This window comes from Dromiciops gliroides, chromosome 5 (assembly GCF_019393635.1).
Source record: "Dromiciops gliroides isolate mDroGli1 chromosome 5, mDroGli1.pri, whole genome shotgun sequence".
Lineage (NCBI taxonomy): Eukaryota > Metazoa > Chordata > Mammalia > Microbiotheria > Microbiotheriidae > Dromiciops > Dromiciops gliroides.
Window position 1 is genome coordinate 195,073,800 of NC_057865.1, and position 270,109 is coordinate 195,343,908.

Consider the following 270,109-nt stretch of genomic DNA (forward strand, 5'->3'; position numbering starts at 1 on the left):
CACCTTTGGTGTGTGGAAGCTGGGAGGCTGGCCATTCTACAATTGTCTGTTAATTCTGTCAATCAGGGCTGCCAGCCAATTAGCTTCAGGCTGTGTGTGGCCACCCTGTTTCCTGTGAGAGAGGGGTTTGCTGGTAAGGAGAAGGGAGGAGATTTGCCATTCTGGCATTGGAGTTAGAAAGTGACAGGACATAGCCATATGTTTTGCTGAGCTCTGGGTGGTGGTGTGATTCAGGTCATATTATTTTCCTTCCCCCATTACTTTTTTTTTTCTTTCCCTTAATTCTACTAATCTTACTTGTGTTTTTAAGTTCGTTCTTGTTAATAAACCCTGTTCTGTTTTTGAAAGAGGCTGTTAATCTCCTTCCTTGCCCCAATATTGAGACGAACCACCTAACCAACATTCCCCAATTAAAATTTAGCCCCTAGAAATGCTTATTTTATTTCATAAAATAAATTAAAAATTAAAAACAAATATATAAAACCTTTATATTTATTTTTCAGAGAAATAGCATGAAGGTAATGGATAAAAAAATTGACCTTGAAGCCAGGAAGACCTGTTTTCAAGTCTTGTCTCTAGCTGTGTAATTCTAGGTAAGTATTAATCCCTAAGTGTCCCAGACAACTCTTCACACTATACATTGCAGAGAAGGTACAGATCTACATTGTTAGAGGGGATTTCCTCACCAGGAGTTCCCCTATACCAATTAAATCATAAAACTGGTTTAAAAAATTATCCTTTATTAAAGTCCCATTCATTTTTCATCTTGATCCAAACATGACAGGGTGGTCTCAAAGTATATGCCAGCAATAGTAGGCTCTGACTGATTCCTACAAAGCAGAAAAGACTTCTAGAAAGAGCCTGGCAATATACTGATTCTATGGCTTTTATCCAAAGGTCAGATCAGTAGACTAGATTCAGTAAAGCATTTTTTGACCACTGCAACTCTTAAAGAAAATTAATCCAATTTCAGAAGGGCTATGATCTGTACTAATAAGGGAGACACCCAGACCAGTGAAATTATAAGCTACAGAAGCATTGATGTATATTTATATACTGTTTTGCTATAGACAGGTAGGTGATGCCCAAGTGTACAGAGTGCTGGACCTGGAGTCAGAAAAACCTGAGTTCAAATCCAGCCTCGGACACTTAATAGCAATGTGATCCTGGGTAAGTCACTTCTGTTTGCCTTAGTTTTCTCAACTGTTAAATGAGGATAATAATAGTACCTACCTCATGGAGTTGTTGTTATATCAAATGAGATATTTATTTTGTTTTTTGAAGCAATAAACATTTTTGTTTATAGTTTTGGGTTCCAATTTTTATCCCTCCTTTCCTCCTTCCCCTTCTCCCCTCCCTGAGGCAATAAGCAATCAGATATAGGTCATACATGTACAATTATGTAAAACATTACCATATTAGTAATTTTATATATGAAAACTTGAATAAAAGAAAAAATGAAAGTGAAAAATAGTATGCTTCAGTCTGTATCAGTTCTTTCTTTGGAAGTGGATAGTATGCTTCATCATGAGTCCTTTGGGATTGTCATGGATCATTGTTTTGTTGAGAGTACTTAAATCTTTCACAGTTCTTCATCAAACAATATTGCTATCAATGAGATCCTATTTGTAAAGCACTTGGCACATAGCAGGTGCTTAATAAATGTCTATTCTATTCCCTTTCCTCCATATAAGAAATAAGAAAAGAAAATATGAGAACTGTAAAAAAAAATCCAGAAAATGAAAATATCAGAGGGACCTCAGAGATCATCTAGCCCATTTGTCCCCCCCATCTCCATACACACACACATTTTACATATAAAGAACTGAGGCACATAGAGGTAAAAGGACTTGCCCATGATCACAAAGATAGAAAGTGGAAGAATGGGAATTCAAACTTAGGCACTCCTTTCCAAGTCCTGCCCTCTTTCCACATTGTGGCAACCATACCATCTGCTCTCTCTTTCCTAGATAGTGGAAAGCATCAGATCAAGTCAAGTCAACAAGCATTTGTTAGAGGTTTATTATGTGTCAGGAGCTCTGCTTAGCACTGGGAATACAAATACAAGAAGAAAGATAGTCCCTGGTCTCAAATAGCTTCTATTCTAATGGGGAATACAACACATGAAGAGAGAGGAGAAGGTACCAGAGCAGCTCTGGAGGGAAAAGGTCCAAAGAGTCAGAAGTGGAACCTTGAGAGAATGCCAACAGTTGCCTCAAATTCCAAACATTACTTTCTCTTTTTATAAGCTTTTGTTGTTGTTGTTTTTTTTGGCAGGGCAATGGGGTTAAGTGACTTACCCAAGGTCACATAGCTAGTAAGTGTCAAATGTCTGAGGCCAGATTTGGACTCGGGTGCTCCTGAATCCAGGACTGGTGCTCTATCCACTGCACCACCTAGCTGCCCCATAAGTTTGTTTGTTTTTTTAATTTTTGGCTGGGCAGTGAGGGTTAAGTGACTAGCCCAGGGTCACACAGCTAGTAAGTGTCAAGTGTCTGAGGTCGAATTTGAACTCAGGTCCTCCTGAATCCAGGGCCAGTGCTTTATCCACTGTGTCACCTAGCTGCCCCCTCATAAGTTTTTAAGAAATCATTCTAACTCCTCTCCCATCCTTCTCTCCCTGTTATCCTGAAAGAATACTCCATCTTTCCCCCTTTTTATTTGATACACTGATTGCCTCATGCCTACTCTTTCATCATAGCAATACTTTAAACTTAGATAGGAGTATTATCATCTCTTTCCCACACAAATTACTAACACCCCACTCAAACTCTGTTCATTCTGCCTTTTCCCTTTACCCCACTACTGTGACATTGGCCTATGAAATACCTCTTTCTAATTTACCATCAGTTAACACGAGAAAATTCACTCATAGTTTTAAATTTTCTACCTCAGTCTAACTAGGTATTAATTCTCTACAATTTTCTTCTTTCTATTCAGTATAAGAACAAATTAATATTCTTGCCCTCTCATGAAAAGGAAAGTTTCCTCCTCAACTTAGATATTAGATATTAATCCTGTCAATTTATTTTAAAAGATTTGACTTTTCCCTGTACTTAGCAGAGTAGTCTTACTGGTACCTCTTTCTTCTTCTTCTTTCTTGGTGAGGCAATTGGGGTTAAGTGACTTGCTTAGGGTCACACAGATAGTAAGTGTTAAGTGTCTGAGGCCAGATTTGAACTCAGGTCCTCCTGACTCCAGGGCTGGTGCTCCATGTACTGTGCCACCTAGCTCCCCCCACCTTTTTCTTTACTCTTTTACACTGTAATACTAAATTAATATTAATTGTTTCCTGTGATATCTAAATTCCCTACTACCCTTAGCTATACAGGCCTCCTACATCTTATCTTCATTCTTGAAACTTTCTAAACGCTCAGTCTTACTCCCTCAGTTCTCAACATCCCATGGCTCTTTAAAGTGGGTAAAGTGCTTTATAAATATTGTCTTATTTGATCCTTAAAACAATCCTGGGAAGTGTATGTTATTATTATCCTCATTTTACAGATGAGGAAACTGAGATAGACAGCGGCAAAATAACTTACCCAGACATCACTGATTTATCCCTTATTATTTTGTGAAAGGTAGAGCTAATAATGCTATCTATGAACCACAATTCAGAGTAATGTGCATAGATGCTAGTTTTTGTTGTTCAGTCATTTGGTCATGTTCCACTCTTTGTGACCCCATGGGCCATAATATCCATGAGGTTTTCTTGGCAAAGATACTAAAGTGTTTTGCTATTTCCTTCTCCAGTGTATTCTGGCAAACAGAGGTTAAGTGACTTGTCCAGGGTCACACAGTTAGTGTCTAAGTCTTGATTTGAACCCAGGTCTTTCTTTATGACTCCAGATCCAGCACTCTATCCACTACACCATCTTGTTGTCTCATAAAGAGGAGACAATTCTTGAAGGGGAGACATCTAAGAGTACAAAATGTGACCTTTCTTCAATCTTTTTTTACCTCAGTCTCAACCCCAGTAACAATCCTATGGTCTGCTTAAGAAAAAGAAGCGCTAAGGGTTGGTAATATACACTTTAAAATGTTAAATTACAGTTTTAATTGGAAAAGAAAATACCATCAAAATATTACTACATTGTAAAGTTAATGGAGGCCATATGTTGTCTACTAAAACTTGCAAAACAGTCAAAACAATGCATTAGTGCCTGCCAGCCTGAAATGCGATCCGCTCCTTAATATTCCCTCAGGCAATGAAAAGAAATACTTGAGAAATGGCTCCTTGGATGAACTACAGATCCCCAACCCCGGGGACTTCGTGATCTAATCCTAACTCTGGGCAAGTCTCTTAACCTCTTAGTACTTTCTCAAATTTTCTTAGCTCTACACAGAATGATCATGAGACGCAACAAAAATGATTGCATACTTTCTGTGTCCCCCCTCCCCAAAGTGTAGCATGGGGTACACCTGGGTGTGGTGTGGGAGATCTGGGGGAGGGATTTAAGGCTCAGCTCTCTAGAGTTTGAAGTTGAGTCCCTGTAATGTGTATCACTTGTAATATGCAGGCAAAAGAGTCCTCAGTGTGACGGGATTGTGTGGGTAATGTGGTGGCCAGTTTATACAACTCCCTTTTCTGTCACCTCACAGACAAGGGCCGGTGATGTCCTGGTTTAGATGTTGAAAATTCTTTCCGTTTAAAGTATTCTGTCTGTCTCAACAGCTGCAACATCAGTTTCCCAGCTCTCTCCCTGCATGAGGCTTATTTTCTCCTCAGTAATTTGCTAGGATAATGATTGATTGTGATTTGAATGCAGTCTTTGTTTCCTTAAAAGAAAGGCAGAAACTCTGACTCTTAAACTCTCCTGCTCAGTTCTTGCCAAGAGGAGACAAAGGTTTCTGTTTCTTAAAGTGCAGAGAGAGCTCCTTATCCCAAATCTTACTTGGCTGGCATCATTAATCATGCCAGACAAGGATTTGGTGGCTGCTTGATTTTTTTCCCCTTTTTGTATTAAAGGGGAATGGATCTGTAAGTAACAACAATAATGCTAAGTAATTGAACAAATGGTTTGTAAGGAAACGGGGAAATAGCTGCGTAAGCTGCCTGTGATGAGGAAGAGAATTGGCTCCTTCCTCTGAGCTCTGTTCACCCACGGGAGGGAAGAATAGCAATTGGATAGTTTTGACAGTTAATGGAGGGCTGCTTTCCTGCCAGAGATGGAGGAGGGGAAAATGAAGCTGTCAGGGACTCAGGGCATGTGTCATTCTCGCCAGCCCACATGCTGAGCTCTCTGAAGGCTCTTTGGCTCCCCAGTTAGCTCCAATTGCCACCAACCTTCAACAGCAGCCCACAAGAATCCCAAAACAAGGGTCCTTAAAGGTGCTTTGCAACTGGAAGGTTGTTTAATCCTATTTCAGCCTCCCCTTCTTTAAGTGCATTAGTGTGCAAGATGGAAGAAATACTTTCTTCCTTCCCAGAAATCTCTTCCGTAACAAATTCCATGTCACCAAACTGTTGAATATATTTGAAAGTACTTAAAATAGATTCTATTTTTATCATATTGACTTTATAGTTGTTTTTTTCCATTCAGGAGAAATTATGGCCTTTGTGTCAGTGAAATATGCAAAGGGACTGTACCAGAAAGCAATAAAATATCTACCTACTGGTCTACAAGGTAATTAAAACTTTTTTTGTGTGTGGCTCCTATTGGAGTCACAGATGGAGACAGGCATGATAGGTGATGCCCAGAAAGGGACACGGTGAAGGTAGTTGTTCCTGGGGGTTCCTTAGGGAGTCCTGAGACCTTTGATCTTTAATATCTGGTCTGGGCCTGTCAGGATGAGAGCAGAGGACAGAGCCAACTAACAGCTGTTAATTGTACATGGAAGAAGAGATCAGGTTAAGGTCAGTACCTAAATTGGACCACCAGAAATCAGAAGCAAAACCCAGAGATTATGGCAAAGGGAGGGTCCTGGTCCCAACTCCCACTCCCATTCAGAACTGCAGCAGGGCAGCCAAAGTATCATCCAAATAGGAACAGAGAATAGGAGGCAGGACCAGGCAGGGTCTGCAAAACACATTCAAGAGTGTGGGAGGAATTAAAGTCTGGCTCAGGCATAAAATTCCAAGGCAGGAAGGAAGCCTAGAAACTTGAATAAACAGATTAAAGCTCTGAATATAATGGAGAAATTTTATTTTTTATATATATATATATATATATACATACACACACATATATGTTTAGTAGGCAAGTACTTATTGACAAATTTTGAAGCAAAGATTTAACAAAACATAAGAGAAATATAAAAACCTTTGAGGTAAAATGTAATATTCTACAAAGCCCAGTGTGCAGTAAAATATCCAAAACTCAAGTGCATGTGAGAGATTTAGTTAACTCAGGACTGCACAAGTAGAACCTGAGAAAAAAAGAATGACTTGGCCATTAGGGCTCCAAGAATGGATGGGAGAACTGAAACAAGAGATAAAAAATAAAATGAGAGCTCTTGAGTAAATGATTGGAAAGAAAACAAATAGTTTAAAACAGAATTTGGTCTGCATACAACTTCATACTTTTTGATATGCTAATTGGTGTTGTGGAATTTTTTCTTTCTTCCTCTTTTTTTGTTCTTTATTATTAGCAATGGCATTATGGGATAAGGATGTAAAAATAAAAGCTATCAATAATGTTTTATGTTTAAAAAAGGAATACAATGAAATAAGAAAAAACCCATTTATTTGGAAAGCCTTACTCAAATAGAAGACTCTCTGAAAAAAAGAATGAAGCAAACAGAACCTAATGATTCCATGGGAGAATAAGAAATATTAGCACAAAGTCAAAAGACTGAAAAAAATTAGAACATTTGAGTTATCTTCAATCAAAAACAATTAACCTGGAAAACTGCCTGAATGGGAAGCAGTCTATTCAGTTTCACATTCCCACTTCAGAAAAACCCTGAATTTCACCACAGATAGAATGAAAAAAAATGTCACTAAGAAACAAAGTCTCTAAAGTGACTTCTTCCACTCCAGAACTGCACAGAAAGCCAGCCCATACAAAAATAGGAAAAGGGGTATCTTGGCAAAGCCAGGACCAGGGCAGAGTAGCCTCCCTAAAGGACCAGAAATAACCAGGGACACATTTAGCCTGTAAAACTCCATGTTCATAAGTCAGCAAGAGCAGAAGGATCTCCTGAGAAAGCCCTGTGATGGTCATAAAGACATGGTGTGGGGAGCTGGGAAGCCCCAGTGAGAAGCAACAAGTAGCACGATGCTTAATCTGGGACACTCCAGGTCTAGATGCTCTGAGGTCCCTAACTCTGTTCCGAGATGCCTTAAAGTGTCCTGAAGATCCTAAACTCTGAACTCAAAGATCTGGGCTGGGGTTGGGGGAGTGTGTTGTAGGAACTCAGAATAAATAGGGAAAGACCAAGCAGGCCTACTAACTTATCCCAAAGTGCATCAAGGAACACATCCTGATCTTTACACAAAATCCAAATTCAGAAATTAAAGTTCCAGAGATGAGTAAATCAAAGAAAACACTACCCGGTATCAACAGTTATTGGAAATCTAACTCCATAAAAACTTCAAGCAGAAATCAAAAGGAAAAGATGGATTTATCCACAAAGACTACGTGGAATACCTAGAAGAAATTAAATGAGAGTAAAAAAAAATTAAACGCAAGCTCTTAATGAAAAGTCAGGAGAATAATAGTTTAGAAGAGAATGCAGTACACTTTACCCAAGAAAGTGAATCTTAGAATAAACCAAATAAAAATGATCAACTAAATAAGAAACATTATGGCAAAATCAAATTGTTGAAAAAAATAGAAGAAAACATGAAATATCTGACACAAAAATGATTGATCTGGAAAGATCAAGGAGAGATTATTTAAGAATCAATGGACTTCCTAGAAAATTCATGATTTTTTAAAAAGTGGCAACGACATATTTTTATTTAAATGTTATTTTTTTAAATTAGCAAGTATTCATTTTTCTCCCTCCCATCTTCCCCATTCCTTAAAGAAAGAATAGGAGGAAGGGAAGGGAAGGGAAGGGAAGGGAAGGGAAGGGAAGGGAAGGGAAGGGAAGGGAAGGAAGGAAGGAAGGAAGGAAGGAAGGAAGGAAGGAAGGAAGGAAGGAAGGAAGGAAGGAAGGAAGGAAGGAAAGGAGGAAGGGAGGGAAGAAGAGAGGAAGGAAGCAAGGAAGGAAGAGAAAACTAAGAACAAAGAAAGAGCCAACCCAATATCATATAAGTACAATCAAGCAAAACAAATACTTTGTTTATGTCCAAAAAGTGTCTCTTATTTTGCATATTAATCTATCATCTCTTTGTCATGAGGTAGGCAGTATTTTTCCTCTGGAGTCATGATTGATCACTTAATTGATCAAAGTCTGTAGGTCTTTCAGAACTGTTTGTTTTGATGGTATTGATATTAAAGAACAAATTGTTCTATTGAGTCTACTCACTTCACTCTTCATCAGTTCATACAAGTCTTTCCATCTGTCTGAAATGGTCTTTTCCTTCATTTCTTACAACACAATAGTATTCTATTACATCTATATACCACAATTTGTCCTATCATTCCTCAAATTTCACTCTTTTTCAAGAAACCACAAATGCAAACTGCCTAGATCAATTAGAAACAGCAGAAAAAGTAAAGATAGAAGAAATCCACTGATCACCTGAAGGGAAACCTTAAAAGGAAAAGTCCCAGGAATGTCAGTCAAAACAGCCCTCCAACATCAAAGAAAAAAATGTTTCAAGAACCCAGAAAAAAGCAGCTTAAGTACCAAGGAATCACAATAAGACCACCAAAGAACTGGTAGCTTCTACTAAGAATAAGAGAAGATCTTAGAATAAGATATTCCAAAAGGCAAAAGAGATAGTTTTGCAAACAAAAAGAACTTACCCTGAATGCTGAGCATGATCCTACAAGGAGAAAGAATGTTCTTTTAATGGAATAAGGGATGCCCAAGGTTTTCTGATGAGAAGACCAGAGCTGAGTAGGAAAATTTAAATACAAACAAAAAAGTGCAGGGAGACCCAGTAAAGTAAATTTATTTAAGTAATTGAAAGAAGCTGTACAACGATGTAGTGCTAACATTCTAATAGGATTAGAGAAATAACAAGTATTCTTTCATAGTCTTAATGTCTTGAAAGGATGTTAATTAAATGAGAAAAATAGAGGATCTAGGGATGGTTTGGTTCTCTTCAGAGAATTTTAAGGGAAAGTAAAAGAAACACACTAGGGGAAGCTAGGTGGTGCAGTGGATGGAGTACCAGCCCTGGATTCAAAGGGACCTGAGTTCAGGTCTGACCTTGGACACTTGACACTTGTTAGCTGTGTGACCCTGGGCAAGTCACTTGACCCCAATTGCCTCACCAAAAAAAAAAAGAAGAAGAAAAGAAAAGAAAAAAAGAAGCACACTAATTTTTTAAAAATCAGGATTGGTCATCATAATCTCAGACAAAGAAACAGCAAAAAAAGTATTGTTAAAAGAGATAAGAAGAAAATCTATATAATGTCTAAAGAAACTATAGAAAATGAAACATTAGAATTTAATATATATAGTGAATGGCATAGCATCTAAATATGTAAAAGAAAAAGCTAATAGAATTTTAGGGAGAAATAGATCACAAAATATAGGGATTTATTATGCCCCTTTAAGAACTAGAGAATTCTAACTAAAAGCTAAAGAAACAAAAAGGTAAGGACTTGAATAGAATTTCAAAAAAGTAGATCTAATCCATGCAAATGAATTCCCAATTGTCACCCTAGTCTGTATCTTGAGCTACAATTCTATGTCACCTTTTGAACATTTCCAACTAGCCTGACCCACAGTCATCACATTAACATGTGCAAAACAGGACTTATTATCCTTCCCCTCAGCTTTCCAATTACTGTTACAAACATCAATAATAATTAGCATTTACATTTCACTTCAAGGTTTGCAAAACATTTCACATGGTTTTTTTTTATGTAATCTTCACAACCCTATGAGGTAGCTGCTATTATTATCGCCATTTTAAAATGGAAGAAGCTGAGGCTGAAAGAAGTTAGGTGGCTTCCCCAGAGTCTCACAACTAGTAAGTGTTTGAGTTAGGATTTTAACTCAGAGTCTAACATTTTTTTTTCAGGGAAACAGGCGTTAAGTGACTTGCCCGGGGTCACACAGCTAGTAAGTGTCAAGTGTCTGAGGCCGCTTTTGAACTCAGGTCCTCCTGAATCCAGGGCCGGTGCTTTATCCACTGCTCCACCTAGCTGCCCCCAGAATCTAACATTCTATCTACTATGACAACTAGCTACCACCACCATCTTCCTAGAAACCCAGGTTTATTATCTTGGAATCATCTTCCATTCCTCACTCTCACACACCTCACTGATTTAATTGGTTGCCAAATCTTGTCCTTTCTACCTTCACAACATTGCTCATATATGTTCACTTCTTTTTACTTACACAGCCACCACCCTTGTCTAGGCTCTCATCATTTCTCTCTTGGACTATTTCAATAGCCTATAATTGGTTTTCACAACCCAAGTCTCTGACCTCTGAGAAATCAGGTGACCTGGTTTACTATGCAAATGCTAGCATTGCAAATTAAATCATAGATGGCTCCCTAACTTTGTGCTCGGTTTCCTTTTTATTTCAGATAATTAATTTTTTTTTTTTTTGGTGAGGCAATTGGGGTTAAGTGACTTGCCCAGGGTCACACAGCCAGTAAGTGTTAAGTGTCTGAGGCTGGATTTGAACTCAGTTCTTCCCGACTCCAGGGCCGGTGCTCTATCCACTGCACCATCTAGCTGCCCCCAGATAATTAATTTTAACAGGGGGAGGTGTTAGGAGTTTAGTTCTGCTGCAAGCCTATGGGTCAATTTGTGCTGCTGGAACATGGTAAGAAGTGAGAAAAAGGGTGCTGAATGTATAATTAAGGGATTACGGATTATTAGCCTTTTGTGTTGTTTGTTCATACATTTTTTACCTTGTTTGGCTTCTTGATGTCCTTCATTCACCATGGAAACAGATTAAATTACTTTATCTCTTGAACATATTTCTTATTTTGGGAAGGTTTGACATGTTGTGAGGATCAGAAAAAAAGTCTAGTTTTAGTTAGTCATTTGTCAATCTTACAAAATGTTCTTGGGGGGCACTCTTTTTATTGGCAGCAACAGAATGAAGACTTCTTATTAATATCTATATGATCATAGGCAAGTCACAACATTCCTGTGCCTCAGTTCCCTTACCTATAAAATAAGGGATTTGGACTAGATGGCTTTTAAACTTTTTTCAGTTCTATGACTTATCATTGGCTTTTTTTTCTTGTCCAACCACATGTTCCCTTCTACTACTCCCATACAAGGTTTAGCCCATCTGGATCCCTACCACTGATTCTTAAAACTCCTTTAATGGGGGTATAAAACCTTTGATCACACAATTATAAAATGAAAATAATCTTGGGAGAGGAGAAAAGAAAGAGGGCAGAAAGGATAGGTTAGGGTCAATATAAATATAATCTTAATCCCTTATTTCCTAGGACCCACTCTCGTAGGAGCATTGAAAAATACCTAGGGATTCAACTGGATCATCTATCTGGAAAGTCCAAGAAATGTACTAAAATGGAAGCAGATATTGGCTCAACATAAGGAAAAACTTCCTAAAAATAGAGCTATTCATAATTGGAATGATCTGTCTCTGGGGACAGTAAGTTTTCCATCACAGGAAGCCTTCACTCAGAGGCTAAATAATCACTTGATGGTGGTATTATAGATGTGATTCATAATCTGGCTATGAGTCAATGCTCCTCCAACAATTATCATTTCCCCCCCTTTTTTCCCAGTTCTTTTTATTTATTCATTTGATGAGGCAATTGGGGTTAAGTGACTTGCCCAGGGTCACACAGCTAGTAAGTGTCAAGTGTCTGAGGCAGGATTTGAACTCAGGTCCTCCTGAATCCAGGACCGGTGCTCTATCCACTATACCACCTAGCTGTCCCCTCCCCCCCATTTTTTTGCCAATTTTGCTAAATTGGTGGGTTTGAAGTACAGCTTCAGAGTTGTTTTCCTTTGCATGTTTCTAAGTATTAGTGATTTTGAGCATATTTTTGGAACCTATGTTTCTGGTCCAAACTGGAGGTGGAGAGAATGATGATTTGATGAAAAAATACCTACATGACAGTTGGAGTTGGTATAAAAGCTTGAAGAGGAGAAGCATACTTCATTTCTGTTTTGAGAGAGGTCACACGCAGTTCCAAATTCTGTTCTAGACTGACTCCAGAAAGAAGAGAAAAGGCAGACCTATAGGAGAAGCCATAACTTCAACATGTCTCTGATTTTAGTCAGTCATTAAACATCTACTAAACTCATACTATATGCCAAGCACTGTGCTAAGTATATAACAAAAGGCAAAAGATGGTCCCTACTCACAGGGAATTTAGTCTAATGATGGAGATAACATTAAAACAACTGTGTACAAATGAGATATGTACAGGACAAATTGGAGACGACCTCACAGGGAAAACTCTAGCATTAAGGAGAATGAGGGGAGGCTTCTTCTAGGAGGAACGAATTGTAGTTGGGACTTGAAGGAAGGCAAGGAAGCCAGTAGGCAGAGATGAGGAGGGAGAATATTCCAGGCAAGGGAAAAGTCTAGTGTGTCTCATTTCAGGAATAGCAAAGAAGCTCCAGTGTTTCTGGATCAGAGAGTGTGTGGAGGGGAAGATGTGGATTAATTTCTACTTGGGTAAAATTGCTGCATCTCTTGGCTGAGAGAGTTTTGACTTGTCTACTTTTTTTCTGAATAGAAATTTTATTTTCCAAAATATATGGAAAAACAAATTTTGACATCAATTTTTAAAAACTTTCTGTTCTAACTTCTCTTCCTCCCTCCCTTCCCCGCCCCCCACAAGAACTCAAGCAATTCAAAATAAGTTATACATGAGTGGTCATGGAAAACATTCCTACATTAGCTAGGTTGTGAGAGGAAATAGTCAAAAAACAAAACTTCAGATTAAGGAATTGTCAAAAACAAAAAAAAAATTTTAAATTTGTTTCCATCTGTTTTCAGATACTATCAGTTCTTTCTCTGTAGATGGATTGCAATTTTCATTAGTCCTTCAGGGTTATATTGGATCATTGCCTTGCTGAAAATAACCACATGCTTCCCAGCAGATCATCTTACACTATTGCTGTTATTTTGTATACAGTACATTTCGCTCTGCTTCAGTTCATGTAGGTCTTTCCAGGTGTTTCTGATAGTATCCTGTTCATCATAACCTGTATATAGTACCTTAAACTTGACAAAGAATTTTCTTCATATTAGCCCAGCAAAGTAGGTACCATACGTTTTGCCATTATAATCAATCATCATAACTATTTCCCTTCATCTTATTCCCTTCCAATGATATTTACTCTATTTTCTATCTTCTGGTTTGTTGTCTTCTAACATACTCATTTACTCTTGTGTATTTTATGGCATATTCTAATCTGAAAAACTCTAATATCTTTTTTGCTTTTTGATTGGACAAATGGATTTATTTGATATTCCTATTTTGATGGTCTTTTATATAATTAGCATTTTGTAGAAAGGAGTCAAGCCTGTGGGTATAAACTTGGGTTGTCCTTCTCCTTTAAGAGGTACTGGTCAGGAAAAAAGCTTAAACCTAAAAATTGTGCAACTAGACCATCAATATTTCGAGGGGCTATTTGATATTATCCTAATCTTGAACTTTTCTCTCTCAAAGAAGAACAGAATGGGTAACCTTATGGCCCATTCTCCTCCCCTCTGGTTCAAAGGGAGGTACAATAGATGTCTCTAGCCTCTTCTCCTTCCATCCTTCTCCAAGGGAGACTTTAATTCCTGCCAAGAGAAAGAACAGGAAGTTGGAGCCAAAGGCCACTCTGTTCTCCTCAGAAAGGGGGGTGGTGGTACTAGGCTAAGATTATATTTATCTGTTCCCTTAAATATTATCAGTCTTGGGCATAAGATCAGATTCAAGCCAACTTATGATCTCTTTGTCATCATTACAGGGAAGGAGGTTCCCAAGCTCTATATCCAAGGCTTGACCCCATTTCCACCAAATACCAGTTCCATAATGAACACACCTAATGAATATCAAAGGACTCCCTTTTTTTTCCAAATCACAGCACAACAGAAATCAGAGAAGGAGAATCAATACAAGACAATAGAGGGTGAAGAAGCTCTCCTCATCGGAGTGAGGTATTCAACTCAACCCAGAAAGAGTTCTAGATCCCACCCAAGGGGTAAGTTCCTTGAAGTCTCTAGAGTAGCAAGACATGATGGAGCCTTCCAGCTCCTCTCATGTTCTCCCAGAGTCTTTTTAGTCAGCAGCCTGAAGTGGGATTAGTCTCTTCCATCTTCCTTCTAAAAACTAGAAGCCAGAAGCACCTGAAGTGACTTGAAGCTCGAAGAGTCTGAAAAAAGACTGATACTTGAAGAATCTTAAAGAGGACTTGGACCTTGAGAAGTCTGCAAGAGGACTACCACACTAACTCCACCCCACCATTCATACAGAGCAGACCATTCTTCTCTATCAATAAGGAGAAAGTCCCATACTAATGGGCATTGGGACAAAGGTTATAGACTAGTGTAAAAAAAAAAGGCATCATTAAAACTTGAAAACAGAAACAATGTATAAAAAGAATACAGAGAAATATGAGAAGACTTGTACTAACATACAAAGTGAAGAAAGCAGAATCAAAAGATCAATATACACGGGTATGACAATATAAATGAAAAAACATTAAATGACATCAGAATTCAGATTAAATGCAGTGGCCAAATGCCTTCCTTTTTGAGGGGTAGAGAAGTGGTGGATTATAGATGCAGAATAGTCTCATATACCATCAGATGGTGTGACTATGGTGATTTTCTTTGCTCAACTCTTTCTTTGTGATGATGAGTGAGGGTTCTAATGTAGGGCAGTATTTAGTAGTAATATGCCATCACTACTCATCATTACTATGGAAGGCAATAAACATAAATAAAACATTTTTCAAAAAGAAACTACCAAAGTTAAAGGAAGAATCATCTGGACCCACAGATTTATACATAGGAGAGGGTAAAATAATCAGTCATAAACACCAGTCAGTCAAAAAACATTTATTAAATGTCTACTATGTGCCAGGTACCATGCTAATCCTGGGGATACAAAAAGAGGCAAAAGATAATCCCTGCCCTCAAGGAACTCAATATATAATGGGGGACACAACAAGCAAATATGTACAAATAAGCTATATGCAGGATAACAGGAAATAATTTAAAAAGTGAAGGCACTCGAATTAAGAAAGGTTTGGAAAGGATTCCTGTAGAATATGGGATTTTAGGGGCAGCTAGATGGCGCAGTGAATAGAGCACCGGCCCTGGAGTCAGGAGTACCTGAGTTCAAATCCGGCCTCAGACACTTGACACTTACTAGCTGTGTGACCCTGGGCAAGTCACTTGACCCCAATTGCCTCACTAAAAAAAAAAAAAAAAAGAATATGGGATTTTAGTTGGGATTTAAAGAGTGCCAGAGAAGTCAGTTGGCAGAGATAAAGAGGGAGAATATTCCAGGCATGGGGACAGACAGAGAAAATGCCCAGAGCCAAGAGATGAGTGCCTTGTTCATGGAACAACAAGAAGACCAGTGTCATTGGAATCTGGCTTGAGTATATAGTGGGGAATAAGGTGTAAGAAGAATGGAAATTTAGGGGCAGGGAGTGCCAGGTTATGAAGATTTTTGAATGCCAAACAGAAAATTTTGAATTTCACTCTGGAGATAAGCAAGAGACACTGGGGTCAGAACTGTCTTTAGGAAAATCAGTTTGTTGGCTGAATGGAAGATGGATTGGAATGGAGAAAAACTGGAGGCAGGCAGACCCACTAGCAGACAACTGAAATTGCCCAGGTGTGAGGTAATAAGACCTGCACCAAAATAGTGGGAGTGTCAGACAGAGATGTTGCAAAAGTTAAATTGACAGATTTGGGCAATAGATTGGATAGGGAGTGTATGTGTGAGGGACAGTGAGGAGTTGAAGATAATACTTAGGTTGAGGATGGCACTTATGTTTTGAGCCTGAAGGTCTGGGAGGATGATGTTGCCCTCCACAGTGGGAGTGGTTAGGATGGGGAAGAAGGGATAGTTTATTTTATTTTTATTATTATTATTATTTTGTTTTTGCGGGGCAATGAGGGTTAAGTGACTTGCCCAGGGTCATGCAGCTAGTAAGTGTCAAGTGTCTGGGACCCGATTTAAACTCAGGTCCTCCTGAATCCAGGGCCAGTGCTTTTATCCACAGTGCCATCTAGCTGCCCCCAGGAGGGGAGATTTTAGAGGGAGAGATAATGAGTTCAGTTTTGGGTATGTTAAATTTACTTTATGTGTTCAGTTCAAATGTTTAAAAGACAGTTGGAGATGTAAGATTGGAAGTCACCAGAAAAATTAAGGCAGATTTGAGAATCATCAGCATAGAGATACTCATTAAATCTATGGAATCTGATGAGATTACCAAGTGAAGTAGTACAGGGGGAGAAGGGGACCCAAGACAGAACCCTGTGGGCCACCTACATTTACAGACTGTGACCCCCGACGGAGGCTAAGAAGGAGCTGTCTGATAGATCAGAGGAAACCAGGAGAAAACCTAGAGAAAAGAGAGTATCAAGAAAAAGAGGATGGGGACAGCTAAGGTGGTGCAGTAGATAAAGCACTGGCCCTGGATTCAGAAGGACCTGAATTCAAATCCAGCCTCAGACACTTGACACTTACTAGCTGTGTGACCCTGGGCAAGTCACTTAACCCTCATTGCCCCACCAAAAAAAAAGAAAAAGAAAAAGAGGTTGATGAACTGTCAAAGACTACAGAGAGGTCAAGAAGAATGAGTATTGAGAAAAGACTTTTGACCACCCCAGATGTCTATTTCTACTGAGCCAACATCTGGGATAAAATTACATTTACTTTCTGGAAAGAACAAGAAAGCCAGTTATTCTCTTCCATTTCTCAGAATTCCTGATACAGATCATCATTATCCATCTCCTGGATTATGGCCACTCTAATCCACAGAGGGCTAAAGATATAAATCACAGCAGTTGTCATAGAGCCTGAGAGAAGCCTTGAGAAGTATGGCAGTGTCTTCTCACACAGAGCAGATGAAATGAACATGATTAACAGTAAAACAAAAGAAAACAACAACAAAAAAAACCCCTTGGTACTTGCTATTGAATGGGATCAGGCTTTATCCACAATAACTCCCTTCCCTCCTCATTCACGCTTTATAGGAGAATTTTTTTTTTTTTTTTGGTGAGGCAATGGGGGTTAAGTGACTTTCCCAGGGTCACACAGCTAGTGTCAAGTGTCTGAGGTCAGATTTCAACTCAGGTCCTCCTGAATCCAGGGCCGCTGCTTTATTCACTGCACCACCTAGCTGCCCCCCATTCACCCTTTATAAATGATTTAATTTCCAGGCAGTTCCTAACTCTTCCTATCATAGATTCTTGCTTTTTCAAAAAAGCATCCTTTAGTTCTTAAAACTACCATTTATGACCTATCACAACTCAATACTCTTTTCTACTAGTATTTTCATCATAATCATCTTTATAATAACTTCTTTTAAACATATACAATAGGGGCAGTTAGGTAGTACCGTGGATAAAGCACCAGCCCTGGATTTAGGAGGACTTGAGTTCAAATTTGACCTCAGACACTTGACACTTACTAACCATGTGACCCTGGGCAAATCACTTAACCCTCATTGCCACCCCCAAAACAACCATATACAATACCCAGTTCTTTAAAACATTAAGACCCAGTCTTACTTTAACCCCCATCTCCTTATCTTGCCTGGAGAAGCCTCTGGTGACTTCCATATACAGTAATTATACACACTGACAAAGCAATTCTAGATTTTAAATCTGTATAGTGATCATTTAAGTGTCCAATATTTCATTTAAGGTAAAATAGTCTTTATATGTCACGATCAGGGCTCAGGAAGAAGCAGGATGAGCCAGACTATCTAAGGCTGAGTGTCAGTGTAGGGAGACCTAATGAATCAGTCATGGAAATCTATTCTAGACACAGGAATGTGGTCATTGGAACCTAGGGATAGTCACACAGAGACATTAGGCCAGAAAACATGTCAGATGGAGATCAGTCTGAGACACAAGCACAAGCAGAATATGTGGTTAAGGAATTATTCTCACTAGGAGAAGTCATTCTTTCACAAGCGGAGTAATTCCTCTCACGTCGGTCTGTTTGAGTGGAAGTCAATAAAACAGGAGGCAAAAGTAGAAGATAATAGAGAGTTTTAATAACCACCATCTGGTAGGCTGCTGCTCAATGAAAAGTAATGGCCTCAATAGAAAAAGAACAGTTTTTACAGACACACACACGTGTGTATATTTGTGTGTGTATACATATATGTGTATATAGTTATATAGCCCAAGGATAGATATAAGTATACATGGCAAAAGTGGCAAAAAGGGGAAAGTTCAAATTAGCCTGTCAGGTGACTAAGTTCTGGCACTTTCCTTAGTTGAAAGAGTGAGTAATAGGAACTAGATACCAAGTGACTTTTGGAGGGGAAGAGTATCTTATTCTTGGCACTGCTTATTAACCCTGTAGTCTTGTTACTTTTAGGTCCAGTAGTCTCATTACTACTCTAAATAAAGTTTATTTGTTGTTTTTTTCTGGTAGAAATGTTCTTTTGGGCCAGCTAGATGGTGCAATGGATGAAGCACTGCCCCTGGATTCAGGAGTACCTGAATTCAAATCTGGCCTCAGACACTTGACACTTACTAGCTGTATGACTCTGGGCAAGTTACTTAACACCAATTGCCTCACAAAAAAAAAAAAAGAAATGTTCTTTTGTAGTTAATTATGTCATAACATCCTGGTGGGACAGAAAATATTTAGGTGAGACCAGCTGTCTTGAAATAATGGAGGCTTCTCTTTGAGATGGAATCAGCACAACTCTGCAGGCTCCACTTCCTTGACCTACAGGGTTATTGTTAATTATTGGAAGGGGAGAGAAGATGATTTCACTAAACTCACAGTATTCAGGTTCATCTATTTTTTTTCTACAAAGGCAAGTACTATAAGGAAAAATCAAAACAAGAGTCCAAGACTGGAGTATCAATTCAAGCTGGAATATGACAGGTGATCACTGATAGTTTAAAGACCAATAGTTGTTGGGTATAAAAACAGGACAATTATCATTAAGGAAAATTGACAACTTGTGTTTAAGATCCAAATCTAGTGAGCCACGGTTCAAAGACATGCCTTCAGATATTGGGAAATTTGTTGTGGGGAATCACCAAAATTATAATAATCGATAATACAACTCATTCCTGAGGCAAAGAACTGTCAAATAAAAAGCTACCTCTAAGTCCTGCCCAAGATCAGGATTGATTCGAATATGGAGTAGATCTGAGTTTGCAAGATGTCAAGGAGAGAGGAAGACAGGGATTGGGAGCAACGTGGTGCACAGTTAGTTGTGTGGGGGGAGGATGTGGTTGTGGGTGACTGTGAGATAGAAAAAAGATAAAAGAGAAGAAATCTACTTCTCACTGGCAATAGCATAAAATTAAGAAAAGTGGGGGAGAATGTTTAGTGGCTAAAGTATTCCAATGCCTAATTTTCCTACTAGATTAGCCCCACTAAAGGGACACCAATTTGAATTAGTGCTTTTTCTCTGAATTCTCAAAATTTCTCCTAAAATGAAAAGAACTGATAACATTATTTTTCTTCATTTGTCAGAAAATACCTTTCTGTATCAGTAATATGGTGCTAAACCAGTGTCCACACAAGGCAAGGAAAAGAAGAAAAAACACTTATAAAATGTATGTATCCAAATGAGATTTTTTTTTTTTGAAGTATATGCTGCATAGACAGTGGAAACCTCAAGAGAGCAGGAGCCTGTATCTGTGTGAATGGGGATGAGGGGATATGATGCTGTAAATTCCCAAGTCTGTGTCATATGTAGAGTGATGACTGGTATCATGGGATAGCTGATCAGGACCCTAATCAACTTCTGGAATGCGGGAGGCTATAGCCAGACCAATACACACTTTAAGGAAGGGAGCAGGACCTTTGGGACTGTTAGAATTTCAAGGCAGGAGTCCCTAAGCTATGGAGCAGATAGAATTTCAGTTCACAAGGGAACTAGGGAATACTGGTAAAGAATAGGCCTTGCCTACGGGCAGCTAGGGAACAAACGTCTCTTTGTTTTAAGCATAGCAGAAGGCTTTGTATTGGTAACATAGCACCTGGTAGTCTCACTGACATTTTAAAGCACCTACCTTGGTGGAGGTGGGGGTGGTGGGGAACTCTTAACCTTCTCGGCATTGATGAGTTTCTCAGTTCATGTGGGCTGCACTGGTGACTGGCAAGGGTTAGTCTCCACAAGAAACTAGGAGACAATGGGAGATTGGCAATCACCAAGATTATCAGCATATATCCTGGATCTGTGTGTAAGAACTATATCACTGCAAACTAAATATTTCTCTTTTATACTCTGCCATATTGGATCTCACTCTTACCTGTCAGGGACAAGGAAGGGTTGAACACACGTACACAGAGTTTGGTGCAGAAATATGTCAAATTCAACAGGGAAACAAATAGAGATAGAGGAGAGGACAACAAGAGAAGAGGAATAGTTGCAAACAAAACAAAGTTCCCAAACTTAAATGGGAGATTCAAAAAGGACAAAAAAACCCCCAAAACTAGAAATAGAGCTTAACTAAGTGCCCATCAATTGGGGAATGACTGAACAATTTGTGGTATATAAATGGTATGGAATATTATTTGATATTCCTAGGTGTTTTAAATTTGGGGTTTCATTTAGTAAACAATCAATGATTCTTTTTTCTATTTTCATTTTGCTCTGTGGTATTGATAGATTTGTGCAATTTCCTTTTACATTTTCTTGAAACATGACATCCAACTTTTTTGTTTGGGGTTTTTTTGGTCCTGGTTTTCAGAGAGTCTGATGATTCTTAAGTTATTTTTCCTCAACCTGTTTTCCAGGTTAGCTGTTTTTGACAGTATTCTAAATATTCTACATTTTCTTCTATTTTTTCAATCTTTCCACTTTCTTATAGTACTTCTTGCTGTCTTATGGAGTCCTTGAATTGATTGCTCCAGAAAGTTTTTCAAGGAGTTCATAATTTAGGTCAGGTTTTCTACTTTTGGTTCCAGACTATTTATCATCCTTTCAATTTTTGCTCCCAAATTCTCTTTTTACTTTTTAAAAAATATGTATTGCTTCATTTCTCCCATATGCTTTTGTAGTCCATGTGGCCAAACCATTTTTTTCTCTGAGTCTATGCTTAGTTGTGGTGGGGTTATTATCTGGGTTAACTTTTTGGGCTTCTCTGGATCCATAGTATATCTTCACTATGTTCTTCTGTTTACTTATATTTTTTAGCCTTAGGAATTCTTGGATGGGTTGGGTCAGACTTGTTTGGTTCTGTATTCTCTGTAGACTAGTTATAGTTTCTCTTGCCATCCAAATGGAATGGCTTATATGAGGCCCTAAAATCTATCTTGTTCCCTGATTTCTGTTGGATTCTGCCTTCTTTTCCTTGAAAGATCTCCATTTGGGAGTTGGTTTCATACCCTGCTGTGACCCTAACAGGTTCCAGTGTGATGGAAGAGATCATAATGTTCTGAGGCTTCCTACACAGTTTTCTTGGAGCTAGCACCCACAAACTTAGTTGACTCTGATTTTGTGGTTCCTAGCGCTATAAGGAGTACACAGCTAAACCCTAATTCCCTGTACGTTGACTTAACATGGATGATTTTGTTCCCTACTTATGTTCTGACAAAGCAGAGCTAGAATCTGGTTTGAGGTATCCCATTATTGAAGCTTGTGCTACCTTGGAATGCCAGAGAAATGTTCAGAGAAATGGTTGGCTTCAAGTCTTTTTATAGAACTTCCCATATTCCCTTCTTCTCTTTACCTCTAAGAGTTACTAGCCAGTTACCAGAGTCTGAGATAATTTTCTTGGTGAGATTCCTCTATTAGCTTTGACTTGCTTCTGGCCATCTTTTTGCATAGTTCTGGATTGGATGGAAGAGATTGCTTCTACTTATTTTTTGTATTTCTTTATCATTAGTTCTTCTTGTGCTATTTTTAGGTATTGGAATTTAGGTGGGAGAACTATTTTTTTTAATAGTCTTTCATAATGCCATTTTAAGCAGAAGTCCAAAAATGATTAAGAAACATTACTACTTCTTTGTGGAAAGGTGATTGAACAAGGGTATAGTATGACATATACATCTCCAGACATGACCATTCCAAAATAAATTTGTTTCATTTGACTCTACTTTTATTATATTGGAGGATTTTATTTGGGGGAATAGGGAAGTTGGAGAAAGGAATGGGAGGATAGTGATTGTAAAGCAAAAAAAGAAAAAGAAAACAATAACAACAATGATTTTTAAAAATACAGAAAAGACTAAAGGAAAGTTCAGAAGGAAACACAGTAAAGCCAGAAATTTTTGGAAAAATTACTTCAAATTTAGTAAATGTTAAAAATTTAATATCTTATAGGTATGTATATATAATATTTAATAGATTCATGGTTTCATAAACAATTCTCATTAACTCTTCATTTATGTATTTAAATGTTCATATTTATTAAAGACTTTTTAGTTCACAATTTAAAAATTTTATAGAAAGTGTACATGAATTTCTAAGTTAAATTTAAATATAAGCTTTTTTGAATAGTTTTTTCTGGGTCACACACATTTATGAACGTATGTAAACATGCATAGATCTTCCTTCTGCCAAATAGAATGGTAGGAGTTTTATAGCACATTGTTAAAGAGAATAGTTTGAAAATAACATAATTCAAAAATATTTAGTAATCATGAAAAAGATATAGGAGTTTTAGTGAATTACAAGTTCAATTTGAATAAGCAATGTGCTCAGAAACTAAAAAAGCAGTGTGTTCTTGAGTGGGATTAAGAGATAAATAGCTTCCTGAAATGGGGAAGTGATTATCTCACTGTACTCTTCCCTCATCTGACCTTATTAGGAATTTCGTATTCAGGTCTGAGTGCCATGGTTTAAAAAGGATAAGGATAAATTAGAGAGTGTCCAGAGGACACTAAAGGCCTTGAATCCATGTTACATGATGATTATTTGAATGAACTCAGCATTTTTTTTTTTCTTGAAGGAAAGAGGACCCAGGAGGGGCATAATAATTGTGTTCATGTATTTGAAGATCTGTCAAATGGAGGAGAGATTAGACTTGTCTCATTTTACCCTAAAGAGAAGAATCAGCAACAATGGATACAAGCTGCAAAGAGGCAAATCTAGACTTGACATCAGAAAAGACTTCTTAATAACCAAAGCTGTCCTAAAGCAGAATAGGTTGCCTCAAGAAGCAATGGGCTCCTCCTCCTTGAGGGTCTTCAAGCATAGGCTGGACAACTACTTGTCAGATTTGTTAAAAGGGGATTCTTTTCATGTATGGATTGGATTAGATGGCTGTTGAGGTCCCTTACAACTCTTGTGATCCCATAGTTTCTTGGCATTGTCAGGGCTAAAATTCTAGCTAGTCTGTCTAAAATATCTAATGAGTGGTCGCCAATAAATTAAAAGCTTTAGCAAGAGTTAGACTTTTAAGCATTTATTAAGGAGAATAAGAATTTGGTGAAAAGAAAAGGAAAGGCCTAGATTCATCTATCTATTAAAGGGAGAGCACATTTCTCTCTCCCTTCTCTACTGGAGTCCTGAGGAAAGAGAGTGAGTCAGAGCACCAGGCTCCCCCTTCTTCCTTCCACAAGCAAACTTGTCACTTCTTGACGCCAAAGAAAAGACGAATGGTCTAGCTAGATGGTGCAGGGGCAGCTAGATGGTGCAGTGGTTAAGCACTGGCCCTGGATTCAGGAGTACCTGAGTTCAAATCCGGCCTCAGACACTTGACACTTACTAGCTGTGTGACCCTGGGCAAGTCACTCAACCCCCATTGCCCCGCAAAAAAAAAAAAAAAGTCAGAGCAGATATGCCACCAATGTTATCTGCAGTACACCTCAAAAACACAATTTAAGGTTGAACTTGGGTGATGTAGGTAATAAAGGTAGGCTCTGACTGTACACTAAGGCTATTGGTGGCTATTGGTGTTGGATAAACCTGGATTTGTGATGACTAAAGTAAGGTGCACATTTACCATCCAGAATTTGGGAGCTAAGAGCTTTCTTTGGTTTGTTGTTGTTGTCTTTTTTTTTTTTTTTGGAGTGAGGCAATTGGGGTTAAGCGACTTGCCCAGGGTCACACAGCTAGTAAGTGTTAAGTGTCTGAGGCTGGATTTGAACTCAGGTACTCCTGAATCCAGGGCCGGTGCTCTATCCACTCCTTGGGTTTTTAAACTTACTCTTTTTAAGCTTTTTAAGGTTTTTAAGCTTACTCTTTTCTCCCTATCTAAATTATTGTAAATTAGTGCCAATGGCTCTGACAAACAGCTAGTGTGTTTCATTTCAGGGAAATGTGCATTTTAGTGGTAAATAAGTCAACCACCATGTGCTTTTATGAGTCCTTTGTAGGGAGAAAATTCCTATTAAAACATGAAAATATTCAGGTAAAATAATATTTAGGAAAAATTTTCTTAGTAGTTATGATGCCCAATTAAACAGATTTAATGGAGCAAGTTAAGTACCACTCTTTTCCACCCACTCCTGTTCCAAAAGGTGAACTTCCTCTTTTGGCTTTGAACTGCCTATTAATATTTGCAGTATCTTAAGGGGAACTGGCAAAAAATAAATTAAAATCTTGTTATTTTTGGAACAATGATTAGACTGTTAGATTTGGAGTCACAAAGGTCTGAAATGAATTCCCATCTAGACATTTACTTGCTATGTGACCCTGAGCCAGTCAACTTTCCTTATCTATAATATTAGGATAAATAGCACCTACCTCACAGGGTTGTTGTGGAGATAGAAAAATTAATATATGTAAAGCACTTTGCAAACCTAAAACTACAATATAAATGCTAGCTATTCCTGGTTTTATTCTTTTTAATTACACCAAAAGACTGGATATAGGGCAAGTAGAGAGAATCTAGGAAGCCCTATAAAAGTGTTAAAAAGATAGGGAGACACTTTTTCAAGGTATTCCTAAGTGAATCATTATAGTCAATATATCCAGGGTAAATGAAATTTAGTATTGGGTCTAAAAATAAATCAGCAAATTGTTTATGCTTTTGCAAAGATTTCAAGATGTTTTCAACAATTAAACTTCCATAGAAACATTTGCATGTGGCTATTTGAAGGAGAATGAAGATGCTTGGGGCTAAGTTTCTCTTAGAATAAATTGTCAAGGCTAATTAAAATTTGTTGGTTAGGTAGGGATAATTTGGAACTTGAGGATTCATTCAGCAAGTATATATTTAGTGACAACTATGTCCATCTCTGGGAGGGATGGGATTTATTTTATATAAGCTAGGGTGATTTCCCTTTTAGGAGGTAAGAAGGCCATCCTTTCTAATTGTTTGATCCAGATAACAAGGATATAAAAAACTTAGTCTATGTGGAATTGGCACTCCAAATCTGAGTTGTGGAACATCTTTCTGGCCCAATTTACTGCACTAGAGGTGGTGAATGCAGAAGACAACTGTGTCTGTTTTTCGTAAAGCATTTCCTTTTTATTGTAAATAAAATTATTTTAAATTGCATTTAATATTCCGTGTTTCATTGAGTAAAAATAATAGCTAATATTTATATGGCATTTAATATGTGCCAAACACTGGACTAAGTGCTTTACAAATATTATATCATTTGATCCTTAACAACTGTAGGGATTGTAATTGACCAATCTGCAAGAAAAAACACTGAGCAGATCTCTGAGCCAATGGCACTTTATTAAAGGGTTCATGTTACCTTCTAATGAAGTAGATCTCAGATCTGTATCATGATCTGAAATGTGCCCTTCTTTCAGGACCACATTTGATACTTGTACACAGAGGGGCTACACAAAACACAGAATCCCATTGTTTGATAGACTTTGCTTTGAGGGCCAAAAAATGATGCATCAGCTAGAAATGGTATGTCAGTAGAAGGGTCTCAGGTTGGATTAAGCATGAGGCATCTCCACTGACTAAATGTTTATAAGATGGTCACTTTCTCATGTTGATCAAGAGAGATTGGTCCAGAGGTACAAAAATAAGTTGGGGGACTTTTCATGTAATTGAATTACATTGTTTGGTCACCATAACAAAGAAAAACAAGTGTGGAGGGCCTCTAATGATCTTCCTATCATTAAGCAAATGATTTTACAATCTGTACTTCACAGCTCTGGGGCCTAATATACAGAATTTATAATCACTACTCTTATGAAATGGATTAATACTGATTGGAATTGAGTAGGGGTCCAAATGAATCATTTCTCACACAATAACCCTGGGAGGTAGGTGCTATTATTATCCACATTTTATAGATGGGGAAACTGAGACAATCAGAGGTCAAGTGACTAACCTAAGGTCACACAGCTAGTAATTGTTTGAGGCTGAATTTGAAATCAGATTTTTTGACTCTTGAGTAAGAGCTCTATCCACTGTACCAGTTGCCCCTTGAGTACCAGCCCCAAGCTGGAATTGTTGGGATGACTTGGCCTAGAATATTTAGTGTTAGCATATTTGGATTGCAATGATTTGCTGGTTTTGAAGGCTGAAGTGGGGGAAGAATATAGGATTGTGAAACATCTTAAGAATGTCATATCAGGATTGGTTAAAGGAACTGGAGACATTCTGCTTATTTTTTTTTTATTATATTTAATCTTTTTGCAGGGCAATGAGGGTTAAGTGACTTACCCAGGATCACACAGCTAGTGTTAAGTGTCTGAGGCCAGATTTGAACTCAGGTACTCCTGAATCCAGAGCCAGTGCTTTATCCACTGTGCCACCTAGCTGCCCCGAGACATTCTGCTTATTGAAGAGAAGACAGGTGGGAAGGGGGGACATGATAGCTGACTTCAACTATCTGAGAGACTATCTAATGGAGATGCGATTATACTTGTTTACTTTGGCTTCAGGAGCAACAGGGCAAAAAATTCTGGAGAGATGGACTCCACTTATTCATTCTGGATCTGGAACATGCACACAAATAGTGTAAATTTAAATTTTGGTCTCCCTAGCAAAAACTTCCCAAGAGTTTTCATAAACCCTTTTATTGATTACAAAGGAAAGACATCTCCAGTACTGAAGGCCTCCTTTCCTTTATTAAGTCTACTTTAAAGATGCAAGGACTACTAAGTATTTACAATTATGTCTGCATAGTTTTGCCACCACAGTATTTGGCTGACCTTTGTATACCCGTGGAGCCACTGATTCTTTGCCAGATATCAGGAAGAGAAAGATAATAGGCATACCAAGTTTCACATCAGGGGAGAAAGCATTCCAGTATCCATTTGGAAATTAATTAAGTCATTCAAGTCTACAAGGAAAATCTAGGAGATCTGGTCTATTGTTCCCACCCAAAAACAGTTTTGGAAGGATCTGAGTCATCTTTTTTTTTTTCTGACCCCCAAAGTTGTTACTATCTTGTAGCAAGGTCAAAGAGATCATTATATTTGAGTTCAGGTCAGTATAGACTAATTTTATAGTAAAGATATCCAGAAAACATTGGAGTGATAGAAGAAGTTTGGGTGTTAAAGTCAGGAAAAGATGCTACACACTGGGTTGAAGAGAGATGAATGGAGAAGCCAAATTGAAGACATATAAGAACCAGAAGAAAAGAAGTTGAGTCAGTCAGGAGTACATGAAGTTCAGGGAGGGATCATATAGACTCACAGATTTTAAAGTTGGAAGGGATCTCAGAGGCTATTTAGTCCAATACAATCATTTCAAAGATGAGGAAAATGAAGCCCTAAGAAATTAAAGTGGGGCAGCTAGGTAGCACAGTGGATAGAGCACTGGCCTTGGATTCAGGAGGACCTGAGTTCAAATCCAGCCTCAGACACTTGACACTTACTAGCTGTGTGACCCTGGGCAAGTCACTTAACCCCAATTGCCTCACCAAAAAAAAAAAAAAAGAAAGAAAGAAATTAAAGTACTTGCTCAAGGCCATACATACAGAAAAAGGCAGAGTCAGGTTTCAACTGTGTCTTCTGACTTAGCATCAAATGCTTTCTACTGTACTCATAACATTGCATACTCCTATTTCATTCTTTTTTGGATGGAAAGTTGGGGCAGATAGTTTTCTTTCCCTTGTTCTGGGTGTAAGGGGCTTATTTTTGGAGCCTGGGAAGATATGTATCTGGAACCAAATTTCTTGGGATAATATATTTAGGGTATAGAGGCTAACTCTTGGTTTCATGCTAGGATACAGGAACATGGTTACTGATTGGTCCCTTGGATACTTTTTTTTTTTTTGCAGGGCAATGGGGGTTAAGTGACTTGCCCAGGGTCACACAGCTAATAAGTGTCAATGGTCTGAGGCTGGATTTGAACTCAGGTACTCCTGAATCCAGGGCCGGTGCTTTACCCACTGTGCCACCTAGCTGCCCCCCTCCCTTGGATACTTCTAATCAAGTACATGTTCTGTTAGGCCTGTGGGTTTTCCAGTTTAAGAGGCTTCTGCTAATTCCATCAGTGTAGATTCCAATAGCTGGAAGGAGCAGTTCAACAGTGGGAGTTTCTGGCCTAGAGAAGAAAACAGCTCCCCACCTGGGCTATGGAATTTCTAACAACTTTTCCTATATTTTTATCCAGCTGTAGCCTTTCCACCATTTAAACTAGAAGACCAAACATTATCTCTTGCCTCTGTTCTGAAACCCTTGTTTTAGGATACTTTAGCATTACAATTGATTGAGGGAACAAAGGAGAGAAATGAGAGAAAGGCTGGAAATTAAATTCACAATGATTAGTATTACAAATTTAATATTTCGCATATAGAGATGGGAGCCTCTTTTCAGGGCTTTGAGTTTGTGGGACTTTTTTTTTTTTTGGTGAGACATTTTAATCTGTCTATTCCTAGAGTCAATGGCAACAAATAGGAGAAAAGAAAAAAAAATAAGTCATTAAGTTTGTCCATGGCCTGAATATATGACAATTCTTAACTCTAGTTGTTTTGGCTGCCACACACCTGATTCAAATTGAGCTTGCAAACCATTAAAACCTTCAGATCTTTTTCCAGAACAATGGCTATCTGTGTCTCCTCCATCTTGTACTTATAAGGTCTTTCCCCCCCTACCCATCCATGTAAGATTTTACATTTATTACAACGGAATTTCATTTTTATTAGACTCCAGTCCCTGATATTGTCATAGTTACCTATCCCAACTTCCTTTTTGCTATCAGCAAATTTGATGAGTATGCAATCTGTACCTTTATCAAACTTGTTCATAAAAATGTAGAACAGGATAGGACCAAACAGTTTCAATTTCATTCAGCCATTGGCAAATACTCTATAATCCTATCAAGTTGATTGAGGAGTTTCTTCAATTGATACAAGATTAGCAGTGGTGAACACTCTATTATGTAATAAGGTAGTTTAGGAAAACTTCCCAGTTTGATCAGGGTCTCCTTATCTGTTTTTCACACTAATCCTAGAGGGGGACCCCATGCCAGATCCACTCTGCTCATCTAAAAAGCTGCCTGTCTTGGCCATTGAGGACTTTCAGGAGAGTCAAATATAAATCAAAAGAGTAAGGGTGAAGCAGTATCTGAGATCCAATAAGAACTTTTTGATTCCTTAAGCCTAGAATTGGTATTCAGCATACTTCATACATTAATCTATCAAACTACTGAAAATGCCAGTGCAAAGAGAGTTGGAGTTTAACTGTAAAGTTGAATTTTAACTGGGGTCCATGAACTTTTCCCCAATATTTTAATAGCTTTTTTTTTAATAACATGTGTTTCTTTTATAATACTATGTATTTTGTTTTATGTATTTAAAGACATTACTCTGAGGAATCTGGCTTCACCAGACTAAGGGACTCTCCTTCCCCCAAATGCCTATTTCCATGACTAATGACCATATTTTACAAAATTATAACTTCAAAGAGTGCAAATTTCAATAGGAATTTGAATACATATATCTGAAGAAGGAGAGATAGCCAGTGAAAACAGCCAGTGTCTTATGTAAGGAACACTGGATGGAAGAGTAGGTGGGAGGTAGAATGGAAAGTAAGATTTGAAGACTGGTAAAATAGGAGAAGGCTAGGTTATGAAGGGCTTTGAATTCCAATGAGAAGTTAAAGGAAAGGAGGTTCCATGACACACCAAAAGGTCAACAACCTCTAAATTAGAGGAACTGGGATGAAATCCTTCTCTGCAGTTCCCTCTCTCCATGTGCCACAGGGCAAGTTATTTGTCGCGTTTGCATCTTAGTTTCCTTCTCTGTAAATCGAGAACTAGATGGCTTCCAAGGTTCCCTTCCAACTTCAGTCTATGATCCTTTCCCCTGCCTTAGGAGCTTTCATCTTGGGAACCTTCTTAAGGAAGTTTGAAGTTCCTTTTTGTGTGTGTGAAGGTGAACTCCAGTGATATCCTGAGTTTCTGGGATCACGGGACAAAATCCAGTGGTTTCCATTGCCTCTATTCCCAGGCACGTCTCGAAAGCACCTTCGATGCGACCAGCCTTTCAGTCCTCCCTTCCTCTTGGAAAACGCTGAATCCAGTTCTCAGTTGACCAGTCAGCCCTCTGGAGGGGCCGGGGAAGGTTTTCCTGTGGGTGGTGGTAAGACCCAGATTGGGGGAGGCAGTGACAGACAGATTGGACTATTTGTCAACCAATAAATATTTGTTAAGTGCCTACTATGTGCCATGCACCGCGGTAAGTATGAACTGGGCTAAAAGACAGTCCCTGCTCTCAAGGAGCGCACAGTCTAATGGGGGGAGGGGGGAAGAACAACATGCAAACCAATTACGTACAAATAAGGAACAGGCTTGACAAATTGAACATCATCTTGGAAGGCAGGCATTAGCTTGCGTCACATGACGGGTTCCATCCCTCCATCTCATCCAGACCCGGCGCCCCCGGCTGGCGCCCCGACCCCCCGGGATCGGGAGGGTTCACCTGCAAGGAGCAGGAGCAGCACAAAGGATCGAGGAGCTCTCCCTTCGCCGGGCTCGGAGCCCAGAGAAAGTAGTCCCGACCACGCCAGCGCCAAGGTTGTTGCGAGGGTCGCTTCACAGCCTCTTTCCCAAGAGCGCCGAGCCCGAGAGGGAGCAAGAAAAAGAATCCCATTGGAATGCGACAATGGCTCGTCTTTTTTCCCCCCTCTGCACCCACACCCCCGCCTCTCGGGTAGCAGAATTAAAAAGACAACAGCAACACAAAACAACAACAACAAAAAAAATCTCTTCTCTTTTTTTTCCCCAGAAGGTGGGCTTTCTGCCTGGATAGAGAACCAAAGAAATCTCTAGTGGTCCCAAACCTCGCCAGCTGATCCCTCCCGCCCCCTCGTTTGCATAGCTGCATAGGAATCGATGTCAGCCGAGGGGTGGCTCCCAGGGAGCGTGGGGAGAGAAGAAGAGAAGGGGAGGGAGAGAGGCGAGGAAAGGGGAGGCTGGCTGGGAGAAAGGGAGGAGGTAAGGAGGGGGAGGAGAGAAGGGGAGGAGAGCAGAGGGGGAGGAGGCTGACTGGGAGCGTAGCTGGAAGAGGGAGGAAGGAGGAGAGAGGAGGAAGGAGGGCGGGGGGAGGAGAAAGGCCGTGGAGGGGGTGGGACTGGTAGCGCGAGGGAGCGCAGGAGAGAGAGCGCGGCCGGACCGGGCGCGGGGCTTCTTCTGCCCGTGTATCCTTGCGCCGCCGCCGCCGCCGCCGCCGCGCTGGGAGGAGGCGGAGGCTGAATGAGGAGCTGCGTGGAGCCCGCGGAGGAGCCGCCGCCGCCGCAGGGGGAGCGGGCTGGAGAATGGAACGAGACGCTGGCCGCCGCCGCCGCCGCCGGGGCACCCCCGAGGGAAAAGTAGCGCTGTAGAGCGGCCAGCGAAGGCGGCGCCCGGGGAGCGGAGTGGGAGGGAGGGCCGGCGAACGATTCTTTCTTCTCTTTCGGCGAAGCTCGGGCAGCATGACCGTGTGGGGCGGCCGCGGCGGCCCCGGCTCCTCTCCGCCGCCCCCCCCTCCCCGGGCTGCCTCGAGCCGGTGAGAGGAGAAAGAAAGCGAGGAGGAGGAGGAGGGGAAGATGGGGGCCGTCCTGAGGAGCCTCTTGGCCTGCAGCTTCTGCGTCCTCCTGAGAGGTGAGCAAACAGCGGAGGGCGAGGAAAGACCGGGGACAAGGGGGGTGTCCCGGGAGGGGAGGGGGGCGATCGCGACGCCCGAGTTAATGAGATTTATCGCTTTTTTGGTGTGTGTGCCTCCTGTGTGTTGGGGGCTGGAGGGAGGGGGAGGGGAAGGGGAGGCGAGAAAGGGGGAGAGGAGGCGAGAGGCCGGGCCTGGCTGCGGGAGAAGGAGGAGAGAGGCAGAGAAAGGGGCCCAGGAGAAGGGGCTGCTGCGTTCTGTGCAGGAGTGACACAATGCAGGCTAGCCCTTTGGGGGCATTCTCCACCTGGAGTCCACGGGTCGGAGTCCCTCTTTGGGGGGAATCCTTGAAATCCTTGTCACCCCCTCCCTGCCCCGATCTTTTATTGCAGTGTGTCCAGAGTGAGCATGTGTGTGTTGGGTCAGGGAGGTTGAAGGGGGAATAATTATCATAGAAGAAAGATTCCTTTGTGCTCGTTTTTACTTTTTGAAAGTTTGAATCCAAGGTGCAAGGACTTCCTCCTCTCCCCACCTCACTTCTGTTTATTAGGTGAGGTTCTAGATCGCTCATAACTATGTTCTGCAACCTTTGTTAGAATCACTGATTGACTTCTGTTTGGGATATAAGCAACCGTGGATGAAGACACACTTGGAAAGTGGTCGTGGTTTTCAGGCCCAGGAAGTTTTCTAATCTTTGGTTGGGAATTCATTGGATAGGTTTCCTTTTTGGCCCTTGGCTAGTTCAGAGCATGCAAGTGTACTAGTTGTAGTTGGCATGAAGTGGGAAAGTCATCTTTATGGAACAGGGACGAGCTAACATTTCATAGGCTCATTTGTTGAGCACTCACTGAGTACTTGGCTTCTTGTTGGGTCAGGAAGTGTCTTAGGTTCTTTGCCCTTAAAATAACTAATATTCCGTGATTCTTCAGTATTTTTAACTGGTTTGTGAAGCTGACACATGCTTTGTGGTTTTTGTCAACCTCTAGACATCTTTTGCAAAATATTCACTATACTTTTTTAAAATTAGCAATGAAATAGTGATGATCTTTCAGATATCAATTCGCTGGAGAATTTAAGTACTGACAATTAGTTTAATATCTTCACTTTTTATTACTATTCTTGTTTGCACATGACCCAGGTTTTTTTTTTTTAGTCTTGGGACCTCTGAATCCAGTGCAAATTTGCAGGAATAGTATGACAACATAAAGTTTAAATGCAAGTAAAATAAGTTTACTCTAAACTTACTGAATTTTCATGGAACATAAAGATAGATAACGTGGTATGAATTTAACTGGGAATTTCTACTTGTAAAAATTTATTTTGGGGTAATAGTGAAAATATTGTCTTGGATAGATAAACACCCTTTGTTTATCAGTACTATAATTTAATATGACTCAGACACATTTGCCTTTTCAAACGTAAGTTGTAGGAGGGCAGGGACCAATGAACAGAATCGGCATAGATAGAACTTGGTGATGTATTGGGCATGAGAAGGTGTTTACTTAGATTGATGTTACATTTTTTTAATTGAAAGAAGAATTTTTGTTGCACCTAGGAGTAGTTACCTTTTTTTTTTTTTACTTAAATCTCTTTTCTGTTTGAACAGAGGTTTATAGTTAATCTGAAGTCCCGTTTGTGATTTCATTGGGTGTAGGAAACTTCTGATTTGGAAACTGTCAACCTATGTCGATCTGCCGCCTAGTTGTGCCCTAGTGCCTGGGGCACTAAGTGACTTGCCCACTGTCACCAGCTGCTATGTGTCATTACTTTTATGAAGGCCTTCCTAACTCCATGGCCTTCTGTCCACTAGGCCTGGTTATATCTTTTATGTTTTTACTTTAGGCTTAGTTTCATCAGTGTGGTAGAATACTGATTTAAAAAAAATAACAAAATTGTATTTTGATATATCTATATCTCTATATTTACTTATTTATCCATCCTTATTTTAGTGTTTATGTTCTCATGCTCTAAGACTGATATCTTGGTCATAGTCACTTGTTCACAGACTCTTAACTTTGGACTCCAAAGAAACATTTAAAAAGTATGATCAATCTCTTTTTACCTGTTTGCATTTTAGGAACTGTTATCCTGGTGACTCTTATTCCCAGCCAGGTTTTATTTGTAGCCCTATTTGGGTAGAGGAAACTGGCTAGAAAGTGAAGTGGATCTTTGCTGTCTTATGGCCATGATGTGTGACAGGGAATCTTTCAGTGTGACAGCATTTTTGGTTATTTGTATTAATGCTTTCCTTCATGGAAGAATTAGAAATGGAAGATGTTATTTTTTTCTTACAGCTTCATTTTGCAAGTGAGGAAACAGTCTCTGAGAGGTTAAGTGACTATTAAAGGTCAGTTGCTAGTAACTGGGATCTTAATCCATCATGCCACCTCCCAGAGCATAGGCTGTATTTGGAAAATTTGTTTTAGCTCCATATTGGTGTATGTTTGTCTTATTTCATGAAGATTAAACAAGGCCTTTATGCAGGAACATTTCTGATCAGAATATTGGATGCTCTCTAATTTGGTTAATGTATAAATGGCAGTTAACTAAAGCAAATTCTTTACTCATCCTGAATGACAGTCTATGCTTAAATGAAAATGATTTGTAGGTAGGAGGATAGTGATGAGATATGACCAAGTTGTTCATCTTAACAGAAGAAACTGCTAGTTTGGTTCATGAATGACTAAAGTGACTCTCTGGAACAGATTTGTTCTTTAAACTTAAATATTAATTTGCATTGAGAATAAAATTACTGGCCAGGTTTTTCTTTCACATTAGTAGTTGGATGAGAGGTTGTATAACTTTAGGTCTTTTTTTTTTTTTTAAGGCAATGGGGGTTAAGTGACTTGCCCAGGGTCACACAGCTAGTAAGTGTCAAGTGTCTGAGGTCGGATTTGAACTCAGTTCCTCCTGCCTCCAGAGCCGGTGCTTTAACCACTGCGCCATCTAGCTGCCCCCTAACTTTAGGTCTTAATACTTTGTTTTGCTCCTTTTTTTTTTTTTTAGGGGGGAAGGAGAGAACTTTTTTTGTTCATGCCTTTTGTTTTTAAATCAATGTTGAATATAGTGGTTTTCTCTTATTCTGATTCCCTCCCTTCCCCCTCCCATTGGGTTCTCCCTTGTAACCAAGAAAAACAGTTAAGCAAAAAACAAATCGGGAGGGGTGGGGTATGTTTCATGTGTTCTTTTGGACCAAGCTTGCTTATTAAAATTATTCTAGCATCTTGTTAGCTTGAATATAACTGCAGACTCCTATTGGCCAACTTTTCAAAGTTGGTTTTTTTTTCATAGTTTAGAGAACTATACTGCTTAATTTTTTTTTAATTAAGAAACATTTATTTACTGTTTCCCTTCCCCCTCTCATTAACAAACTAAAAGAACTCCCCCCTCCAAAAAAAACCCAAAACAAAACAAAACAAAACCCAAAAAACCCAACCCAAACCCTTGTGACAAATAGTTATAGTCAAGCAAAAGCAATTCCCACTACTTTTCATTAATGTTTGTATAAATTTGTTTTGGGAGGGGTATAACCTGTTGTATTGGGGTCCATGGGTAAATGCAGTAAAAACATCACTTATTTTCATTACAGTAACCTTCCTTTGCTTTTTAAAATGTTTATTTTCGAAAGTTAGTTTTAAAAAGATTTTGGAATACCCCCCCCCCAAGGCAAGACCAAGAGAGTAAAATGAGAAACTTTTAAATTGGAAACTAACTTAGAAGATTGGTATACTAAAACGTTGATCAGCAAATAAGTATATGTCTGCATGAATACAGATGATATAAGTAGGTATTTGAGTTTCACCAGCTATTTTATTTTATTAAATTTTTTTCAGAGTTGAAACTGTTGAACTGACAGAATTACTCTTGCCTAATGGTCACACACATATACATACACATACAGCATGTTAATATGCTTGTATTTGTCTGTCTGTGCTTTCCATCAGTTTAGGGAACTTTGAGTGAGGAAATATTCTTTACTTTAGGTCTGTAATTATTCATTAATTTATAGTCTTAGTGAATTGGCTGGAACATTGAGAGATTGAGTTTGTATATATCAGAGGTGGGACTGTAGTCTTGACTGACACACTGGAATGATATCTGCTGTCTTACCTTGACTCTTTTTGTTTTATTTTGTTTTTTTGCGGGGCAATGGATTACTTTGACTCTTAATGTCTCCATATCTACATGTGTGTAGGTCACCATTTTTTATCCTAGGGTATTTAGTGAAAATCATTCTGAAAACCTGTCAAATCAGTCAAAGGGATAGGAATAAGGTATTTTCCTCCTTGCAAAATTAATACACCTTTAGAATCTGCCACTTTCTTTTGGAAATACAAAAAGAAAAACTTATTTTAATTTATCATTCTTTTGTATTTTGCTCAGCTTATATTTTTGGAGGAGGCACCCTATTAATCTTCACCTCCTTTACAGTCCCTCTTCCCCTGGTACTTCATTGTTTTCATACCAAAAAGGTAAAAGGGATCAGGAATAAGAATGAAAAATAATAGCATCTTCTTGTGTTATTTTTGGTCAAAAGTAATGGTACTGGTTAATATGATTCTACTGGTTATTATGCAGTATACTTTTTTTTTTGTTTTTGTTTTTTAACGGGACAATGGGGGTTAAGTGACTTGCCCAGGGTCACACAGCTAGTAAGTGTCAAGTGTCTGAGGCTGGATTTGAACTCAGGTCCTCCCGAATCCAGGGCCGGTGCTTTATCCACTGCACCACCTAGCCGCCCCCCCGCAGTATACTTTTTTTTGATGAGCATAATACTTTGCTTATAAGGGTCATGAGTGGTTATAGGATCATAGATCTATCAATCAGTCAGTGGCTGTAATGGATGTATATTTTTATAGATGAGGAGACTGAGTCCTAGAAAGAGGAAATCATTTGCCCAAGGTCAAGAAGCTAGTAAGTGCAGCTGGGATTTGAATTGTTATCACAAGCTCAGTAAATTGGAACTAATTTTGGGTAGAGAATTGGATTGAGAGAAGCTGACACTCAAATGTTTAAAGGTTATCGTATAAATTGTAAAAGAAATATGAAGTTACATGACATGTTAACAGGAAATATGCAGCTTGGTGGTTTTAAAAAATTTTATTATTATTCTAGTAATGATACTGGTTCAGTGGATAGAACACTGGCCCTGAAGTTGGGAGGCTCTGAGTTCAAATATTACCTCAGACACTTACTAGCTGTGTGACCCTGAGCAAGTCACTTAAATCCAATTGCCTTAAACATCTGGGGCCATCTCCAGTCTTCCTGATATATATCCTGCCACTGGACCCAGATGACTCTGGAAGAGAGAGTGAGGCTGGTGATCTTGCACAGCCCTCCCTCACTTAAATCCAATTCACTGCAAGTCATGACATCACCCCAGTGTCATGGTCCTCTTCGGAATGAAGGAAAAACATCCTCATAATCATTCATATAGTCTCATCTTGTGCCATTCTCATCCATGAATTCCCAGAAGTTCTCCACAGTGGATCCACCCGGTGTTCTAGGGACTTTATGCTAGGCTATTGCCATTGTGTGATTGTTAGGGGGACCATTCAGGCTTTTTCATTGCTCTTGCTACATGACCATCTTCTTCTCTGGGCGTGTATCTTTTTGATGATACCTTTTATGTTATTGTTTCTGTGCAGTTTTTCCTCAGTGATAGATACATTGTTACCTACTCATACTCACCCTTAGTCTCCTTGACTAGCAGAATATTGATATTAAAAAGATGAACCTTTGTTTCAGGGAAAATCTTAGGTTTAAAAGTACTGTACAGTTTGCAAAATGCTATACAGTCTGTTCTTTTCCTTTTCTTTAATTCTGGGTCCAGTTCATTACCCACCTACAATGCCTGGCCAAGACATATATGTGCTGGGAGAGTAACTCTATGGGCTGTCTGACTAACTATCTGGACAATAGGCATCCTTCATCCAATTAGTATTTTCTTTGTAGATGGGCAAAATTCCCATGAGGATAGGTATCATTTAGGAGGCATTACAGTCTCCCATGGCTTGAGGCATTGTAATTCACAAACAGGAGTATTTGGAGAATCTTACCATCCAAAGAGAATCCTTCCTTGATTGGATTTTGTGCTGGACATTCTTCAGAACCATGGCAAACATTTTCAGTAAGTATGTCTCCCTGTTTTATTCTCAGTAGGTATTAACAATACAAGATTGAAAAACAAAGTTATTTTTGCCATTATTTAAGGAATTTTAAATCATAGTTTAACACATACATGGGAAGAGATACCTAGTTGGAGGAAGAGTTTTGAATATGGTATATTGCTTTACTGAATCAAATGCTTTTTTATAGACAACAAATAATATATACAGTGGAATCTTGTATTCCTTGCACCTTTTATAAATATGTGGTTTGCTATAGAATATCATTTCTAAAAGCCTGCCTGTTCTATCCTTGTACCTTTGTCAGTCAGTTCATCAATATTTATTAAGCACTTATTATGTCCCAGACACCGTGCTAATTGCTAGATCAAAGCTGTTCCTGATGCACGTGTATATTTGTCTCTCTGGCACCTAGTTTAGTGCCTGGCACATAGAAGGTGCTTAATAAATGCTCAGTTGATTGATAGGCAAATAGGCATATAGGCTGGTCATTATTTTTTTATCAGTTGGCCTCCTTTTGGTAATAAAGTCAAGTTTTTTCTCAGTATCTCTGTCTTCCCCATTTTCAAGATTTTATTTTTACATTTTCATTTATTTTAATTTAACCCCTACATAGCAAACATACCAGAACACCAAAAGAGGATTCTATACTAAGCTGTCAATTTCCCTTTCATATCACTTGCTTTTTAAATAGTGTATAATAGGGGGCAGCTAGGTGGTGCAATGAATAAAGCACTGGCCCTGGATTCAGGAGGATCTGAGTTCAAATCCGCCTCAGACACTTGACACTAACTGTGTAACCTTGGGCAAGTCACTTAACCCTCATTGCCCTGTCCCCCCAAAAGTATATAATAAATTCTACATATTCCTTTTTTGAATGTGTTTATTTCAAAACTCTCCAGCTTTTCTGCATGTTTCTGAACTTGTGTTCTTGTCTGTGTATTTAAAAAATTTTTTTAATATTACTGTTCCTCTTCTTCATATCTCCTCCTCTCTCTTACTTAAAAAAACAAAACAAAACAAAAGGAGAAAAGAAAAAAAAATCCTTTTAACAATTATAGTCAAGCAAAAAAAAAAATAATCCACTTAGTGGCCATGTATGTTTCTGTGTCTTGTGTCTTTCAGAAGGTGAGTAATTACAGGTTTTCTGGAGACATGGTTGGTCATTGAGTTGATCCCAGCCTTTCAGTTTTTAAGTCTTCAAAACTTTCTTTCTTTCTTTCTTTCTTTCTTTCTTTCTTTCTTTCTTTCTTTCTTTCTTTCTTTCTTTCTTTCTTTCTTTCTTTCTTTCTTTCTTCCTTCCTTCCTTCCTTCCTTCCTTCCTTCCTTCCTTCCTTCCTTCCTTCCTTCCTTCCTTCCTTCCTTCCTTCCTCCCTCTCTCCCTCCCTTCCTTTCTTTCTTTCTTTTTTAAAGTGAGGCAGTTGGGGTTAAGTGACTTGCCCAGGGTCACACAGCTAGTAAGTGTTAAGTGTCTGAGGCTGGACTTGAACTCAGGTACTCCTGACCCCAGGGCCAGTGCTCTATCCACTGTGCCATCTAGCTGCCCCTAAAGCTTTCTTTTTTTAGAGTCATTGTCCTTGTGTAAATTGTTCTCCTGTTTCTTCTCAATTTGTTCATCAGTTTGAGATTCTTTGAGATTCTCTTTTGTTATTTTTTATGATACAGTAAGAAAACATTATATTTACATATGATTTGTTTAGCCATACCCCATTTGTCTAAGAAGCAATCTAAGGCACTCTCTTAGATTCTAGTTTTTTCCTTTCGCTTCCATGTTTCCCCCCTCAATATTACAGGATGGAGAAACAAACCTCTTGTAACAAATACAAATAAACAAAAATTATGTCTTTGGCTATGTCTCAAAAATGTATCACAGTCTGCACCCTGACATATCTCTCTGTTGGGGGTGGGTGGGTGGCTTGCTTAATCACTGATCCTCTAGAATTGTAGTTGGTTATTGCAGCCATCAGGGTTCTTAATCTTTCATAATAATACAAATAATACATAACATTTATACGGCACCTTAACTTTTGTAAAATACTTTACATATGTTATCTCATTTTATCATCACAATTACTCTATCAGGTAGGTGCTATCATTACTTCCCTTTTACTGATGGGAAACTGAGACTGAAAGTCCAGAATTACACAGCTACTAAATGTAAGAGAGGATTAAACTCAGGTATTCTTCACTCTTGAAGTCCTGTGTTTTATGTACTACACCATCTAGCTGCCTCATAGTTTGTCTTTACACTGTTATTATGGAAACTGTTCTCCTGGTTCTTCCCACAACTCTGTTTTTGTTTTTGTTTTTTGCAGGGCAGTGAGGGTTAAGTGACTTGCCCAAGGTCACACAGCTAGTAAGTGTCAACTGTGTGAGTTGGGATTTGAACTCAGGTCCTCCTGAATCCAGGGCCACTGCTTTATCCACTGTGCCAACCTAGCTGCCCTTTCCTACAACTCTGAATCAGTTTATATAAACCTTTCCAGGCTTGTTGAAAAGAATCCCTTACCTAATTTCTTATGGGATAATAATATTCCATTACATTCTGTACTATAATTTGTTGAGCCATTCCCAAATTTTTGGGGTACCCTCTTAGTTTCTAATTTTTTTTTCCACCACACACGCATGCACACAAGTTGCTGTACTTATTTTTGTATACAAGGTTCCTTTTCTTCATTCTCTGATCTTTGTGCCCCTCTCCCTGCAATCCCTACTCAGGAAGTTTGATTTGCTTTTGATTATTTCCTTCCCATTATTATCATCCTTCTTAATGTCTCTCCCACTCCTTCCCCAGCCCCAGTTATCTTCCTGTTGAGTTTGATATATTTCTGTATACTAAATTCTGTGTGTACAACCCTTCTTTGTCCATTTCAGTTGAGTGGAGTATATCTGATGCTCGCTCTCCCTATTGTTTTCTTCATGTTTGTATGCTTAACGTACTCTAGTTATGAGAAGTAACACGTTCCACTCTCTTCTCTCTCTACTAAATCTATTCCTTTTACTATCCCTTCTCTTCTCTGAAAATCCTCAGAACAAATACAACATACCACAAGTTCACCTACTTTTCTTATTTAATTTCCTCAGTACCCTACGAAGGCATTGAATCTGAAGGGACACTTGCTTCTTCTCTCCCATTGGAATGTTAGCACTACATCATCATACAGCCCCTTCCAGCTGCTGAAATGATTTTACCTTTCTGGAACCCTTTAACTCTTAACTTTGCATTTCAAAGTTCCTACTTAGCTGTCATCTTTTCATCAGAAATTCTTGAAAGTCTTCCATTCCATTAAAGGTCCAGTTTTCCCCTGTAGGATCTACTAAGCTTTGCAAGTGAAGTTCTTAGTAGTATTCCATGATCTCTTATTTTTAATAGAGGATCTTGTGTGATCCTGACTGTGGTTCCTTGGTGTTTAAATTGCTTCTTTTTCGATGCTTGAAAATTTTTTTTCTCTGAACTGGGAGGTCTGGATTTTGATTATGACATTCCTGTGAATTTCCCTTTTGAGGTTTCTTTCAGGAGGTGATCATTGTAGTCTTTCTAGCTTCACTTTTACCTCTGTTTCTAATAGATCTGAGCAGTTTTCATTTGTGATGTTTTGAAATATAGTATCAAGTTTTTTAAAAACCTTGGTTTTTAAGGAGGCTGGTGATTCTTAAATTATTTCTTCTTGCCCTGTTTTCCAGGTCAGTTTTTTATATACCTTATATTTCCTTATAACTTTTTCCCCTTGATTTTTGTTGTAATATTTCTTTAGGTCTTATGGAGTCTTTGATTTCTGTTTGGTTTATTCTATTTTTCACAGAGTTAGTTACTTGGGTAAATTGACCACTTTTTCTTCTAAGTTATATATTCTTTTTTCCAATTGCTTCTTGAAGTTTTTTTACATTTAAAATTTTTTTGCTTCTTGTAGATATTCAGATAGTCTTTGTAGAAAATCCCTGTTTTCCTTTGAGTCACTGCTTGTAGTTATGGAGTTGTCTTCTCCTTTTTTGGGAGAGCTCTGGATTTCAGTATTATTAGATATTGGTTAGTGTTGTCAACCCCTGAGTAACACTGGGATCTTACCCTGCTCTAACCTGCAGTTTCTAACTGTCCCTGTCCCAGAGAAGAGACAATCACAAGGACATTTCTGCAACCTTGTTTTTGTAACCACTCAACACCTTTATCACTCCCTTCCTATAGCTAGGCTGTTCTGTGTATCCAGACTATATATGCCCTCTTGCTCTTTCCCATGACTAAGCCCTATATGAATCCCCTTCTCCCCTTCCTGTCCCTGCATTCCTGTCTGAATAAGGCACTGTATTGTCCTGAATTTCAATTCCTAGACCATGAATAAATGCCTCACTTTATTTACTGATTACCTAGTTGGTCTGAGTTTTTCCACTTTGACAATGTTTTCAACTTATTCCTCCACCCTTAATGACTAAATTGTTGTTGTTGCTGCCACGACGAGGCTCCCACACTCTTGCTGAACTTCGGTAGTGTGGTTGTTCCTCCTTGGTCTTGCTTTGGGTTCCTTAGGTTTTTCTACTGACCTCCCTCTCCTGGAGTTAAGACCCCCTTGGATCTTTGAGGTCCAAATTGATGTTATCTTCAGGACCTTCTGTGGCATCTAAGAATTAGAATATTAGAGACCTCAGAACCCACGGGCCTGGGATGCCCCCATTTGAGTACTGAAGCACTGACCTGGTCATTGCGCAGGCTACTCACTGAGGCTTTCACCCACCCTACTGCTCTCTGAGTCCCTTGGTCTTTCTCCAGAGAGATCTATGTTCTTACTGCTTCCAAATACAGAGCTTTACAGGCTACAAGTGTCTATGGTCATCATTTGGGGAGGCTACCCTGTGACTTTGCTGACAGCCCTTTTTCAACTTGTCGCTCTGCTTCTGGCTGACCAGTGCAGTTCAGAGGTCTGAGAATTCATGTTAGTTTCTCATTGCATTTCTTGATCACTATTCAGTTTGAGAATTTATGGGTTTTGCTAGAATAGATATATGGGATCTGGGCAGTCTGATGACTCTTCTGAAGTGCCCTCAAAATTGTATTGTCTACTTTGACACTTTCTTCCTGTGTACTCAGTCAGCTGCCACGAGCCTCCCTGTGTAAAATACCAAGGTTGTGGTGGTGGAGTTCATCGATGGAGAAGATATTTTATAGTACAGATCCTGTTGGGTCTTTTAAATTTTTTCCCCTATTAGTGGGCTTTGTAGCTTCATCCTTAAATGGGATATTTTGACTTGAGTCTTTTCCTAATAAGCTTTTTGTCAACTTGTTTTTCCCTTTGCTGCTTCCTTCTTGTTTTTATGAGGTAATATTACTCATAATCTTTGGAACGTTTTACAAATGAGTTTATATTCTAAACTGGTGTTTCCCTTGACTGAAGTATCGCTCAACTTGGCAAAAAAAAAAAAATTATTTGTCACGTATGGTAGTTTTTAGACTCTTTTAGTCTCTTTTGATGATTGGTTTACCTTCATTAAATTTGCTTAGGAAATGGTGCCATTGTGTTGGTCTGTTTTGTATCTTAACTATTTTTTAAATGATAGCTTATTTAAGTAGTTAAATGGCATATCATATTTTTAGTTTTCTAATTTGATATTTTGATAGGTTTTTCTTAACAAATTGAGAGTTAGACTACACAAAAGCTTTCAGAAATGATTCATGTATGTAGCCAATCATTTCACAAACCTTAAAATAAAAATCTATTTTGTTTTAAATGGTGATAATGGGGGCAGCTAGGTGGCGCAGTGGATAAAGCACCAGACCTTGATTCAGGAGGACCTGAGTTCAAATTCGGCCTCAGACACTCCATACTTATTAGCTGTATGATCCTGGGCAAGTTACTTAACACTCATTGACCTGCCCCCCTGCTTCCCCCAGTGGTGATAATGGGTACTTTCCATGTCCACTGTCTCTCGACTCTTTCTGAAAGAAAATATTAACGATATAGGCATATTTTGAAACTTCTTATAGATTGTGAACCATTGGTCTCTTTTGTTTCTTGCTTCTGTCAATTTTGTCTCTTCTATATCTTACCATGTTTGTTCCATTCTCTGTTTCTGTTAGTCACCTGATAGTATAAGACCTATAAGACCTTCTTGAACCATTTTGAGAGCTTCCTGACAGGTCTTTTTCAGTTCAATTTAGCTTTCCTCCCAGCCATCTTTCCATCTTATTGTGTATAGCTGTCATACCTCCAGTTAAAAATCTTCAGTTTTTTCCTATTTCCCCCTGAGTAAATTTAAGGTTCCTTTGGATCATGGAATAATAACTAGACCTAGTACTAGAAAGAATCTTAGGTGCCATATAGTCTAGTCCTCTTATTTTATGGATGAGGAAACTGAGGCCCAGGGAGGCTTTTGTTACTTGCTACTTGCTCAGGGTAAGCATCTGATTGTTGTACCATGCTGTTTCTTTTCACATTTTTTGCTTAGCCTTTTTTTTTTTTTTTTGGTGAGGCAGTTGTGGTTAAGTGACTTGCCCAGGGTCATACAGCTAGTAAATATCAAGTGTCTGAGGCTGGATTTGAACTCAGATCCTCCTGACTCCAGGGCCAGGGCTCTACCTGCTGTGCCACCTAGCTGCCCCATTGCTTAGCCTTCTTCCACAGTCTAGTGCTGCATTCTTTTCTTTCTTTCTTTCTTTTTTTTTTTTTTGGTGAGGCAATTGGGGTTAAGTGACTTGCCCAGGGTCACACAGCTAGTAAGTGTTAAGTGTCTAAGGCCAGATTTGAACTCAAGTCCTCCTGACTCCAGGGCCGGTGCTCTATCCACTGCGCCACCTAGCTGCCCCTGCTGTATTCTTTCAACCTTTTCTCATACTTTCCAGCCTTTCATTACCCTTTTCTTTAGCAAACTTAACCATTCAGCATCTTCCTGTATATACCCTGTGCTTTCCTTCCTTATACCTAGAATATCCTTCTCCCCTGTGCTCTTCCCTAAATTTGGAATTCTTTTCCATCTACAGCTCCCACCTCCAACATGTCTGCTCTAATCCTCCTGCTTGGTAATGAGCTTTTTGTCTTAACATCTCCTTTAGCACTTTCCTTCTTGCCTCTTATCCACTTCACATACATTGTTTTGCATCATAATTGTGTGTGTGTGTGTGTGTGTGTGTGTGTGTGTGTGTGTGTATTTATGGACTATTCTGCAAGCTTCATGAGTGCAGGGAATATATAGTGAAGTGTAATTAAGTTTCTGTTTTTACTAGTGATAGCATACTTTTGTGTACAGGAGGGTCTACTTGCTTTGAACTTAATGTGGAATGAGAAGCTAGCCAATTAGTAATATTATTTCTAATCTTTATCAGTCAACAGTTTGATACTTAATTTAGAAGAATAGTTTCATTTTCAATTGATTGTGAGTAATAAATAACACGTGGGAAAAAACATTAGTAATTTGTTCTGCTATATTTGACAGTATTTTAGAATCGAATCGTCGACAAATATTTTTTGACTGATTTAGGTACAGGGTACCATGCATGCTAGGTGCTGCAGATACAAAGGGGAATAAGACATGTTCTGATTTTTAAGTGGCTTAGTTAAGGACAGAGAGGATATGTAAATTAAAAGGATAATATGAAGTACCAAGTGAATGGTAGATGTTATAAGTGTTTTAAGAGTTTAGAGTAGTAAGAGATCACTGAGGGTTGGGGTAATTTGGAAAGGGAAGTTCTAATATGATCTGGGTTTTGAAGGAATGTTAAAAGAAATATAGGACTTAAATAAAGGCATTCTAGGAAAGGGTACTTATTTGGAGCCAAGGGTTCTCATCTCTTATTTTAATAGTATTTTGCAGTTTACAAGGCACTTTGCCTAAGCCACCCTGTGAGGTGAGTGGTTCAAGTATTATGTTTATATTACATTTATAATAAAATAATTTATACCATATTAAATTTACATACAAAACTCAGACTCAGGCAATTTTGAGTGACTTGCCCTCAGTTATACAGCTAATATTTGGCAGAGTCTAGCCTTGAGCCCATTTCCTTTGGTACCAGGGCCAGTCATATTCTTACTACACTGGATTATCTCCACTGGGGGAGTAATGGGGGAAAAGTAAATAAAGGCTTGATTGTGGGGCCACCTGACTCTTGGCATTATGTACCTGTCATTCCTAACTCTGGCCCTCTGAGGCTAAGCAGAACAAGTTTAATTCCTTTTCTACATAACAGCCCTTGACATACTTAAAGTCATTATATATTTTTTCTAAATCTTCTCATTTTAGGATGAACATCCTCAGTTCCTTCAAGTGACCTTTGTATAGTTTGATCTGGAGGCATTCCACCTTCATCTTAAAATATAGCCCCTAAAACTGAATATAGTCCTCTGAATGTGCTCTGAAGAGTCTTGTACAGGTACTGTCCAAACCCTCCTGGATGCTTTGCCTCTCTTAATGAAGTTCAAGTTAATATTACTTTATTTGGCTTCCATATCACACTGTGGCTAGGAGTGTGACCTGGTAGATAGAGGACTGGTCTTGGATTTAGAAAGCTCTTGATTCAAGTCTGACCTCTGAAACATACTGGCTGTATAACTCTGGGCAAGCAATTTTCTAAGACGATAAGTTGCAGTAGAGTTGCTAGACTCCATTGGTAGAATAAGTTTCTTCATCTTGAAGTTCCCCATATTAGTACAACCACAAGTTTAGTCTAACTCATAATTGTATGGAAAAATAATCCGAGAATAATTTTGAAAACTTGGCCAATAGGAGGGACAAATTAATTTTACTGAAGATCACAAGAGGCTGTAAGGCCTGAAAAAGTCCCATAGCGCCTTGTTTTGAATCTAACATGGAATGAGAATCTTTTCAAATACTAATTTTATATCTTTTAAAAAATATTTTTCTTTTTTGTTATGAGCTTAAATATCAAGAATGATGAATACTTCATTATCCAAAGAATGGAAAAGAGGATTGTATATGAAACTGTGAGCTTCTATTATATATAGTTTGGGTTTTTTAAATGTATATTCAATTTAATAACACAGTAACAAAACTATCTTGCCTATCTCATCTCCTTCAGAACTTCTTTCTGCTCTCATCTTAGTATTTAGTGTTTTATTATTCTTTTCTTTCTTGTATTACTATCACTACCTCCTACTAACTCCTCCTCCAACTTTTCCTCCTCCAGATAGTTTTTCCTTGTAACAAATAAGTATAATCTAGCAAAACAACTAAATGCATTGAAATTGTAAGTCTTATTCTGTACCTTTGATCCATCACCTATCTTCCAAGAAGTGTGAAGGATTTCAATTAATGAGTAAACATTTTGAAGGGTCTACAATATGTCTGGCACTACTGTATGTTCTGGGGATACAAAGAAAGGCAAAAGATAGGCCCTTTCTCTCAAGCAGCTCACAGTCTAATGAGGGAGACAACAAACAAACAGCTATGTACAATCAAGCCAAGCCATATACAAGATAAATTTGAAATAATCAAAAGAGGAAAGACATTAGAATTAAGCAGTATTGGGAAAGAAGTTAGAATTTGTAGAAGGTGGAATTTTTGCTTTGACTTAATGGAAGTGGAGTTGGAGGCAGAGATGAAGAAGGGAAGCACTCCAAGCATGGGGGACTGCCAGTGAGAATGCCTGGAGTCGAGTGGTTTGTTCAAGGAGTCACAAGGTCAGTGTCACTGCATCAAGATGGAGGGGGTGAGTGGAGGGGGTATAAGAAGACTGGTAAGGTGTGTGAGGAGTAGATTGTAAAGAGATTTGAATGACAAAGAATTTTGAATTATTCTAGAGGTGAGAGGGAGTTGGCATGGCCAGACCTATACTTTAGGAAGATTATTTTGACAGCTGAATGGAAGACAGACTGGAGTGGGAAGAGACTTGAAAAAAGGAGGTAAAAAATCAACAGGCTTTGGTAACACATTGTTGGGGGCGGGGGTTGTAATGATGATATGATACCTAGGTTGTAAGTTCGGGTGATTGGGAGATTGGCACTACCCTCAATAGTAATGGAAGATTAGCAAGATGGAGGGGTTTTGTGGGAAAGATAAAGTTCAGTTTTGGATGTGTCGAGTTTAAGATGTCTCTAGATATCCACTTTAAGATGTCTAATAGACAGTTGGAGATATGAGAAGTCAGCAAAAAAGTTAGAACTGGATTTTTTTTTGTTTTTGGAATCACCAGCATAAGATCCATGGGAGCTGATGAGATCATCAAGTAAAATCATATATAGAGAGGAAAACAGCCCAGGATGGTCCTAAGGGACACCAATGATTAAAAGGCATTATTTGGATTTTAAAGATCCAGCACAAGAGACTGAGGAGAAGTGGTCAGATAGGTAGGAGAAGAATCAGGAGAGAGTGGTGTCCCTCGAACCTAAAGAAGATAGACAGTGTCACAGGCTACAGGAAGGTCCAGAATGATGAGGATTGAGAAAAGGCCATTAGATTTGGCAATCAAGAGATCATTAGTAATTTGGAGAGAATAGTTTTGGTTGATGAGGTTGGAGAAGAGACAATAGAGAGATAAGAAGAGAGTGAGAGCAAAGGAAGTGTAGACACCTATTGTAGACAGCTGTCCCAAGGAGTTTAGCCACAAAAAAGAAAGGGAGATATGGGGCTAAAGTTACTGTGGGTGAATGTATTTTGAGGATGAGGAAGACATGGGCATGTAGGGAAGCAGTTCATAGACAGTGAGAGATTAAAGTTAAGTGAGAGAGTGGGAATAATAGATGGGGTATTCTACTGGAGAAGTCAGCAGTAGGATCATTTGTGCATGTAGAAGGGTTTGCAGTTGACAAGAAGGGCCATCTCATTGTGAAGTAGCTAGTTGGCATAGTGTATGGAGAGCTGGGCCTGGAGTCAAGAAGACCTGAATTCAAATTTGCCTTCAGATTCTTTCTTTCTGTTTGACTTTGGGAAAGTCACTTATGAAACTGTGTTTCAGTTTCCTCAGCGGGATAATTATGGAACTTACCTCCCAGGGTTGTTGGGAGGATCAACAGAGATAATATTTGTAAAGCACTCAGCAAAATGTTTGGCACATAGTAGGTGCTTGATTCTGCTTCTGCTTATCTCACTCATCAGTTCATAAAAATATTCCTAGGTTCTCTGACATACTGTCCTTTTTGTAATTTCTTACAGAGTAATAATAATCTATTACATTCTGTGGGGGTCAAATTTAATATATGGAGAGTTAATTGGGTGACTCGCTGAAATATTGGGGTCCCAGAAATAATGAGGGACCTCTAGGCTCAAAGCTCCCTCCCCTCCGAACTGCCTTTTTAGATATTTCTCCCAGGCCAATAAGAAAGGAGCCTTACAGCTTCTTTTCCACAAAAGGATCAGATTTTATTACTTGGGAATTAATTAAACAACAAAGGTGAAATTAATAAAAATCAAAGATAAGGAAGTATAGAAAAAGAAATACAGATAAATTCTCCTAGCTCTAACCTAAGTCTATACAGTCCCCAGCTTGCTTCCACTTAAGCTAATTCAAAAGAAAACAGGGCTTTGGTGTTAACTCACCATCTGGGACATCTGCTTTAGCTGCTTGCGCCACTGGAAGGGCAGAAGAGAGAGAAGAGAGCCAGTTCCGGAAACTACTCAGTCTCCCCTCAGCAAGCATTCAGTCTTCCTCCCCCAAAAGGGAAGGTCCTTCAAAAATTGCCTATGGAGAGGTTTCTCCTTCTGACCTCAGTAGCATATGTAACTTCAGGATGGGTTAGGTGTGGCCCTTTTCAAACGAGTCAGCTAAACTCCAGTAATTTTTACCACATTCCTCCCTTTGTTTCTTCGAGAAGCATGGTAGTGTTTCCTTGACGAAATAGTAAAAAAATAACAATATAATACCCTATGCTAACAAACAATATGTTAATAACTATATAGAAAAGGGAAATTTTGTCCAGAGGGGCAGTCCCTCATGAACCGGCGCTTTGACACTGGCCTGCAGAGGGAGGGCCTCTGCAGAGAATACATGTTACAAATGGTGTATATAATAACAGAAGGGAAAAAGAAAAACAACAAAACGAAACTGTTCATTTAAAGTCTTTGAGATCTTGTCTTCTTGGAGTGGTAAGATGTCATCAGGAAAACTGGACTCTGGTCTGGACTTTGGTTGTCTCTGGACCCACTTCTTTAGCTGTTGAACTGATGGATTAGCATAGCATTTTCAATGATCAAATTAAACAGTGAGAGTTCTTCAAAATATAACTCATACTCTATATATATCATATTACATTCCCCTCCTTCATAAATCTCATATTGATTTTACCAAAGACAATATGATGGTAGAAATGCATGTTATGCTGCTTAACTGAGGATGTACTTTTAATATATACAATAATTCCAAACCATACCCAGAGTATACACAGTCACAATGACATATAAATGATAAATTAATGTAAATGGCTGATATTAGACATTATTACATAATCTTCTTTGAGCAAGTAAACACATCATCTTGTACATGAATTCTCTATCTAGTATGACAATAACAGATACTTAAGTGATAATCAGTTTATCAAAAGAAATAAAACTTCAATCAGCAAGACTCTAGTCAATATGTTCATTGATGAATCAAGCAATAGGTTTCAATAACCCCCTTTTTTAAAAAAACATAATCCCATAAAACTCATCAAACCCATGTTTCTCTCAAAAAAAAATTGTGATAGCTTCTGAGGCCCAATGGCCCCACAGCATATACTTAAAATGTCTTTGAAAATTCACTTAGTTTACAAAATTGAGTTAAAAAAAGGCAAAGGAACAAAAGTAAAAAACAAAACAAAACAAAAAACAAAAATACAAAAGGTTTGCTAAGCGCCTTTTCAGTGCCTTTCAAAAACCAAAAAAAAGATGGTTTTAAGGAACAAGGGTTAAGTAGGGGGAAGGGAAAGGGGGTGGGGGAGATTGAGATAGGCCATAAAACAAGGCCATGTGCTCTCAGTGGTTTGCCTGTAGAAGGAAAAACTTGTTAAAAGTAAATTATTATAGTGCTAGAGTTTGGGGTACACCACAGTGTTTTAACTGGTTCCCCAATTCTCTGCATGCCAAAGTGGCAGGGGTTTCTGAATTGTCATTGATTTCTCTAATGCTGTCATAATGTTCTCTATGGTAGAAAATGTGGAGTTCTTTAGCATTGGCTTTGTCTGTACCACGAATTTGCCATAGGGGCTTATTCAACTGATGAATGATTACATTGAGCTGGTTATGTTTTGCAAAGGCTACAGTCATATCATTGTCAGTCCACGTACTAGGTTTTTTCAATTCAGCAACATATTCTTCAAAGGGAGAGTCATCCTCTCTAAAAAACTCAAAGTCATTTCTATGATTGAGCATATAATTAGCAGTTACTTGTCAGTGTCTGATATGATTTCTAGAGTGACCTTCTAACTGATCTCCCAGGGCCCTAAAAAGGCAATTTCTATCTCCTAATACCTTACGAAGACTGAGTCCCAGAGCATGTAACTGATTCGTAGGGTTTTCAAATGGGAACTGCCTATTACCCCTGGGCTCTGTTAGGGTTCTTTCTTCTTTAACAGCTGCTATTGTTAGGGTTTTTTGATCTTTAGCATCTGCTTGAGTTTTATTTGAAATTTGTTATTCGAAGAAACTGAGGCAGACAGCAGTTAAATGATTTGTTCCAGGTTACACAGCTAATAAGCGTCTGAGTACCTACATTCGCGGATAATTACTACTAGGCTTCAAATATAAAGGCTGTCATTCAAAAATAAGGTTTTATATCAGCTTAGTGTATATAGTCAAATATACATGTATTTGAACTTGTGAATATTCTTTCTCTTTGGTAGAGTCAAGATAATGAACTAGTTTTTACTTTAGTAATTGGTCACATTATTAAATACTAGTTTGGGTTAATAAAAGACTTTCATTTTAATCTTGAGGAACTTGGGTCTCCCTTTCAAAGATAAAGGTTTGTGTTTTGACTTTGTCTCTTTTTTAAGTCTTTTCAGTAGTTGGGATGAGAGTTTAAGGAAATTATTGCAATATGGTTTTGGTCTTATCTATGGTGTCGATGCCCCCTAATTATGCTCTCTACTCCAGCCTTTGGGTCCTTGCTAACCAGAACTTTCAGATAGGTAAATGTCAGTGGCCTGGTAAGCAAGGGTTTAAAAATAATCCAAAAAACCCTCCAAAATGATTTGATGTACATTACTACAATCCAATAAAGCATTTAGTAACTTCATATTTCTCTGGAATATGTTTTTATTCCTTTTTACTGGATTTGTTTACTTTTAGTAGACCCTATGTAAAGACTAATGCAATAATAATATACAATGAAATAGAAATGAGAAAAAAGTGTGACCTTGTAGAAGAAATTTAACAGCAAAAAGTAGTCTCACATGTATTCTCCGTCACATATACCTTTCTGCCTCTCTCCTTTTCCACTAAACCTTTCACATACATCAGAAATGGCCAAAACTAAATGGACTGCCTTGATAGTTTTCTCTAAATGAAAGCATTTATACAAATAACTAAGTAATCACTTTTTAGTGGTTTAATTGTTACAGACAGGATGGAGGTTTCACTAGATAGCCTCTAAGGTAGTATGATTTCCCACAGTAAACGTTTATATTGGCATTTCAATTTTTATCAGTGGGTTCTTATTAATCTTAACTTTTTATGGTGAATAAAACTTAAAAATATTTGAACTCTAGGTCTGACACCCAATTCATTCCAGTTAATATCTTTCTTTTCTTTTTTCTGTATCTTTCTTTTCTTTCATAGGAGCCCCCTTGTTGCTTTATGCAAATAGACGGGATTTACGGCTGGTGGATGCTACCAATGGCAAAGAGAATGCTACGATTGTGGTTGGAGGTTTGGAGGATGCAGCTGCAGTGGACTTCGTTTTTGACCATGGCTTGATATATTGGAGTGATGTAAGTGAAGAAGCCATTAAACGAACAGAATTTAACAAAACCGAGAGTGTACAGAATGTAGTCGTTTCCGGATTATTATCCCCTGATGGGCTGGCCTGTGATTGGTTGGGAGAAAAATTATACTGGACAGATTCTGAAACTAATCGGATTGAAGTTTCCAATTTAGATGGAACTTTAAGAAAAGTTTTATTTTGGCAAGAGTTGGATCAACCAAGAGCTATTGCCTTAGATCCTGCAAATGGGTAAGTTTTTTGTTTTATTTATGAAATCATTTTATCCCTTAAAAGTTTTAATTTTAATAACTTGAGAGTCTTTTACTGAGTATACTTGAGCAAGTTAAATTCATGATAAAAATTTACTAACAAGTGTGTTATCTTAGTGTTGAATAATGGAATTTATGGTTAGGGCTATTTGTGTTTTGCTGGTTTTTTTAATATGCATATATTATGTAAAGTAATTCATTAGCCTTGATATGCTACGTAGTGTTGTTCAGTTGTTTAAGTTGTGCTTGTCTCTTCATGAAGCCATTTGGGTATTTTTTTGGCAGTGATACTGGAGTGGTTTGCTATTTCCTTCTCCAATTCATTTTATAGGTGAGGAAATTAAGGCAAGAAGGGTTAAGTGATTTGTCCAGAGTCATACAGCTAGTAAGTGCCTGAGGCCGATTTGAAGTCAGGTCTTATTCACCATGCCATCTAGTTGCTCTGTTATGCTGTATAAGTGTAACTTACAATAATTGTTTTGTTTTTCCACCCCCCCCTTTTTTTTTTGAAGAAAGAAGTTGATGGAGAAAAAGAAAGAATTAATAATAGGGAATTATATTTGCTTATTGGAAGGCAGATAATGTTAAAATACTTTTTGTATCCTACTGTTTCTATTCTGGAACACAGTTTCTTGCAGTTTTTCTGCAAGACTTGTATCTCTTTGTATAAGGAGGCTTTTATTGGTTATTTGATATGATAGGGTCAATACAGTAAATCAAAGGAGTAAAAGCCGTAGTTTAAATAAATTTTTGAGTTAGTTTCTAATATACTTAGAAATAAATTTCTACTTTTGGATTCATATCATTAACTGTTGATTGTTTTGACTTTTGAGTTCTGGTTGTTACAGATGAAGGAATCTTGTATAGCTTTGGTTATAACGCATCATGAAATTTGGAAGATATTTTCTTACATAGGACTTTGTCTTAAGGTGCCTTAGCTGGGTCCTGAAATACTTCTGGTAAACTTTAAAAAATTGAGCCACTTAGTTGCCAGTCATGTTATAAATTTTCTGAAGATGGACCTGAGTCTGTTGCTATTCCTGGGTTTAAATCTAGAGGTGAAAATCTGAATTTTGATTACTTGTTCTCCTTATTGGTTTTAATATACTGGCCATATTTTTCATATATATATATATATATATATATATATATATATATATATATATATGGAGCAAGTCATAATCTATAGAATTTTTTTGTTGCATTGGGAGTTTTTTGGGGAAAAGGTTTAAGGAAACCAAGAACATTTAGAGAACAATGTTATGATAATATTGAAGTTTGAAGGGGTTTTGAAGGTCAAACTATAAATTTGTTGTGAAGAACAGTTTGCAAACCATCTAAGGACTATGAAAAAGTATTTTCAGTCATTAATACTCACAAAGCATCTACTTTGTGCTAGACATGTGGGTTACAAAATAGAAACAGTAAAGGAACTTATCAATAGAGAAAACATACACATATACAAGTGTATACAAAATAAATGCAAAGTACAGCTAGGTCCCAATTAGTTGAATAATGAGTCCCCTGAAGTAGTAATGTGTATTTGAATTTGTAGTGTTTGAAATTGTAAATTATTTAAGATTTGATAATTAGCTCCTCCCCAATGGAAAATATGCAGTGCAAATTTAAATGATATAATCACTTCAGGGAATTCATTAGTTTTCCTGGTTGGAACCCAGCTATGATACAATATTATTTTGAGAGGGATGTATTACAGAGTGTTAGCATGTAGGAGCTGGTGCTTGGGTAGTGTGTGATGAACATAACATCAGTTTGATTGGATTGTAGATTGCCAGGGAGTAATAGGGCTAGAAAGATAGAATGGGGACAGGTTATGAAGAGCATTAAATGCCAAAAAGAGGAGTTTATCCAGCCCTAACTTCTCTTCTAATGTCCAGTCTGGCATCACCAACTGCCTTTTAGACATCTTGAATTGGATTTGGCATCTCAGACTCAGTATGTCCAAAACAGACCACATTGTCTTTTACCCCAAAACTTTTCTTCTTAAAATCTAGCCTGTTACTGTCAAGGGTACAGTTCTCCCAGCTACCCAGGCTTACCCACCCTATATGTCCAAGTCTGTTGCCAAGTTCTGTTATTTTCCCCTCGCCAACATCTCTCATATACACTCTCTTCTTTACACAACCATTCTGGTTGCAGACCCATGTCGTATCTGAATTACTGCAATAGTCTTGTGGTTAATCTTCCTTCTCCAGGGCTCTTCCCACCCAGCCCATTCTCCACTCAGCTTCCAGAGTGATTTTTCTAAATTGCAGGCCTGATCATGCCACCCCCTTCTACTCAATAAACTGTGGTGGTTCCCTATTACTTCCAAGATCAAATATAAAATCTGTTTAGCTCTTAATACTGTTCATAACCCGGCTCCTTCCTCCCTTTCCAGTCTTCTTAAAATTTACTCTTTTCTATACACTGAGATTCGGTACTGGACTTCTTTTTTCTTTCTGTCTTCATAGGCTGTACCCCATCCTGGAATGTTCTGCCTTTTGTCTTCCTTCTGCAAGAGGCCTTTCTCCTCAGGCTAGAGTGCATCTTTGACTTGGGACAAGGAGCTAGGTCTCTATCTTTTCACTTTTAACCCCCCCCCCCCTTGGTGATCCAACTTCTGTGGTTAGAGTTTGCTTAGTTTATGAACTTACCCTCCCTCTTATCCTTCCCAGCCGGTTTCCTCCTATCTCTCTAGTGAGTGAAATTTATTTCTGTACCCAACTATGTTGTATTTATGTTTTCTACCCCCTACCTTGCCCCTGACCATTTCAGATGAAAGTGAGGTTCAAGTGATATTTTTCCCCTACTACTTCTTCCCCATTTGTGGACTCCAGTTATGAGATAATTTTTTTCTCCTACTCCCTCTCTCTACCCCTCACATCCCCCCATTTCCCTCACTCCTTTTTCTTCTTTTAAAATAATCAAAACATAGCAGAAACCACTCCTTATTTAATTCCCTCTATGACCCCTGATAATAGGGTTCTGAGGGGATATTTGTATCATCTCCCTTCTTTAGTCTCTTGGGATTTCTTACTTCTATTTATATTTTTATATTTCTCTTGACTCCTGTGTTTGTATTCTGGAGTTTCTATTTAGCTCTGGTCTTTTTATAAGGAACGTTTGGAAGTACTTCATTTCACTAAATGTCCACTTCCCTCTCCCCCAATACTCCCCACTCCCAATATTATTTCTGGTAAGTTATTTTTGTTTGTAAGCCTTTGTCTTTTGCCTTTTGGAATATTGTATTTGAAATATCTTTTTCTCCTACATAGTGGTGGCTGCTAAATCTTGTGTGATCCTGATTATGGCACCTTTCTGGCTGTTTGTGTTATTTTTGCTTTGACCCAGAAATTCTGGATTTTGTCTGTGATGTCCCTGGAGTTTTCGTTTTGGATTTTCTTTAAGGAAATGTCTGCGGAATCTTTCTATTTTCACTTTGCCTTCTGGTTCTAATAGATCTGAGCAGTTTCCTTGCATGATTTCTTGAAACATGATAGGTGGTGGGTTTTTTTTTGGGGGGGGGGGCAGATGACTTTCAAGAGTCTAGTAATTCTTGCGTTACTTTTCTTTTCTCTGTTTTCAAGATCAAAGTGAGATACCTTATATCTTTTTCTTATTTTTCAATCTTTTAACTTTGTTTTGCTATCGCTTGTTTTGTTAATGGTATTAACTTGTGCTTGGTCCATTCTAATTTTGTTGTTTTTTTGTTTTTGGTGGAAATCTAATCTCTATTCCACATTGTGTGCTTCAAATATTTGAAGGTAGTTGTCATGTCCTCCCCTATCTTTTCTTTCTTTCTTTCTTTTTTTGGGTGGGGCAATGAGGGTTAAGTGACTTGCCCAGGGTCACACAGCTAGTGTCAAGAGTCTGAGGTAGGATTTGAACTCAGGCCCTCCTGAGTTCAGTACTGGTGTTTTATCCACTGTGCCACCTAGCTGCCCCCCTGTCCATTCTAATTTTCAATGATTCTGTTGCTGGGTTAAGATTTTGTACCGCATTCTGAGCTCTTATTTCTTCTTCTGAATCTTTCTACCATAACTCTCAATTCTTTTCCAGTTCTTTCCTCTAAAACCTTGATTTTATTTTTTATAAAATCATTTAAAAACTCTTTAAAAAACCCCATTTCTTCCAGAAATTCTTGGTTACAACTTGTGATCAAGTTATATTTTCCTTTGAAGTTCTGCTTGTTATTGTTTTAGGGTCTTTTCTTCTTCTTCTGAGTTTGTGTCCTGAGCATCCTATGAACAGTAATAACTCTTTTATTGTGAGATAATTTTTTATCTCTACCCCTCCTCCCCCTCCCCCAAGCTTTTGTTTTTCAAACTGGTGGTTTGTATTTAGGCCAGGGGCTTTGCACTTCTGGAGGGAATGCCTGGGCTTTGCTTGGTTCTATTTTGTTTTTTTCTTAGGTCCTACTGCTTTTTCTGGGTATTGAGTGCTTTGTGATTAAAGGCTTTCAGGAGCTGTTCAAGCTGAGTATCTGTAAGCTTTCAGTGTGTCTAAAATTGTCTGATCCAGAAAGAAGTCTGATTGCTTTCCTTCTTAGTTTGAAAGTTGCAAGTTCCTGATCCCAATTTGTGTTAAGGCAGACTGCTGGTTCAGCTACCCTAAACTAGTTGGAAGGCTCTTCAGGTTCAAAATAACAGAATTGCAAGCTTTCCCTGGTTAATTAGCTTTAAGTATCAGGCCAGGCTTGTGGTTTGAATATAAGAACCTGTTTGAGGGTCAGAGCCACAGAGCTGTTGCTTAATCTGTTTGTGATTCTCCTGTAGTTAGCTTTGACCCGTGCTGTTGCCCTAATGAATCCCTACTCAATATCATAGACCACACTGTCTTTAGACCTCTTGGAGGGTTCTAGCACATCTCTCTCTGGTCTCTATCTCCTTGATTTCCTGGCATGGCCACTGAATATTTGAGATCTTCCTGGTTTTAAGATCTGGAGGATCTTCCTGTGGACTGTCTGTGCAATTCTGTCATTACTGGGTCCCTGGGCATTACCTGCTGGGAGCTGGCTTTGCTATTTGTGGCTCAGATATGATATTGGTGATCGTACTGGTGTCTAGTCTTATGAAAGACCCAGAGTGGTACACGTAGCATTTTGCTTCTTCTGCCCCTCTTGTTCCTTAGTGACCTGAATTGACTTTGTCTCAACTTAGGACCTAGATTGAACTAGCTCCAGGTTCTCTGCCATGTCCTCACCAGAGTGGCTGGAGGCTTCTATCTTCTTTTATAGTCCCATATTGGATGAAGGAGCTTTCTGATATTTCCCTTCTTCATCTATCCTGGGGAGTTTTTTTTTTAGGTGAGTTAGGGCTTTGATATAATCTTTCATGTCTCTTTCCTTACTGGAAGTTCAGAAACCTCTTTTCCTATAAACTTTCTTTTTTCGCTCACTTTCAAACTTCAGTCTTAGAGGTTTAGACAAACATCAGTGTTACTGGTTATGTAATTTAATAACAACAGTTAATGCAAAGATATATATATATATGAAGGTATGTGGATGTTTGCATATGTATGTGTATGTATGTATATGTTAACAGTTAGCAAGTAGTTAGTTGCATTGAATAGAGGTGTAAGTGTGTATATTTGTGTATACATGTATCAGCGCAACTGCTTGCTTACTTTTCCAAAACATGGGAAGCACTGCATAGCAACAAATCTACCAGTTAAACTAATTTCTCAGGATGTCTTCTCCATAAAATAAGAGCAAAATCAGTTCTCTGAAATATCTCTCCAAATTCTCACAAAGATAACAGCTAGTGTTCATAGTCTCTTACAAGCTACTTCTTTATTTAAAAAAACAATTTTTTTTTTGGTGAGGCAGTTGGGGTTAAGTGACTTGCCCAAGGTCACACAGCTAATAAGTGTCAAATGTCTGAGGCCGGATTTGAACTCAGGTCCTCCTCACTCCAGGGCCAGTGCTCTATCCACTGTGCCACATAGCTGCCCCGACAAGCTACTTCTTCAGTGGTGGTAAACTGTCCACATCTCCTAAGGAAAGAAATTTTAGTCCTCTCAGTCCTCATGTACTTTCTTTTTTTTTTTTTATAATGCATTTTTAATTTTTATTTTTTAGCAACAAACATTTATTTTGTTTTTTCCAGTTACATGTAACATTCATTTTCTTTTTTTTTCTTTTTTTTTTTTTTAGGCAATGGGGGTTAAGTGACTTGCCCAGGGTCACACAGCTAGTAAGTGTCAAGTGTCTGAGGCCAGATTTGAACTTAGGTATTCCTGAATCCAGGGCCGGTGCTTTAACCACTGTGCCATCTAGCTGCCCCCTGTAACATTCATTTTCATAAGATTTAGAGTTCCAAATTTTTCTCCCTCCTTCCCTTTCTTCCCCCCTCCACAAGACCACAACCAGGTTATATATGTACAATCCACAAGTGCTCTTTTTTTTTTTTTTATCAGTTCTTTCTATGGGGGTGGTTAGTAAGCTTTGACATTAGTCCCTTGGGATTGTCTTGGATCATTGCATTGCTGAGAATAATTAAGTCATTCACAATTGCTCATTGAACAATACTGCTGTCGCTATGCACAATGTCCTCCCAGTTCTGCTCACTTCAATATACATCAGTTCATATGAGTCTTTCTAGGTTTTTCTGGGGTCATCCTGTTTGTCATTTCCTATAGCACAAAACCATTCCACCACAAGCATATACCACAGTTTCTTTGGTCATTCCTCAATTGATGGACATTCCCTTGATTCTCAATTCTTAGCCACCACAAAGAGTTGCTATAAATATTTTTTTGTACAATTTTTTCCCCCTTTTCTCATTTTTCATGATTACTATTGTTAACTGTTTCCCTTCCATCCTATTCCCTTCCCCATGATATTTATTCTATTATCCATGTTCTTTCATTCTATTCCTCTTCAAAAGGGATTTGCTTCTGTCTGTCTCCTCCCCCACTCTTCCCTTCCTTCTTTTGCCCCTCTCTCTTTATCCCCTTCCCCTCCTATTTTCCTGCAGGGTTAGAGAGATTACTCCATCCAATTGAGTGTATATGTTATTCCCTCCTTGAGCCAATTCTTTTTTTTTAATAAAGTATTTTATTTTTTTCCCCATTACATGTAAAGATAGTTCTCAACTTTTGTTTATACAAGCTTTCCAATTTCAGATTTTTCTCCTTCCTCCCCTCCCTCCTCCCCTAGACAGCAGGTAATCTGATATAGGATATATATATATATATATATGTGTGTGTGTGTGTGTGTGTGTGTGTGTATGTATGTATGTATATATATGTATTGTTAAGGGCTAAAATTCTAGCTAAACTGTCTAAAATATCTAATGAGTGGTCGCCAATAAATTATAAGCTTTAGCAAGAGTTAGACTTTTAAGCATTTATTAAGGAGAATAAGAATTTGGTAAAGAGAGAGAAAAAGGCCTAGATTCCTATCTATTAAAGGGAGAGCACATTTCTAGCTCCCTTCTCCGCCAGAGTCCAGAGGAAAGAGGCCCGAGACTCCGCGCCAGTCTCTTCCTTCCTCCTCCCACTAGTCCGCGTCACTTCCTGATACCAAAGACAAGACTCCTGGTCTTGCCCTCAAAGACCTTCGCTTCATGGGCAGAACTCTTCTACAGTTAGTATCCAGCAGGTGGCGTTATTCCAATCGTTACAGTCCCCCCTGTTGTTCCTCAAGAAACAAAATGTTTCCTTGACGGAACAGTAAAAAGAATATAATAACTATTGATAACTAATAATATGTGAACAACAATATAGAAAAGGAAGAGAGGAAAGTTTTGTCCAGAGGGGCGATTTTTTTTTGTCCTCATGAACTGACGCTTTGACATTAGTCTTGCAAAGGGAGGGCCTCTGCAGAGAATACATATTACAGATGGTGTATATTATAACAGAAAGAGAAAAAAAAAACAAAAACAAAAACAACAAATCAAAACTGTTCATTTAAAGTCTCTGAAAGTCTTTTCTTAGATGTCCTCTAGGTGTAGTCGTGGAATGGAAGTCTTTTCAGGGGTTGATGTGTGGATACTGGTAATCAGCCAGGAAATTTCCTACAAAATTGAGCTTAACACAACTTTAAAATAGCTTTGTCAATAATCAAATCAAACAATGAAAGTTCTCAAAAACATGTCTAAGGGAATTCAGAATCTTAGTTGTTACACATGAAACATATAATAAAACAAAAATTGAAACATTCTTTAAAATTATAATATTACTATAGTCCCCCCCTTATGGAGGGTAATTGAGAAGACAATTGCTGCGATATTAATTATTAAAAATAATTTTTTATCTTTGTTTCATCACTTTTTGCATCATCTGCCTAATTATCCTCATGCCATTATGAGAAATTAAAAAATCTAATATAATTGGTAACAGATGTCAAGGCCAAATTCAACACTGTATTTATCATGACACCTGAGATAATTATGGGGGTTACCATAAAAGAACAGAGAAATGATGGGATATGAACATTCCCACACTTGAGCAATATGTACTGCCCATACAGTATGCCAGGCTTAAAATAGGTGGATGGAATATATGTCCATGCCACCGAACATATTGGAAGAAACTGAGTCAGACTTAATCAGATGCATGGGATTGAGATGTCCATGGCATCAGGCATATAGGAGGGAGCATAGAAGCCAGGTGTAGAAGTGAGATGGGTGGGATCAATACTTCCAGCCATCTGTACAATATTGTGGGGAAAAATAAAATAAAATATTAAACCAAGAGAATCCAACCTCAACATTTGTCAAAAGCCGTTCCCTCGGCCATACCTTGACTTCATGCATGTCTCCCCTCATGTGACAGTTCAGTGTCTGCTCTTGCATGTATTCCTCTTGTGATTGGATGGCATCTTGGCCAACTGGCATCTGATAACTCAGAATAAAGGCAATTAATGTCTTAAATGATAAGTTCCCATAATCCAAGTCTCATATGGATTTAAAATTGAGGATAATAAATGATTGCAAAAAATGTGAATACATCTTGACTCAAAATATAATATATAATTATGCAACAATTTCAAATAATACCCTTTTTTTTTACTTAGTATACAATTACTTTTGTGAAAAATCAGAACATACTTAAATACAAGTTAAAGCACAACAGAATCTCAAAGAACTTTTTTTTTTTGAAAATAGAAAACTTTTACAAATGTTCCCCTCTTTTTTTTTTTTTTTTGGGAATATGCTTATCAAAAATAATACTTCTAGAATCAATTTACACTTGCCATGGCAACCAATTTGCCAGGGAAATGCTTTAAAGAGTTTGATCAAATAATCAGTTGAGAAAAAATAACAAAAACAAACAACTCAGAATATGGGAGCACAATACTCCTAGAATTAACATTGTATTATGAAATCAAAACCATGTTTCAAAATTAGATAGATGAATGAATAGAAGAAAATACACGTGGAATAATAAGACAATGAAATTCAAACTAGGGAAATCTAAATGAATATGAACTTAATATTAATAAGAGTATTATAAAATATAAACCTGATCACATGACTATAAAAAGCTTTTACAAATATTCTCCTTGTTTTAAAAACTAAGTATAAAACACAATCTCAAAAGCAGGAAAATCTCTACGAAAATAAACCCATACCATTAATTTCAAAATGTATATGTAATAGCATAGAAATCCTATGTAACCTCTGAACTGACATTAATACTCTGAATGAATTCAGAACACTTTTGATTCCGGTATCTAAAATCCCCAATACTCATATCAATACCTTGCTGCTTACTTCTACATTTCTGTAAAATATATACCCTTCCATGGCAAAAGAATCGGAGTCTTGAACTATGTTGATGATTGTCATTCTTATTCGGCTTAAGTTTTTCTTCTTTAACCCCTCTATATTGTCTGTCAGTCTTTTCACCATACAAATGCTTTATAAGATTACTAATTAAAGACAAAAGCAGGTTAGCAAAATTATGAACAAAACGAGCATATCTGGAATTTAAAGGGTTTTCTAAGGTTGTCTCAGAAGCACAGCCAGGCTGGGGAAGGGCTGAGCCTGAAGCTGCAAATGTAGTTAGAGAAAGTTGAGCATGCGCATTAGATCTTTGGACTTCCCGGGCAGGGGAAGCAAAGGGCTTGGCCATGGGGGGAGTAGAGGGTGGGGTCTGGAGAGGAGGGGAGGGACCAGCACAATTTGAATCAGACTTGATTTTGAACTCAGGCCTGGATTCCTCTTCCCCCACTTTGCCTCCAGGTGCTAGGGGATTAAAAACTTCTAGAGGGTGGGTCATTGCCTCCAGGCATGCAAAATTAGAGCAACAATTAGTGTTAGAATTGGGAAAAGCTGCAGGAATCTCTTCAGGTTTCTCTGAAAAAGCATGGTTGGGAGAGGGAGTGATATTTCCTTGTGTGAGTAAGTTGCTGGCTCTTTTAACAAAAATAAAAAGAAAAATAGAAAATCCACAAAAACAAAGCATTAACATGATCTTATCCCCCATTTGTCTGGTTAAACAGACTAAAATCAAAAATAGGGTAATTAGGGAGTTTAAAAGGTCCATTCGAAAAAATTTAAAGGAAAACACAGCCAGTGCGCCAGTACTTAGCAGTTAAAGGGAGAGGGAGGGGAAATTTCTTACCCAACCAGAAGATCAGAAGACTGAAGTTTAGCTTTCCTCTTCGTGGTCAGCCATCTGTTAAGGGCTAAAATTCTAGCTAAACTGTCTAAAATATCTAATGAGTGGTCGCCAATAAATTATAAGCTTTAGCAAGAGTTAGACTTTTAAGCATTTATTAAGGAGAATAAGAATTTGGTAAAGAGAGAGAAAAAGGCCTAGATTCCTATCTATTAAAGGGAGAGCACATTTCTAGCTCCCTTCTCCGCCAGAGTCCAGAGGAAAGAGGCCCGAGACTCCGCGCCAGTCTCTTCCTTCCTCCTCCCACTAGTCCGCGTCACTTCCTGATACCAAAGACAAGACTCCTGGTCTTGCCCTCAAAGACCTTCGCTTCATGGGCAGAACTCTTCTACAGTTAGTATCCAGCAGGTGGCGTTATTCCAATCGTTACAGTAGAAAAAGGCCTAGATTCCTATCTATTAAAGGGAGAGCACATTTCTAGCTCCCTTCTCCGCCAGAGTCCAGAGGAAAGAGGCCCGAGACTCCGCGCCAGTCTCTTCCTTCCTCCTCCCACTAGTCCGCGTCACTTCCTGATACCAAAGACAAGACTCCTGGTCTTGCCCTCAAAGACCTTCGCTTCATGGGCAGAACTCTTCTACAGTTAGTATCCAGCAGGTGGCGTTATTCCAATCGTTACAGTATATACACACACACACAATAACATTGAACATATTTTTGCATTAGTCATGTTATAAGAGAAAAATCAGAGCAATGATGAAAAACCTCAAAATAGAAAAACAAAAGAAATAGTATGGTTCATTCAGCATCTATACTCCACAATTCTTTTTTTTCCCCCTGGATTTGGAGATCCTCTTCTATCATGAGTTCCCTGGAACTCTTCTGTACCATAGCACTGGTGAGAAGAATATAGTCCATCACAGTAGATCAGCACACAGTGTTGATGATACTGTGTACAATGTTCTTCTGGTTCTGCTCATCAGCCCACGCAAGACCCTCCAGGTTTCTCTGAACTCCTCCTGCTCATCGTTTCTTAGAGCACAATAGTATTCCATTACATTCATATACCACAACTTGTCCAGCCATTCCCCAATTGATGGGCATCTCCTCAACTTCTAATTCCTTGCCACCACATAAAGAGCAGCTATAAATATTTTTGTACATGTGGGTCCTTTGCCCTTTTTCATGATCTCTTTGGGAAAAAGACCCAAAAGTGGTATTGCTGGGTCAAAGGGTATGCACAGCCTTATGGCCCTTTGGGCATAATTCCAAATTGCTCTCCAGAATGGTTGGATCAGTTCACAGCTCCACCAACAATGCATTAGTGTTCCAGTTTTTCCACAGCTTCTCCAACATTTATTATTTTCCTTTTTTGTAATTTTAGCCAATCTCATAGGTGTCAGGTGGTACCTCAGAGTTGTTTTAATTTGCATCTCTCTAATCATTAGAAATTTAAAGCATTTTTTCATATGGGAATAGGAACTGCCTGTTCATATCCTTTGACCATTTCTCAATTGGGGAATTACTTGGATTCTTATAAATTTGATTTAGTTCCCTATGTATTTTAGAAATGAGGCCTTTATCAGAAGTACTGGCCATAAAAATTGATTCCCAGCTTTCTGTCTCCCTTCTAATTTTGGATGCATTGCTTCTGTTTGTACAAAAATTTTTTAATTTAATATAATCAAAATCATCCATTTTGCATTTTATAATATTCTCTATCTCTTGTTTGGTCATAAACTGTTTTTCTTTCCAAAGATCTGAAATGTAGACTATTCCTTTCTCTCCTAATTTACCTATGGTATCACCTCTTATGTCTAAATCATGTATCCATTTTGACCTTACTTTAGTATAAGGTATAAGATGTTGGTCTTTGCCTAATTTCTTCCATATTATCTTCCAGTTTTCCCAGCAGTTTTTGTCAAATACTGAGTTCCTATCCCAGAAGCTGGAGTCTTTGGGTTTATCAAATACTACATTACTAGTGTCATTTGCTACTGTGTTTCCTGTGCCTAGCCTATTCCGTTGATCCTCCACTCTATTTCTTAGCCAGTACCAGATAGTTTTGATGACTGCTGCTTTATAGTAAAGCTCCAGGTTTGCTACCGCTAACCCACTTTCCTGTGAATTTTTTTTTTCATTATTTCCCTGGATATTCTTGATTTTTTGTTTTTTCCAGATGTATTTTGTTATTATTTTTTCTAGCTCTATAAAATAATTTTAGGTAGTCTGATTGGTATGGCACTGAATAAGTAAATTAATTTAGATAGTATTGTCATTTTTGCTATAGTAGCTCTGCCTATCCATGAGCGATTGATATCTTTCCAATTATTTATATCTGATTTGATTTGTGTGAAGAGTGTTTGGTAGTTGTGTTCATAGAATTCCTGGGTTTGTCTTGGCAAGTAGACTCCCAAGTATTTTATATTATCTACCATTACTTTAAATAGAATTTCTCTATCTCTTGCTGCTGGACTTTGTTGGTCATGCATAGAAATGCTGATTATTTATGTGGATTTATTTTATATCCTGCTACTTTGCTAAAGTTGTTAATTGTTTCAAGTAATTTCTGAGTTGATTCTCTAGGATTCTTTAAGTATACCATCATATCATCTGCAAAGAGTGATAGTTTTGTTTCCTCCTTGCCTATTCTAATTCCTTTAATTCCTTTTTCTTCTCTGATTGCTAAAGCTAACATTTCTAGTACAATATGAAATAATAGGGGTGATAATGGACATCCCTGTTTCACCCCTGATCTTATTGGGAAGGCCTCTAATTTATCTCCATTGCATATAATGCTTGCTGATGGTTTTAGGTAGATACTGTTTATTATTTTAAGGAAAGCTCCACCTATTCCTAAACTCTCTAGTCTTTTTATTAGTAATGGGTGCTGTGTTTTGTCAAAAGCTTTCTCTGCATCTATTGAGATAATCATATGATTTTGGTTAGTTTTCTTATTGATGTGGTTGATTATGTTAATAGTTTTCCTAATGTTGAACCAGCCCTGCATTCCTGGTATAAATCCCACCTGGTTTTACACCTAGTGTATTATCCTGGTGATCACTTGCTGCAATCTCCTTGCTAATATCTTATTAAAGATTTTAGCATCAATATTCATTAGGGAAATTGGTCTATAATTTTCTTTCTCTGTTTTTGCTCTGCCTGGTTTTGGTATCACCACCATATTTGTGTCATAAATTGAATTTGGTAGAACTCCTTCACCTATTTTTCCAAATAATTTGTATAATATTGGAATTAATTGTTCTTTAAATGTTTGGTAAAATTCACCTGTAAACCCACATGGCCCTGGGGATTTTTTCTTAGGGAGTTCATTAATGGCTTGTTCAATTTCTTTTTCTAATATGGGTTTATTTAAGGATTTTATTTCCTCTTCAGTTAACCTGGGCAGTTTGTATTTTTGTAAATATTCATACATTTCATTTAGATTGTCAAATTTATTGGCATACAGTTGAGCAAAATAATCCCTAATTATTGATTTAATTTCCACTTCATTGGTGGTAACATCACCCTTTTCATTTTTGATAATGGTAATTTGGTTTTCTTCTTTTTTTTTAGTCAAATTAACTGATATTTTATCTATTTTATTGGTTTTTTCATAAAACTAGCTCTTAGTTTTATTGATTAATTCTATAGGTTTTTTGCTTTCAGTCTTATTAATTTCTCCTTTAATTTTCAGGATCTCTAGTTTAGTATCTAATTGGGGATTTCTAATTTGTTCTTTTTCTAGCTTTTTAAGTTGCATGCCCAATTCATTAATCTCCTCTTTCTCTCTTTCATTCATGTAAGCATTTAGAGCTATAAATTTTCCCCAAAGTACTGCTTTGACTGCATCCCATAGATTTTGGTATGTTGTCTCATTATTGTCATTCTCTTGCATATGGTTATTGATTGTTTCTATGATTTGTTGTTTGACCCATTCATTCTTTAGAATGAAATTATTTAGTTTCCAATTGATTTTCATTCTACTTTTCCCTGGCTCTTTCTTACATGTAATTTTTATTGCATCATGATCTGAGAAGGATGCATTTACTATTTCTGCCTTTCTACATTTGACTATGATGTTTTTGTGCCCTAATACATGGTCAAATTTTGGAAATGTGCCATGTACTGCTGAGAAAAAGTATATTCCTTTCTATCCCCATTCAGTTTTCTCCAGACATCTATCATGTCTAAGTTTTCTAGTAATCTATTCACCTCTTTCACTTCTTTCTTATTTATTTTTTGGCTAGATTTATCTAATTCTGAGAGGGGGAGATTCAGATCCCCTACTCGTTTAGTATTACTGTCTAATTCCTCTTGTAACTCATTTAACTTCTACTCTAAGAATTTGGATGCTATATCACTTGGCGCATACAGATATTACTTCATTATCTATAGTACCTTTTAGCAAGATGTAGTTTCCTTCCTTATCTCTTTTAATGAGATCTATTTTTGCCTGCACTTTGTCTGAGATAAGGATTGCTACCTCTTCTTTTTTTACTTTAACTGAAGCATAATATATTCTGCTCCAGCCTTTTTTACCTTTACTCTGTGTGTATCTCTCTGCTTCAAATGTGTTTCTTGTAAACAGCATATTGTAGGATTCTGCTTTTTAATCCACTCTGCAATTTGCTTCTGTTTTATAGTAGACTTCATCCCATTCGCATTCACAGTTATTATTACTGACTGTCTATTCCCCTCCATTCTATTTACCCCCTTTGTACTTTTTCCCCCTTCTTTCACCCTATTCCTCCTCATCGACATTTTGTTTCTTACCCCTGCCTCCCCCAATCTGCCCTCCCTTTTTATCACGCCCCTCTCTTTTCTTTACCCTTTTTCCCTTGCTTTTGTCCTCCCTTCTATTAGTCCTTCCCTTTCCCTTCCCCTTTTGCTTCCCTAAAGAATGAGCTAAGTTTCTTTATCCCAGTGAACGTATATGTTATTCCCTCTTTGAATCAAATCTAATGAGAGTAGGGTTGAAACAATGTTCACTCCTCCTTTCTTTCCCTCTGTTTTTTTTCCACCTCTTCATATGATATAATTCATCCCATTCCACCTCCCCTTTCCTTTCCTCCCCATAGATTCCCTTTTTAACCCCTTAATTTTCTTTGTATCATCACATCAAAGACAATTTATATTTATACCTTCTGTGTAAAGTCCTTCTCTCTGGCCAGATACATTTACAGTTCTTAAGTGTTATGAGTATTATCTTCCTGTGTAGGGATGTAAACAGTTTAACCTAATTGAGTAACTTTTTTTTCCCCCTCTGTTTACCTTTTTAAACTTCTCTTGAGTGCTGTATGTTAAGATCAAATTTTCTATTCAATTCTGGTCTTTTCATCAGGAAAGATTGAAAGTCTCCAATGTCATTGAATGTCCATCTTTTCCCCTGAACAAGAATGCGCATTTTTGCTGGGTAATAGATTCTCGGCTGCAATCCAAGCTCCTTTGCCTTCCGGAATATCATATTCCAAGCCTTGCGGTCCTTTAATGTTGAAGCTGCCCAGGTCCTGAGCAATCCTGACTGTGGCTCCATGATATTTGAATTGCTTCTTTCTGGCTGCTTGGAGTATTTTCTCCTTCACCTGATAATTCTGGAATTTGGCTACAATATTCCTTGGAGTTTTCCTTTTGGGGTCTCTTTCAGGAGGTGATCGGTGGATTCTTTCAATGATGATTTTATCCTCTGATTCTATGATATCAGGGCAGTTCTCCTTAATAATTTCCTGGAATATGGTGTCTAGATTCTTTTTCTGGTCATGGCTTTCAGGCAGTCCAATGATTCTCAGATTGTCTCTCCTGGATCTGCTTGACTGATTCCTGGTGTCTCATGGATTCCTTATCTTCCAACTGTCCCATTTTAATTTTTAAGGCATTGTTTTCTTCAGTGAGATTATGCACCTTTTTTTCTATTTGGCCAAATGAATTTTTTAAGGCAGTGTTTTCTTCAGTGAGATTATGCAGCTTTTTTTCCATTTGGCCAGATGAATTTTTTAAGGCATTGTTTTCTTCAGTTAGATTATGCACCTTTTTTTCCATTTGGCCAGATGAATTTTTTAAGGAATTGTTTTCTGCAGTCAATCTTTGTGCTTCCTTTTCCAAGCTGCTGATTCTTTTTTCATAGTTTTCTTGTTTTGCTTTCATTTCTCTCCCCATTTTTTCTTCTATCTCTCTCAATTGATTTTTAAAATCCTTTTGGAGCTCTTTCAGGAAGACTTTTTGTTCTTGAGACCAATTCACCTTCCCTGGTGAGGCTTCACATGTAGGCAATTTGAGGGTATTGTCCTCATCTGAGTTTGTGTTTGCTTCTTCCCTGCTCTGGGGGCACCAGGGTCCCTGTTTTGGGCTTCTTGTGCAGGGGTATAGGTGCTGTTTCACCAGCTTTTTACACTGAGGACTCTAACATGTGAAGTTCCCCCTCCCCCACTTCCTGTCTGAGCGTGCTAGGATCAGTGGGCCTAGTTGCGCCTGTCCTGTTTGTGGCCCTACAGCTGGCAACTTGCCCTCTTGGCTGGTACAGGTAGGTTTTTCCAGTCTCCTGCTGGGCCACCAGATTTTTGAGCCAGGTTCTAGGGCCCTCAGTTGTTTGGCTGTGGCCCACCGCTTCCTGCTGACTTGCCCTGACCCTCTTGGCGCTGGGCTGCTGCCCTGAGCTGCGCCTCCCTTTTGCCTGAGTCAGACCGAATTTTTCCTGAAGTCTTCTAAATTATCTCTGGTTGGAGGACTGTGTCTCTCTGTCTCTTTGCAGGTTCTTTAGTTTCAGAATCAGTCCAGAGGCTTGATTTAATGTTCTTTTTGAGGGAACAGAAGATCTCAGGCAGCTTGCTGATTCCTCTCCGCCATCTTGGCTCCGCCTAGTGGTTCCTTGAGCCAATTCTAATGAGATTGAGGTCTGAGCCAATGCTGATGAGTGTTAGGCTCATTTACTGCCCAGATTAAATAGATTACTCCACCCAATTGGGTGTGTGTGTTAGTCCCTCCTTGAGACAACTCTGATGAGTTTAATGTCTTTGAACCTTTTCCGAAGAGTGTAAAATTCATTTACTGCCCTGCTCTTCCCCCATCTCTTCCCCCACTCCATAAGCCTTTTCCTGTTTCTTTCATGTAGGATTTCACCTTTGCCCTTCCCCCTCCCCCAGTGCATTCTCCTCACCCCTCAATTTAACCCTAAAGATGTCATCATGGGGCAGCTAGGTGACACAGTGGACAAAGCATCCCCCCTGGACCCAGGGGGGTCCCAGCCAAACCCGTCCTCAGACACAAGAGTCACCCACTGCATGACCCCAGGTATGTCCCCCAACTCCAGTTTTTTTATGGTTCTCTAGGGTTTTGTTTTTGAAAGTCAAATTTGCCATTCAGTTCAGGCCTTTTCATCACAAATACCTGAAAGTACTCTTTTTCACTAAAGTCCCATTTTTTCCTCTGAAAGATTATGATCAGTTTTGCTGGGTAGGTGGTTCTTGGTTGTAATCCAAATTCCTTTGCCCTCTGGAATATCATATTCCATGCCCTCCAGTCCTTTAATGTAGAAGCTGCTAGATCTTGTGATATCCTGACTGGGACTCCACAGTACTTGAATTCTTTCTTTTTGGCAGCTTGCAATATTTTCTCCTTGACCTGAGAGCTCTGGAATTTGGCTATAATATTCCTAGGAGTTTTCCTTTTGGGATCTCTTTCTGGAGGTGATCTGTGGATTCTTTCAATTTCTATTTTAGCTTCTTCTAGAATTTCAGGACAATTTTTTCTGAGAATATCTTGGAAGATGATGTCTAAGCTCTTTTCTTGATCATGGTTTTCAGGTAGACCAATAATTTTCAAATTGTCTTTCCTGGACCTATTTTCCAGGTCAGCAGTTTTTCCCAGAAGAATTTCACATTGCCCTCTATTTTTTTATTCATTTGGATTTGCTTTATTGTGTCTTGGTTTCTCATAAAGTCACTGGCTTCCATTTGTTCAATCCTAATTGTTAGGGAATTATTTTCATCAGACAGCTTTTCCATTTGGCTTTTCAAGCTTTTGACTTTTTTCTCATGTTTTTCCTGCATCACCCTCATTTCTTTTTTCATTTTTTCCTCTACCTCTGTAACTTTATCTTCAAAGTCCTTTTTGAGTGCTTCCATGGCCTGAGACCAATTCATATTTTTCTTGGAAGCTTTAGATATAAGGGCCCTGATGTTGACATCTTCCTCTGAGGGTGTACCTTGTTCTTCCTTGTCACTAAAGAAACTTTCTATGGTCCTCATCTTTCTCTGTCTCCTCATCTTGCCTTTCTTTTACTTGGCTTTTAGCTCCTTAAAGTGGGGCACTGTTTCCAGGCTGCAGTATCCCAAGCTTCAGAAGTCTCAGGTTGTATGATTTAAAGAGGATCAGGTTCTTCATTTGCCTGGTCCGTTCCCTGGTCCGTAGATAACCCCAGATGAACTTGCTAATCAACCAGCTTTGTGTGTTGTGGTTGTCAGCTCCAATGAGCCTGTGCCCCTCCCCCACCTGGACCACTGATACTCAAACCTACCTCCTGGTTCCCAGCAGGGGTGAAAAACCTATGTTTTTCCTCAGCACCAGCATAGATCCCTGTAGTCTTCCCCCTACCAAGGGCTCATCCCTCTCACCAGACTGTGAGCTTAGTAACAGACGACACTGGCGCTGAAATGATTCAGAGGCTCTGGGGGTCTCCTTCTCTGGTGAGGCCTTCCTGAGACTGAATCTGTGTCAGGGTGATTGTGGGGTTGGGCTTGACTCCTGTATCAGCACAGCAGCTCCCTCCTTCTGTCCTTCCCCGTTCTTGGTTATAAGATGATTTCAGCACATTTCTTCTGTGGGTTTTGCTGCTCCAGGCATTGGATTATTTGGATGTTTTTTGGAACTATTGTGTCATGAGTTCAAGAGCTTACTGCCTTTCTTTCGCCATCTTGGCTCTGACCCGGAAGTCCACCCTCATGCACTTTCTCAGCCATGATACTTAATTGTCCCTCTTTAGAGTTCTGTTCCCTCTCTCAAAGGTGTAAGAGTATCTGAAGCCTTTGAGAGAAGAACTTTTGAGACTGGGGTTTCATAATATTAATTGAGATCTGGAAGTGCTGTTCTTCCTTCACAACTTCTTTCCTTTTTCACCATTTTCCTTGAGAACCTTTTGTTCCTCCAAACTTTTCATTATTTTGTCTACCTCTGTAAAGAAACTCCTTACTAGTTGGATTAGAATAGCACTAAATCTGCAAGAGAATTTAGGTAGTTTCATTGTTTTTATTATATTGGAGCATCCTAACTATTGGCATTGAAAATACCTTTAAATAGTTGTCATTCTTTTTTTCTTTAAAAAATGATTTTTCTAATTGTATTTAAGTTTTCAGTGTGACTCATTTTGTAGTTATTTTGAAAGGGTTTGTCCCTTTTATTTCTTCCTTGGTTTTGTTACTGCTATATAGAAATGTGGTTGAATTCTGTGGATTTGTTTTACATTCTAATACTTCACTTGAAGCTGTCTTAATATATTAGGGTTTTTGTTATTTTTATTTTATTTTATTTTTTGCTGATCTTCTGGGGTTTTCCTAGTAAACCAACATTTTGTTAGCAAATGGGGATAATTTTGTCTTCTTGGTGCTGTTTATGATTTTAATTTATTTCTCACCTTACCTCTTGCTATTCTTATTCCTAGAACATCTAATTCTACCCGAACAAACTTTAAAAATATATCCAGAAGTCAAAGTATACTATTCAGTCCAACAAATATCTATTAAGTATAGATTGGGCTTATTGGGTTTAGTTTCTGGGGATACAAAAATCTGTAGCATGGATTTAGGTAGTAGCCAGTTATATCTCATTGTGATTTAAGAAAGGCAGGGCAATTTACTGAAAGAAGTGGTGTGCTTAGGGTCAAGACATAGCTTGGTTTTAGTCTCTGTCACTTCTGTGTAAGTATGGCAAGTCACTTCATACATGAAGGCCTCTGATTTTCTTAATCTGGAGAATGAGAGGATTGAATTAGATTATCTTTAAAGTTCCTTTTAGCTCTTAAAATAAATTTCTATTTTTGATGAAAATATGTCCTCTCATACATTTTAATAACAAAAAAAATCAGTTTTAGTATTCTTTTTTTCATTGTTTTTTATCTTTTGTTTTTAATTACCCTGGCCCAAGTAAATGAAGTTTTATTTTGCAAACTAAGTCTCCAATACTTCTCACCTTTTTTCTTTAAACAAATACCATTATTACAAATATTTCCAAGTTTGAAGATCATAGAATCATAGATTTAGAGGTAGAAGGGATCTTAGAGGCCATAGACCCTAGGCTCTAACTCCCTGATTTTACAGATAAGAAAACTGAGGTTGACAGAGTGTTAATGGACTTGCACAAGGTCACTCAGCTTGTTCGGTGTCTGAGGCAGAATGTGCGCTTAAGTCTTCCTAATTCCAAGCAGTAACCTTCTGTTCCACCTGTATCTGTTAACTAAGGACTCACAAATTTCAAGCAACTTTTAATTTAGCCAGGTTGTAGTACAACAAAAATAATTCAGCCATTTAAAAAAAAATTTGTAGTATTCTAATACATTCTCAACTCCCTTCCTCCATAATCTTCTTTGGCACCTGTGGTTTACTTTTTTAGCATGTTACTGAAAAGTCATGTTGCTTGGTTGAAGGTAGGCTTTAATTATTAATGTGTTCAGTAGAATTTTTTAATAACTTTGAGTATTATAACAAGAAAAACTTAACTTGCCTGAAGAATTTACCTGTCCTTTATCTCACATGGTTTTATTTATTTATTTTTATGCTTTATCTTTAAATGAGGGGATGTTGGAAGAATTAAGGTAAAGGGTATTGTAAACATTTGAGAATCATCTCAGATTCTGCCTTGAATAGGACCAGGGTCATCTCTTTATCTTTTGTATTTATGGTTAAAACTTCAGAAATGATACTAATTTTTAACTTAGCACCCATTTTATACTTTGTCACTAAGGTTATATATTGAATTTATTTTGAAACTCTTCCTTGGCTATAGTATTCTCACATTCTTATAGGACATTCGAATTTAGAGCTGGAAAGGACCTTTGTAATCATCTAATATTACTTCTTCATTTTATATGAGGAAATTAAGGGCAAGACAATTTGAGTGACTTACCCAAAGTTATAGATAGAAAGTATCTTCTGGTATTCAAACTTAGATACTTTGCCTCCAAGTCTTTTGCCCTTTTTTTTTAAAAAAACAAATATTGCCCCTTCTTACCTATTTGATCATTTTTTTCTGTCTTCCTCTTTAGTCTCTGGCTCTTTACAGAAAAAGTTTGCCAACCACTGCTCTATAACATGCTGCCTCCATCCAACATAAATATGCAAAAAAGAGAATTTCAAAGAAGAAATGTGAATGAATTCAAGAAGAAAGGAATTCTCAAACTACACTCAGGAAGGTCAATGGTTTCACCTATATGGAGTGTTCAGGAAGGAGACTGATGAGAAACATATTTATGTTGGATGGAGGCAGCATGTTATAGAGCTGTGGCTGGCAAACTTTTTGTGTAAAGAGCCAGATAGTAAATATTTTAGGCTTTACGGACCAGGAGGAAGAATCAAGAATAAATGTAGGTACTTAAAGAAGAAGAAAGAAAGCAAAATTCTGTTTTTTTTCTTGACCAGATTAAAAATATAATAATAATAGTTGAGTACAGTTTAATGAAAAGATTGGAGGGGTGACATTTTATTTAATTGTAGTTCATAATTAGTATTCCCTGTCATCAAAATTGATCACAAACATTCACTTATTTGCTGATCTAGAATGAGATTTTATGTATTTCATTTTTGAAAATATCGTTTCACACAGATATGTGCTACCAAATACTGATATCAATTGTTGCAGAGACACTTAATGTCTGTTACACTTTTTGATGTCTCTTGATGTGCCCCTTTGGCTTTTGTTTTCTGGATCTGTTTACTTAGTTCTCTTGATTATCCTGGTATTGTTGGATTTTTTCCCTTCAAGTTAGCCCTGAAGTTTGGTCATTTTTTATCATGGCTTGTATTGTGCTTAGTTAATGGTTCTGATCGCACTTTGTAATTAGGGCTCTCCCAGGTAGTATCTACAGTACTGTTTTACACAGTATGCTCTCTGTGGTCATCAGCTTAATCTGGGGTTGCCTTTTACCAACGGGGGGATGTTAGGGGTTGTTAAAGGGTCCCCTGAACTTGTCTTTTTGAGTTGCCATATTTTGCAGAAGCTCTGGAGCCAGAGATAGATTTTGTTGTTTGCACCCTAATCTGAATTCTCTGTTTGTCCTTGGCAGGCAAGACAGGCACCAGTCAGGCTGGGAAAATGCTTGTTCAGCTTGGGTCCTTTGCAGATAAGTGGACCCTCCTATCTTCCTAGTCCAGCAGTTCCCAAGGCATGGTTCTCAAGGGAAAAGAATGCCAGTTTTGCCATTGACTTACTCTTCCGCTTTGGGAGGAGTTTTGTCCTTTTTCTCAGCATTACTGAACCTTTTCCCTCCCATGCCATGTCCCTTCCTGTTTTCTCCTCCTCCTTTTATTTGTACTGTCATAAATATGCAGACTTCTGTGAAGACTGAAACTCTTTGGGTTTCACATGCATGTTCATTTCTCATGTAATAAACCTGGTTTTCACATAAGCCTTACGATGTTGTGATTACTTGTTGATATAGTCCATGAGCATATGATTTTTTTTTTTTTTTTTTGCGGGGCAATGGGGGTTAAGTGACTTGCCCAGGGTCACACAGCTAGTAAGTGTCAAGTGTCTGAGGCCGGATTTGAACTCAGGTACTCCTGAATCCAAGGCCGGTGCTTTATCCACTGCGCCACCTAGCCGTCCCAAGCATATGATTTTAATTGAGTATAAATTGTTTGGTAGGAATTTATGGAATTCTTAGATTCTTCTGATATTTATCTTTTGGCATGTCAATATATAGCAGATTAATGACTTCTAATTGATTATTAGGTAGGAGCTCTTCAGTGACACAGTTAAATGGATTTTGAAATATGGAAATTTCTTTTGTACTTGTATCAAGGTCTGAAAAATGCTTTCAGAACTCGTTTGAGTTTGGAAAATATGGTAAATTTGTGTGGGAATAGAGATGTTGCTTGTTTTAAGTTTCGATAGGATGGTAAATGTATAAAGTAGTTTGACATTACTTGTGATTCAAATATTGTTAGTTGTTGAATTGACGTTGCTGTGGCATATTTCATATATAAACACTGTTTTGTCTTTAAATTTTGGACTGAATTAAGAAACATTGTCAAGTCTGTGCAAAAACTAAATTCCAAAGCCATTTAGTGCTTGATAATGGTAATTGTGAAGAGATTCTTTTTCATTCAGAAAAATTTCTGTTTCTTCCCAGAGCTCAAAAAATTGCAATAAAGCTTTTTTATTCCTTTTCTTTTTGAACTTTGACATGATGGTTATGTACTGGTTATTTAAAAAAAAATGTGGTATGGCAATACACTTGGTGCTCAAAACACTTTAGTTATAACTGCATCCCTGTGATTTGTAGTGGCCAGAGCAGCTGTGTGAAACAATGCCATGGACAGTTTCTGCTGTAGCTGTTTAACCCTGCAGTTGTAGGTGGAAGCAGCCATAGACAAATATATAAACAAGTGAGTGTGGCTATGGTCCATTAAAACTTTATTATTTATTTATTTTTTTAGTGAGGCAATTGGGGTTAAGTGACTTGTCCAGGGTCACACAGCTAGTTAAGTATTAAGTGTCTGAGGTGGGATTTGAACTCAGGTACTCCTGACTCCAGGGCTGGTGCTCTATCCACTGTGCCATCTAGCTGCCCCCAAAACTTTATTTTAAAATGTAAAAACTGTTCTTAACTTGCAGGCCATATACAAACAGGTGGTGGGCTGGATTTGACCTGTAGGCTATAGTTTTCATGCCTAAGGAAAAAGTAGTAGTTTTAGAGTTAAACTACTTTTTAAAATCCTAGCTCTCTCTCAACATCAGTGTGATCTTGGATAAGTCACTTAACCTCTTCTTTGTTAACCTATTTCTAAAGTGGAGATGACTTGTACTACCTATCCTGAGGCCGTTGTTAATGACAGTTATATGAAATTAAATGTAAAAGAATTGTTTATCTTAAAGCTCTATATAAGTATAAACTTAATGTCAAAATTCCAGCAGTCTTAAGATCCGATAAAATTTAACCGCTGACATGAAGCTCAGGGTCACTGTGCCACCTAGCTGCCCTTTGGAAGGAATTTCATTTTTGTCTTTTTATAAAACCTTGTGTCTAGCACCGTGCCTGACACATAGTAGGAGCCTAATAAATGCTTGTTGATTGATTTTTTTTTAAAGTAATTATAGTGGAACAATAAAACGTACTTTAGGGCTCAGAACAGGACCTCAAAGAAAGGGGTCAGGTTCCTTTGTCTCATTTTTTTTGTCTTTTTATGCACCCATCTAGGAGCCTTGGATAAAATGACTTAAAACTTAGGTTTGGTTCATGTCTAGCTAGGGTCTCCTTAAAAGGGGGAGGGACAGTAAAAAGATACTCATTGTACGTTGAAAATGAAATATAGGACAATTATTTATTTCTTCTACACAAAATAGTGTTTGATTTACACAGACCTACAATTACTTATTGACAGAAAAACCTAAATAAGAAGCAGTAATTAAAATGATAACAACAGTAATAGCATTAATATAGCACTTTAAGGTTTGCAAAGTGCTTTGCAAATATTACCTCATTTTTTCTTACTCATTCAGGAGGTAAAGACAAACTTCAGCTCACGAAGGTTGTTTGTTTGTTTTTTTAAGTGAGGCAATTGGGGTTAAGTGACTTGCCCAAGGTCACACAAGCTAGTAAGTGTTAAGTGTCTGAGGCCGGATTTAAACTCAGGTACTCCTGACTCCAGGGCCGGTGCTCTATCCACTGCGCCCCCTAGCTGCCCCCCCCCCCTTTTTTTTTAAGTGTTAAGCTAACATCTTGAAGATTCCTTCATAAGGACTTTTGGGAGCCACATGAGCTCCAAGTTTGAGTTTACTTTCCTCTAGACTTTATGAATTTGTGGGAGTATCTTTGTGGCACAATGTGTTTTGAACCAACTACACGACAGTAAATTGGTGGCGCAGTGGATAGAGCCACAAAGTCTCATTTGAACTTAGGTTATGCTGGTGCAAGCTTGGGTTCAAGTTTTAGCTCTGTTAACCACTGTGAGATTTAAAATTGGATATACGAGCATTAAACTCCCCTTTTAACTTTTCCCTTATATATCTCCTAGATCACTAAGAAAAGGAAGGCTCTGAGCTTTAATCAGTGAGAGATTAGTTTTTATTGTTTGGGGATTAATTAGACTACAAACAGGTGATACCGATTAGGGAAATAGGAAAGTAGAAATACAAATAAATAATCTTAGATCTAAGCTTAGTCTATATTCTTTTATAAAACTCTCTGAATCCCAAAACTGCCTGCCAGGCCATGAACCAGAGCTGATCACCAAAGCGTGCCGTCACTGTTAAACTGAGAAGCCAGAGTGAGCGAGACAGAGAGAGAACTTCTGTTCTCCTCTTACCTTTAAGTTTGCATCCCGGAAGTACGGAGTGCTTGGCCATGCTCTCTGGGCAGCAGCAGGCGCACCACTGTTTGTAGCAGTCTCCTCCCCAAAAGGGTGGTCCTTCAAAAGCCGCTTCAGTAGCACGTGCTCAACTCTCAAATGATTCAGCTAAAACTTCCGTTTTTTACCACACCACCTAGTAAGAGTATTGTTTTTTTTAACCTCTCTGGGCCTGTTTTCTTATTTGTCAAAGCAGTGGCAACACTTCTGTGTATAGCCAGACGTAGATTAAAATGAAATTGGGAAATTTTTCACAAAATAAAGAAAAATATAATAGAACATAGTTGATATTAATGTAGTTTTCTGGTAGAGATCCTTATGTATGGTTTAGTGACACGCCTCTCCCATCCCTTTCTGTTTCACTTTGATTACCACTGCATTACATGACCTCAAAGGTCATGCCCTGACCTTTTTTTGAGTTTGTAAAATAAGGGATAATATATCTTCAAAATGTATACAAAGAGAGTTCTTATCTGTCCTCTTTAATAAATTATAAATCTAATGATTTGGTTTGTCCTTATATTAATAAACCTGCGTTTGCCTGTTGGTATCTTTTATGACTGCTAGTTCTGTCTTCTCAGAACAAATAAATTGGGTCCGAATGTTCTACATATCCCTTGAACTTAGCTATCATATCTTCCGTGAATCTTCTTTTCCTTAGGCTAAACTTACTTCAATATATCCTTGTATGATACAGACTCAAAGCCCTTCACCATTCTGTCTAAGAATATCTTATGGCCACTGGATTGTGCTATCCAGCTACACTGCTGGATACTGACAATATCTGAATGAGGTCTAATTAGGACCTCTGCAAGACTCCTCTTAATTCCTAGAAGCTGTAGCTTGTTTAACAGAGGCCAAAATTGCACTAGCTTTTTTGGCTGCAGGGTTACTCTGTAGATTTAGATTAAGTTGGCCGTGTACCAAATAAACCCTCCACATCTTCTTCAGACACACTGATGCCCAATCATCTCCATCTTGTACTTGTGAAAGTGTTTTTTAAGACCAAGTTAAGTATTTAAATTTGATTAATTAAAGTCATTGATAAAAACATTGAATAACAGAGCCAAGTACAGATCCTTGAGGAACTCTTTTTTTTGTTGTTTTTAAAGAAACTCTTGACATGGAGTTATTAATGGCTATTCTTTTGGTCAGGCCATCCAACCATCCAACTTCTGAATCAATCTAATTGTTTTGTTGCCTAGCCAACATTTTTTTCTTTTCCATAAGATTGACTTGTAAATCTTATTAAATGCTTAGCTACTATAGTCTAGGCCAGTTTAGCAACTTCTACAGAAAAGGATATGAGGTTTTGACATGACCCGTTAATAAGGCTCATTTGGTGTGAACTGTTCTTGGTGAAGTTATATGATTTTTTTTTGATACACTGTTTCCTTTTAATGATATTCACTAGCCATTCCTTTAATAATAAATTCTAGAATTTTTACAGGAATTTAAAGTCATGCTCACCAACTTACAATTTACAAACTTCATTTTCCTATCCTTTAAAAAAATGGACTGATTTTTTTTTCAACTCTCCATGTCCACATCTTTCAGAGATCTTTGAACATGGCTTAACAACACATCTGGCAGTCCTTTCTATAAAATGCATAATAATAGCACCTCCCTCTCAGGGTTGGTGTGAGGATAAAATGAGGTATTATTTGTAAAAGTGTTTAGCACAGTTCTTGGGACATAGAAGATACTATATTAAACATTAGCTATTATTTTTATTTTAAGTGTGAGTAGGTACGACTGTGAGGAATGGTAAGAAAGCCAGTGTTGCTGGATCATAGAGTGTGTAGACAGGGTGTATAGGGAGAGACTACTAGAAAGAGAGGAAGGGGCCAGGTTGTGAAGGGCTTTACAATCAGACAGAGGATTTTATATCAATCATGGATTTAACAGGGAACCCCTGGAGCTTTTTGCATGGAGGTGGAGAGTGACATGTTCACACCTGTGAAGATCACTTTGGCAGCATGATGATTTGTAGTACAGAGAGACTTTAGACAGGAAGACCAACCAGTAGGCTACTGTAATAAACCAATTGTGAGGTGATGAGGGCCTGTGCTAGGATAGCAGCTGTGAGAGAATATAGAGAAATGGATATATATATATATATATAAATGTTGTGAAAGTTGAAATGATATTTGGCAACAGATTGGATATATGGTATTAATGAGAGTGAGGAATGTAGGATGATGAGATTGAGTGACCCAGAAGATGGTGACATCTTTGTCAATAATAGGAAAGTTGGGAAGAGGGGATGATTTGGGGAGGTGGGAGGGGGAAGTAACGTTTGGGATATATTAAATTTATCTTGTCCAATAGACAGTTGAGGTTAGGGCTGTATAGATTTGAGAATCATCTACACAGGGATAATTAAATCTATTAGATCCCCAAGGGAGATAGTGCAAAGGGAGAACAATAAAGGCTCAGGAAAGACATTTGGGGACACCCATGGTTCCAGAATTGGAAACTGCATGAAAGTTGGTGAGGACATCACTAGGTGGTGAAATGTGGATGTTGTGGGTAACCAAGGAAGCCATCAGTGAAGACAGGGAGCCTTCAGGATGGGAGGTTGTGATCATTGCAAACCATCTATTTTTGATTTTATTGTTTATTTTTTCTTTTTACTTTCTTTTTTCTTTTTCTTTTTTGTGGGCCAATGGGGGTTAAGTGACTTGCCCAAGGTCACACAGCTAGTAAGTGTCAAGTGTCTGAGGCCAAATTTGAACTCAGGTACTCCTGACTCCAGGGCCGGTGCTTTATCCACTGTGCTACCTAGCTGCCCTTCTTTTTACTTTAAAAGATATATTTTGACATTTTGTTGTTTAATTTTTTCTTTTGCTTTTAAAGATATCTTTTGACATTCTTTTTAAATGGACATATAGTTATCTCTTATACATTGTGGGGGTTAGGAATGGGATCTAGAAAAATCTGTGTTAAATTTTTTGTCCCTGCCATCATACCAGAGAAATCTAAATTATTATAGTATTAAAAGATAAGATGTATTGATATGCCATGTTATACATATACTTTATGCATTTCTAAGTTTCTAAACTTTTTGTGTTGTTTGCTGGCCTTTAGGTGTCTTCTGTAGCTTCTGCAAAACTCTTCCAGAAATTCCCATTTAATTTCTTATACCAGCTTGCAATATACGGAAGTGATACTTGTAGCTTTATTTTTTCACTGTTAACTCTGTCAGACAAGGCTTGCAGTTATTTGATTGGATGAATTCTTTTTTTTATATATTAATAAAATATTTTATTTTTTTTCTGTTACATGTAAAGATAGTTCTCAACTTTTGTTTATACAAGCTTTACAATTTCAAATTTTTCTCCCTCCCTCCCCTCCCTCCCCCCTCCCCTAGACAGCAGGTAATCTGATATAGGTTTTATATATATATATATATATATATATATATATATATATATATATATACACACACACACATAATAACATTAAACATATTTCTGCATTAGTCATGTTATAAGAGAAAAAGATCGGATGAATTCTTGACCTCCTACAGGGACCTTGAGGCATTCTCCTTCTGCTGTCTTAGTTAACATCAAACCCTCCCACCATTTTGTGGTCCTGATAAAGAAACTCCTCCTACTGGAATTTTCTACCACATCTAGGTCCTATTAGGAATGCCTCCTTTTACATTTGGCCCTGATTATTCTCAGATACATTCTTAGGTTATATAATTTTACCACATGAACCCCAGCTTTGTGTCTTCCCTCTACCCTACCCCCCAAGTTTCTTGCGTCCTTGGGAATGAACCTTTATCTGTATATATTGCCTTTCGTGTTTATCTGTTTTGTACCACTTTAGAATAAAGTTTGTGATTGTACCATTTCCTGAGTACCAATTTTCTAGACTGTCCTTAATCCAAATATATGCTTTAGCCAAAGCCTTGAGAGGTTAAATAAAACAAAGTTCCAGGCATAAAAGGGCTAAATCTTCCAGGGGTTGGTTTTTGGTCTGGGTAGCACGGCTACCTGGTGAGAAGATGTTGGGGAGTAAAAAGAAATGGAGCTAGAACTTCGGCCTAGTTATGTTGTAGGTGATTGAGGCAACCATCTGTTAGGATTGTAGAGATAGTTATGAGTTATTGGATACCTTCAGGTTTTTCTACTCTTTTACTTTCATCTATTATGATCTCTAGTGACTAAATAGATAGGAATGGTTACTGTAGCTCTAATATGTATGTGTGTGTATGCATATACACATATTTAGGTAACCATTCCTATCTATTTAGTCACATATACATACAATACACACACATATATGATCTTTCCATACTAAAGTATATCATTAGGTCTTTTAAAATATAGATACATCCCTATATTTGTGCAGATGATAATTTATTCCTGGCTGTTCATCTTGAGCTATACTTGGTCATGTTTTTTCCATCATTCTTCCACATGCATCCATCCAGTGTGCTGAAGATCTCTTTCTAGGTCCGGGATACTAATGGAGCAATTAGGTTGTCATTTATTTCTCATTCTGTCCAGATTATCAGTCCACCTCCTTTTGTGATGCTGTCCCTCATTCTTTCACATATGTCATTATTGGAAATGTATTGCCATTTAATTCCACCCATCAGGAATTTCACTGTAGTTCTTAAGGCTACTGACATTTTGATATCTGAATCAAATATCTCTATCTTTAAAAAATGGATTTTTGTACCAGGTATCAGTTTGAAATCATTAAAAACACTTTGGTTGGGGCAGCTAGATGGCGCAGTGGATAGAGCACCGGCCCTGGAGTCAGGAGTACCTGAGTTCAAATCCGGCCTCAGATACTTAACACTTACTAGCTGTGTGACCCTAGGCAAGTCACTTAACCCCAATTGCCTCACTAAAAAAAAAAAATAAATAAAAATAAATAAAAAACACTTTGGTTTCCCAAATTCAGTGCAACATAGTCCAGCTACAGTGCCTGTCTCAGAAATATGTACTGAGTAATGTAATACTATTGTGCTATAAGAAATGATGAGCAATTGCATACCCTTTGACCCAGCAATACCACTACTAGGTCTTTTTCCCAAAGAGGTCATAAAAAAGGGGGAAAGACCCACATGTATAAAAATATTTATAGCTGCTCTTTTTGTGGTGGCAAGGAATTGGAAACTGAGGGGTTGCCCATCTATTCGGGAATGGCTGAACAAGTTGTGGTATATGAATGTAATGGAATACTATTGGGCTGTAAGAAACAGTGAGCAGGCAGATTTCAGAGAAACCTGGAAGCACTTGCATGAACTGATGCTGAGTGAGATGAGCAGAACCAGGAGAACATAGTACACAGTATCAACAACATTGTGTGTTGATCAACTGTGATAGACTTGATTCTTCTCAGCAATACAATGGTCCAAGATAATTCCAAAGGACTCATCATGGAAAATACTCTCCAAATCCTGGGGGGTAAAAAAAAAGAACTGTTGAATCTGGATGCAGATTGAACCATACTATTTCTATTGTTGTTACGGTTTTTCTTTTTTTTGGCGAGGTGGGGGTGGGGTGGGGGCAATGGGGGTTAAGTGACTTGCCCAGTGTCACACAGCTAGTAACTGTCAAGTGTCTGAGGCCGGATTTGAACTCAGGTACTCCTGAATCCAGGGCCAGTGCTCTATCCACTGCGCCACCTAGCTGCCCCTGTTGTTTTTCTTTTTTGAGGTTTTACCTTTTTGCTCTGATTCTTCTCTCATTACATGACTAATGCAGAAATACATTTAATGTGATTGTACATATATAACCTATATCAGATTACTTGTTGTCTTGGGGAGGGGGGAGGGACGGGAGGGATGGAGAAAAATTTTAAACTAGAAATCATAAAAACAAATGTTGAAAATTATTTCTAAGTGTAATTGGAAAATAATAAAATATCTATCTGGGGGAAAAAAGAAAAAAATTGATGAGCAGGCAGATTTCAGAAAAACCTGGAAAGACTTACGTGAACTGATGCTGAGTGAAATGAGCAGAACCAGGAGAACATTGTATACAGTTACAGCAACATTGTGTAATGATTAACTATGATAGACTTAGCTCTTCTCAGCAATACAATGATCCAAGACAATTTCAAAAGACTCATGATGGAAAATGCAATCCACATCTATAGAAAGAACTATGGAGTCTGAATGTAGCTTGAGACATACTATTTTCACTTTTTTCCCCTTCTTATGACTTTTCCCTTTCGTTCGGATTTTTCTATCACACCATGATTAATGTGGAAATTTGCTTAACATGATTGTACTGTATAACCTATATAAGATTGCTTGCTGTTTTGGGGATGGGGGAGGAAGAAACATTTGGAATTCAATATCTTACAAAAATGAATGTTGAAAACTATCTTTACATGTAATTGGGAAAAAATAAAATGCTATTAAGTGAAAAAAAATTATGTACTGATATACTCATTAAATAATAACCTGGCCATCCATGCTATTTCTGGCATGCCAGTCTGTACAATAGTCATTTTTTATCCACTTAGCTTTTCCTTTATTAATACTTAGGCCTGGGGCGGCTAGATGGCGCAGTGGATAAAGCACCGGCCCTAGATTCAGGAGTACCTGAGTTCAAATCCGACCTCAGACATTTGACACTTACTAGCTGTGTGACCCTGGGCAAGTCACTTAACCCCCATTGCCCCGCCAAAAAAACCCCAAAAAACCAAAAACCAAATGATAAATACTTAGGCCTGTGTCCACCTGCTAAGAATCCTTCTTTCCTTTTTGACAGACCAACTGTACGATGGAACCTGAAGCACACAGTCCTTTTGTTTCCTTCCCCATGCCCTCTCTGTGAGGATTATATTGTAGAAATTTCTCTTCTTTCTCCTTTTTGGTGTTATATTTACTTCATTTAGTGCATTTATTATATTTTGATGTCCTCTTTCATCTCATTTCCTATGGAACTTGCCTCTCCTGTTAGTCTCTTTCTCACTCATTTTCAGACTCTCTTTATCCACTGGCTCTTTAAGATCTGCCATTTTTTAAAAACAAAAACAAAACTTCATGTGATTCTATTAGCTTTTCAAACCATTCCACTATATTTGTTTTTCCTTTCACAACCAAACTAAGAAAAAAATCCGCTTCATTTCATCACCTATTTTTCAGCTCCTTGATATATTCTGATCTATTCTCTTCAGAGATCTCTTTTCTTGGGGGGGGGGGAGGGGGCAATGAGGGTTAAGTGACTTCAGCTAGTAAATGTCAAGTGTCTGAGTCCAGATTTGAACTCAGGTCCTCTTGAATCTAGGGCTAGTGCTTTATCCACTGCCGCCACTTAGCTGTGCCCCCAGAGATCTCTTAATTCCTAAATACAGGGTCCTTTTCTCATGCTTCATCCTTCTTGTAAACTTTCTACAGCATTTTACACCATTGACCATCCCTTCTTCCTTAGATACACCTTTGCCCCTGTTTTTTCTTGAACCTGTTCTCTCCTAGTTCTCCTACTACTTTTCTGATTATTCTTTTTATGGTCACAGACATTGTCCACATCTCTCCCCTTTTGTATAAAGTTGCCTCAGATGATGGATTCTCTTCTCTCTACACACTCTCAGTGGTTTCTTGTGCTTCCCATGTTATCTAATCTGTGCAGATGACTCTCAGAGCTACATATTGTGGAAATTTATTTTGATTTGGGGACCCTACCTTTAGGCTGAGATTAGAAAGCCTTAGGCCCACAGGGTCTCTTCTGTGTGGGAGGAGCTGCTGCCCCTCCTCCTCAGCTTCAGCTGAGTCAGAAAGCCCTGTGGGCTGTACAAGATGCCAGGTCAGACAGCTGGGGGGAAAAAGCCCCCAGCTCCCTCCGATCTGAGCAGAGGTATCTGAGAGATGCTGGGCTCTGGCGTGGCCTGTGCTGGAGCGTGTGAGGCTCGAGCACAGCCTCCCCACCACCACCAGCTGCAGCCCTGGTTGGCAGATTAGCTTGGTCTGTGGGGGTGCAAAAAGCCCCAAGATTTGAGTGGAGATAAGAAAGGTATATATAGACCTGAGAGTTAGACAGCAGGGAGTTCAGTTCGGACAAGGGGGGGTGGAGGGGGGGGCTGAGAAGAGGTCAATAAGGCGGCTGATGAGATTAGAAAGGAGAGACGGGGGACGAGACAAACAGCAATGCAGGACTAGGAGCAAAGGCAGCAGGAGACAGACTGAACAGGAGGCAACAGAGAGCACAGAAGCGGTCAGCATAGGGTATAGGTTGGAGAAAGTGAAGATTAAGAGGAGTTAGAAGAAAGTAGCTGAGTGCCCTGAGGTGAGAGGCGGCTAAGGCCCTTATTGTATTAAAAAAAGTTCAAGGCCCAGCAGGTGGGAAAGAGACCGCAGGAAAGCAGTCAGTTTGTACATTTTATTTCCCTGTATTCTTAATTTAAATAGTATCTCATAAATAAACTCTGCTTTGATTATTTAGTATAAGAGGCTTCTTAATCTTTTTATCAATTTTGGGAGTGGAGCAGTGTGGTGGAACTTTATAAACGGCCCACATTAAATTTACAGCAGTAAGATAGCCAAATAGTCAACAGTCCCCAGATTAGTCCTCCAGTCAAATTAGCCCCCAAATTAGGCTGGTCATCAAAAATACTCTACAATATATAGTCTTCATCTCTCTCTCTTGAGCCTTGTCCTGTATCACCAACTGTCTGCTAGGCATCTTCACCTTTATGTACCATTAACAGATCCTTAACATACCCAAAATGGAACTCATCATTTTTCCTCCTAATTTTCCCTCTTCCTAACTTAACGATTTCTTTCAAAAATGCCACCATTTTTCTGGACTTGGAGATTGAAGACCTATCTCAGAGACTTCCAAGTCACTTCACTACTCTCAGCCTCAGTTTGCACATATGTAAAATAGAGATAATAATAGCACCTCTCTGTCAGTCTATTTCTCTGTCTAGTGTTTTGCAAACCCTAAAACTCTATAGAGGCGTTATTTTTTTATTGCTCCAGGTTCACTGCATTGACATCCTTCTTGTCTCTTTCCTCTTTTATCTCCCTCCCCGATACAATCAGTTGCCAGTTCTTTCCATTTCCACACTCACAGCATTTCAGATGTATTCCCTTCTCTCTGCTCACATAACCACCATTCTAAGTCAGGTCCTTATCCTTGTCTGTAAGCTCCTTGAGGGTAGGGATTGTATCATTTTTTTGTGTCCTTGTAGTAGGCACTAAATAAATGTTTGTTGATTGATAACCTTCTGATTGTTCTTTCTGCATGATAGTCTCTTTCCTTTCCATTCCATCCTGTATACAATTGCAAAATTGATATTCCTAGGGTGAAGGTCTGACTTCATTTTTCCCATGCTCAAGAAGCTTTAGTGGCTTTGTGGTTCCTTGAGGATAAAATTTGAATTCTTCTCTTTGGCCTATATTTCCAATCTTATTTCACATTAATCAGTTAAATTATGTTTAATGCAGTTATTTAAAATCTTACTGTGTATTTTATGAGGCATTATGCTTGGCACTGGGTATATGAAGACAAAAATAAAGAAATCCCTGCTCTCAAGGAACTTGTACCTTTTACTGGGGTGGGGCGGGTGGGCAACGTGTACATAAACATAAAAACATGGGGAGCACTAAAGGTCACTTGGAGTTGAGGGTACTTGATCTAAGCCTTGAAGAGAGTTTGAGGAAGAAAACATCCCAGGCATAGCTTGGGGAACTGTGGGAAAAAAAGGTCAGCCACTTTGGATCATAGCATATGTGAGGAAGAGCAATATGTGATGATTCAGGAAAGAGGTTGGAACTGGATGATGAAGGAGCTAGACTATAAATGTTAAATGAAATATGTATAAGCATATATATATATATACACATACATACATATATATACATGCACATACATACACACACACACACACATATATATATATATATATATATATATATATATATATATATATATATATATATATATAATCACCTTAGAGGAAATAAGGAGTCAGTGAAGCTTTTTTTTTTGTTTTTAGTGAGGCAATTGGGGTTAAGTGACTTGCCCAGGGTCACACGGCTAGTAAGTGTTAAGTGTCTGAGGCCGGATTTGAACCCAGGTCCTTCTGACTCCAGGGCCGGTGCTCTATCCACTGTGCCACCTAGCTGCCCCCCCCTTTTTTTTGGTCAGTGAAGCTTTTTCAAGAAGGGAATGATACGGTTAGAACAGTGTTTTGGGAATATCTGTTTGGTTGTTGTTTAGGGAGTGGACTGAATGGAGCAAAGGCAGAATTCAGGGCCTTATACCAGTTAAACTACTTTAATACTTCAGGTGAGAGGTATTGAAGGCTTGATTATGGTGGTGGTGATTGTATGAGTAGAGAGAAGGAGGTGGATGTGAGAGATGTGAAGGTATAATCTATAAGCTCATTTTACAGACGAGGAAACTGAGGCTAAGAGAGATTAAGTAATGTGATAACTGATTGGGTATGGGCAGTGAGAGTGTTAAGTAGAGGTTGTCTTCTAGCTTGTGAATCTGTCTGGGTGACTGGTACTTACCTTCTCCCCTGTACAAAGCATTTATCAGCCTCCTTGCTCTTACACGTTCTCTTCTTTATGCCTGTAATGTTGATCTCCTCTTCTTGGAATTCCAAGCTCTGCTTAAGGATCAGAGAGCTTATGTGCCAAATTGCCATTAATCAGTGCTTCCCTGTTGTTGTTTTTTTCCTGATTTATTTTGTATTTACTATTCTCTTCGTGGGCTACTTTCCCCCAGTAGATAAGCATCATGTGAGCTGGAACTTATTTTGTTTTTATCCAAAGTGCCTGGCACATAGGAAGCACTTCATGCTTGCTAGATTGAATTAAGCCAACAGTAATAAAGTAAAGGAAGCAAAATTAGAGAAACAGTATACACATACCTTGGTGATATAGAAAGAAAAGTATTTGTGCACAGATTAATGGAGAAACATGGGCTGATCAAGAAAAACTGTACAGGCATAGTGTGCACAGAAATTAATTTTAAGTTATAAATAGTTGAAGCAGCAGTCAATTAACGAGCATTTATTAAGTGCCTGTTATTTGCCAGGTACTGTGGTAGGGTCTAAGATACAAAGGCAAAAATGATGCCGTTTCTGCTCTCAAAGAGTTTACTAATTCTAATACTGAGGGTAGGGAAAGGGACGATAACATCCTTCAGTCAATAAGCATATATTGGTCCCCTGCTATGTACCAGGCACAATGCTTAGGGTTGGGGATACAAAAAGAGGCAAAAGCCCATTTCTGCTGCCAGGGAGCTTAGAGTCTAATGGGGTGGGGGGGGGCAGTTGGGAGAAGGCTTTCTTTACACAGTGTGATTTTAGTTGTGACTTAAAGGTAGATTGGGAGGTCAGTAGTTGGAAGGGAGGAGGGAGAGTGTTCCAGGCATGGGGGACAGCAAGAGGGAATGCCCCAAGTCAAGAGATGGAATTTCTTGGTGATGGAACAGCCAAGAGGCCAGTGTCACTGGATTAAATAGTATGTGTTGGGGAGTGAGATGTGTGTAAGAAGACCGAAAAGAAGGAAGGACTAGATTACAAAAGGCTTTGGATGCTAAGCAGAGTCTTTTTCTATTTGATCCTGGAGGCAAGAGGAAGCCAATGAAGTTTGAGTAGGGAGTGTGTGTGTGTGGGGGGGGGGGGCATAGGGAGGGACATGATTGGACTTGTGTTTTAGGAAAATCACTTTACTTTAGTGACTAAATGAAGGATGGATTGAAGTGGAAAGAGAATTGAGGCAGGCGGATTTACCAGCAGGCTACTGCAGTAGTTCAGGTTTGCTTCCCATTAACTCAAGTTGCGAGCAGTCCAACAGTTTGACTTAGTTCCTGTATATTCTGTGGCAGGAGTTGAGCAAGTCAGAATTCATTTGGATATGACAGAGATGAGGATATTTTTCTTTCTCATATTATTAGTAAATGTGAACACTTTCTACAGTTGTTTATAGTATTCATTTCTTTTTTGTTTGTATTACTAAAAAATTTAAATAGCAGTAGAAAAACCACAAAACCATATGAACAAAATGTCCAAAGATAGCTATGGAATACAGTTCTGAGACATGGGGGGAAAAGGTAAAGAGAAAATGATTTTAGAGATTATATTGCAGGGTTAACCAGAGTGATACTTTTAAGTTTCAACATCTGCAAATATTGATTGAGTCTTCTCACTTCTCTCTAGTTGCTTCTCTGGCTAATCTTTGAGCTTCAGTGTTGCCTTCAATTTTTGAACAAACATACTACCTCTCAACATAAATGTTCTGAGTCATATACAGCTTACTAAATTGGTTTCTGTGGACATCTTTATTTTCACTTGTTGTCTAGCCATTTTCTTTCCAATTGTTAATCCAGCCATTCATACCTTTGGGGACAAGTTGGTTATTTGTGCACAGTGAGTTTCTCAATGTTTTAGACCTTTTCTTGCTCAACTCTTTTGGCAACTGCTTCTAAAGATGCTTTTTGGTTTGTCTGTTGCCCAGAATGTGTACCACTTATATTTAGATCATGGTTTGGTCCCCAGTAGACACCGATACCTCCATGTGCCCTTTTTCTTCCTTTATTTTTGCAGATACCCTTGACAGTGTTAGGGTCTGATCCCTGGTGTAGTAGTCTGTATTGACTTCCAGAGCCTCTAATCTGCCCATCATAGTCATAGCTCCATGAGTGATGAGGATTGTGTTTCCAGTTCATCTCCAGTTGTAGGTAATCAATGCCAGATTGGGGGCACAGTCAGTATGAAGGCACAGTGGAGGAGGTGGGACTTTGGAGTTGCTCTTGGGAGAAGGCTGTGTTGAGAGGAAAGTTCTTCATTTGTGCTTTTACCCTGATTAATGAGGCAAAACTCAGAACAAAGAGAATTAAAAGGATTTTATTATAAGTGTGTCACGGTAGCAACTCATTAATGGGTTTTAATTACCAGAGGAGTTTATATTTTATTCTAGAGACAATAGAGAGCCTCCAAAGTTTTTGAACTGGGTCATGACATGTCTTCCTCTGTGCATCTTTTCTCTTGTTTGATTGATCCATCATTCACACAGTTGCCAAAGTGATATTCTTTTTTTGTTTTTTTTTGTTTTGTTTTGTTTTTTTCCCTGTATTTTTCCCAAGGCAATGAGGGTTAAGTGATTTGCCCAGGGTCACACAGCTAGTAAGTGTCAAGTGTCTGAGGCCGGATTTGGACTCAGGTCCTCCTGAATTCAGGGCCGGTGCTTTATCCACTGCGCCACTTAGCTGCCCCTAAACTGATATTCTTAAAACATAGGAATATCATGTTGGCAGCTGTGTGGAGGATAGAATGGAGAGAGAAGACACTTGAGGTAGGGAGACCAATTGGAAAATTATTGCAGTTATTTAGGCAAGAGTTAATAAAGGCCTTAATTAAGTTTTGCGTGTAGGGAAGGGAGGGAATGGATGTGAGAGGTGCTATGGAAATAGAATAGAAATGGTTTTTGTTCTAAGTGGATAGAGCATCAGACCTGCAGTCATGAGGGCCTCAGTTTCCTCATCTGTAAAATGAGTTGGAGAAGGAAATGTAAAACCATTCCAGTCTCTTTGCCAAGAAAACCCCAGATCTTATCACAAAGAATTGAATGTGTCAGAAATGAATAAACAACAAAAAAAAGTACATGTTTCTTTTTTCTTCTAACAAAGGGAGGAAGATGATACAAGCTAGAAGGGAATGATTAACAGGGTGGATGACAGGGTCAGCAGCTGAAAAGATTGAAACCCACTAGGGTGTTGGGCCAAATGTGGGGCCAGATGGAATTATTAGGAATAAATGTAAAGTGTTACATTTCTGTTTGAGTATGAGAGAGTGAGGTGTGCCTTGAGAGTAGTTTGTCTTAAAAACGTCTGGGGTTTAAATCCAGTACATTATACTGTTGAGAGTATAACTTGAAAATATTTTAAAAAGAAACAGAAAATATCCTAAGAGTTTCATATCTGACTATCTGCAGAAATATGGAAAGACCTCTTTCTCTTTGAAATAATGTAGGGTGGAAAAAGCAGAATCACCAGAACAGAATACTCACTGACTATAAAATGAAGAGCAAATGAGATTAGATGAATGAGGCTTAGAGGAAATGACTGAAAAGTTATCAAATTTTTTTGTGTTAAATTTCATTTATTCAATTGTAAGTGGTTGCAAAGAATTTAATTTGCTATATTGATGTTTAGAAAGTCATTTGTAAGAATAGAACACATGCTTATTTTTCAAGAGAAAAACTTGTATTAGAGACCTTGTTGTTTGTTCATCTGAACACCTGAATCATATTCAGTGAGGTTGAAGTCTTGACCAGAAAGGCCTAGAATATTTTAGGAGTGCCAGAATATATTGTCCTTAGAATAGTTTTCAATAGGAAACACTTAATAATGCAGAAATGGTTATATGCATATAATGCCTGAAAACTTCCAATACCTCAGTTCTCCCATCTTTGACTGTGGAGAAGCCTTATGTTAGGCTAAATGAAAATTAACCCGATCCTTCAATGTTAATATTTTAACATTCATGCTTGGTCCAGGCACCACATTTCTTTCTAATTCTAAATACATGCCTGTGTTTTCTGGAGGGAAGACTGAAAGTTTTGATATTGAAAGTTCTAAAACCCCAGGTTTTATTTTCTTTGTGAAAGTTGTACTTAGAGAATATAATTCTAGATACAGTAGAACTTGTAGAGATTTATCTGTAGGACATTGAAGTTGCTAATTGTTGTCTCAATCAGCATTTTATTCTATATATAATTTTAGGTTCATGTATTGGACTGATTGGGGAGAAGTTCCAAAGATAGAACGAGCTGGGATGGATGGATCGAGTCGTTACGTTATAATAAACACAGACATTTACTGGCCAAATGGATTGACCTTGGATTATGAGGAAGAAAAACTTTACTGGGCAGATGCAAAACTTAATTTTATCCACAAATCAAATCTGGATGGAACTAATCGGTAAGCATGGTTTTCCCCCTAATATTATACTACTTTAAAAAATAAATAGTAATAATCATTTTAATTTAAAGTTTTGAGTTCCAAATTTTCTATCCTTCCTTCCCTCTTTCCCCTCCCAGAGATGGTAAACGATCAGATATAGGTTATACATGTGCAACATGTAAAACATTGCCATATTAGTCATTTTGTATAAGAAAACTTGAATAAAAGAAAAATATGAAAGAAAGTGAAAAAATAGCATGCTTCAGTCTGTGTTCAGTCGATATCAGTTCTTTCTTCAAAGGTGGATAGTGTGCTTCATTAGTTCTTTGGGATTGTTTTGGATCATTGTATAATACTTGTTTTTGTTTTTAACTTTAAAATCGGTCACAGAAACAAGGATAGGAAAACTTGGTCAGCAGAAAGTATTCTCTGGGAAACTTTAAGGAAAAGAAGGATTGACTTTTAATTTTATTCTTTGTTGGGTGGTGGAGGGTTGGGGGTTGGGGGTTGGGGATGTCCTTAAAGCTACAGAGACTGACAGGAATTGGAACCCTCAGTTTCTGTAGTTTTTGGGACAGGTGAATTGCTTTAGTATCCTTTGTCCATCTCTTTTTGTTAAGTCGTTTTCCCTTTGTTTTACACTTACATTGGTGTTGATAATAATTTCATTTAAATAGCACTGTGTATTTTGTATTACTTTATACACATTTTTTCATTTTAGCCTCACAAAAACCTTATGAGATAGATACTACAGGAATTATCTCCATTTTAAAGATGAGAAAAGTAAGGTTATGAGAAGTTAATTTATAGCTATCATTTATCACAAGTATTGGAGGTAGAAAAGTCTCACTACTGATGACAAATGACCTATAGACCTATAGCAATGGTTATAAGTAGGAGCAAAGGGCTAAAAGTATAGTGAATGTACAGGTTATGGAATGCAGTAAGATTGAGTGCGTGAACAACTAGATTTTGAATCTGTAGTCAAATCCTGGCTGTTTAAGAATTTGCTAAGTCATTTGACCTGTCAGATCTCAATTACCTTAATCTAAAAAAAGAGAGAGATGGAATAAATCTTGAGCCTCTAATATCCCAACTTTTCTTTGTATTTTCAGCATATAGAAATGCCTCTTTTTTTAAATTAGAGGAAAAATTAATTTTTATTCTGCTGTTATTAAGCATCAGTTAGAGATTTACTTATTTATTGAATTCAAGAAAATTAGAGAAATCAAGAGAATGTTTCATGCAAAAATGGGCTTGATAAAAAACAATTGTAGAGACTTAAGAGAAGCAGAAGAGATTAAGAAGAGGTGACAAGAATATAGAAAAGAACTAGACAAGAAAGTTCTTAACATCACTGATAACTATGATGGTATAGTTATTGATCTAGAACCAAACATCCTGGAAAATGAAGTCAAGTGTGCTTTAGGAAGCATCTTTAGCAAGCATCAGCTAACAATTAGGCTAGTAGAGATGATGGAATTCCAGCTGAGCTATTTAAAATCCTAAAAGATGATAATGTTAGAGTGCTGCACTCAATATGCCACCAAATTTGGAAAACTCAGCTGTACCTACTGGATTGGAAAAGACCAGTTTATGTTTCAATTCTAAAGAAGAAAAAAAAAAAAGAAATAAAAAACACAAAGGGGGCAGCTACGTGGTGCAGTGGATAAAGCACCAGCCCTGGATTCAGGAGGACCTGAGTTCAAATCCGGCCTCAGACACTTGACACTTACTAGCTGTGTGACCCTGGGCAAGTCACTTAACCCTCTTTGCCTCGCCAAAAAAAAAAAAAAGGCCAATGCCAAAGAATGTTCAGATTGTTCATTTCATGTGCCATCAAGCTTATGGTTAAGATTTTCTAAGCTAGGCTTTAACAATATGTAAACTGAGAATTACCAGAAGAGGCAGCTGGGTTTTGAATAGGCAGAGGAACTAGAAACCAAATTGCCAACATTTGCTGGATTATAGAAAAAGCAGAAGAGTTCTAGAAAAACATCTACTACACTAAAGCCTTTGATTGTCTGATCACAACAAAATGTGGCAAGTCCTCAGAGAGATGGGAGCACTAGATCATCTTATTTGTCTCCTGAGGAACCTGTATGCAGGCCAAGAAGCAATGATTAGAACCAAACATGGAACAACTGATTGGTTTAAGATTGGGAAAGGAATACAACAGGCTGCATATTTATTTAACATGTGCAGGGTAAATCATGTGAAATGCCAGGCTAGCTGGATCAAAAGATGGAATTAAGGTTGCCTGGAGAAATGCCATCATTCTCAGATATGCAAACGATACCACTTTGATGACAGGAAGTGAAGAATTAAGAAGCCTTTTGATGAGGGTGAAAGAGGAAAGTACAAAATCTGGCTTGAAGTTTAACATCAAAAAACTAAGATCTTGGCAACTAGGCTCATCACTTCCTGGCAAATAAAGGGAGAAGAAATGGAAGCAGTGTCAGCGTTTACATTCTTGGGCCCAAAGATGGTGACTACAGCCATTCAATTAAGAGATGCTTGCTCTTTGGAAGGAAAACTATGGCAAATCTGGACAGTATATTGAAAAATAGAGATATTACCTTGTTGACAAAGGTCCATATAGTCAAAGCTGTGGTTTTTCCAGTAGCAGTGTGTGGCTATGAGAGCTGGACTGTAAGAAAAGGTGAGCGCCGCAGAATTAATGCTTTCAAATTGTGTGACTAGAGAAGACTTTTGAGAGTCTCTTGGAAAGCAAGGAGATCAAATCAGTCAATACTTAAAGAAATTAAATCAGGCTCTTCACTGGAAGGTCAGATACTGAAGATGAAGCTTAAATACATTGGCCACATAATGAGAAGATAGGACTCATTGGAAAAGACCCTGATGTTGGGAAAGATTGAAGGCAAAACGAAAATAAGACGGCAGAGAATGAGATGGAAAGATGGTGTCATGGAAGCAATGAACATGAACGTGGACAGACTTTAAGAGACAGTGGAGGATAGAAGGGCCTGACTTTCAATGGTTCATGGAATTACATAGAGTCAGACATGAAAGAATGACTGAACAACAAGAGATTTACATTTTTTCTAATTCCTTTTATTCTCTAGCTTTTTACATTTCTAATTTTGATATTACATCTGTTCTTTTTTTTTTTTTTTTTTTTTGGTGAGGCAGTTGGGGTTAAGTGACTTGCCCAGGGTCACACAGCTAGTAAGTGTTAAGTGTCTGAGGCTGGATTTGAACTCAGGTACTCCTGACTCCAGGGCTGGTGCTCTATCCACTGTGCCATCTAGCTGCCCCTACATCTATTCTTAATATAACTTATTTCTGTATATTGCTCTTATGAGTTATATGGGAGTGATTTTTCTTTCTAGATTTATTTCTACTGAACTGAAGCCATTGGAAACAACTTTTATTGTTGAATTAAAATTTTTTCATTAAAAATTTTCATTTTGTTTTAATTTTAAATATTGTGGATTGTATGTGTTCAAATAAACATATGAACAGGAGTTTATATTTATGAAAATGAAATTCAAGAACAAATGCCTAAACCAAATTTTTTAAAACTCCTCTAAAATGGTTAAGCAAAACAAAAGGAAAAAGTGATTTTTAAAAAAGCAATAGGTTTTAACTTTAATACAGCTGTACTCACATCATCTGTTGTTTTTAACATGAATTTTGTTGCTATTTACTTTTGCCTTCACTTACATAGTTGTAGTCAGTGTACATGTTCTTTTACTATATTCACCTTGTATCACCTTTATAAGTCTTCATGTTCCCTCACATTCTTAATTTTTTATTCCTTCCAGTGCAAAGTAATATCCTATTCTATAGTTATTGGACACCTAATTTCTTTCCAGGTTTTTTTTGTTTTTTTTTTTTCATTCATTAATCTTCTTAAGGTCTAAACTTGGAACAGTAGGATTACCTGGGTTAAAGGGTATGAACTTTAAAAACTTTTTCAGTATAATTGATTTCTTTTGTAATCCTGTATATTTTATTTTGTGCATTTAAAGTCATTATTCTGAGGAGTTCATAGGCTGTCAATGGGTGTCTCTGACACAAAAACCTTACCTTGTCCCAGAAGCAAGATCTGTTACTGACTCAGCTAGCCTTTGGTGGGACCCACAGTAATCAATCAATAGGCATTTATTAAATCACATCAAGAACTTTACTGGGTACCTTTAATATAAATGTAATGAATGAAACAATCCTTACTCTCAAAGAGCTAACATTCTAATAGCTAATCAGTAATCTCTTTTCTTCTGAAGGAATTTGCTTCAGGTGAAAGTAGGGAGAACTTTATTATATTAACTCCAAGAAGAATATTGATTCAGAGTGATTCCTTGGGCCTTCCCTCTGAACCCTTGAAATTGGTGAATCTGGTACCTTTTACTCCATTCTCTCATTTTAGGAGTTTGTGATTACTAGATCACTTGTGGAGTAGGACCAGACCCATTTCATAGTTCTTGGGTAAAATTCTACTTGAGTCTCTTTATTTTCTGTTATAAAGCATGCTTTCATGAAAATGTCTTTTATTCAACCTGTAGATTGTAAACCATTTATAGTAGGTAGATTAAAGGTACAATTTTTGTTTTGTTTCAGGTCTGTTAGCTTAGGAGGTAATTTTGGCGAGTGGTTGTATTGCAATAGTCAAATTATGGTAAAATAAGAAGATTAAACCTTTTTTTTATAAATATATCTTATAGACAGGCAGTGGTTAGGGGTTCCCTTCCACATCCTTTTGCCTTGACGTTGTTTGAAGACACACTGTACTGGACTGACTGGAACACACATTCCATCTTGGCCTGTAATAAGTACACTGGGGAAGGATTGCGTGAAGTCCATTCTAATATCTTCTCTCCCATGGATATACATGCTTTTAGCCAACAGAGGCAGCCAAATGGTAAGTAAGCCATATTTTATTTATTTATTTTTTTAGTAAGCCATATTTTAAAAATGTAAGTTGGAATTGATAGTGTCTTTTGTGAGAAGTAGTAGAAAGGGTAGCAAAATATGTCTTAGATCAGTGGTGTCAAACTGAAATAGAAATGGGCCGCTAAATTGGGCTGCATATTGATTTAGAAAACCTCACAGTAACATCTGTATTGTATTGTATTTTTATTTTGTGAAATATATCCCAATTACATTTTAATCTACTTTCTACAACACTCAGGAGATTTGCAGCTTAATGTTTGACACTTCTGCCTTAGATTGTTCAGCATAGTATATTTACTTCTTGATTTCTTCTACTATTTACTGCCATACAAACTCTTCCCTATTCCTCCCCTTTTTTTAGAGGAAAAAGGGGAGGATGGGAATTGAGATGGCCATATGCTAAGTTTTCAGGCAATGATTCTCTTACACTATTTCTATTTCTTCTCAGTGTTGAGACTTAAAAAAAAAATTAAGCCAATATAGTTAATGGAAATTTAGGCAGTGGACTTCATTGAATTGTATACCAGCTTTAATTCTTCCATGATGCATGTGATTAAGAAAAAAAATCCTTGCTCTTGTTCAGTTAGCCTTCAGCTGTACTCAGTGACTTGTTTCCCCTGATCTTTCTTCCTAGCCAGTCAGATCTCAGTGCTGACAGCAGCACTGAGACATTTGGGGTTTGGGGCCAGGTCTAAAAGAAGAATATCATTGTCTAGGCATGTGCATGTAAATACCCAGGTATATGCCTGAATGTATGTCCAACTACATTCTAACTCCAAATAGGAAGACATTTTGGATTTATATGTTGCTTTGTGTTAATGCTTTCTCTTTCTACTTTATCACTTGTTGACCATATGTTGTATTAAATAATGCCTTTGGTAAATGGTCTATTGACTGTAAAATAAATAGCTACTTTAAACCTAGATTTCATTGTTTGCAATTAAGAAATTATATATGGCTGCCAACATGAATTTTTAAATTATTGCTATCATTTTATCTCCATGACTTATTCTCTCCTCTCTTCTAACAGAAACAGCAACAGAAACAGCAAACTACCCATTCTTATTCCTGGCCTTCTTGTCTTTTAATGACATCATCATTGCTTTCTTCCTGCTTTGAGAACTTTGGAGTCTTTTTAATCCATCCTCTATCTCATATGTTAGCAACCAAATCCTTTTGTTTTCTTTTAGAAATACCTCTTGCCTTCCATATTTTCACCATCACTACATTTAATCTATCTTCTCATCACTTCATACCTGAATTTCTCCAACATACTAGTTGGTCTCCCTGACTCCAGTCTTGCTCCCATTTTCATTTCTTATAGCTTAACTGAGCTTTCTAGAACATAGTATTATGTTATTCCTCTATTGAAAAAGCACTAAAGTTCCTTCTTGCCTATCTTATCAATTGAAATTCTTGTCCTTCATCACCCTTAGATCTGTCTCTCTTTTACCAATGCAACCTTATTTTCACTATTCCTTGGTATATCTCAGCTTCAGTCAAGCTAATTTTCTTGCTATACCACCTGGACTGCTACCTCCATGCTTTTTTTTTCCATGTTCTCTTTCTCACCCAAAGTGTTTCACTCCCTCTCATCTCTTCAGTGATGCTCTCCTGATTACTATACAATTTTGCAATTCTAGTCTATTTGATATCTGTATCTATATCTATTTGATATTTGTTTTGTATACTGTTCCTTAAATTAGATTGTTAACTTTTTGAGAGCAAGTACCATGTTTTCTGTTTTTCTTGTATTCTTCACAGTGCTAAGCACAAAATCTGTGTTGAAGAAATGCTTGATTATTTTCCTTGTAGATGCCTCAATAGGTGGTCACTTAAGTGACTTTTGGCAATAGTTTTTATTTGATATTTATCACAATTACTCACATAATGATGTTACCTTTGTTCAATGACAAAGGATTCTTCTTGATAATTAGTGTTAATCTGTGTGGTTTATATCTGACAGCTACAAACCCATGTGGAATTGATAATGGTGGTTGTTCCCACTTGTGTCTGATGTCGCCAGCGAAGCCTTTTTATCAGTGTGCCTGCCCAACTGGAGTGAAACTCCTTGAGAATGGGAAAACCTGCAAAGATGGTAAGGAGATGGCCTCCTAGATGGGAAACTTTGAATCAGTGGCTGAAATTTCCCTTACCATTTTCCCCCTTATCTATATTCAGTGCCATACCTTGCAGTGTCTCTTATGGTGTTGAGTCACTTTAATTTCTTCCTTTGATAATGCTTTTGTCTTTTTGTAGCAGGCCTATTTTTATTATTTTGTGATATTTAAAGATACTCAGGTTCTTTTTGAGATGAATTATCTGCTTTTGCTGTTATCCAACCCTAATTAGCTATAATAGCAAGTAAATTACAATGGAAATTACTTTTGCTTCCCAGGAAAAATACTCAAAATAGACATTCCTTAAGAGTCTCTTTTCTTGTTTTTGTTTTTGTTTTTTTTTAGTGAGGCAATTGGGGTTAAGTGACTTGCCCAGGGTCACACAGCCAGTGAGTGTTAAGTGTCTGAGGCCAGATCTGAACTCAGGTACTCCTGACTCCAGGGCCAGTGCTCTATCCACTGCGCCACCTAGCTGCCCCCCCCCTTTTTTTTTTTAGTTCAAGTAGTTTACTCCTCATTAGAAACCACTTTTGAATTAAAAAAAACAATTATGCTGAATTTCCAAGTGTTTTGTTAATTATTAAATAAAAATAAAAGTCAGAGTAAAATGAGATGTTCAATACAATCATTTTTTCAATATTTTATTGACAAAGAAGACAAAATTGTATTCTCTTACAAAAAAAGTCTCTTTTCTTGGAAAAAAAGTTTCATTTTTAATAAAGAATGTTATAGGACTTATACAGTTTTCAACAAATACTTCTTGAAGGTTTCTTATAAATTTTCATGTCGTTTGGCTCTTTCTGTATGGAATCTTTTACATTGTATAAGGATGTAGAGATAAAACTTTAAATTTGACTGTGGTGCTGCTTTAATTAACTGTAACTTAGAATTTTCTAAAAATTTTATTGATATCTTTGGTTTTATATCACCTTTTTATCCCAATATATCTTTTCCCCTTTCCCTCACTCAGATCTATTCCTGTCACAAAGAATAAAAAGGAAATATTCTTAGAATCTTTATCCTTAATATTAGTTTGATTTTCAAAAACTTTTAAAAATACATAATTTTCCTACATTCTGCACAATGATAGCTGAAGTTCACAAAAGGGCATCAGTTGGCATCCCTTGGTATAATTTCTTACAGGAAGAGAGGGTTATGGTTTTGTTTTTGTTTTTTCTTTTTTTAAATATGGAGATTCTGGATGTCTGCGATTAGTAGAAACCAGTACTACCATCTTCCTTTTCCTCCATCCTTCTCATTATTGTACTTAATCCCTTACACTCACAGAAATCTATTTGGGGTCTTCTTGGACTCCTTTAGGACATAAGGGGGAACCTTTGAACAGGTTATATGAGGGGTTTTCCCCCTCTAACTTTAAAAAGCTCAGACTTTTATTGAGGAGTGCATTAGTGGGGATTTGCTGGCAAGGAGGTTATGAAATGGGACGGATGAGATTGTATTTATTTACAATATGTTTGTCATGATTTGGCATTGATAAGTGATTATTGTAGCCAAAGGTGAAATTGGCTAAGTCTGGTCAAATAGTTTCCATGGTGAACAATATTTTTCAAATGAGTTTGTAACAAAAAGTTTTTGTAGTGCTGCTTTTTTGTTCTTTTAAAATACAGTACAACTTTAGAAATAATTTATTTTATCATTTGTAGTTTATAGATTCACTGTATAGTACAGTAATAAATAGAAAAAATAGCATACAGTAATAAATATTATGTAGTATTTATTTTTCCCTATATTTCATATATGTAGCTCAGCATCACCTAGCATAATTTAAGTGTTCAATTTTTGTTTTTGTTTTGTGGGGCAATGGGGGTTAAGTGACTTGCCCAAGGTCACACAGCTAGTAAGTGTCAAGTGTCTGAGGCCGGATTTGAACTCAGGTACTCCTGAATCCAGGGCCGGTGCTTTATCCACTGTGCCACCTTGCCGCTCCCAGGTGTTCAGTTTTAAATCACCTTTCCAAAGTCAACAGTAACACCCCTCCCCCTAACCCCCTACCCCCCCACGCCCCCACCCCCAGCTGGCAAAAATTGGAACCTGGTTTATTTTGAGATTGAGCAGAGCCTTGAGCTAAAAATGGGACAATGAAGAATACAGAGGTCTTTTCTTCTCTATTGTAATCTTCTGATGCTTGATTTTGATATTTTATGTAGTTACTTGGGCTTAATTTTCTTTTCCCAATTAAAATTAATAACACTGACACAGAACAGATATGGCATATCATAGTAAACTTCACTCATTTTCTCAGTGAAGGTGAGTCTAACTTAGTTCCTAATGTGTCCTGGTCCCTTTATACTAAATTCTCAGGGTGAGGCTCTCTCATAGCTTTGAGAGCTTTTCTATTTTTCATCTATTTCTACAACCAGAGGCTGAACTTGTTTTTATTTGCTTGTTTAATTAAAGAAAAACCAAGCCATGCCATCTATTTCCTTTGCTTCTACTTACATATTTATAGAACAGTGATAGAGAAAATCATTTAACCATACTGAATGATAGCACTACACATTTGTGTTACATGTTCTCAATTGGAACCTAAAAGTCTTTATTTTTTCATAAGTGACCCTCTTTTACACTCCTTGCAGTTGCTGTCCCAAGCCTTTTTTGTCCTAAAGCCTACCTGACTTCTCTTTGCCCCATCCCTTTGGCAAAGTTCCTCACCTCATATTTTATTGGGAAAATTCAGATAATTTTCTTTGCATTCCCTCTTCTCTACTAGTCTACATCTCAGAGCCCCTTCTTATAATCCCCTACTTTCTACTTCCTTACTTCAGTGTATGATTAAGAGGTGGGCCTTTTTCTTGCCAAGACTAGCTAACCCCTCCTATCCCCCTTAGTCTTACTCCTCCCTTCTATTTTAGCAAACACCATTGCAGCTGTCTTCCTTTCATTTTCTCCCTATCTACTTGTTCCTTTCCTGTTACCTACAAATATGCTCACATATTCCCCATCCTTAAAAACACCCCCCCAATACTTGATTCAATTATCCATTTAATCTACTGCCCTGCCCCCACCCCTACCCTGCCCATTTCATAGCAGAGTCCTAGAAAAAGCTTTCTAGATTTGTTGCCTTCACTTCCTTTCCCAAACCCTCGTGATCCGGCTTCTTACCTCATTAGTCAATGGAAACTACTCTTTCCAAAGTTACTGTATTCATAATTTTCAAATCCAGTTGTCAGTTTTCAGCCCCTTTCCTTCTTGACCTTATTTCTGACATTATTTACTATTCTCTTTGTGAATAATTTGTCCTCTCTGGGTTTTTGTGAAACTGGTGTCTTAATTTTCCCATCTGTCTTGGAAGTGTCCTTTGCTAGATCATCTTCTATGTATCATCCCTTGACTGTAACTGTATCTTAAGGCTCTGTCTGGGGCCATCTTCTTTCACTATAACGTTTTTTTGGGGATATTAACATCCATGGATTCAGCTATCATCTTTATGCATATTAGTCCTGGTGAGCCTTTGTCTTTTTCTCCTGAGTGCCAGACCTTCATCACCTACTGTCTGTTAGACATTGCCAACTAGATGCCCCAAACTCAGGATTTTCAAGACAGAGGTCATTATCTTCCCCAAACACATGCTTCTTCCCAACTTGGCCAATTTATTTTGGGACCTGAATTTGCAACATTGGTGTTGTCTTCAACTTCTCATGCTACCTTGCCCTACAAATCCAATTTGTTTCCAAGTCACGTCAATTACACTTCACTCATGGCCACTATTCACTACTCACACCAACACCACCTTTTTCTTGAAATATGTTCCTTCAGCTCCACTTCTTAGAGTCTGTAGTTTCTTTCAGAGTCCAGCTCAAATGCTACCTATGATGTGAAGTCTTTCCTGAACCCTATAACTTCTAGTGTGTCCCTGACTCCAGCTGAAATTACTTTGTCTTTACTCATCTGTTCGCCTATTGTTGATGATAAAATGCAACCACTTTGAGGGCAAGGTCTGCTCTGTTTTTGTATATACCCAGCCTAGCACTGTGTCTGTAACTTAGGCATTTAATAAATATTGATTATTTGATTTGAGCCTTACTCTTCTTCTCAACTCTTAATAAATCCTAATCTGGGTTAGTCTTATTTAAAATGTTGTAAAAATTAAACATTGAACTGTCCAGCTTTCATGCTCATTTTCCTCTCTAGGACCACGAACTTTTCCCTTTCCATAGAGTCTTATATCTCTAAATTTCCCATCTACTCATTGAAGAAGCCACTTCTTGATTTAACTCTTTGAAATACTATTCCTCTTTTGAGGAAAGAACAGGGTAAAAAAGGGAAGAAAAATCAGAAGAGAACAGTATAGAAGGAAATACACAACAATTATAATTGAGAATGTGAATGGGATGGACTCACATAAAATGGAAGCAAATCGTAGAATGGATTAGAAACCAGAACCCAACAATAAGTTGTTTATAAGAAACATACTTGAAACAGAAAGATACACACAGAGTTAAAATAAGGGGCCAGAGCAAAATCTATTATGCTTTTAACTTACAGTAAAAAAGGCCGGGGGGGGGGGGGGCGTGCATGTTAGGTGATGCAGTGGATAAAGCACCAGCCCTGGATTCAGGAGGACCTGAGTTCAAATGTGGCCTCAAACACTTGACACTTATTAGCTGTGTGACCCTGGGTAAGCCACTTAAACCTCCCAGTCTCACCAAAAGAAAAAAAAAAAGGCAGGGCAGGATCTCAGACAAAGCAAAAGTGAGTCTAATTAAAAGAGATATTCAGGGAAATTATTTTGCTAAGAGGTACCATAGACAGTGAATTAATACCAAGAATACACCATGCTATATTATTGAAATTCTTGAAGGAAAAGTTAAATGGGTTATAGGAGGAAATAGTAAAACTGTATTAGTGGGGGAACTTAATTTACCCCTCTCTGGACTAGGTAAATCTAAATGTTAGATAAACAAGAAGTTGAGAATTTTAGAAAATTAGATATGATAGACCTCTGGAGAATATCAAATGAGAATAGAAAAGAGTATACCTATATTTTCTCAGCTGTATGATGTACCTTCTCAAAAACTGATGATGTATTAGGGCATAAAGCCTCAAGAGAATGCAGAAACATACCCTTTTCAGACCATAGTGCTATAAAAATTATATTCAATAAAGGGCCTCAGAAATTATTAAAAATTAATGGGAAACAAAATAAAATAATCCTAAAAAAATAGAAACAATCAGTGATTTCATTAAGGATAATGATAACTTATCAAAATTTGTGGGATGCAGTCAAATTAGTACATAGGGAAAATTTTATATTTCTGAACACATATCAGTAAAAGAGAGAAAAAGCAGGTCAAAGTATTGGGCATGCAATTTAAAAAATCTATGAAAACAACAAATTAAAAATCCTCAATTAAATACCAAAATAGGAATGTTTAAAAAAATCAATGGAGACATTATTAAAATTGAAAAAAAAATTTAAAAACCAATAAATAGGGGCAGCTAGGTGGCGCAGTGGATAAAGCCTTGGCCCTGGATTCAGGAGTACCTGAGTTCAAATCCGGCTTCAGACACTTAACACTTACTAGCTGTGTGACCCTGGGCAAATCACTTAACCCCCATTGCCCCTCACAAAAAAAAACAAAAACAAAAACAAAAAACAAAAAACCAATAAATAAAACTAGGACCTGGTTTTATGAAAAAATTCCAGTGAAAAAGATTGACCATTGCTTAATGAGTTTCCAAAAGAAAGAGGAAAGAAAACCAAACTACCAAATTACTAGTATCAAAAATGAAAAGCATGAGTACATAACCAATTTAGATAATGAAATTATTAGGAGCTGTTTTGCTCAGCTTTCTGCCAATAAAACTGACAACCTATATGAAATGGTTGGAAAAAACCAGAAAAATTAACCCTACTTTAGAAAAAGAAATAAATCATAAATGAGCACCCTGAGGCAGGGGAAACCCAGAACCAGATGGATTTACAAGCAAACTTTAATTCTACTACTTTATAAACTATTTGAAAAAATAGGTAATGGAGGAATCCTGCCAGATTGCTTTTATGACACAGATACGATTTTGATACCTACATCAGGGAGAGCAAAAACAGAAAGAAAGCTATAGACTGATTTCCCTAAAGAATATTGATGCAAAAACTTTAATATACTAGCAAGGAGATTACAGCACTATATCACAAAGATTATGCACTATTTTTTTTAAGATTATGTACTATTACCAGGATGGATTTATATCATGAATGTAGGACTTGGTCCAAACAATATTAGGAAGACTGTCATAATTTATTATATCAGGGGCAGCTAGGTGGTGCAGTAGATAAAGCACCGGCCCTGGATTCAGGAGGACCTGAGTTCAAATGCGGCATTAAACACTTGACACTTACTAGCTGTGTGACCTTGGGCAAGTCACTTAACCCTCATTGCCAACCCCCCCAAATTGGTTATATCAATAACAAAAACAACAAGAACCATAAAATGATATGAATAGATGCAGAAAAAGCTTTTGACAGAATACACCAATGTATATAAATCTTATATTTATACACATAGTTTTCTTCACTTGAAGTCTTTCTGTAATCAAGGAACTGTTATATGATGGCGTCACTAGTTTTTCCTGCGGTAAAAGAAATGAGCAGAGATTTTGAATGGATGTTTAGAAATTAATAATTTTTTATTAGTGTATGAGAAATGTGACTTTTTCCTAATGTTACTGCATTAATGAAGACTTAAAGATGCCAGTCTTTCCTAAGGTTTAAATGTCTTTCTGTTAAGAGTAATGTTAAGATAGAGCTAGCTAGAAATTGTGGTCACCAGTAACTTCACTTTCTTACACATTAAATAAATTCTACTTACTGATATTCCAGGTTATCTAACATGAATTGACTAATTTGAGACAGGCCTATTTTCTTTAAGGAGGTATGTAAAGTACTAAGTAGTGGTATATGCATATACTGCTATGCACTTAGTTATTTTTTACTTTTTCCTCTGTATTCCAGTATGTTTAATGAGCTACCTTGTTAGTACCCATAGGTAACAGAAATGAGGACAAGAAGAAAAGGGGTTTGTTAGGTAATGGGAGAATATAAAAAGAGAGGAGTGAAATGTGAAAATGGTTGGGTAACATTAAGGATGAATGAATAGTTTCTGAATTATAGGTTGCATCTAACTTAGCTAACTTCTCTTTTCATCAGAATGGGAGATCCTTGGTAGTTTCACCTGGATAAAAAGAAATCATCGGAAGACTTTGCTTCCATCTTTCCAAATCTATATAGTATCTCATATCCTACAATCCTAGTTAGTCTTTTCAGCAGTGAAAACTGCCAACATTAGGTGACTGTCTTCCAAATTTAATGAAACCTGTTGTTCTTTTCAGAGTATGCCTTCTCTGTCTCTCTGAGTGGCAGCTTTCACTGAAACATGTTCCTTTTCAGATCTCCTTCTCCAACCATCCTAAGCACCCTTCAACCCAACTTTTTATTTCTACTCTTCTTGAAAAAGTTATAATGTCTGATATGTTGATTTAAATTCTCTTCAGTCTTCTAGGACCAGTGTTCAAGTTGTTTTTATAATTTTCCTTTCTAGGAGCAACTGAATTATTGCTTTTAGCCCGAAGGACAGACCTGAGGCGAATTTCCTTGGATACGCCAGACTTTACAGATATAGTTCTACAGCTAGAAGATATCCGCCATGCAATTGCCATAGACTATGATCCTTTAGAAGGATACATCTACTGGACTGATGATGAAGTGAGGGCTATACGTCGCTCTTTTATAGATGGATCTGGCAGTCAGTTTGTGGTGACAGCTCAAATTGCACACCCCGATGGCATTGCAGTGGATTGGGTTGCACGGAACCTTTATTGGACGGACACAGGCACTGACCGCATAGAGGTGACAAGGCTTAATGGAACCATGAGAAAGATTTTGATTTCAGAAGACTTGGAGGAACCGCGAGCTATAGTGCTGGACCCAATGGTTGGGTAAGAAGCTTCTGCTTGTCAATTTTTCTATCTTGTTACTTATTTTCATTTGTCTCAAAAAATATTGTTGGAACACAGTGGGATCAATTGGTAGCAAATATGCAGTAGTGTTTTAATTGGCCATCCACTCTCCACTTTGTACAGGTTAGAGTAGAATTCTTAGGTTAAATTGTTTCATTTCCCAGAATATATTGCATACCTTTCCTTCTTAAATTAAGTCCATGTTTGCTGGCTTCCAGTGTTAGTTTCAGATTTTTCTGAGGTTGTACTCTGACCATAAAAAATGTGGAATGAAATTATTTTCTCCCCCATAGATTTAATTTTCATAGCTTTCTCAGAATACCCAGAGCCATGTTTATAATAATATGTACTATACCTTATGTTTATTATTTAGTGAATGAATTATTTTTTCCCCTTGCTTGATATTGCCCATTTGTTTGATATTATTTTGGAGGATGAGATATTTTAAAATATATAGTTTAAACAAATATAATGTGCTTATTATTTTAGTCTGGGAAACGATTTTTTAAAATTTGCCAGGTCATAAAAATTTTTCCCCATTTACTATACCTGCTTACTAATAATTAGTTGTCTAATCAACATGTTTGTTGAGTGCCAATTGTATGCAAGACTATACTTGCATACATAGACACATCCTAAGTTTCAAAGAGTTTACAGTCTTATAGTACAATATAATATGGTTCATTCTTCTTATATTCACTCTCAGGAAAGAGGCAACAATACATCATAACGCTGGTTTGAATATAAACATCTAAGAAATTAAAACTCTAAGTATTTACAAGAGGAAAGTAGGACTGTAGGAAACACTTATTTTGAGAATTCAATTTGTTATCAGAATTCTGTCATTGGAATGTTGTTTTTGGTAATGACTAGAGAATGTTCTGAGGATCTAGGAAAACACACATTAAACAGTAAGAAACACAAGAATATCTGGCCAATTTGATCCAAGTGAATAATAGAATTTTAGAATTGGAAGAAACTTCAGAAATTAGCTATTAGTGAATGCTATTTGAATTTAAATTCTTTTGCCAGATCTACTAGTTACAGTGAGGTATGTGTTCCTTTGTTAAGAATTGTCTTTTTTGGGCAGCTAGGTGGCATAGTGGATAAAGCACTGGCCTTGGATTCAGGAGGACCTGAGTTCAAATCCAGCCTCAGGTACTTACTAGCTGTGTGACCCCAGACAAGTCACTTAACCTTTATTGCCCTGCCAGAAAAAAAAAAAAAGAATTGTCTTTTTTCTAAATCCCTAGTGTTTTTTTCTTGCTAAATATTTTCTGATCATACCAGTGATATTTTGGAAGAGGATATAAAGTCTGAGATCTCCAAAAGGGTAATTAATTTTAAATCCATGTTCTATGTTTTTCTCTAGGTATATGTATTGGACAGATTGGGGAGAAATCCCCAAAATTGAGCGAGCAGCTTTGGATGGGTCTGACCGAGTAGTTTTGGTGAATACATCTCTTGGTTGGCCAAATGGTTTAGCTCTGGATTACGATGAAGACAAAATATACTGGGGAGATGCCAAAACAGACAAGATTGAGGTTTGTTTCCAGTTTTTTCCACTTTGAATCGGTTTTATAGTAGTTTTTAAAGTAGACACTTAATAATTTAGTGAATCCACTCCTGTTTTTCTAGAGGTGTCTGGAATGATTGTCATGAAGATGTCTCTGAAGAGGCAGGATTCTCAGGAAAATAGACATTTATAGTTATCCCTTAGGTTCAAAAATTCAACTTCACAAATACAGAATGGGGAATGTGTTGCTAGAAAAACATTCCTATGAAAAATATTTAGAGGTTTTAGTGGATTGCATACTTAATATGAACCACTAGACCGTAACAGATCCTGAGTGCCAAAAAAACTAATGTTTTCCAAGGCTATATTAAATTTTAGAGGCTTCTAGAGGGCCTAGAATAATGGAAGTAAGAGTTCTCTTCTATACTCTGCTTTGGTCATACCACATCTGGTATACTTCATGGAATTCTGTTTACTGTATTTTAACAAAGACAAGTTATGTGGGAGCATGTCCAAAGAGGGTCATCGGTATAGTAAGAGGTTCATGGAATATAAATGGATCTGTTGAAGGAACTGGAGATATTTAGCCTAGAGAAGCAAAGAATTGGGAGGGAACAGAGAGTAAGGGGTGACAGAAAAGTTGTCTTCAAATACTTGAAGGGTTGTCATGTGAAAGAGGGACAACAGGGTACAACTAGAAGAAAGAAGCAAAAGGTTCAGAGGCATATTTTGACTTGATAAAATGTAAAAACAAACAAACAAACAAAAAACAGGCTAACAGAGCCTTTAATTTTTTTCTCTTAATAGTATTTTATTTTTTCCAGTTATATGTAAAGATAATTTTCAACATTCATTTTTGTAAGATTTTGAGTTCCCAGTCTTTCTTCCTCCCTCCCTTCTCTCCCCTCTCCCCAAGACAGAAGATAATCTGATATAGGTTTTACATGTACAATCACATTAAACATATTTCCACATTAGTTATGTTGTAAAAAAGAATCAGGGGTCAGCTAGGTGGCGCAGTGGATAAAACACCAGCCCTGGATTCAGGAGGACCTGAGTTCAAATGCGACCTCAGACACTTGACACTTACTAGCTATGTGACCCTGGGCAAGTCACTCAACCCCAATTGCCCTGTGCAAAAAAAAAAAAAAAAAGATTCAGAATAAAAGGGGAAAACCTCAAGAAAGAAAAAAAAAACCAAAAGAAAAAGTAAAAATAGTATGGTTCTATTTATATACAGATTCCACAGTTGTTTTTTTTTCTTTTTGGTGAGGCAATTGGGATTAAGTGACTTGTCCAGGGTCACACAGCTAGTAAGTGTCAAGTGTCTCAGGCCAGGTTTGAACTCAGGTCCTCCTGATTTCAGGGCTGGTGCTCTATCTACTGCGCCACCTAGCTTGGCCCCCCCCCTCCCAGTTCTTTTTTCTGGATGTGGACAGCATTTTCCATCATGAGTCCTTTGGAAATGTCTTAGATCATTGTGTTGCTGAGGAAAGCAAAGTCTATCACTGCTGATCATCACATAATGTTGCTGTTACTGTGTACAATGTTCTCCTGGTTCTGCTCACTGCACCCAGCATCAGTCTACTTAAGTCTTTCCAGGTTTTTCTGAAATTTGCCTGCTCATCATTTCTTATAGCACAATAATATTCCATTCCATTCTTAAACCACAACTTGTTCAGCCATTCCCCAGTTCATGGCCATCCCCTCAATTTCCAATTCTTTGCCACCACAAAGAGAGCTCCTATAAATATTTTTGTACATGTGAATCCTTTTCCCTTTTTTATAATCTCTGAGATACAGACCTAGTATTAGTATTACTGGTTCAAAGGGTATGCATAGCCCTGTAGCCCTTTGGGTATAGTTCCAAATTGCAACAGTGCATTAGTGTTCCAGTTTTTCCACATCTCCAATATTTATTATTTTCCTTTTTTTGTCATATTAGCCAATTGGATAGGTGTGAGGTGGTACCTCAGAGTTGTTTTAATTTGCATTTCTCTAATCTGTAGTGACTTAGAACATTTTTTCATATGGCAATAGATAGTTTTGACTTCTTTATCCTAACAGAGCCTTTTAAAAGTAGAATGGACCTCCCCAGGAGGAAGAGAGATTCCCTGTACTGGAGTTCTTTAAGCAGAAGCTGGATGACTACTTGTTGAGAATGTTGTAGAGAGAATTCTTATTCAGATAGGATATGGCATAGATGGCTTGTGAAGTCCCTTCTTGCTCTTAGATAGATGCTATAATTCTTCCTTAGCATGTTATCCTTTCTTAATTTCCTGTGGCATTTGAGAAACTAAATGCTCATTGATTTTTTTTCTTTAAAGTTCAAATAGTTTTTTTGTTTACAGGATGCTTGTAACAATTTCTGTAAAAACTAGCACCCAGCAATGTATCATGCAGGTTTTAGGAAAGCAATTGATGTTATATTGACTTAAATTTTTGAGTATTTGAAATAAGGCCTGTATTGAAGGAGCTAGCAGTGTCATACTGTCTCTTTTAAGGAATCAAAACTAGTATAAACATATATTTAAAGAATTTGTTATAACTTAAAAATGAATGTAACTTAAAATCAATTTTAAAAAATATTTTTAGGCCTTAGGTAGGAGGAAGAATAATTGGTTTAGAGGAAAATATTTACAAAATCCTAGAACCAACTTTGAAAATGAGAACACCGTTATGTTGAAAATGGAAAAATCTTTTAAAATGTGTCCTTAAATTTAAGTAAATGTCCTGTTAAAGTGTTATTGTTGAAGATTCTGTGACAGAATTTTATGTTTATTTCAACAGATTTTAAGCAACTCCTATATGTTAGGTAGGCAGCTAGGTAGTGCAATAGATAGACCAGGCCTGAAGACCTGAGTTCAGATCCAGCCTCAGTCACTTACTTGCTATGTGACCTTGGGCAAGTCATTTAATCCTTCCTGTCTCAGTTTTCTCATCTGTAAAATGAGCTGGAGAAGGAAATGGCAAACCATTCCAGTATTTCTGTCAAGAAAACCCCCAAATGGGGTCACAGAGATTTGGACACAACAACACAACAATCACAGACCATAAATTTACAGTGACATCCCTTGGTATTATTTTTTACAATTACCTTTCTGTTGTCTGTCTGTCTGTCTATCTGTCTAATTTATTATTTTTTTCTCCCTTCAGTAGAATGTAAAGTTGTTGAAGCTAGGGTTAGCATATCCTCCCCCTTTCAGCCCTCAGCCAGAATATCTTTGATTTTTGCTACAATGTACTGAATAATGATAATGAAAAAGAATCAACAAAAATTAATGGAGGATGGTTGGCGATGCATCAGGAAGTTTTTTTTTTCTATTTTATGTGACAGAAAGCAGCTGTTAGGTTTCACTGTGATGTTTCATTGATATTTGTTTATTGAAATGGGTGACTGTTACAGTGGGGAAGGCTTCTTGATGACTTTTCATAGATTTATAGCATTTTCTGCCTTGATTCAGGGTTTAAAAGATATAATTTTCTCTCTTGGTTCGTTTGTGTCTTCTCATTCCAGAAATACTTTTCTAATTTGCATATCACTTAACTCAAAAGGTAACACTGAGGAAAAAAACTTGAAAGAAATAGAATTGTCTCAAATATGTTTCTTCACAATTTTCTTTCTTTATAAACCTTTTGCTTCAAGTTTCATATTTCCTTTCTTTTTCTTTTTTTACTTACTCCTGCAAAAGCCATATACATGTCTACCAGCTATAGGTAAAAGAGGATTCAGCCATAATTTGGAGTCTGGTTGCCTTTATTACTTTATTGACCCCTTCTCTTTAAGGGAAGCATTGTCTATATATTGGTTTGTCCTGAGTCTAAACACATCTAATAGAACTTTCCTGGGAAACAGAAATAGAAGCTGCTTGCTTTCAAGAAGTTTTGAAGAGACTATTACTGAGTGATGCATATTCAAAGCTTGGCATCTAGTTAGTGTTCTATTTCATATTGAAATTCTGAAACTGTAGGGTGACATTTTCTGGTTATGGTAGCTTTTTCTAATCTGCTAGTATCCTAACAAGGAAATTTGTTTCCTGAACATTCAGATTTTCCAAAACAAAATATTTGTTTGCTATTCTTAGCCCATATTGTAAATCTGTTATAGATACAAGAACCTTTGGAGACTTCCTAATTTCAGTAGATCCATAGATTTATCTATTTCCAGATTTATGAAAAAGCTTTTGTTTGCATAACAAATATACAAAAGTACTGTCTGGTAAATTGGTGCCTGCTTATCTCTAGTTCCTTAAAATGCTTTTGTAGGAGGGGGCGGCTAGGTGGTGTAGTGAATAGAGCACTGGCCCTGGACTCAGGAGGACTTGAGTTCAAATCTGGCCTCAGACACTTGACACTTGTGAGATAGTCACTTGACCCTGGGCAAGTCACTTGACCCCCATTGCCCTGCAAAAAAAAAAAATGCTTTTGTAGGGCAGCTAGGTGGCACAGTGGATAGAGCACCGGCCCTGGAGTCAGGAGGACCTTGAGTTCAAATCCAGCTTCAGACACTTAACACTTACTAACTGTGTGACCCTGGGCAAGTCACTTAACCCTAACTGCCCTGCAAAAAAAAAAAGTTTTTGTGTTTGTAGCACTTGACAGGTTATTGAGATAGTTGACTTTGATGCATCTGAATCTTTACTTTTGGGCTATCTACTCTGTGATACATATGCTAAAAAAATCTTATCATACATCCTGTAGAATAAGTTTCATTGTTAAGTTGATGAAACAGCAGACTATTCGGTTGATTGGTTAGAATCAGTTGAACTATTAATGTGGTTCTGTCATACTACTTTTTATATCATTACTATTTTAAGTATACCTTTGTGTTAATTGGATTTATACACTCATATTTGAAAACTACCTGTTGATATGTACTCTTAGCAATATTATTTTGCTCATTGTGACTATCTCATAATTATGAATTGAGAGTTGGAAGTAGTAACTGTATTGTCCAACTTATACAAGTAATTCTCACTATAATATTCCTGACAAATTGTCATCCATCCTCTACAGTGAGTGGGAAATCTCCACTGCCTGAGATGACCTATTCATTTTGGGCAGATCTCATTGCTAGAAAATTTTTCCTGACATCGAACCAAATTTGTTTCCTTGAAACTTCAACCCATTACTGCTGTTTCTGCCTATTGAGGCCAAAGAGAATAAGAACAAACATTTTTTAAGAAAACCCTTGAGTTTTCTTTTTCTAGGCTGAACATCTTTACTTTGTAGTATCATAGGATCATAAGATCTTAGGTCAAGAGCTGAAATGGCCCTCAGAGGCCATATCTTCCAGTTATCTCATTTTACAGGTGAGAAAACTGAAGTCCAGAGATATTAAGTAGCTTGCACAAGGTTGCACGAGAAATACATTTTAGAGGCGGGATGAAATGTTTCATTCTCTCATGTTTCAACCTATTGTCTTAAGATAGGAACTCAGGGTCTTCACAATTTTGGTTGCTCCTTTTCTTCTTGTTCTCCAGCTTATCAGTGCCTGGATCATGACAGAAGGCAAAGAAAGTATTGTCTCCTTATTCCTAGAAGAGAAACCTCTCTTAAGAAGGCCAGGATTACATTAGCATATTTAGTTGTCCCATCACATTGTTGAGTTGTGTTGAGCTTGAAGCCTCCTAAACCCCCAAATATTTTTCAGATAAACTTACAGAGTTGATTTAAAGTAACGGCCCTCAAATGTAATACTTTGTATTTATCCATAATAAAAATAAGAATAGCTAGCATTTACATAGTGCCTACTATGTATGTGCTATGCACTTCTCACAGCAACCCTGGGAGGTAGATACTAATATTGGAAAACAGAGGTTAAGTGACTTGTCTAGGATCACTTAGCTAGCAAGTGTCTGACATTGGATTTGAACTCAGGTCTTAAGCTATAACCACTGCACCACCTTGCTGCCTATTGAAAATATCTATTAAATTTTATCTTATTACTTTAAACTCAGTGCTCTAATCTGTTGATCTTTTTGCATCCTGGCCCTGTTGTCCAGTGTGTTAGCTGTACCTCCCAGCTTGTGTCATCAGCAGATCATATGAGCATGTCACCTCTGCCTTTATCCAAATCACAGATTAAAGTGTTAAACAGTACAGGTCAAGTATAGATCCTAGGAACCCACTACTGCAGACTTTCCAAGGTGATATTGAACTGTTAATTTTCTTTGAATCTGTTCATTCAACCAGTTCTTTGCTTACCTTATTATCATCCAGTGCTCATATCAGTAATGTCAAGTGTTTTATTACAAGCATCAGTAAAATGTGGCTAAATTACATTCATATTGTTTCCTTGCTCTAGTGGCTTAGTAGCCCTATCACAAGAGGCTCATCTGGCATGACCTGTTCTTTTTGAAGCCACATTGACTCTCTGTAATTACCTACTTCCTTTTTCAGATGTTCATTAACTCTTTAATGATCTGTTCTAGCATTTTACCAGAATTGAAGTTAAGATCCCTGGTCTATAGTTTTCAGATGATTCTATTTGGAAAATCAGGACATTTGCCCTTTTCTTATCCTGCCACATCTCCACTATTTTCTGAGGGTTTTCAGATACTCCTAACAGTAGTTTAACAGTCACATCTCTAGTTCTTTTCTATTCTGGGTTATAAATAGTTCGTCTGGGTCAGGTGACTTGACTTGCATTTATCCAGGGTGACTAGACCCTCTCTTATTATCCTTATTAATCTTGGGTATTGACTCCCTGTTAACCATTTTCATTTTGTTATCTCCAATGCAGAGACTATATTCCCTAGGAGAGAAAGTAGAAGCAAAGTAAGACTGTGTCCCTCATGAGAGGTATTATTGATTTGTCCATTCCAAGTGCTGCTTCTCTCTTTTTGTTTACCCTTTTCTTTTCCCTATTATGGCTCAAAAACAAAACCTTTTTGGTTTTTCTTAGGTTCCCTCCCTAGCCTTGGCTAATTCTGAACTTTTTACTTAGTGCTTCTTTTCATAGTATTGCGCCATGCTCATATAATCATCCTCTGCTATTTGTCCTTACTTCTCTTTTCTGTACATATCATTTAAAAATCTAAGTTAGGGTGGGGGGGGCAGCTAGGTGGCACAGTGGATAAAGCACCAGCCCTGGATTCAAGAGGACCTGAGTTCAAATCTGGTCTCAGACACTTGACACTTATTAACTATGTGACCCTGGGCAAGTCATTTAACCCTCATTGCTCCGAAAAATATATATATAAGTTGGTTGGTAAGTTTCCTGTTAACCCACAACTGCATCTTTGGATTGTAACTTCCACTTTTCCTGCTCCATGGAATTGTTTATACCTTTAGAGTTTAATTCTTGAGAGTTTCTGTCCTTCCTATGCTGAATTCCCTAATAGAATTGTAGTCAGTATCATTTCTTTGAACCTAATGAAATGTCAGACTTAGCTCAGCTTTCTTCTCTTTTTCTTTTCTTTTTTTTTTTTTTAAGCAGGGCAATGAGGGTTAAATGACTTGCCCGGGGTCACACAGCTAGTAAGTGTCAAGTGTCTGAGGCCGGATTTGAACTCAGGTCCTCCTGAATCCAGGGCAGGTGCTTTATCTACTGCACCACCTAGCTGCCCCTTTGTTCTCTTTTTCTATCACAAACTCTTAAGAGGTTGTGGTTACTTTTCCCCACATTTTCATTATTTCTACCCTATATTATAATTCTTCTTTATTAGTGAAAATCAGATCCAATGTAAAAAATTCCATCTGTTTCCTTGACCTTTTGAAGAATGAAATTATTAAAGTAAGTCAAGAAATGATTAACTGCCCTGCTTCCCCAGCATGTCAGGATAATTGAAGTTTCCTAATACTACTCTATCATGACTCTGTGCCAAGATTGTGATCTGTTTCTCAGATTTCTATTACCTTTTTCTTTCCACGTGTTTTGTAGTATATGCTCTGGTGAAAAAATTGTTTCTGTTTTCTGTTCTACATTAATATTTACACAAATGCCCTTCATCATGCTTCCTCCACCTTTGGATTTCCTTACAATTATATCTTAAAATACAGTGTGGGGGCAGCTAGGTGGTGCAGTGGTTAGAACACTGGCCCTGGATTCAGGAGTACCTGAGTTCAAATCTGGCCTCAGACACCACCACCACTTACTAGCTGTGTGACCCTGGGCAAGTCACTTAACCCCAATTGCCTCACTAAAAAAACAAAAAAACCCAAAAATACAGTGTGATGTCTTCTTCCCTCTCCTTCCCACTTTTTGCCTATCCTATTTTTTAAAATAAGATTTACCCATCCATTGACATATTCCAGTTACAGGTTTCATTCCATCAAGTCTCAGTGATACTTAGGAGGGTATGGACATTTTAGTCACATTCTTGGCATGATTCCACATTGTTCAGAATGTTTGAACCAATTCAAAGTTTTATCACCAGGGCATTATTGTGTTCAGTTTTCCACAGCTCCACCAGCATTGTCATTTCTATGTTTTGTCATCTTTGCCAATTTGCTGAGTGTTAGATAAAGCTTCAGTTTTTTAGATCATCATTTTAGATCATTCTTTTATATAGTTGTTAGTAGTTTGTGTTTCTTTTGCTTGTCATTTGACCACATGTATTAAGGAATAACATTTTTTTTTTAGTGAGGCAATTGGGGTTAAGTGACTTGCCTAGGGTCACACAACTAGTTAAGTATTAAGTGTCTAAGGCCGGATTTGAACTCAGGTACTCCTGACTCCAGGGCCAGTGCTCTATCCACTGCGTCATCTAGCTGCCCCAGGTAATAACTTTTAATCTTATATAGTTGTATTAGTTCCTTATGTATCTTGAATATCAGGCCCTTATTGGAAATATCCCCACACCCTCACAATGATCATTTCCCTTCATTAGCTGTCATGTTAATTTTCTTCTGGTTCTCTCATGTTACCTAGTTTCTGTAAACATTTTGAGTCCATTAGTTTACCCACTGATTGCTTTCTTCGATCCTGTGTTCTATGAATATTAGTCTCAACTTCTTTCATTGTCTCAACTTTTTTCATTGTAACTGCTTTCTATGCTATCTAGCTTGGTGATTCTCCATACACATTTTTCTCCCTTCTATCCTTTATTAGCTTGTTTATTTATTTACATATTTATTTATCTACCTATTTATTTAATTATTCATTCATTCATTTTTGTGGGGCAGTAAGGGTTAAGTGACTTACCCAGAATCGCACAGCTAGTAAGTGTCTAGTTTCTGAGGTCGGATTTGAACTCAGGTCCTCCTGAATCCAGGGCCAGTGCTTTATCCACTGTGCCAAATCCTTTATTAGTTTAAAAACATTTTGGTTAGATTTGCAAGACATTCTACAAAGGCTAGCTAGTGGGTTTTTTCCAGTCTTTATTAGATACGCTCCAGTTCTGTCCTGGTGTGTCATCCCTATATTTTAAGGTACAGATAGCTAAATCCAATTCTTAGATAGCTTGTGTACTTTCCAAATTAGTTTTTCTCTTTTTTTATCTCTTGCCCAGTCTACACCTATAGTCTTCAGATTCTTGCCCAAATATTTGTAATCTTTGGCAATGCTTTTTAGACTCCCTCTGGTAATATAATTTGTGTCCACATAAATTACCAGAAGTGAGTAATTCATTTTAATAAACTCTCTGTTATGTGTTGGATATATGCCCTTCCTTATGCTGCAAACTTCTCTCGTCATCAGGTTGACAGATACCTGAACAAGGAATCACCAACCACCACTACTTTTTACTCCTTCTTCCAAATTTGTTGACTAATGCCTCACTTAATAGCTTCTGTAGCTCTAATATATCATTTCTTAGAGGATAAGCACCTGCTTTCTTCCCAGAGCATTCAGTTCCCTCCTCTTCAGCAAGAACCTGTAATTTATTGTTTAGCTCCAGGTGTCCCTTTTCCTTCCTTTCTGTGATAATCTTTTAGTCTCCAGCTTTTAGACAAGGGTCAAGTTTCAATTGCCACTTGAGTTAGTTCCCCCTCCTCTATCCCTTCCCTCAATTGAAGCCCTAATTCGTTATTTTTTAAAGGAACATTTCATTGTCCCTGAACAGTATGAAAAGGAGTTCCTCAAATCTGTTCAACTTGTATTTTCTGAGTCTAAACTTGTAGGTGGATTATGTAAATTTTCTGTTGGGTTAAGGCTTGTCTTCCCATGTTTTAGTAGTAAAAACCTAATCGATTTTATCAATTGACCTGTATAGATCACATTCTCACTCACCTTGAGAGAAGACTTGTATTCCTTTAGTTTTGCAATCTGGGAACAATTAGAAGTGCTAGTGTTGATTATTCTCCTGTATTAATAAATAGAATAATCCTATTCATTTTTCACTGGTCCTCAGTTGTAACGCTTAGATTTATGGAGCATTTTATAATCCTTTCCTGGTAGTTAGGTTATTACTTGCATTCCAGTTGAATGGGCTCTCCTTGAGGGCAGAACTGTGTTATTTTTAACTCTGTCTCCTCAGTGCCTGGCTCATGGTTAAGGAATGTTTTGTTCAGTTGACCAGCCATATTAACTTGGCCATGTTCAATCAAAGTGGGCTTTAGAACTGTTATAGAACTTCAGATATGCTACAGTACTTCTGAAATAAGGTTTAAGGTTTATGCAAGTGAAGCTTGTTCCCTTAGATCTAGCAGGCAACTTCCAGAGGTGGGGGAGGGAGTTGTGACAGAAATATAAGCTTGTTTGCTGGTAGTGGCATCTAAAATTCACTCTTTTTTTTTTTTTTTTTTTGGTGAGGCAGTTGGGGTTAAGTGACTTGCCCAGGGTCACACAGCTAGTAAGTGTCAAGTGTCTGAGGCCAGCTTTGAACTCAGGTCCTCCTGAATCCAGGGCCAATGCTTTATCCACTGTGCTACCTACCTGCCCCTAAAATTCACTCTTAAAAACAAATTTTTTTTTTAAGTGCATCTGCTTCTCAGGGTTGATTACTGACTACTGAACTAGAAATAGTTATGAACTTTAACCTCCCATACCAACATCATTAATATATTTTATCTTTTCTTTTTCTGAAGTAGTTTCTAAACTAAACACAAGATAGGTTGGTATTATTGGCACACTCCCCACTGTCATTTTTTTTTTTTAGGGGATGGGGGGATATGGAAAAGGGTATATGGAATGCAAATTTTGGGGGATTAACAGGTTAAAGGTTACAAAACATTGCACATGTTATTCTTGTCTAAAGTTAAAGTACTTTCTGGTGTTTCTGTCTAATGGATTTACCACCTTTTTTCCTTCTCCATATCATGTCTTTTCTTTATTAAAAAAAATACAAGCATTTATTTTCTTTTGCTCTTCCTCCCATTAAAAAAAAAAGACAAGGAAGTCTATTGTGTTAATGGCTGGCCTGATGTCATCAGCCTATTAGTTCAGGTTCAGTTTTGGGGTAAATCAAGTAATTTATAATAATTGAACAGTTAACAAAAAGAAATATACTTTGTCCTTATACAGCAAGGCTTTTCAACAAGAATACAGTGGCACTTAACTTCTATAGATGTACAGCCCTCAACTTCCAGTCACATCTCTGTATGGAAACTCAACCAGTCAGCAGGAAGTGTGGTGTTCAGATATCTAAGTTGGAGGGGTTCCAATTCCAGGAATGTGGGGCTTTTTATGCCTTTAGGTAGGTAATTGAGAAGTTGTGTTAAGGGAGGCAGGGACCAGTCAGGTTCTTAAGAGCAGCTTTGTTTTCTGTTAAGGAAAACAAATCCCTTTTATGGTGAAAGAGAGAGTGAGGGAAGGTTGTGGTCCTATGATAACCTGTAACAAATATGCGTAGTTAAACAAAACATATTTCTACAACAGCCATCTCCAAAAAATGTGTCTTGTTTTGCTTCTTTAATTTATCACCTCTATCAAGAAGTAGGTAGTATGCTTCCTCACCAGTACTCCGGAATTGTGGTTTTTCATTAAATTGATCAGAATTCTCAATTCTTTCAGAGTTCTTTGTCTTTAAAAACGTGACAATTAATGCAAAGATTGTTCTGGCTCTGTTTACTGCATTCAGTATCATTTCAAGTAAATCTTCCCATATTTCTCTGAAACATCTCTTTCATCATTGCTGTAGTGCCATAATCTATGACATTCACATACCATAATTTGTTTAGTCATTCCTTGAGTTGATGGATACTTGTTTAGTTTATAGTACATACAAAAAAGCTACAATGAATATTTTTTGTACACATAGGTCCCTTTTCTCTTTCTCTGATCTTTTTGTTGTTGTTCAGTTGTTCAGTCATATCTGACTCTATATGACTCTGTATGGAGTTTTCTTTGCAAAGATACTGGAGTGCTTTGCTGTTTCCTTCTCCATTGGGTTTAGGCAAACAGAGGTTAGGTGACTTGTACAGGGTCACACAGGGTGGGGGGGGGGGCAGAGCCAAGATGGCAGAGAGAAGCCAGCAAGTTGCCTGAGCTTTCCTTCGGTTCCCTCAAAAAGAACATTAAATCAAGCTTCTAAATGGATTCTGAAACTACAGAACCTATAAAAGGACAGAGAGACACAATCTTCCAACCTGAGATAATTTAGAAGACTTCAGGAAAGGTCAGTCTCACTGGGGCAAAAGGGAAGTGCAGCACACCACAGCACAGCATGGAGGGGATCGGGGCAAGTCAGCAGGAAGTTCTAGGCCACAGCCTAGCAACTGAGGCCCCTTGATCCTGACTCAGCAAGCTGGTGGCACAGCAGGTCAGTAGTGAGATCCACCAGCAGCAGCTGAGAGGTTGCCAAATAGAGGGCCACCCACAGGATAGGCACGACCAAGCCTAGCCATCCCAGCATGCCAGAGCAAGCTCAAGGAGCAAGGGCAGTGAGCAATCCACAAAGCATAGAGGCCTCAGAGTAGAAAGCCAGTGACACAGCCCCAATCCCCCAGCACAAGAAGCTTGAAAAAGTGACCCTGAGGCCCCAGGAACAGACCTCAACTTTTAAAAAAATAAGCTGCGCAGCTCTCTGTGGTGGCAAAGAATTGGAAATCAAGGGAATGCCCATCAATAGGGGAATGGCTAAACCAATTGTGGTATGTGAATGTAATGGAATACTATTGTGCTATAAGAAACAATGAGCAGGATTTCAGAGAAACCTGGAAGGACTTACATGAACTGATGCTGACTGAGAGGAGCAGAACCAGGAGAATATTGTACACAGTAACAGCAACATTGTGTGATGAACAATGGGGATAGACTTGGCTCTTCTCAGCAGTGCAACAGTCTAAAACAGTTTCAAAGAACTCGTGATAGAAAATATTCTTAACATCCAGAAAAAAAGAACTGTGAACTATGAATGCAGATTGAATCAAACTGTTTCTACTTTTGGACCGTTTTTTTTTTTTTTCTTCCTGTTTGAGGTTTTTCCTTTGTGCTCTGATTCTTCTTTCACAAGATGACTAATGTAGAAATGTGTTTGATGTGACTGTACATATACAACCTATATCAGACTGCTTTCCGTCTTGGGGAGGAGGGAGGGAGAAAAGAAAAATTTGGAACTAAAAATCCAGTGTAAACAAATGTTGAAAACTATCCTTATATGTAATATGTAACTGGAAAAGAAAATAATTTAAAAAAAATAATAAACTGCAATGTGAGTAAGAAACAAAAAAGAGCTCCTACCATTGAGAGCTTCTGTGTTGACAGGGAAGGGCTAAACACAAACTCAGATGAGGACAGTACTCTCAAATTGTCTACATGTGAAGCCTCAAGAGGGAAGATAAATTGGTTTCAAGACCAAAAAGCCTTCTTGGAAGAGCTCAAAAAGGATTTTAAAAATCAATTGAAGGGGCAGAGATAGGTGGCACAGTGGATAAAGCACCGGCCCTGGATTCAGGAGGACCTGAGTTCAAATCCAGCCTCAGACACAACATTTACTAGCTATGTGACCCTGGGCAAGTCACTTAACCCTCATTGCCCTGCCCCCCTCCAAAAAAAATCAAATGAGAGAGGTAGAAGAAAAAATGGGGAGAGAAATGAAAGTAACGCAAGAAAATTATGAAAAAAGAATCAGCAGCTTTGAAAAGGAAATACAAAGATCGATTGAAGAAAACAATTCCTTAAAAAATTCATTTGGCCAAATGGAAAAGGAGGCACATAATCTCATTGAAGAAAGCAATGCCGTAAAAATTTGAATTGGACAGGTGGAAGCTAATGACTCACATGAGACACCAGGAATCAGTCAAACAGAATCAAAAGAATGAAAAAATAGAAGAAAATGTGAAGTAGAGGGTCATACAGTAAATGTCTGAGGCTGGATTTGAACTCAGGTGTTCCTGACTCCAACTCCAGAATTATTTCCACTGATGCATCTAGATGCTCCACACTTTTTGTAGTAGAAGGCAAGTATTGATATTGCTGGTCAAAAGGTGTGCCAATTTAGTAACATTCTGGTCGTGGTTAGAATGGCTGGACCTATTCCCAGCTTTATTAACAGTGTGCCTATTTTTTGGCAGCTCTTTTGACATGCGTGTTCTATTTTTGGTCATCTTTGTCTGATAGGTATGGGGTAGAACCTCAGTTGTTTAATGTACATTTCTTTAATTATTAGTGATTTTTTAAATACTGTTAGTGATAACTTAATTTCTTCCTTTAACCAACAGCCTCCTTATATCCTTTGGCCATTTATCTGCTGGGAAATGTCAATTTTTCTTAGAAATTTGAATCGGTTAATGAATAGACTCCTAAGGAAATCTGTAACAACCCATTGATTTTCTCATTGAACTAGTCATTTGACCTTCAATTTTATAATACTTCCATCAGTTAAATGTAATATGTATCATTTTTACATTGAATTCCAAGATATTGTATATATTCAGTACGAGTTAGAATTTGTTACATTAAAAGTTGTTTGGAATAACTAAGTTTTTAAAAAAAAACATGTTTGCCCATTCTGTTGATAGCTTTATTTTGAAATTTGTGCTGTTTGTAGTTTAAAGAAATTCATTTTGTGGGGGCCTTCTTTAGTTTTACTTTAAAAGTGAATCTTTGGGGGCCACTAGGTGGTACAGTGGATAAAGCACCGGCCCTGGATTCAGGAAGACCTGCATTCAAATCCAGCCTCAGACACTTGACACTTACTAGCTGTGTGACCCTGGGCAAGTCACTTAACTCCCATTGCCCCATGCCCCCCCACCCAAACAAAACAAAACAAAACAAAACAAACCGTGAATCTTTGTCTTACCTCTAAAACCAGTATTATTGTTTTGGCTCCTTATAAAAATACACTTTTTAGTGTGACTGTGATGTTTCCATACTCTTTTCATATAAAAAGAGCTTTTACAGTTAATTAGGCATCATGAACCTAGGTTTTCATATATTAATTGTTATATTTATGGTTGTTTTTATTGCTTTTATTAATGAATGCACAGTATCTCTTTTTCCTACTATGTTCAAAGTAGAAAATTTCTCATTAATTTTCCTTACAGAAGTTCTGCACATAGAATGTGTTTTTCAGTAATATATTTTATCAAAATGCTATTACAATAATAAAATGATTAGTTGCATTTTATGGAGTTTCCCATAAATGGATTTTTTAAAACATACATGCACTCTACAAATACTGGTCAAATCGAATTCACTTAAATATTATTTGTTTTGTTTTGAGGTCTGACTTACAGTGATAGATATGAGGATGTCTCCTTTTATTTATAGTTTAAAGTTGTATTTTATTTCTTTTTCCAGTATTTCTTTTACTCACCTGAATCAGTCAACCCAAGTCAAACTGTCTTCTATTTTTTGTACATTATTCAGATGGAATTGTATAGAAGTAATTCTTTTTTTGGTTCTGGTCACTTAATGCCTTCTAGAACCTCATGGACAATTCAGCTTTATTGTATAATGGTGTTCAAGTAATCAGATATGATATCTTTGAGGTTTGCTGTTGCCATTACCACAACATATATAGATGTTGAATGTTGTGTTTATGGTTCAGCTGCATGTTGCTTTTAGTTGTTGGGAATGTATTTGCTTGCAACTAACTAAAATATTCTGAAGTAATATAAGAACTAAGAACATATCGTGAATACTGGTCTAACATTTAAAATATGAAAGTAATCTCTCAGAATCATCTAGAATTCTACAGTATTGAAAGACCTAGAGGAAGACAACTTTCTCTTCCCCATCCCCTTATACACATCAGGAAGTGGGTATACCAAAGAAAATTTATGATAGAACTTGAACAAAGTTGGGCTACAATCTGTACTGTGGGGAAGAAAGCAATCAAAAATCATAGATTCATTGTGTTATCTAGATTTAGTTTTAAAAAATCATCTATGGGCTGAGTAGCCATCAGTTTAGGTCACCATGCCCAGGTTAGATGTAAAACCTGCATAGAAACAAGTGCATATTAACATTTCAGTTTTATGAGATCTCAAAACTTTTATTTAAGTATTATGTAAAATTTGGGGGCTGGAATAGACTAGCCAAATATCATCTAGTCCAATAACTCCATTTTACAAAGGAGGAAGCTAAGACTAACTCAAATTAATTGACTTACCCAAGCTAAGGAGTCTTAGATTTGTTAAACTAAAGCAAATGAATTTAAAAGCAATACTGGAGCCTGGTGGTGGTGCATACTTAGAATCCCAGCTACAGTAGAGGTCGATCCTGGTAGATCTTTTGAGCTCTGAAGTTCTGACCTTGCAGCTGACGAAGCTGTTAAGGCATCTGCACTAATTACAGCTTCAATCTAGTAAGCCACTGGGAGTCAGGGGTCACTCAGTTGTCTTAAGAAGGGGTGAACATGCCCAGGTGAAAAATGGAGCCAGTCAAAACTCTTGTGTAGACCACTTGTGGGATTGAGCCCCTGTACTTTAGACAAACAATATTGGTTTCTTTTGTAATGCACATGGGTTCCACCTTCCACTCCCCAACTTTTTGGGGATAAGACACTGTTTCACAAAGAGAAAGGAATTGTCTCAAAACTCAGATGTGTGTGTGTGTGTGTGTGTGTGTGTGTGTGTGTGTGTGTGTGTGTGTGTGTAAGCATATATATGTATGTGTATATGCATGTGTATTGTGCCTGTATTATGTATGTGTCCCGATGTCACATGTGTATCTGCCATAACTACCATACCTGCCTCTTCTTTTTAGCCAACATGGGTGAGAGTCTCTCCTACTAATCTGCATAAAAAACCATAAGTCCTTTCCTCATTTTCCCCAATTAGTGTTCCTCTACCAAATTATTTTATTTTCATGTATTTTATATTTACTTTTCTGTGTGAATGTTGCTTTCCTCCTGCCTTATGAGGTCAGGGACTGCTATATTTTTTCTCTTTGAATCCCAAGCAGCTAGCCCACATCATTTACGATAAGTTTAAACCATATTTTTGCTCAATAGACTTTAAATTTCAGGAACTCATAAAAGCATCTATCTTATGAATTTTTTTCATTAACAGAATGATGATTGTTGTAGACCAGCTCTGATTCAAGCCATTCTTTTGCTTCAGTTTTGGAATTAGAATGATATGAGATACTTATGATCTATGATACATGATTTAACATTTAGCAAAATATCTACTTAACCAGTAAAGATAAAACATTGGGGCATCTAGGTGGCACAGTGGATAGAGTACCGGCCCTGGAGTCAGGAGGACCTGAGTTCAAATCCGACCTCAGACACTTAACACTTACTAGCTGTGTGACTCTGGGCAAGTCACTTAACCCCAATTGCCTCACTAAAAAAATAATAATAATAATAATTTTTTTAAAAAGATAAAACATTGATTCATTTAAGCCAGGGCAGTGCTCACCAAACCAGATTAAAATGTAATTTGGGGGCAGCTAGGTGGCGCAGTGGATAGAGCATCAGCCCTGGAGTCAGGAGTACCTGAGTTCAAATCCGGCTTCAGACACAACACTTACTAGCTGTGTGGCCCTGGGCAAGTCACTTAACCCCAATTGCCTCACTAAAAAAAAAAAAAAATGTAATTTGGAAATATTTAACAAAATAAATAAAAGTACAGTAGAACATAGATAATGTTAACATGTACTTTTCTAGGTAGATTGCAGCCCCCAGGAATACTTATGTATTTGTTGCTATTTGATTTTGATACTACTTGTTTAAGCAATGATTCCTTGTCTCTGTGTTGGCCTTATTATGCTGGTCAAGTGGGGGTGGGGGTAGTTAAGAGATAATTATACACTTGCACATTGCCTGTCCCAGTACTATTGTTATTCTATTACTGGGTCCCATGCTTCTTCCCACTCTCCTCTAGTTTAGAATGTGGACTGATTACTGTCCTCCTGGACTTTGCAGGTTCTAAACTGATTCAAGTTTAGGCAGCATAACTTCCTATTTGCCCCTGTGTCAAGCTCTCGTATCCTGTTGCTGACACCAGTCATATCAACTATCTGGAAAGCTCTATAGGTTCAAAATGACAACACTATATCCGTATATCTTTTCTGTGGCCTGGGACTGAGTCTGAGATCCCTTTTGGGAGTCACACAGACATGGCTACCTCAATAGGAATACTCCTGTTCTGAACCTAGAAGCTGAGTCCTTGATCCTGGCCCACCCCGTTCCATAGTTCTTGTCCTGTTTACTTGCCTGTGGACTAAATTTGTGATTTTGGGGTAGTTTCTCTTTAGATTTCCCAATTACTGTTCAGTCTGGCACTCTTAAATCTTTATTGGGCCTGGATTAAAATCTGCCTCTGCCATTCACCTGAACAAGCAAAATGGGTGATAAGGAGTTAAAAGATGAAGATGAAGGAAGAATGGTGCAGTGCCCAAGTTACAGAGGTAATCTAGTTAGAGGGAAAGGCACTGGATTTGGAGTCAACGACGTTGGGTTCGAATACCAACTTTGCTATTTATTATCTTTGTGACTTTGGGCAATTCACTATAGGGGATTGGTTCAATTTCTTCATCCGAGACTAAAGGAAAAGATCAGCAAAGAAAGCAGAGTGTCAGGAAGCAGTATAGTTCATTTCCTCTACCCTACGCATCAACAATATACTCTGAGACCAGAGTCAGTCAGACTGGGGACCTGGCCAGAACTGAGGGGAAGAACACACAGGGGGCAGATACCTGGGGGCCAGACGTGGACATAAACAGGAAAGGATAGACAGCATGCAGGGGCTAGTGACAAACTATAGTACCTGAGTGGAAAACAGACGTGCAGTTTGGTGGATAGAGTAGAGCTAAGATCTCTTCTCAGCACCTGAGGTCTCTCGGTATTTCTATTCTTTTGTTTTCACTTGGAGGTTTGTTTGTTTCGGTGGCGGGGTAGAAGTCTGTGAAGCACCCAGGCAAGGGGCAGAAGCAGAGAGAGTACAGTTAACATAGATTTTTGGCCCGGGGCGGGGGGGGGGGGCGGAGAATGCATTTTTCTTTATGTAAAGTGAAAACTACATTGATATGGGGTTATAAAAAGCACTCCTCACACAAACAGATTCATGGATCATGGCTTAAGACCATCTGGTTGGGCTTTTCTTTATCACCACTCTGAAAAGCTTAGCATGTAATAATTAAATTTCAATTCATTGAAGTAATTTTTGTGGAAAACAAAGATAATGATGTTGGAATTTTACTAGGATCCTACCACGTGTAGATTAGATTGATAAGAATGATTATATTCTTCTGCATTAATATATTAGTGATGCAGGAGTAACATGAGGAGAGATGTGCCTATGCCATTACTCTTCCCAAGGTCCTGGCTCATATACTACTGTGTCCTTTTCTTGTTTTCTTGTAGCATAGCCCTGTACACATGGTAGGTACTCTAAAAATGTTCATAGGGCTGTATGTCTATAACAACAAAAAAATCCCTCCCCCTTGTCTAGAAGATAAAGTCCACATGCCTTTAATAAAATCATCCTGACTCCAGTCTGCCATTGACTCTCATAAATTTGGCCAAGCCACCTTAACTTCTTTATGTCTTGATTTCCATATCTGTAAAATAAGATTATACTACATAATCTTTTATGTCCCTTCCAGTGCTGAACTACTGTCATCATATATCTTTTTAGTCTTGTGCCATATGACTCTTGTTTCATCAAAGTCCATTTCATAGTCTTCCTGTATGGAGTCATTCCTGATGATTAAAACTCATAATTTCTCTTACTTTTGAATCCCTATAGTAACCAAATTTTGCCTCCTTTCATTCTTTCCTGTCAGATAAAGCTAGAAATAATTTCTACTGCTTCTGAATTCTCCAAGTGCTTATTATGTAGCACTTAGCACAAAGTGCCTTATGTTGTAGAGTTTCATGTGTGTTGGTGTGTATGTCTTAACATTCCAACTAGATTTTAACTACTTGAAGGCTGACTTCATGACTTGTTTAATTTCTCTACCAGGTTCTAGCACAGTATTTTGAGTACAGTAATCAAATTCACTTGAAATACCTACCTGACAATTACCACCTCCCTTGTGAAACTCTCTCAACTCTAGCTGAAAATGACCTCTCCTTCCTTGATCTTGTATTCATTGTTTTTACTTCTTACATAATTATTATCCTGTTCTATTTTGTATTACATAATTTATTATGTCTTACCTCCTCCATGTTGAATTGCTGGGATCATATCTCATTATATATTAGCACCTACCACAGTGCTTTGCCTATAGTAAGTACTTATTAAATGAATTTAATTCATTAGTGCTGAATTGATTATTGAATCAAATTTGTTGATTGAAGAGCAAAATTAAAAACAATTTACGCTTTTAACTTAATGATTGTTTCCTTTTATTCAGTATGGAAACAGTAGTTAAACTTGGAATGGAGAGGATAATGCTGTACATATACCTGCTATTTTCTTACTGTTATTACAGTGTAGCTAGGCTTCTTAGAAAATGTCTTACTGTAGAATTTGGAACTATAAATGATGACATGGAAATCATCTAGCCCAAATACCTTATAGATAAGGGATCTGTAACCCAGATAGGTCAAGTTGTATATCTGAAGTCACAGAGCTGGTTAATGGTATTTCTGGAAATAGTAACCAAGTCTCTTGATTCCTATTCAAGAGGGCTCTCTACCATGCCACACTGGATGCCCAAATATTTTAGCTAGCCAACGTTGAAGTGCTTCTGGTCTTTTATTTCTATTTAGCTATATTTTATGGTTTTTCATATTTTGCCATATAATGAATATTTTATTTATCAAATATGATGAAATTAAATCTATTTTAGAGAAGTAAGGATAATTAGCTATCAATACTGAGCATATCAGCAAAATGATGTTATGACTTTTTTCTATCTAGGACAGGATGCTACTTTCACTTCTGATGAAGTTTTAATTGCTTTTGAAGAAGCAGTCATTATTTTTGGTTTTTTTGTTTTGTTTTGTTTTTTGGTTTTTTTTTTGGCAGGGCAATGGGGGTTAAGTGACTTGCCCAGGGTCACACAGCCAGTAAGTGTCAAGTGTCTGAGGCCACATTTGAACTCAGGAACTCCTGAATCCAGGGCCAGTGCTTTATCCACTGTGCCACCTAGCCGCCCCCATTATTGTTTAATAGAAAGTATAGGCATCAGACAATGGGAATAAGGTTGGACTTGGCTATGTTTGTAATCCTGCTACTGAGAAGTTGAGCCTGGTTGATAGTTGAGCCCTGGAGTTCTGAGCTATGATAGAGCTAAAATTGATTGGTTATCTCCTCTAATTCTGGCACCAATATGTTGAGCCCTGGGGGTGGGTTGGGGTAGAGAGAACCATTCTGTCAGAGGGGTGAAACAATAGGTTTCAAAGCTCTGTTTTGATCAGTAGTAGGATCAGGCCTATGAGTGACTAATGTAGTTCTACTCACCCCCCAAAAAGCAGTGTATAAGACTTAAAGGAGCCCATATTTCCCACAAACAGTCCAGTAAAGCTCTGAAAATGGACCAGAAAAAGAAATAAACAGAATCAGCTGTACATTTCTGTATTCCAAGGCTGCATAAAAAAACTGTTAGAATTCTGTGGAAACTGGCAATGAAGATAAACCAGCATAGGTAGAAGTTGTGCAAAGCACCCACAGAGGATACAGGAAAGGCCTTGAGTGGAGCCCCATGGCAAGAAAAGGGAGAAAAAGACCCCAAGCAGAATCCAGCTAAGGGCTGGTCCAGGAATCCTATAGCACTAGGAGAAAAAAACATTAGTAGTAAAATAGCCCCAGAGCCATGACTTTGAACAGTAATGAGGCAGTAACCAGGGCCTGAACCACAAGGCCACACAGCTAGGTAGTGTCTGAGGCCAGACGTGAACTCAAGAAAACAGGAGTTGGACAAATGTTTATTAAATACTTGCTATGTACTAGGTACTGTGCTAAGTGCTGCAGATACAATTAAGAAATAAGAAAGACAGTCTCTGCCCCCAAAGAGTTTACAATCTAATGGCAGAAGACAGTACACAAGAAGAAGCTAAAAGGGAATGGGGCACCATAGGGCACCTTGTGAGAGAGCATAATGTTCTTAGAGTCAAAACCGAGCAGAGCTGCTGATGGAAAATGGAGGAGTGTGGCTGAAAGCAGAGAGACCAATAAGTGTTTTAGTATAGCATAGGAGAGTGCTGGATTGCAAAGAACTGGTTTCGAGTCCTTCTGTAGGCACTTACAAGCTAACATATCATTTATCCTGGCAAATCACCTGATCTCTCTGAACTCCAGTTTTTATACCTGTAAAAAGGGATTGTAATATCACTTACCTCATAGGGTTTCCCTGAGGATCTCTTTGGCGAATGGATGGGTTCTAAGAGCTGAGGTGTGTTAGAGTTGCCAGGGGCAGTGGAAGTTTAAGTGACTTTGACTGGGTTAAATGAGATAATATATCATGCTAAGCATTATATAAATGTCAACTATTATTATTAGTCTAGGTGAGAGGTGATGAGGGCCTGAACAAAGGTTGACCTTTCGATTGGAGAAAAAGGGACAAATAGTTGGGGCTGGGGGGGGGCTGAAATTAACAAAACTGATTGGATGTGAAAGGTGAGGGAGAGGGGAGTCTGATGATTCTGAAGTTCTGAACCTGGATCACTTGAATGATGGTGGCACCCTCCTTTATTAATGCATACTTGAATTACTATAAAATAAAGGCATGTATGTATTTACAAATACAGGTCAATATAATACAGAACGGTATATGATAAAAGCCCAAGATGGGGTGCAAACAGAATCTTTTGTGGGATCCAAGGAGGAAGATATTATCATTGACTAATGATGTCTTTAAAGTTGGTGGTTGTATTAGGCTTTAAAGATTGACAGGATATCAGCAGAAGAAAGATGAAGGGCTAAGGTGTTCTAAGCATGAGCAAAGGAATGAAGGCAGGAAATTATGAAATGTCTACAGGGCATGGCAAGTATTCCAGTTTTGTTGGAGGACAGAGTTTATGGAAGAAGTAATTTAAGACATAGCTGGAAAGGTGAGTTTGTTCCATTCTCTAAGAGGATCTTGAATGCTAAGGAGTTAGCTGTTTACCCTGAGGGCACTAGCAAACCACTGAAAAGTTTTGGACACAGAATGTGTGAGAAAGGGGGAAAGTTTTATCCATGTATAAAACATTAATTTCTCAAGAGTGTGAAGAATGGACTGCAAGGCCTATAAAGAGGCTACTGTAGTAATCAAAGTTTATGGTGATGAGGGCTTAGTGAGCTTGGAAATCAAATTGTGAATTGGAATTTGAGAGTTGTTACCAAACTTGGCAAGTAATTGAATGTGGAAAGTCAAAGGAAGAGGCAAAGATAATATCAAAGTTTTGAACATGGAAAAAGGATCCTATGGGTGGTTGAATGGTGGTTCCCCTTCCAGAAATAGCGAGGTCAGGAAGATGAGAAAGAAGATTACTTGGTTTTAGACATGTTTAGTTTGAGATTCTAACAGAATGTTTATGAGATAGGATTTTGACATATCAGTAAAATGTTTTGGTTTTTTGGTGTGGCACACATACACTCTCAGCTTACACTGGCCAGTTGAATTCCCAGAACTAGACTGATTATATCTCCCCTCCGGGTCTTAGGAGCAGACCTGAAGGGAGGTGGTGGTGTTTGTTTCTAGTGCTTTAACTCACAAGCCCCATATTGGTATTCTTCTTGCCATGATTATAATTTCATATCAGTCAGTTCAGTTGGACTTAATTAATACCTTAAAAGGTATGTTTAATAAAGTGGTATGGTAAAAACAGTTGGTAAAAACCATCCCCCATCCCCTCCCCCCCAAAAAAGGCTGTGATACTTTCCTTAAAAATACATACAAAATTTGGGGTAGCACCAGCCCAGGATTCAGGAGGACCTGAGTTCAAATGTGGCCTCAGACACTTGACACTTACTAGCTGTGTGACCCTGGGCAAGTCACTTAACCCTCATTGACCCACGCCACCCCCCCCCCCCCAAAGTATACATACAAAATTTTGGTGAAAGTGGGCTCAAGTTTATGTGGCAAGGAGTAATTCACAGTTTCTGGATGTCCTTTTGCTGGAGCCCTCAAGATCCCCTTAGGTATGGTATAATTTTCCCTGCTAGGAATCTCTACTGGGTTCTTTGTAGAGTCTTGAACCTATGCCCAGTCTGTCCTTGGCACCAAAGCAGACAGTGTTGTCACCTGTTTCTGGACATGCTATGATGGGGAAATGGAAAGCCCAGAGTCCTTCAGAGTTTTACAAGGTCTTTCTCTGACCATGCATTAATGGCAGGGGGATGGACGGTGGGGATGGGGAAGCCGAAGCAGATAGATAAGGCACTAGGTGACACATTGGATTGGATGCTAGGCCTGTAGACAGGAAGACCTGAATTCACATCCAGCTTCAGATACTTAGTATCTTTGTAACCCTGGGCAAGTCACTTATCCTCTGTTTGCCTCAATTTCCTTAATTATAGAAATAAGAATAATAATAGCATTTGCCTTCCACAATTGTTGTGGGGATCAAATGAGAGGTAATGTTTGTAAAGCACTTAGCACAGCACCTTGCATGTAGGTAGGTTCTATAAATAAATGCTTATTCTCTTCCCTTCCCCCATCCCCAAGCAATTCCTTTCTCTGAGCTTTAGCTTGAATACCCTTTACTTTCAGGCACTCAAATCTCTGATACCAGCCAGCTCTCTGCTATTTTATAGAGACTCCAGAAGATTCAGATCAGATTCCTTAACCAGTATGAAAAAACATTTTGTTCCATCTAGGGAGGTGACCAGACCTTTACACCTATCAATTAGTCTTTAAGTATTTATTAGGGACTTGCTATGTGCCAAACATTATGGTAGACCCTGGGGATAAAAGTACAAGGAATAAAACAGTCCCCACTCCCATGGAGCTTATATTCTAAGGCGGAGACAACAAGTACATACAAAACTATATACAGCATAAATATAATGTTAGTAAATACATACACACACAAAGTAATTCAGTGTGAGGTGGTGGGGAGGAGTGTGGCTATTATCAGGAAAAGCTTCATCAGAAGATGGTGCCCAAGCTGGACTTTATGAGGTGGAAATGAGAGAAGTCATTCCAGGCATGTATCATAGGCAGTACAGAGGATTACAGACAGGAGATGGAGCATGGTGTGTGAGAAACAGAGAGAAAGACAGTTTGGTGAGATTCCAAAATACAGGAGGGAGAATAATGTCTAACTAAGGAGATTGAAAAGATAAACTGGACCCAGGTTGTATATAGCTTTAGAAGCTAAACCAGAGTTTATATTTTATCCCAGTGGCAACAAGAAGCCACTGGAGTTGATTAAGCCACATGATCATTTCTTTGTTTAAGGAAAATTATTTGAGTATTGAGTCAGATGGACTAGAGTGGTGATTGACTTGAGGCAGGGAAATCATTTAGGAGGTAGCCTAGTTAACAATCATCTTATCACTCATGTTAGGTGCTGTAGGTGATTTGATTTATTCCAGTAACTCCCACCCTTACATTTGGATGAAAAACAAAACAAAACAAAACTGTTAGAAAACCTGAGAAGTGTTAGTTTTGAATTGAGCCCTCTTTAGATGCAGATGCCTTCCAGCTTAGTCAAGTAGTTGGCTACTGGGGATTTGAGGAAGGAAAAGGTCTATAATAGCTGCTCAGGGAATTAAGAACAGGGAATGAAGTATAGATTAAAATCTGAACTAAGTTATTTTACTTATATTACATTCTTCATGTAATTGATAAGTTTATAACTTTTTCTTCCTCCTACTGCCAATCCAAAGGTTATGAATGCAGATGGTACTGGCAGAAGAGTGTTGGTAGAAGATAAGATTCCTCACATTTTTGGGTTCACCTTGCTTGGAGACTATGTCTATTGGACTGACTGGCAAAGACGTAGTATTGAACGGGTGCACAAACGAAGTGCTGAAAGGGAAATCATCATAGATCAGCTGCCTGATCTTATGGGCCTAAAAGCAACAAATGTTCATCGAATCATTGGTGAGTAGGTCAAAACTTAACCTAATGTTTGAAAATAGAGGAAGAAAGAAGGGAAGGCAGATAAGTAATAGGCAGAAGTTTATAGAGCAGCTTTTTTGAATAGTCAAAATAGATGATTAGTATGTTCTGGCATTTTCAAATTTTCCCCAAGGGCAGAAAAGGGGGGAAAAACTTAAGGAATTTGGTAATGTAGACATAATCTGTTGACCCTTTTAATGGGACTAAATGCTCTGGCTACAGAATTTGAATTTTAGTGGTTTTGTTTTAGTGGAACACTTCCCTACTAAAAACATTCAATATTATGAAAAAAATTTCACTTATTTGGAACTTAACCGTGGTTGAGAAGGAAAGAATTTTATAATGAAGTTTTATTTCTCTACTAGTCTATGAATACTGCTTGTCTGGGCATGGAAGAGAGTACACATATGGCTTTGTTCACCCAATATTTAGCAATCCTAAAATGACTGGCACCAAAAAACATGTTGCTTTGTGTCTGTCTTCTCCTCTATCTTTCAATAATTTACTTTTAGGCTCCAACCCATGTGCTAATGAAAATGGGGGATGTAGCCATCTTTGCCTCTATAGACCTCAGGGACTCCGCTGTGCCTGCCCCATTGGTTTTGAGCTTATCAGTGACATGAAGACTTGCATCGTTCCAGAAGCTTTCCTCTTGTTTTCTCGGAGAGCAGACATAAGGCGCATTTCTTTGGAAACAAACAACAACAATGTGGCCATCCCACTTACTGGTGTGAAAGAAGCTTCTGCTTTAGATTTTGATGTGACGGACAATCGTATTTACTGGACAGATATTTCTCTGAAGGTAAAAGGGGTTAGAGGGACTAAAGCAGGGAAGCTGGAATATAAGAAATGAGAAGGGCATTTTAAGGTTTAATTTTAGGGTAGAAATTATCTTGGAGACCATTTGGTTTAACACTTTAGTTTCAGTATTTTCTATCTCTACAACATATTGTTCCTGCTACTTTTGACCAAAAAGTTTGATTTATTAGTAGCTTTGTCTCCTCTCTGAGAAAGCTTCCTAGAAGTTAATTGAAGACAGTTGAAACCCTGCCTGCTCATTCTCTTGGAATGGTGAAGACACTGGTAGAAAAAAGAACTCGGGGAAGAAATGAAATAAATGTGATCTTTATTTTTGGGGGGCCCTTCAGAGTCATTTTATTGATTTAGGAATACAGATATAGTCTATAAAACTAATTTTATTGACAAAATTTCAGTTGTTTAATTATAGTTATGAAAGGGAAAGAAAAGGAGAAAAATGGCATATTTCCTTCCACAAATTTTGGGGCAACATCCTTTCCCCCTTCAGATTTTCACTAAAAAAGTATTATTGCCCCTGGCCCTTCACACCTTTTTCCCCTTGTATACTGGTATCTTTTGTTTCAGTGGTACCAAAGCATCAGCCTTGGTTACTACTGTTGTTGGAGTAGATGTCTTTAGCATGGTAGATGTCAGTGTGTCAGCCATAAGATCCTAGAGCAAGAGTAGACAATGAATAACACTGTGCCCTCCTTCATATTATTTTTCTCTCTTCTCTTTTATCATTTCCTTTTTTTCCTTCTCCTTCGTCTATCACACTGGCCTTCCAATAATACCCAAAGAAGTTAGGCCTTGTGATGCAGTAGGAAGAAATGGATAGATTCGGAGTCACAAGACAGGTTCAGATTCTAGTTATGTGACTTACTTTCTGTGTGACTGAGAATCTAAACCTCATTGGTCCTGAGTTTCCTCATTTGTTAAATGAGGGAGTTCCATTAGATGGCTATTAAGGTGCCTTCTAGCTCTTGATCTATGATCCCTGTGACCTCTGACTGCCCTACTTAGGGCCAAAGAGGTTGCTGAACCCATGGATAGAGACTACCACTGGGTAGTAAGAGTGAGGTGGTCCATGCAGCACTGTGAAATACAACTGTGGTATTGTAGAAAGAGCCACCAAAACGGGCTTGAGACTCAACTCTCATACCTAATATATCTGTGACCGAACCATGGCAAGTCACTTAACCTCAATGAAAATGAGAAATGAAATGAAAATGACAAGTTTCAGTGATTTTTAAGGTGCCTTCCAGCTTTTACATCCCATGATCCTACATGTTTCCAAAAGTTGAGGTAAATATTACTTTGAGCCTTTTGATATAGAATTCCAAGGTTGCTCTACAAGTTATTAGCTTTTTTCTTTTTTCTAGCTGTTATGAATGAATATTCTATGGTAAGATTCATATTTTTAGTTTTGGTCAATTTTATGCAACTTCAGATACTTTCTACTGTGGCAGAAGTTTAAGGGCTGAGAGACAGTTCTTTTCTGTCTGTAGTTAAAGAAATTAGAATATATTATTAAATAATCTAAGAGGTTGCACTAAGAAATTATTTCTTTTTTTTAATCCTTCACTAATTGTAGTTACTGATTTTAAGACATGGAGTGGGGGCAGCTAGGTGGCACAGTGGATAAAGCACCGGCCCTGGATTCAGGAGGACCTGAGTTCAAATCCGGTCTCAGACACTCAACACTTCCTAGCTGTGACCTTGGGCAAGTCACTTAACCTTCATTGCCCTGAAAAAAAAAAAAAAGACATGGAGTAGAAGGGCTTTTAAACTGACTTTGTTAAAAAAATATTCTACCCTCATTCTCAGATGGGAAGGGAGAGGAGGTATCATAAAACAGGATCAGAAAATGGCTCAGAATTTTGCTGGATGTTTTTGTCTTGTTTCATGAAGGCTTACGTAAATTCCATTGTAGTCTGAGTAGCTTATTACTGTTTTTATTATGTGATGATAGCTTTCATCAGGGAAGAAACTTAAAGCTGCTAACTGGCTATAGATTGTTCATTGTTCATCAATTTCAGGTTAAATAACTCATTATAATAATCTATGCAACTATTCTAATACAACAGTTTAACAATGAGAGGGAATTTGAAGCTGCATTGGAAATAGAAGGCAGTGTGTACATAGACAAGACAGGATCAAACGATGAAGGATACTTTATTTAAATATATTAAGATCCTGTCAAACCATCATGATGACATTCCCAAATGTGCTCAGAGAGTTGGGTCTACATTGTAGCTATCCACAAATATTAGTCTTATGTTTGTTTCTCTATTTGATTTGAAAATCAAGTTTATTTTACATCTGATGTGTTAGTATGCATTTTGATTGATGATAATGTCAAAATTCTCTCCTTTGAATTGACAATAAGTTCTGAAGGTCATTGTTGCATTTTTAGTGTTTACTAGATTCAGATAACTCACCTAAACTTAGAGATGACCGTACAAAATCATATGAAATATTTTCACTGCCTTATGGACTGTATAGGATTTAGTTTTGGTTTTGCTTTAAAAAATACCCTCTTTCCCAAACTCCCTCTAATTATTAATCTTCTGGATTATGTTTTGTTGGTAAATCTTATATTGTTATTTGCGTGTCTTATGTGTCTCTGTGTTTCTGTAGACTATCAGCAGAGCATTTATGAATGGCAGTTCACTGGAGCATGTGGTGGAATTTGGCTTGGATTATCCAGAAGGCATGGCTGTAGACTGGCTAGGAAAGAATTTATACTGGGCAGACACTGGAACAAATCGCATCGAAGTATCAAAGTTGGATGGGCAGCATCGTCAGGTTCTGGTGTGGAAGGACCTAGATAGCCCCAGAGCTCTTGCATTAGACCCTGCTGAAGGGTAAACTTAATTTTACCTTTGTAGTTTTTGTAGCTACACAGAATTGTCTTCTGAAGGACACAAGAAGATGGCATTGATAAGCCTCAAATACATAATTTGGAAGGGTATGATATAGTCAGATAATCAAGGACAGAATCTTGATATCCTAAGTAATATTTGTTAAGGATGTTATACCTAAATGAAAATCTTGTGAAAGACTTTATTTTAAAGGCATTAATTCAGTTGCCAGTGATTTACAATAGATAATAATGGGCTGAGTGTACCTTTGCATTATGTTAAGAGAGAAGGGAGAAAGAGGCTATTTAAGCAAATTAATAGGATAAAAAAGTTTAATAGAATGATTATATACCTGAAATGAATTATTTTAAATACTTTGGAGCCATATGTTTACATATTATTTAAAAGTTGTGATCATTTCAAATCTTATCAGAAAATTAAGACCACAGAATAGATACCATTTGTACTCCAAAGTAATAAAACTGCATTAAAAAACAAAAAACAAAACATGCTGTATGTTTTAGACCTTTGACTGATTCAGGCTGTGTATATTTAATCCATATCAGTGAGATTTTAAAAATCAAAGAAACATGTGTAACAGTGAAATGTGCTCATTAATGAGGTAGCCTTTGGGTCTATAGACTACAGCAGCAACTTTCCTAGGTCCAGACACCTCTAGGGGTCCATGAGGTCAAAACTATTTTCATAATGATACTAAGATGCTTAAAATTCTAAAATGGTAAAAGTTGAGAGATATAACTCATATAAACAAAAGTTCTTAGAAAGCTGCTCAAAATCTTTAGCAGTATAAAGGAGGCCCAAGAAAAAAAAGTTTGAGAACCATTGAATTACAGGTATTATTCTAGGAAGGATTTACTAGAATATGATTTTCTTTTTTAAAAAAACATTCACCAGCTGGGGAAACTCAAAATTAGGAATGGAAATAATTTAATAAAATTCAAATTTTAGATAACAAATATCTTTCATATTTCAAATTATAGTAGATGGTTTCATATTACTCAGCCTCCTCCCTGATTAGTTGTCTAATCAGTCAGGCCATATTCATAGTCATCATTCTTGATATCATATAGCATTAAGATAAAGTTGATATTGCCTCCTAGCATTAACGGTCAGACTAGCAGATGTCAAATTTGGCTCACACACATCTTGACTCCCAAAGTGCTACCCACAAACAGTCTGAAAACATTGGCATCATAGGATTATAAGGTCATGTCTTTAGAACTGGAAGGAACCTTAGTGACAGTCTAGTCTGGTTGCCCCTTATTTTATAGAGGAGGAAGCTGAGGCCAGAGGAGGTTTAAGTGATTTGCCCAAGGTCTTAACAGGTAATAAGCATTAGTGGTAGGATTTAAACTTACATCTTCTAATTCCAGAGGTTACGAAAGCTTGCTTATGTGTCCTCATTCTTCATCTGCTATCATAGACAGAAAAAAAAGATGCATTTTCAGTCCCATATCACTGATATAGAGTAGCTGACAACTGGCAAAGGAGATATCTAGCCTAGTGCCAGTTTGTAGAGTACTTCTAACTATTACTTGTACTGATTTTGTTATAAGAGCATTTAGCTAGAAATTAGGACACTAAATTATCTGTATAACATTCAAATTACCTAAACTCTGTGCCTCAGTTTCCTCATCTATAAAATACCTTTGCTGCTTACTTCTCAGGGTTGTGAGAATAAAGTAAAATAATAGGGAAAAATTTTGGAGGCAAAAAAAGCCCTTAAAAATTATTTTATAATTAAAGGTATAGTGGTGAGGCTGCCTACTTCTAACCAGTTGACATAAGGGACAGGCACTTGATCTCTTCATATGTATGTAGCAAGTGCCCTTAGAATCTAACAGAAAATGACTGTAAATGGCCAGACATATTTTCAAAGCCATAAAATACCATAATTGGAGGGACCTTATAGTCCTAACTGTACCTGAACAAGAATCCCTTTCTACAATAAACCTGATCATTAATCATTCAGGCCTTTACTTGAAGATCTCTGGTGAGGGAAAACCTACTTTTCCCATCCCACTTTTGCATAGCTCTAATTTTTAGGAAGTTTTAGTTACATTAAGCTTAAATAGGCTTTTCTTCTTTGAAATAATCTCCTTTTAGATATTCGAAGAGAGCTGTCATCTCCTTTTGTATTCTTTTCTCTAGGCTAAAAGTCTCCATTTTCTTCAACAGAGTTTTATAGGGCATGATTTCCAGGCCCTTCACTTCACTATTCCATTTTTGTTTCTCAACATTATTCTGAGAGAACAATACCAAGATTAAGAAATAATCTGCTTATCTTTGGCTCTGTTTTTAAGTACTAGTTTCTTGGATACTATTGGACAGGATGTCTAGTGTAATATTTGTTACTGTAAATTTGGTGACAAAGATACTTCATAAAGAGAAACCAGACCATTAACTATTTCCAGAAATTCTCAACTCAGATAGTTTTCTTTTTATTGCATTTGTAATCTAGAAGTTGAACAATTTATCCAGAAGGTAATCACTTAATTTTCATTCCATCTTTTCTTAATAACAGAGTATCAGAATCAGTTCAGTTAATAAATTTCCACCCTCAATTCCTTAAGATGGGCAGAAAAGAAAAAATACACGTTAGGTACTGAGATGCCATAGTACAGGAAGAATAACGCTTAGAAATCTAAGAAAGTTCTGGAGAACATAAACTAGTGGAATGCTTTAATTTCTTAAAATTCCTTAATGATCTTACTCACTTTTGAACCTTTTATACTCAACTGGACCTTTTTGTGAACAAGGCTAGATTTTAATCCACTGCTAATCTATTATTAGCTTTGCAAATAAAAATTATACGCCAAGTATTATAGTAGGAAATGTTTGGTGTAGGAGTCCAGTTCTGAGGCTTTGAATGAAACAAATGCAATTGGAAATGTTATAAAAAGAGCTGACTTTCCTTCTAGCATTTAAGAAAATAATATTTAGTTGAGGGTACTATAAAGTAAACAAAGCATTTATTTGTAGCCATAATTATTGTCTTTCCCTATGTTATCCTGTTCAGGTTCTTAAAGTTTATATAATTATTTATGACATTTCCTTTTATTTTCTTGATCAGAAATGAAAAATGTAAAATTATGGGTATTTTGAATTTAAATTTAGGTTTATGTATTGGACTGAGTGGGGTGGAAAACCCAAGATAGATAGAGCTGCCATGGATGGAAGTGAACGTACTACGTTAGTTCCAAATGTAGGACGGGCAAATGGCTTAACTATTGATTATGCTAAAAGAAGACTTTACTGGACAGACCTGGATACCAACTTAATAGAATCTTCAAATATGCTAGGTAAGATGTAGTTCTGTTCATTCAAATTGAGACATTCAAAGGGTGGGTTATTATTGATCCTTATGATACATGTATGTTATATATATGATGTGTGTAGATTAGCTGCAACATATGAGCAATCTCTTTTGCTGTTTTTTGACCTCCTTAACTTGGACCAGGGTGCTGTCAATTTCTTGTTCTAGGTGTTTTCCTCTTTGGATTCTTTTTTTTTTTTTTTTTTGGTCCCATTTACAGAGTTCTTTTTATCCCTGTTGTTAGGAGGAGTATTTTTCCCCAAAATTACATGTAAATACAAATTTTGACATCAGTTTTATTTTATTTAAAATTTTCATTTATTTATTTATTTATTTTGCAGGGCAGTGAGGGTTAAGTGACTTGCCCAGGGTCACACAGCTAGTAAGTGTCAAGTGTCTGAGGTTGGATTTGGACTCAGGTCCTCCTGAATCCAGGGCCAGTGCTTTATTCACTGTGCCACCTAGCTGCCACCAGGAGGAGTATTTTTTTTTAAAAATAGGCATAGGGCAGAGTAAAAAGAAAAAGCCTGTGGTATATAAAGAGTTACTCTTCCAGAATTATCCTTTGATGATGATAATTACAATGTTAATAATGATAGCAATGTTACATAATGCCTAAGATTTGTAGCACACTTCACAAATATCTCATTTTGAAGAAGATATGATAAAACATTGTTTGGATGTACAGAAGCTGAGAACAAAAGTTTTCTGTTCTCTTTCTGTATAAACTGTCTTGAAATTAAAATTTCAAGTTATGGTCCCTTACATAAAGTCCAGTGACAGTCACTTATATAGTCAAAGGCCACTAACAAAAATCCAATGGGATTGTCCAATTTCTTTCCTAATAAAGCAATTTTATTGCTTTCAAGATTGAAAAGAGTTAACAAAGGGCTGGAATTGGTAAATATTTATCCTGTAAACCTTATTGTGACTATGTAATTTACTGTAATAGAAGTTAACCTGTTGGGGCAGCTAGGTGGTACAGTGGATGATAGAGCACCGGCCCTGGAGTCAGGAGGACCTGAGTTCAAATCCGGCCTCAGACACTTAACACTTACTAGCTGTGTGACCCTGGGCAAGTCACTTAACCCCAATTGCCCCACTTAAAAAAAAAAAAAAAGAAGTTAATCTGTTGATATTCCTAAAATTACCTGTAATAGAAACTACTAGAAAAGTAACAGAAGCCTGTGTCTATTAGAAAAAAATAATAATACTATCAAAATATACATCCAGAAGGTGAAATAGATCACTGACTCAGAGCAGAAATGTTAGTCTGAGACAGTCAGAATGCATATGAGTTGACTGCAGAGGTTAGACTGGTTTTAGGATTGTTTCCAAAATAATTACAATCTTTTTAACTACCTATGAATATAATTTTTTCCACATATTACAAAATGTTTTTGTTCTGCCAGCAAGACATATCTTTTCCCATATTTCATTCCTCTTCTCCTTACCTCTTTACTGCCTTTCTGAAAACAGGCCTGAACCGTGAAGTTATAGCAGATGACTTGCCTCATCCTTTTGGCTTGACTCAGTACCAGGATTACATTTACTGGACAGACTGGAGCCGACGTAGCATTGAACGTGCCAATAAAACCAGTGGCCAAAACCGAACCATCATACAGGGCCATTTGGATTATGTGATGGACATCCTAGTCTTTCACTCCTCTCGGCAGGCAGGATGGAATGAATGTGCTTCCAGCAATGGGCACTGCTCCCATCTCTGCTTGGCTGTGCCAGTTGGTGGTTTTGTTTGTGGATGTCCAGCCCACTACTCACTGAATCCTGACAACAGGACTTGCAGTGGTAAGCTGTAATTCCCTATGAACAAATTAGAATTTGAGGGAGAAGTAGAGTTTGGAAACACTATACCCATTTTTTTTACAGCCAAAAATGTGACAGACCAAAGGTGATGTTTACTGGAAAGAGAGAGGGTTAGTAAAAAAAAACTCAACAACTTTTTATTACTGTTTTCTTGGTGATAGTAATATATGATGATGTGGCAAATTATTAACCCTTTTCAGTTTGACAGTTGGACCCCAAAGTGAAACAAAGTAAATATAGCCAATTTTCCTTTTTCTCCCAATGGAAATGAAAAGAGGCATAGATGATACAAAATCAGTAGTCAAATAACAAATCCTTCTTTCTAACCTTAAAAACAGTCATGCACATAGAATCACCAGTTTTACACATTTTACAACTTTTTACATTGTAACAAGGGGAATAGTGATCAGCTGTAGGAAGAAGTAGATACTGAATGGGAGAAAGTTAGTAGGTTTACCAAAAAGAGTGGGATCGCAGGAATGTTAGATAAAATCAGTTCTTTGGAACTATTTCAGTATATCCCTTTGAAAGAATACAATGACTAAGTTGTTTTTTAACCATAAAAGAAGTAGACATTTTCTCTCTTATTACAGCGGGACTATAGAAGAGAAAATCCAGAGAAGAATGCGCTTTTCACTTTCTTTGTCTAGCACTCCCTTGACTACTGAGGTACCATCATATTGTAGAAACCGTCTGTATATACTGTAGATAGTTGTAGGTTTATCATGGGGTTCATAGAATCACGGGATCTCAGAGTAGGAATGGACTTCAGAGGCCATGTCTTCCAAACCAAACATAAACCAGAATCCCTTCTGTAATGTTCCCCAAATAAGTGATTACCTAACCTGTGCTTGAAACACTGAGATGAGTGAGAACCTGTCGCCTCCTGAAGCAGCTCATGCATTTGGATAGCTCAGAACTAAATCTGTGCCTTAGCAAGTACTTGTGCATACTTTTTCATTCATTTACCTGTCTGTGCTGTTCACTCGTTTTTGCTAATTCTACCCCATGAAGCCAAAGACAATGAAACTAATCCTTCATCCACAAGATGCAATAGCTTGTCAGGTACTTTATGACTTCCTTTAAGTTAAATAAGTATGGCTCCTTCAGCTGATTTTCATATTAGCAGAATCTTGAGGATCCTTAGTATCTTAGTTGCCTTTCTTTGAGGGTTCTTACTTGTCAGTGCCTTTCCTTAAATAAGGTGTCCAGAATTTTACATAGTATAAGAAAATGTAAAGTAGTATTATCTCCATGTATTCCTGGAATCTATACATCTCCTAATATAGCCTAAGATTACAAGAGAAGGGAAGGGAATAAGCATTTATATAATGCCTACCATGTGCCAGGGACCATGATATGTGCTTTACATTTGATTTTCAAACAACTCTGTGATATAGGTATTCTCCCCATCCTACAGCTGAAGCTGTTGATGCAAAAGAGTTAAGTAAGTGACTTGCCCAGGGTCACCCAAAAACTTAAGTGTCTGAAGCCAGATATGAACTGAGGTCTTCCTGACTCCAAGCCAATTCTCTGCAAAACCAGCTATCTACATTAGTTTTTTTGGTTTGGCTTCCTCTAAGGCTCACAGAAAATTGAATAGTTCTGTCTACCATTGTCTCTGAGTGTTTTCTCATTTGAAGACCTTCATTTCAAAACCCTTAGAATTATAGAGTTTCCGTCATGTGGACCTTTGAGTTCATTTAGGCTTCCTAAGAAAATAGTACTATTGGTAGAGACATTTCATATTTTTCAAGATCTTCTAAAAAAGAAATGGGAAACTTGTCATTTGCTACAATCTAGTCATTGGTCTTACCTGCATGGTATAAGATTTGTTAAATTGCCAAAAGAAATTAAATCAATGTGTAGTGAACACCAAATAAAGGAAAGGCTGACTTTGTTAGTGTGGAGAATTCTGTGAAGATTCAGATAAACTAAAGGTATGTAGAAACTGAAGAAAAAAGCAGTGCAGTTAAAAAATCGATATAAACAATTATTTTTGTGTTTCCTTTCAATCTTGTAGTCAGAACATGAATATTGACTTATTCTTAGATAACATTCACTTTACCCTAGTTATAGATCAAAAAAATGAGGACAGGAGAAATAATGTGGCGTCCCTGAGGTCACAAAGTTTGTTAGTAGCAGAGTGCAACCTAGAAGTTGGCTCTAATTTGTGTGTTTGCTTCAATTTAATTCAAATAAATATATTTAAAGTACTGCTTTGTACTAGATACTGGAGCTACAGGAATATAAAACAGCTTATTCTGAAAGCACAGTCTAAAGAAGGAATATGAGTCTGAATGTGATAAGGGAAAACTGATTCCAATGACAAATACATTTGATTGCCCCTGTGGAAAGGCAGAGGACCTAGAAAAAATATTATATATGTATCTTAAAGAAGGATTTCATCCTATTTCACCATATCCTAGATTTTCCTGAGAGGGATAAAGTGAAAGACACCTCTTCTCTTCCAAGAATAGACACTCAAAATAACTAACCATGGCAGCTTTTGGAAACTGCCCAACAGATGTTGCTATTTGGGGAGGCCAGAAATTAGATTATTTAGGGGCAGAATACAATTAATTCAGTTTTTATGATTTTTATTAGGATTTTTTTGATAACAGAGAGTTAAATGACTTGCCTAAGTTGATGGCAGAACTAGGAGTAGAACTTAAGTCTTCTGACTTTAAGTTTCATCATCGTTATACTTTTTGACATACCCCAATCCACTTAAAATGATCCTGGATCTCATAAAGTGAAAAATGTGTGATTTTTATTTGAGGTCCTTGTGGTCCTGCTTAAGTCTTGATCACACTAAGCATTAGCTCTTGAAGAAGTGCGTATTTTGTCCTATGCTTCAACTTTTCCTTCCCCTCCTAATACATAGTGGAAAATTTCCCAAATTGATTGTGTCACATCCCTTGTCCCTCCTTCCTCTTCCATGTCCTGGAATTGGCCAAAGTTTACATGATATAACATTCTTAATAGTATTCACATTGACCTGATTCTTCTAGTGTAATATTATAGTTCTTTTTTCCTTTTTTTCTTTTGTGAAGCTCCTACCACTTTCCTGCTCTTCAGTCAGAAGAATGCCATCAACCGCATGGTGATTGATGAGCAACAGAGTCCCGATATAATCCTCCCTATCCACAGTCTACGGAATGTCCGAGCCATTGACTACGACCCTTTGGACAAACAACTTTATTGGATCGACTCACGACAAAATATGATCCGAAAGGCACAGGAAGATGGTAGCCAGGTACCTGGAAAAGCTTGGTTCAAATTTTAGAGCCTCCTGGAAGAGTTTCCCCCTTTAACCACACCTACTTGTTATCCTCATCATCTTGTGCACTAAAATAACCTCTCCTTTTTCCTACCCTCGTATATGTGTGCACACATAGACATAATATATGCTCGTTTTACTTAATTCTGCTTATTTTTTTACTTTACCCAGAGGGCAAGAAAGCTCTCCAACTAAAACTATTAAAAATGCAAGTACTTAATACAGAGTCCTGCAGTCTTGTAAGCTTTTAAGTAAATGTTTGTTGATGACAGTGATATGGGGGAAGATGTGATAAATAGGCATTCCATACTTACGCAGACCTTTGTGTTATCTATAAGGCCAAACCTGTGTTTAGATCATTGGCCAAGATTATAGTGCTGTTATTGTTGCTAACTAACTTTATGGAGCTTAGGTGACTTATTCATAACTCTGAGTGTGAGTATTGTCAAATGGAGTTGGGCAAAGTCCTTATGGAACTAAGGCCAAAGAACTAGAAAGTGGATTGTATTTGGGGATGAATAAGTTAGGACTGAGATCAGCCTTAGGCCTTTGGGGAAAGGGTTAATAGTTGTAGCAGTGTCACAACATCCCCAACATTGTGCTTCTACAGATAGAAGGTTGTATTTATGTAAATCAGCCCTGTGAAAGAGCACTTCAGCCCACTGGCAAGGACTGAAGTGAGATTCATTTACTCAGGAAACTCTGTACTGCTCAACGTTATAAATCCTGCATTTTGTGACACTGGATTTTGTATAAATGGATTTCGTAGTCTTGGACTAGGACTGTCTGAGAGTCTAGCATTTGGAGAATTACTATTGGGATACCCAAACTCCGGTGCTAAGGGGAAATAATATCATTATTACTATATTCTCAGCTCTCTATTGTGACCAACAGGGGATATCTGGGATTTCTTGAATTGGGCAACTTAGTGTTACATATTGGTCATTGAGAGAATTAGTACTTTACTGGATTCAGCCATTCATGTAGGTGGTAGTTATTGGATGAACCTGCCCCAGAGTTGTCTAATTAAGTCTTTTACCCTTCCTTCCAAAGGGTCTTACTGTGGTTGTAAGCTCAAATCCCAATCAAAATGTGGACATGCAGCCGTATGACCTCAGCATTGATATTTATAGCCGTTACATCTACTGGACTTGTGAGGCCACTAATGTCATTAATGTAACAAGGCTGGATGGAAGACCAGTGGGAGTGGTACTCAGAGGGGAACAGGACCGACCTCGAGCCATTATGGTAAACCCAGAGAAAGGGTATGTTATGTAAATGCTATATTGGAAATTCAGTGGGAATATTTTTATGGCAGTTTCCAAAAGAGAGTCAAGGGAGTTATGAGAATTTTGAAGTAAGCAAATTGTAAAAGGGTATATACTTATTTACAGGTACTGTAACTTGGTGATTGGGGTAAAAAGAACTTTAAACACATGTCTTACTCTTTCTAGCTACCACCCTCCTGTGTGTGTGTTTGTGGGGAGATGGGGGGGAGTTATGATCACAGGACTTACAGTTATGTGTATTTAAAGTTTGGTCTTAATAACCATGCCATAGATTAGTATTTGATAAAGCTTAATTTAGAATCTTTTCAGAATTTGTGATGTTCAGCTAGAAACTAGGTCAAAGTTAACTTTGATCTGTGAAAAATAAGTTTGCCAAGCATGGGAATCCTGTAACCACAAAAGAAATGCTTAAAGCTACCTATTTAAAAGAATATTTTTTAAAAAAACATTCTGCCCATATATGATTGCTTACTGCCTCAGGGAGGGGAAAGGGGGAAAGGAGGGAAGGAGGGATAAAAATTGGAACTCTAAACTATAAATAAAAATGTAAAAGAAACATTCTGAACTTAAATCAATTTTATAGATTACTGTAAAAGTGTACTTGTTATTGTAAAACTATCCTGTTTGGGCCTTCTCCTGAACCTTCCTTCTGCCTTTTGACAAAGAAGTGTGATTAAACAAAACAAATCTACATAATGAATATGTCCATAATTGTATGTCTTTATAGCTTGTGTTCATCCCCTCTCTATCAGGAGGTGGGTAGCATGCATCATCAGAAGTCCTTTGGAGATGTAGTTGATCATTGCATTGATCAGAGGTTTTGAGTCTTTCGCAGGTGTTTCTTTATAATCTCAGTATCTTTATATAAATTGTTTTCTGGATTCTCACCTCACTTTTCACCAATTCATACTACCTAGAATTCTCTGAAATCCTGAATCATTTCTTTTGGCACAATAATATACCAGTACATTTATATACCATAGTTTATTCAGTGATTCCTCAGTTGTCTGTCTGGCAAGCTAAAGTATACTCTTAAATCCTTTATCCTCCCTCTAACCACTCCCCCATTCCCACTTGTTTTCCTGTTGAGTTTGATCTATTTCTACATCAGCTGAGTGTGTTTTTGTGGATGTGTAGATGTTCAGTTCCCCTTTACCCATTTCAGATAGGAATGAAGTTCATCTTGATGCCACCTCCTGCTACCTTTTCTTCTATATTTGTATATTCTTTTCACACATTTCTTTACTATTCTGAGAAATAGCAAGCTTCACCCCTTCTTCCTTTTTTCCATGCTAGTGTTGTATTCCTTTTATCCTCCCTTCTTTTTCCCCTCTTTCAATCCTCAGAACAGAACCAATCCACCCCTCAGTACCTCCATTTTTAAAATTTAACTCAAGCTTATTGCCCTTTGAAGACATTAAGGTCTTGAAGGGACACTTTTTCCTTTTCTCTCTATTATAAATATTGTCACTACATCATTCCATCCATTTCCTTTCCAGATTTCTTTGTATTCTAGTGTTTCTGTTTTAGAGGTCTACTCAGCTTTGGTCTTTTCATCAGAAATGCTTGCAAGTTTTCTATTGCATTAAGGTCCTTCCCCCGCCACCCCCCCATAGGATCATGCTCATCTTTTCAGAATAAAGTATTCTTGATTTTAAGCCTACTTCTTTTGCCATCAGGAATATTGTATTCTGATCTCCCCTGTTTAGCCAGGTTTTCTGTGATCCTGCTTAGAGTCCCATGGTACCTAAACTGCTTCTTCCTAGATTTGTGCTGTATTGTTTTTCTTTGATATGGAGACTCTGGATTTTGGTTATGACATTCATGGATTTTGTGGGGGTTTTGTTCCTTTCAGGAAGTGATCATTGGATTTTTTTCTGTCTTGTCATTTCCCTCTGACTATTAGATCTGGGCAATTTTCATTCACAATTTCTTCAAATGTATTGTCTAGGCTGTTTGAAAAATTCTGAGTTTTCAGAGATTTCGGTGATTTGTAAGTTATCTCTCCTTGATTTCATTTCCATATCAGTTGTTTTTTATATAAAATATTTTCCATTTTCTTCTATTTTTTCAGTCTTTTGGTTTTGTTCTAATATTTCTTTCTGTCTTATGAAGTCATTGATTTTAGTTTGATCTATTTTGGTGGGTCTGATTGAACACTTTCTCTTCTAAACTACTTATTTTAATTGCTTTTCTTCTAGAGCTTTTATTTCTTCCACATATTCATGATTTTGGAAAATCTGTTTTTTCCTTTGAATTTCTGTTTGTACTGGTTATGGAGTTTAGTTGCTGCTTCTTTTTTGGAGATCTCTAGACTTAGGAATTTTTTGTATGGCTTGGTGTTTAATTTACTCTTTCCAGCTTTATTTCCTAGTTGAGGTTTTCTGCCAGGCCTCTGCTACGCTTCTGTGGTATTAAAACCCTTTGTGGTGTTATTCTTGGTTCTTGCACTGACTTCCACCTACCAAGGTTTGGTTCCCTTGGATCTTTGAGGTTCAGAGCACTGGATCTTCTGTGGAGTCCCAGAACAGAATGTTAAGGACCTCAGAGTCCCTTGCCCTAGAATGTCCTGATTGCTGTCCTTGCCACTTCTTAGGAATTCCAAAGTTTCTTTGAGACTCTTCCAATATTTCTTTCATATCACCTTGGGACTCTTTCAGGGGAGCCCTCTGTATTCTTGGTGTTTGCCAATGGGCATAGACTCTTAAAGGCTAAACATGTTCCGTCTCAGGTCATACTGTGAGACTTCTTTGTGCAGGTGTGGGCTTTGCTGGAAGGATAACAAAGGGTAGTACTTTTCCTATTGCCTGTGGACTCCTGGCAGAATTTTTGCGCATTTTCTTGGGGGAGGGGTGATGGGGGGGGCACGGCAATCAGGATTAAGTGACTTGCCCAGAGTCACACAGTTATTAAGTATCTGAAACTGGATTTGAACTCAGATCTTCCTAACTCCAGGACTGGTACTCTATCTAATACGCCATCTAGTTGTCCCAATTTTTGTGCATTTTCAAGGTGGAAGATGTAACTTTTTATTATTATTGAGACTGAGCAGAAAATGTTTTTCAGATGCTTTCTATAGTTGTTTCTATACCTAAAACATTTAGCAAGTTAATTATAAAGCCTTATCTATTTAGTAAAGCAAAGCTCCTAAGGACATTTACTAGTTTGTACTTTGGTTATCCTGGTTTGTTGAGCTCCATGGAAAATAGTAAAATTCATTGCTTTTAAAAAGGTACTATCTTATTAATGGGGTTTGGCTGTACTTGTATCAGTATAACTTCTTTTTATAACTTTTTTTTCCCCTTTTTCCCTTTAGGTATATGTACTTTACCAATCTTCAAGAAAGGTCTCCAAAAATTGAGAGAGCTGCTTTGGATGGAACAGAAAGAGAGGTCCTCTTTTTCAGTGGCTTAAGTAAACCTATAGCTTTAGCCCTTGACAGCCGCTTGGGCAAACTGTTTTGGGCTGATTCAGATCTCCGGCGAATTGAAAGTAGTGATCTCTCAGGTACCCAAGAATAGTAGTTCTGAATGATTTGTTCTGGGGAGTCTCTCTGTTCGTGCCCCCTTTCTTTTTTCCTTTCTTGGTTCTGATTTGAAGTGAAGACTTTTAAAACAAGCTTTGCCCAGCTTGATTAAATAATACAAAGATAAATAATAAAATAAACAGTGTGTTGCAAATAGTAAGTGCTTAATAAATCCTTCAGAGTAATTATGTACAGTTTACTTTTTACTGGTCTCTTTTGGCATGCTTCCAATGATATCAGAATCATATGAATCAGTCAATGTTATGTAGTATTTTGCAAGTGCAAAAGTCTTTGTTATTGCTATTGTCATCATATCTGTCAGTTTTGGCCAAAATAGCATAATATTCATTTTTACATTTCCTTAAAGCCATACATTTATTGCTAGGATGACTCATTCAGCTTTACTTTTCCTGATCATTTTTAGGATCTGTTTATAACTTAGTATAGATTTGCTGCTTTTTAGCTGGAGCCTGGAATTCATTGATTCTAGCATCTTTTTCTTTTTGTGGCCATTGCCTTTGGTATGGAAAAGAAAGTCCTTAACTAGAAATCTGCCAGTACAATAACAAGGAATTTAGAAAGAAAGAGGTGATATGTTGTTATTCTTAGTGAACCCTAGAGAGTCAACTAAAAACTAGTCAAAACAACTAACAACTTTAGTAAAGTTGTAAGATTTAAAACAAAGCCACACAAATAACCAGAATTTCTATATTTTGCCAATAAAACCCAGCAGCAAGAGATAAAGAAATTCCATTTAAAATAATAGCAGACAGTATAAAATAATTGGGAGTCTACCTGCTGCCAAGACACACCTAGGAACTGTATAAGCACAATTATAAAACACTTCTCACACAAATTAAGACATAGCTAAAAAACTGGAAAAAACCAAATATACTTATTTCATACCATTACCAATCAAGTCACCAAAGATTATTTTATAGAGCTAGAAAAAATGATAACAAAATTTATCTGGAGGAATGAAATCAAAGGTCAAGAGCATTTGTGAACAAAAATGTGAAGGAAGGTAACCCACGGTACCAGATTTCAAACTATACTACAAAGCAGTAATCATCAAAACGATCTGGTACTGAATAAAAATAGAGCGATTCGTCAGTGGAATAGATGAGGTACGTAATATACCTCAGAAGTAAAAGACCATGGTAAATTATTGTTTGATAAACCCAAAGTTCCAAAGTATTGGAACAAGAACTCGTTCTTTAACAAAAACTGTTGGGAAAACTGGAAAGCAGTCTGGCAGAAACTAGACATAGACCAACACACTTCTACCATATGCCAAGATAAGCTCAAAATTGGGTACATGATTTAGATATAAGGGGTGATCAAAGCAAATTAGGAAAGCATGGAAAAAAATTACCTGTCAGGTCTGTGGATAAGGGAAGAGTTATGACCAAACAAGAGATAGAGAGGCTCTTATGAGGCAAAATGGTAATTGTGATTGCACGAAATGGAAAATTTCTTGCACAAATAAAACCAATGCTGCCAAGATTAGAAGGAAAGCAGGAAACTGGAGGGGAAAAAATTACTACAAATTTCTCTGACAAAGGTCTCATTTCTCAAATATGTAGAGAATTGAGCCAAATTTATAAAAAATAGCAGCCTTTCCCCAATTGATAAGTGGTCAAAGAATATGAACAGGCAGTTTTCAGAAGAAATTAAAGCTATGAATACATATGAAAAAATGCTCTAAATTACTAATAATTAGAGTAATACAAGAGGTATCACCTCATACCTATCAGATTGGCTAACATGACAGGGAAAATTATGAATGCTAATGGGGATGTAGAATCATAGGGACATGTGAATGTACTGTTGGTGGAGTTGCGATTTTGGAGAATAATTTGGAACTGTGCTCAAAGGGCAGTGTAAGTGCTTTTCCACTCTATGATTTGAAGAAAGTATAACATTAGAACTTTGTATTGGTATTTCATGTATTTACCAGCATTTAAAAAGTTTTATTATGTATATCATATCTTTTCAACTTGACTTTTAAGTTCCCATAGTACCCTTTGGCTCAGCGGTACCAATATTAATTCTTTACTCCAAAAAGATGAAAAGGAAATGATGAAATGATGAAATGGAAAAAAATATTTATAGTGGTTCTTTTTGTGGTGGCAAAGAACTGAAAATTGAGAGGATGCCTATCAGTTGGGGAATGGTTGAACAAGTTGTATAGAATTGTGAAGGAATACTAATGTGCTATAAGAAATGACCAGCAGGATGATTTCAGAAAAACCTTAGAAAACTTAAATGAACTGATGCAAATGAAATGACCAGAACCAGAAGAACTTTGTACACAGTAATAGCAATATTGAAACAATAATAGCTATGATAGTTTTAACTACTATGATCAATACAGTTTTCCATGGCAGTTCCAAATTGAAATCCAAAATGCTATCCACCTCTAGAAAGAGGGAATTGATAAACTCTGAGTGCAGATTGAAGTATATTTTCTTTCACTTTCTGTATTTTTCTTGCTTTTGCAACATAGGTAATGTGGAAATAGATTTTATATAACTTCATATGTATAATGAATATCATTTCCTGACTTCTCAATGGATGGGAGAAGGACAGTAGGGACGAAGATAATTCAAAACTAAAAACAAAATTTTGATCAAAAAATGTAAAAATTAAAGGTTAAATAAAAAGAGAAAGAGGCTCTTATAATGCAGCACCCTTCAAAGGGTTTGCCCAGAAATGGAAGCTTTAAGAAACTGTTCATCAAGACACTTGTTTTTGTTTTGTTGTTGTTTGTTTGGTTTGTGCTATCTGTATATTATTTTCTTTGTGTAAGGAAAGTACAAAATTGGTTATGAAACATCCAACTACAGTGAAGGTTATAGACAAGTAGATTTTGGCTCACTGTAAAGAACTTTCTCAGCATTTTTTAGCTAGCAAATTCCCCATCATTTTAGAAGTGTTGAAGCTTAATGACCATTTTTCTGGGATGTTGTAAAAGATATTTCTGCATTTGGGTAAGGATGGATAATCTCTTAGGTCCTTTTCCACTCTTATGATTTGGATAAAATATAATATTAAGAAGTTTGTATTGGTATTTCATGTAATTAGTACCATTTTTAAAAGTTTATTGTGCATGTCTTTTTTTTAAGTTCCCATAGTACCTGCTTTAGTGCTACATATATAATGGTAATAGAATTTCAGTGTATGTTGTTAAATGAATTGGTAACTAAAGTTGTTTCTCTTTGGATTGTTTTACCAAGGTGCCAATCGTATAGTTTTAGAAGACTCTAATATCTTACAGCCTGTGGGACTGACTGTGTTTGAAAACTGGCTGTACTGGATTGATAGGCAGCAGCAAATGATTGAAAAAATTGACATGACTGGTCGTGAAGGGCGGACCAAGGTCCAGGCTCGTATTGCTCAACTGAGTGACATTCATGCTGTAAAGGAGTTAGACCTACTGGAATATAGTAAGTGGCTAGTGAGATTGCTGTCCTAATACATTTGAAGATTATTTAAAGTTAGTATCTAAGTCCTTTTTAAGTATAGTTAGTAATGAAGCCATTTGCTTATCCCATATTTGAAAACATTGTAGTGTGTTCGCCATGGTTCATGCATGGAAATTCTTTGTTGGATGTTCTGCCTCACCTAGTTCAATACAGAAAACCACAAATCTTTTTGATTCTGATGCCACCTCTCTATCCAATACCAAAATCCTATTTTCTTATGCCACTGTAACTTCTTTATAAAATAGAATTATTGTATTTTTTGCAAATATTTTTAAAATTAAGAGTGATTTTAAAAAATAATTATTAATTACAAGTAATCAGAAGATAAAACCTGAATGCTAAGTCTTGGCAAATGATGTCTCACCACATATATAAAAAAACCTCCCATTTCTATAATACTTTAAGTTATGAAAAATGCTTTATTCACAGCATTGCGAGGCAGATCGTGCACATATTATTATCTTCATTTTACAGATGAGGAAACAGAAGCTCTGAGGGAAATGACTTAGGTAAAAAGCAACTAAGTATTTGGGGCAGTATTCAAACCCACATCTACTGACTCCCAGGGCCAGTATTCTTTCTACTACTCTACACTGCCTCTCAATACAAAATTATATTATAGCTTAAGTAAAACAAGAACATAAAAGGTATTTGTTCTCATCCTGTAAGTCTATACATTATTCCTCAAAACTGTTCTAAAAGAAGCATACAGAGAAGATATAAAAATATAATAATTCTCTCTACCTTTTGCTCCAAAAGTATTAGCTTATCTGGTACTATTGAGCAAGATACCTTAAGTAATATTTGTGACTAAATTTAGTGACAAAGCATACCTATTAAAGAGAAATCACATTAAAAAAGATTTAGATATTGTCAACTCCAATAATTCTCTTTGATGGCTTTTGTAACTGGAGAATAGAGCAATTTACCCAGAACAGAAAGAATATACAATATTTCATTGTTAAATCTCTCTTGTGAACCTATTTCTAAATTTTCATTTTTATTATGTTATTATAATAACAATTGTTAGTAGATTATCATGATCATTATCATGTAATTGCATTATCGAAATGGGGAAGAAGAGCAGAGAAGAAAAAGATAACCATATATTGGGCAACAAGGTATAACAAGACACCTTCTATATTAGAAGTGCAGGAGAAACAACACTTGGAAGTGGAGGAAAGATCTGGAGGAAAATAAATTAGCAGAATACTCAAATTTCTTAAAACTATCTAGTGAACTTATTAATTTTCCAAATGGAGATTAATTACATACCAAACTAAGCGCTAGAATAATGAAACGTTTGGTACCTTTGAGTATAATTCTTAGGATTTGGATTTAACACATGTTGGAAAACTAAGAAAAACCGATTGACTTCCTTTCTGAGGTTTAGGGGGAAAATGTGTTTGATGATTGAATTATTTTTAGCCAGAATTTTTCTCTGCTGGTCATGTCCCACCTATGGACACCTATGGCCTTAGGTCACTTAATTTCTCAGTGTCCCAGGTAACTTTCTAAAACTTTTGATATAGTAAGTTCCTTACTGGCAGCTCCCTATATTGATTCTCATGATGAGCTAACAATAACAATAATAATAATATAATAATTAGCACTTATGTAGCTCTTTAACATTTGCAAAGCTCTATGCATATATTATTTGATCTTCATAACAATCCTGTGAGATAGGTGCTACTATTATCCCTATTTTACAAATGAGAAAATGACTCGCCTCGCGTCACACAGCTACTTAGTACCAGAGGCAGAATTTCAGTATGAGTCTTCCTGACTCCAGTCTAGTACTGTCACTTGACTGATTAATTACTTAGCATCTTCTAGCTTCAGTTTCCTCATCTGTAAAATGAAGGAGTTAGTGATAACTCTAAAGACCCTTCCTGTTCCAAATTTTTGATCCTATTTATTCTGTCATTTGAGGCAGCTAGGTGGATAAGCAAGGCTCAGTAGAGAGTGCTAAACCTAAAGTTAGGAAGATGAATTCAAATCTGGCCTCAGGTACTAACTAACTCTGTGACCCTGGGTAAGTCACTTAACCTCTGTCTGCCTTAAACCACCGGAGAAGGAAATGGCAGACCACTCCAGTATCTTTGCCAAAAAAACACCATGGAAGGTATTGGAGTGGTATGGTCAATGGGGTCACAAAGAATTGTATATGACTGAATGACTGAACAACAACAACAAAGTCTGTCAATTGATTATTTAAATATGCATAATTTTATTAGAATATTATTATATTAATTAATCCATTAATTATAGAAATAATATTGTTAGTTAATTGTATTAATATTAATTATTTACAACTTACTGCTCATCTGCAAAAATTTGACCAATGACAGACTGAGCAACCAAATATCTACTCTGAAAAAGGACTGATAACATAGTTTGAGATATTATTATTAGTTACTAAAATTGCAACACCTCCTATTAATCAATTAAGCTCTGAGTCCCCACTCTAGTTTTTTAAATAAAGGAAGAATCTTTTCCCATAAGCTTTTGGTCATTTCTCTATCTATATCAAACCCTTTTATTTCATCGCTCAAATAAACATGTTACTGGTTATACTATTTATTAAGTGTCAGTAAAACAAAGACTGAGATTTCTTCATCTGGAAGGAACATCACCCACAAAGTCATCCTTAACTGTCATTACAACTGCTGATTTCTCATTCACTAATCAGTCTCACCTTTCGTTTCTCTCGTGACACAAGTTATATGTTTCCTCCCCAAACATTCTCTTTGCTTTTTTTTCTTCTTCACAAGTAAAGGGTTAAAGTCAGTTCTCTCAGGAAAATATCGGGGAGGTTTTAGCCCTCTCTTTCTGCCCTCTCTTCAGCTATTGCAGTTCACATTCTCAACAGACCAATAATTAAACAGTTTCCTCAAAGAATGACAAGTAAACTGTGGATATCCAACATTGTTTCTTACACTGATTCTGGCAGAATGTTTTGTTTTAGAGGGTGGGGCTTTGAAAGTTCATGTTACATTTGTGTTCCATAAATAGAATGTAAGTTTCTTGAAGTCATGGATTGTTTTATTTTGACCAGCACTTACTACACTTCAAGGAATATAGAAACTTTTTATTTGGATTTAAAACAAATTGGGGGGGGGCAATGAGGGTTGAGTGACTTGCCCAAGGTCACACAGCTAGTAAGTGTCAAGTGTCTGAGACTGGATTTGAACTCAGGTCCTCCTGAATCCAGGACCAGTGCTTTATCCACTGCGCCACCTAGCTGCCCCTGAATATAGAAACTTATTAACCGTTACACTAACATATGCCAAACATTTTTTATGCTGACAGTGGATTGTCTGTAGTTTATATAATTTAAGTCAAGGGAGAGAGCATGTTAGTTTAGACAGAAATATTTGCTATTTAAAAATATAATACACATTTGATTTTGTTAGTAGTTAAGGAAAAATTGAAGTTTCTTATAAGGAGATAACTTTGAGTTTCTTGGATATACTTGTGTTGATAGATTTGGACTTTTCTTTTTAATTTATAGGACAGCATCCATGTTCCCAGGATAATGGTGGTTGTTCACATATTTGTCTTGTGAAAGGAGATGGTACAACAAGATGCTCTTGTCCAGTGCATCTGGTCCTACTTCAGGATGAACTATCTTGTGGAGGTAGGTCTTTGGGTTACTCTAGTTACCCTGAAGGAAAGTAGTAAATGTTCACTGTATGCCCTACCTCATTTAAAATGTTGCCTGATTGGGGAAAAATGGGAATTCAGTGGAAGAGAGGACTTTAAGGCATTCTTTATGAAAGACCTGAACTGAATAGAAAATTTGACTTTCACATACAAAACTCAAGAGAAGCATAAAAAGGTAAACAGGAAAAAGAAATCATAAGGCATACTAAAAGGTTAAACTGTTTACATTCCTGCATGGGAAGATGATACTTGAAACTCATAAGAACTTTCTCATTATTATGGAGTATATTTAGACAGAGGGCACAGGTGTGAGTTTAATATGAAGGGATAATATCTTTAAAAAGATAAAATTAAGGGGTGAGAGAGGAATGCACTGGGAGAAAGAGAAAGGGAGAGGTGGAATGGGTAAAGTATCTCATAAAAGAAGCAAGAAAATGTTTATACAGTAGAAGGGAAGATGGGGGAGGTGCCAGAGAGTGAATGAACCTTACTCTCATCAGAATTGGCTCAAAGAGGGAATAACATACATACTCAATTGGGTATAGAAATCTATCTTACCCTGCAAGAAAGTAGGAGAGGAAGGGGACAAGGGATTGGGAGGGAAGTTATAGAAGGGAGGGAAGTTTGGGGGAGGAGACAGAAGCAAAACACTTGAGGAGGGACAGGGTGAAAGGAGATGGAGAATAGAGTAAATATAATGGGGAGGCAATAGAATGGAGAAAACTACATTTAGCAGTAGTAACTGTGAAAATTATTTGAATTAAGTTTGTCTGATAAATGATCAAAAGATATAAAGTTTTTAGATGAAATAATTAAAGCTATCTATAGCCATGTGAAAAAAAAATGCTCTAACTCACTATTGATTAGAAAGGTGCAAGTCAAAACAATTCTGGGGTACTACTTCATACCTATTAGATCGGATAACAGGACAGCAGAGGAAAATGACAAATGTTGTAGGGGATATGGGGGAAATGAGACATTAATGCAGTGTTGGTGGAATGGTAAACTGATTCAAACGTTCTGTAGAAGGATTTGGAACTATAGCCAAAGGGCTTTAAAACCATGCATACTCTTTGACCTAGTATCATCACTACTAGGTTGGTATCCAAAAGGATAAAAAAAAAGTTAAAGGATCTATATGTACAAAAAATATTTATGGTGACCCTTTTCTGGTGCAAAGAATTTGAAATTGAGATGCCCACCAGTGAGGGAGTGGCTGAACAAATTGTAGGATGTGATTATGATAGAACACTATTGTGTTGTAAGAAATGATGAGCGGGAGCAGCTAGGTGGCGCAGTGGATAAAGTGCCAGCCCTGGATTCAGGAGTACCTGAGTTCAAATCCGTCCTCAGACACTTGACACTTACTAGCTGTGTGACCCTGGGCAAGTCACTTAACCCCCATTGCCCCACCAAAAAAAAAAAAAAAAAAGAAAGAAAGAAATAATGAGCAGGATGCTCTCAGGAAAAAAAAACACCAAAAAACAGAAAAACTTACATGAGCTGATTCAAAGTGAAATGTAATGTGTACAAAGTAACAGCAAGATGATCAGCTGTGAATGACTTTGTTGTTCTCAGCAATACAGTGATCCAAGACAACTCTGAAGGACTTATGATGAAAAATGGGATCCATCTCCAAAGAAAGAATTCATGGTGTCTAAATACTGATGGAAGCATAATTTTTTTTTGTTTATTTTTCTTGAGTTTTTTTGTCTGTTTTCTTTCACAACCTAATATGGAAATGTTTTGCATGACTACATATATATGACTTATGTTGAATAGCTTGCCTCAAGGGAGGAAGAAAGAGAAGTTGGAGCACAGAGTTTTAAAAATGGATGTTAAAATTGTTTTTACATATAATTGGGGGAAAATAAAATTCTAAATAAATACAACAACGAAAAAAGAATGTTGCCTGATTTACTAGGAAGTGAACTCAATCATAAATTAAGTAGTTATTTATTGTATGATCAGCCTAATTGTCCTAGAGTTAAGATATATCCTGGGGGCAGCTAGGTGGTGCAGTCGATAAAGCACCGACCCAGGATTCAGGAGAACCTGAGTTCAAATCCGGCCTCAGACACTTGACACTTACTAGCTGTGTGACTCTGGGCAAGTCACTTAACCCCCATTGCCCAGCAAAAAAAAAAAAAATCTAAACTGCATCCAAATTGCTGCTCCCAGAAAAAGTAGTATCAAGTTTAAAAAAAAAAAAAAGATATATCCTGGTCAGGGGCAGCTAGGTAGCACAGTGGATAAAGCACCAGCCCTGAATTCAGGAGGACCTGAGTTCAAATCCGACCTCAGACACTTGACACGTACTAGCTGTGTTACCCTGGGCAAGTCACTTAACCCTCATTGCCCCGCCCCCCCCCCAAAGATATATCCTGGTCCTGTGATTTCATTGGTATAGGAAACTCTCATATTACGACATTCCCTTTTATCAATGCCAGTCATTACCTTCTCTGTAACTTATAGTGTTAGAGAGTTGTCTAGAGAACTAAGAGGTTAAGTGATTTGCTCAGGTTCATATATAAGCAGTATGCATCAGAAGCAAGACTTAAATTTAGGTCTTCTTGGCACCAAGACCAGTTTTCTATCCACTATGTCATACTACCTCTTTTGTGTATATTGATGTTAAGGTTGGAATTATAATCAACATGTAAGGTTTAAGTCCAGTCTTGGGGCAATATAATTTAAATATGGTCCTAAGCTTCATAGCTCTGGGATCCTTCTAGGATAGAAAATAAATGCTAGCATCAAACTCAATGTGATTTTAAAAAAAATACTATAGGTAACAAAAGGAGTTATTCCACCTCCAGCAGTCTCAGTCCACTGTAATGTAGAGTGACTATTATATTTTAGGAAAATACCTAAAGGAAGGAAGATTCTTCCAGTTAAATCTGAAGATTATCCAAGCCGACTCCTCACAGACCACAGAATCAGATGTGTCTCTGAATCTTTGAAAAGACTTCCTGCTTTGGGCTTTGTGTTGCCAGGACAGGCTTGGGGGCTGGTAACAGAAGTATCTTTTTAAAAATGCGTATTAAGTGGCAGGTTTCTTTTTCTCCCTTTAACTTCATGAGTTAGTTACAGATAAATGCTTCAGATATGGAAGTGTAAAACGTAATTTCATGTTTCTGAGGCTAGGCTTGAAAAACTACAGAGAAAGTTAACAGATGGACAAAAATCCTTTTTTAGCCAACTCTGTAAGCATAAATAAATATGAGGAAAACAATGTGTTTAGGATTATTCTTTCTGAAACCAGTGTTATGAGGATTATTTGGGTGAGGGGGAAGAGGGGAATGAAAGAGAATCCCTATTTTTGTTGCATCTTTCCCTCTTCGTCCCAGGGACCCTCATAAAATCTTCCATTTACAGAAAGCCTGTGGCATCTTTTCCAGCTTTACTGGAGCAGCTGCTCTAGAAAGCCATTCTTCCCCCCCCCCCCCCCAAGTTTTTTATAGTATCTATGCCTTCAAATGTGGAGAAAGCCTGAAACAAATTTAACAAGAAAGGTTATATGTAGTCCCTGCAGTAACTCTTCCTTATCCTTTTTCTTTAATTTTTTTTTCCTTTTCCTTTTCTTTTTCTTTTTTTTTTGGTGGGGGGCGGGCAGTGATGGTCAAGTGACTTGCTCAGGGTCAGACAGCTAGTAAGTGTCAAGTGTCTGAGGTCAAATTTGAACTCAGGTCCTCCTGAATCCAGGGCTGGTGCTTTATCCACTGCACCACCTAGTTGCTTGACTGACTGCTTATACCTGACCACTGAGAGACCTCAGAATAGAGGAGCAATTAACTGCACCCCTAGGCAGTAACATCCTTTTGAGTTCCAATGAAATGAAAATGTCCCTTTTGTCAAACTTTATCAGATGCTTTCAGCCTGAGTACCAGGAAGGGCTAGTGATATAAAGCATAGAGAGCCCTGACTGGCAGAAGCATTTCTGATGAAAAAATGGCATAGGCAATTAAAGGAGCCAGAATTTCCATAATTTAAAATGTGTGTGTTTTCTGGAGGATTATGCAGTTGTAAATGCAAACCGCTATTTTGAAATTCTTTTAAGACAGTTATTGGGAGACAGACCTAGACAATTATTTAGGACAGAAAACTTTTTTTATTTTCTTAGCTGCTTTACTAATTTTTATTCAGCTTCTTTAGCTAATACAGGTAATTATGTCCCAAATGAAAAAACTAGGGAAGAAAACAAGAGCTAGTCTTATTGTTCCCTAATAGGAATTAGTAGACTCATAGTAAAAGGTCTACTAGATAATGCTGTGACTTTAAATTATACTGGAATAAAAATGCAAAAGGTGCAGTATATATGTTTCTTCAATGGTAATCCTCATATGCCTCATTGAAGCTGCCGTTTTAAGGCTTTCACCTTTGAATTCTGACAGAAATCAGCAGTAATAAAAGATACTTAGTTGCTGGATAGGTTACAGAAGGCAACTTTGCTTAAGGGAAAATAGAATTTTTCTTAAGAAATTATATACAGTACTATCATTCATTCATAGATTTGGTGCCTTAGGACAGATGTTAGAAAGAATCACCACAAAAACCAGTATGTATGTAAAATAAGATATTGGTTCCAGGACTGGCATGGAGGGGAATAAAACCAACAGAGTTTTGGATCTCATGAACAATCTTTAGTGTGGTTCACATTCTATAATTGAAAGCCCTCTTATTTCTGCAATTAAAAATTATCTCTGTGCTAAAGTTCTTTAAGGGAAGGCAACATGATACTGTGAAGAACATCTAACCTCGATTATTCAAATAGCCTCTTAATTGGTCTGCCTGTTTCTAGACTTTCCCCTTCTAATCTGTGTCTTCTTCATAGCTACCAAAATAATTGTCCTAAGTTACAGGTTTAATAATGTTTCATTGCTTAAAAATCTTTATTGATTTTCTGTTGCCTTTGTAACAAAATACAAACTCCTCAGTCTAGAATGAAACATCCCCCTCTCTCCTTACCCAGTTTGGCTACAACCTGCCTTTCCAGATGTATTTCATATATGTACACTCTCCATTCTGTCCAAACTAGCTACTAGCTATTCCCAACCTTGATATGCTATTTTCTCTCTCTGTGTATCTATCTTCACATAGATTGTTCTCCCATTTAATAAATATACTTCCTCCTTACTGCACCTTCCAGTATCCCTAGTTTTGTTCTAGGCTCAATTAGATATCTCTTCCTCTGAAAAAACTTTCTTGATCCCTTTCCCCCAAATTATAGTACATACTTTGTTTCTTTTCAAATTGTCTTGTATTTGTTTATCTGTCCCCTGTCTACCGTCCCTCCTCTATAAGTGGAGTGAGAGTTTCTCAAGGCAGGAAATGGTACATTTTTCTTTGTATCCTAAATACCATAGTGAGGACATATTAGCTTATCATTATTTGAGCGGAGAAGTCTTAAATTTGAGTCCTGGACTTATCACTTGGTGACCTCAATAATGTCACTTAACTTCTTAAATCTCTATATTTATTTCTCATCTTTACAATGATAATAATTTTTGTACCATTTAACTCAGAGGTTGTTGTAAGATATAAATGATACAATATAGAGAAAGTACTTTATAGTCCCATAAAGTGCCATCTGATTGTAAGTTACTATTATTCCTTCTAATGATACTTCTAAATGTGAATATCAAAACAAAATTCAATTTCAGCAAACATGTATTATATACCTGCTATGTGCACAGAACTTTGGTAGACCCTGGGAGAAGTACAAAGTTTAGCTAAGATATGTTAATTGTCTTGTCCACTTGGAGCTTACAGTCTAGTGGAGAGAATTACACATATATAGATAACTATAATACATAAGGGCATGAGAAATATACAAAAAAGGAGACCATGTGAGATGTAGGAGGAGGAAAGAATGCTATAGATTGAGGAAATTAGAGAAGGTTTCATGGAGGAGGGGGAATGGAAAGGTAAAAAGAATTTATTATGCATGTATTATGTGCCAGGCACTGTGCTATTCACTTTTCAAATATTATCTCATTTGTTCCTCATAACAACTCTGGGGGAAATAGGTAGGTGCTATTATTATTTCCTTTTTACAGTTGAGGAAAACTGAGGCAGATAGCAGTAAAGTGAATTGCCCGAGGTCACTCAGCTAGTAAGTATCTGAGGCCAGATTAGGAATTCAATAGACAAGAAAAAGGGAAATAAGGAAGTTCTGGGCAAAGGAAGAAGCACAAACAAATAAATGTTCAACTGGAAACAAGGCTGGAAAGATATGGTCACTGCAAATTGTGGAGGGTCCTGAATGCCAGGCAAAAAACCAATTTGAACTTTACTTACTAGATAGGCTGAAAGAAACCACTGAAGATTTTTGAGCAACAAAATGTAAGATGATCAAACATTTATCCATTTCTTGTACATGTAATAAGCATTCTTAAAGAAGCTGAAGTTTTCATAATCTACTTAAGTATAAAACAAAAGAGAAGGAGCCTGTCATTTCTTTCCATAAACTTCAGGCTGTTTGAAGAAACAGACTTATAGAAAGATTGATAATGATTCTCCTGGCGAGCTTAGGCTTATGAAATTCTCTGGCTCTATTTATCTACACATGGAGTTAGCCCACATCCCCCTTTCCTTTGTGTTTTGTTTTATTTAAGACAAAGATTAAAGTATTAAAATGTTTTACAGCTTTTCTTTGACTGTCAAAGTAATATGAATAGATAGTAGTGAGTTGGTTAAATTTTTGCTAAAATAAAAGGAAAAGTTTTTACCAAATTCTTTCTAGAACAGAAAGGAACAAATGTTTCCCTTTAAGAAAGTATCAAATTCTTGATTTACCAAATAATTATGGTAACTCACATTATTTTATAGTTCCAGTTTTACAAACATATTCCTCATAACAGTCCTGTCAAAGATGTATTGAAAATGTTGGGGGCAGCTAGGTGGCGCAGTAGATAGAGCATCGACCCCAAAGTCAGTAGTACCTGAGTTCAAATCGGGCCTCAGACACTTAACACTTACTAGCTGTGTGACCCTGGGCAAGTCACTTAACCCCAATTGCCTCACTTAAAAAAAAAGAAAGTGTTATTATCTCCCATGTTATAGATGCAGGAATAGACCCAGACAACTTTAAGTAACATGCCCAAGGTTGCATGGGTAATATTAAGTAGTAGGGATTTGAACCCATGTCCAATTATCTTTTCATTAAGTGATTGTCAGTTGCATGCATAATATTGCTGAACTTATAAAATTTGCTTTACTTACAGCTCTTTCGGAACATGTGTTATGTAAAACGAGATCCATTTATACTGCCTATGAAACTGTCTTTGTATTGTTAACTCTCAAGCCAGAATTGTGCCTTCTCATGCCTTAGATATCATTATTATGCCTCTATTATAGCTCTACTTTAGGAAGAGTATAAATCAAGATCAGTCTCATCACAGGGTTGTGATGAAGAAATATGTTTTGTAATGCAAATCTTAATGCATTCTAATAAGCCTAAATATTTTAGTTAAATACATCCTATTGCCTATAGCAAATGTATATTCTAATAATGAATTTAGTGGTAAGTAGCCAGACCAAGTGACTGAATGGAAGCAGGATGGCATGGGAGGAGGAGGTGCAGGGGGACTGTTAGCTTTGGATTCCAAAGACGCTCACTTTTATAACACTGAACAAGTCACAACATTCTTGGGCCTCAGTTTCCTTTAAAATAAGGGAATGAGACTAGATGGCTTCTAAGCTCCTATGTTTTTCCTTTATATTTTTTTCCTCTTCCTTTTTTATGGTACATGTGCTACACAGAGAGAGCAAACACTGGAATCAGAAATTTATTTGAGTTCAAGTCCTGTGTATGACAACTCATATAGCAAGTCGCAACACTGGTACAGACCACACTCTCCATGCTCTTTATGTTGCATAACCCTCACCGATCTACCTTGATAGAAGGAATTTCTGAACTAAGAGTGGCCTACACATGTGACTTGACAATAAATCAAAACCATACATGTGGAGAGAATTGTTTAATTTATAGCTGCTGTTAAAGGGATTAAGAAAAGAATGTAAGCCCTCTTCAGTATCTGAGGTACAAGAATGGGTTGTAAAAAATAAAAATAATTTATGTTCATTGACAATAAAAATTGTTGAACCAAATACTCTGGTCATAAAATCAAGAATGTGTAACATTTAAAAAAAACAAAACCATTTAGGACGCAAAGATTTCTCTGCCATAATGTTTGTGTAAGCATTGTATTGTAAGATGATGAGTGTTTTGGCTGTCTAATAGTGAGTAATTCTCTTAGGCCCTTTGAATTTGTCATTACATTCTCTCTCAGAGAATTTATTCACTCATATGACATCACTAGTGATAATCAGACTTATATATTTCCAGTCTTTTATTTCCAACTACCTTTCAATTTAGATATCCTTCTGTCCCCTCAAGCTCAATAGTAAGCTTATCTTCTTTTCCTACCTAAAACAGCTCCCTCTCAACCTCCCCTTCATTAGCCATATAATTCTTAATCACGCATGCTAAAACCTTAGGCTCATCTTTGATTCATCCCCTTGATATAATCATTCAACAAATTGTTTTGATTGTATTCCAAAATCTTTCTCCACCCTTTGCTCCCTGCTCCTATTTCTACCTGTTAACATTCCACTTATTTATCCTTCAAAGCCTAGCTCATCCACTACCTCTGTGAAGTTTTCCAATGGTACCTCCAGTTAGAAATGGCTTTTTTCCTTATATAAACTCATAGCACTTTGATTCTTACTATATTCTAATCTATATTCACTTTTTCCCTCTCTTCTATCTTGGGAATCTATTCTGGCATTTTTATTTCTCCCCCAGAGAAGCATGGTTTGTGTTCCAAATTCTCGCCCTACAGCCATTTCCCCACCCATAGAGAAGGCAAACAATACAATAACAATTATTCATGTGAAATCATACAAAACATATTTCCATATTAGCCATACTTAAAAAAGACAAAGCAAGAAAAATAGAGAAAGTGAAAAGGTATGCTTCAATCTGTGCTCATAGTTCTTCAGTTCTCTCTCTAGAGGTGATAGCATTTTTCATCAGGAGTCCATAGATCATTGTATTGATCAGAATTGCTGTCTTTCACAGTTGATCATCTTTACACTATTACTGTAATTGTGAACAACGTTCTGTTTCTCTTCACTTCACTTTTTATCTATTCATTTAAATCTTCCTAAATTTTCCTAAAATAATCTTGCTTGTCATTTCTTTTTTTAATTTTAATAGTATTTTATTTTTTCCCAGTTACATGTCAAGTTTTCAACATTTGTTTTTATAAGATTTTGAGTTTCAAATTTTTCTTTCCCTCCCTTCCTTCACCCCTCCCCAAGACAGAAAGTAGTCTGATATAGGCTATATAGGTACAATCACATTAAACATATTTCTGCATTAGTCATATTGTGAAAGAAGAATCAGAACAAAAGAGAAAAACCTCAAAAAAAAAAAAAGCAGAAATAGTATGGTTCTGTCTGCATTCAAATTCCACTGTTCTTTTTTCTGGATGTGGAGAGCATTTTCCATCATGAGTCCTTTGGAATTATCTTAGATCATTGTATTGTCTTATCACAGTTGATCGTAGTACAATGTTGTTGTTACTGTGCACAATGTTCTCCTAGTTCTACTCACTTCACTCAGCATCAGTCCACTTAAGTCTTTTCTGAAATCTGCCTGTTCATCATTTCTTACAGCACAGTAGTATTCCATTACATTCATATACCACAACTTGTTCAGCCATTCCTCAATTGATGGACATCCCCTTAATTTCCAATGCTTCACCACCACAGAGCTGCTATAAATATTTTTGTATATGTGTGTCATTTTCCCTTTTTTATGATCTCTTTGGGATACACTGCTTGTCATTTCTTAAAGCACATTAGTTTTCCATCACAATCCTATACCAAACTTGTTCAGCCATTCCTCAGTTGATGAACATCCCCTCCATTTCCAGTTCTTTTACCACCACAAACAGAACTGCTATAAATATTTTTTGTACATATAAGCCATTTCCTTTTTCTTTCATCTCTTTGGGGTAAAGAACCAGTAGTGCTATTGCTGAGTTAGAGGATATGCACAATTCCATAGCCCCTTGAGTATAGTTCCAAATTGTTCTCCAGAATTGTTGGAGCAATTTGCAACTCCATCAAGGGTATATTAATGTCCCTCTGATTCCACATCCCCTCCAGCATTTGTCGTTTTCCTTTTGTGTCATGTTGGCCAGTCTAATAGGTGTGAAGTGGTACCTCAGAGTAGTTTTTTTTGTTTTGTTTTGTTTTGTGGGGCAATGAGGGTTAAGTGACTTGCTCAGGGTCACACAGCCAGTGTCAAGTGTCTGAGGCTGGATTTGAACTCAGGTCCTCCTGAATCCAAGGCCAGTGCTTTATCCACTGCGCCACCTACCTGCCCCTCCTCAGAGTAGTTTTAATTAGCATTCCTCTAATTATTGGTGATTACTAATTTTATAGGTATTAATTGCTTTGATTTCTTCTGAAAACTGCCTATTCCTATTTTTGACCATTTATCAATCGAGCAATGGCTGTTATTTTTATAAATTTAGCTCATTTCTCTATATATTGGAGAAATGAGGCCTCTAACAGAGAAACTCACAGAAAAAATAAATTTCCCCCCGTTTCCTGCTTTTTTCTAATCTTGGTAGCATTGGTTTTGTTCATGCAAAAGCCTTTAAATTTCATATAATTGTGATTATCCATTTTACTTCCTATGATCCTCTTTCTTGTTTGACCATTAATTCTTCCCTTATCCTTCGATATGACAGGTTAAATTTTTCATGTTCCCCTAATTTGCTTACATCACCCCTTATCTCTAAATCATGTACTCATTTTGACCTTTTTTGATATACAGTGTGAGAGAGGCAGCTAGGTGGCAAAGTAGATAAAGCACCAGCCCTGGATTCAGGGGGACCCGAGTTCAAATGCAGCCTTAGACACTTGAAACTTACTAGCTGGTGACCCTGGGCAAGTCACTTAACCCTCATTGCCCTGCAAAAAGACTAAAAACCAAAACAGAAAAAGAGGGATATACAGTGTGAGATATTGGTCTTTACCTGATTTCTGCCAAACTGCTTTCCAGTTTTCCCAGCAATTTTTTTTTCAAATAGCATGTTTTTCCTCCAAAGCTTGAAACTTTTGGTTTATCAAATACTAGATTACTATGGTGATTTACTACTGTATATTGTGTACCTAGTAGTAAGTTTTAATTTTTTCTCTTCCTGTTCATTTGAAGAGCCTCCAACATGTTCCCCTCAGCAGTTTACATGTTTCACAGGAGAGATTGACTGTATCCCTGTGGCATGGCGATGTGATGGATTCACTGAATGTGAGGACCACAGTGATGAACTAAATTGTCCTCTCTGCTCAGAGTCCCAGTTTCAGTGTGCTAGTGGGCAGTGCATTGATGGCGTGCTTCGATGCAATGGAGATGCAAATTGCCAAGACAAGTCAGATGAGAAGAACTGTGAAGGTAAAGTACTTGTGACTTTTCAGTGCATGTCAAAAGCGTGCTTTAAAAAAAATTGGAGTCCTTTTCCTTTGAAATAATTATTTTGGTTCAGCTACAAATGATAGGTTTCTCATGTGTTTTGTACGGTTATTTCTGAACATGGTAGCACGAAAGGTATTTTCTTTCATTTCTCAAGCATAAGAAGTACTAATTGTATGATGTAATTGTCATTAAAAATTTTAAACGGTACTAGGGTGCAAGAGGGGTGTCTAATTAGAATCTGCATTTGAAAAGGAGCTTAATCTTTGGCCAAGATGCTCTAAATTTATGGGGATCAATCCCTTGAGAAGAGAAAACATTCCACTTTTCTCATCCCCTTTCTCTCTTTAATAGCACTAAAAGAACTAGCTCTCTTTGGCATAAAGAGCATTGAAAACAGAAGCTGAATAAAAACAAAATGTGAAATTACTGATGGATTTATTTTCCTTTTATTCATTCCTATATATTCTCACTCCACATATGAAAATACATGGAGTTCCCCCTCACTCCCAGGTCACTTCTAGCCATATAGTTGCTTTTTCTTTACACTCCCTGAGTACTTGTTTCAGAATTTTTGCCAGATTCTGTTTTAAGTAATTGTGACAATTTTTTTGTATTTTGTCTAGTGCTTTGTTTAATTGATCAGTTCCGTTGTACCAATGGACAGTGCATTGGAAAGCACAAGAAATGTGATAATAATGTGGACTGCAGTGACAAGTCAGATGAGCTAGATTGTTGTAAGTGGGGTTATAATCCTTGAAATTACCATTAAAAGGGGAGGGGAAAGGAGAAGGGGAAATCATGTAATGTTTTCTTAAAATATGATACTTTTTGTTTTTCCTCTTCTTGCCATGATATTCCATCCCAATAATGTATTAATGGTAAGATAAACTCCTTCCAGTGATTACTGTGTATGTTATGGGTGTTCAAATCCATAAATACTTTCTATTTTTCCTTTTTTAATATGCTGAGCAATTTTGCTTCCCAGTGTTTGTTTTATTCCTGCTTTACTTCTGGCTGATTAATCTTGAGAATCTGTTACATTAAGAAAACATATATGCTTTGTATCTGTATGCTTATGTGCATATATATATGTGCCTTTATTGCATATGCTTAGAAAAAAGGGGAAAAAAAACACTGCTGGGGACACTCATTCCCTTTGAGGTTTATGGTTCAGCCTTTTATTAAAAAACTATAGTCTATTCTTTTTCTTTAACATTAAATTTTTTTTTCAATTAACAAGCATTTTTTTTCTCTCAATCAAACCAAAAATCATCTTCCTAATTGGGAAAAAGAAGAAAACAAAACCAAAACCTTTTAAGCAAATATGCATAATCAAAGCAGATTATTGCCACATTCGTCATGTCCAAAAATACATATCTCATTCTGTGTCATCAATCCATCACCTTTTTGTCAGGAAGAGGGTAGCATGATTGGTCTCTTGAATCATGGTTTTGTCATTGCATTAATTAGAGTTAAGTCTTTATTTGTCTTTACGTAAGTCCTTCATTTGTCTTTATAATGTTGCTATATTTGAATTTTGCTTCAGTAGGGTAGGCCAAAAGTCATGAAGGGGTCTGATGTTTTAATAACTTTTTGAAAATTAATTTTTCTTTGTTTCCTGTATATGCCATATATGATGCTATGGTATTGTAAATTAAAAACAAAAAATTGAGGAGTTATTAAATATTGAAACCTTTTTGTGACTTTTGGCCCACCCTGTAGTCTGTTCACTTTGTTTTGCTTTAGTTCATATAGGTTTTTCCAGGTTTCTCTAACAATCCTTTTCATCATTTCTTGTGGCACACAATAGTATTCTGTTACATTCATATACTAAAATTCGTTCAGTTAATAAGCCTCAGCTTCCAGGTATTAACCATCATAAAAAGAACTGTTATAAATATTTTGTATACATATGGGTCCTTTTCTTCTTTCTTCGATCTCTTTGAAGTATAAGCATAGTAGTACTATTGCTGGATCAAAGGGTAGGCACAATTTAATAATTTGGAAGGTCTAGTTCTAAGTTCATTGCTGGAATGACTGGATCAATTCATAGCTCCACCAACAGTGCATTAGTGTGTCTGTTTTCCCCAGTTTCTCTCAGTCCTTCCAACATTTATCAATTTCTTGACCTCTGAGAATTCTCCTACTTCTCATCTTCCCTTGCCAAGTTTCAGTTTTGGTTTATTTCCACCATCTAGTTTGCTCCTACTCATGTGCTGCTAAAGGAGCAAGAGAAAAATCACAAAACTGTGCTGACATCATTTTGATTAGGACCTCATTAGGGCAAGGCAGTCCTTTCACACCTCTCTAATCTATTCACTATTCCACTACCAGCTCACTGTCATAGCTTTTTTAAACCTTTTCATCCCTCCTCAAACCTCACATAGCTTCCCTAACCCTCATTTTCTCAGCTGAGAAACTTGCCTCATGTTTCACTGAAAAAAAACTAGGCTATTTGCCAAGAGCTCCTTCTTATCCCTTCCTCCTTATTTCACGTCAGTCAGAGGCCTTTCTTCACTCTCTCAGTTGTCCTTCTCTTTGCCAAGATAAACCCCTTTCTCTTAATACCTGCCTTACCATTCCTTTTCATTCTCCTTTGTTGGTTCTTCAGTGTCCCCCAGGGCTCAATCCTAGGCCCTCTTCTCTTCTCCTTCTATACTGTTTCACTTGAGGATTACATCAACTCTCTGTGGATTCACTTATCATTTCTATACTAATGACTCTAAGGTCTACTTACCCAGACCTACTTAACTGGAGACCTCTGTTGACCTCCAGTCTTGAATCTCCATCTACGCATTGGATATCTTGATCTGGTTGTCCTATATACATCTTAAACTCAACATGTTTAAAACTGAATTCATTATCTTTTCCCCTAAATCTTCCCCTTTTCCTAATTTTACTGTCCTCCTTGTTTATTTCCTAACACCACCCTCCCAGTCACTCAGGATCATAACCTAGGTCATCTTTGACCCCTCTCTCTCACCCACTATGCAATAAATTGCTATGTCATGTCTATTCTACCTTAATAACATCTCTTATATATGTCTCCTCTTCTCTGACACTACCACCACCACCCTGATCCAGAACCTCATCAACTAATGTTTACACTACTGTACTAGCCTTCTGGTTGTTCTCCCTGCCTCATGTCTCACCCCCACTCCGGGCCATACATCACCCAGCTGTCAAATTGATCTTCCTAGAGTACAGGTCTAACCATATCACCTCCCCTGTTTAGTAAACTCCAATGTATCCAGATTACTTCCAGAATCAAATACAAAATCTTCTCTTGGGCTTTTAAGTTTCTTCTTATTTTTCTAGTCTTTTTCTGCTGTCCTACCCTCCATGTATTCTTCAATCTAATGACACTGACTTCCTTCCTGTTCTTCTCACATAGATTCCATCTACCAATCCCATGTATTTTCACAGCTGTCTCTGATACCTAGAATTTTCTCTCAATCTGCATCTCCTTCAGATTCCACCTAAAATCCTACCTTCTGCAAGAAACTTTTCCCAGACTTCTTTATTCTTAGTACCAGTTCTTTAATACTGTCTCCATTTTACCCTGTAATGGTATGTTGGTCCATAATTGTTTGTGTGTTGTTTCCCATGACTCCTACCCCTAATAGACCTAATAGATAGGTCTTAGATTATGAAGTCCTTGGGAGTAGGGCCCAGGTTTGTTTTTGTTTTGTGGCCTTTCTTTGTTTCTCCAGCACTTAGTACAGTGTCTGGCCCATAGTAGGCACTTAAATAATGCTTGTTGACTTGACTGGATAGTACGCTGCTCTTTTTTAGAGAATCCTTGTCTTCTCCATTTCAGATCCAACGGAGGAGCCAACCCCACAAGCCACCAATACAGTTGGTTCTGTGATTGGAGTGATCCTTACCATTTTTGTGTTTGGAGCCATGTACTTTATCTGTCAGAGGGTATTCTGTCCACGAATGAAGGGAGATGGGGAAACAATGACAAACGACTATGTAGTTCATGGACCAGCATCTGTGCCCCTTGGTTATGTGCCTCACCCTAGTTCTCTGTCCGGTTCTCTGCCGGGTGAGTAAATGATGGAGGACTATTGATAAAAATCAAATTCCATTATAATATTGTTTCTTAATAACATACAATGAATTTTTTAAAAGTAAATGTTGTTGCCTCCCTTTTTCCTCTTCACATAAGATATGCTTTGTGAAGATTACTACAAGGTATGTAATAAAATGGCAAATAAAAAATGGAAAATTCGTTTATTTCTCACCTGTAGGTTGTTTCCTTTACTTAAACTCAGGGCAACAAGTCCATGCAGTTGGAAGAGGGGAAGAAGTGACAAATTACTACAGACTTGCTTCCATTGGAGGGAATTCCTGGGGTCCTGAAGCTAGGGAAGAAACAAAGGGCAAGAAAATAAGCCAATTGAGAAGTCTTTCTTTCAATAATAGTAACACCTAGAATAATCAGGAGATAGTCGAGAGTCATTGTCTTACATTTCTCTCTAACTGGATATGACAGCAGTGCAATGAGGTGTTCCTTTCTTCTGGAACAAGCAGAAATACCAGAGGGACAGACCAGGAATATAGAGGGAAATGTTTAAATATGGATTTAGAATTTCCTTTCCCAAGTAGCTCCTCAATTTCCTTTTAAGGATAAAAAGAGAAATGACTCCCACAGGCTTTCTGAGGGCATTCCCATAAGCAAATTTTCAGAAGTTTCATGAATTGTAATAATAATGATCATTGTCATTATTTATCAAATCATCTAAAGAATTTGGGATAGTGCCAGAAATATGCATAGAATTTTATCTTTACTCTCTATTGTATAACTCTGAAAATTCTATTTCTACCAGCAAGCATGAGCATTTTCTTTCAGCTCTGTCTTTTATACCTAAAAATTGTTCTCTCTTTAATAAAACTTTTGTTGAAATGCCTCATTACCCCCAAAAGATTTTCAGGGCTATTTAAGAAGAACTTAGGTGTTTCTCTTTATAAACCCATTATTGGATTTATAAGATTAATGTTACTGATTTTTGAAGTTTAAATGTTAATTAATTAATGCATTGTTTTTCCCTCTTTTGTTTTAGGAATGTCCCGTGGCAAATCAATGATTAGCTCCCTCAGTATCATGGGTGGAAGCAGTGGACCACCTTATGACAGGGCTCATGTCACTGGAGCATCGTCTAGTAGTTCTTCAAGTACGAAGGGCACCTACTTTCCTGGGGTAAATATTTCCTTTAGTACTTCCCATTTTCCCTCTTTGCTTCTGTAAAAGCACTCCTCTCAAAAAATGAGCTGTAACTTTCTTTTCTTCCTTCCTTCCTTCCTTCCTTCCTTCCTTCCTTCCTTCCTTTCTTCTTGGCAATCAGGGTTAAGTTATTCATCCAGAGTCTCACAGCTAGTAAGTGTCAAGTGTCTGAGGCCAAATTTGAACTCAGCTCTTCCTGACTACAGGGTTGGTGCTCTATCCACTGTACCACCTAGCTGCCCCTAAAATGAACTACAGCTTTAATATATCTTTAAATGAGGGGGGGGGAAAGTAAGCTTACATTGGAAAATTATAAAGAATTAAGAATATTTACTTTTAAACTTTTACATTTCCTTTCAAATTAGGTATTTTATTCATTTTTAATAACTACTTATATCTTAATCAGTTTGGGTTATGCATCATAGTAAGGTCTTTGTGGTTTCATTAATTCCTAGAATAAAAATTATTGGTTTTAAAATTAAATAGATGAGACTCCAAGGAAGAAATTTATTTTTCTACAAGTGTTTAAGAACTAGTCAGGATGCCTAAGGGTTATTGAATAAAATTATTCTTGCAAATTTCAAGTAAAATTACTATCAGTTAAAGGTCCTGGGTTGACATCTGTACATGTGAGTCCTTTTCCCTTTTTTATGATCTCTTTGGGATATAGACTTAGTAGTGGTATTGCTGGGTCAAAGGATATGCACAGTTTTATAGCATTGGGGGCAAGGATCCAAATTGATCTCCAGAATGGTTGGATCAGTTCACAGCTCCACCAACAGTGAATTAGCCTGGATTGATCTCTAAAGAGACTTGAAGGCATTCATTCCATGAAACTGGTCAAATAAGGGAAAGTGCTATCAGAAGTTTTTCTCTTTGTGTATCTATTTTAATGTCAGAAATTCTGCCCTGAATAATTGCAACTTTTCTTAGAATCATTTGGACAAACATCTTACAAATTGTTTTTCTGTCTCATTATCTGTGTTAAAATTATGTCATATTAAATGAAATTTAGATGTTGACTGTAGAATTCACATTTTGTTATCCTTCGTGATGTTTTTAAAAGGTACATTTTATAGAATGGAGTATAGTTTTAAGGGACAGAGAAATTGGGGGTAAAAGAGTTATCTTTTTCTGGGTTAGTGTTTCTGTTTAATTGTTTATATCGTGTTCCCTTTTAGATTTTGAACCCACCGCCATCCCCAGCCACAGAGCGTTCACATTACACCATGGAATTTGGCTATTCTTCAAACAGTCCTTCTACTCATAGATCTTACAGGTAATATAGTTTTCTACCCTCTTCTTTCCTCCATCATTAGTTTATAGAACAAGTCAAGATGTTTGTGTAGAAGAGGATGCATCCAAGTTTGGGACTAGAAGTAATAAGAAATAGGTAATGATCACAGGACCAAGAGTGGGTATCTTCTCCATATGGTGCTAATTCATATTCTTTTTTTTTTTTTTTTTTTAGTGAGGCAATTGGGGTTAAGTGACTTGCCCAGGGTCACACAGCTAGTAAGTGTTAAGTGTCTGAGGCCGGATTTGAACTCAGGTACTCCTGAATCCAGGGCCGGTGCTCTATCCACTGCGCCATCTAGCTGCCCCTTCATATTCTTTTAATATACTGTTTTTCCCACTTTTCACTCTAGAATGCTAGCACCAGGGAGAGCTGTGATCAAACAGCAACACTGATAGTCAAGAGCTTTGAGAACCTGTCCAACAGGTTCTGTGACTTGCAGGCTTCCTTCTTTTAGTTGGAGTTACTTCTGAGGCAAACCCTAAAGGAAATTGAATAGTTATGGTCCTCAGACATTGCCATGTGAAAGGTAGAGCTAACCAAAATAACTCAAGAATGATGGTATCAGTTATTTTATTTTGTTCTTGTGCACCCTCCTAACCTTCATTTCCTTCACACGCACACCTTCATCCCACAGAAATTGTAGATTATGTAGCATACCTTGATTGGAACTGTTATAAAAAAGGATAGTTATGATTTGTTTAGGAAAATGAGAGCAGGACAGATAAAGAAGTAGCTGGTGAACCAGCTTAGTCTCCTTTTTCAACTAGCAAGCTCCCTTTCTTCCCAGTATCTTTTTTTGTTTGTTTTTTGTTTTTGTTTTTGTTTTTGTGGGGCAATGGGGGTTAAGTGACTTGCCCAGGGTCACACATGTGTAATGTAAGATTCTAAATGTGCATTCTAATCTGTTACCCCAGTTTTGGGGGAAACTGACTAAAATCACTGATAAAACAAGTTTAGGTTTTTAAGGGTTTATTGGAAAATAGAAAGAAAAAGATTGAGAACAGAATTCCAACAGCCTGGCATTCCTATCTTTCCTCAAATTTCCTGTGAAGTCCTCTGCTGCCACCACCATCCAGTCAGGAACCCAAAAAACGCAAGAGCTCTCCACGCAGGCTCCCTCTCCTCCTTCCTCTCTCCTCCCAGAAAATAGGAGGCTCCTCAAGTTGATTGGCTGGTGCCCTTGATAGACAGCCCCCATAAGCAAACGTCATTTCCTGACGCCAAGGAAAAGCTACAATGCCTCTGAGGCATTTTCCTCATGGTGGAGCTTTCCCACAGCAAGTCTCCAGTAGGTGGCATCATTCCAATCCTTACACACAGCTAGTAAGTGTCAAGTGTCTGAGGCCGGATTTGAACTCAGGTACTCCTGAATCCAGGGCCGGTGCTTTATCCACTGCGCCACCTAGCCGCCCCTCTTCCCAGTATCTTGATCTTCGGTTAGCCATGTCACTGAGTGTAGGAGTCAGGAGTCCTGGCACTACCACTAACTAGCTATATAACCTCGCACAAGTCATTGATCTTCTCTGACCCTCAGTACCTTCATTTATAAAATGGGCTAAATGATTTCTAAATTCTCTTCTAGTTTTCATGTTCCATGAAGTATAAAATGAATAATTGTTGAGTTGGGTGACAGAAGATAAAGCATGATAGTGAATAATTCTCTTAACTGCTCCAATATGGATAATCAAATTTTTCTTGTACATTCTCAAAGGAGTTTCTATGTTTAAAAAAAAAACACCAGCAATTTATTATCCTTCACATAATAACAATGGTGATAGCAACAACTAGCATTTATATAGCACTTTAAGGTTATTATCTGATTTTTATCTTCATGAAAACCCTCTGGAAAGGAGTCCTTGTTATTGTCTCCATTTTACAGATTAAGAAACTGAGGCAGAAAGTGCTTAAGCGACTTGTCTGGGGTCACATAGCTAGCAGATGTCTGAGGCAAGATTTGAACTTGGGTCTTACTCTGTGTAGGATCATTCAAGACACAACTTGGCTACCTGACAGCCAAGATGTTCATTGACCAACACATTTCCAAGGTCCTCTTTTTCCCTTTATAAGCAGTCTAAAGTATTCCCCTGCTGATAAGTGGGATGGTTTATACCCTTTTTAATGTGTAAACATACACAATACTCCCATTTCCCTTTTTTCCCTCCTCCATGATTTCTGCCATCTTTATCTCCCTCCTCAATGAAAAATTGTTTTAAGAATCGTTTTAAATTATCCTGAGCTGATGTGCATGATTGGGATAATCCTCTTTCAAGCATTTTCCCGCATGAGTTTTTCCTTCCATAGCAAAGTACTTCTAATACTGTTTGTGATGAAAACCATCACTTCCCATGCAGTGTATCCATCCTCTGTTCTTTCTTCTTCCTAGCTACAGACCGTACAGTTACCGTCACTTTGCGCCACCTACCACCCCGTGCAGCACTGATGTCTGTGACAGTGACTATGCTCCAAGCCGGAGAATAACCACAGTGGCGGCAGCCAAGGGCTACACCAGTGACTTAAACTATGACTCTGAACCCGTGCCCCCACCTCCTACTCCAAGAAGCCAGTATCTGTCAGCCGAAGAAAACTACGAAAGTTGCCCCCCTTCCCCTTACACAGAGAGGAGCTACTCTCATCACCTCTACCCACCTCCACCGTCGCCCTGTACAGACTCCTCCTGAGGAGGGCCCCCCCCTCCTCTGACTGCCTCCGGTGTAAAAGTGTAAATACAAATTGGTTGAAATCTGGAGGGGGGGAGGGAACTATCAGAGAAAGGTGAGGCAGACCATGTACAGATAAGAGTTTTAAATGGGGTGGGGAATACTGGAGATATTTGTACAGAAGAAAAGGATATTTATATATTTTCTTAACAGCAAAGTTGCTGCTTGTGCCATAAAAAAATTTGTATAAAATAAATTTGTACTAAAAATTTTTATTTTTACAAACTGAACACACAAAACATGCCTTAAACCCAGGGAAGTGACTGTGAATATACATAGGAAACAGAAAGACAAAGGTGAATCACTGTCTAGTAAGATGTGGGCTTTGTTGATACCAAAAAGAAGAGTGGTCAGTGACCATCTCCGAGCAGCAGACCATAGGTACTTTGAAGTTGCTAATTATTCTTCATGTTAACTATGGAGGGTCAGCAGCTAAAATTTAAATATGGAGTAGGAGAAAGAAAATTAATAATGAAGGGCTTTGTTTTCTATAGGAATACAGTGATTTTAGCAATGAAAATATAGATATACTTTAAAAATAGTCCATTTTATGATGGTTTCTTTTGGGAAGAGTACATCAGTTGTCCAGTATCATGTCACAAAGTTGTGTGTGTGTGTTCATTTATCATAGACACACACAGACCCATCTCTACCTTGGAACCTCCACCTCTGTTTGAAACTAATATTCTCCTTAGGCCATCTGTCTTACCTCCTTTCCCTGACAGTCCTATGGATGCTTTAGCCAAAACACCATGATTTATTTTTTAAATTATTTTACATCTAATAGTAGAGGAGTTTTCTAATTGGAATATGTTTTGTAATCATTTCCATTTCCCAGTAGACTCAGTTTTCCAACTTGACTCTTTCTTCTGCATAATGTTCACAAGTTAAACATTTTATTATCCATTCCCTTCCCAAGATCTTTCCTGCAATGCTCACAGATATGTCAGTATTTTCTATGACATATAATATAGACAGTGTTTATGAATTATAAATTTAGTCTATTGTAAATTAATCATATATCCTTGCAGTACTTTCAGTGTATATCACAGTATAAATCATTTTATATAAATATATATATTTTCTGAGTACAAAGCATATAAACCTTTTGGAGACAATCTATTAAAATAACAAACTCATTGGAAGGGTTTTCCCATCTATATATTAACTCTGTCCTCTCATGTTCAGTAAGCCAGTTTTCTCAGCATGACTTTTACATACCTCTTCTTGTGTGGCATGAGTTTAATACTTTAGTGTTTTCCACTGTGAATATTAGGGTTGTTGTTGTTGTTGTCGTTGTTGTTTCAAATTATCCTTAACCAAATTATTCTTAATTCACTTCATGTTAATTTTTAAAATGTTCTCTCTCCAAACCTGTTTTGATTGAAATGGTTGGTGTTTAGTCATTTAAACAAGAAATCTGTTTGGACTGAATGGGAAGGTGAACTATTTGTTGACTCTGGCTGCTGAAATTGAGGTGGAAGGGAAAAAGAAAAGCCCTTTATATGCTCTCTGCCAAGATACTGAGGCTGCTGCATCCTTAGTCATCAGGGATAAGATATGATATGATCTCAGCACTGCCACCTTACATGTTTTCAGTTCTTTCCTGCTAAAAATGAATAGACTTACAATAATGTGTTTTCATTTAAATTTGTGATGTTTTAAGAAGTTATCCAGTTTTTGCCACTATGAAAGCATGGCTCAAATCTCTCTGGGTCCCAGTGCCCAAGAGAAAACAATGTAAATGGTTCAATATTTTTAGCAGGAATGAAGTAACTTTTAAAAGTAATTGAAAAAACTTAGGTAATTAGATCATTTTAAAAATGTTATTTCTAAATCATCTTCAGATTGTTGAAAGCAAAGAACAGGTCTTAGTACTATATTTTGCATAACAGATAGTCCATCAATTGTCTTACAGTTCATTCAGGCAGGTGATGACCCTTCTTACCAATGAATAAAACCCCAATTATGGTCTTACGGTAGGATGGACATTGAAGGTGTATTGTGTGATATAGAAGGGGAACATGATCCTTATGAAAAGAATAAGGTGATCAATAGTTGGGTGTCAATCAGAATTTGAGAATTCTACATGTTTACATTTTTTTAATATGCAGCTTTACTGTGTGGGGTTCATGTGTTGGAATTTGCACTATATCAATTAAGAAGAATATTGCCTTCTTTTATCTCAGTTCAGGTACTTGTACTGCGATGGCAATGGTCTCTTCTTGCAAAATACTAATTTGTGTGCCGATTTTTATTTGAAAATCATTTGAAGGTGATTCAGCTTAGTTTCAGTATCCTCTTTCTTCCTTAAAAGTTTCTGGAAGAGTTTTTTGGATAGGGCAGAATAGGTAAATTTGTGTAGATATTGGTAACTTTCAGCCTAGTTGGACAGTTAAGCCTAAGTGAACTGCACATCACTTACTGAACATTTCTTTGACTACGAATGACAGTGAGTGGAGAGTTAATTGGAAAGAAAGAGAAATGGACATATGAGAAGTCAGATTTGCTAAATCTAAGAAGGGTTTATTTTCATTTTGGGTCAACCTCTACATTTTGAAGTAAGATTTCTAGGTAGAACATGAATAGAATTCATTTTATTTTGCATTAACAGAGTAATATTAAAGCATTTTGTACTGTTGTTGTTTTTTCACATCATAAAGTATGCCTCTCCTGTGTGTTGGACAGCAGCATAATATGTTGGAAATAGCACTGGCCTGGGAATCAGTAAACCAGAGTTCTTGTTTTAGTTTTGCAACGAAGAATAGGCTGGACCAGATGACTTCTAAGGTGCCTTTTAAAGTCTATGATTCTTTGAGAATACAGTTTATATAACACAGCTTGTGTGCAAAAAGGCAGCCAAGATGTAGTGGATGGAGAGTTGGGTAGGCCTGAGCTCAAGGTTCACCTCTGACACATGGTGGCTGTGTCATCTTGTTCAGGTCACTTAACCTTTCAATATTCTGAGACAACTCTGAAACTGTAACTTGCAGAGAAGGTTGCTGACCTGCATTGATGAAGGGAGTTTTGTCACCTGGGAGTTCCCAGCATGAATGAATGGTATGTATCCTTACTTGTGTAAACAGGAAGCCATGGCTGTACCCTGAATATTCAGAGGGAAATGATTACTTACTTACTTAGTATTGCTTACTTAGTACAGGCCAGTTTTTGAAGACTGTTTTGGGGATGATTGGAAGGAAACTTTTTAAGATGGCTTAAGTTTGACTTCATTCACCATTTTAAAAAATCCCAAGGTTGGAGAATTAAGTGGTAACTAAAGCCAATCATAGTGCTTAAGACATAATATGCCCATCGTTAATGTTGGATTCTGGATTCTCACATTTGTATAGCACTTTACGATTAACGAAGTGCTTTTCTCACACTGTTGTCCCTTTGAAGTAGACATTTTACAAATGAGTAAGTGAACATAGAGGCTTTAAGTGACTTGCCAAAGGAGGCATAGTAAATCAAAAGCCAGTTCTTCTGGCTCAGAATCCAGTGCACTTTCTACTATGTGACTTTTGTGGCATTTTTCTGTTTTCATGATATATGTTACGAAAAACTGAAAATCAGTGTCAGTTTTTAGTATTTATTCTGCCTGCTAATGAAACTTCATGGCACTGGAGGTTTGCCCTGAGATTTAGGTTCTCACAGATGCCACTCACTTGTTGAAAATGGTTACTTGCCTCAGTGGTCCAAGCACAGATCGGGTGTTTTTAGTAAAGAATTTGAGATTTTCATACATTTAAGACAACCTTTTCCAAATTAGAAGGCTATTCCCTTTAGTCCTTGTGGCCTTGTAAGTAAGCGAGGATGATGCACTTGAATGGAGCACAGAGCTAATGAAACCAGGCAATGATTGTAGGAGTCTTTAAAAAGTGCCTGTGTTGGGCATTTGCGGTATAGATGCCCTCAGGGAGTTTAGAGTCAAGGGGTAATAAAAGACGATTGTAAAACTTCTTCTTCTTGGGAAGAAATCTGTATTTCTTTCCAAACCTTTAACCCCTGAGTGACTCTAGTCTTCCTTCTGTTCTCTAGTATACTGTTTATTGCTCCAGTCAGGAATAACACCAGCATGTATCTCTAGTGACTTCTATGATAGTGTTTGTAAAGGAATATTCAAAATTTGTCATTTTTCATTTGAAAATCAGCACAAAATGATAATTTTGTAAATTGATGTTTGACAAAAAGCCTAATTAACCCTAGTGGTTATTAATAGGGAACTACATTTAGCTAAATAACATTCTAGAGACTTTAGCCTTGAATCATAATTAAACTAGGGTTAGAGCTGGAGGGAAGCCGAGAATTCCTATGTTACATCAAGTAACTTGAAAGTAAATGATCATGTTCTAGATGGCTTGAACACTGGTTGTTAGTCTATTACTCATTTGGCATGGGAGGAGATGATCAAAATTTAGGCCGATCTTCTATTAAGTAATAAATAATTTCCTTTCGCGTCAAAGGCAGCATAGACAAAAAGGTTTTGTCACCTGCCTAGACTTAATCGCTGACCTAAGTAGATTACAGTCTTGATATTTTCACAGCATAATTGTTTTTATGACGACGCCAAAGAAGTAGTACACATTTGCTTAATTTCCATGCTTCGTTTTAGTCCAAAGGTTTGTTATGATTTTAAAAAATAAATTAATTCTGGTATCCGAGTAAGAAGTACAGATCGAAAAAATAAAACAATGAACACTGATTCTTAAATCCATTGTGACATGGTTAAATTGTTTGTATTATTAGGGAAAATATAAATATATTTCATAAAGAGGATACCAAGAAACTTAAGCTGGACTAGCCTTGTTTGCAAATGAAGGATTTGGTGCTGCTTTCAGATGTTTATCCTTTGTGTTTTTGTTTTGTGTTTGTTTTTTCATTTTTCTTGAGCTTTAATCTTTGTCATTGTCTTAAAGTCAGCTGGTGTTTCTTGTTCATCGACTTTGGTACGATGGTGCTTTGCAAGGATGTATTTATAATATAATGACCAACATTTGGTCAGCCCCTATCCATTTGTTCACTGTTACACACACACACACACACACACACACACACACACACACACACACACACACACACACACATCCCTCTCCCTTTTTTTTGTAAAATAAATGCTTTACTTGTAAACTGTATAAAAACAGACACCTTGTATAAATCCCCTTTTTGATTATTACGATAAGCTGAGTTGTAACAAATGAAATGTTGATTTTTTTATAATAAAACAGAGTGGAAAAATATTTGCTTGAAGTAAGAAAATAAAACTGTTGTCAGTTGTGCTTTGCTAATGACCAAAGTAAGACTGAATGTTGGGTTATACAAACAAATATCACCTTAATTATTTACTACGTGTCCTACTGTCACAAATGACAAGTTTGGGAAAACTTGTTGCTTAGCTATGATCTTTAAGCAGAAGAAAACCTATTAAAACCCATTTTCCCTCAATCTAAAACCAACAGGCCTTCCACTATCACAGTAGGAGTACTAAAGGATTTCACTTTTGTTTTCAGTTAACTCCAGGGCCAACTAGGTCGTTTCAACAGTGGGCCCCACTTTCAAATCTTCCATATGGTTTCTGGTAGAATCAGGTTGGGGTGGGGATGGGGTGGAGGATTGGATCTGATTTTATGAGGAAATACCTTCTAAAAATTCCTCTCCAACTTAAAAGACTGAGGAGAGTTCCCTAGAGCAGTGGTGTCAAACTCCAAAGAAATGGGGTCTTTATATAAGGAACCCTGTGAGCTCCATATTGACTGTGTTAAAATGAAATATTATCTCTTTTATTGTATTTTTATTTATTCTGTTAAATATTCCCCAATTACATTTAAATCTGGTTTAGGCTTCACTGAGGAGGCATTTAAGTAATTTCTTACTCTCGAGTAGCAAAAAGTTAAGGGATTTGCCCATTATTACACAGCCAAAGGCAGGACTTAAACACAGACTTATGGAATCATAAAATTGGAAGGGACCTGAAAAGGGGCAAATTCGAAAACCATTGAATCTTTTCCCCATTTTACACATGAGGAAAATGAGGCACAAAGAAGTGATTTCACTTATCCAACACAGAATAGCAGAATAGAGTCTTTCTGGCTTCAAGGTCAGCTGGCCATCCATCCACCATGCCTTGCTTCCTTATAATGTAACACAAGTTGTAAAGCTAATGTAGGGTACAAAAGAATACTGGGAAAATAGACAAAGATCCCCAAACTACTCAGTTTCTATTGAGGCTAGAGCCTTGTTATGAACTTGACTAGAGAGAAAATGGCAACATCATCTCAGCCACTTGACAAAAAGGTAGACTCTACCTGGTATAGCCCCAAAAGATCTTGTGCTTGGAGTAGTTTGGTACTTACTAGCAAATTATTAGACAAGGTAATTTGAAACCAACTGGTGTTGCAAAGAAGTGCTTTTAACAAATGAACACTGAATGCATTATAGGTTCTGTGCTGAATTCTCCCATTCTACCATATGATTCCACCTTCCAAATAAAAATAAATGAAAGAACAAGTTACACAAGTTTGACAGAGCCTTTGAAAGGAAAGGCAAACAGATTTGAACAGGGAAAATGATCTAGTGTTGGACTTCTTAATCTGAGATCTATGGATAGATTTGGGAGTCTGAATTTGGATGAAGAACGTTACACTGCTTTCATTATGATACGAGTCTGGGGTAAATCAGAAATTTTTTTTGAGAAGCTAAAGGATGGACACACTTAAGAAATAAGGGAAGGTAGGCGGTGCCCAGGACAGAGAACTCTAAAAGTCAGGACCATCACCCCTCATTCAAGCTTTTCCCACCTCCAAAAGGAACTTTCAGTTGTTAGGTGGTCACCTCGTCTATCCTCTATAAAAGCTTTGACCTTCTGTTCTGGAAAGAGAATGTTTCTAAGCTATCTCCTTCCCTTGAAGTGAAGTCTTTGACTACCTTCTTGGTCACATCCTCTAGTGCCCAAATAAAAGACCATTTTATATATGGACTGTGTGTGAGAGTTGAATTGATTACAGAGGTATACCTAAAGACCACTACCACGTATTTCCCCCATGACTATTATAATTGGTTTCCTTTGCCATCTTATTATATGCTCTGCACTTAAGAACATTATTCTGAGAATTCTCATAGGCATTTACCAATTTGTCACAAAAAGGTTAAGAAGTCCTGTTCCAAAGATTTTTTTTCAGTTCCACCATAAAAAATTAGGGTGTAATGGAAAGTTTTAATGATGAAGATAAAGATTATGAAAAGCAAAATAGGCTATTTTGATTATATAAAATTTAAATGCTCTTGCATAAACCGGAATAAAAAAAAATATACAGATAGATTGGGAAAACATCACCAGTATTTCCACAAAAACCTAAAACCTGATATCTAAAATCTATAGGGAATTGACATCTAAAATCAAAAACCTTTCCCCATTAGGCAGATGGTCAAAGGGTCAAACTGTTTTCAAAAGAAGAAATGCAAATTAGTATCGCCCATCTAAAAACAGGTTAGTAATCAGATATAACACCCATACAATTAGCAAAAATGGGAAAATTCCATGTTGGAGGGATATGCAAATTCACTGTGGGAGGAGCTATTATTTTGCTTTTACAGGAACAGGGAGAGAATTTGAGTGAGTTGTAAGAGATTCAAAACTTAACAACTTGCAACAAGGATGGTCACAGCTAACAACCTAGGTATATTCATCTAGCCATTCCATGAGAGTTCTGCAGAATAATTTTACCACCAGCAGGAACAGTATGATTATAACAAAGGAGGAAAAAATTCTGACAAGTATTTTGTGATACAAGTTCTAAAATAAAACAATAAGTGTTACCTGGAGAAAGAGAGTTTAATCAGAGTTTAATCAGAGTTTAATCAGAGAATCAGAGTTTAATCCCCTCCCTAGTGCTTCAACTTGCTTGTGTTTCTAAATGATTTTTTATTTATTTAAGCCTTTTATATCTCCTTTTTTGGCTTCATATTAAAAAACCATTGGGGCAGCTAGTTGGTGCATTGGATAAAGCACAGGCCCTAGATTCAGGAGGACCTGAGTTTAAATCTGGCCTCAGACACTTGACACTTAACTAGCTGTGTGACCCTGGGCAAGTCACTTAACCCTCATTGCCCTGCCCCCCCCAAACAAAACAAAAACCATTATCAATCATGACTTCTTTGTGATCCATGTTTGCATAATAATTGTACAGAATGGGAGGGGGGACAGGGAGGAGAAGACATTGGAAGATGTAGTGACTATACTGACAGAGTGAAAACAAATCAAAGGGGTCAGACTAAACCTCTGTCCAGATAGCCAGGATTTTATCTTGGCTTGTAGGGGTGAACTGATTGAGACAATCCTATAGTTTTGATTATAAATAATTTTTATAAAGCCTTAAGAAAGGCAGACTGAGACAGAATCAGAGAGAAACAAAGACAGAGCTGGATCATTCAGTTCCTAAACTAAATAAAATAAGCTATTGTTGTAGGTGCCTTATGGGAAAAGTTCCAGTCTCACATGCAAAGGCAGTGGAGTAGGGAAATAGAACGATGGAAGGAAGGTCATGCTTCTTCTAATGGGAGAAGACAAGTGTGGTCTAGGAAGACTCTACTATAACTACATGTGAGAAGAGAGATCAAGAGTGCTTTTCAGTATTTCTCTTATAAAGCCAAACCTTGCCCCTAATATGAATACATACTGAAAACAAAATAATGAAGGCTGATGCTTAAATCCATTGTAACATGGTTAAATTGTTTGGGTTATTAGGGAAAACAAATATATTTTATAAGGAGGATACCAAGAAACTTAAGATGGACTAGCCTTGTTTGCAAGTGAAGAATTTGGTGCTGCTTTCAAATGTTTATCCTTTGTGTTTTTGGTTTGTGTTTGTTTTGTTTTGTGTGTTTTTTTTTTCCATTTTTCTTGTGCTTTAATCTTTGTCATTGTCTTAAAGTCAGCAGGTGTTTCTTGTTCATCGACTTTGGTATGATGGTGCCTTGCAAGGATGTATTTATAATATAATGACCAAAAAAAAATAATATAATAACCAACATTTGGTCAGCCCCTATCCATTTGTTCACTGCTTTACACACACACACACACACACACACACACACACACCCCTCCCTTTAAAGAAAAATAAATGCTTTATTTGTAAACTGTATGAAAACAGACACCTTGTATATATCCCCTTTTTGATTGTTACAATAAGCTGAGTTGTAACAAATGAAATATTAATTTTTTAAATAATAAAACAGAGTGGGGGGCAGCTAGGTGGCACAGTGGATAAAGCACTGGTCCTGGATTCAGGAGGACCTGAGTTCAAATCTGGCCTCAGACACGACATTTGACACTTACTAGCTGTGTGACCCTGGGCAAGTCACTTAACCCTCATTGCCCTGCCAAAAAAAAAAAAATTAAAAAAAATAATAAAACCAAGTGGAAAAATATTTGCTTGACCAAAGTAAAACCAAATGTTGGGTTTTATAAACAAATATCACCTTAATTATTTGGTAGAAGTGTCCTACTGCCACAAAAGACAAGTCTGGGGAAAAACTTGTTGCTTAAATATGATCTTTAAGCAGAGGAGAACCTTAAAGGGATCATCTTATCTAACCCCCTTCATTTTACAGATGAAGGAAGTGAGACAGAGAGGAAGTAGCAGAGCTGGGATTAAAACCTATTTTCCCTCAATCTAAAACCAGCAGTCCTTCCATTATCACCAGTCTTGTTAATATGAATATCACTCAGATTTCACGGAGGTCCCTTCTTATCCAAAAGTAGTTTTTATGAAAATATTCTTCAACTGAATTCCAAACTGAACCCAGATAACTAGCAAATAAAAGTCCCTACCTGGTAACTTCATTTCCCTCAGGATAGTAAGTCCCTATCTTATGGGGACATCCTGGCATCCTCATCCTTGCCAAATCCTTTTTTTGGGAATCCTGTAATCTTATCATGATGCTTCAGTATTTCCTCCATACTTATTATCACTGAAATTGTTAAACTGCCTTTGCTTCTGTATCATACTATTATTGAAACCGACAATGCCCTGTAATCAGTGGACAAAAAAAAACCCATATATACCCTCAGAAATGGGAAGTCTCTGAGCTCTCTTCTTAGGAGGGGAGTCTCCACATGATCATGTGTTATATTTCTTCTTGGGACAAAATATTAAATTATTATTGTGCTTTCCTATCCATTCTCTGATCTGGTTTCTGTGAGGTACCTACTTCTGGTAGGAGAGGTAGAAATAGTCTTCTCTGATCTGTGTGAATTGTAAGGAGATATTATTGATGTATCTGACCTGTTTATCATCTTGTAGGAGGATGGGGACGAAATCTATATTTAATATTCAACAGTCTGAATACTAAAGGATTTTACCTTTGTTTTCAGTTAACTCCAGGGCCAACTAAGATGTCTTCAACAGTGAGCCCCACTTTTCAATCTCCCATATAGTTTCTGGTACGATAAAGTTGTGGGGTGGAGGATTGGACCTGATTTTACTGATATAGGGAACATTTTTTTTTTCTCAGTGGGGATTCCTTTTAATTTAATTTCTTTTTTGGTTACATTTTAAGTTCCAAATTGTCACACCCTGCTCCACCATGCTGCACTTGAGAAGGTCACCATTTCACATACACACACATAAACACATATATACATATATATATGTAAAACCATATTATTCATACTTATATTTATTGGTTCTTTCTCTGAAGGTGGATACTATCTTCCTTAATGGGTCTTATGTGGTTGATTTGAGTATTTATAATAACTTAGTCATTCATAGTTGTTCTTCAAACAATATTGCTATGATTGTATACAATACTTTCTTAGTTCTGCTCATTTTGCTCTTCATTATTTTGTGCAAATCTATCCATGTTGTTCTAAAATCAATTAGCTCATCGTTTCTCTTAGCACAGTAGTATTCAGTACCAGAAACTCTTTAATGAGAAGATACTCTCTAACAATTTCTCTACAGCTTTAAGACTGAAGAGGTTTCCCTGGGAAAAGCTTCTTAAACTGTGGGTTGTGACCCCACATGGGGTCGCAATTGAACGTAGGCGGGGGTCTCAAAAAATTTGGCAACAGTAAAAGGTTATGTATACCTATTTTATATACTTATCTACCTGGGTTCATGTAAAAATATCTCAGGTGAAAAGGGGTCTCAAGTGGAAAAAGTTTAAGAAACTCTGCCCTAGAGCTGTGGTGTTGAACTCCAGTAGAAACAGGGCACTTACATGACATGAGAAATTCTGTGGGCTGCATATTGACTTAGTTTTTAAAATGGAATATTACCTATGTTTTGTTTTATTTTCATTTATTTTGTTAAATATTACTGTAATGATTGGAATGACGCCACCTACTGGAGACTTGCTGTGGAGAGCTCCACCATGAGGAAAATGCCTCAGAGGCATTGTGGCTTTTCCTTGGCGTCAGGAAATGACGTTTGCTCATGGGTGCTGTCTATCAAGTCTACCAGCCAATCAACTGGAGGAGCCTCCTATGGTCTGGGAGGAGACAGGAAGGAGGAAAGGGAGCCTGCGCAGAGCGCGCTGGCCTTTTTGGCTTCCGGACTTGATGGTGGTGGCGGCAGAGGACTTCACAGGAAATTTGAGGAAAGATAGGAATGCCAGGCTGTTAGAATTCTGTTCTCAATCTTTTTCTTTCTATTTTCCAATAAACCCTTAAAAACCTAAACTCGTTTTATCAGTGATTTTTAGTCAGTTTCCCCCAAACTGGGGGAACACATTAGAATCCACATTTAGAATCTTAAATTACACATTACCCAACTACATTTTAATCAATTTTGGTTTTCACTGAAGAGGCATTTTGACATCTCTTACCATAAAGCAACAAAAAGTAAGTGACTTGCCCCTAAATCGCAGAGCTTGAACACAGACTTATCATAGATTAATCATACATTTAGAGCTGGAAGGTAATTTGGAGTTACTGAAGAGAAGTCACTTGGATCTGAGATCCCACAATTGGAACTGTTTCCCCCAGAAGGTCATTTGACAAGAAAACACAATTATCACAAAGAAGAACAAAGTCTAATAACTAAATACATATCCAATAATTGGGGAATGGTTGAACAAACTATGCTATATATATATGGAGCAAACTGCCTCAGTTTACCCAAATAACTCAAGGAGACCACCAAGTCAAGCAGAGACAGATTTATTACATTCCCATAGGAATGGGCAAGCTCAATGCCTGAGCCACGCCAGCTAATACATGCCTTGACCTTATATAGTAATGTTGGTCAGAGGGGAAGTCCCCATGCACACTAGGTCGAGCTCACAATCTAACATCCAATCCTGTCTCACCTAGGGTGTGTGTTCAGCTCGTGATCAATGTATGGAGACATGCATACATGTTCCAGGAACAAGGAGGAAAAGGGGAGGGGGAACAAGGTCAAACCAAAGGAAGAGGAAACAGGGGAGTGACAGTCAGATGTTTCAGATCTCATAGTTCCCACTGACTCCCCTCTCCCGGCCCCTGTCTCTAAAGATATTCAACCTGAATAACAGGAAGAGTCACTCAGGTGCTTCAGCATTGTTCTGTAGTCGTGTTAATTCTAGAAGGATGACAGGGTTAAAATTTATCTTCGGCTATGTTGGGAAGAAAAGAATAATCCATTGTTGGGGACCCCAGGGCCAAGGGGATTCTGCTCTGAGAAAAAGAGACATGTCACTTAACATCTGGTCTCAACTTAATTGCTGCATCCTGTGCCGAGCCCCATCCTTTCTTCTTGAGTCTCGAGTATTGAATTGGTGGGCAAACTCCCTGACCCACTGACTGGGGTTCTGACACATGATGGATTGCAGACAAAACTAATATGTACCTGACAAGTGGGGAGACTGAGCAGAAGTAAAAATACTGTTAATTGGCAATAAAACTTAAAGGAGACAGTGAGAATTTGACAAGCAATAAACTTCTAAACGAACTATACTGGGGCAGGGCTGGGTACCTTCCAGACCCCATCCTCGGAGTTTAATCTGACTCAAATCCATAATCATCTCATACATATAGATGTAATGGAATTTATATTATAGATAACTGAAAACAAAGTAAAATCCACTGGTAGTCAGAAGTTTAATGAAGTTTCAACTAAGACTTTTGGGACACCCTGGATTATTACCTTGGAAGAAATGACAAATGCGAAAAAGTCATAGAATACTTATATAAAGTGATGCAGAGTAAAGAAAGCAGGGCCAAAGGAAAAGTACACCTAATGATTACAGCAATGCAAATAAAGACATTGTTCAATTGTTTTTCAATCGTGTCTGACTCTTCTTGACCCCATCTGGGGTTTTTTGGCAAAGATACTGGGGCGGTTTGCCATTTCCTTCTCTAGCTCATTTTACAAGTGAGGAAACTGAGGCAAACAAGGTTAATTAAGGGTTTGCCCAGGGTCACACAGATAGTCTCTGAGACCAGATTTGAATTCAGGTCTTCATGACTCCAAGGCCCAGCACTCTATCCACTGCACCAAAAGAGGCAATAAGTCAGGGAACAAATAGAATGGGCAATGTTATTTTATAAAGTGTTTTCTAATAACACTTCTGTGATGTATGCCCATTTTATGGAGTTTCAGAAAAGTTGATAACTGATAATTGTCAAAAGTCAAGATCCAGGTCTCCAGGGCTCATTCTTTCTTGTCCTTGCTAAATTGTTCACTCTTTGAGTCAGCAATCAGGAAAGAGGGTGACACAGACTTCTCTCAGGCTACAAGGGAGTTTACATTCCACTCAGTAATGTTTTCAAGAGTAATAATAATAATAGCTACATTTATATAAAATTTTAAGGTTTATAAAGAGCTTTACACATAGTTTGCAGGGCAGCTAGGTGGCGCAGTAGATAAAGCACCAGCCCTGGATTCGGGAGGACCTGAGTTCAAATCTGGCCTCAGACACGTGATACTTACTAGCTGTGTGACCCTGGGCAAGTCACTTAACCCTCATTGCCCTGCCACTCCCCCCCCCCCAAAAAAAAAGAAAAGAAAAAAAAGAAAAAGAAAAAGAAAAAGAAAGTGAGTTTGCCACAAGGATAAGAAGAGAAGTAGCCAACTGGGAGAAATCATATCAAATATCTCTCATAAGGGTTTGACATCTGAGATATATTTATTAGTAGAAATATATAAGACCAAATACCATTCCCCAATAGGTAAGTAGTCAAAGAATATGAAAAAGTACTTCTCAGAAGAATTATAAACTACTAACAACCATGTATAAGAATGCTCCAAATTGGGGGCAGCTAGGTGGCACAGTGTATCCACCAGCCCTGGAATCGGGAGTACCTGAGTTCAAATCCGGTCTCAGACACTTAACACTTACTAGCTGTGTGACCCTGGGCAAGTCACTTAACCCCAATTGCCTCACTAAAAAAAAAGAATGCTCCAAATCACCAATAATGAGAAAATAGGAATCAAAACAATCTAAGTCTCTACCTTGCATCCAGGATATTGACAAAGATGACAAATGATGGGAATAGTTAATGTTGGAGTGGTTGTAAATAGATGACCACAGTATCATGTTAGTGGAGCTGTGAATTGGAATAACCATTCTGGAAAACAATTTTGAATGCTGTTAAATGGAATTATGAGTAATATGTGCATATCCTTTGACTCAGAGATTCTAGTAGTAATATACTCCCATTTATATCAGTGATAAAAGGAAAGTTCCCATATGCATCAAAATATTTATAGCAACATTTTTCTTGTAAAAAAAGAACTAGAAACAAATACCAATTGAATGGGGAAACATAAATAAATTGTGGTACATGAATGCAATAAAATATTAATTTGCTGTTAGAAATGCTGAACATGATAACTACAGAGAAGCATGGAGGGACTTCTATGAAATGATACAAGATGAGGTAAGTTGACCTAGGAAAACGATGGACACAATTGACCACAATGATGTAAATGAAAAGAACAACAAGAAAACAATCAAAATTGCTGTGAAATTAAATTCGAGGTACAGAATGGAGTTCAAATCCAGCCTCAGACACTTGACACTTACTAGCTGTATGACCTTGGGTAAGTCACTTAACCCTCATTGCCCTGCCCCCCCCCCCCCCCCCCCCCCCCCGCCCAAAGCACTGAGAAACTGAAGAGTGAGAGGTTGAAAGAACTGGGTATGCTCAGAGAGGAGAGGAGAAGAGTTGGGGGTGGGGAAAGACAGAGGAAGATAAAACAGGTGTTTTTAAGAATTTTAAGGACTGTCATCCAAAAAAAGAAATGGACCTACTGAGTTTGGTCCCAGAGGGCAGAACCAAAGTTTAGGCTTCATATTGAAGAGATGTTGAAAAGCCCCAGTAGTTAATGGATTCCTCCCTACTGGATGTTCTAATAGGGATTCCTTTTGGGATATGAATCAGATCAGGGGACTCCTGAGATCCCTTTCCACTCTTAGATACTGTGATTCTTTATGACACAAAATGCCTCCAGGAGTAAGCTCTCCCCTGGCACCTAGTACGGTACCTGGAACACAAGAGACATTTAATAAATCTTGGTTAAATGATTGAATTATGAGCAGAATGCCAAGGAAGATGTTCCCCAACTCTATTAAATGAGGTTTTACTGCCACCTAGTGACTCATTATTTATACGTTTTGCAAACTGCGAACCTAACAGTCAGATGACCTTTTTAATGCTGAAAACCTAGAGAGAGAAAAACTATGGCCGGTTTTAAAGATGACGGACATCAAATTAAAGTCATGCTCAGTCGGAAAGGGAATTTGAGCTTGGGATACAGAAAGCAAAAAATATTTTGTCATAACAGAAAATCAAATAGTAAACACGGTCATGATTGCCAACATCTGGATGTCCAAATAATAATAATATTAATAAGATAGCATTTACATCGCACTTTAAGGTTTGCAAAGCATATATTAATTCATTTGATCCTCATCACCTGCCTGTGAGGTAGGTGCTATTATTATCACCATTTTGTAGATTAGGAATTGGAGGTACATAATTGCCAAGTGAAGTGTCTCAAGCAAGATTCAAACTCAGATCTTCCTAACTCCAAGTTTCGTGCTCTATTTGCTGCACCACCCAGCTTCCCCCTCCCCTGCCCCCCATTTCCTCCTAGTGATATGTATATTGGAAATGTTTCGTTTGATTCAATTTATTTTGCCACTCTGCCGGTCAAAATGTTTCTCTGTTCTTATACAACAATGCCTTGTGCTTACATAATACTTCACATTTATCTGAAGCACCTTCCCCATTCTCCCACAAACCCTGTTAGATAGGCAGGGCAAGTATTAGCAATCCCATTTTATAGATAAATAAAACTGAGGCCCAGAGAGTTTGTGACTTGCTAAAGCCTGGGCAACTAGTTAATAGTATTTTGTCCTTATGTGCCTTGCATCTAATGGGTCCTAAATATATGTCTGTCTCTGTGTCCTCATTTGAAAGATGAGCTCATTTCCATCTCTAAAGTTGTGATCCTAACAGTGAAGAAAGCAGAAACAAGAGAGCAGCATAGACAAAACAGAAATGATTTTGTTTGGATTGGACTGTGATTTCACTGATGTAGAGAATCCCTTCTAGCACAACTGTCCTGAAGTTTACTTGTTGAGGGCTTTAGGGATTTGTCCAAGATGGCACAACCAATAAGTGTCAAGGTTTTCCTGATTCCAGCACTGGCTCCCAATAGACTACAACACATTGCTTTGCTTGTTTGTAAATGACAACACTAAAAAGCAGGTAAATTGTAATAAGAAATGCCTTCCTCCTGTCAAAGAGGTTGGAACTACAAATCTTTTCTTACAAGGAATTGTAGAGGTAGGGTTAAGGAGAAACAACTGTGGAATATAAACAAGAGGGAACAGTAAAACTTTAAACGATAAAAGATCTATCTTCTCCCTGAGTGTGCCTGCTTCTGGCCAGCCAGGTGGGTGTCTGAAAAAATCATCATCTTTGTTCATGCTTCATTCTTTTGCTAGTCTTACCATTGATTTATTGGGGGTAGGGCTCTAGCTCTCATTTCCTTTCGAGAAATATCCTCATACTTGCTACTGGATTCCTCTTGTTTAATGTCTCTAAATAACAGCCAAACACAAGGAGGGTCATATACCCTTGATATTTCCCATGAGTAATTTACATCCTCCCCTTCCTCTTTTCCTTTCCCTAGAGGACTTTACCTCATATTTTACCAAGAAAATTCAATCCAACATATTGCATATGAAAAATGTGAATTGATCAATCAACCAATCATCAATCCATAAGCATTTATTAACAGGTTTCTATGTTCCAGACACCATACTAGGACCTGGGGGTACAAGTACAAAGAATGTGAAACAATTCTTTTTTTTTTTTTTTTTTTTGCGCGGGGCAATGGGAGTTAAGTGACTTGCCCAGGGTCACACAGCTAGTAAGTGTCAAGTGTCTGAGGCCGGATTTGAACCTGGGTACTTCTGAATCCAAGGCCGGTGCTTTATCCACTGCACCACCTAGCTGCCCCTAAGTTTTTTTGTTTTTTTTTAGACTTTTATTTTCCAAATTACATGTAAAAGCAAATTTGACATCAATTTTTAAAAAAACTTTGTGTTCCAACTTCTCTTCCTCCCTCTCCTCCCAACCCCACCCCAAGGACTCAAATAATGAAATAATTCTTACATTGTGCTTACATTATAATGGGGGAGATTAAAAAAAGTACTTATTTTATACACACACATATCTAGCACAGATATAAAAATCAATACAAATATATACAAAGTAGTTAAATATAAGCTAATTTGGTAGGGAGGGCGCTGGCAGTTGAGGTTTCAGCAAATACTTCCTGCAGAGGATTAAGCAAGCCTCTTTCTTACTGAGGGTTTAAGGGATTTGTCCCTTGAACCTTGGGTCCTCCAGGTAGACTTGCTTTAGCCCCAGAGCCAAGCTATCTACTTTGGGCCTCTTCACTTCAGGGACTTCACAACAAGCTCTATGTCAGTCTAGCATCAGACTGACAACCCCCCAGTCTCTGTCTTTGCCCCAGGATCTTCTGCAGTGCTCCACATTTATCACCAAATAAAGATCCTGGTAGCTGTTATCTATTGATCCCAAGGACATTCTTCTTTCTTCCTCAGTGAGCTCAGGGCCTGACTCAGACTCTTTCTATCCACCTCAACTGCTGCCCTCAAACTGGGCATATATATATATACACACATACACGCACACACACACACACACACACACACACACACACACACATACACATATATATACACACACATATATGCATATATATTATATATGTATATATACATATACACATATATAAAACATATATATTGAATGCTCTTTCAAGTACCTTAACTTCTCTGTTCCTCAGTCTACCCAGTTCCTACAACTTACTCCTCCATCCCACCTTATCTATATTCAGAGATTATCATATCCATGAGTAGACTGGAGATAGTTTACAGTGTCTTGTAAGAGACAATTGTTAAGTTTTCAGTATGAGCACTTACACTTTGGAAATTGGAAGATGTTATAAATCAAAGCTATGTTGATCATTTTATTGATTGTTTGGACATAAGAAAATGATAAGGAAAATGTTAAAGATGCAGATTAAATTTAAATGTGTTTTATATGGATGTTTTTCAGAGAGCCAGTTAAAAATTATCCTTTACCAACATACTCTTGCCATGACCAAAAACAATTCCACTCCCATATTAATGAAGTACAGAATTCCTTTATCTGATTCCAATCTTTTGTTAATCCATCCTTTTCTTTGCCTTACAATCCTTCACCTTGTTCTTTGTTCTCATCCTGACCTTCAATCTGTCCATCCCTTATTTCCCCAGGCCATTACCACTATACTCTATTTACTCTCTTCCCTTCTCCATGCCAGCCCTCTGGTGGATCACTTCAATTCTATCCTGTCCTCTATACTTGAGTCCCTTGAACTCTTGTCCTATCACTGACCTTACTTTACCAAATCTCCTATCATGTGCTTTCTTCGGTCCTTTTCACAGTCTGCTAAACAGGGATAGAGAAAGTCATGAAATGATGCTGACTGGGTCCAGAACACATTTTTGTTACATAATCTCTGACTGCATTGATTTATTCTTCTACTCACCCCACAGGCGATTACAAACCTTTTCATCCTTCCTCAAGCATCACATGGCTCCTCTCCCCATACCCTCACATATGAAGACCACATTTCATACTTCACTAAAAAAAAAATAGGGACTTTCACAAAAGTTTCCTTTTCTCCATTCTTTTCAACAAACTTTAATATTTATTTTTAACATTTTAAGAAATTTTGAGTTCCAAATTCTTTCCCTCTTTCCATTCCCTCCCTAACCCACTGAGAAGGCAAGCAATATAATATTAATTGTACATTGAAATAAAGCAAAACATCTTTCCATATTAGGCATGTTTTGAAAGAAAACACAAAAAGGGGGGCAGCTAGGTGGTGCAATGGATAAAGCACCAGCCCTGGATTCAGGAAGACCTGAGTTCAAATCCAGCCTCAGACACTTGACACTTACTAGCTGTGTGACCCTGGGAAAGTCATTTAACCCTCATTGCCCTGCAAAAAAAAAAAACAAAACCAACCAACAAAAAACAAAACAACAACAAAAAAAGAAAACACAAAACAATAAACATAAAGAAACTTGAAAATGAGTATGTTTCAACCGGCATTCTCTCTCTAGCACTTTTCATCAGGGGTCCTTTGGAATTGTCTTGGATCATTGTCTTGATCAGAATAGCTCAGTCTTTCACAGTTGATTATCCTTAAAATATTGTGGTTATTGTGTACAATGCTCTCCTGCTTCTGCTCACTTCACTTTTTTGCTGTTTATATGTCTTACTAGGTTTTTCTATTATTCCATCACAATCATATACTACAATTTGTCCAGCCATTCCTCAGTTGATGGACATCTCAATTTCAAATTATTTACCATCACAAAAAATCTGGGTTTTTTGTACATGTAGGTCATTTTCCTTTTATTTAAAAAAAATCTCTTCAGGATACAGACCTAGTGATGGTATTACTGAGTCAAAGGGTTTGCACAGTTTTATAACCCTTTGAGTATAGTTTCAAAAAATTCTCTAGAGTGGTTGGACCAGTTCACAACTCCACCATCAATATGTTATTTTTCCATATTCCTTTCAAGATTTGTCATTTTCCTTTTTTTTTTTTTTTCCTTGCGGGGCAATGGGGGTTAAGTGACTTGCCCAGGGTCACACAGCTAGTAAGTGTCAAGTGTCTGAGGCCGGATCTGAACCCAGGTACTCCTGAATCCAGGGTCGGTGCTCCATCCACTGCGCCACCCAGCTGCCCCTGCGCCACCCAGCTGCCCCGTCATTTTCCTTTTTTAACATATAGCCAATCTGATTGGTGTGAAGTGGTACCTCAGAATTGTTTTAATTTTAATTTCTTTAATTAATAGTGATTTTGAGCATTTTTAAAAAATATGGCTCTATATATAATATACGGCTATATAGTTTGATTTCTTCTTCTGAAAACTGCTTATTCATATCCTTTGACCTCTTATCAATTGGAAAATGGCTCTTACTTTTATCAACTTGGATCAGTTCCCTAAATATTTGAGAAATGAGGACTTTATCAGAGAAACTTGCTGTAAACATTTCCCTCTGGTTTCCTGCTTTCCTTCTAATTGTGCCTGCATTTGTTTTGTTTGTACAAAACATTTTAAATTTCTTGTAATCAAAATAATCCATTATATATCCTGTGATCATTTATATCTCATTTGGTTATAATTTCTTTTCTTATCCATAGACTAATAGGTAAAATTTTCTATGCTACCTAATTTGCTGATCTTATAAACTTTTATGTCTAAATCATGTGCCCATTTTGAATTTTTCTTTGAATACAATGTGAGATATTAGTCACTGCCTAGTTTCTGTCAAACTGCTTTACTTTTTTTAAATCTAGCACTTTTTGTCAAATAGTGAGTTCTTACCCCAAAAGCTTGAATCTTTGCGTTTATCAAACTCTAGATTACTATGATCATTTACTACTATGTATTGTATACCTATTGTGATCCACTAATCCACCACTCTATTTTTTAGTCAGTACTAGATTGTTTTGATTACTGTTTCATAATATAGTTTGAAATGTGGTGCTGACTGCTAGGCTATTTAGTTCACATTTTCTCCCCATTAATTCCCTTGATGTTCTTGACACTGAATAAGTAAATTAACTTAAGGGAATTGTTATTTTTATTATATTGGTTCAGTCTACCCATGATCAGTGACTCTCCAGTTTAGATCTGTCATTGTCTTTAGGAAACACTTTATAAAAAAATGTTCATATAGTTCTGGAGTTTTTCTGACAAGCAGACTTCCAAGTATTTTATATTGTCTGCAGTTATTTAAATGGGATGTCACTTTCTATTTCCTCTTGCTTTGTTTTGTTGGTAATATATAGAAATGCTAATAATTAATTGGGTTTATTTCATCATAAGACCTTTAGAATTGTCTTGGATCTTTGTATTGCTGAGAATAGCTAAGTCATTTACACTCGATCATTGTACAATATTGCTGTTACTGTGTGCAATACTGTTTTGGTTCTACTCCCTTCACTTTGAATCAGTTCATGTAAGTCTTTCCAGGTTTGCAGTTCTAATTTTTTTTTGGGGGGGGTGAGGCATTTGGGGTTAAGTGACTTGCCTAGGGTCACACAGCTAGTAAGCATTAAGTGTCTGAGGCTGGATTTGAACTCAGGTCCTCCCGACTCCAGGGCCAGTGCTCTATCCACTGCACCACCTAGCTGCCCCAGCAGTTCTCATTTTTTAAAAATGATTTTCTTCTTCTTCTTCTTCTTTTTCATTCTGACTTTTTCATTTTATCTTTTTAGAATAATAAACATTTTTATTTAATGTTTTGAGTTCCAAATTTGAATTCCTTCTTCCTTCCCTCCCTCCCTTGCCAGGCAATAAACAATCAGATATAGGTTATACATGTACAAATATGTAAAACATTACCGTATTAGTTATTCTGTATAAGAAAACTTGAATAAAAGAAAGAAAAAATGAAAGAAAGTGGAAAATAGCATACTTCAGTCTGTGTTCAATCAATATCAGTTCTTTATTTGGGGGTGGATAGTATGCTTCGTCATTAGTCCTTTGGGATTGTCTTAGATCATTATATTGCTGAGAATAGTTGTCATTCACAGTTCTTCACTAAAAATATTGCTGTCACTGTGTACAATGTTCTACTGGTTCTGCTCACTTCACTATACATCAATTCATATAAGTCTTTCCAGGCCTTTCTGAGGTCATCCTGCTTGTCATTTCTTATAGCACAATAATATTCCATTACAATCATGTACCACAGCTTCAAACTTTTTCATGCTGCTGGTTTCAAAGCTATTTCTGAGGATCTATAAGTTCAGTAATTACAAAGTGATGTTATTCTGGGAGAGGTGTCGTCATTGCTTTCCTGGTCTACTATCTGGTCTTTACCTAGGAAGAGCCCCTGCTCCCTTGCAGCTACAAGTACTAGGGATCCTCTCTTCCCTGGAAATTCAACAAGTGCTCCTGTTCTTTTGTGACTGGCCCCAAGCACCCCTCTCTGCCCTGCAACTACAATCTATAAATGCATATGGGTAATGGAGTTGCTGTACGGTGCCTGGTCCAGTGCTTGGTGTCATTTCAGACTCCCTTGTAATCTCTTTCTTTTTTTTTTTTTTAATTTTTTTTTTTTTTTTTAGTGAGGCAATTGGGGTTAAGTGACTTGCCCAGGGTCACACAGCTAGTAAGTGTTAAGTGTCTGAGGCCGGATTTGAACTCAGGTACTCCTGAATCCAGGGCCGGTGCTCTATCAACTGCGCCATCTAGCTGCCCCTGTAATCTCTTTCTGACCAGTTGTCCAATTGCTTTATGTCTCTGGGCTGAGAAATCCTGAAACTGCTGCTGATACTGTTGTTGCCAAAGCTGCCTCTAAGGCCCATGGGTGGGGTTGCTGTTATGTATACTACAGGCCAACTGCTGGCCCCCACCCCCGTGTCACTTACCTCTTCTTCTAACCTCCTAAGTGGTCTTGGTCTTGAAAAATGTCTCCCTCTGACCTTTTGTGAGTTAGGCTATTCCAGAATTAGATTTGCCAAATTATTTTATTTTATTTGTTTTTTTGTTTTTTTGGGCAGGGTAATGGGGGTTAAGTGACTTGCCCAGGGTCACACAGCTAGTAAGTGTTAAGTGTCTGAGGCTGGATTTGAACTCAGGTACTCCTGAATCCAGGGCCGGTGCTCTATCCACTGCGCCACCTAGCTGCCCCTGCCAATGATCTCTTAATTTCATATCCTTTTCTTAATATATATCTTGCTGTAATCTTTTACATCATCAATCACTTTCTTCTGTACAATCTGTCCTCTCTAGGTCCTTGTGATACTGTTCGCTCATGATTTACCTCTTATCTGACTAATTGCTCTTCAGTCTTCCTTACCAGATTTTCACCCTAGGTCATGTCCACACTCCATATCCAGATGGAGAATCCCTCAGGAGTCTATCATCAATGCATACTACATACTACCTGAACAAAAATAGAGGAGTCTTGAGACTCCAAGCCTGACTTATTGTAAGTATGGGGGACTTCAATTATCTAGACATATGCTGGAGTTCTCACTCTGTCAAAAGCAGAACAACTACTAATTTCTTGGTTGACCTTCATAATTAATTCTTCCAAAAGGCAGAGTAACTAGTGAGGGCAACTTCTATTTTGGATCAAATTCACACCAACAAGAGAGACTTTTCCCTTCTTGTTGGAATAGAAATGATTGGAACTCTTTGAAGACAATGACTTCATCTTAGAACTTGCAATCAAGAAAGGAATGTCAGGCATAGTAATAGTCATCCTAGATTCAAAGAAAATAAATTTCAAAGAATTAAGAGAAAGTATAGGTAAGAATCCCATTGACTAAAATTCTACTGTGACTTCAGGTTGGGGGCAAATTTTGAAGAGATGGGAAATTCTCAAGGATCAAATTCTAAAGACAAAATGCTTGGGGAGAAGGGTTAAAGGCTGGATTATCGATTTAGGAATTGTCATCACAGAGATGATAATTAAACTCATGGAAGATAATGAATTCATCAAGTGAAATAGTATAAAGTGAGACTAGGACTCAGTAACTAGGGTCTTTCATTGGGTTTATTGAACACCACATCATTCTGTTTATTTGCTTCTGTATTTTGTGTACCTAATCTGTTCTACTGATTACTCTCTCAATTTTTAAACCACTACCAAGTCATTTTAATGATTATTATTTTGTTGTACAGTTTGAGATTTGGTACTGATAGACCCCTTTCCTTACCACTTTTTAAAAAAATGTTTACCCTTGAGATTTTTTTTTTTTTTGCAGGGCAATGAGGGTTAAGTGACTTGTCCAGGGTCACATAGCTAGTAAGTGTCAAGTGTCCGAGGCTGGATTTGAACTCAGGTCTTCCTGAATCCAGGACCGGTGCTTTATCCACTGTGCTAACTAGCTGCCCCTACCCTTGAGATTCTTGGTTTTTGTTCACCCTATGAAGTTTGTTACTATTTCTCCTAGCTCTACTGAATATTTATTTAGTAGTTTGATTGGTTTAGTGCTGAATAAGTAAAATAATTTAGATAATATTGTTACTTTATTATATTGGCTTTACCTACACATGAACCATTAATGTTTCTCCTTTTATTAAGATCTTTATTTCTGCCAAGGGTTTTTATAGTTAGAGTCATATAATTATTTTTTCTTTTCTTTTTCTTTTTTTTTCTCAGGGTCACACAGCTAGTAAGTGTCAAGTGTCTGAGGCTGGATTTGAATTCAGGTCCTCCTGAATCCAGGGCCAGTGTTTTATCCACTGTGCCACCTAGTTGCCCCCATAATATAATTCTTATATGCATTCTAGTAGCTTCATTCAAATACTTCATAACTTCTGTGGTTATTTGGGTTTTGTTGGGTTTATATATAGAAATTCTTATGATTTATGTGGATTTCTTTTATATCCTGAAACTTTGCTGAATTCATTGTTTCAGTTAATTTTTTAGTTGACTCTTTAGGGTTTTCTGAGCAAATCATCATATCATCTGCAAAAAGTGATAATTTTGTTTCCTTTTTTCTAATATTTATTTGCTTCATATCTATTTCTTTTTTTTTTTTTGCGGGGCAATGGGGGTTAAGTGACTTGCACAGGGTCACACAGCTAGCAAGTGTCAAGTGTCTGAGGACGGATTTGAACTTAAGAACTCCTGAATCCAGAGCTGGTGCTTTATCCACTGCGTCACCTAGCTGCCCCCCATATCTGTTTCTTATCTTATTGCTACAGCTAGTGATAATGGGCATCCTTGCTTTATCCCTGGTGCTATTGGAAAGGCCTCTAACTTTTATCCATTACATATAATGTTTGCTCATGTATTTGTGTAGATATTGTGATATTAAGAAAATGTCCATTTATTCATATGCCTTCTGCAATTTTTAACAAAGCTCTAGGGTTCTAGAGTTAGAAACAAGCACTAGATTTTCAGACACCCATCTTTTCAACCAGGTGTTCATTTCCCAAATCTTCTTCTGCCGTTCCCTTTGATCGGCAGCTATGATGTACTATCTATGCTTCTAGAATTTTTAGTGTTTGCCTAAGACTTCATAATGTTTTAAGATTCCTTATAGCAGTGTCACTTTTTCGCACATGAATCATCAGAAGTAATCATCAGGTTTGACAGATCTAGGGAGACTCTTCATCAGATCTTAAATATATAACTTAAAAAAATCAGACCTCTCTATTGTTATTATCAGTTTAACAAATAGTTGCCTTAGTACCTCTCATTTGAGAATGATTATTCACTTCTTACCTCCTTTTATCACTTACAATGAATGATCTCTCAACTGATGATACCTGTACATCTTTATCCTTATTCTTTGGAGGACAAGTAGCTGTTTGCAAAAAGTCCATATCCTTCCTATTTGTGGGGGTTGGGGGAGGGGAGAAGATTCAGGCTTATTATATAGCTCCAATTGTCCATTGGTCACTCATCTTTCCTTTCTTACCATAGTCTTCTACTCTTCTATCTCTTGACGTAGGTCAGGATTCCTCTCTGCTTCCTCAAATCTGCTTTTTTCTTTGGTTTCACATTGTAGCCATTCTTAATTTTTAAAAAGAATTAATATCAAATAGTTGTAACAGTGAGGCTTATTAAAAAGTCCAGAAATCTCCATCTGGAAGATATCTACTTTTCAAACAGAAAGACATGGAAGCTAAGGCAAATTATAATTCATTTGTAAAACTCTGTGAAGGAAGATGATGGAAGATAATGCTCAGTATTACATTAAAAATCTGACATGTTGGGGCAGCTAGGTGGCACAGTGGATAGAGTACTGGCCCTGGATTAGGGAGGACCTGAGTTCAAATCTGGCCTCAGACCCTTGACACTTTCTAGCTGTGTGACCCTGGGCAAGTCACTTAACCCCAATTGCCTCACCCCCCCCAAAAAAAATCTGACTTGTTTCCCCCAGTTTGTCTGCTGAAGAAAATAAAGCATGATGTCCAGCTGATTCAGATCATTCTATGTATAAATGACACCCGAGAGAGAACAAGTAAATAGAAAAAAGAAATGGAACAAATTTCTGATTTTTTCTAAAACAATCTCTTCTCATCATGACTGTGTAACTGTCACATTTGGATTCCAGCACCTCAGTACCTGATCCAATATGTAAGGAAGCAGAAATGGCACTTTAAAAGATGAGCTTCGGAAGAATGGCTGGACTGCTCACATAGAAGAAAGTCATGCTGGAGATGGCATGGTTTTTGGAAACATTTTTTGAAGGATCCATTTTTAAGAGATCTCAAAGAGAGAAGAACGAAATGACTGGGGAAAAAATACAGATGGCATTATTTTAAAAACAAGTGATCAAAAGCCATATGCCTACTTTCTCATTTCCATAAAATCTTTTTGAAAATGTTCAAAGAGCTTATTCTTTTAAAGGGAAACTGAGTCACTTTTTTAAAAAAGTAATAAACATTTTTATTTATAGTTTTGGGATCCAATTTTATCCCTTCTTTCCTCCCTTCCCTGACTCCTCCCTCAGGCAGTAAGCAATAAGATTTGGGTTATACATGTACAATTATGTAAAACATTACCATATTAGTTATTCTGTATAAGAAAACTTGAATAAAAGAAAGAAAAAAATGAAAGAAAGTGAAAAACAGGATGCTTCAGTCTGTGTCCCATCAACATCAGTTCTTTATTTGGAGGTGGATATGTTTCATCAATATTCCTTTGGGATTGTCTTGGATCATTGTATTGTTGAGAATAGTTAAGTCTTTCACAGTTCTTCATCAAACAATATTGCTGTCTCTGTGCACCACTGAGTTACTTTCCAAAGTTACATGGCTAATTAGTTGTAAAGGAGCTAAAACCAAAATCCAGGAGGACAGTTCTGGTGTTTGTTTTATAGAGGGGGGTGAGAAGAAAGGGGTCTTTGGCAGCTTCTACTAGGAAGCCTTGGGCATCTCTTCACTCCAAAATATATGAATACCTCTTCATAATTTCATATTGATGAAAGTCAGCATTTTGTAGCAGACTGAGCATTAAACTTGGAATCATGTGACCTGGGCTTCACTCCTCATTCTCACACTAACCTTTCTGACCATTAGTTCACTCATCAATAAAATGGGCCTTATGATGATGTAGGGGGCAAAAAGGGGTTAACAGAAAAACCTAAGACCCAAACTCTAATTCAGATATTAACTCTAAGAGGGATACAGATCCCAGTTAATGGATAACTTACAAGTCAAAATGCTAGGTTCTCTTACCCACAGAAATCAGTACCCATAACGGGACCATAAAGGGTCAGGTTAAATAACAATAAAGGAAATGACAGCCTATAGAAATTTAGACCAGAAATAAAAGAAAAATGATTATGCTTTTAAACTAGCCATGGGAAACAGAAAGAAACATGCGCGGAAAAGGCCAAATTTGTCCCCAGATTCACCCTCATGATGTGTAAACCCCCAAAACACACCTCCACTGAAAAAGGTACCAGCCTGGGGGGGGGTTGGCTTAGGACCCCAGGAACTCCAAATTAAGATAAGCCCTCCCCTGTACCTCCCCAAGGTGGAGAATATTATAATGTGTGTAGGACAGGCCCTCCCCTATACCTCCCCAAGGTGCAGATTATTATAATGAGACTGATAATCAATTTATCCATACTATAAATATTACTGTCTTTTCTTTCACTATTCTAGAGATACCTTTCCACTATTCTGGTTCTCTCCCTGTGGTCACCCATAGTATTGCAATAAAATTTGGGAAACTGAGTCACTGAGTCTTGTAATTCTTTTGGGATGGCTCACAATTAATTTGACCCCTAATTCCATCCCACATCAATGATACTTGTGAAACAGCTAGGTGGATAAAGCATTGGGCTTGGAATCAGGAAGACTCATCTTCATGAGTTCAAAATACTAGCTATATAACTCTGGGCAAGTCACTTAACCCTTGTTTGCCTCAGCTTTCTCATCTGTTAAATGTTTTGGAGGAGGAAATGGCAAACCATTCCAGATCTTTGCCAAGAAAATCCTACATGGGGTCATGAAGAATTGGACACAACTGAAAGGACCAAACAAGGAGAACTTTGATACTTCTACTACTTACCCACCAGGGTTGTGAGAAAAATGTTTAATAAACCATAAAGCACCATGCAAATATGTTTGGTTCAGAAGTTCATGAAGTTTGTCTCTTCCCTCTCCCAGATTATCCCATCACCCAATGACATGCTCCCTCTACCTGGTCTCTCTTTCCCATGGGACTCAGTATACCAATTTGATAATCTGATAAACTAGTCTGAACTCCAATCTTCTAGAGCCCACTTTCCTCCATCTTATTGCTAATCCTTAGCGATCCAGGTAGTGGAAATTTCCATCTTTCCACCATGTTAAAACAACACCATGGGGCAGCTAGGTGGCGCAGTGGATAGAGCACCGGCCCTGGATTCAGGAGGACCTGAGTTCAAATCCGGTCTCAGACACTTAACACTTACTAGCTGTGTGACCCTGGGCAAGTCGCTTAACCCAAATTTCCCTGCAAAACCAAACAAACAAACAAAACGACACCATGACAGGTTGAGCAGGGATTTATTTTTAAATTCATGACTCTGTAAATAACACCACTAGGTGGCCACCTTCTTCTGTTAACTGAGCTAGCTTCCCTTTCCAAACAATATCCTTTTGTTGGTTTGAATTGCAGTATCTGGGAAAAGGAATGCAAGGAGAGATTAGGCATACCCTAAAGGGATAGTCTTTCTTTGTCCTGTCTTCCACTCTCTCTCTGGGGACCTTGCACTCTGTGGGCTGTGTCTGAGAAGTTTGGAAAGGTTGAAGGAAGAGGTCTCAGTTTCCTCATCAACACTGGCTTTTGTCCCCCTGGAAGGGTGGAAATTAAGGCAGTGAGAAGGGAATCGATTTATCCAAGGTCAGCTAGCTAGTATAGAGCAGATTCAAACCCAGACCCTCTAGGTCCATATTCACTGTTCCTTCTACTAAATGAGGCTGGAGATCCTTAGGTTCAAATACCGGAATACACAGTGACGAGAGTAAACTCTGCCTCTGGGCTTTTAGAGCCCAGGATTAACCTCCGGAGTTCCGCTATCTTCCCCCACATCTGTAGAGGAAAGAGCACGTGATCTGCAGTGAAAGGACTAGTGTTTGAAAATCGGCTAAGTCACTAAATAGCTTGGGTTTTAATTTCCTCTTATGTAAAGAAAGAGGCTGGCTCAGAGGATCTCTAAGGTCCTTCCTAGCGCTAAATATATGGTAACCTTATAATTAAAAACAAGACAGACCTAAGCACAGCGGCCTCTAAGAATGGAAGGAAGTGACATTTGCTCTGGTAAAGACAGTCATTTACAACCAGCATACAGGGAAATGAGCAAGTAAAAAAAAAATCCTTCTTCCACATTCTCATCATTTTCTTTGCATAAAGACATAGATAGCACACTTTTTAAATCAGTAAATTGGTGTTGCTGTCTTTTTTTATATCACCTACATTTTTCAATGTATTCATGTCACCTTCCACTCTTATCTTTCATGTTGTCGTTGTTGTTCAGATGTTTCAGTTGTGTCTGACTCGCCATGACCCCATTTGGAGTTTTCTTGCCAAAGATACTGGAATGGTTTGCTATTTCCTCCTCCAGCTCATTTTACATATGAGGAAAATGAAGCAAACAGGGTCCCATGACTACTAAGTGTCTGAGGCCAGATTTGAACTCAGGAAGATGAATCTTTCTGACTCCTGGCCCAGCACTCTATGCACTGAGCCACCCGGCTCCCTTACAATAGCATAAAAAAAGAGGAAAAAAACCATACAATTCAGCAAGACTAAGCAATTCATCGAAAGAGTCTGACATTATGCACGATGTTCCATACCCATAGTCCAGAACCTCTGCAAATAAGGGAAATGCCTTCTCATTCTTCTTTGGTCATTATAATTTTGCAGCATTCAGTTTCAATTTTGAAAAGTTTGCATTTTATTTTATTTATTTATATACTCACATTCATCTATTCATTCATTTGCCTGTTTATTTAGCTATTTATTTACTAGCTTATTCACCACTTTCTTTTTAATTTGTTTTTGTTCTTTGTCTTGTTTATGATTTGGGTCTCCCTATGCCACCCAGGTGGGAACTCCCAGTGGGCATCCATAGTCATGCTTACAAATATCAAAGGCCATGATAGTTTTAACCTGCTCTGTTTTTAGGACCTGGGCTGGTTTTACCTCGTTCAGCAGCCTTATGGTCCTCATTGTACTTGTCTGGCCTTGCTTTGGACACCTGATCATCTTTAGCTCTAGTGTGCTCAGAACTCCCAAACCCTGCAGCCTTGGCTTCCCCCAGCAGCAGGGACACCCCCACAACTCCTAGATAGTTATGCTTTTTAAAAAGTCATTTACAGATGTCCCAAAGATAGTAGGGATTGACATAGGGAAAACATTGGCTAGCAGGGTTGGGATCCAAAGAGGTCTCTGGAGGTAAGAAACCTGAGTCTAACAAGACAAAACTCAAAAAGAATAATTCTTACAATTGCATTCAAAAGTATTCATCAAAATACTTCATTCAAAACTTCACAAGTATTATGATGGGGGAAGCATGGTTAGACAGTAGTTTGTTTCAGAAATATCTGGGGGTTTTATTGGATTCCACAGGACTTAAGAGTGGTTGCTAATGGATTCTTAGCCTGTATTAGGAAAGGTATAGCTTCCAGGACTAAGGAGACCCCACTGTTGTGTACTCTAGTCATAGCATATGTAGAGGTTTTTGTTCATTTCTAGGCACTGCATTTTAAGGACAATGATAAGTTAAAAAGTTCATATTGAAGCAGCCAGGTTTGGAGATTATATTAAATGAGGATACATTACTAGCTGTACAACTCTGGGCAAGTCAAAAACCTCTGTCTGCCTCAGTTTCCTCATTGATAAAATGTGGATAATAATAGCACCTACCTCCCAGGGTTGTTGTGAAGATGAAATGAGATAATATTTCTGAAGTGACTGACACATGGTAAGTGCTATATGCTGTTAGCTACTGTTGTTAACCACCACCTGAAGTTGGGTGACTTACTTAGGGGTGTTGGAGAGGGGATTCATTTAGGGAGGGGAGACTAGACTGTCCTCAGTTCCCTCCTGATTCTGAGTCTTTGTGATTCTGTGAGAATTAGAACTGAACTGGTTTATTGACAAGCCATTTTTTATCCTAGTGAAGGCCGGCACAATGATAAATTGTGATGTGAAACTTATTTTTAGTACCTACATTTATATAATACTTTAAGGTTTGCAAGCAGCTCTAAACCATCCAGCAATGCAAATGTTATCATCCCCTTGTAAAGGGACCTGGAGGAAGGCTTCAGCATTGGGTAGAAGATCTATGCAAGAACATGGGCAAAAATTACACAGGAGAAGCTGTGGGTAAATTGTGATGTGCACTACTGGGAAGAATACCCAGGCATGGGGCAGCTAGGTGGTGCAGTGGATAGAGCACTGGCCCTGGAGTCAGGAGGACCTGAGTTCAAATCCAGCCTCAGACACTTAACACTTACTAGCTGTGTGACCCTGGGCAAGTCACTTAACCCCAATTGCCTCACCAAAAAAACAACAAAAAACAACAACAAAAAAAACTAGGCATGAAATCACAGAAACAAAGGAGTATGGAAAGTGTTAAAAAGGTAACACTGAATTCTTCACCTCTCTCTCATACAGGGATGCTTTGGAACATATATAGGCATGGCTAATAGTGGGGATTTCAAGCATAAGGAAATATTTTTGGGCAGGGGATCTACATGGGTCAAGGTGAGGTCAATCCTGCCCCTGTCATCCCTTCCTATAGAGGACGGTCCCTTTCCTACTGCAATAAGCCCAAACTTGTCTGCCCAATTTCAGAGGACCCTCATAATCTTCTCTTCCCCTGGGCACTGCTGTAGGTGCACCTGGCTTTGTTCCAATTTCCAAGCCTTCATTCATTCTGTTTCCATGCCTTAATGCTCTTCCTTTTCCAGCCAAGTTTCCTAAATCCTAACTTCTTTTTGAAGATTTAGCTCAAGTTTCACCTTCTCAGGAAGCTCTCATTGACTCTCCTTTCTCGAAACTCCTTTGAGCAGTCGCACAACTGAACATTTAATTATTCTCTGATTGTTTCATGTGTTAACCTTATCTCTAAAATGAGAGTATGAACTCTGTACAGTCCTGGGCATGTTGTAGGAGCTCTGAATACTCATTGATTAACTGGAGCCAATAAAGTGACCAGGAACATTCTTAGGAACCTTGAAGGAGATTACAAGGATCAGTAGATGACTATGGGGCAGAATTCTCATCAACAACAATATTAAAATGTATTGTGCTTTTTGCAGATTCTTTTTTTTTTGGTGAGGCAAATGGGGTTAAGTGACTTGCCTAGGGTCATACAGCTAGTAAGTGTTAAGTGTCTGAGGCCGAATTTGAACTCAGGTCCTCCCGAATCCAGGGCCAGTGCTCTGTCCACTGTGCCACCTAGCTGTCCTTTTTTGCAGATTCTTAATCGCATGTTTTTGGTTTTTAACTACTTTTTTGGTTTGAATGCTGCCTGAAGTGAAATCAATTATTTTTTTTTCATTGACAAGCAAGAATGGTGGGGAAAGATCATTCCACTGAGACTTTTTAGTGTTTGGAATTTGACCAACTATTTATTTTTGACTTCTAAACTTAGAAGAGCCTCATAAATTAGCACCCAAGATTCAATGAGTTCTCACTCATGGAAGGAGTGGGTAGCAGTGGGCAGAGACATGGTGGTTTGTGAGTAGCAAAGTGTACCCTAGATGCAGGAGTGGTTCCCAGCAGCAGTGGCTACTGGCCTGGGAAGTGGCACATTCAGACCCACTGTAGCCTACTTACTGTAACCTAGAACTAGTTGTCCCTTCCTTGTTGTTGCCAGTGCAACCCTTCCCTGGGAACGGCTTGGAGGCCCAGGGGGTGGTATTGTTGGGAGCAAGCTTGCTTTCTGGCAATAAAGGGGAGGTGAAAGTGTCTACTCAGCCCTCACAGAAAAAGAGGGAGCACTCCCTAAGAAACCTCTAATGGGGCACAGATATGGTATCTCCCTCTTTCACAGGGCTCCCAAGAACTGGGAGTTCCCCTCTAATGGGTAAAGGAACACTAAGTAAGGGTTTGGTCGTATAGCTTTCCTTGAGCTCCTCAGGGGCTAGTGTCCTCCTTCCCAAACAACCTTTTATTTAACTACTTCATATAATTTATATTTATTCTCCTTGTGATTATTCTGTATATATAGTAATTCTGTATGTATTCTGTATATATCTACATCTATTCCCTGTTGGGAAGTAGGCTTCTTCATAAAGCAGAGATTATTTCATTATTTGTACTTGCATTCTCAGTGGCTGAGGCAGTAAATGGAATGTGGCAGGCACATAATAAATGCTTGGGGCTTGGTTGATTACAGCAAATTTCTGTGAGGTTATTGGACAAAGAGAAGAATTTCAGATGCAGCATCAAAAATGGGAACTGTAAAAATATGTTTGTATAATGAACATACATATATACCATGTGTAAATATGTATGTCTATAAGTGCATGTTTTATTTATATGCATATACATATACATACATTTATACTGTTAACCTGGAAATGAAGGAAACAATCAATATAGGAGAAAATAAGGTCTTTAATCAGGGCAGAGGAACTATAATCCGTGGTATCTTATGGGAAAGTAAGAAGTTAGGAATATCCAAAGATGGGGACTGAGGACAGGGTTTTTATGGGGTAATAGAACAAAAGGGAACTTAATGTAAATGAACCTTTAACAAAAGAAAGCATAGAACTGCTCCTGAATTAAGGATAGATGCTACTTAACTCTAAATAGATACTACTTAATGTAGGTGGATCCTTTTACATAATAACATAAAGTACAGGGAGTAAGATGGGGAACCGTTGGGAAGGGATAGTTTGCTTGGAGGGTGGTGGAGGAGGTCCATAAATTGATCAAGAGTCTGGAATTGACAAAGATTGGTTAGCCCAGGCAATTCACCTGCCTGGGTGGGGGGACAGGGTGGGGAATCAGTCAGTTCTCAGTAAATTTGTAGTTATCAATACATATTTATACATATACCATATATAAATATATATGTATATAGGTTCATATATGCATATATACATATATACACATACATCTATCTACCTACCTACATATCTATCATCTATCTACCTACCTACCCATCCATCATCTATCATCTATCTATCTATCTATCTATCTATCTATCTATCTATCTATCTATCTATCTATCTATCTATCTATCTATCTATCTATCTTTCACCCTGCTGAGAGCCATGGGTGAGAGACTCCAAAGGGGTTAGATATACTACTAAAGGCCCATGAGGGCTTTAGTCTTTCTAAGGACAATTTGCATTAGAAAAAGTATGCAAGGGGCAGCTAGGTGGTGCAGTGGATAGAGCACCAGCCCTAGATTCAGGAGTACCTGAGTTCAAATCCGACCTCAGATGCTTGACACTTACTAGCTGTGTGACCCTGGGCAAGTCACTTAACCCCAATTGCCTCACAAAAAGAAAAGAAAAGAAAAAGTATGCAACTTACTCTCCTACTCAGCCCAAGGGTCATTAGAATTCCTTGGTCTTGGAACCCATATGGAGCATCTGTGTGCAGAGTAGAAAGAGTAGAGAAGCAGAAGTGTGCTAGTCAATGTTTAACAACTTTTAAAAAATGTACACAGGACATACTTTTGTGGGTTTTTTTTTTGGGGGGGGGGTGAGGCAGTTGGGGTTAAGTGACCTGCCCAGAGTCACACAGCTAGTAAGTATCAAGTGTCTGAGGTCACATTTGAACTCAGGTCCTCCTGAATCCAGGGCTGGTGCTCTATCCACTGTGCCAACTAGCTGTCCAACCCTTTCTTTTTCTGAAGGATCCTCACAAAGTTTATTGTAGAATATGATGTCAGTGATAAACAAGTGCCTGACTCCAATGGGCTAGCTCCTCACAGGGCATGGTGTCTTAGCTCACTGGGTCAATCTACAGCTATGTCAAATAAATCACTTAGATACAGAGCTGGCTTTTCCTGGGCTTGATAGCTGTTGGGTTGGGTAGGTAACTTAGCTACTGGCTCTGCTGGATAGGTCAATCAACTGAACTCCCTGGGCTCACCCTTTGATGGGCAGTCTGACTTGGCTGGGTGTTACAGTGTTCTTTGCATCTGGAATATTAACGTGAACCTTTAAGCAAGATTAACAACTCTTTACCTAGATTTGGCAGAAATCTCACCTGGGCAGGAGATGGGAGAAGTTTACTATTTGTCAATCATACCTGGTTCAGAGGTGGATTCCTTTGGTTTTAGACTCTACCCTTACTTACTTAAGATGATCAGTCAAGTTATACCTTCCGGATTCTGGTTGGTTCTTATGCAGATAAGTAAATGGGGACAAAAGTATAAAGTGGTCTATTTGATTTATTGCTAGCCTCTTCATTTGCAATTGAGCTATTGAGGCCTTTCTAAGGTTTAGAATGTTCTATTTGCATTTCAATGCCTCTGGCCCTGAACACCAGCTACCACCTTTGCAAGCTGTTTCCCAAGGTAAGCATTAGGGAATGGGCATTTCTATATAAAGGTGACTTTTTAAAGAACAGCGCTTATTTGGACATATATGTTGTGGTATGTTGTTTGAAAAGAACTAGTGTTCTGTGCCTTTTTAAACATATATAAAAATGTACAGTTCCTGGCCTGGAAGGGCCTGCCACTTAAAATTGTCAAACACTGAATGATTTTGTGAGATTTAAAATTGGATATTAGATCATAAATCTCCCCTCTTTAACCTTTCCCTTAATTTATCTCCCAGACTAGTAAATGGAAGAAGCTTCTGGTTTTCTAGGTAAAGCTTTTATCGTATGGTAGTGTGGTAAAATATGAAAGTTTTTAACAGTCGGTTAGGATAACTGAAAGACGCCAGTTTTTCAAGGACCACCCTTTTGGGGAGGAGATGAACAGTCCGCCTGCTGCGCATGTCAGACTGCCTGCCGGGTACAGTCAGCCTGCTGCGCATGTCAGACTGCCTGCCGGGTACAGTCCGCCTGCTGCGCATGTCAGACTGCCTGCCGGGTTTTTTGACTTCCGGGGTGGAGAGAACGGGAGTAGCCTTTTTTGCCGGCTTGGCGGGACTCCGGGCGGCGCGGCACAGATGGTCTGACTCACTCCAAAGGTGGCCTAAATCGGTTTGGTGAGTTTTTATAAGGAATATAGACTAAGCCTAGATTTAAGACGATTTGTACTGTATTTCTGTTTTCCTATCCTTCTAATCAACAACACCTTATATACAATAAAGGCTCTATCTAGAAAACCAGAAGCTTCTTCCATTTACTAGTCTGGGAGATGAATTAAGGGAAGGGTTAAGTAGGGGAGATTTATGATCTAATATCCAATTTTAAATCTCACAGTTTGGCGACCCCGAAGGGACCTTAAGGACCCTCCCACCCTCCCTAGTTTGGCCATAAGCCGGCTAATTCGGTGGATTTTCCAAATACCCCCCCCCCCCCCCGCGGACTTTCCCTTTGTCTAATCTCCCTTAAAGACTTTAAGCCTCTAAAAGTCTTGCTTTAAACAGAAAAGCCAGCCCAGTTTAAAGGGCAAGATGCTCGAATATTCTACCATCCCTTTGATTTTTCTCATCGGAATGTATTGGGACAGCATAACATCCCGACTTAGAGGAATAGTTTATTCAATGGTCCTTCATAACATTATTGGTTTTTTCCTCATTCAGGCAGCAAAAAGTTTTTTGTATAATAGTATACGTGAGAATCTTTGGGAAAATACGTTTAATATAAGTAGAAATTTTATGCCTGCAATTGAAATACCTTTTAATACCACATCCATAGTTCATACGACTAAGGATTTTATTTTTTTTTGTTGTTTTTTTTTTGTTTTTGTTATTATCATTGTTTTTGTTATTATCATTGTTATGATGTGGGGGAAACTCTCACATATGGAGAGAGACCTCAAAATGGCTGTTTCTACTAGAGATGATCCAAGTTCAGAATCAGATCAGCAGAAACTACTCCCTCTGCAGGAAGCTATAGAACATAGTAAGAAGGGAGTGCCAATTCAAGTCAGAAAATATAGCCCCTTTAGACCAAGTGACTTGAGCGCATGGAAATCAATCATCCCTAGTTTTGAGAAAAATCCAAACACTGTAATTTCACAGTTAAGGACTATATTTAATGCATATCAACCCAGTTGGGCTGATGTTACTTGCCTTTTGGAAACTTTACTGTCCCCAACTGAGATTACAGATATTATCTCAGCAGGAAATGCCCTTGTTGCGAAAGGTAAGGCCGATGTGGAATGGCCTCTAAAGGATCCAGAGTGGAATTATAATGATGATAGGGATTTCCAAAGATTAAAAGATGCTAGAGAAACACTTCTGAAGGGAATGGAATCTTGCTCTAGAAAACCGGAAAACTGGCAGAAATTTTTAAGCCTACCTCAGGAGGCTAATGAAAGACCAAACAGATTTTATGATAGACTTTGTGAGGCCGCTAGACAGTACACCAGATTGGATCCAGTAGATTTAAGAGATTCCTGTATCATTCTCAACACATTTGTTTATAATTCACTGCCAGAAATACGCAGATACTTTCTGAAACAATGTCCAGACTGGAGAAATCTCTCAGTAGATAGAATTAAGGAACTTGCAAATTATGTCTTTGACTCACGTGAGGAAGATCCAGATCACCCTAAACAGAGCATTCTGGCACCAGCGATTCCTAGTCAGCCATGTGGACACCGGAACAAGGACACTAAGGTGTGTTGTTACTGTCGTAAGGAGGGGCATGAATTGAGAGAATGTAGGACTTGGAGAAGAAATTCTAATTCTAATTACAGGCGAAATCAAAATAGAAATAGATCTTTTTGGAGGAATACAGAAAGGCAGTACCAGAATAATGGTAACCAAGACCCCCCTCAGAAGAGGACACAGGAATGATGGTGTCTTGGGGAGGAATGGAACAAAGATAATGAAAGCCATATATTCCCAGATCCAGATTTTTTGAATGCACTTGTGCCAGTCCATTCACCTCCCCAGAGTAATGAACCACATGTCACCTTAAAAGTGGGGGAGACTTATTATGATTGTCTGCTAGACACAGGAGCCTCTAAATCAGTATTAGTAAGCAAACCAGATGCTGGGTGTAGACCTGTAGGATTTTTGAATGTAGTGGGAGTCTCAGGAAAGAGCCAGAGAGTGGCAAAATTGAATCCTCGCATGGTATCTATGGGGCCCTTAACAGTGGAACATTCATTTTTACTCATGCCTGATGCCCCTGTAAATTTATTAGGTCGTGATCTCCTTTGCAAGCTTAGAGCAACCATATCTTGTGCTCCAGATGGGGCTGTCTCCTTACAATTGCCAGAGGATACTGTTCATTTATTACCAATTTTACTTACAGAAGCTCAAGGAACAGCAGGGGAGGTATCCAAAATCCCCTCTGACATTCCTGAGTCTTTATGGGCCTCATCCCCTAATGAGGTGGGGCTCCTTAAGTCTGCCATGCCTGTTACCTTTAAAGTTAAGGGGGGACCACCCCCCTCCATTCCACAGTATCCATTGTCTAGGGAAGCAATAGAAGGGATCACCCCTATAATTGAGGCTTTGAAAAGCCAGGGTATTATTATTCCATGTCATCACTCTCCATGCAATACTCCCATTTTGCCAGTTAAAAAACCCAAGCCTGGGCCAGATGGTAAACCTGTTTATCGTTTTGTGCAAGACCTTAGAGCGATTAATAATTATGTTATTCCTAGACATTCCATAGTTCCAAACCCGGCTACGATAATTTCATCGATTCCCTATGAATCTACATGTTTCACAGTGGTAGACCTTTGCTCTGCCTTTTTCTCCATACCAGTACATGAGGACTTCCAATATTTATTTGCTTTTACCTGGAAAAATAGACAGTGGACCTGGACTAGACTCCCACAGGGATTTGTAGACAGTCCCACATTATTTTCCCAAATTTTACAGCAGGATCTGGCCTCTATTACCTTTAAGGGCTCCATACTAGTACAATATGTTGATGACTTACTTTTGGCCTCTCCTAATGCTGAAATTTGTCAGGAAGATAGCCGTCACTTACTGCTGGAGCTGCACAAGAGAGGACACAAGGTTTCCAAGACAAAGGTACAATGGTGTTTGCCCCAGGTAGAATATTTAGGATTTATTTTGGCTGCTGGAACTCGCTCTGTCTCTTCTAAGAGAGTCCAGGCCATTCAACAACTCTCTGCCCCCACTACTAAGAGGCAGTTGAGAGCCATTCTGGGAGCAGCTGGGTACTGTAGACAATGGATACCCTCTTTTGGTGAAATTACTAAACCCCTCATAGCTCTTACAAAAAGTTCTGTTCCAGACAGTTTACAGTTGGATCCCCAGCATCTCTCAGCCATAAAAGAATTAAAACGGGCCTTGTTATCAGCACCTGCCCTAGGACTGCCAGATTATAGTAAGCCTTTCACTCTCTTTGTGCATGAACAAAGGGGGGTGGCTTCTGGAGTCCTGACTCAGTCACTGGGGCCTAACCAACGTCCTATAGCCTACTATTCAATTCAGCTGGACCCTGTAGCGGCTGGAGCGCCACCTTGCCTTAGAGCAGTGGCGGCCACAGCGCTTTTGGTAGAAAAAGCCTCTGATTTGGTCCTAGGTAACCCTCTAACTGTGCAATGCCCTCACGAAGTGGAGGCTCTCTTACTACGTCACAGGACACAAGCCTTTTCAGATCAAAGGCTGGCTAAGTATGAAATAACCCTGTTAGGTAATGAGAATATCACTTTAAAACGCTGCACAGTTCTTAATCCAGCAACACTACTCCCTAACTTACCATTCTCGGGGGAACCGTTGCATGACTGTGCTTCTTTAGTTGATATGGCTGAAAAACCCCGTGATGATCTTTTTGATACACCTTTAGAAAATCCTGATCTTGTCCTCTATACAGATGGTTCCTCATTTATGAGAGAGGGAACCCGTTTTACTGGAGCTGCTGTAGTTTCTGATTATGACACCCTCTGGGCAGCTTCTCTGCCTTCCCATTTTAGTGCACAGGCTGCTGAACTTGTGGCTCTTACACAGGCCTGTAATATAGCTAAAGATAAGAGTGCCACCATTTTTACTGACTCGAAATATGGCTTTGGCATATGCCACTTTATTGGTATGATTTGGCGTCAACGAGGCTTTCTAACATCCTCGGGCAAGGCTATTGCCAATGGGGACCTTATCAAGGACCTCTTAGATGCCCTAAAACTGCCTTCTTCCCTAGCCGTTGTACATTGCCCTGCCCACACAGGGAATAGTGATCCTGTTTCAAAGGGAAATGCACGAGCCGATTCTGCAGCCAAGCTTGCTGCATTAGAAGCTCCTGAACATGTATTTAACCTTTCACCTTCTGAGGATATTCCTTCCAACCTAACCTATGACGATTCTGAAGTAGAAAAGTGGAAAAAGAAATTTAAGGCGAAACAGATCAATGGCATCTGGGTGTCTCCGGAAGGTAAGCCATTTCTTCCCCGGAAATTCTACCACCAGGTATGCCTCTCTGTTCACAGAAAAGGCCATTTTGGTACACAAGGCATTGTAGACTCTATTAAGAGAACCTGGATAGCACCAGGTGTGACTAATACAGCATCTCGAATCTGCTCGGGCTGCTCCACATGTCAGTCTTATAATCAGTATGCTTTTAAGGTCAAAGCTTATGGAGGGCGTCCTCTAGCATATACACCTTTTGAGCACTTACAAATTGATTATATTACTATGCCAAAAGCAGGACATTATAAATTTTGCCTTGTTATAGTTGATCAGCTCACTCGGTGGGTGGAGGCCTTTCCCAGCCCCCGAGCCACAGCTGCCTTTGTTGCCAAAATTCTTCTTAAAGAGATAGTACCTCGTTTTGGCCCACCAGCCCGCATCGATTCTGACAAAGGCACACATTTCACTGATTCGATTTTATCCCAAATCTACTCTTTCTTGGGAGTGACTCCAAAATTCCACACGCCCTACCATCCACAAAGTTCAGGCCAAGTCGAACGTATGAATAAAGAGCTTAAGAGTATGATTGGCAAATTATGTACTGAAACCCATTTGAAATGGCCTGATGTTCTACCATTGGCATTATTCTATCTACGAAGTAGACCAAGAGGAGAACTTCATATATCTCCTTATGAAATGCTTTTTGGTCACCCTCCTATCCAAGCTAAAACTTTTTCCCCAGTTTATACATCACTGGTGGGAGGTGATACTTCTGTTGCTTCCTATATACAGGAATTACAGACCAGGCTACGTGAACTCCATGAGGCAGGAGCTGTGGTCCAGGCAGGACCATTAGACTTTTCATTGCATAACTTCAACCCAGGAGATAAAATATATGTAAAGAATTTTCAGAGAACCAGTGGAACTCAACCTGCCTGGGAAGGACCTTTTCAGGTATTATTGACAACTCCTACCGCCATTAAAATTGGTGAAAAAGACTCATGGATTCATTGCTCTCATATAAAGCCTGCACCATTCATAGGTGAAGAGATTTCAGATAGACCTGAGGTAGACGCTAAAGAGGTAAAAACCCTAACGATAGCAACTGTTAAAGAGCAAAGAAAGTTCAGAGGAAACAGGAAGTTCCCATTTAAGAATCCCACTGATCAGTTAAATGCTTTGGGACTCAGTCTTCGTAAAGTATCAGGAGACGGAAATTGCCTTTTTAGGGCTTTAGCAGACCAGCTAGAAGGTCACTGTAGAAATCATCTCAGACACAGACAAGAAGCTGCTTCTTATATGATTAACCATAGACAAGAGTTTGAGTCTTTTATAGTAAATGACTCCCCTTTTGAAGAATATGTTGATGAATTAAAGAAATTTGGAAAGTGGGGAGGAAATGATACAATTGTAGCATTTGCTAAGCAGCATCAGCTGAATGTTGTGGTTCATCAATTAAATCAGCCTTTATTGAAAATCAGTGGCACAGACAAAACTGATGCTAGAGAACTCCACATTTTCTACCATAAAGAACATTATGACAGCATTAGGAAGATCAATGACAATTCAGAAACCCCTGCCACTTTGGCATGCAGAGAATTGGGGAACCAGTTAAAACAATGTGGCATACCCCAAACTCTAGCAGCTTAAATACCTTAAAATTTAACAAGCATTTCCTTCCACAGGCAAAAGCACTGAAGCACATGGCCTAGTTTTCTGGCCCACCTCAATTTCTCCCACCCTTTTCCCTACCCTATACCTATTTTTTTTTTTTTATCCTTTTTGCTTTTTGTTTTGTTTTGACTTTTGAAAGGCACTGAAAAGACCTGGAATTCACCACACCTTTAAATTCTTTAAGAGCACAAAAGGGCGCTTAGCGAATCTTTTGCCTTTTATTTTTGGTTTTTGGTTTTGCTTTTTTTTTTTTTTTTTTTACTTTTGTTTCTTTTGCTTTTCTTTAAAAACCCGATTTTGTAAACTAAGTGACTTTTCAAAGGCATTTTAAGTATATGCTATTGAATATTGAATCTTGCTTATTGAAGTCTTATTTCTTTTTGATGAATTAATCACCACTTTAAGTATCTGCTACTGTTATACTAGAGAATTCATGTATAAGATGATGTGGTCTAATTGCTAAAAGAAGATTATGTAATAATGTCTAAAAGAAGATTATGTAACAATGTCTAATATAATCAGCTATTTACATTCGTTTATTATTTATATGTCATTATACTCTGGGTATGGTTTGGAATTATTGTATATATCACTAATATATTCTCAGTTATGCAGCATAGCACACATTTTTACCATCATATTGTCTTTGGTGAAATTAATGAGATTTCAGAAATATGGAAACTTATCATTTCAGAGACTAACTTGCTGTGAACTCTGATGCAGGCCCTGGAGAGAATATATGTGCAACAAAAGGAGAGACAGGTATACATAAGTCCATGGTTTGCTTATGATGGTGACTATGTAGAGCACAATTACTAGGCACAGTCCAGTATTCATCCTCTCTCCCTCCTAATTTAACCTAATTTAACTGAACTTACTTATCTTTTTATCTCACTCAGTTGAATTCACCTGTGGCCTAGCACAATCACTGGCTGTCTCGGAACCATGAGATATGGTATGATAACCTTTCCATAACATTTTCAGGTGTCATGAACACATACTAAATTTGACTTTGATCCAGACACATGGTGGTAAAAAGTGTTACTGATTGCAAAATGCTATGCTAAGGTTTAGTAAAAAAAAAAAAAATACAGCAATTCAAACAGTTAAAGAAGAAATCCAGCTTTCCAGACCAGAGTCCAGAATCCAGAATCCAGACCAGAGTCCAGAATCCAGTTTTCCAGACCAGAATCCAGTTTCCTCCTGATGATATCTTACCACTTCAAGAAGACAAGAGAACTCAGAGACTTTATATGAACTGTTTTGCTTTATTAGCTTTTACTATCTCCTTTCTGTTATATACTATCTGTAACATGTACTCTCTGCAGAGGCTCTCCCTTTGCAAGACTAATGTCAAAGCGTCGGTTCATGAGGAAAGAAAAAAAATCGCCCCTCTGGACAAAACTTTCCTCTCTTCCTTTTCTGTATTGTTGTTCGCATATTATTAGTCAGCAGAAGTTATTATATTCTTTTTACTGTTCCATCAAGGAAACATTCCATTTCTTGAGGAAGCAAAGGGGGGAAATGTGGTAAAATATGAAAGTTTTTAACAGTCGGTTAGGATAACTGAAAGACGCCAGTTTTTCAAGGACCACCCTTTTGGGGAGGAGATGAACAGTCCGCCTGCTGCGCATGTCAGACTGCCTGCCGGGTACAGTCAGCCTGCTGCGCATGTCAGACTGCCTGCCGGGTACAGTCCGCCTGCTGCGCATGTCAGACTGCCTGCCGGGTTTTTTGACTTCCGGGGTGGAGAGAACGGGAGTAGCCTTTTTTGCCGGCTTGGCGGGACTCCGGGCGGCGCGGCACAGATGGTCTGACTCACTCCAAAGGTGGCCTAAATCGGTTTGGTGAGTTTTTATAAGGAATATAGACTAAGCCTAGATTTAAGACGATTTGTACTGTATTTCTGTTTTCCTATCCTTCTAATCAACAACACCTTATATACAATAAAGGCTCTATCTAGAAAACCAGAAGCTTCTTCCATTTACTAGTCTGGGAGATGAATTAAGGGAAGGGTTAAGTAGGGGAGATTTATGATCTAATATCCAATTTTAAATCTCACAGTAGTCACAAGGTGATGTTGATTAGAAGGATAGGAAAGTAGAAACACAATACAAATCGTCTTAAGTCTAAGCTTAGTCTATATTCCGTATAAAACTCACCAAAAGGCGAAGTCCACCTTTGGGGAGAGAGAGACTGTGTCAAGCGCATGCTGCTGCTAACCGCGAGCCGGGCCCAGTCGAACTCTCATCAGCATCAGCCTGTGCAGTGCAGTCAGGAGACAAGCAGAGCAGGAAAAAACCCCCACTTCCGTTCTCTCCTTGCCTTTTAAGCTCGCACCCCGGAAGTGGAGTGTTAGCAGGCAGTCTGACGTGCGCAGCAGGCGGACTGGCGTGCGTAGCTCATGCCATTGGTCTCCTCCCCGAAAGGGTGATCCTTAAAAAAAACTGGCGTCTTTCAGTTATCCTAACCGACTGTTAAAAAACTTTCATATTTTTTTACCACAGTTTGCATAAATATACAATCCTGGACTATGGCCAGAAATCAGCTGTGGAAGACAAGAATGTAAAAGTGACTCATGTGATTAAAAAAAATTGTCCTTACTTTTTAGAAATGCAGTTTGGCCTAGTGAATAGGAGACTGGCTTTGGATTGTAGAAGACTCAAGTTAAAGTCTTACATCTTTTTCATAAGATCTGTGTGACTATGGGCAAGCTCTGGATAATTTTCTAACAGTCACAGATGAATTCCTCATCTGCTGTGGTGGAGGGAGTTTGCACCCCAAGAGTTTTTTGAAATAAATGAAGTCACAATTCCAATTAAAAAAAACAACAACACACAAATATAACTGTAATCACAAAATTAAAGTATTTGGAGTTGGAAGGGCCTTCATCAGCCATCTAGGACAACACATTCACCTAAAAAGAATCCCCACCAACCATACCCACATACCCCCTAAGTGGACTTTTAGCCTCTGTTTCAAGATTTTGATTGAGAGAAACCCACCCCTTCTTCTTTTTTTCTTGTAATTGTAATTTTGAAATCTACAAAGTTCTCCTGCCTGAGGCGCCCACTGTAGTCCATCCATGAAGCAACAGAGCAGACCTGGAGCTCCTGCTTGGCAGTGACATCAACAGCCTGAGTCTTTGCTCCCCCTGGAGCCAATCAAGTATTGAAGATGGTTTCAGTTTCTTTTTTTTTTTTTTTTAGTGAGGCAATTGGGGTTAAGTGACTTGCCCAGGGTCACACAGCTAGTAAGTGTTAAGTGTCTGAGGCCGGATTTGAACTCAGGTCCTCCTGATTCCAAGGCCGGTGTTCTATCCACTGTGCCACCTAGCTGCCCCTCAGTTTCTTTTAAGGAAAAAATAGCTTATAGTTCACAGAAGCAGAATATTGTTCCTACCACATTCCACCCCTTGGTCACTTGAATAGCTAATAATAAGTTCAGAGGCAGCTAGGTGGCACAGTGGCTAAAGCACTGACCCTGGATTCAGGAGGACCTGAGTTCAAATCCGGCCTCAGACACTTAACACTTACTAACTGTGTGACCCTGGGCAAGTCGTCACTTAACCCTCATTGCCCTGCCCTCCCCAAAAAAAGAGTTCAGCTTTGGATATGTTGCATTTGAGATGTCTCTGGGATATCCCACTGATATTGTGGGATTGAAGCCAAAGGAAAGATTCAGTGTGTACACACATACACATGCATGTACACACATGCATGCACACACATACATGAGTGAATGAAACATACATGCATGCACACACATACACGAGTGAATGAAACACACATATACATATGTGCTGTAATAATGACATATAACACTGACCACCTTAATCCTAACTGCCTGAAGACCAGATAGGTTACATTTCACTCTTCCCACCAGAGTTCTCGGGTACCCTTAAGGAGGTTCAGGGATGTCTAGCCTCTTTGCAAATGGCTCTAGCCCCTAATGATGGTTTTTCCTTCTATTGTAGAAGGGTGATCTCCTGCAAGCCAGCTTCATTTACCTACTAACAGTCTGATTAGCTTTCTACAACAGAATAATTATTTCAAAAGGTATAATCACAAATGTGCAAACTTATTCCTCTACCACATGGGAGGCCTTCCACTCTTCTACCATTTCCACCATCTCAGTCTCTAGTGAAGGGAGTAAGTTCAGAGCTTAGCTCAGCTCCTACACAGCCCAGATCCAATTTCAAGTCCAAACCTACGAGGGGCTTGAGTCTCAGGCACCCTGGCTGATGGGCTGGCTGGCTGCACCAGAACACCCACATTCCTGACTCCAGGGTCTCCCAAGTTACTGGGGATCACCACCAGCACCTGAAATGGAGAAGGACAAATTAAACAGAACAGAAACAGAAACACTCCAGGCCCATTTCTTAGTTAGGGGACAAAAAGGAGCAGGGGAAGGAAATCCCAGCCTGGTTCAGTTCACGGAGCCTACACTGAGGATGAGTTGTAATCTTCTGGATGCAGCAAGAAGGAACTTGCAGGAAAAAAGAAGGAGAGTAACTGTCTCAGTCTCACCAGTTTTAAAGATGTCGCCTGTTCCTGTTGTGCAGTCAATCAAAGAAGACTACACTCACCTGCATTTATCAGGGAAGCACAGTGTCTCTGTGTTAAGTGATCTGAGTATGACCACACACATGTATACATATGTATATACACACCACACCCACACATGCACATTACATATATAAGAATGCATTTTTATATACAGATATATAAAATGAATGTAATGATGATGACATAAGTCAATGACACTTGGTAGTGGGCCAGGGCAGTGTTACATCTTAAACAGCTGGTACTGCTACAGATGATGGTGGTCAATTTCATTCAATTCAACAAACATTTATTGATTGCCTGCCATGTGCCAGTTATTGGCACTTCTCCTTCTCTTAAGAGCGGGAGAGAATAAATACAACAGAGACAAAAATAGCCATGCCATGCACTTAAGGCTTCACATTGGTCACTGGCCCACCGGCCTCCTGTTGCTATAAACCCCTCCCCACACAGAACACTGCAGCAATCCTTGCCTTGATCACCACCAAGAAAAAGAGAAAACAAGCTGGTAAGTGAATGTCTTTTGTGTTCACACACAGTTGTGGTGAAAAAGCCAGTCAAAAAACTTCACTACACAGCATGCAGATAGGAAATAATCACCTAATATAATTGCTCATGATTTTGATCTGGAGCACGGTCTCTCCATTCCAAATCATCCTACATTTCCAGAAGCAGGTTAAGCAGACTGACCCTCATTAACTAGTCTGCCCTTAAATCCAGATCACTTCTATTGTTTTGTTCTCCCCTGAGTCCCAGTCTCATTGCTCAAATTTAAGTAAGTAGAGGCAACCAAGTGACACAGTAGATAGAGTGCTGAAACTGGAGTCAGGAAGACCTGAGTTCAAATCCGACCTCACACACTTAACTAGTTTTGTGACCCTGCACAAGCGTAACGATTGGAATGACGCCACCTGCTGGAGACTTACTGTAGAAGAGTTCTGCCCATGAAACGAAGGTCTTTGAGGGAAAGACCAGGAGTCTTTTCTTTGGCGTCAGGAAGTGACGTTGGCTGGTGGGAGGAAAAAGGAAGAGACTGGCGCTCCGTCTCAGGCTCTTTCCTTTGGACTCTGGTGGAGAGCGGAGCTAGAAATGTGTTCTCCCTTTAATAGATAGGAATCTAGGCCTTTTCTTCTCTCTTTACCAAACTCTTATTCTCCTTAATAAATGCTTAAAAGTCTAACTCTTGCTAAAGCTTATAATTTATTGCTGACTACTCATTAGATATTTTAGACAGCTGAGCTAGAATTTTAGCCCTTAACACAAGTTAATATCTATGTGCCTCAATTTCTTCAACTGTAAAATGATAATAACACATACCTCCCAGGAGTATCAAGTATGCTAATATTTATAAAGTGCTTAGCATAGTACCAGGCACATAGTATGTGCTATTAAATGCTAGCTATTTATTATTATTATCATCAGATATTTGAATGGTCATCCAGATTTTAATATATTATTAAATAACATAAAGTATTAGTAAGTTATCACTCATACTGAGACAACACTTAAAATTGTATGATTTATAACAATAGTAGTTTTATAAAGTAGCCATAGTCTTCTTCTTCAAGAAGGTCTGGGAGAAGGCAGCTGGTTGTTACAGTGGAGAGAGCACGGGGTCTGAAGTCAGGAAGACCTGAATTCAGATTCAGCTTCAGAAACTTACTGTGTTGGTGTGACCTTAGACAAGTTGATTAACTTCTATCTGCCTCTGTTTCCTCAACTGTAAAGTGATGTTAACGGCTAAAATTCTAGCTAAACTGTCTAAAATATCTAATGAGTGGTCGCCAATAAATTATAAGCTTTAGCAAGAGTTAGACTTTTAAGCATTTATTAAGGAGAATAAGAATTTGGTAAAGAGAGAGAGAAAGGCCTAGATTCCTATCTATTAAAGGGAGAACACATTTCTAGCTCCCTTCTCCACCAGAGTCCAGAAGAAAGAGCGTGAGACCGAGCGCCCGTCTCTTCCTTCCTCCTCCCACTAGTCCGCGTCACTTCCTGATACCAAAGACAAGACTCCTGGTCTTGCCCTCAAAGACCTTCGCTTCATGGGCAGAACTCTTCTACAGTTAGTATCCAGCAGGTGGCGTTATTCCAATCGTTACAGTCCCCCCTGTTGTTCCTCAAGAAACAAAATGTTTCCTTGACGGAACAGTAAAAAGAATATAATAACTATTGATAACTAATATGTGAACAACAATATAGAAAAGGAAGAGAGGAAAGTTTTGTCCAGAGGGGCGATTTTTTTTTTTTTTCCTCATGAACCGACGCTTTGACATTAGTCTTGCAAAGGGAGGGCCTCTGCAGAGAATACATGTTACAGATGGTGTATATTATAACAGAAAGAGAAAAAAAACAACAAAAACAACAAATCAAAACTGTTCATTTAAAGTCTCTGAAAGTCTTTTCTCAGATGTCCTCTAGGTGTAGTCGTGGAATGGAAGTCTTTTCAGGGGTTGATGTGTGGATGCTGGTAATCAGCCAGGAAAATTTCCTACAAAATTGAGCTTAACACAACTTTAAAATAGCTTTGTCAATAATCAAATCAAACAATGAAAGTTCTCAAAAACATGTCTAAGGGAATACAGAATCTTAGTTGTTACACATGAAACATATAATAAAACAAAAATTGAAACATTCTTTAAAATTATCATATTACTATAGTCCCCCCCTTATGGAGGGTAATTGAGAAGACAATTGCTGCAATATTAATTATTAAAAATAATTTTTTATCTTTGTTTCATCACTTTTTGCATCATCTGCCTAATTATCCTCATGCCATTATGAGAAATTTAAAAATCTAATATAATTGGTAACAGGTGTCAAGGCCAAATTCAACACTGTATTTATCATGACACCTGAGATAATTATGGGGGTTACCATAAAAGAACAGAGAAATGATGGGATATGAGCATTCCCACACTTGAGCAATATGTACTGCCCATACAGTATGCCAGGCTTAAAATAGGTGGATGGAATATATGTCCAAGCCACCGAACATATTGGAAGAAACTGAGTCAGACTTAATCAGATGCATGGGATTGAGATGTCCATGGCATCAGGCATATAGGAGGGAGCATAGAAGCCAGGTGTAGGAGCGAGATGGGTGGGATGAATACTTCCAGCCATCTGTACAATATTGTGGGGAAAAATAAAATAAAATATTAAACCAAGAGAATCCAACCTCAACATTTGTCAAAAGCCGTTCCCTCGGCCATACCTTGACTTCATGCATGTCTCCCCTCATGTGACAGTTCAGTGTCTGCTCTTGCATGTATTCCTCTTGTGATTGGATGGCATCTTGGCCAACTGGCATCTGATAACTCAGAATAAAGGCAATTAATGTCTTAAATGATAAGTTCCCATAATCCAAGTCTCATATGGATTTAAAAATTGAGGATAATAAATGATTGCAAAAAATGTGAATACATCTTGACTCAGAACACAATATATAATTATGCAACAATTTCAAATAATACCCCTTTTTTTTTTACTTAGTATACAATTACTTTTGTGAAAAATCAGAACATACTTAAATACAAGTTAAAGCACAACAGAATCTCAAAGAACTTTTTTTTTTTTTGAAAAAAGAAAACTTTTACAAATGTTCCCCTCTTTTTTTTTTTTTTTTGGGAATATGCTTATCAAAAATAATACTTCTAGAATCAATTTACACTTGCCATGGCAACCAATTTGCCAGGGAAATGCTTTAAAGAGTTTGATCAAATAATCAGTTGAGGAAAAAAAAATAACAAAAACAAACAACTCAGAATATGGGAGCACAATACTCCTAGAATTAACATTGTATTATGAAATCAAAACCATGTTTCAAAATTAGATAGATGAATGAATAGAAGAAAATACACATGGAACAATAAAATACAGTGAAATTCAAACTAAGGAAATCTAAATGAATATGAACTTAATATCAATAAGAGTATTATAAAATATAAACTTGATCACATGACTATAAAAAGCTTTTACAAATATTCTCCTTGTTTTAGAAACTAAGTATGACACAATCTCAAAAGCATGAAAATCTCTATGAAAATAAACCTATACCATTAATTTCAAAATGTATATGTAATAGCATAGAAATCCTATGTAACCTCTGAATTGATACTATCACTCTGAATGAATTCAGAACACTTTTGATTCCGATATCTAAAATCCCCAATACTCATATCAATACCTTGCTGTTTACTTCTACATTTCTGTAAAATATATATACTTCCATGGCAAAAGAAGCGGAGTCTTGAACTATGGTGATGATTGTCATTCTTATTCAGCTTAAGTTTTTCTTCTTTAACCCCTCTATATTGTCTGTCAGTCTTTTCACCATACAAATGCTTTATAAGATTACTAATTAAAGACAAAAGCAGGTTAGCAAAATTATGAACAAAACGAGCATATCTGGAATTTAAAGGGTTTTCTAAGGTTGTCTCAGAAGCACAGCCAGGCTGGGGAAGGGCTGAGCCTGAAGCTGCAAATGCAGGTAGAAAAAGTTGAGCATGCGCACCAGATCTCTGGACTTCCCAGGCAGGGGAAGCTATGGGCTTGGCCATAGGAGGAGTAGAGGGTGGGGTCTGGAGAGGAGGGGAGGGACCAGAGCAATTTGAATCAGACTTGATTTTGAACTCAGGCCTGGATTCCTCTTCCCCCACTTTGCCTCCAGGTGCTAGGGGATTAAAAGCTTCTAGAGGGTGGGTCATTGCCTCCAGGCATGCAAAATTAAAGCAACAATTACTATTAGAACTGGGAAAAGCTGCGGGAATCTTTTCAGGTTTCTCTGAAAAAGCATGGTTGGGAGAGGGAGAGATATTTCCTTGTGTGAGTAAGTTGCTGGCTCTTTTAACAAAAATAAAAAGAAAAATAGAAAATCCACAAAAACAAAGCATTAACATGATCTTATCTCCCATTTGTCTGGTCAAACAGACTAAAATCAAAAATAGGGTAATTAGGGAGTTTAAAAGGTCCATTCGAAAAAATTTAAAGGAAAACACAGCCAGTACGCCAGTACTTAGCAGTTAAAGGGAGAGGGAGGGGAAATTTCTTACCCAACCAGAAGATCAGAAGACTGAGGGTTAGCTTTCCTCTTCGTGGTCAGCCATCTGTTAACGGCTAAAATTCTAGCTAAACTGTCTAAAATATCTAATGAGTGGTCGCCAATAAATTATAAGCTTTAGCAAGAGTTAGACTTTTAAGCATTTATTAAGGAGAATAAGAATTTGGTAAAGAGAGAGAGAAAGGCCTAGATTCCTATCTATTAAAGGGAGAGCACATTTCTAGCTCCCTTCTCCACCAGAGTCCAGAAGAAAGAGCGTGAGACCGAGCGCCCGTCTCTTCCTTCCTCCTCCCACTAGTCCGCGTCACTTCCTGATACCAAAGACAAGACTCCTGGTCTTGCCCTCAAAGACCTTCGCTTCATGGGCAGAACTCTTCTACAGTTAGTATCCAGCAGGTGGCGTTATTCCAATCGTTACAGTGAGGATAATAACAGTACCCACCTCCCAGAATCAAATGAGAATAATATTTTTAAAGAGCTTAGCACAGTGCTAAGTGACTAAACAACAACAAAAAATAGCACAGTGCCTGTTTGTTGTTCAGTTATTTTGGTTGTGTCCAACTTTTTATGACCCCATCTGGAGTTTTCTTGGCAAAGATACTGGAGAGGTTTGCATTTCCTTCTCTAGCTCATTTTACAGGCAAGGAAATTGAGGCAGACAGGGCAAACTGACTTTCCCAGGGTCACACAGCTAATAAGTGTGTGAGGCCAGATTTGAACTCAGGAAGATGAGTCTTCCTAACCTCAGGCCCGGTACTCTGCCCACCGTGGCACCTAGTTGTCATATAAATGCTAACTGTTATTATTAAGGGAGTTGGGACATTGTTGTCCCCTCCAGTCAGAGAACAGGTAAAACAAAGGAGTAAACAGGGTAACAGGTGAGAGTCTCTCCCCACCAGGAAAGCACAGGAAAGTCCCCAGGGCAGTCTCACCAAGAACTCTATTCACACATCTCTGGTGGTTGCTAGTGTAAGGGCTAAAATTCTAGCCATACTGTCTAAAATATCTAATGAGTGGTCACCAATAGATTATAAGCTTTAGCAAGAGTTAGACTTTTAAGCATTTATTAAGGAGAATAAGAGAGAGAGAAAGGCCTAGATTCCTCTGTCTATTAAAGGGAGAGAGCATTCCTAGCTCCGCTCTCCACCAGAGTCCATAGGAAAGAGAGCGAGTCAGAGCGCCAGGCTCCCCCCTCTTCCTCCCACAAGCAAATGTCACTTCCTGACACCAAAGCAAAGACGCATGGTCTTGCCCTCAGAGACCTTCACCTCATGACAGAGCTTTTCTACAGTAAGTCTCCCGCAGGTGGCGTCATTCCAATTGTTACCCTAGTCAGCTCTGGAATTTTGTCCTTGGCTCACGGGGGCTTGCCTCTGTCAGTAGAGAGTTGTGGTGCCCGATGCTGCTCAGTTTAACCCATGATGGCAGAATTCAGCATATAGACTGCAGCTGGGATGCTCCATTAGCTCCAACCTCCATAATTTTCCATCCCTCTGCCAGATCACAGTCTTGCTATTCTGTGGCTCATTTGTTTGATCAGCTTCTCTTACTCACAAACTCAATTCAAGGTCAGAGTAAAAAACAAAAAATAAAAAAGACAACACTCCGGGTAGCTTATCCTGAAGTAAAGACTTTTTCCTTCTAAACTCGAGAGCCAATAGAAAGGGTCTCATCTGCTTGCTAGCAGTCTGCCACCGTCTCCCTTTGTTCTACGTCCAAGTCCTTTTGGAGTTGTAAACAGTGGGCTACACTTTCAAGACTTGGCCATTTTCTACCTGGAGTCTTTCCTGATCCATCTAGTTGTTTGTGCATTTTCTCCACCAAACTACTTTGTATTCAATTTAATTTGTATATGATATACATGTGTGTGTGTGTGTAGCATATGTCCTGAGGCAACTAGGTGACTATCCTAAGTCCCATTCTCACTGATGGGTCTGATCTTCAAAGGATGGTTACTGAGTCTCCTGTCAGAGTCTATAGGTAGACCTGAGGGTTTGGGAGTTGTTTTTCCAATGTAAGCTCATGAGCCCCTATCACTATGCTTTCTGCCGTGGCTACCAGTTGCTATCAGCGAGTTGACCAGACCCATTTAAACTTCAGAAAGGGATAGTTACTGTGATGGCATAGTGGGCAGAAAATATTCCTCTAAAAGTCTGTTTCAAACTCCCTCACCTGTACATACAGAGTCCAAGGGAAAATGGGTTCAAGTTTAGAGAGATTATAGGTGGCAAAAGGGTAACTCACAACTCCTGGAAGTCCTTTTGCTAGAGGATGGTGTCGCTTTCTCTGCTGGGTTCTTTGTAGAGCCTTGAATCTGCTTCTAATCTATCCTTGATTCCTGGTGCAGACAATGACACCAGCTGTTCTACGACACTGCCAGTGGGAAGATAGGAAGTCTGAATTCCTCTGGGCCTCCAAAGTCCACAAGATCCTCCATTCTAGGGGGCAGAGGGAAGGAAGGTTCTGCTCTACCCACAAACCCCCAGCACTCCCTCTTTTCTACTATACTCAAAATCTCTGGTTCCAACCAGTGCCATGGTTTTATCAAGGCCAAGGAGGATGTGACCAGGCATTCCCTTGACTTACTTTAAGTCCCAGTTAAAATCCCACTTTCTATGGGAAGCCTTCCTTAACCCATCTTAATTCCAATGCTTTGGCTCTTTTAATTATTTCCTACTTATCCTGTATTATAGCTTGCTTTGTATATATTTGTTTGCATGTTGTCTCCCCCATTAGATTGTAGATTGAGGGTAGAGACTGTTTTTCTGCCTCTCCTTGTATTCCTGGTGCTTATCACTTATATAGATGCAACACAAGTGCTACATTCCATCCAGTCTCTGTGCCCATAGATCTTTGGCCTGAACTTCTTGCCGCCTCCCCGCAAAGCCCACCCAATTGCCCCAGTGTTTGAAGAGATAATACCGAATCAAGGTAGTGGCTCCATTCAATTAGTACCTGTGGCTACCAAAAATATACATCCAACATTCCTAATTCCCATGATTCAGAATCACCATCTCCTTGGGAGAAAGCTTCCTACCCCAATACTTCTCAACTTAACCCTTCTACTCCCCAGTTCCTTTCTTTTTCTGGCTTCCTATTCCATTGTGCCCTCTAGAACTTGGTGTTTGAAAGTTAACCAACTTAGGGGGCAGCTAGGTGGCACAGTAGATAAAGCACAGGCCCTGGATTCAGGAGGACCTGAGTTCAAATCTGGCCCCAGACACTTGACGCTTACTAGCTGTGTGACCCTGGGCAAGTCACTTAACCCCCATCGCCCTGCAAAAAAAAAAAAAAAGAAAAAAAGAAAAAGAAAGAAAAGAAAAAAAAGAAACAAAGAAAGTTAACCAACTTTCCTTCAACCTCCTCTCATCTTTTTATACATGTAGCTTTCTTTGCTTATAGAAACCTGGCTCTCTCTGGAAGATACTGCATCCCTGGCCACCCTCTCCAGTGCTGATTTGTCCTTCTAATTTGTCCTCTAAAACACTGTAGGAGGAGGAAGAGTTGGAATATTCTTTGCTCCCCGCTGCTACTTCCAGACCCTCCCTCTGCCACTGTTACTTAGCCAACTTCTCCCTTTTTGGAGGCATCCTCTATCCATCTTTAACCACTAGGGGGTCTGTACTAGCCAAGTTATGTGGTCCTTTTACTTGGAATTTTGAGGGAAGCTGGGTATTAATGACCAGGGGGGGTCAGCAATTATATAATTAATAATTATATATTATTATTGAACAATAAATAGCAGTAAATAGTAATCAAATAAATAGTATGCAATAATTAATTATATAATATACATAATAATTAAAGCCAGGAGGCTTTGCTCCTTCTGTTAAGCTACATTGGGTTCTAACGTAATTCTAGAGCAAGAGTTATTCATCTTTTATGTATCTTGGATCCCTTTGGGAGTCTGGTATAATTTATGGAACCCTTCTCAGAATATTTTGGAATACAGAAAATAAAATGTATAGGATTGTCAAGAAGATCACTTATATTGAAATACAATGATCAAAATACTAAAAAAAACAAGGTCACAGACCCCAGGTTAAGAACCTGTGGAGAGGTCTCTCTCCCCTGATGCCCTCACCCATGTAACCACTCCCTTTCTCCCTTTTTTGCTAAAGGATCTTTGTTTCAGTAGCAGTGTAATTGGATTAACCCTGAAAGGGTAATGAGGCAGTTAGGTGTAGCAACGGATAGAATGTTAGGTCTGGAGTCAGGAAGGCTCTTCTCCCTGAGTTCAAATTTGGATTCAGACACTTACTAGTTGTGTGACACTGGGCAAGTCATTTAATCCTGTTTGCCTCAGTTTCCTCATCAGTAAAAAAATCTGGAAAAAAGAAATGGCAAACCACTCTAGTATCTTTGCCAAGAAAATCCCCAAAACAGTCAAGGAGAGTCTGACATGACTAAAAAAGACAAAGCAAACAAACAAACAAAAAACAAAAAGGGTGATACAATAGACTGGAAATTCATTTTATTCCAGGTTTAGTTCCACAAACAGCAAAAAACCTAATTTATTCTAGCATCTGTTTTTGGCCAGCCTCAACTTCTCCAGGCAGGTCTGGGTAATGGGAGGTCTGGCTTGTAGTACTATGGGAATTCAGCATCAGGTCATAAGCATCCCAGCTACCAGAAAAACCAAAGCTGGTCACAAACCATTAACTCAGTTTATTGTACTCACCAAGTTTTGAGAACACAGTGGTAGTTTTCAGTGGTTCTCATGGTTGACATTGACTAGACAGCAGGATCCAGATACTAAGGTCTTAGTATCACTGAGTACTACTTGCTCATTAGCAGCTTGGACAGGAATTCAGTACCTCTTAGAGACCATGCTTTTTCTTGTGACTGGTTTTTGTTACTGGATAAGTAGGAAGGAAACTTTTCTGCTTAGTGCTATAGAATTAACTTCCCTGGGGCTATCATGCTTCTGTACAGCCCACCTCTTCTTTTGGATTATTTTGTATTGTGGGTATCTGAAACAACATTTGATCAAACTTTCTTCACCTTTTCTGATGGCTTCTATAACAGTGAATGACACAACACATGAAAATTATGAGCACAACGTATACTAACAATACAAATAACATCTCCTCCCATTCTTTGCCAGACCCCTACAACATCTAAAAGATTCACAGATAGTACCATCTTCCTTTAGAAAATGGAAAACAAGGTTTCCCATCCATCTTTAGCATGGCTAATTCAATCCAGTCTTGGACTGCCATATTAAACAGGGTTCGCAACTCTGCCTTCAAGTCCTCTAGATTTGTCTCATGCCATTGCTTCTGCTCAATGGAAAGGTGTGAATAAGTTTCATAATGACGTAGTGACTCATGGCCATCTTTATACTCTTTTTTTGGGGGGGGGTGAGGCAATTGGGGTTAAGTGACTTGCCCAGGGTCACACAGCTAGCAAGTGTTAAATGTCTGAGGCTGGATTTGAACTCAGGTCCTCCTGACTCCAGGGCCAGTGCTCTATCCACTGCGCCACCTAGCTTCCCCTATCTTTATACTCTTAAAAATTATTGAAGACCTCCCAAAGAGTTTTTGCTTATGTAGGTTATATCTGTTGGTATTTATCATAGTAGAAATTAAAATGACTTGATGTTACTAAGAAAATAGATTTGACCTCCTGAAAGAGTCCTGGGGAAGGTTAGCGGTCCCTGAACCACACTCTGAGAACACTATCCTAGGGTAATATGTTAGTGCCTGACTCTGGGAAAGTGAGGTTGAAGGAAAGGTAGTACACAGCAGGCTTTAGAGGTAGGTTTTTCCTACCAGTGTAGCTGTATTGCATGATTGGATAATACCTTGAAGTTACAGTGCTGATGGAATGATATACCATTGAGCAACCTTAGTATTTTGGTTACTGTGATGATGAAACTGCTGATGTCTGATTAGACACAATTCTGAGGCTGGTAGTTTTTGCATGAGAAAAGAGAGTACCTGGAGGGGTCAGAGTGTGATCCTGTGATAGTGTGTATGTGTGCCAGATTATTGACGACAGACAGTTCCCCAAGAGAAATTATTAAACATTCTAAGCAGTGTCGGCATCATTGGAATATGTGGGGCAAGCCTCTCAAAGTGACTTCTTTGGAGGGGGTCAGCACTCATTTAAATGTCAAAGTCTGGTACAGTAAAAAGTAAGAAAGAAATGGCAAAATCACTCTAGTATCTTTGCCAAGAAAATCCCAAATAGGATCACAAAGAGTCTGACATACCTGAAACAATTGAATAATGTATACTTTTATGCATATAATCACTCCCTGAATTCTATTGACATCCATTGGTGTGGTCTGTGTACATCATAGCACAATAAATCAGGAGATCTTGGGTTCAAATACATGCTCAATTACTAATTTGCTGTGAGATATTTGGGGGCATGACAAGTGACCTCTTTCCTTATTGGTCAAATGGAAAGGATTTGGACCAAATCCTATGGTCCCATCAGAACCTTCCACAATGGCCTTTCATGTACTTAAATGTTTAAGAGTTAAACACTTTGGTGTTTGTTGAATTGAATTGTTTTGAAGCAAGAGAAACCCAGAAGCACTCAAACTAATCAGTGTCCTTAAAAAAGTGTTGCCTAGAACTGAAAACAATACTCCAGATATGATCTGACCAGGATTGAGTACCTTCCTATTCTTAGTTGCTATGACCCTCTTTATGCAGTTTAAGATTATATTAGCTTTTTTGGCTGTAATATCATACTGTTAATTCATTGAAATTTCAATCCATTATTCCCCTCACATTTTTTTCAAATGAACTATTACAATCTAGTCAGACCTCTCCCATCTTGTGCTGGTGAAAATGATCTTTTGAAGCCAGATGGAAGACTTTGCATTTGTCCCAATCAAATTTTATGTTATTAGGTTTAGCCTAATGTGCTAATATAAAATTCTTTAAGCATATTGACACTGTTATTTTGAGTGTCTTCTGAAAATTTGGTAATTCTGCCATCTATGACTTGATCTAAGATATTGATAAAAAGATTAAACTGAGATAGTTTCAAAGTACCTCGGAGCACTCCACTAGAGACTTCCTTCCATATTTACTTATTTAGATACTTTGAAATCTTTTGACTCCTCAGAGGTGGTGGTGGTGGTGGTGATATTCCTTCCAATGATATAGGTAACAACCTATCCTCATCTCCTTTTTTGTGATTCTTTTCCTCCTGGAGATTGGATGTCCATCCAAAGTGCTATGACACTTTCTCTAGATAACTTAACATTGAATGGGTAGCAATGGAATGTGTTGGTTGTCTATTGATCACCCCTCATTCTCATTACATGCTCAATCTAATTCCTTTTCTGTTTATTAATATCTCTAGTGATTTACCTTACACCTCTTCTCTTGAACAATTCTCCATTGGTAATCTGCTCCAGCTTACTCCAGTCTATCATATGGTTCTCCATTGTGTTTCCAATGGGCCCCAACTTTCATTCCTGGAAATGTTGGTATTTTTTGACCCATAGTCACATTTGGCCATTCTCTAGGAGATTATTAATATTAAAAATATGGATCTTGAACTCAGGGTTCCTATAAGCACCATAAAGTTTTCCAAAAGCAATGCAAACTACCCTCCTCTTATTCAAATTTAGACCTAATTGTTTTTTACAGTATCAATTCAAAATATATGTACTTATAGATCACTTCAACAGGCTTTCTATACAACTGCACTTGATAGTTGAGAAAATAGTCATTCTTTATAACCTGGGTTTTTTCTGAGTGGATAGGCTGAACTCTCTTTTTAATGAATACATATCTCATTGAGGAGGTTCCACAAAGTCCTGGGGCTGGATGCAATTAGTAGGATGTCATCTACAAACAGGAGCAGATGCTCCTTACCACCTATAGGGACTCCTTCTATTTAGACACTGTGCTGGACCCTGTCCAAGACAATAGCAAACACCTTTGATGAGTGTATGTCTCCTTGTTTTATGCCTTACTTGATATTAATAACCAGACAATCAGTGAACAAATTTATTTCTACTCGTATAACTTTCAAAAAATCTTGTATTATTTCTATATATGTATGGAAGATACTTTGTTGGAAAAAAACCTTTGAGGTTATATTTTGGTCTAACATATCAGGTTTTTTTGGTATAGTAAACAAACACTAGTGGTTGTTGTTCAGTCATTAAGTTGTGTGCGACTCTTTGTGACCCAATGGACCATAGCACACTAGGCCCTTCTATCCTCCATTATCTCTTGAAGCCTATCCAAGTTCATGTTTACTGTTTGCCTGACACTATCTATCCATCTCATCCTGATGTCCCTTTCCCTTTTGCCTTCAATCTTTCCCAACATTGGGATCTTTTCCTGTGAGTCCCATCTTCTCATCATTTGGCCAGAGTATTTAAGCTTCAGTATTTGACCTTCAACAAACAATAATGGTGCATTTTTAATATTCTCTGTCATTCTTTCAAGGACATTCTTTCAAAGTCCTTTCAAAATTGTGTTTTGTTGTAAAATATTGTTTGTGAAATCCTATTTCTTTCCTTCAGATATCTTGATCAAGGATGCCCTTGATACATGTGTAAATTATTCTCAAAAAAGATTTTGTAGAGATTAGAAAGTAGGTATGCTGGGTTGGTAGTTACTGATATACTTTTTCAATTGCTTTTTTTTTCTTTTTTTTTTTTAGTGAGGCAATTGGGGTTAAGTGACTTGCCCAGGGTCACACAGCTAGTAAGTGTTAAGTGTCTGAGGCCGGATTTGAACCCAGGTACTCCTGACTCCGGGGCCGGTGCTCTATCCACTGCACCACCTAGCTGCCCATCAATTGCTTTTTAAAAAAAATTTTAAAAGGCTTGTAATTTCCATCTGTTATGGGAGTATTATGGGCCCTGGTCACCCCAGAAGTTGTCTGGGGAGGTCAAGGAACTTTTTCCTTGAAACCCCAGGAGTTTTCCCTTGAGATCAAGGAAGCTTCTCCTTGAGCTCAGCCAAAGGACAGACATACCCAAAGAGATAAACAGAACTGAGCAAGCTCGAGGACCACCACCCTGCATTCCAGTCTTCCTCACCACTTATTTCCAACCCATCACTCAATAAGGGACATTTTACCCATGACATCTTAGCTCTATAATAGGACTTGTGCAAGAGTATAATTCTTTACAGAGGAATCCTAAGGACCCATGTGCTTTTTCCGCCTTATCACATCCCTATTCCCTTGCTCAAAGCATTTGGAATCTTCCCCCCTTTCAGACATCTTATAAAATGGTAGGATCATAGATTTATGAATTGAAAAGATCTTCGAGTCCATCAATTTCTAGTTTCTCATTTTACAAAAGAGGAAATAGGCAGAGCTAAGTTAAGCTAAGTGACTTGCCTACAGTCCTACAGTTAATTATCTGGCTTGAGATTTGAACACATTACTTCAATGACCTCAAAGCTATATCCCCTATGAAACTGATATCCTTTCTGTATACTTAGTTTTACAGTTACCCTTCCCATCTTTATTCTTTTTAGTACCATTTATATTTTCTCAAATGGTGAAATTGGTAATGTTAAAGTCCCAATGCAATGACTTCACTGTAACTGATGGAGAACATAGTATGTTTCAGAAATACTGGTAAGTCTTTCAAATTTTTTCTGTTGTCTTCCTTTATATTTAATCCTTACATAGTCTTTGGGTAGTTAGATTTAAGTGAGGCTTTGTCTTTTTCATTAAATGTTACTCACTTTTCTATCTATCTATCTATCTATCTATCTATCTATCTATCTATCTATCTATCTATCTATCTATCTATCTATCTATCTATCTATCTTTCCATCTACTTCCAAAAGACCTTACAAATGAGTTTATATTCTTAATCAACTTTTCCCTTGTCTGTCACTTATTTCCCCACTTGGCTAGAAGATGAAGTGTTTGCTTGCTGAGGAAGTTCCCATGTTCTTTTGGTCTCCTTACTCTAGCAACTGATTTACATGGTAAGAGATCCTTAGTAGATAGTGGTGGTCTGTATTGATATCTGTTCTTTTATTTATTAACCTTCATAATCATATATTGGTAGAGACCTAGGTCTGCTAGACAGTGATTCTCCATTATTTATCTACCTGAGCTTCTGGAAAAAGATGAGATAATGGCTGAAAGTTTATCTTCTACTTAGCACAATACCTCATACATAGTCAGCACTATATATGTTAATTGTTGTTGTAGCTGATACCCTGAAGGAGGGAAAACAAGTTTCATGAGAGGAGCAAGATTTGAAAGAGTAGGCCTGGAGTTAGGATAAGAGATTGGGGGTGAGCAGGCTGGGATTGCTTCTACCCTACCCTCATCATGAGAGAGCTTCTTTGTAGCTGCAAGTACCACTGCCCTGGCTAACACCATAATCTCTACTCATCACTAAAAGCAAACTGGCAATGTAGAGGAACAACAATTATAGCTGAGCTATGCAGAACCTATACAGAACAGAGCAAAATGGTCAGAGCCATTCATCCAACCGAAAACAGAACTGGTGAATCTGTAATCTCATTCTCTCTCTCAGGAGAGAAATGAGCTCATTTACCAGTTGCTATTTCTTAAATGTGCCTTACTTTCTTTTTCCTGATTTCTCTGACATAAAGTGATTAACTATTGAATTGCCATTCGTATATGTCTTTGAGCAATGATGGTAGATAGGGATACAATAGGTAGCAAAATATGTCAGGGGAAAGGTAGACTTATATAATTGCTAGGACTTTCCCATGCTCAGAGCTACACATGTAAGAGAATTACTGATTTATATTTTGTTAGCATCCCAAAAGAAGAAAAAGAAAATGAGCATAAGGATAAGTCCAAGAAAAAAATGAGTTTAGGATTATTAGTGGAGAAATGACATGAGAGCTGAGAGTTAACCTCTTTTAGGTGACTATCTCAGGCATGTCTACTTTACCAATATTTGTTACTGAAGGAGGCTTGAAAGGAAAACTCTTCCCTGAAGAAGAGCTAAGAGTATGTCTCCAGAAAAAGGTATGCCTAAAGGAAGGCCAGAGGAAGAAACTAGAGAAGACAGGCACTTTTTATACAAAGGTGAGGGCCAGAAAAAGGGAGTAACTAGTCCCCTGCTCAGCAACATAATATCCTCTACACAAACAACTGTTAGACTTTTTAAAAATCAAAAGCTTGTTTAAATAGGTCATATTGGAACTGCTTCTATTGTACACTATATTCAATTCTCATTTTTATTTATTTTAATTTAGTGGTAATTTTTATCTTTGGTCTAACAAGTCAGTTATCTCATTATATTTAAGTAACTGATTTGGAAATGATCTTCAGATCAGTAACCAGGTGTCTTCCCTTTTTAGAATTTTATATATTTCATTTTTTATATCATCTGGTGCTCTCCATGCTTAGCACTTTCTAATTCTCTTCAAGAAAGTATTTATATTATATAGCTAGGTGATTTCTGTATAGGATAAATCTTTGGAATTTTTTGGTTCTTAATCCTGAATCATGAAGCATAGGACCATAGATTTAGGGCTGAAAGGAGCTTTGGGGGGTGAGTCCAACCCTTTCATTTCCTAATTTCAAGTCCAGCACTATGCCATGGCTTCTAACATATTTTTCATTGTCTTCACTTAAGCCCACATTTACATTAAAATAACTGATTCTTGAAGTATCTGTTGACTTAATTTGGAGGATCTTCTAGAGGTCTCCACTGAATTTCTCTACCTCCTTATCTCTGCAAGAGATGGTGACCATAACAGGTAATTGTCTTCATCATAGTCTATTTGTAAATGCTTATCAGGAATATTGCAATATCAGATGACTAAGTTTCCAATAAAATAATACTTCTTGGTTTTGGACACACAATAAAACCAGCTCACCTACTCCTTTATTTTTATCTTCAAAGAGGCAGCATGGTATAGAGGAAAACATATAGAATTTGGAGGCAGAAGACATGCCTTCAAATATTGGTTCTTCCACCTACATGGATTTAAGCAAATCTCAACATCTCTGAGATATAATTTCCCCATCTGTAAAGTGGCAGGTGGGGTAGGAGCGGGGGTGGGGGGGTGGGTATGAAATCGGACCAGATGACCTCTGATGTTACTTCTAGTTGTAAGACTATCATCTCTATGAAGGAGAATTAATGGGCCATCCTTCCTTTTAGTTATATCTTTCTTTTGTCTTCTAATTTCCATTCACATTGAGAAGATCAATATTAAGATGACTTACTTCCTTCAGTAGAATAATAACCTCTTGTTGGTCATTGGGAATGGATCTCATATTTAGTGTACCAACAGCTATGGTCATGTTTATAATTGAACTAAAATCTCTGTGCCTTGTTTTTAACTAAGCCATCTTGGGACTGTGATTACTGCTTCCTTTTCTGGGTGTCTGTCTTTGATAATACATTCTTGAATTTTGGCAGGAGTTGAAGTCAAGTTCAGTGGCCTATAATTTATACATTCAATTTTCTTCCTTTAGAAAAAAACCACACAAGACTATTGGTCTTTTCCATTGTTGTGTCATTTCTCCCATTTTTGATGATCTTTCAGAGATCAACTTTTTTAGTGCACTGGGATATAGTTTGTCTAGTCCCGGTAACCTGAACTTAATCAAGTATAGATAGTTTTTGTTTTGTTTTTACTATTTTCTCACTTAGCTTAGGTTTTAGTAACCTTTTGGACATTTTTATTTTGTCTTTTACAGGAAAAAAATGAGTTGAGTTGTTTTGTCTTCTCTTGTTTGTTTATCCTGTAAAGAGAGGGGGCAGAAAAGGGTTGCAGTCAACTCTGACGGTGACCTCGAGAGAACAATGGAGCTGCGAGAGAAAGCAGGAGGCAGGTCAAGATTTTTTATGTGAATACTTGAGTTTGGCTCTGCCCAGTGCCCACCCCACCTGCCAGGACTTTCTCCCATGGTTTTGTCCCAAGAAAGATTTCCTATCCATGTCATGCTGCCCATAGGATAGGTCACTGCCTGCCAATCACTTTTTAATTGCCACCTTGCAACTTGCACAACTGTTTCAACTCCAGCATGAGTCAGTTTTTTTTTTTAGTGAGGCAATTGGGGTTAAGTGACTTGCCCAGGGTCACACAGCTAGCATGTGTTAAGTGTCTGAGGCCGGATTTGAACTCAGGTACTCCTGACTCCAGGGCCAGTGCTTTATCCACTGAGCCATCTAGCTGCCCCCTAGGAAAGATCTTAAAAAATGGTTCTGTGGGGACCTGGAGTGGTTTGAGATTCCATTGGAGGAATCTGATGAGACCAATTGTTGTTGTGACACTCTTTAGCCACGATGAGATTAAGTGGAATGTGGCTTCCAACCCTGGAGTTTCCCTGTTTTTTCTGAGTACTTGCTGAACTGATCTTGGCTAATTCATTTAAAAATATTAATTTTTTTATATCAACCTTATTTCTAAATATATTTTATCCACACCTCCCTTCTAAGTTATCTCTTGTACCAAAGAGGGAAAAATGGCAAGGGTTGAAATGTCAGATGTACCTGTATGTGTATTTCTGTCTGTCTGTCTATCAGAGAGAGAGAGACAGAGACAAAGAGATAGAGACAAAGAGGGAGACAGACAGAGAGAGGAAAAAGAGAGAGAAAAAGAGAGAGAGGCAGACAGAAATGAGAGGAGAGAGAGAAAGAGAAAGGCAGAGAGAGAGGCAGAAATGAGAGGGGAGGGGGGAAGAGAAAGAGAGAGGGAGAGAAAGAAGCAGATAGAGAGACAGAGAGACAGAGAGACAGAATGACAGAGAGACTATGTGAATAGGTTCATCATGGTGTCTCTATCTAAGTGGTTATTTGAGGAGAAGCAATACTGCCAAAGCAGGTGCTACTGACTAAGGCAAGGGTACCACTGTGTATGAAGACATCAAACGAAGCATGCCTGGACAGTTTTATGTGTTGCTTGTAGGAGCAAGGATCAGGATCACCAGTCAGGATGGAGCTCATAGGATTGAAGACTTAGGGCTGAAATTGCTTGGAGCAGGTCTCTCTGTGGGCAGCTTTCAAGTCAGTTACCATTATTGTCTGGGAACATGACCAGATCTAAGGTCCTTTCTTTTCTGAGCACTAAATTAATTTAATAGCTACATTACTTTAGCGAGAAAATGGGAAAACATGACAAAGGAACAAGTCAGAGTCCCCAAGTTCCCAAGACTATTGACTATAATCATAGCCACAATTGAGCTGGTTTATTTTGCTGTCTGCTGTTCCCCCAGCAGTTCCTTCTCATTTCTGTCATATTATCATCATTACTAGAGAGTGTAGTGGTTAGATTGTTGGACTTGAGGTCATGAATACCTTAATTCAAATTCTACCTCAGACAGTTACTAGCCGTGTGACTTTGGCCAAATTATTATAATGATTAATTAGATTGGACAAATTAACCTTTTGAACTAGGTTTCTACTTCTGTAAAATGTAGCATTTACCTCACATGGACATTGTGAGGATCAAATAGGTAAAGCACTTTGCAAATTTTAAAGTGCTATGTAAACGTTAGCTTATTAAAGTGCTGATAATACAAAACACTAATAACAGACATTTCCCACCAATATCTTGTCATTTTGTTGCCCAGTCACTTAGTTGTATCTCACTCTTTGCAACCCCCTGTGGTGTTTTCTTGGTAAAGATACTGGAGTGGTTTGCCATTTCCTTCTCCAGTGGATTAAGGGAAACAGAAGTTAAGTGACTTGACCAGGGTCCCACAGCTAATAATTGTCTGAGGCTGGATTTGAATTAAGTTTTCCTGACTCCAGGCCCAGAACACTATTGACTGAGATACCTAGCTGCCTCCAGCTTGGCATTAGCAAAACCTAAACTCATGAATAACTTGAAGGGCATTTGAGAGATTTTTATATCCCTTACTGTATTCCTTCATCTTTCCTCTAAATATAAAAGTTGTGTTTACAAGCCTTTATAAAGTACTAATAGGTACCAGGCACTGTGCTAACTAACCTCTAGTTGTACAAAAGAAAGGCAAAAGGCAATCCCTGTTTTCAAGGAAAATTTTGCTCTAATGGGGGAGAAAATATGTAAAAAAACAATAGGGAAGGGGGGGCAGCTAGGTGGTACAGTGAATAAAGCACCGGCCCTGGATTCAGGAGTACCTGAGTTCAAATCTGGCCTCAGACACTTGACACTTACTAGCTGTGTGACCCTGGGCAAGTCACTTAACCCCCATTGCCCCACAAAAAACAACAACAAAAAAAATGTGTATATATGTATATAATAATACATACATATATATATACACATATATGTGTATAGTGTATATATGTGTGTGTATGTATGTGTGTGTATATATATATATATATATATATATATATATACACACAATAAATTAAGGGTAATCTCAAAGGGAAGGCCTGACAATTAAGGAGAATTGGGAAAAACTTCTCACAGAAGTTAGGACTTTAGCTAAGACTTGAAGAAAGTCAGGGAAGCCTGGAGGTGGAGGTGAGGGGGGATAGAGATCTAAGCATGGGGAATAACCAGTGAAGTTTTTCTGAATCAGAAACCGGAGCATCTTATGAAAGGAAGAGCAAGGAGGACACTGGATCATAGAGGGAAGGAGGAGTAAGGAGTAAAGATGGGCTGGGTTATGAAGAGCTTTCAAAGCTAACTGGTATTTTATATTTGGTCTTGGAGGTAATAGGGAGCCACTGGAATTGATTGAATGGGGTGACATGGTCAGACTCTTGCCTTAGGAAGATCAATTTGACAGCCAAGATGAGGATGGATTAGAATGGAAAGACATTTGAGGCAGGGAGAATAAACTATGAATAAAATGTTGGGGTTGAGGAGAGAAAGGCAAGTTGTGTTGGAGAAAGTATGAGCCACTTATATCCCACTTCTCATACTCTTGTACAAAGGAAATCCATTCCTATAATTTATCCCTTAATTCAAATCCAGGACATGCTCCTCCAACCCCTCCATGCTTCCTCCCCTGCCACTTCCTCACAAAAGAAAGGTTAACTAGCTCCCAGAAGGTTCAAGAAAGGGTTATTGAAAACAGTAGGCTCTTCTCTTGCTTTCTGAGTTCAGTGTTTCTGGTAAATCTCCGATCCAGTATCTAGTGGTTAACCACTGATACAGGAAATGACATTTAACATTTTTATCACTCAGCCAGAAATGGAAGAACAAGGCAAGTCTGTGTTTAAAGAGGATGGATGGTTGCCCAAGCACCTTCATCTAAAAGGTACACAGGCTCTTTCTTCTGTTTGTTTCTAAGGAGAGGAGATCGACAATCCCCCAACCCCACCTCCACCCCTTCACCACCCAAATCAACACATTTCACTCAGGGCATAAAGGTAGGAATTTCAGAAGCCTTTTTCTTTTAAAATGGAAAGCTGGATATTATGTCACATACCATTAGACTTTATTTTGCCCCTCCTTAATGTACTTATCCTTGAATATCATGTAATATTGTTATCCGTGTGTCTTCATCTCCTTCCCTCACTGCCAGCTTGGTACAGGGGTGTGCTGGAGCCAGCTCTCATCCACCCAATGGTTAAATTCTCAGTGTCAATATCTATACCTTGTAAATAGGCAAATGCTACAAATCATGCCCTGATTTATTGTTCTGTTGATTGTCGACTTAAGAAAGTGTTAATAATACTGAATAAATCTTAAAGGGTGTGTACATACATTTCTCCCTCATTTGGTTAAACATTTTCCAGCACACTCTTACGCTGCTCTGTAAACATTGCCTGAGCTCAGGAGAAGTACATTAGAAGGCTCAGGGAATGATGTCAGACTGGAGGCTAATAATAATAATGAGGAGGAGGATGACAATGATAACTAGCATTTATATATTGACTTTGAGGTTTGCAAAGTGCTTTAAATCCATTACTTAATTTGAGCCTCACAATACCCCTAAACAGACACCTTCTATTCTGAGTTGGAGCTCATTCAGGTTTATCTCCTGGAAGTTTAGGTTCAATACTATAGCATAATGGAACACTGAGAAATCATTCACCAAAAGGAGATTTACTCCATTGTAGTGGGAAAAGGATATTCAATGAGAGTAGGCATTTAGGATACCTCAAATTGGGGCAGCTAGGTGGCGCAGTGGATAGAGCACTGGCCCTGGATTCAGGAGGACCTGAGTTCAAATCCGGCCTCGGACACTTAACACTTACTAGCTGTGTGAACATGGGCAAGTCACTTAACCCCAATTGCCTCACTAAAATAATTTTTAAAAAAAATTAAAAAAAAAGTAGTTACCATCTATATTAAAAAAAAAAAGGATACCTCAAGTTGATTTAGCTAAGAGAAACCCCCTTGCCTGAGTTGTCCATAGTGGCCAATCAAGCATCATAGGGCTCCTATAAGTCTTTGTGGCTGCTTTGTTCTCAGGTGATCAGGAAGTGATGCTGATAGCCTGAGGCAACCAAGTCTGGAGGATGTTTTCAATATCTTTTGAGGAAAAAACAGTCTAATTTGCATGGGGTGAGGGGCATGGGTTAGGACATTGTTTCTATCATACTTCCTGCCTTGGTGGTAGAGTCCTGAAGGTTATGTAATGTTGGGGGGCAGAGCTAAGATGGCGGAGGAAAGGCTGTGACTCTCAGTACTTCCAACAAACCTGTCCACATACTCCAAAAAATAATGCCATAAGACAACTCCTAGAGCAACATAACCCACATAAGAAGAGAGTGAGACTATTTTCCAGTCAAAAATGGTTTAATTAAGTGACTGGGATAACCTGCTGTTTGAGCTGAGAGAGGAGCACAGTGTATGGAGCAGGACCAACCTCTGGCAGGCAGAGCCTCCACAGCCTCAGAATCTTCAGCTACTTCTTCTGCAGATTGGCTCATGGACTAGTGAGGGAGTCCAGTGGTTGGGGGGAATAGCTACAGTTTCTGCTGGAACTGGGGCAGGGTGCCCATGTTCTGAACCAGTAAGCAAACTCGAGCAGCAGCCACCCAGTGGGGGAAGGGCACAGGCACATAAAGCTTCCAACCATAGAGAATCAGATTTCAATCAGACATCTGCTTCTGGGTCAAAGAGAAAGTAGGCTGTGGTTACTCACAAGCCAGGCAAGCTGAGAACAAGCCTAATCACCCCCTGGGATATGCTGTAGCTCAGGACAGTCTATCCTGGAAGGAGTGCTACATGTCAAGAAGGAATTAAAAGCCAAGAAATAGACAGTCAAGATGAGTAGGCAGAGAAAACAGCAGACCATTGAAAGCTTCTTTGGGGGAAAGGTAGACCAGAATATACCCTCAGAAGAAGATAATACCAAAGTTAAAGCTCCTGCATCCAAAGCTTCCAAGAAAAATATGAATTGGTCTCAGGCCATGGAAGCACTCAAAAAGGACTTTGAAGAGAAAGTAAGAGAAATAGAGGGAAGATTTAGAAAGGTAGAGGAAAACATGGAAAGAGAAATGAAAGCAATGCAGGAAAGTCATGAGAAAAAAGTCAATAGCTTGAAAAGCTAAATGGAAAAGGAGATACAAAAGCTCTCTGAAGAAAATAATTGCCTAAGAATTAGGACTGAACAAATGGAAGCTAGTGACTTTATGAAAAAGCAAGATACAATAAAGCAAATCCAAATGAATAAAAAAATAGAGGGTAATATGAAATCTCTCCCTGGAAAAACAGCTGACATGGAAAGTAGATCCAGGAGAGATAATTTGAAAATCATTGGACTACCTGAAAACCATCATCAAAATAAGAATTTAGACATCATCTTCCAAGAAATTGTCAGGGAAAATTGCCTAGATATTCTAGAAGCAGAAGGTAAAATAGAAATTGAAAGAATTCACCAATCACCTCTTGAAAGAGATTCCAAAAGGAAAACTTCTAGGAATTTTATAGCCAAATTCCAGAGATCCCAGGTCAATATTGCAAGCAACTAGAAAAAAGGAATTCAAATACTGTGGAGTGACAGTAAGGATAACACAAGATCTAGAAGCTTCTACATTAAAGGACCAGAGGGCATGGAAGGTGATATTCCAGAGGACAAAGGAACTGGGACTACAACCAAAAATCACCTACCCAGCAAAACTGATTATAATCTTTCAGAGGAAAAAATGGGACTTCAATGAAAAAGAGGACCTTCAAGCATTTGTGATGAAAAGACCTGAACTGAATAGAAAAATTGACTTTCAAATACAAGACCCTAGAGATGCATAAAACGGTAAGTAGGAAAAAGAAATCATGAGGGACATTAAAAGGTTAAACTGTTTACATTCCTACATGGGAAGATAATACTTCTAACTCATAAGAACTTTCTCAATATTAGGGCAGCTAAAAGGAATATACTTAGAGGTCACAGGTATGAATTGAATATGAAGGAATGATATCTGTAAAGCATTTATTTTTTGTTTGTACTTGTTTTTTGTAGGGCAGGCAGGGTGGGGTGGCTTATGTCTGGGGCCAGATTTGGGCTCAGGGCCTCCTGGGTCCAGGGCTCATGTTTTGTCCACTGTGTCACCTAGCTGACTCATGATGACATCTTTAAAATAAAGTTAAGGGGTAAGAGGAATGCACTGGAAGAAAGGGAAAGGAAGAGGTAGAAGGGGGTAAAGTAGCTCACATAAAAGAAACAAGAAAAAGCTTATGGAGTAGAGGGGAAGATGTGAAAGGAGTGGGGGAGTGAGTAAGCCTTAATTTCATCAGAATTGGCTCAAAGAGGGAATAACATACACACTCAAGTGGGTATAGTAATATATTTTGCCCTGAGGGAAAGTGGGAGGGGATGGGGAAAAGGGGTGGCAGGGGCAGCTAGTTGGCACAGTGGATAAAGCAGTGGCCCTGGATTCAGGAGGACCTGAGTTCAAATCCAGCCTCAGACACTTGACACTTATTAGCTGTGTGACCCTGGGCAAGTCACTTAACTCCAACTGCCTTACCAAAAAAAAAAAAGAAAGAAAGAAAAAAGAAAAGGGGTGGAGAGGAAAGGAAGGGAGGGCAGATTGGGGGAAGGGGCAGTAAAAAGTAAAACACTTTTGAGGAGGGATAGGGTAAAAGAAGATAGAAAATAGAGTAAATATCAAGGGGAGGGAATAGGATGGAGGGTAATACAGGTAGCAATAGTAACTGAAAGAAATGATGAGCAGGATGCTATCAGAAGGACGTATGAAAAATGCAAACCATCAACAGAGGAAGAATTTGAATACAGATTGAAGTATAATTTTATTTGTTAAAAAATTAATAATTTAAATGATGTTAAAGCTATTATACATCAATCTTGACCTTTGGTATTCAAGAAGTCTGCTATAGGTAGCATTTAAAGAGTAAAATAAAAATCAAAACCAGAAACATAGCAAAAACAAAACAAATTATGTTAGAGTTCCCCAAAGGAGTGACTAAAAATGGGAGAACAAAAACCTGAAACCCTAGGTTTTCCTCTCACTCTCTTTGGAATGATTGAATCCTTCCTCTTGACTATCATGTCCACATGGTGGATGATGTCAAATCCTTGCAGTTTACAGTATGTCTTCTTTTTTGGGGAGGTGAGGTGGGGCAATGAGGGTTAAGTGACTTGCCCAGGGTCACACAGCTAGCAAGTGTCAAGTGTCTGGGGTCAACTTTGAACTCAGGTCCTCCTGAACCAGGGCCAGCACTTAATCCACTGTGCCACCTAGCTGCCCTACTTTATGTTTTGTTTGTTTGTTTGTTTGTTTTTTAGTGAGGCAATTGGGGTTAAGTGACTTGCCCAGGGTCACACAGCTAGTAAGTGTTAAGTGTCTGAGGCCGGATTTGAACTCAGGTACTCCTGACTCCAGGGCCGGTGCTCTATCCACTGCGCCATCTAGCTGCCCCTACTTTATGTCTCTCAATGTAAAGTGGTAACCATAAACAGGAATGGGACCTAGTCTATTAGAGCCACAAGAAAGATATTATTTCCTTCATAGTCAGATGATTCTCATCATAAGTCAAGGAGGCTTGTTCTGTATCATCACCGTTCCTTGGCCCAATAGCCAGGGTCTGCCCCTCCTTGGTATTCCCTTGAGGATGGGCAGGATAAAATTAAAAATCCTTGCTCCATGAGAGGCTTCTAAGGCTCTGCTTCCTTTATTCTTGGGGAAGGGGTTAAGGGAGAGATACTTTCAGCAACTCCTTATTTCTAGACCTGACTCTACCCTCTATGAAGAGTATTCTCTCCAATGCAGGAAATTCCTCTTGTGACTAGTTGGCCCCCATTAAGGGACTCAGGAGCTCCTGACATCTCAAACTTACAAGGGTGCCACCAAGACTAGAAATATCCAGTTCAGGACTACCCACCTATGTTCAGAGAAAGACAGAATGATATGAAACCAGAGACTTTTCTGGGTCAGTACATATATTCTGTCATCTGCCATGTCAGAGCAATGGTCGTTTCAACCAAGATGAGAGAGGGTATCTGAGGCCTGAGCTCTACAGGAGTTCCTCATTTGCAAACATGCAAGAGAGAGAGAGACAGAGACAGAGACAGAGACAGAGACAGAGAAAGAGACAGAGACACAGAGAGAGACAGACAAGAGACAGAGACAGAGAACTTGGAAATATTTTAAACTGATGAAACCTTGTCTTCAGCAAATTAACTAGATAGCAATTGGCACATTTGTCCATATCTCCTATTTCAGAAAGTTCTCTGGGAGAATTAATCATTGTTCTTTCAAATGCTTCTTTGAATAGCTTGTATCAAAAAATCAAAGAATCACAACAAAATACACGTGGCACAATTCTGGTTGGTCTTTCAAAGGCTAAATTAAAAAACAAACAAGCTGGCAGAAACCCCCAAACCCTTCACAGTTGCTAGACAATCCTAAAATTCCAGAGATCTGCCTTTGATATTCTATCACAGTTGGGATTCCTCAAGTTAGCCCTCCTGGAGAGGATTTGGCCTTAGACAGTTAGAGGACTGAGGACTGCTTATTCAGGTGCATGACCATTTCCAAAAGCCATTCAAAACCAAATAGTTCTTTCCACCTTAACATACGCTTATAACTCCCCTTAATTTGGGAGGAGCTTCCTTCCACTGAACACCCTTTTAGGCAATGAATCTCCTTCTTCTGGACTGTCCTTTTTTAGTGAGAGGAAAACTGCTTTCAATCACCTCAAATTCAATTCCTCCTGGCTGCTTTAAAGGTAAACTGAGTCCTTTGTTAGACCTTGAAATACCACGGTTGTATGCCATACCGAGGGCTTGAGGTTTTTTTTTTTTTTTCAGGTTTTGAGGTATTTTATTTTTTCCGTTACATATAAAGATAGTTCTCAACTTTTGTTTATACAAGCTTTACAATTTCAGATTTTTCTCCCTCCCTCCCTCCCCCCTCCCCTAGACAGCAGGTAATCTGATATAGGTTATATCTATATATCTCTATACATATACATATAGATATATATATATATACACACACATATATATATACACATAATAACATTAATCCTATTTCTGCATTAATCCTGTTACAAGAGAAAGAATCAGAGCAGTGATGCAAAACCTCAAAATAGAAAAAAAAAAACAACAGCACCCAAAACAAAAGAAATAATATGGTTCATTCAGCATCTATACTCCACAGTTCTTTTTTTTTTTTCTTGGATTTGGAGATCCTCTTCTATCATGAGTTCCCTGGAACTCTTCTGTACCATTGCATTGGTGAGAAGAATATAGTCCGTCACAGTAGATCAACACTCAATGTTGATGATACTGTGTACAATGTTCTTCTGGTTCTGCTCATCTCACTCATCATCAGTTCATGTAAGACCCTCCAGGTTTCTCTGAACTCCTCCTGCTCATCGTTTCTTACAGCACAATAGTATTCCATTGTATTCATATACCACAACTTGTCCAGCCATTCCCCAATTGATGGGCACCCCCTCAACTTCCAATTCCTTGCTACCACGTAAAGAGCAGCTATAAATATTTTTGTACATGTGGGTCCCTTTCCCCCTTCCATGATTTCTTTGGGCAAAAGACCTAAAAGTGGGATTGCTGGGTCAAAGGGTATGCACAGCTTTATTGCCCTTTGGGCATAATTCCAAATTGCTCTCCAGAATGGTTGGATCAGCTCACAGCTCCACCAACAATGCATTAGTGTTCCAATTTTCCCACAGCCTCTCCAACATTCTTCCTTTTTTGTCATTTTAGCCAATCTGATAGGTGCCAGGTGGTACCTCAGAGTTGTTTTAATTTGCATCTCTCTAATCATTAGAGATTTAGAGCATTTTTTCATATGGGAATAGATAGCTTTGGTTTCTTCATCAGAAAACTGCCTGTTCATATCCTTTGACCATTTCTCAATTGGGGAATGACTTGGATTCTTATAAATTTGATTTAATTCCCTATATATTTTAGAGATGAGGCCTTTATCAGAAGCACTGGCCTCAAAAATTGTTTCCCAGCTTTCTGCCTCCCTTCCAATTTTGGATGCATTGCTTCTGTTTGTACAGAAATTTTTTAATTTAATATAATCAAAATCATCCATTTTGCATTTTATAATATACTCTATCTCTTGTTTGGTCATAAACTGTTTTCCTTTCCAAAGATCTGATAGGTACACTATTCCTTTCTCTCCTAATTTACCTATGGTATCACCTCTTATGTCTAAATCATGTATCCATTTTGACCTTATTTTAGTATAAGGTGTAAGATGTTGGTCTATGCCTAATTTCTGCCATACTATCTTCCAGTTTTCCCAGCAGTTTTTGTCAAATACTGAGTTCCTATCCCAGAAGCTGGAGTCTTCGGGTTTATCAAACACTACATTACTAGTGTCATTTACTACTGCATTTCCTGAGCCTAGCCTATTCCATTGATCTACCACTCTATTTTTTAGCTAGTACCAGATAGTTTTAATGACTGCTGCTTTATAGTAAAGCTCCAGGTTTGCTACCGCTAACCCACCTTCCTGTGAATTTTTTTTTCATTATTTCCCTGGATATTCTTGATTTTTTGTTTTTCCAGATGAATTTTGTTATTATTTTTTCTAGCTGTATAAAATAATTTTAGGTAGTCTGATTGGTATGGCACTGAATAAGTAAATTAATTTAGGCAGTATTGTCATTTTTACTATATTAGCTCTGCCTATCCATGAGCAATTGATATCTTTCCAATTATTTAGATCTGATTTGATTTGTGTGAAGAGTGTTTGGTAGTTGTGTTCATAGAGTTCCTGGGTTTGTCTTGGCAAGTAGACTCCCAAGTATTTTATATTATCTACTTTCTCTTTCTATCTCTTGCTGCTGGACTTTGTTGGTCATGTATAGAAACGCTGATGATTTATGTGGATTTATTTTATATCCTGCTACTTTGCTAAAGTTGTTAATTGTTTCAAGTAATTTTTGACTTGATTCTCGAGGATTCCTTAAGTATACCATCATATCATCTGCAAAGAGTGATAGTTTTGTTTCTTCCTGAGGGCTTGAGTTTTAATCTTGCTTTAAATACTTATTAACTTTGTAACCCTGAGCAAGTTTGCCCCAGTTCCCCATCTTTGAAATGGGGATAACTACCTACTTCATAGGGATGTTATGCACAGAAAATGAGATAATACAGGTAAAAAACTATCAGCCAATGAAAACAGGTTTGACTGGTATTTCCGAGTCTCCAAAATGCCTGTATGTCATTCAATCAGTCAACAAACATTAAGTGCCTGTTATGGGCCAAGAGTTGTGTTAAGCTCTAGGCTTCCAAGGCTAGTAAACCCACAGAGGGAACATCAGCCCAACCCTGCAGGTTCTTGCTGATTTGACACAGAGTTAAGTTCTCTACATTTAATTTCTCATTCCTTCTTACATGTTTTTAAAAATACCCTAATTTCATTGGTCCCAGCTCTATGGGTATTTTCTTCTTTGTTTTTTAGTTTTTATTTTTTTTAAGTGAGGCAATTGGGGTTAAGTGACTTGCCCAGGGTCACACAGCTAGTAAGTGTTAAGTGTCTGAGGCTGGATTTGAACTCAGGTCCTCCTGACTCCAGGGCCGGTGCTCTATCCACTGCGCCACCTAGCTGCCCCGTATTTTCTTCTTTGGATAACAGGACAGTCTCCTATTGGTGCCAGCCAACTTTTTGTCAAAACACCATAGTCTGTACTGCTATAACTTGATGTATGAGTTCCTAAAAATTTGTTATGATATGCAAAATCATGCAATAGAAACCACAGGACTTACAGGGAAAATAGAGTAAGGAACTCAAAACACTCAAAAATTTCATCAGTGACATAAAAAAAGATTGGAACCTAATAAACACAGTAGCACAGTTTTATACATGTCATATGGTTAAGAAAAATATAAATACAACAATAAATAGAGGAGGTGTCTGTCCTTGGGCTATTACGGCTCAGCCTGTGCCCTGGTTCCCACGAGGTCTTGCAACTATGGGTGGGGGCTTCCCCAAAGTGGAAAGTAGTGGGGAGGCGTGAAGTGGTCCAGCCCTCCTCAGCCCACAGCTCCTACTGCAGCCGAATATGGCCTTTTACCTTGAAAAAGACCAAAGTTTCCTTGTGGAAGTGTGTGTCAGAATGGTTGTAGCTTGTGAATTATTGTGAACAGTTGCAGTTTTCTGTGCTCCCTATTTCTCACACATAAGCAAACATAAAATTCATGTTTTACTCAAATTGTTCCTTAATAGATCAATCATGTTGGAACAAAGTTGCATTTTCAAGATACTTCACAAACTTTAAAGTGCTAAATAAACATTGCATATGATTATTATTAGGTGTTTAATAAATGTTGAATTAAATCAAATGATTTAAACTTCAGTACCACTAGAAGGCAGTATGATAGGATACAGTAGTAAGAACACTATGAAACAAAAGAATCAATTTCTTTTTCTTTTTTGTTTTTTTTGCAGGACAATGAGGGTTAAGTGACTTGCCTAGGGTCACACAGCTAGTAAGTGTCAAGTGTCTGAGGCCGAATTTGAACTCAGGTCCTCCTGAATCCAGGGCCCGTGCTTTATCCATTGCACCACCTAGCTACCCCCCAAAGAATCAATTTCTAGTCTTGACTTAACCAGTAATTGACTTTGTAACTTTGGCAAGTCTTTTAATCTCTTTGAATCTTCCATAACTGGGACAATCCCAGTTTGCACCAGAATGGGTCTGGGGTTTATTTTTATTTTTTATATTTTAAAAATTGATGCCTTTTGATGTTTAAAATCAGTCATTTCCTGATATACTTCAGTTCCCACTGAATCTTCATTTGTAACAATAATAACAACAACCAAATGGTTAAGCAAACTAGTTAAAAAAAAAACCAATTATGTATGTCTGACAGTGTATATAACATTCCACATTGAGGTCTCTCACTCTTCTGAGAAAGACATGTATTTAATTCTCTGTTTTCCAAAACCAAGATTGCTCATTATTTTGATAATTGTGAATATTATTTTCTTCATTCTGCTTTCTTTCCTCTGCATAATTTCATACAAATCTTCCCATGTTTCTCTGAATTCTTATTTCTTCTTAAATGAAGCTGTGATTTCATAGATTCAGAAGTTTTCTTTAACAATGCAGATTATATATACATATATATATATATATATACATATACACACACATACACACACACATATGAGATTATAAACAACCCATACCTGACCATCTTGACTCTAGTCCAGTTCTTCCCATAAATTTGCCACTGAGAGTCTTCTTCACTTTTTCTTGAGTTTGAGAGGGTATCAGTGGACTATTCTGGCAGTACACTGGTCATCCCTGATTCTTTCATGTAATCAGCTCATCTTCTCTTATTATACATTTTTTTAAACTTCTGTTTTGTCTATGAAGTTCTTCATTGAATATATGTCACTGGCTGCTCATATCTATCCCTTGCCCTTTGTATGATAATCATTTTTAATTCTTTAGAGCCTATTGTATTCTATATCTTCTAACATAGTTACACCAGTAGAATGTTGGTATTAAGAAGATAAGCCTTTGTGGGGGTTTTTTCTTGTTGTTTGTTTGTTTGTTTTTTGAAGGGATCTAGTCCATTCACCAACTCTTTTTCAAGTCTGGGTCTGGTTCATTGTCTATAGATTATCTATCAAAATGTATATTTTAATCTGGGCAATAAATATTTTTTATCCATTTGGACTTTCCTGTATGGATAGTCGGGCTCAACTTCTTTAAACGATTACAGGTTTCTTCTAGTAGATCTGCAATGTTTGGGGCTAGATGCAATCAGCACAATGTCAACGGCATGTATGATGGAAAGAATACTAATTCTGGAGTTAGTTGGAGCTGGGTTCAAAGCATCCTGTAATAGTTTACTACCCATGTGACTTTAGCCTTCAACTTCTCTGGGCTTCAGTTTTCTCATTAGCAATATGGCCCCTGAATTCTCTTCCAGTTTCAATCTACAAACCTAAGATACTAAGGTTTACAAACAGAGCATCTGGAGGAATTCATCCTCCACAGGGACTTCCTCTTCTACTTGAATTCTACACTGATCTCCTCTGGCACAGTGGCTAACATCTATAAGCTAAATAAGTCTGTTATCACTCTGTTTTATGCCTTGTCTGATGTTTATGATCAGAGGGTGATTGAACAGGATTGTTTCTGTTATATCTTCATGGAATTTTGAATTACTTAGGAAAATGGATGAGATACACCTTGTTATAAAAGACCCTGTATGGTTTTGTTTTATTTTATTCATCAAATACTTTTAAAATCAACAAACCAAGCATAGTGGGATCTTAAGTTGTCTATATTTTTCAGTTAATTGTCAAATGATAATGATATCTTGCTAATGAAAACTTGCTTATTCCCTACTATAATTTTACTTTCATTAAGGATGTCTTTGATTTGTGTATAGAAAACTCTCATAAAGATTTTGTGTAGATGAGAGAATAGGCATATGGGTAAGTACTTATTGATCTCTTTGTTATACTTTTTTTTGTTACTAATAAAGTCTGAGATTTTTCCATGCCTTTAGTATCTTCCCCATAGTCATATACCTTGTATATTGGTCCCTCTCTGCTGTCACAATTGTGCTACCTCCAACACAGACCTGTTTTATATAAATTTGATACAATCCATCTACTTTTCACATCTGTTTTCTTTAATGCCATATCTACCTCTTCTAATAAGCCCATATAGCACCATAATGAAAGGGCCTAAATATGGTGGTTCCAAAGTTCTACTCCATTGACATAACCTGTAAGAACCAAGGATTGGGGCAGCTAGGTGGTTCAGTGGATAAAGCACCAGCCCTGGATTCAGGAGGACCTGAGTTCAAATCTGAACTCAGACATTTGACACTTACTAGCTGTGTGACCCTAGGCAAGTCACTTAACCATCATTGCCCCACAAAAAAAAAAATAGTGAGTTAGAACCAAGGTTCACTTGCACATAACAATGATGTTATGTAATTGGCTATGCCAATCTCTGGAAGATTCTGCCAGGTTGGAAGGGCTTCTTCTATGGCCTGGCCACAGACTGAACCTATTTTCTGACCAAGTTAGTGGACTATGGAGAGATGCATCAATAGTACACTGGCCATCATGGGCAGCTAGGTCCACAATAGATAGAATGCAGGGCTTGGAGTCAAATATGACCTCAGAAACCTAACTAGCTGTGTGACCCCGGGGAAGTCACTTAACCCTGTTTCTCTCAGTTTTGTCATGTGTAAAATGAGCTGGATAAGAAAATGGCAAACCACTTCAGTGTCTCTGCCAAGAAAACCCCACATGGGGTCATAAAGGGTTAGACATGACTGAAACAACTGAACAATAACCAATGAAACAATGAAAAATTTAAAATGGCAATTGGTGATGTGCTTCTTCCAATTTTGCAATGATGGTGGTAGAGTGGCAGAAATGGGCCAGACGATGCTAACAATTACATTGTGTTTAGACTGTCAGTAAACTTAATTTGTTCATTAGTGCTCAAAATGTGAGATATTTGTCCAATGGTCAGTAAGTGGGACTAGAAGAGCCATATTATACGAATTTCTGACATTCTTGCTATAAGCAAACTAGAAGAAAAGAAAATTGCCCCCAAATGGAAGGATGGCTCACAAGTGCTCCTTGGAGAGCCAATTAAAGACTTGGCATAGTAGATTTTGTTATATACCCAAAGGCAACAAGAAATATTTCATGGGATATTTATAATTGTAGAATTGTTCAACATCAGAAATGGATATTGCCTTCTTAATAAAATTAGATAAAAATTAATCTCAGGAGCTCTGGATTTGGTCTATGATGTTTTGGGGGGACATCATTTTGAAGTTTTCTTTCAGGAGGTAACTGAGGAAAACCTCCTGGGCTTCTCTTGGTCTGGGGAGCACTGCTGTTAACTGCGTGTTAGTAGCTTTGATATTTAAAAGTCTTTCATAATCTGGCTCCAGCATAGCTTTCCAGTTTTATTATAAATTACTCCCCTTTACGTGGGGCAGCTAGGTGGTATAGTGGTTAGAACACTGGTCCCGGAATCAGGAAGATCTGAGTTCAAATCCAGCCTCAGACACCTACTAAATGTGTGATCTGGGGTGTCACTTAACCTCTATTTGCCTCAGTTCCTTATGTATAAAATGGGGATACATTGGAGAAGGAAATGGCAAACCACTCCAGTATCTTTGCCAAGAAAACCCCATGGACTTTGTTTATGGGGTCATGTTGACTTGGACATGGCTGAACAACAGCAACTCGCTTATATATTCTACTTACTGTCTAACCAAACCAACCCCATTTGTTCTTCCTCATACAGAATATTCCTTCCTCTATTTCTGTGCCTTTTCCCAAGCTGTACCCCATGTCTGAAATGAACTCGCTCCTCATATGTATCATTTAGAATCTCTCTCTTCCTTGAAGGCTTAGCTCAAGTGCTACCGCCTATATGAGTCCTTTCCTGATCCCTTCTTTACTTTTTCCCTTTTCTCCTTTCCATTACCTTGTATTTGCTTTGTGAATTCAAGTTAACACTTTGTATATATTTTGTCTGCGTGCCTGCCTGTCTGTCTGTCTATCTATCTATCTCCTTCCAAAAGAATATGAAATCTTTGAGAGCAGAGATTATTTCTTTTTTGTCTTTGCACTTGGTATAGCGTCTGACAAATTATAGGCACTTGAGTGCTTTTTGATTGATTTTTTGTCACATATCATATTGATTATATGATCATATTAATCTATATTGATGATATCAATATTATATCATATTGATTTATATATCTACTCAAACCTAATGAACTGACCATATTTCCTAATTTATAAATCAGGATCTGACACTAATTAACCCTGTGTCCTTGGGACTTGATAGGCTTCTTTTTCCTTCTATACAAAATGAGGAGTATGCCCTTTTCAGAATTTCATGCTGCTAAAACACTTAATAGCTCCTTCTTCAAAACTGATTCTTCTCCCTTTTGCCTTCATTGTCTTATCTGTATCTCACAACACTATTTTGCTGAGATATCAAAGTAACATCCTTCTAATTTAATATTTCTTGAGAACTCAGGGCTATAGAACATTGGAATCATCTCTCAAGGGAAGCTCTAGAATTACCCGTTAAGAATAGGAAACAGATCAGTCCAGAGATAAGAATAGGGAGAGTATGACTATCTGTGATGTCACTTTGCAATACCTTCAATCTATATTTTCAGTATCTGTAGTATGTAGTCCCTATTAATTGGCACTCAATAAATGTTTGTTGCATGATGTCATTTACTAGTTAGAAAACCTTGGGCAGCACACCTATTTTGGGCCTCAATTTCTTAAGAGATATTATACTATAATTAGGAGAGTTCCAGTTGGACAAAGAATCGGGGAGACTTAGGTTCAAATCCTGCCTTAAACACTTAATATGTCTCACCATTTTGTCTACACTTGAATCATCATTTTTATCTCTTTCTCTCACAGAAACCTTAGACTTCTCAGCCCATCCCCTTGCCCCAGGCAAGGTGAGCTTCCACCTTATTTTCCTGGGAACCAGACTTTCACAGGATTCCTAGCTAACTCCATACCATGCTGCTATGCGCATATTCCCCCTTTCCTTTCCAATTCCCTTTTAACTTTTCCCCTCAATGATAACTGAAATTGCAATATTTTAACAAAATTATTATTACTCTTATGATTTAAAAATAAATCACAGATCTCCATAAGGCTTCCGAATTTGTAGAACAAAAAGTACTCAGCAACTCTGTAGAAAAATTAGTTCCACCAGAGTCTCCATGTACTTTCCATGGTCCAGGTCAATATTCTTGTGTCTTGGAGGTTCAAGAATTTAAAAATGAACAAACAAGAAAAAAGAACTTGACCATAAAATCTACCATGGTAGCAGGGAAAACCAAGATATAAAATCAAATGAAGAAAACCATGTGAAAACAATTATAAACAAAGCCTTAAAGAAAAATGCTAATTGGGCCCAAACCAAACAAGAATTCCTGGAAGAGGTAAAGAAAGATGAGTAGTAGAGAAAAAATTGGAGAAAGAAATGAGAGTAATACAAGAAAATAATGAAAAGAAAATTAACAGCTTGGTTAATAGTGGTGATTTTTAGGCATTTCCCCATTAAAATGTATACTCTTTGAGGACAGGGACTGTCTTACTTGTCTGTATGTATATTACTCAGAACTTAGTACAGTGCCTAGAACACAGCTTAATGAACTGCTGCTTGTTGTTCAGTAATTTTTCAGTTACATCTGACTCTTCATGACCCCATATGAGGTTTTCTTGGCAAAGATACTGGAATGGTTTGCTACTTCCTACTCCAGCTCATTTGACAGATGAAGAAACTGAGGTAAACAGGGTTAAGTGACTTGCCAGGGGTCATGTAGCTGGTAAGTATCTGAGGCCATATTTGAATTCAGGTGTTCCTGACTCCAGGCCTGGTGTTCTATCCACTGAGCCACCTAGCTGCCCATCTTAATAAATACTCTTTCTCTCTCTCTCCTTTTATTTCTTCCTGTCATCTATCTATCCATGGGCAAGTTGCTTTACTGCTTAGAGTCATACTTGACACATCAGTAAAGAAGCATACTGGACCAATCTTAAGCTAAGCCAGTCCAGTAGCTCAGACCCTGGGGTTAAGAGGCAATAAGATGGAAAATGACAAATGTTTGGAGAACTTTCAGGAAGATAAGTATGTGATTTTATTATTGGTAGCACTGTGAATTGGTACAGACATTTTATTTATTTATTTATTTATTTTTGTGGGGCAATGGGGGTTAAGTGACTTGCCCAGGGTCACACAGCTAGTAAGTGTCAAGTGTCTGAGGTACTCAGGTCCTCCTGAATCCAGGACCAGTGCTTTATCCACTGTGCCACCTAGCTGCTGGAACTATGCCCCCAAAGTTTCTAATGTTTGCATATCTTTTGGCCAATATATACCACTATTAGGCTTGTATCCCCAAGAGACCAAAAAAAGAGGAAAAGGACATATTTGTACAAAAATATTTATAGCAACTCCTTTTGTGATGGCAAAGAATAGGAAACTAAGTGGCTATCCATCAATTGGGGAATGGCTGAATAAATTATTGTGTATGAATGAAATAAAACACTATAGTGTTATAATAAATGCTGAAAGGGACAGTCTTAGAAAGACCAAAGATCCATATGAAGTGATGCAGAGGGAAATGAACAGAACTAGAAGAACACTTTATACAATAATAATAATAATAATACTTGAAAGATGAACAACTTTAAAAGGCCTAAGAATTCTGATCAACACAATAGCAAAACAAAACTCTAGAGGAACCATGATGAAGCATGCTATCTACCTCCTGAGAGAGGTGATAAATTCAGGGTGCAAATTGAAACATGGGTTGTTTTTTGTTTTGGGGGTTTTTTTTGGACATAGCCAATGCAAGAATTTGTTTTGCTTAACTATGTATAATTACTCCCAGGGTTTTGTTTTAATATTCTTTTTGTTACCAATGGGGATGGATGGGAAGGAGAAAAAACAGATTTTTTGTTTTATTTAAAAAATAATTTAAAAAAATGCAATGAGGTGGCAGAGACAAAATGTTGGAGTACAGGCAGCAACCCAGCAGAACCCTCCCAATATTCCTCTTTGAGCAACTTAAAAATAATTCCTTGGGGCAGCTAGATGGCGCAGTGGATAGAGCACAGGCCCTGGAGTCAGGAGTACCTGAGTTCAAATCCTGTCTCAGACACTTAACACTTACTAGCTGTGTGATCCTAGGCAAGTCACTTAACCCCAATTGCCTCACTAAAAAAAAAAAACAAAAACAAAATTCCTCAAGTCAAATTTTGGAGCAGTAGAGGCAACAAAAGATCAGAGTGAAAAGTTTTTTTCAGTTTATGGCAACTTGGAAGCTTGGCAGGAAAGGTCTATGACACTGGAATGAATGTTGGCTCAGAGTACACTTGGCAGTAGCACTAGCTATGGGCCTTGGAGGCCACAATGATAGCAGCAGTCACATAGCTCTGGGAGCTCACAGACAAGAGATAGTGAAGGGGTTGGACTATTGGTCAGAAAGAGATTATGGGGGGGCAGCTAGGTGGCGCAGTGGATTCAGGATTCAGGTGGATCCCTGGATTCAGGAGTACTGGGTTCAAATCCGGCCTCAGACACTTAACACTTACTAGCTGTGTGACCCTGGGCAAGTCACTTAACCCCAATTGCCTCGCTTAAAAAAAAATTATTAAAGGGGCAGCTAGGTGGCGCAGTGGATAAAGCACCAGCCCTGGATTCAGGAGATCCTGAGTTCAAATCCGGCCTCAGACACTTGAAACTTACCAGCTGTGTGACCTTGGGCAAGTCACTTAACCCTCATTGCCCTGCAAAAAAAAAAAAAATTATTAAAAAAAACTTCCCTGATATATTTGAACCAGAGGGTAAAATAGAAATTTAAAGAATCTACCGATCACTGCCTGAATGAGATCCCAAAATGAAAACTCCCCGGAATATCATAGCCAAATTTCAAAACTCATAGATCAAGGAGAAAGTATTGCAATCAGCCAAAAAGAAACTATTCAACACTCTCCAGCACATTCAGAAGAGTGCCCATATTCCCTAAGATGAATAAAGAAGCCTTGACCCAACCTCTGTTGCCTACTTGAATTCTTTGAGCTGCGAGCTGCTTACACTTGAGCTGTGCAACACTATTTGAGCTGTGCAACACTATTTGAGCTGTGCAACACTATTTGAGCTATGCAACACTATTTGAGCTGTTAGCTGTGTTTCTAACACTGAGGCTCCCTTTTTTCTTGTAAAAGGCTAAGAGTAGGGGCAGCTAGGTGGCACAGTAGATATAGCGCTGGCCCTGGATTCAGGAGGACCAGAATTCAAATCTGGCCTCAGACACTTGACACTTACTAGCTGTGTGACCCTGGGCAAGTCACTTAACCCCAATTGCCTCACCAAAAAAAAAGGCTAAGAGTAGGGGGTGGAGCCAAGATGGTGGAGGAAAGGCTGTGACTCTCAGAGCTCTCAACAGATCTGTTCACATACCTCCAAAAAATGCTATAAGACAACTCCTAGTGCAGTAGAACCCACAAAAAAACAGTGAGATCATTTTCTAGTCAAAGGTGGCTTAGAAGTTCGGCTGCAGGGGTCTGTCATACCAGGGGGAGAGAGGAGCTCAGCACATAGTGCAGATCCAGCCCCAGGCAGGCCATGCCTCCAGAGCTTCAGCATCAGTGGCTTCTTCTGAATCTCAGGCTCATGGATTGGTTAGGGGGTCCAGTGGTTTCCTGGGGGGAAATAGTGGGGGTCTTTGTGGGAGCAGAGGCAGAACATGTTACCCAGGAAGCAGACTTGAGTATCAGAGGCCCAATGGCGGAGGGGCATAGGCATGCCAAGCTTGCAGACAACAATCAGATTTCTGCTTCAAGGTTAAAGAGCAAGCAGGTCGTGGTTACTTACAGGCCAGGTGAGCTGAGAACAAGCCTCTCCTTAAATCATACCACCTGGGACCCCCTAAAGCTTGGGACAGTGCATCCTGGAAGCAGTGCTCCACTTTAAGAAGGAATTAAAAGTCAAGAAACAGGCAAGCAAGATGAGCAGGCAGAGAAAGCAGCAGAACATTGAAAGTTTCTTTCATGACAAGGTAGATCAAAATACACCCTCAAAAGAAGATAATAACAAAGTCAAAGCTCCTATATCCAAAGCTTCCAAGAAAAATATGAATTGGTCTCAGGCCATGGAAGTGCTTAAAAAGGACTTTCAAGACAAAGTAAGAGAGGTAGAGGGAAGATTTAGAGAGGGAAAAGAAAAAATGGAAAGAGAAATGAGAGTGATGCAGGAGGGTCATGAAAAAAAGTCAACAGCTTGAAAAGCCAAATTGGCCAAATGGAAAAGGAGGTGTAAAAGCACTCTGAAGAAAATAATTATTTAAGAATTAGGATAGAGCAAATAGGAGCCAATGACTTTATGAGAAATCAAGATTCAATAAAGCAAATCCAAATAAATAAATAAAACATAGAGGGAAATTTGAAATATCTCCTTGGAAAACCAGCTGACCTGGAAAATAGATCCAGGAAAGATAATTTGAAAATCATTGAACTACCTGAAAACCATGACCAAAAAGAAACAATTCAAATATTGTGGAGTCAGGACTATACATGTTTTGGCTTGGAATATAATATCCCAGAAGGCAAAGGAATTAGGTGATTTTTGGTTGTAAACCTATTCAGCAAAATTGAATATGTTCTTTCAGGGGAAAAATGGACATTTAATGAAATAGAAAATTGTCAAGCATTTTTTATTAAAAAGCCAGAGTTGAATAAAAAAATTTGACCTCCAAATATAAGACTCAAGAGAAACATAAAAAGGGAAAAAAGAAACAGGAAAGAAAAACTAAGAAATTCAATAAAGTTAAACTGTTTATATTTCTATATGATAAGATAATATTTATAAATCTTAGCAACTTTATTATAAGAGCAATTAAAAGGAGTATATGTAGAGAGAGGAGGTGTTCATAAAGTGCTATTGAAGGCACAATAATATTTGTAATTCTTGACTTTATTATAAGAATAATTATGTAGACAGAGGGTGTTGTTATAAGGTAACATTGATG

At 37.9% G+C, this 270,109-nt stretch overlaps 1 protein-coding gene across 1 annotated transcript; it reads left to right on the plus strand.

The window, feature by feature from the left end:
* The first annotated feature begins 31,693 nt into the window (after positions 1-31,693).
* LRP6 (LDL receptor related protein 6) lies at positions 31,694-185,113 on the plus strand. Its single transcript, XM_043966783.1, has 23 exons — positions 31,694-32,121; positions 52,945-53,338; positions 94,193-94,390; positions 99,061-99,257; positions 101,256-101,387; positions 108,969-109,365; positions 110,759-110,930; positions 136,943-137,159; positions 137,690-137,979; positions 140,616-140,842; positions 143,978-144,162; positions 145,656-145,982; positions 149,057-149,259; positions 150,337-150,548; positions 153,889-154,079; positions 157,338-157,547; positions 161,101-161,226; positions 172,489-172,725; positions 173,370-173,480; positions 176,567-176,797; positions 177,816-177,952; positions 179,158-179,255; positions 181,660-185,113. The coding sequence occupies exons 1-23, from the start codon at positions 32,067-32,069 to the stop codon at positions 181,952-181,954; spliced, it is 4,842 nt and encodes a 1,613-aa protein (XP_043822718.1). The 5' UTR covers positions 31,694-32,066; the 3' UTR covers positions 181,955-185,113.
* Positions 185,114-270,109: the final 84,996 nt, after the last annotated feature.

Coding starts and splice junctions, on each gene's coding strand:
- LRP6 (XM_043966783.1), top strand. CDS start 32,067: ATGGGGGCCGTCCTGAGGAGCCTCTTGGCCTGCAGCTTCTGCGTCCTC. Junction 109,366..110,758: donor GTGCTGGACCCAATGGTTGG/GTAAGAAGCTTC, acceptor GTTTTTCTCTAG/GTATATGTATTGGACAGATT. Junction 173,481..176,566: donor GTCAGATGAGCTAGATTGTT/GTAAGTGGGGTT, acceptor TCTCCATTTCAG/ATCCAACGGAGGAGCCAACC.